This window comes from Strigops habroptila, chromosome 14 (genome assembly GCF_004027225.2).
Source record: "Strigops habroptila isolate Jane chromosome 14, bStrHab1.2.pri, whole genome shotgun sequence".
Classification (NCBI taxonomy): Eukaryota; Metazoa; Chordata; class Aves; order Psittaciformes; family Psittacidae; genus Strigops; species Strigops habroptila.
In genome coordinates, this window is record NC_044290.2 from 10,040,810 (window position 1) to 10,255,468 (window position 214,659).

A 214,659-nucleotide genomic window follows, 5' to 3' on the forward strand; every position below is an offset into this window, starting at 1 on the left:
GGGGAGACTTATGTCCATAACACCTGTGCTTCATGATGGTTTGTAGCAGAACCGAGTGTAATAGTGATGGAGGTTGTAGGCCCATGACTGTTCTCATGTCACCCAGAGTGAGTTCTGCACCAGGCAGAGCAGACGAGGGTGGCTACGGCCCCCTTTGCTGCTTCTGGCTCTCGGTGCCTCTCCCTCCTGCAGCCTGCGCCCTGGTGGTGGGGATGACGATGGTGCCCATTGAAGCACACACATGGGCCAGCAGGTTCCTCTCTCAGCAATGCCTTTGCCAAGCACTCCAGCCCTTCTCCTTTTGGATTCATGCTCACAATGCTCCCTCCTGTATTTTGGCACTCCAGCACACAGGCAGCTTCCAGCTACTGTAGCTGATACTACTTTCATTTGCTGCCAGAGAAAACTCTGAGCCCGCAGCTCTGACCAACCATCGGGCTTGCAGCTTCCCAGCTCTCAGAGGCCTTTCAAAGTAGCTCTTTCTTTTGAATTTGGTGAAACCACTAGCTCTGCTGAGATCTGCTGCTTCCCTTTGGATCCAGGGTAGCTCTTCGAATAAGCATCACTCCCTCTGCTTGTGCAGATGGTGCTCACAAACCATCAGCATGCAGGCAGTTGAGAGGATGCTGTCCTGCCTCCTAGTCCTGTGTTTGTGCACCTTTATCCTGTGAATCATAGTAAGATAATGCCCAGAATGAAGATGAACACATATTTGTTCATCTTTGGAGTCAAAGGTAGGAACTAGGTCTAGAACTCCACCTCTCTGAAGCTCTGCAAGTCTCAGTCCTGGCAGGTTTGGTTTGGATCTGAGTCCATGTGTGCAGTGACCAGGTCCCAAAGTGCATCGGCAGCAAGGGAGGCAGAAAAGGGCTCGCAAAGGGAAGTCCAGTTTATGAAATTATTCCATTTTCTTGTTTCTAAACTAGTGTTTAATTGAGCATTGTGAACAGACCCATCAGCGAAATGTCTCGGTTAGGCACTATCACCTGTAAACACTCTTGCAGGACAGGATATACAAGCAGAAAACATCAGTGGTAGGTATGGGAGTGTGTGACACAACCCCCTCTAGCTTCAGGAACTGGGGAGCTCTGGAGAGAAACCAGCTTGCATATATTCAGTACTATTCCCAGAGACAGCTTTGTGTCCCAATACTGGGCTTTAGGAAAGCCAGCTCTGTCACTGAGCACCACAGCCATGAGTCCTGAGGAAGACTGATGAACAAGCCCTAAAGAGAGGTGTCCTGGTGACCACGCAAACCCTCAAATACAAGGAATTGGGGGCAGAGGGTTTGTTCAGGTGACCAACACTTTCAAGCATGGGAAGAAGAACTGACTCATTGCACAGAAATGAATTGCACAGACTTTTTCTTGCCTGTTCTTCACGTTTAGTCTCCAGTTTCCCTGTGCATGGTGAGTAACTGCACATCTTGCTTTGGCTCATAGAGTCTTAGAGATGTCTTACTTACCCACCCATGGCCATCCAGGAGGTGCTGTCACTGGGTGCACAGTCAGGGGTCATGCAGGGAACCATATCTCCAAAGTTCACCTTTCTTGACAAGGCCAAACCGATCTTCTCATCTGAATGAGACGGGAAAAATACATCAAGCTCATTACCTAATCACAAGGGAAAGTCCCTGCAGCAGATGCCTGGATTGCCTAAAGTGCTGCTTACTCTTAACTGCTAACTTTGCAATGGGATTCTGCTCTTAAAGCATTATTTGGTTCCAAAAGCACAACGAAGTCATTTAGTTTTTATCACGCTGTCATGGTTTAACCCCAGCTGGCAACTAAAGTACCACACAGCGGCTTGCTCATCCCCCCTTCCTGTGGTGGGATGGTGAGGAGAAGCAGGAAAAGGTAAAACTGGCAGGGCATAAACTAACCCCTTCCAGCTTTTATAAAGCATGTGTGTGACAGGCAAGGGGCTGGGAGCATGGGAAGATGTCCATAGAGCTTGCTGGGACCGGTCACAAATGGCACCAGTTTCCTTTGAATAGACCATCCAGTACTTGACACCCGTGGTCTGGGCTTCAGCTGGTGCCTCTAAGCTCTGTCAGGAGCAAAATATTGAATGACCTGAGGGATGAGGGCTGATAACAAAGTTATCAAGCAGCCAAGAATAAACTCAGTCAATAAACTCCCTATGATCAGCAGGAGACCTTCCCCCTTTCCTTTCCAGTGTTTAACTGTGATGGATCCCTCATGGACCGGATCCAGATTTAAATCCCATCCTGTGTTGCCCATCGATGTGCAAGAGAAATAACCTTTGCTTTGGGGCACTTACAGACTGATTTCTTTCTCCCAGTGCGAGGGAACAACTGTGAGGGCTGCAGGGGGGACAAAGAGCAGCAGCGCCAGCAATGAACAACACAGGAGAGGAAGAGAAGTCATGGAAAACAGAGGTTTGAGGCAGGGATCAGCTCTTTGCTGTGGGATTCCCAGGCACTGCAGTCACCCCAATAACTCCTAACAAGAACTGGAGAGGTTTCAGAGAACTGCAAAAAATGACCCAAATTTTGCCACAGTTTGTCCCAACCCAAACTTCCCAAAGCCTCAGGGACATTGAATTCTCTGACAGAAGCAGCAGCTCGAGCTCACTGCTGCGTCCCAGCTTCATCCCTTGGGAAAGAGGCAACGCCTTCCCTGGTCACCCCTGCGTAGGAGAGCTCTTCAGATGTTTGTGCCCTGAACTACAGACAGCAAACCCGAAATATTTTCCCTCCTCCCCTCTTGGGGCTGAAGGAATGCCTGAAAACATTTCTAATCGTGTCATCTCAGCTGTCAGATGATCTCAGCGAGAGAAAACGGCCAAATTCAGAGGACACCGTTTGCTTAAACCTATCATTAGCTCTTCTCTCCCCCCCCCCATTTTAAACAAACAAACAAACAGATGAAAACCCCCACAGCCCGTATGGGTGGTGGTGTTGTTTTCCTTTCCCTAGAAAGCTAAAGGAATTGCACGGCCAGGGAACTGCAGCTATTCAGAGGTGCCATGAAACCCACACCGCCGGCTGACAATCCATCCCTCTGCGTACGGGAGCATTATCAATAAGGAAAGTCATAAATCGCCCGCTGAACAGGAACTCAAAGACCAAAGTCATGTAACTCAAACAGGCTCAAAGCAAAAGAGTGCCTTTAGTGTGAGGGTGGTCTGTGTAAAGTTAGGAGACACCTGCTAGCAAGTCCTGAGACACTAGCATCTGTGTAAACTTGCCCCCTCCCTGCGCCCGCAGCCCTTATAAGGTGTTGAATGAAGGAGTTTCATGAAAAAGGCTCTGTTTGGGGCAGTTCTAAGGCTTCCATATACCTAAGTAAAACAGAGCCGGTGCTGTGCAGCGCTGGGATGGATTACCAGGGACCACAGGGAGGCCTATTAATTATTGTGACAAGCTGATCTGCTCGCTGGCTGGTGGCTTGAGTTGCACGCGGAGGGGCGGGTGCCCAGGCGATAACAGCCCTCTCTGTGCGAGGGGTTTGGGACAGCACAATGAAGCCAAGAGGATCTGAGGAAACCAGAGCATGAGGAGGGAACCCAAAGCTGAATGAGTGCATCCACCTGGGGCTGAGAGCTGGTGGGGTCAGCCCCAGCTTCCCCTGTATCCCTGGACCAGGAGTGGTACCCAGCATCTCCTGGCTGCAGCATCACAGGCAGCGCAGCACCGTGGCAAGGAAGTGGGTTGGCAGAGCAGATCTTGGCCATCCAAGCTGTGGTCCTTCACTCTCTCAGATCAGCAGCAAGCAGGGTTTGAACACTGGTTTATATTTAATTGGACAGCAAAAGCTAAACAGTGAAACCTCTCCACACGAGGCCACCACACTTCCTTATGAATTAAACAGTGGAAATACTTTAGCGCCGGCAAAGCAGGAATGTGGAAATACCAATATTTCACCAAAGCGGGTTTTTAATATGCTGAAGTGTCGTACATATTACTCTGAAGTTTCTAGCTGTAGGTGAAATCTTCTCATCATCAGCTCTCAATATAACGTGTGCTTATCTTAAAGGACATTTACTTTCCTGTGCTTACCGGCTGTATTTGAATTGTCAAATGACACTTTGCTGAAATTATTAAAACCTAGAGGTCACAGAGAACCCAACTTGAAAGCAGGAACACACGTTCTTTCGTCTGAGCAAAAGTGCATATTTGGAATTTTAAATGCTAATTCTTTTCTGGGGGAGGAAGAATCGCTTTTCTGGCAGTCAAGTGCAGAACATGGAGCGTTTGAAAGAAGCTTCTGCTTTAATTTTTGACGAGTGCTGTGAATAGAATCATAGAATCGTAGAATCAACTCCACAGATACTCTGCTGTGCTGTTGGAGGGAAGGGATGGAGCAGAGCTTGGCTGTAGTGCAACGGGGAGCTGGGGAAGGGGAGTGGGGAGGGGTGCTGTCACCCACCAGCCCTGTGACCCCAGGCTCTTGTCCCAGCAGCGAGCAGGCTCCAGCTCTGTGATACCCACACAACTCCAGCTGGGGAAACGCCGGCAGTATCTGGCTTATGTACCCTGACTGCAGGAATGTTTTCTTTCTGAGGGATAAGGCTTATCTATTTCCCTTGTTCATACTTCCTTTTAGGGTGTCCGGCGAACAGATAGGAAGGGGAAAGTGAAGATTTTTGGCAACTCTCCCCAAAAAATCCTCGAGCAAAACCACCTCGCTCAACATTTGCAGCTCAGCCGTGACCTTCCTGTCCCGCGGTGGCTCTCAGAGGGACGTGCCACGGAGCATTCCAGGACGTGCCCAGCTGCGAGGCCAGACCATGCCAGAAATGCTCAGGCAAGGAGCAGTGAGGCAGCAGGCTTGAAAGAGGATGAGAAAGAGCCTTGCCTGGGTGCAGAGCCAGGTCGGTGCCTCTGATTGCGTGTTAGATTGCAGCGCACCGAGCTGAAAACAAGAGCCCCAGGGCTTTTGAGGGCAGAGTTTTCCCGACACCTCTCAGTTACCCCTGGACTGGTTTTTGGTCTGTACCGTATTGCACCAAAGCTTCACAAGCTGCTTCTATTCTGATAAAGCTCCACTCGTTTGAGAGCTGCAGTGAAGAACAGGAGTAGCAACACAGGGATATGTTTGGAACTGCCTCTTCACAAGCCTCATCGCAGCTCGACGAGCTCCTGTTTCACTGATGGGGACACAGAGGGGTGGAGAAGAGGTTTCACAGGGGACTCCAGACAGGGTTTGGAGCATCTGCCCTCTCGCTGCAGCCAAGTCGATAGCCACCAAGAGCCATTATCCCTTTTGAGCCTCCAGGCTGTGACCTCCCTTCCCTGACCTCTCCCATGTTATACCGCTCAGATGAGGGAGCAGAGAGATGCCAGAGTTCAGGTGTTCAGTACTTTAGCTGTGCGTAGCTAAACAGGAGACACCTGGGGCAAAGGATGAAGATTCAGCTTCCTACGGCCTTGAGATGAGTGTCTGGTGGCTTCTGCTACCTCACCTACACGCTCCATGAGGGGGTAAAGAAGTACTGCAGCCCCAAGCCCAACACTTGAAGGTGAGCACCAACGTCACAGAGGTTGCTCTGAAGAAGAGGGATGGAGGAAACCTGCACATGACCACAGAGCAGAGCTGGGGAATGGCCCTTCCCTTCCCTCCCCTTCCTGTACTACCGATAAAGAGTGGTTTGAGGTATGCAGACCCCAGCTGGTAACAGAAGGCAGTGACATTATCATCACTATGCTTAGCAGCGCATCTGCAAATATGCTCTGAAATCCAGGTTGTTCACCTCCTCCTGGGAATTTCACCTACACAACCTGAATTATTTGGCTTGGATGTGCTCACAATCCCCCTTTCATTTTGCTGTAAATCCAGACCCTTCTTCACCAACATAATGCAACCTGATTTAGCTATGACATGCTTCATCCAGTGAGGAGGAAGGCAGCGCTGGTGCCTGGCAGCTTCACACCCTCCTCGCTCTCAGCAAAGCCCGCTCCTCAGCAGCGTTTCCGTGCCTCCTGGAGAGCTCCTCGGTGCTGATCTGAAGTTTGGATGCGGTGTTGTTTTTATATATAAATGACATTATGACAAATGATGAAGGATTAAATTACACTTCAATCAAATCAAGCCAAACCAGTAGGGATCGAGGTCCCAGTGGAAAGTATACATGGAGTTCCTCAGCTTCCTGATTTGAATGACTTTGTTCTTCTTCCAGAGAAAGGGGGGGGGGGGGAAAGAAGGAGAAGAGAGGGGAAAGGGAGAGGAGGGGGGGATTTGGCCTAAAATGAAACATTTTCCTTTTAAGATGAACATTTGAAAATGGCTGGGAGGAAAGAACTGAAACCCTGTAATGGCTGATACTGAAGAACAGCCTGGGACTTTTGCTTTTCGAGAACAGAAGCCAGGGAGAGAGCTGTGGTGTGAAAAAGGCAATGCTGTGTGCCTTGAAGGGGAAGGTGTTTGCAGCAGCCCATCTCCTGCAGACACTGAAAACCCCCTGCAAGGCACTAACCCAATTAGCTTTGCGAAGAGCTGTGCTGTGAAAAGGCAAAGGCACTGACAGTGGTTTTGGTAAAGGCTAAAGACAGCTTCACTCTGCCTTGCACTCCCATCAGAGTCACTTTATTATCTTTGTATTACCATGTCTCGCAAAGGTTGGCTCAAGAGCCTCTAGCTCTGCATCTCTGGCCAGCTAGAAAGCCTCCCTTAGCATCGTGCTGCTCCCAGCACTGTTGTGAACAACAGAACGCTTCTAAATTCTGCAGAAACAGTCATTCCATGAATGAGTCTGTCTGTAGAGAGACACACAGACCCATGGGCAGGCAGATACTGTGCTCCAGAATATGCATTAGGCACTTTGCTCCAGAGCTCGGGTTAAATACTACTCACTGCGTTGATTTCTGGGCGCAAATCTTGGGTATTGTGTCCAATAGATCCCATCAGTGAAGGTCCAAGCAAGTCAAGCAGAATACACCAGGGTCCAAGGAGACTTGATGGTTGCTCTATGAGACAACCATCAGGTTGACTTAACTGTGAGAGACTTTCCCCTCCTGCCTGCACGTGGTTATCTGCAGGTCATCCGTTAATCTGATGGAGTGATGGACAAGTTCCTCTCTATTTATAGGGCACTTTACATTATTCTGATCATAAAATGCATTGTCAGCCATGTGTGTACCTGCTAGAAGACCCTTTTCCAGTTCAGAAGTGATAACTTTAATCCTAACTGAAATTAAAGGCCAAAAGAACCCTTCGCCAGGGCTAGAATACTTCAATGCCACTTAAACTGGGCAAAGAATGAAGCCCACAGAAGCACACACATGCACACATGTCCACACATGTGCTCAGGCACACGCTCCGGCCTGCAGGATAAAAAGCAGGAGGTCATCCATCTCTTCCCAAAAGCCTTTTTGCTATGAATTCTCTCCCTGTAGTAATGGGCTTTGCAAAGTATTTTAAAGAATAACTTCAGCAGTAATTCCCAGGAAACCATTTGTTACCTATGGTTCACGTCCAATGTGTTCACATTACATCTCAACTTTCTGACACAGAAATCAAGGAGAACACTTGCAGAAATCAAGATCCAAATTGGTTCAGCCTCTGAGGATAATAAAGACTTAGAAATATGTATAAATTTAAGTGGTTTTGAATAAGGACAGCATTTCAAAAAGCAGCCGAATTGTTACTTTGAAATAAGCCATTATTTTCTGCTTTTTTAAATTCCAGTCTTTAATAGGGGATGAAATCCAGACTGCCAAGAACCGAGGAGAGTTTTTGATGCAAATGAAAAGCAGCATTTAAGAAGTGCAAGTATCCCATAATAGAGCCCACACCGAATCGCCAGCTCCCAGACCTGCCTGGAACATCCAAGGGTCCATCCAGCCCAGGAGCTCGGAGCAGGAGGGTTTAGAGGACGTGTCCTCTCAAGTGCTGACCTCAGGATTCACCTTCTTTCCCCTGGTGGGACCTCAGGGCTCACACCACAGCCCCGTCTTCAAACATCTCCAGTCAAAGAGCATCTAACCTGGGGTCAGACCCAGACACACAACATGGGCAGATGTTGCCATGGCAGGGAAGGGGTGGAAGGAGAGCTCCTGAAGTCTGCTTGGACTGGTTTGGTGATCCTACCCCTGCCCAGTGTCCCAGGGAAAGCTCTATGTTTCAGTGGGATTTATGGAAGAAAGCCTTTCTTTCCCCCGGTGCCACACTCAGAGAAAAACCTCTCCAAGGAAGCATCACTGGCATGAACGTGAGTAACTCACACAAGTTTAGGATCTTCATGCTCTAGACCATGCATGGACACCCACTCCTGGCAGTGGGCAGATCTCTGCAAAGCTTTGGTTGGTGGGTAAGAAGGGAAAGAAACAATATTTGGCTACGGTGCAGCTGAGAAGGCAGCAGCAGGACAGCAGGTCCTCTCTGTCCTCCCCATGCAGACAGAAGTGGAGCAGCACGATGCCTTCTTCACTCCCAGCCATGCCAAAGGGTCTCCTTTGGTTGCAGAGACACCCCTTCCTTGAGCTGGGAATGCAGAGCTTGCTCTGCTGAGGTACAGAGGAACTGGAGCGGTGGGGATGGGATGGCAGGCAGGGGATGAAGGCACATCCAGCCGAGGATGAGGCTGTCCCACATGCTTGGAGGCTGCCCCATGGTGCACATGCAGGAGGAAGATGGGGAACAGGGAGGAGACTGCTGCAGCAGAGCAGAGCACAATGGAAGAGCATCAGCAGAGTGAAAACCTGGACAAAAGGCCCAATTACCTGTCCTGCCACAAACAAACAGCCCCTCGTCTGGCTCTGCCAGAGAAAGAAAAGGGCCACAGGATTGGAGGGCTCAACCTAAGCCATGTACATCTATTTAACAAGAAAACTCATTGATAAGCAAACCACCTGATGCTTGCACAGCAGCAAAGAAAACACCTGGTTCTGCCTGTGGGTTGATAAGCCAATATCTTTAATCTTTCCTTTTTTTTCCCTCTTGATGACTGAAGTACACACTCTGTGCGGCCCTATGCTCCAGCCACATTGGTAATAGTAACAAAGCTTTGATGTCCCCCTCATTCAACAGAATGTTGTTTAGTTCAAAGCGAAGAACAGAGGCAATTCTTTGCTTTTAAATTATTAGCTCCCTAAGTCTTCTGTAATGATATAGTTTGACTGAAGTGTGCAGTTTATTAACTACATAAAGACGATATTATTAGAGCGGAGAAAGGCAGCCGAAAGTTTTGCCTTTCAGCTCAGCAGCAGGGGTTTTTGATACTTTGATCTCAATCAATGCTAAATGTCTTTGTGAGATAGAGGGAGCAGCAGAAATTACCTTTGGCACCATGACTACATCAATTATTTAGTTCTTTTTCTTAAAAATTAAAGTGTTCTTCAACTTTTACCCCAATTTTTTTCCTCTTTTTTTTTTATTCCCTTCCCTTCAGTTGATGGGGGGAAAATGGGAAAAAAAAGCTGCCTGGATGAAGCCTGGCTGTGAACATTAATAACAATCCCACCGGCCTGTCCCAGCCCTGGTCTGGAAGGGTCTGCTCCAGGCGAGGAGATGGATTCATGTGAACAACAGCAGCAAAAGGGTAGCTTGGGGTAATGTGCTGTTTAACCAAATGACTGCACAGGTTGTGCTTGCAAATCTGTATCCAGCCTAATTCCTTTTAATTTGGTCTTTTCCAATACTGCTGGCACGAATTCAGCTGGAAAAATGGGACACCTGATTGAAACCAAAGGGTTGCTCTAAGCAGGATTTAAAGTGTTGGTGTTTATTAAAGTTTAGGAGCAAGAATGAGGCAGCTCTACCTTCGATGACAACGAGAATGAACTGAGATGTCCTAAGGGTTAAAGCAAAGAGCACTGTACCTGGAGCTGCAGCTACACACTACACACTGGGTGCACTAACTCCCGTTAAAGCCACTGGTGCCAGGTAATCCCACCCATGTATAAGCTGTCATATACAGAAGTCGTGTCCACTCTTGAGTTAGTCCCCTAGAGCCAGCGGAGGGAATAAACCACTTCCAGAGGTGATTCATCCCAAGTGGGGGGACTGATTCCTCCCCTGGGAACAAAGGGAATCCATCATGATGGGACTAGAGGTGAGCCAGGATAATGCAGCTCAGTGCTTCTGACGGATGGCAGAAATGGGTAGATACGCTGGGGGAATATGTGTTCTTTCACTACTCAGGGCAGAGCCGAGGCTGCTGGCCAGGGAGCAGAGCCAAGGGAGGAGGTATTCCTGCAATTCTGGGGACAGAAGCTGGTGGCTGGGCTTCAGTGCTGTGGTGAACCAGAGTGTGTTAGAAACCACTGGGACCAGAACCCTGGGGGGGAACGGCAGCAGCAGGACCATGGCAGTGCTGAGGAACCAGCCTGAGCACGCTGCAGCTCGAGGATTTAAAACAGTGTCCTTTGGCCAGAGACATTTGTTTTGTGAGTGAGAAATAAGAGAGGTCTTTGCAGCGACGTTGAAGCGTGAACTGTGGTAACTTCGATACATTTATATGTAGAACGTGCTGGAGAACAACATAATTCTGTTTTCATGGTGATCAAAGTTTTGCAAGAGGGAGGACTCGAGACAGTGTGCTAAGCTGCTATGGCAACACGAATTTTAAGAAGTAAACTGACTTGCAAGAGCTTATCTCTTCCTCTTTAGTGCAGTGCAGAACACACCAGGGAACCTCTGCCCTCAAAGGGATCCTGTGAGGTGCTCACCTCTGGGCCAGGCGCAGTGCGGAATGCATAAAACATAGCCCCTGTGGCAAGGGGAAAATCATCCTGGTGACTGGGTTCCTCCTGCATCCCCGAGGCTGCCGCACCCCAAAAAGCCAAGTCACGATGACTCTTTCGTCATGTATTTATCATAACTCAGGTCTTCAGATGCTGGGGTGAATGTACCATGAACCACTTCAGTTCGACTGACATCTTACTGTGGACCCGAGAAGGATGTAATGTGATGCAGCCCCTGCACAGGGGTGAATTCCTCCCCCAGAGCACCGTTTCCAAGAGCATCATGACGTGGGCTCAGTTTACATCTCGGCTTTCAAGCCACCCTCTCCAAATGTGAAGGCAGCGGTGTCAGGAACGCTTCTGACAGCTCCTTTCACATGGGGATGCTGTGGAGAGCTGTCATGCTCTGAGTCAGCTGTTCTGCCATGGCTGGCATTTGAGGCAGGAAGAGCCTGCTCGCGGAGCTATCCCAACCACGCCGCCTGCCAAAACCACACTGGGAATCTCATGGGAACGAGCCCTCTCCTGAGCCAGCTGGTACTTCCTGCTCCTGAGGCCTGATCCTGCTGGATGCTGAGCATTCTTTGTTCCATTTTTAAATTAATGAGACTTGAGCAATGCGCGGGCCAAGACTTCAGAGGAGAAACGGGCCCTCGGTGCTTTTGGCACTCGGGCTGCATGTCCCAGCTGGAGAGGGGAGGAGAGAGTGAAATGTCAGACTTGAAGGGAGATTTGAGGGATGCCGATCGCCTGGAAAACACATCTCTAATCGGGATGCTTTAACGGGGCTGGCCATGCCCCTGCACCCTCCTCTCCACCCTGCAGACCAGGAGCAGCGTGGTGTGTACCGCACGGCAGGACCACAGCTCAGCAGTGCAGCCGGAGCAGGGTCACCCCAACGCTGCCACAACCCATGCAGGGATCCACCTCCTGCCCCTCGCTCCAGCAAGAGGCTCAGTGAGGTTCACTGCACGGGACTCGCTCCCATCCTATCCCAACAGTGTCCCCTTGAGGTTGATGGCTGAGGCAGCCTGGGAAGAGCCCTCAGAGAGGTTTGAGGAACCTCAGAAGCTGGTCTTGCGTTTCAGGCTGGTTCAGCGCTGCAGGGCGAGCACTGACATGAATCCCATGGATCAGCCTGAGCCTGAGGAAAGGACACTGGAGGAGCCCATCCCAGTGTGGGGTGTGGGACCTCCCCGGGTGGGATTGGAGCTCCTTGTCGAACCACACGGCTAATGCAGCATCTTCCTTCCAAGTTCATTCAAACAATATCCGAAGTTCAACCGTTGCAGCCCCTCCTGCTGCACATCAGCTCAGAGCTGGAGCACGGGAAGCTCTTCCAGCGCGGGTGAGCTGGAGCAGGACCACGGCTGCTCTGCGGGTCTGTGCCAGCCACAAGGAGCAGTGGGATGCAGGATAGAAGAGCGCTGTGGCGAGGGCACGGGGCTTCCTGCTGCTGCTGGAGTCTCCTTTCTTCTGTCAGGCGAGCAGCAGGGAGTTTGCTGAGAAACTGCCCCCGGGGAGCGAGCACTTTTTCCAGTCATTAACCTTACACATCCCTCGCATTATCGGAATACCTCGGATGTCGAAGTTGCTGCAGTGAGCTAATTCCTCCAGGTGACTGCAGGCAGCGTTCAATGGGCTCCTGCACAGCGAGGGGATTTGAGCTGAAAGCCCTCCCGACTCCACATGCCAGGCCCGCAGCGGGGGTGACATCCTCAGATGTCACCGTGTGCGCACAGCGCAGTGGCACAGGCACCCGGGGCCTCCGGAGCAGCGGGTTTCCTGCAGGGATCTGGGATGAAGGGAAATGGAAGGGAATCGAGGCACGGGATGGAGATGGATGACACAGAGGAAAAAGCTATAGGAGTCCTCAAGGTGAAAGATATCGGGGAAAAAAAGCAGTGCCCTGAAGGGACAGATGTTGGGAACCGCCAGTGCTGGCCTCTGGGATGTGTATGTACCTGTCTGGATGTGATTGCATCAGGGTTTCCAGGCTCTGGATCTGGGATCCTGAAGTGCTTCCTCTGGTTTAGAAGACGAGCATGAGGCCAAGGCATTATTTGATTCCTTGGCAAGGATGGGGAGACCTTCACAGTCCATTCCCCAAGGAGCAGAACATGCCACCAGAGAGCACGAGCTTTCCATCCCAGAGGTGTTTCTACAACCCCTCCATGCCGCTCTGCAGTGAAGGAAGTGCCACCGCTCAGTGGGGCTCCTGTGTCCATGGAACACGACCCACATCCCATCCCCAGACACACGCTGCTGATGCACAGCCACTGTTGGCTTCTGGAGTGGAGGGGAAGGAGGTGCACAAGGGGAACCCCAAACCAACAAGAGCAACATTAATAGTAGGATAGCTCTTATAATATGTACATAATATTAAATATAATATTATTAACTCTTACACATCACAAAGTTTTCCTGTCATGTTTCCTGGATTATACATCACCAGTATCCTGTCAGGAGCAGCTGAGTAACAATATTAACAGAAACAATCACAGAAGACACCACATATGTCTCTCCTCAGCAATAGGTGGCCACCACTAGTGACTGCCAGAGCAGAACCAGATCCTTCCAACCAAGCAAAGCCAGTAAAAGCAAACACACATTCGGACAAGAGAAGCATCATGGGCAGTTGTCATCCTTTGCTTTGGGGTGCTGTATCCTTCTGCTCCCCTGGGAAAGAGTCTTTGGAAACAGAAACTGCCCTGTGATTAGAAATGTCATCCCAAACCTGGGGGAAATAGGGACCACTCACCATGTGTGAGGAGAGTCTTTAAATGCCGCAGCCGAAGTCAGCGTGATGAACCACATCAGCCACACAGGCAAAGCTCCACTTACAATTAGAAAGTACAAAACAGCAACACCAGAAGACACATAAATCCACAGGCCACGTGAATCTACAGAATAACGACCCATATCACACACAGGAAACCCCTCCACGCTTGAACAAAACCCCATCTTCAAACACTGACACGACATAAGGAAAGCACCAGTCTAACACTCCTGATAACAACACAGGTAAAGACTGGCAATGCATCAGCCTGCATTGGAGAGACCCAAAACACCAACATGGATTTGGTCTGGATCTTCCCAGGTGTTCAAGTCATGGTTCCAAACCCATCCTGGCACTGAGAGGCCACAGAAGGGCTGGAGCTAATGCAGAAGCGCTCTGGAGCCTTTGCCCTCCTCCTGCACTGCTTGCTCTTTGGGATCATTTTTGGTTTGGATTAAGGAATGCCATTCAGTACGCAGCTGCTTTTACTGCATTTTCTCCAGCAATCAGCTGCCTCTGAATGAACTTGCTTTGACATTAAAAAAGCATTATTAATAATAAGAGGTGGACCCAAGCTGGGCACACAAACATGCCCCAATCTTGGCACTGAAGTCTAAGTCCTCCTCTGAAGAATGCCTGCGAGCTCTGCTCCAGCTGTGCTGTGTACAGTGTGCTGACACCTCATGGCCAAGCAAGTAATTCAGATAAGACACCATTTCTCAGGATATATATATACACATACATTCTCCATCTGCTATAAGGCAAGAAATGAGGTTCATTTATCAAGAGGTTTGTAATGAATAGATCTGAATATAGCAAAGATAGGAAAGAAAACCAGTCCAGAAATGCTTCACATTCTTGAGTTACAAACAGATGAGTGCACTAGGGTCCATTATTCATAGCTGTGGTAGTCTGAGCTTCCTTGATGCTGAAGGATGGCTCTAACGCACTTCTTCATCGGCATGGCCCATATACTGAGCCATAGGTGGCAAACCTTGTGGTGTCTGGGCTGTGTGTTACCCGGCTCTCCCCTCTTCCATGGGGCTCTCCCAAGGGCAGATCACCTCCTTCACAGAGCCCTTCCGAGCCCGGGGGTGGTTGTTCTCTCCCTCCTCGGAGTCTATGGGGTGGATTTGGCTCTCTAAAGGAGCATCCGTTTTAATCTGGAAGAAGCTGTGTTGTGAAGTAAAGACTCATCACGCGCAGGGCACTGTTGGATGTGCAGAGACAGCGAACATGCAGCACGGAGCCCAGCTTTGAGTTTTACACTGCCCAAACCCCAAATCTCGAAGCCAAACTCCTGGACACGTGCTGCTGGTGCTTCCACGGAGGTGGAAAATGAAGGAAATGGGCAGTCCCACCCCTTTGAAGGTAAAGTGCGGGGTGATACAGCTCCAGCACAGCCGGAGCACAGAGCCGGGTGGAGAAGGAGCCTTCAGATTTGTGCTTTGGAATTTATGATGTGGACTCATGCACTTATAATGTGGCCGGCAGCAGAGATGGGTTAAAAGGGGGTGAGGACACGTTGCTCTTAGTGAGGGACATGGCCAGCGTTTGCTTGACTAACGTGAGGCAGGAGCAGAGCAGGAGCCTGCGCCTGGCAGCCGCCATCACACACAGCCCCAGAGCAGGCAGACATGGGGAGGCAGTGACAGCTGACTGGAATATAGAGCATGGAATGGTTTGGGTTGGAAAAGATGCTTAAGATCACCCAGTTCCAACCCCTGTCACGGGCAGGGACACCTTCCACTATAGCAGGTTGCTCCAAGCCCCTGTGTCCAACCTGGCCTTGAACACTGCCAGGGATGGGGCAGCCACAGCTTCTCTGGGCACCCTGTGCCAGCGCCTCAGCACCCTCACAGGGAAGAGCTTCTGCCTAAGATCCCATCTCAATCCAGTTAAGCACAATTCCCACTTTCCCAGGCTCAGCACATCCCATTTTATCCCGGCTAACACCAAACCAAAATGGCGCCGGCGACAAGCCCCTCATGAGGCGTCCATGTGCCCGCGCGGCACTTACCTGCTCACAGCCCTGGTGTCCGCCCGCAGCCGCCGCTCCCGCCCGCCCAGCGGCTGCACCTTCCCGTGGGACACGACCGAGCACTTGGGTGACATTGTGGTGAAGACGGGCGAGCTCCAGCAGCCGCGCCTCAGGAACCGGCCCAAGGACATGGCTGCCGTGCGGGGCCTCCCAGCGCCGGAGGGGAAGGGGCCGGGGCTGGGGCCGGCCCCCTCAGTGCTGCCCAAGGCCACAGTGATGGGCGAGGGGCAGGCGGTGCCATGGGGCTGGCTGGCTGGGGATGGTGGGGCGCTGGTGCCGGTGTAGACAGGCTGGTGAGGGGCTGGGGAGGCACGGTGCCATGGCTGCGGGGAGGAAGAGGAGAGAGGCTCGGTCAGGCTCAAGGTGGTACATTAATGGCTGGTGTCCCCATATGGCTCCCTCAGGAGAAGCCCGCTCCTCCTTTGGAGAAGGGCTGGGTGCTGCTGGTGCTGCCCGGGCTCAGCTGGGAGGCAAAGCAAGCCAAACCTGGGCTGATATCCCCCTCTCCTGCAGCTCCATCTCACATCCCATTCCCTGCTCTCCCACAGCCAGAGGTGTCACAATTTGCCCATGGAAAGCAACAGGGTCATTGCTACCAGCCTCAACCTCCAACTCCAACAGGGCAGTTGATGGTCTTTAAGGTCCCTTCCAACCCAAACCAGTCTATGGTTCTATGACAGATCCATCCCCATTCCTGGGATGCAGCGGGAGACACCAGCTTGTCTCATCCCTCACAACTATTAGCCCCAGGCATGGAGAAGTCTGTTATCCCAAGAATGTGAGCTTGGCTGTGAACAGCATAACCCTGTCACACTCCAGCACCAATGTGCTGGCTGCTGTGATGGCCAAGAAATAGGGCACTGGGCTGCAAACCCTGGTGACTGGTAGGACAAGAAGCCCCAATGTCCCTGGCTGGTGCTGTGAAGGCTCCAGCTCAGCTAGTTCAGCCCTCAACACAAGCCCAGCACAGGTTTATCAGCAGAGGACATGCTGCATGATGGGGTTCCCCACGTATTTCCCAAGGACTCACTCCCAGCAGAAGTTAAATACAGCTCAAGTGTCCAAAGAGAAGAGCTGAGAGCAGAGGCACATACAGAAAACAGATACACACATGAGACAGATGACACCGTGAAGGATGAACACACCGAGACCAGACAGAGAAGGATGACAACTTGGTTCCTTTTCTCATTTTCTACATTTATTTTTATTAGACAGATGAATGCATGGAAGCAATGGCCAAGAAACAACACAACATATTGCTCTGATTTCCAGTGGAAACAAACAACTTCTTGGCTGGCACAAAATGAAGTTCAGTTTGTACCGTGGTCACACTTTGTACCAGGCGACCTTCCTCTTCAGGGACCAAGCAGTGAGGACGAGGAGCACACTGGGTCGTGCCAGCTTACTCACTGTGTAAGCAGAACAGGGCCAGCTTCTGCCTGCCAGTGTGGGGCTGGTGTTCCACAAGCACAGTGACCCCAGAACGTGCTGCATTAACCCGTGCCAGGGGCACAGCAATGCGAAGCTGAGACGATGAAAAACCAGAGAAAGGAATGGATAGAGAGAACATAAAAAGCGAAGCTGCAGACAAAAATAGGAGTAGAATCAGAGGGACTGACTGGAACACACGGATTTGTTATTTATTATTTATACCTTGACTTGATCTTCCACATGTTCCTACACACTGGCAATCCCAACATGCTCAGTGCTCCACGTTATACAAACTGTATAGCTCATCACATGCAAGTAGCTTTGGACCAAGCTCTTGAGTGTCTTTCAGTGCTCTTATGTCAAGGTAGGTTGATGGTGCTCAGTGCCTGATGTAAAAAAGCCTTGTGGTTTTAAGCAGAATTTAACATGAATTCCAGCCTGAGCTGCTCACCCTCACAGCATTGCACAATTTGCCCCTGCTTCCAGCAGGAATAAGAGCAGACTTAGCAAGCAGACTTTGACATCAGGGCAAAGAGACTCACACGACTTGGTTTCAATTCCTCTAAGAAGGTTTATCACGGTGGGGCTAAGGGAGGTCACGAGAATCTCCCCAGCTCAGCTGCAAAGAGCCCAGTGCTGCAGTGACACCAGATCAGAGCATGGAACCCTGATTCTGCCTCTGATAACACACAGGGGAGGGGAAGAATCTGTCCAAAGCTGAGCTATCACCTCCCTACAGCCCTGTTCACAAAGGGCTGGGCTGCACCACCCTGGTGCCTGAGGGCTCCCACTCACATCCAGCTTTCTCCATCTCCCATTTCCTACAAAATCATGCCAGTAGTAAAACCAGATGAATAATATGAACTAAAGAAGCTTCTCAGGCCTCAGGGCTTCCCACCCAGTCCCGCTGCTTCCCCTAAATTCCAACAAACAAGGAAGCTTTTATACTGCCCCCAATTCCCTTTAGTGGGCTTTGCAGGAAGCTTCCCCACTTCTGGTAATTCAGGCCTGGTCCAGACATGCCGGGATTTCCCAGTAGAGCCTGGAATCTCCCTGAGCTCTTTAGCACTAAGGTAGCATTTTAGGTTGCCTCATTCTAAAGAGCAAAAGAGACAGAGCGAAAAAACTCCCTACTTAAAGTCGAAATCAGCTTTTAACACCTCTACCCTGGTTGAACTGGAACTACCTCCTGTTAACAGTGGAAAACAGAAGAGCAGGAAAAAGACAAGACAAGATGTAGGAAGGATTTGATAACAGAAACACAAAGCCAGTGCTGTATCTCTCAAGCCCTCCTGTGGAGGTGTGCAGAGCCCTCTTGCCAGAGATGGGCTCTCCATACCTGCACACTGAGCTCATCGTATGGGGAGTCACAGGGAGAGCTGAGCTTTCTGCTCATCACCTCCAACATGCTGGGGGGGACCTGGGAGTGCCACTGAAATTCAACTAAACCCTCAGAAATGCTCATCCTACCTTCTCACATGGAGTTTACCCCACTCCTCTGCCTGTGGCTCCACTGCACTGGCTGGGAGGTGTGGGATACTGGAAGCAAGGGATGCACTCCTCTCAGAGGGAGCCAGGATGCACCCCTTGGGAAGGTGCACATCCCCCTGGGAGGATGGATGCCAGCCCAGACAAGCTCTGACACGGGCCACCTCGCCCTGCTCCCTGCAGCATCATCCACCTCTGCTCCCAGGAAGGCTGCTTTGAACCCAAAGGATTGGGATGACAGAGCTTTACTCTGCCTTGTGCCATCCCACCTCCTGGAGCAGCAGGAAGCAGGGAGAGGCAGCCGGGCTGCCCAACCCGGGGGGGTCTCAGGGCAGCCAGGAGGCATCTCCCCCCCGAGGTGTGCGGGGATGTGCCTGCATCCCGAGTCTGGCACAGCCATCGGCCTGGCTCTGCCATGCCTGGGAAGTGACATCTGCTGCTCCAGAAGCCATGGCAACGTGCAGGAAGCAGGCTGCTGGCAGAGCCGGCCTGGGAAAGCTAAAGCAGCACTGACACCTTCAGGAGGGGGAGACGAAGCTCAACGCCAGCCTCGGCTTGTCTTTTCCCTGCGCTGTGCCCTGCTCAGAGCCTACTTGGGAGGTTCCGCCTTGAGCTGGCTCCTGCGATCCAGCTTGCTCATGACCTGCGTGATGTCCACGGTCGTGGCGGCTTCTCTGGCTTTGGCCTCTTCCTCCTGCTGCCTCAGGATGATGGGGCTGGGGCTGGAGCGGAGCGTGCGGCGGCCGAACAGGAAAGGGGAGCTGGGCAGAGAGAGAAAGCAGCAGGATGTTACTGGAAAGAAGGGCATCAAAACCTCACCCCTGGTAAACTAACCTACCAGGAGGGCCAGCTCAGAGCCAGAGATGTGCCACTGTCACCCACACAACCACAAAGAGGTGCAAATGTGGATGAGGTGGTTTAAAGGACTCAGTGCCACACATCAGCCACAGAAGTGCCTAAAGCACAAAGGCAGCCCTGGGCCTGATCCTCCCGAGTGACCCCAGGGCCAGGAGGTGGCTGGAACATTACTCACTTCTGTTGTAAGTGTTTGCACACAACACTCAGTGTGAAGCCAAACAACTGCCATCAGTGGCATTTATCTAGTGCCCTCAGTAAGATCAAGACAGGGACCAGTCTGGGTGTTTCTGGTGTCTGTGATACCCCCAAAACCCACCTGCTACTGCTTCAGCAAAGCCATTACCAGCAGCAGTGGAAACAAGTGTGAAGCCACCTCTGGACGAGGCATCAGCTCTTTAGTTGAACCAGGATGCTGAGCATTGAGCGTCCAGAGCAAGCACTGACCAACACAAAGGTAGTCACCAGGATCAACCAGCAACCGTGTGACGTGTGGCTCAGGGAAAAGCTAACCAAACCCAGGCAAGTCAGCAGGGAGGGTTTTTCTACTGCCTTGAAAATGGGCTTTAGATGAAACAATAGTGTGAAAGTCCATGATTCCTGTTTCTCACTTGCTGGGCTGACGAGTGGAAGAGGAACAGAGAAAGCAGCACACTGCCCAGTCTGCCTCTGACATCGCACGCTCAGCTGAAAGAAGCAACTGCAGCTCAAATAGGCTAAATTTGCTGCACAGCCTTCATTTTAATTGGGGAAAAAGCCATTTCAAGCCTCTTCTATTGCCACCTACCTCGTGCCAATAGTCACAAGTAAGATGCTGTCTGTCCCTATGTGGCTGCCTGTCACTTTTGCTTCACAAGGGATAAGAGGCTTTGTCCAGGCAGAGCTGAGCAGAACCCATGGAGGATCCTGCACTGGATGTGTGTCTCCTGTGAATGCCTCATGGGTGGGAGCTTTCCTATGCCCAGCACCCAGTGCTCTCTCCTTCCACCCAGGAAAAGACCCATGATCCATTCAACCATCACAGCCTTTCCAAACAGACCCAACAGAGAAGGCAGCCAAGCGATCACCAAGTCAGTGCTGACTGCACACAAGGCACTTCCAAAGGGCTCACAAACAAACAGCATCATCACTTTCAAAGCAAGGCACCTTAGTGAAAAATCTTATTTAATTAAGCAAACATCTAAATCACAGTAATTTTGCTGCTACTCAGGCTTTTCCTACCCTTGCTACAAGAAGAAAATCAAACCCCACAATTACATCCAATTTCACTTGCCTTTTTTTGACAGTCTGTTGTGGCACAACAGCCTTGGCCAGCATTTCCTTGTATACTGGAGACTTTAAATAGCGGCCATAGGAGTCCTACTGGGAGAAAAAGAGACAAACTGGTAGTTATGGGCTGCAAACACCCTTATTAAAATCACCACCAAATACAGCTGCTCAGGAGCCAGGGAGGCTGGGAACTGGATCATCCCCCCCAGCAGCCCAAGGGACTTTGCATCTTTCAGGCCAATGTAGCTGTTTCAACCAATACCCTTTCATCTCGGTGTAAAATTCCCAGGATTTTCCATCTCACAGTAAAGCTTCTCAGGTAAGAGCCAGACCAAAAGGTCTGAACTGAGCTTAGCCCAGGCCAGCAGTGTCTGATTATGCTCTTGGTACAAAACTCATGCAGTTCTATCAATCACAATTGCTACTACCTTTCCCATCCACTGTTGAAATCCAGTTGGATGCAAGCATTGGAATACCTGCTGTGTACAGAGATACACAAAGTGGCACTAAGTGAAGTTAAAAGATTTGTTCAGGCTTTGAATGAGCTGGTACCAAGCTGGTGTTAGAAAGCTGGGTTCCAGCAGACCCCTGATGTCCACCACCCTGGGGACACGCTGCCTTAGAGGGAAGCAGCAGCTAAACACAAAGACCTGAACCAGTGCTGCTTAAGTCAGCAAATTTGGGGGATTTTCAAACAAAGGCCACTTGAAAGTGACAGTTTATAGCACACAAAGGCATGGAAAGGCCCCGAGGACTGGAATCCCCCTAAGGCTTTGGAAACAAGCAACAAACCTTTTTCATCAGCATGTAAATGTGGGTCTGAGCAGCATCTAAAACATAACGATGAGGGTGCTTGAGGCCTTTGACCGTGATGCCCATTGTTGTGCCGTCAATGTTAATCCAGCGCCTTGCTCCTGGAGCCAGGAAGAGCCTGCGAGGAGCAGAATCAGCAGTGCCATTAACAACGGGAGAATGCCTGGAGATTCCTCTGTCTATGCCCAAAGGAAAAGCCCCTTCAGCTGCCCACTGCAATTTGCTGTCTGGACATGCAGCCACTTCCTCTTGCACTATTAACACACAATATAAACCAACTTCTAGTCCACTAGAAGCAAAAAGGGCCTGGAAGCCACGAGATCTTTACTGTTCCACACCTCTGTTCAAATTACACGCTAAGACCTAAATGTAATAGTGGAGAACAGAGAAGAAAAGTAACTATAAAACAAAACAATCGTTATGCTTTCGTCTTCGAAAGCTCCTTTCCTTCATGGGGACACAGGACAGCCACATCTGATGACAGCTTACAAAGACAAGTCTCAGGGATAAGCCATTTGGAGGATGACAGGGTGTGGAAGAAGGTGATGGGACTCAGGTACGAAGAGTTTAAGAATGCAAAATTATCACACTCACTTGTAAATCTCTTCTGCTTTCTCTTTGACCTTGGCTTGGTCTCCGTACTTGAGATCCTCGCAGGCTTCCCAGAAACTCAGATTCTCTCCTGCATAACAAGGACACATTCAGCAGAGAGCGAGACTGAGGAAAACACAATCCATCCCATTTATCAACTCCTAAACTGACTTCGTTTGGCTCAGTGTGTGTTGGTCCCAATTCAGCCTCTCCAATTCTAACAGCCACCTTGAAAATCCCCTTGGGACTGAAGGAGGAAAACCTCTTTCCCCTGCTCCAGTGCTTGTGAATCCAGCCAGTTCCAGCCTGGGAGCAGCCCCTTGCGACAGGGAGAGCCCTGGGCTGTATTTTGTGTCCTGTGCCACTAGATGGTATTGCACGCACTGCCTGCACAGTGCCGCCAAAGCCACTTCTGCCTTTACTTAGTGACTTTGTGGTTGTCTCCATTCACACCACCCACTGCAGTGCTCTCTCTCAGCTGTGTGGGGACAGGGCACAGGCACAGCAGACCCACCGCTGAATTCCTTCTTCAGGAAGAGCTGGAAGTTCTGCCGACCTTTGGGGTCTTGTATCAGCTCACTGAAGTTGAAGGCCCATCGCTCCACACGCATCCTGGTGGGGATTTCCACTCTGCAAGGGGTTGAAAACAAACAGCTCTGCCAGTTGCATGCAGCACATCTAATTGCAAGATTAATTAAAACCAAAATGCCCTTTGCTGGAATGCCAAGGGAATGCTCAGCACTCTCTCTTTTCCAGCATGCTGTAATGAGCTCCCAAAGTCAGCCCACTAAGCTCTAATTAAACAACTTGGTACACAGTGGGATGAGGATTTGACTTGGGCTTTTGCTACTCTCCCAGTGACAACCCAGCTTTGCCCGAGGTCTGACTCAGCCCCATTCTGGAGGAGGCACTGGTTAATGCCCAAAGCTTTGCTTCTCACAAAGGCATTCTGTGAAGATATCCTTTGGGGCTGTCTAATGGGATATTATCATTCTAACGGGATTGCTGGGCTCAAATGAGAACCATAATATGTTGTATGCTTCCAGCCCAGAGATGCCAATCTCTAAATAGCAAATATTATCTGAAGGGAAAACCACGGGAGACCTCAGAGAGGGGATGGACTGCCAGGATGTGCCTCCAGCTCTCTCCTAAGCAGCAGCCTGAGGTGTGTGCAAAGACCAAGGCTCAGGAGTTGAACCCTGAATTGCTGCACCAGTGGCAGCACCTCATTTAGCACCTAATGCTAAACTAAGTGCTATACCTGAGTGTAACTTATTCCATTCCTGTGCTGGTAAAAGTGGACTTTGCTCACCCAAAAGGAGGATTTAGACCCTCAGCAGGGGGTGAGGGCTCCCATCATCAGTTTAGGAATTTCTGTAATGTTAAAGAAGACTTCACTTGAAGAAGATGATGCTCAAAGTTCAGCACGGAGCATTCCCAAGGGATGGCTTCTTTAGAATGACCAAACTAGGTCAGAAAGGGAATGCTTTCCTGCTCATGGTCAGAGACCAGGTATCATAATGAAATCAGTGGTTCCATTTTCTGATTTCTATCAGCATAAAGGTCCATGTAAACCACAAGCTGGCAAAAGAACACCAATACATACAGCTTTGCATTGAGATCCCAGAACTCGGGGTCGTCTGTTAGCCAGGGGTTGCTGGGGAGACATCCGGACAGGATGGGATCATTGGAGAGGAACTGCTCCGAGTACTTCACAAGCCTGCAAGTAAACCCAACAAAATCAAGTATTCATTTGCAGGCAGAAGTGCAGCCAGCCCCACTGCAACCAAATGAACAGACACCTTCAGAGGTGCAGCCCTGCCAGCACGGGCATCTGCAGTGTGGCCCCTGCCTCGCTAGAGAAAGTGATTCATTAGCTCAGTTAATCTTTTCCACTTCCCAAAGGTGGGAATCTCCTGCTTGTCTTTCCAAGCAGTGATTTTGCCAGTTCAAGCGCAGGGAGATACAGGACTCTCTTCCATCACCTCCTTTTGCCCCCACATGACTTCTGTCCCCTTCTCCAGCCAACTGGCAAAGCCTGGATGCTGTGCCACACATCACAGAGAGGAAAGTGCCAGAGAAGAGGAGAGCAAGCATTGGATTTGCTCAGGTGGGTTCTCTGCAGCCTTCCCATGGGAGCTCCAGGATTAGTGAAGGAATGCTGAGGGCAAATCCCAGCTTCTCTTTCCTCTGCTCACCTACAGCACAGCTCATTCCTCTGCAAATCACTCTGAGGGCTTGGCACAAAGCAGAAATGTCTCTGTCCTAGCAGGATCCAGACAAACACTTCTCCCACCTTCGAAGTTGGCCAGACTTGTAATTACAGCCCATTTCACTGACGTGCTGGGATTTCAGCTTTCTCCTTTCTTCAGTCTTGAAAAACTCATCTGGTTTCTGCATTTAAAATTCCTTCCAGGCCAAACTGCTTTCATGTGCTCAGAGCTGGAGTGCACTGTCCAAGGGCCTGTTGCTAACAAGCACCTTGGCATCCATCCTGCATTGTATGGTGCTGCTGCACAATGCATACCACAGGTTTGGCTCAGACCTGCTCGATCCTATCTTCTCACTGGAAATGCCAAGACATCCAGCACCTGCATAATTCCCTCCAATCCATATATGCGAATCAGCCTACAAATCTAAACTTGTCAACACAGGTCTCATTGCCCTGTCCTTTCAATGATTAGTGCTTTGCAGCCCCTCCTCAATCAATGCAGTGCCCTGACGTGTGCACACTGATGCTCGCAGCCTCATCAATCACAATTTGATTTGGACCCAATCCTGCAGCTGAGCTGGAGATCCAGATTTCCTGGGGATTTGTTGATCTAGGTGATAGGCGTTATCCCATCAGAGGACTAGAACGAATGAGTGAAAAGCTCCATTGCCAAACAGTCAAGCACCATAAACGTCCTGGAAGGCAGCCAGGCATTCCCAGCTCCAGCTCACAGCTTGGAAAATTGAGGCAGGAGAGTTTGAAGTGAGCTGGGAGTCAGTGGCAGATGAGATGCTGGTGCCTTTGAGTCATGGTTCTCTTCCTCCCATTCCACTCATCCATGACTATCGTCTCCCAGGGAACAGGCCTGAGCTCCTTGTGTATCTCAGGTTCTATATGAACCTCTGGGTGGCAATGGCAGTGTAGAACAGGCTGGTGTATGGGCTCTGGGCAAGCACATGATTGCAGGTAAGAAAAGCCTGCGGCAAACACCCTGTGTGCCAGGGCTGGGTCCTTGCACTTCATTGGCTTCATCAAGAACCTGAGCAGGAAACACACTGAGAAGAGGGATTGCCAATTCACTGCTTGGATGCTCATGCAGAAGTGTGTGTTCCTTCACAATACAGGATAACCAGAGACTTCCCCAGCTCTGCTGCCTTCTGGTGAGCATCACCATTGAGCAAGAACACTCCCTGGGGCTGAATCCAGCCCAGCAGGCTGGGCACCAGGGACGTGAGGGTCAGTGTGACCCCGCTGGTTACTCATCCTGCATCCTCACAAGGCAGCCTCCACACAGCTGCCTTTCCACACTGCAGAGGTCCCAGGCATCGTGACCCAGTCCCAACCAGTGTGAACATCTCTTGGTTCAGAGGGAATCTCACCTGAGAGGCTGGCACTGCTCCGCAGACACTCCTAGCAAAGCTCTCCTCAGCTCCAAGGGAGCCTCTTCATCCTGACTGGGGCTGATCCCTCCTCTCCTTGTGCCTCCTGGCACAGGCAACACAGCCCAGACAGCACAAACAACACTGTGTGAGGCCACCACATGGATTCCCCTGCCTGAATCACCAGGCAGCTTCATCATCTCATTAGGAGATAAGTGCTGAAGACTAATTAATGTGTGGACAGAAGGAAATCAGGACTTACCCTCCAAGAGAGACGGAAGATTTCACTCTGGTCTTCATAATGGACTGCTGATAGTACATGATCTGAGAGAGATCAGGCACATCCATGGTTAGGAGCACGGAGATGTGAAGACAAGGCTGTCTCTATATGAACCTCAAACATGCCCTCTCCCAGGTAGTGAGGCTAACTACAACAGGAACTGCTTCTTCCCTATTTACTGCATGACCAAGGAATCAGGGAATCCCTAAACTATCTTAGCACAACGGCTGTTTTCACTGAGCTTATTGCAAATGTCAGAGAAGCATTTTGCAATGTGCAACTAATTAAAAAGCACTCCCCATGCTATATGAAAATTGGATAATAGCTACTATTCCAGGCACCTACAATAGCTCTGGATGATTTAGCATGTAATTACCATTGATCCATGGCTGTCTCTACGCTGGCGCCACTGGATGCATCTCCTAAGTCTTCCCCACCACTAATTGTGATCGATTGGGTTTGAGCCCTGGTGTCTGCCCTTGTTTGAGCCTTCCTATCACTGCCTGCAGTGGGAGGTGCAGAGGCAGGAAACAGCCTGAAAGGGACCCTCTTGCGCCACTGGTGTGAGATGAGCACCTACAAGTGAAGGAAGGAAAACTCACCTCTCTCCTATAGACATCCAGAGTTTTTTTCTGCAAAGGAAACAAAACCCGTTCAGTCGGGATGGGTGCCTCCAACTGCCTGTTTTGAGGCACGAAGCCACTGTTGCAGCGCTGCCATTGTGCAGTGCTCTCCAATTAATCCTCATTACAATTAAAATCAAAGGCAGCAGCTCAGCTAATCAGGGTCTCATCAAAGCTAAGAGCATCTGCACACCGTAAATCGTTCCATCAGCTGTATTTACTGCTCAGCATTGCTGCTTCCATCGCTGCCTGCATGCCTTCAATTAAGGGGTTATTCTAATGGAGCTAAAAGAGATGCATTTATGAGACGCAGATTAGATCATTCAATATTAGCTAAAGGAGACAGGAACCAACACATTGCAAAATATAAACACCACAATTAAAAGCCTCAGAAGCACTATCTGCTGTGCAGAGGCTGTTTACGTTGTGATGTGAATAACTCAGCCCATGTTACATGTCATCCACAAATGAGCAAGCAATTGAAGGCAAGAAATTAACTGCAGGGTGTTTATTCATGCAGCTTCCTTTGAAGCACTGTTACTTTGTGTGAGGCAGAAGGAAAGACAGGCTACATCAGGGATGCTCCCAGCAAGCCTTTAAAGGCTTACAGTGTTCCAGCTCTTCATCTCCTGTTTTAGCCAGCAAGATCTGCATCCCAGTGTTATTCTATCAAACTAATGCTGTGGCAGACATGGGTCTGCAGAGAGCCCTGGTGAGGGGCACTTTGTGAGCGATGAGGGATGAAGCATCTGCTATTGAATGCCACAGGCTGCCTGCTTCTCCCATTTCCTCACCAGAGGACCCGCATCCCGAGCTGCCCCTTATGGGAAAGGCAAGACACCCTCCCAGGGCTGCTTGGAGGGGACCATCACGGCTACACTGCTCCTATATATAAACCATTGCCACTAGTTCTACTCAGGAGGGAGAAACTCTTCTATGGAAGAAAACCTGCACGTTTTGCTCAAACTCGGTTGATTTGAGAGGACACACTCACCATTGCAGCAGCAGGAGCCAGATATGCAGCAGATCAAATCTGTACAGGCTACCATGAAGCCAGCGCATCCAACCCCAACACAAACCTAGCCTGGCCAGTGCAGGACTAACAGAAACCCTCTCTGTGGCACTGCAAGGAGAGGAAGCTGCTTCTGCTGGGGAACAGCATGAGCAGCTCTGAATGACTGCAGTGCACGCAGCCCCAGCAGGGACAAACAGGAAAGCAAACAGTGGCTGCACCAGCAGTGATGCTCTGCTGGCCATGCACAAGGAACTGCGTGTGAGAGGGCAAGAGCTGACACACCAAGGGGGAGAAAAAGCTCTTGGACCACAGGATCTCTGGTCCCAAGGCTGAACAGCCTCCCTTGCTGGTTCAGAGGGGCCTGGGAGAACACATGGACTAAGCAACAGCTTTTCACCGTTCTCTGCTCTCAGCTGTACCCCTGCTAAGGCCAGCTTACACATAGACAATATTTCTTCCCCCCATTTCTAAAGCATCATCATTGTTTCAGATGGATGTAGAAATGGAAGGAAAAAACCCAAAAACACCTGCTTGTGCAGAGAAATTCACTGCATTTACTGCCCTACAAGCGTCCTCTTTAGAGAGCTTAGTTTCTGTTTCAGGCCAGCTATTTCCTGCACAATAGGAGTTCACTCTCTGCTTGGGGGACATGAGACACGAACCAGGCCCCATCAGATTTCCAGCTGAACTGTTGCATTTGATGGAACTTCAGTGTCAGTAGGGCATTTACTTTAGGAAAATCAACACATTAACATCATCAGATGGTTTGAAAAGGCCCCTCATTTCTTCCTCTGTTTTGTCAAGGGGTGCCTCAGAGAGGCCTGGTGCAGAGGGGTGAGGAAAGGTGGCTGCTGAAACAGTGGCTTGAAGGCAGCTCTCATGGTAGTGAAGTTGTGTTATCTTCTACAGGGGCCTTAGAGGCAGGCAGCACACCACACACACACGAGACAAACAGCTGGTGGGAAAGAGAAAGAGAACACAGGAAGTTAAATGTTACATAGAGCAAGAAAGGCACGAATTAAAATGCCATCACAACAGGAAAATTATATGTGGGTAAGTTAAAATCAAAGCTAATGCCATGTCTGCAAACAAGGAGAGATTACTTATTTTAAGTGCCTCCTACAGCAAGGATCCCCTCCTGCCGCAGCCTCAGCGTGCGGGGCAGCCCTCCGGAGAGCTGGTCCTGGGAAACCAGGGCCTTTGGGCTCCGGGGTGGGAGGGGATCTGTCAAGGCTGCAGGTACCGGCTGTGCTCAGCCCTTTCCAGCTCCCACATCCACAGTAACTGGGAAGGATCTCAGCCGTTTCACCCCAGAGCTGCACACAGTTCACTTCCCTTTCTCCCACAGCATTCCCATGACCAGTTTCCAGCTTTATTACTGGTACAAGGGTCCCTGAACCCTCCCTGTGTCCTGCTGAGCGTTGCCAGTTGTCCCCAGCATCCTGCCCATCCTCACCCGCTGCCTCTGACAGCAGCAATGCCCAAGTGCCCTGTGCCACCCTCCTTCGTTTGGACAGAAACCACATTTGGAACAAAGGAGTAATTCCTTATAATGAGATGAATTTTGCAATGCCCTGAACAAGTGACTTGTTGCAATCACCACAGACGAGCTCCCAGCCCTGCAGGCTGCAAATCAAACAGCAAACAGTGAAAGGCTCGGTCTGTGCGGGGCGAGTGCTGGGTGCTGTTAAACATCCTCCTCCTGAACACACAGCAGCACTGGGGCACCCTGCACAGCCCCATCACACCCCTACACCATCAGCTGGGTGCTCCCCACACACACAGGGCTGCAGGGCTCAGCTGGGAGCCAACCAGGACCTGGTCAAGAGCTCCATGTCTGGAGCTGATCCACATGGATGAAGCTGTGAGCTCCTACAAGAGCTGGGACGTGCTGGTTTCCAGCCAACCATTCACATGGGCCTCCTCTGCTCTCAGCATGGGCCTTCCTGACCACATTGTGGACATAATGGTCATTCTGGTTTGGCATTGTCTGGCCACCATTCAGAGCTTACAGAGGCCATAAGCAGCTGGACAACAGCTTTTGTGTGTGTGCCCAGATGCAGTGAAGAACAAGCACAGGTCGATGTTATCCAGAGCTTGTTTTGGGCCAGGGCACTGCAAATCACGCACACAGCTCTATTCCTGCACACACAAACACACATGGACCTTTCCCTCCGTGCAGCCAGCTGAGAGCCCTGAGGCCAGAGGCAGATTCCAAGCCTAGCATAAGATCATCTCAATGTATATCTCCACTGTGCTGGTGCTTCCAGCCCAACAGCTGGAAATACATCTGTAACAGTCCATATACCCAGTTTCATTCAAGCTGCTGCTTTTCCCCTGTCCTGTTTGTCTGCTCTGACCCTGCCATCTCAAACGATGTGCTGCCTGCAGCAGAAGTGATGCATTTATCAGGCACCCAAACGGACAGAGACTAATGAAATGAAAGGCCAGCAATGACTAGGATGCTCTGAGCCTCATTTACTGCATGACAGTAATCCAGGGCATTTCATTCAGCCACCCCTGAACCCAGCACCGTGATTTTTGGCCAAGCCAAAGCACCTTTCACACAGCCTCTCTGCTTACAGAAGGCAGCACAAGCTGAGTGTGTACCTGCAGGCGAGGCAGTGGGCTCTGGCAGTTGCCTGGTAACTCTCCAAGCAATGAGGCTCGATCATGAGCCTGAGACCTGGGTAAGGAAAGGCTAAAGCATCCCTTAATTAGCTGTTCCATGGATGGCTACTCCTGCCTCACTCCTCCTGCCCAACTACAGCTCCTAACTCATTATAACCGCGAGGGATGCCCATGGGTCAGTGAAAAAAGCCCCTTCAAAGGAGCGTGAGCGCCTGTTTATCCCCAGAGGACTCCATCAATTAGGGAGGGAGCAGCCCACCAAAGGCTCCGAGGCAAGTGAAGGAGGTGCTCGTGCCAATATCAGCTTCACAGAAGTCATTCTGCTGTCAGGAATTCATTATCGCCAGGAATTCTTTCCTTCTCAGCTGCCAAGATAGAACACAACTAACTGGCCAACAAAATGAAGCTGGATTGAGCAGGAACAGAGACACAAATCAAGTGGATTCACGCACTTTCTGCTCTCATCTTTTCACTTATGTCAAAGGCAGCAACAGGGCCCACAGAAAACATCAGTAAACTGTGCACTGCCTTCAGCAGGGGTAAGATATGGCCAACGCAGCACAGGCCAGCTCAGCACCTACCAGCAGAGCTTGGGCTGTCCCTCCTGCTCCCCAAAGGCTGTTGAGCCGCAGGGGTTTGTGAGAGCAGCCTGCAGAAATAAAAGGAAGAAAGCTGCCAGGGCAAAGGTGGGCTCTGCCTGCCTGGTGTGTGTCAGCTGCTCTTTCAAAAGCAGAAAGAGGAGCAAGAAGAAACTTCCTCCTTCTGCTCAGCCTCCAGAGAGGAGACACAGCTCAGAGACCCGCTTACAGGCAGCGAAGTCTCCCCAGGCCTGTCCCCTTTGAATCATAGACTCAACCAGGTTGGAACAGACCTTTAAGATCATCAAGTCCAACCATTCCCAGCATTGCCAAGGCCACCACTAACCCATGGCACTGAGGGCTCGGCTACACGGGGTGTGAACACTTGCAGGGACGGTGACTCCAGCACTGCCCTGGGCAGCCTATTCCAACGCCTGAGCACCCTTTGGGGAAAGAATTGTTCCTCAGCTCCACCTAAACCTCCCCTGGCGCAGCTTGAGGCCGTTTCCTCTTGTCCCATCCCTTGTTGCTTGGCTCATGCACCCCCAGAGGCTCCACTGCCAGAGGGAACTGACTCACGTGCAGGGTGGGAACTAACAGACACCCCTCAGCTCACTTCCCCTGTGCCACCCAGCAGCTGGTTTTGGGCTCCGAGGCTGTTTGCAAACCTAAACCCTCCTTCCATGTCAGCTGTGGAACTGTGGGCGAGACGCTGGCTGCTCCTCTTGCCATCCCTCTCCCTTCCCACCACTCCTTTCCTCTTAGAAATAAAGGGCTTTCAGCAGCTGCTACTTAGAGCGAGGAAAAACAAAATCCACTCCAAGCCTCCACTTTGCTCATTTCCAGTCTCTATAGCAACAGGACACAGTTGGCCAAAGCAATTACCCTGCCTCTGGCCGCCGAGGTGTTGTTTAAAGGCTGTTAGGAAAATGAGTTGTGGGAATCCAGTGAGTGTGATCACAGCCACATTTGCATTTCATTGCTGAGAGAGGCTTTGACTGCGCTGCCAAATGAACACCATTAAGTGCACAAATACGGGATCACTTACAAGGACTGATGGAGAAAGAGAAGAGCAGCTCCAGCTCCTCATCCACCGCCTGCATTTGTCTCGTTGGGGACTCTGAACCACTCACAGCCTCGGTTCATCAACTCTGTTTAAGGTCTCACTTTACAACACGCATTTTTAGGCAGTGTTCTGTGTCTCCCATCCACCACCCCAACTTCTCCATCTTCCTGCCACACATCACCCTTTTTGGAGGTATTCTGCCCCTTGATTTTAAACCTGATCTTCCCACTGATCCTTTACAACCCACGCAGCTCATCCAGCGCTAATGAAAAGGCAGCAACAAGCATCTGGAGACAGAGGATTCCTGAATTCAGTTGCAGCAGCACAGCAAACATGTCCTGTAGCTCAGCACTCGCACCAAGCGGTGTGGCAAGAGAGCTGACAAAGTAGTTTCAAGCCCAAAGAAGCTGCCAAAGCCTATTTTGAGGGCCCCACGCCCTGGACAATGAGACGGCTCCAACCTCTGGCCTATTGGGCTGTCACAGCAGAGCTGACTCACCCAGCCCGTGGGGCCCAAAAATGACAATCCCAGGGATGTTGTCTGGGTCCTCCCAAGTCCATAGGTGTGAAAACCAAAATCCTGCCTCACCTGGTTTACCTTGTTTTCGTTGGGATCTGTCACACGGTCTAATCCGTACTCCAGGACGTCCAGCGTGCCGGGCTGTTGTGGACAAGAACACCAGGTGCTCTGTAAGTCATTTGTGCTGAGGGCTGGGGTTCACACTAATGCATGAGGAGACCCTCGAGCCCCAAAGGGCTCTGCTGCCAGCAGCTCCTGGCCACCAGCAGTGCCCGGGGGGGGCTCTGCCCCCTGAATCTCCCCTCCAAGCAGTGGAGCTGCAGCCAGACCTGCCTCCCTTGCACCTTAGAGAGCAAGCAAGGAGGAAGCTGGTGTGGAATGAGGGCAGGCCCGGGCTGACCCCGTCCCACAGCCATGCCCTTAGTGTGCAGGGGTTGGTCCTAGGTGGCTGCAGAAGGGAACCACTGAGGCACTAAAGCCACACACCATCATCTCTACTTACAGGAGTTCGGTTCACAAGCCAGTAGGCTCTCTCCTGGCAGTCCAGGGCGTATCTGTCTGCCTTCTTCCGCTCCTTCCCTGCCCTGCAAAGTCAAGAACAGGATTTGACTCTATAGGAACTCATTGATTTTGCTCTCCTAAAACCAGTGAGAAGAGAAAGGGGGCAAACCTCCAGCCTGCCCTGCCCCATGGCTCCCAGCCTGACCGCGGGATGCTGCCATGCAGCCTCCTGACCACCTCTTACCCCAGCTCATTCTGGACTGCGGATCATGCTGCTCACGTGGCCATACACGACCATAGCTTTTGAGAAACCATCATCTTGCTGAGCTCAGCTGGGAGCCCTCACATCCTCTTTTGATGAGACAGACCAGCCCTTGGGCAGGCTTATGCTACCAACCCGCTGCTTGCAGTCAGCCTTGCTGCCTCAGCTTTACCCATGCCCCATGTCCCTGGGCAGTGTCTGATGGCTGCCACGCAGGGATGCATCCCAGACATGTCTCATCCCTCTAAAGGGGGGCACTTCTCACAGAAGTTATGTGGAAATGGTACCAAGCAGTGTTCCCAGGCACTAAAACCCAAATCAGCTCTTCTATTAAACACAAAAAGCACTAAACCTGGTTTTGGGCTTGCACCAACTAATTCTTTCCCAGAAAAGTCCTGGGCACAATTTGGGATTTCGCATGGGTAAGGGAGGATTCCCAACAGGCTGTTTGCATGTGGCCAGCCCGCTGTGGTTAGCAGGGTGGATGCGGGCTGCTCTGCACCAGTCTGCCCCAGCATCCCCATCAAACGGCCCCGGCCGTGTTTCATCTGCCCGTTCAGGCACAGCCTCGCTATCTAACTTTCAAAGTGCATTTGCCATCTCTTAGCCTGAGTCTGACCTCAATTTACAAGAACAACAGCTCGGTGTCTAATGAGACAGTTATCTGATGAGCTGTATTTGGAGGACTTGGCTCCCATCCCAGTGAAGGCAGAAACGCTGCTGAGCAGCAGAGGCAGTGCTGCCGCGTGGGGAGGTAAAACAAGGTAACAGGAGCCTATAGAAGCAGGAAAGATGCTATCTCCAAAGCAGTAATCCCCATCTCACGTTCACTGACTTTGCTGGGAATATGAAGGATTCAGCTCCTAAAATCAAGTAATTTTGGCTAGTGCCCAAGTCTGCACTTCAGAGTCTCCTCCAGCAATCCCTGCTGGGAACATTCACTGCTCCTTGGTTCATTCCATTCACTTCAGCTGTGAGACATGTGCAAGCAATGACTGACCAGTAACAGCTCCTGAGCCCAGCGGCCTGATCCACACATGCTCAGGGACAGCCCCAAGCTGAAAGAAGCTGTCTCTAGCGAGGGCTCCCACGCTGCAGCATCAGACCCTGGCTTCTTCAGGGAGGCACATCGGGTGCAAAGTCTAAGCCTCCTTTTGCACACTCACACATGTGCAAAAGCCATTTGCAAACAGGCACGAGTATGTGTCACAGGAAAGGACCTACCTCTGCCCGTGCTCTCAGAAACCACATTGACTCCATGGCTTTGGTGGGCAAATGCCAGGCAGGGAGAGGAACAGGGGTGCAGAGGGTGAAGCTTTAGAGTGGGCACCCAATCCTTCACTCACACAGCGTGAGGTGAATTGTTTCCTTGTTACACAAAGGAACCCCATGCTCACATAAAAGCAGTTTTGTTTGTTTCACAACCCTGAGGGGCACTTGCAAGTGATTTTAAAGCTGCAGTTTATGTTTCCAAACTGCAGTTTAAGTGTGTACCAAGACACTGAAGCTCTGCTGCCTCACACCCTCCTCAGCGACGCAAACAAGGGAACGTGAATCAACTCACTTATACTGCTCTTTGGCCTGCATGATGACAAAATCCCACTTGTAGTTTATTTTCTGATTGAGCATGTTGTAATGTTCCTGGAATAAAAACAAAGCAGCAGTTAGTGTGGTAACTGTGCACCAGGAGCTCCCATGGAAGGGTTTTCTTGACTCTCCATCGCTCGGCTAGGCCAAGGGATCTGGATTGTTCTGCATGGAATTACATGAATTGCAACAGTTCAGAAAGACCACTGCAAAGAGCAGGTACCCTGATGAAATCATTATCGATTCAGAGTGTTTTCCTGGGCTGGTGGCTTTTTCGCTTCCAAGATTTTGGCTTTTGGCACTGCTGGAGACACACCTTGTGCGATTGAGGTGATTTTTTGCCATCTCTGTTCATTACAACAGAGGGGCTTGTAGTGGGACAAGTGCAACACGGCCTTACCTTTTCATATTCTTCCAAAACGCCTTTCCTCTTGATGTTCTTCTTTGCTAGGTAAATTGCTGTGGAGGGAGAAGCAATAAGCATCAGTTAGAGCAACAAATCCAAGAATAAGGAATTTACCCCCATGACAAACACAGGGATCTTTGTCTGTTACAGTCTTCCCAGGCAGGAGCTCCAAGCTCACAAAAGCTCACTGAAGGAAAATGAACCTGGTGCTTTCATAGAATCATATCATAGAATCCTAGGTTTGGGTGGGAAGGGACCTTAAAGCTCCTCCGGTTCCAACCCCCTGCCATGGACAGGGACACCTTCCACTAGAGCAGGTTGCTCCAAGCCCCTGTGTCCAGCCTGGCCTTGAACACTGCCAGGGATGGGGCATCACTTTGTCACTGCTGCTTCAGGAGCCAGTGACACAGGATGGGCTGTGTGTGCCCCCTCCTTTGGGAGCTCAGAGAGGTTTCACAGCTCAAAGGATACTGGACCAAATCTTTCAGATGCTGAGGTTCTGCACAGTTTGACCGCCACGTTCTCCAAACACCAGACAACGTTTTGCTCCAACTTCTATTAAAAACACCCCAATCTGAAATGGGCTTTTTTATTACCCCAGATCTACAGCATCATGTAGATAAAAGCCACAGAGGACAACCTTGGTACAAACAAATCACTCTGAGCTGCCCAGCCTGCAGGAGCAAACCAAGTTCCATGGCCAGACCTATAATAAAAAGCATTATAAAGGCACCAAAAGATGGAAAGAGCCATCAGGAGATATTGGAAGCCACTGTGCATTATATAAGGAAAGAGCCATCTCTGAATGCAGGACTTGATCCAAATCGACAGGATGACAGCCTTGGGCTCAGATCCAGGAATACACTTAACCACTCAGGGAAATCTAACCTTGTGTTTAAAGCCTTCTCTGCCCAGCAGAGTATTTCAGATGTGTTCCAGTCTGACGGAGCCCAGTGGCACGTAAGAGAAGCTTACGCACTTTCTCTCATCAAGGCCACCACAAGGTGGTCACATCCAGAGTGTTCCCTCAATTCAGAGCACTGGGAATTACTCATGAAAGAAAATGCAAGGGATGGCCACAGCAGTCGGACACACAACACAAAGAGGTGAACAGCAAAGCCGGTGCAGGGCTGTGCGCACAGTGCTCACTCACCATAGTCTGTGTCATCAGCAGGCCACTTCTGCGCGGGCCAGAAATAGGGGGTCTGCACAAAAACAAGCCTTTTGTTAGCAGCTTGGAGCCCACACCACAGCGAGGAGAGGGAAGCTCTCCTCTGCTACCCTCAGAGCCTCAGCTCCATCACTGCGTGTCAGCTCACACAGTGGTACCAGCTACAGCAGCAGAACTGAGCCCGGCAGCCTGCCAGCGTCAATCCACTCCTGCTCTGCAACAGCTTCACGTGGGCAACCTGCCTTCTGCCTGAGCACGGAGGTGCTGGAGCCTGGTGTGGCACCATGTGGGAACCAGACTCCTCATTTGAAGTACCAATGGTACCCTAATTTCCCACTGGAGTGGAAACAATCCAACCATGAACCTGGATAACATCCCATTATCACTGTGCTTTTTGTATATTCATCATTCAGCTTCCCCACATCATCCCGTTTTCAACCAGCAAATCCATTTGCTACTTTAAGACCTGGAAGGGAACAGATATTTGGAAGAAGGCACAGCTATTTTGAAGTAGAACAAGCACACTGATTTAGTTGAAGGAACTATCACAGTTTCACTGTAAACCATAATCTCACACATGGAACTGGCCTGAGGCTTCTCTGTGGATCCCTTCCTCCTGCACACTGAATGAGCACAGCTACACAGCACGGCCTCAGGACTAAGACTTTACAGAAGATGCCATCACCTGAAACCTGTAGAGGCTGCCATCTGTCTTAAGGGTGAGGTTCTTTGGCTCCTGAAGAGGGTAGATGTATCCGTATTTGACAAACAGGTCCCCGAGGTGCAGCGCCTCTGCAAATGGAGAAGGCAGACGTTTGGCTTGCACAGGAGCACTGCACTGGAAGCTACAAGTGAGCTGCTGCTTGGGAGTGAGGAGTTCATCTGAGAGGTTTTGTCTATGGACACCTTCAAGTTTTAGAATTTAAAGCCTCAATTTTTACGTTTCTACCCACCTTCCTGCGGGATCTGCAAGCGCTGGAGAATCCACTGCAATATGTCATTACCTGCAAAGCAAAGAACATGGCAGCTGCTTGAAATCTATGGGGGAAACGAGACCTCTCCAGTCCTCACCCCTCGCTGTGCTCTGGATCCCACCGACCCCTTCTTGTCAACATGCTTTAAAACCCACCATGCAAGAGAAGTGATAAATACAGAGATAAAGAGATGAAATGCACTGCTCCCGCTGTCATTCAGGCTTTCTCCTGGCCAAGCAGGCATCAGTCCCTGGGGGAAGGAGCCTGAGGCAGGCAGTGAGCTGAGGATGAGTGTGCAGAAGCACACGTGGCCTGAGCAACAACACCTAAACCTTCATCGCTGGCTTAGAAAGGACTTGAGCAACGCAACAGCTTCCACATCCAGGGAAGGTGAAGTGCCCCTTGTTTGCACCATCTTGTCTTCGAAAGATTCACTGCAAAGTGTCTCCAGGCTCATCGAGCATGGTCCTGCCTCAGTTTGAGTATAAGAACAGTGACAGGTCCTCTCGAATCCTTCAAGGAACACGGCTTTCAGTGCAGAAGGGATGTCTGAGCCTCAGATCCAAGTTGTAGTGGTAAGGGGAGATATCAGTGGGAAACAAGGTTTCTCCATTCACACTTTCTCTCTCCCAGTTCTTTTGCTGGAGTGAGACCACAGTCAGCACAAACCTCCAGCACCCTCCTTCCCTTTAAACAGTGCAGAAGTGCCCTATTCCCTGATCAGTTATTGGGCTTCTCCTCCAAACATCCCCTAGGATTGCAGACAGAGGTGTTGACCTTTCTCGACATTGCAGCGATGACTTAACTTTCTAATAGGGCTCAGGGCTCTTATCCTACCGCCCGCTTCCTGAAATAGATGAAATTAAAGGATTATCTCACCCCTCATTTCTAGGCAGCTCTCTCCGCAAGCACTTTCCCCCAAAGGTGCACCTTTAACTTGGTCTTTTCTGTTGTGAGCCACTTTCCTGCACTGAATTTAACCACTTGGCTTCCTGCACATGAAGAGCCAAGCTCTCTTCAATGGGCCTGTGTCCACTGCTCTGACGTTTTCACCATCCCCTCGCTAAACATGAGTCACTGTTTTGCAACACCCAGAAGCCTATATATATATATATACACACACACAGCTTGCACAGCACTAAGAATATCATCATTTAGATAGTGACGGCCACCATGCCAAGAGACTGGAACTCACCTGCCTATGAGAAGTTGACTAGAATTTAGGAGTTATGCAAGAGGGAACTTGCAGCAATTCTGGTTGAGGAACCAGGCTGAAGCAGACCGCACGCAAAGAGGATGAGCATCAAGGGACACCTTCCCTCCACATCATCTAGCCAGGGGCTTTTAGGAAGTGGTGTTTTACATTGGTCAGACATCAAGAGAAGTACTTGTTCCCCTGCTCTTACCGGAGGTGGCACATTCTCTTCAGTACAGGGGAAGCTTTTCTGCAGGGCTTCCTTAACTCACTGACAGCCAGGGAAAATAACAGTGGGGAAAACACAATCTATTCGGCCAAGTTGTATCTGGAGTTGCCTGGATCAGAATCACTGGTTTCAGGGAGAGATTTTGTCCTTTGAGTTCTAAAGTGCTGCAGCAAAACTAAAGTAGAAGGAGGAAATTTTGGTACGGCATCTCTGAATATCTATAGCAAAGGATCCCTCACAAAGGCTGGAGAACAGGGAAGCAGAGGTCATGATAATGCCCTGTGAAAGGAGCTGGCAGGCACAGAAGAGGCTGTGCTAAGAGCTGCTCTAATGCCATACGTGACACAGCACAGCTCGCTGGCTGCTGCTGCTTCAGCCTGCCTGAAGGAGGAAAAGCTGCCATTGACAGGCAGAGAAGTGGGCTGATGAGTATTTTGCTCTTTTCCTGTGTATGAATGAGAATTATTATTAGCAGAAAACTCGAAAGGGGAAACTAATTGTTTATTGCTCATTTCTGAAGCACTAGCTTTCAGTCTGACTCCAGGCTGCCTGTTTCAGTTGGATCTTAATATTTATCTTGATTTGTGATTCAGCCTCACTGGGGATATGACAGGTCTGGAGGCTGAAGCACCTACTCACCTCTATGCTAAAACAAAGCAAGGTCACTTGAGTTAAACTCACAGGAGACAGCTAAAAGGGCACGATTATTAATCTCTGTGTCTCTGATTCAAAGAGCTAGGAGTGAAATGAGACAGGAATGAGAATGAGATAACGGGAGCAGGCACGGCTCAAAGGATGTACAGCAGATATTTATTGGGATATATCCAGCATGCAGCCAGGCAGTGGTAACCCTGGAGTCCTCACGCAGCCGTTCCCTGACGGACCTTGCCCTGGTGCAGCTCTTACCTGCCACAGCATGTGGGATGTTGGTGATCATCACTCTCTGTGTCTGTGTCTTGATGCCCGTGTCTGGATTCTGCATCTCCATCATAAGCGCTTCGATCTGCAAAGCACGAAGCAGATGGGATGTATCACAGGAGCCCCAGGACCACTGAAGCTGTGGGCAGCATCCCAGAGGGATGTGCAGTGCCGTGGCACAGGAACGGATGCAATGGCCACAGACCTCCCGAAACCTCCCCATGCCATGAGAGGTGCCACCTCCAAACCATGCCAGCTTGCACACAGACTCACAGTGCCACTTCCCCCTCCTACAGAAGGCACAAGCACAGGGTTAGCAGATGAGGGACAGGATGTAACCACCCCATGAAAGCTGAGCTAACAAGAAAGATCTCTGAATCTCTGCTAGCTATAGATGTTCTTCTCTGGTGCAGAGGGCTGTTTGCCGGGGCACTAAGGAAGAAGAAATAAACCTGTGCTTCTATTGCACTTGTAGATACTGCCCCATGCCCCAGGAACATCAGCAATATTCCTCAGCCCCGTCTGTGGGCAGCAAAGCTCAGTCCCTCTGGGGCAGGGCAGAGACACACCATCCAGAGCAACTCCTCCTGTCTGACAGCATCCTCCATCCCATCAGGAAGCCCTGAGGGATGCTGATGACTTGTTCTTAACAGATCACGTTATGGAGGATGAGCCTCACCCTCAGGGCGAGAATTCTTCTATTTCTGGTTCCAAATTACCTTTTGTTTTTAAATACGAAGATTTTCAAAGGTATTTTCCTCCTCTTACAGTGGACTTCTTACCGGCAGCATCCCAAAGGCACGGCAGCCTCCTGGTTGCACTTGGGATGCTCCACTCGGATGGCTGGAGTTGGGGTATGCTCCTCATCTCCTCATTTTAGAGGACCTGGCTTTGTAGATGATGCTCTTTTGTCTTCTGCTTCCAGAGGCACTAAATCAAAGCTGGTCCAACAGGATGAATTCGGTCTCTCTGCACATTCATTCTGGGGCAAGGCTGAAGCTTTTTAATGAGGATTAGAGGATTTAACGAGTGTGACTTGATGACACTCACACATAATGGAGGGTATTGTCTTCACAGGCACCACAGTGACTTCAGGCCTAAGTCTTGCCAAGCTCAGGGAGGATTTAAGCCTGTAGTGACAGGATGCACCCTGGGCTTGACAGGAAAAATTGATTTTCAACTGGTTTTAAAGCCAGCGTCAAATGAATACTGAACCAGAGCAGCCTGGCGAGATTTCACACCAATATCTGGATAAATACTTCTATAAAACGATTTAAAATAGCAAAACCAGACCCAAAGCAATGGAATATGAAGACTTTTATAGACGTTTGAAGTGAAGCCCCAGTTTCAGCCTCAGCAGGTTCAAGGCTGGGTATGGAGTGATGGCTGTGCAGGGATGAGCTGAGGCGGGATGCTCCAGCAGGCAGGGCACTGATGCAGGACTTGTTCCCTGCAAGCAGTACAGCACACCCTGCCCGTTCCCTTCCCGGTGGGCTCGACAGATGGGTCCTTACCAGTGGAGAGCAAGGAATTGTCTTGGAAACCCATAGCAGGATGTTTGCTTGCTTTGCTAAGGGCTCCAGCATGTTTTGTCAGCAGGAAAGTGATGTTTGGTTTATGTTCTGCAGAGCCAGAAGACACTTCCTGAAGGGTGATGGGTGGAAAAGCACAGAGGTAATAGCAGCAGGAGGACAGGCTCTGGGGTGAGCTCACCTCCAGCAAAGAGCTACCACGATGCAGGAGCCCCACTGAGGTCTCCATTCAGAACAACTGGAATCCCAGCACAAAAGATTGGTCCAGTCCCGCCTGGCCAAGCACACAGCCCCTCCCCAGGGCTGCCTCCATGTGTGGGACAGGGACAGGGAGGATGGGATGAGGCTGAGCTTGGCTTAAGGCTCAGCTTGAGCCGTGTCCAAGGCCCCACTTAAACAGAGCAGGAGCCTGACGGGCAGCTCCTTCCAGCAAAAACACAACTCGGATGCTCACGCACCTGAAAGCACCCAGGCAGGTGAGGGCAGCAGCTTGCTAAGCCCAGAGATGGAAGCCAGGCTGGAGAAGCCCCAAACCACGCTGCAGACCCCACGCTGGTCCCTCCCCAGCTGCGGTGCTGCCTCGGGAGGAGCCATCAGGGACCAGCGCAAGGAGGAGGCAGAGGAACAAGGCGAGCGGCACCCGTCAGCCCTACCCACGAGCTGTGAGCCACGTGCAGCCATGGAGCACAGCGAGGAGAAGCGCACGGCTTGGACTGAAATAGCACCACTGGGGAGCACAGCCCTGCCCGGGGCTGTGCTGAGCTCCTGCTCCACCAGCTGATGCCCAACAGGCCACATCCTGCCTGCTGGGGCCCACACCAAGAGCTTGGGCTGATTCGAGCTCTGCCTGCATCTGGCTATGTGCATAGAACCAAAATGCATTTCAGAGGCTTCCTCCCTGTCCCAACAGACTTCTGTGCCAATGTTCTTCTTACCAAGACAGTTAGGAGAGGAGAAGAATAGAATAAACCACCCTAAGTGTTAGTCATGAGTATTTCATGGATTGGAAGGCATTGCAGGGCCTTGGAGGGGGCTCTCTGATCCCATCATGGGTCAGACACGAAGCTCTGCATCCAGCCTGAGTCATGCACGTACCCAGCACTGCCCATCATTCATCCCTAAAGCAACCACCTTTCCTGTCCCCACATCCGATGGCTGCTGGAGAGACAGCACAGCGGGAACCCCTCCATGTGCTGGAGCCAACCCATGGCTACGGTGACGTGCCAGCTGCTGGCAAAGCACAGGCTTAAGCAGTTAAAGCTTCTCTCTAGGATTTTAGCTCCTCGTGGATCTAAGGTGCTCGCCGGATGCATGCTGAGCATCCCCAGCTCCCACCAGAGGCCACCTGTAAAGCTGCTCTGTGTTTTAGGATGTGGATGTCCAAACCACGCTGCCACGGAACAGCCCAGGGTCCATACACGGCTTCCCTAAGGTCTGGAAAAACCAGAGGAGGAATAAAAGCAGAGATGAGAGCTACAGCCTTTCTGTGACCAGCCCAGAGCTCCCCTTCCCAGTGCTAACAACAGGTCTGAGACTTGCAGAGCACCAGAACTACTCAAACCTCTCGCTGCTCGCACTGTGAGTGGTGCATGGTCCCTAACAGCAATTCCCTGTGTTGTATCAGCTCTTCCCACCCGAGGAACTTGGAGCACATCGCACAGACTGCAACAACTGCTGCTGGGGTTGTTTCCCAAAGCACACGGCTTCTCCTCTGCACCTTGAACACACAGCACCAAAGAAAACACCTTCTTTACTTCCTCTAGCATAAAAGTACAGGGCTTGTATTGCCAAGATCATGCTTTAGCACTGAATAGCCCCAACTTTCCCCCATGGAATCCTCCCTGGATCATGGGCGCTGCAGGAGAACCAGCTACAACCCCAACAGCAACCAACTGGACTTGTCACTGGAAATTCAGTTAATTCCACTCAAAAGGATAAGCCACGGGCAGGAGGGTGGGTGGAAGGGAAGCTCAATGCTGCTGATACCGGTTGTACTAAAACTGGCTTCACTCTTGAATGAACGCTATGGAAAAACACCAACTGCTTTACAAATCACACATCACACCCCAGCGCGGAGGCAAACATCTTCCCACTCCTTCAAGGGTTTTCTGGGCACAAATACACTCGCTGCTGAAAAAGTGGGAAATGATTTGGCCATGCTACATCCCAAAAAGCGGACGCACGTCAGCCCCGGGAATGCTGGACCAACCTGAGTGGCCCAGTGCTGCAGATGATGGGGTTTTCCCCTGGGAAACAGCACCGTTTTGAGGGTGTTTGGGGGGAAAAGGATGGGAGAAGGAGGAAATGTGTCAGGAGAATAATCCAGCCAAGGCTAAGCCACAAAACCAAGCACAATGACAGCTTTATTTCCTCCGGGAGTTAACACGTTGTCCCCCAGCCCGAACCCCGGAGCTCTGCAACAGGTCGTGTCCGCAGACCCGTGGGGCTGCCCCCCTCGCACACCCAGCGGGGCCGCGGGGAGCGCTGTGAACACCGGTCCCCCGCTCCCGGAACACCGGGCACCGCATGGCGCCGCCCGGATGCAGCCCCACCGTGCCCGGAGGCGCTGCCCCAGCCCTCACCTTTTTGAGGAAGGCCATCCGCGGCCGGTGGCGCTGCCCCTGGTCCAGCCGGGGGACGGTCATGGTGCCGGAGCGGGTCCGGGCAGCGGCGGCCCCGGCCGGGTTCACCTGCCTGCGGGCACCCGCCACCCGCCACCGCCGGCTCGCCCGGCCGGGGGCGGCGCCAACGCTGCGCGCCGCAGCCAATCAGCACCCGCCGCTACACGCTCATTTGCATGAAGGCGGAGGGCGGCGCCAATGCCGCCATCGGGCGCTAGGGGGAGCCCGCTCGGCGGGGCGGGGCCAGGGCAGGCGGGGCCTGGGATTGGAATTGGGAATTGGAATCAGGATGAGAAGATGGGGCTGATGGAGGTGTAAAGTCGCTGTGGAAGGTGCTGGCTGCCTGCAGCTCCCCGGGTGCACCCACCTTAGTAGTCACACTGGCAATGGTCCTTACAAAAGGTGGTGTGGGGCAGGAGGTGGTTCCCCTGGAGAGGGAACAATCCACCCCAAAGCGCTCCTGGGTGCGGATCTGGGGCTCCTAAGGCCCAGGGTGCCCAACAATGGGTGCCCAAGACACAGTGGTTGGGCTGGAGCAAGCGGTGCTGCAGCATCTGCTCCGTGCACGCCGCTCGGTGCAGCTGTGGGTGCAGAAGCCGGATGGGTGGATCTGGGGTGTTGGTGTCACGGCAAAGCCACGTGGGAAGTTGTGACTTCCCACAGTGGAAGTTGTGACTAACAGCGACCAGAGGAAGACCACGGGACTAGAGCACTTCTCCACAACGGGGCTGTCTCGTCTTGATGGCAGCACTGGGAACCAACAGCTCCGTTTTCCTGGTTTCTTTGGAAAATTCCCGGGAATTCCTGCCAGCCATGTGGGCACGCTGCCTTGTGCACATCACACACCTACCCAGTGTGTCTATACCTCCCTGCCCAGGGAACGCACAGTGTGTGCTCCCATCGGGGTACCCGGAGTGCCACGTGTGCAGGTACGGAGCAGACACTGGCACCATGCTCCCCGTGAGCAGATCACCCCACACCATCACACACAGCCGTGTTTCCAGGTCACCCACACTTCCCAAACCCGTGTATAGCTGTCTCTCGGGGCAGTGCCCTCCCCACCACATTCTTTGTGACTGCTCTGACGTTACACGTGGTTTACACACTTGAGCAAAGCACGCTGGCTGCGGGCATGGAGCAGAGCGCTCTTCCCATTCACAGTAACACCCTGAAGGCAGGGGCTGCTTTCCCACGTGGAAGTGTTTTATCTTTATCTCTGCTCTTTCATCCCTCTGTGTGAGCCAGTGCTCTGCAAGGCCTTTCTCCTGTGTGTGCTCAGTCATTCCCACGTGAGATCCCCCCATGAGTCACAGCAGCTGCTGCCTCAAACACTCCTTTATGTCCGCAGTTTTTCCACCCTTCTCCGCTCCATGAGTGAACTATCACACGTAACCTCTGTCATGCCACATGTTAGTGCCAAAGCTATCATCTCACGCTTCAAGGCATCAGCTGACAGGCAAAAGGAGCAGAATTGTCTCCTAATTCAAGTGTTGAGGTGCTGTTTGGGTCTTTGAAACCAAGCTCGGATCCCGGTGTCTCCCTGAAACGGCAAAGGTGACAACGCCAGTGGCACGGACAGTGCTGGAGGCAAAGAGCAGGAGAGAGGGAATTCAGAGTGGAGCCAGAGGAGGGAAGGGAAAGGACAGTGAAGGCACACAGGCATTTTAGCAATGGTAGCTAAGACAAGTGCTTCCACGTCTGAGAGGCAGACACTGGCAGGAGAATGGGATCGCTACATGTAATTCTTTGGACACACCAGGGTAAACAGCACACAGAAAGATGTAGCTCAATTCCTTGGCTCGGGAGGGAAACTGGGAAATCTTATTATAAACTACAGCTGGTTCCTCTGAGCAGCTCTTTTCCTTCACTGTCCTCGGTGGAAGGACTCAGAAGTCCTCCAGGCGAGGTGCTGGCCTAAGGAAAGGGTCAATCACCAACAACTGCCTGTGCCCCATGTACTTAAAGGAATAAAAATGGTCATTCATCCCAAAATACTGACTTTAAAAGTTCTACTGAGGAATAGAGGCATCTTATTCATGAGAAACATTTGAAAACCTTCAGAAAGAACAATTATTTCCTTGCAGGACACCCAGGAGAAGTAGCTGTGCAGAGCTCAAGCTGAGGTGTGAGCTCTTCAACCTTGCTGAGCTCCAAAGCTTCTGGTGATTTCAAATCCTGCTGATCCCCACAGACACCCCCTGGAGCTCAGGTGAGGGGTTTTGCTTCCATTTCTAGTCTTCTTTGACAAGCTAAAATAAAGCAAATGGTAATTCTCTCTCCATTGCAAAGCTGCTCCCTCTCTTTGCTACAGATCTCCAATTCAGCTTTAACATCTGGAAATGACCCAAAGCACCGAACACAAGCTCAGAGATGAGCCACATTTCACCTGCTGCCCAGGGGAACCAGCTCAGCAGTTAATGCTCTACAACAGACCTGCCATGTGAAGCACGAGGTGTTTAAATCAGATTAGAGAGGCTTGTAAAGGGCAGACGCTTCTGGGGTCTAATCACAAACCCACACGTGTGGAAAGGAAATGATTCTCCAGTCCCTGCCAGAGTCTGGCTGATCGATGTGTGAGTTTGGCCATCAAGAAAGCAAGAGACTAACAGCAGAGAGAATGGAGAGAGCACCAGCAGAGCCGAGCAGAGTCACTGCTGACTTCTGGCTCCCCAAGTTAGTCCTGGCCTTCCTGCACCCCAGATAACCATAGAATCCCAGACTGGTTTGTGCTGGAAGGGACCTCAAAGCTCATCCAGTTCCAACCCCTGCCATGGGCAGGGACACCTTCCACTAGAGCAGGTTGCTCCAAGCCCCTGTGTCCAACCTGGCCTTGAACACTGCCAGGGATGGGGCAGCCACAGCTTCTCTGGGCACCCTGTGCCAGCGCCTCAGCACCCTCACAGGAAGAACTTCTGCCTCAGAGCTCATCTCAATGTCCCCTCTGGCAGGTTAAAGCCATTCCCCTTGTCCTGTCCCTACGGGCCCTTGCCCAAAGCCCCTCTCTGGGTTTCTTGTAGCCCCTTTAGGCACTGGAGCTGCTCTAAGGTCTCCCCTTAAGGAGCCTTCTCTTCTCCAGCTGAAGAGGAGAAGCTCTCTCTTTCAGTGCAGAAAGGTTTCCCGGGGAGCCCATTTCACCTCCCAGTGCCTGCTTTCCACGCTAAATGCAGCGCTATTTACAGAACCAGAAGCTTACAGGGACAGTCACACCCCGTGCAGGAGGTACGTGTAAATCCACCCGTGGTCAGTGCGTCATTAAGGCAACAGTGCAGAGCCCACAGGTCTCTTCAGCCCACGGAGAGTGTCCCAGCTGGGGCAAGGTCTGTTAGGGCTGAATTTTGTCCCTCTGTTCTCCTTGTGAAGCCCCCGTGAGCTGTGTTCACTGCGAATTCTCGCCAGTTTCTCTTGCGGGAAGCACTGCAAGAGGGAATCCCCTCCTGTTTGTAAAGATCACATTTCCTACGTGGTCGCCCCTTCTTCACACATCAGAAGTTGAATCATGCAACACAAAAGGCGTGCGGTGAGTAAACTACCTTTCTATCTGAGGAAACGGGGGACAGCCCTGAGGGGAAGGAAGGAGTAACATAAATGAAGCAACAAGAATGGTAATGCAAGCGTGGTGAGCAGAGGCTCAATTTCAGTATGCAGTTCCTTCCAGGAAGATTTCAAAGCAGTTTACTTATACATATATATAGGTAAACTACTATATATATATGAACTATAATAAACTATATATATAGTGCAAACTGTGGCATAGAGACAGACATGACTGAATCTCAGGTCTCTCAGCAAGGCAATGATAGTTAAAGCAATATCTCCAGAGCCCGTTGTCATGACTGGTAGGGCAGGAGAACTCAAAACGAGAAGCTTCCTTACTAGCCACATGGGAAGAGCTGCGAGCAGGAATGGGCAGCATTTGCTTCCCGTCACTCCTGGACTTTCCAGGGACAGGAAAGCCAAGGAAAGAAGTGGCAAAGAGGAAGGAAAAAAGCAGAACAGAGACCTTATGCACCCTGCTTAGAGATGAAGCCTGGCTGCTGGGGCAGAGGATGCAGCTGGGTTAACACCTGAGCCAGGACTGAGCAATTCGGCTTCCCCTGCGGAGCTGGATGACGCTGAGCCCACGGCAGCGTCCTCTCCAGGGAACACCATCATCCTCAGTGCAGGAACAACCCTTAAACAAGGGAAGTTTAGGTTAGACATAAGGAAGAAGTTCTTTACTGTGAGGGTGGTAAGGCGCTGGAATGGGTTGCCCAAGGAAGCTGTGAATGCTCCATCCCTGGCAGTGTTCAAGGCCAGGTTGGATGGAGTCTTGGGTGACATGGTTTAGTGCGAGGTGTCCCTGCCCTGGCAGGGTGTTGGAACTGGATGATCTTAAGGTCCTTTTCAAGCCAAACCATTCTATGATTCCCGCTCTGCAGCGCACAGGGGAGAGGAGCCAGGGGCTACCCAACCCTTGGGTGTTGTGGGCAGCTGGGTACGTGACATGGCTATCGTGTGCTGAGAGGGGCAGCAGGAAGCAGACTGGAGCATGGTGGTTGCACAGGACAGCTGGAGGAAGAAACCAGAGAGAAGGGAGGCATTAGCAAAGACACCAGGTAACCGAGTCCATGAGGAAAGCAAAGTGAAAGGTGGAAAAAGAGAAAGGGGAAAACTACCAGGAGAACAAGGAGCGAAGGAAGACACCTTGGAAGGAAGCAGAGGTAGCCCTAGAAAACACATATTTATTAAGCACTTGAAAATACTCTCTCTGTTTAACTTAGTAATGGATAAAAAGCTCCACTCTGTCCCTCACCCTGCACACAGCCCCCATGCAACTCCCATGCCCGCTGTTTGTCCAGCCTCAGAGCAGCAAAGAGGAAGCCCACGCCGAACCGTTCAACGCATTTTTAACCAAACTGCTTTCATTTCGCCCCGAGAACACAAAACCGCTTAGCTGGCAAGCTCCATCCTGCCCTCCATGACCAGGGGCTAACCTTCCCCGCAGCCTCCCGCCTGCCAGCAGCCCTACAGAGCACAGGACCCCCCATAACAGGGTCGGATTTCCCTCAGTGAACACACAATAAACACTGATTATGGACGTTAAAGCGCCTCCGACACCGATCGCGACCAGAGCGCAGCCACAACCTCCCCCCCCAGCTCCCGCCATTTCCTCTGAGGGGCCGCTCAGCGGGGCGGGGCTGGCGCAAGGGCGGGAACACCGCCCTGACCACGTGACCCGGGGCGTGTCGAGGCGGGCCGGGAGCGCGCCTGCGCCGGGCGGCGGAGCGGGCGCTGCCCTCGCTGGCAGTGCTCGCTAAGATGGCGGACTTCCTGCCGTCGCGCTCCGTGCTGTCGGGCTGCTTCCCCGGCTGCCTGCTCACCAGCGGCGAGGCCGAGCAGCAGCGCAAGTCCAAAGAGATCGATAAGTGCCTCAACCGAGAGAAAACCTACGTGAAACGCCTCGTCAAGATCCTCCTGTTGGGAGCCGGGGAGAGCGGCAAGTCTACTTTCCTCAAGCAGATGAGGATCATCCATGGGCAGGACTGGGACCGGGCGGCGCGGGAGGAGTTCCGAGCCACCATCTACAGCAACGTGATTAAAGGTAGGGGAGAGGCGAAGGGGTCGCCCCGGGGAGCTCCAAGGCCCGGCCGGGGTTGGGAGGAGGAGGAGGAGGAGCGGGGGGGGGGGGGCTCGGCTCCCTCAGCCCCGCGGGTCGCTGCCTCCCCCCGCTCGGTCGCTGGTTTCGTTCCGGCCTTTCCCTCATGGAGGCACCGTTCGGGGGGCAGCCGTCCTCTGCGAGGTGTCCCCCGGCCATGGCGCGGGGGGGGGAGGCGGCGTCCCGGGCGCGGCCCCCGGGCGGGAGCAGCGGTTTGAGCCCGGGAGGTCCCGAGCGGTGCCATTTCCTGGTGGTGCGATGGATGGAGGGAGGGAGGGATGGATGGGGGCGAGATGCACCTGAGAGTGCGGGAGGAGGAGACGTGTCCTGCGCCCCGGGAGGAAGCGTTTCGCTGCGCTGGGGGAAAGCTGCCGTCGTGTTGGGTTAAACCCGCACCGGGGGTCATGGATGCGTCGCCGAAACCTCCGCGCATGGTTGAGGAGCGGGCTCGTTTCACTGCTGTCATCCTCACTGAATCGGCTGCCCTTCCTTGTTTTCTTTATCTCGTCTAGATCAGTCATCACGTTATCAGTTTGGACTGTGTAATGGTTGGGCAAAGTCTTAACGAAGTTTCTTAAAACAGTAAAGCGATGTCAGGCGTCAGCCCTGCTTGTGAAGGAGGCTGAGATCCAGTGGTTCTTAAAGACAATTGATTTACAAAGCTGTTTACAAATTAAGCCCGGGAAAGCTATAAATAGCAAGGTAGTAGGAATCACGAGCATCTAAGTTGACCAGGTTATAGCTTGTTAGTAAAATAAGGTACTTCCTACTTGGTGGAAGTATACACATAGGAACTGCAGCTGCCTTCTGGAGGCTGCTTTCCTGCAGTCACTGCGTTTGACAGATGGAAAAGTCATGGGAAGGGAATGAAGCTTGAAAAAACACTTCAGCACGGAACAAGTGCGTTGTTATACAGTCATGTTGTTATACAGTTCTACATACTACACCTTAATTTCCTTACACTCTCCCCATGCCTCTACAGTTGCTTATTCTTTCTGGTATTTTCTTTTTTAACATCCTTTGTAAGAGAAGCTTAAAATGCTGTGTTTCTCATAGGGAATATTTACCAAAACAGCAACAAAACAAGTGCAGGGAAGCCTTTCAGTGATACATCTCTTTCTGCACTTAAGCAGGAAAAACAGCTTTTAGAAAGTGCAATGATTTTGCTAAATATTGTCTTCATATCTCTGCAAATGTTAAAGGCAGCGTTAACTGTCTACAGTGTGAGATAATTAGATACCAAGCTCGTAAGAATATAGAGATTAGGGAACCTTGAAATACGCTGTCAGATTGTTTGACATATTCTGAAATAAGCTTTTAAATATACTTCATTTAAGCTGTGTTTGTGCCAGGCAAAAGAGTTGGTTTGGGAGCACAGATTGGGGGTTTAGTAATTAAAACCAGCATTTTATCAAAGTTAAACTGGTGCTATGGGTATTATACTGTTGACCATGGCCATGTTTTTCAGACAGTAAGTATCTGAGGTTTGATATTACCTGAAAACATAGTGCTTAGAGTCAGTTGTTCAGAAACATTGTGATTTCCTGGGGGGTGGAGAGTCCCGCTGAGCTTTGCCTGTGCAGAGTAAGTGCATTGTCCGAATCTCCGCAGGTTTGTAGGCTACTGAAACAGTAGATGCTGAGAAACTAATTGCAGGACTCTTTCCTCTTGTTAAAGGTGTGAGAGTCCTCGTGGATGCCAGAGAGAAACTTCATATCCCCTGGGGAGATCCTGCGAACCAGAGTAACGGGGATACGATGATGGCGTTTGACACCCGCTCGGTCGCGGTGGTGCAGGGTATGGTGGAGACGGCGGTGTTCCTGCAGTACCTGCCGGCCATCCGGGCCCTGTGGGCTGACAGTGGCATCCAGCACGCGTACGACCGGCGCAGGGAGTTCCAGCTGGTGAGTTCTGTGTTTGTGTTTGTAATTGAGTGCGTATGATTCTTGTGTGAGCGTGTAAAGCGCAGCTCGAGCGGCCTCCTCGTGGTTCTTAAGCGTTTTGGAATGGTCTGCTGTTACACTGCGGTATTGCAAACAGATGCATTTAGCTGCTTCCCTCCCCTTTTTGTACAATACAAGAAGAATAAAGAGCTTCTGACATAATCGTCCTCATTTCATATGTGAGAAAGCAGAGGTCTAGAGGGCTTTTATGTCTTGTAACAAAGCTGGTACCTCCGTAGTGGTTTTACCATACGATTGTTTCCTTTGTTAACTAGTGCATCGACTTAACACATGGTTTGCAGTAAAGGAAGACCCAACAGTAATGTGATTTTTAAGAAAAGATATGCATGGGTTAATGAGAAGAATTTAAAAACCACTCCCTTCTCTATTCCAGTTTGAGCAATCTAGCAAACATTCCCTCTGTATACTTCCTGTTTAATTTTGAATGTCTATGTTCATGCTCATGTAATGAGATTTTTGTTACATTCGAGTTCTCAGCTGTAAGATGGGGTGTACGGTTTAATAGTGGGGTTGAGGTGGAGTGCACAGCTCTATAGTGGTGGTGGAAAGGAAGAAGAAACATGTCTCAGTCTTGAGCTGGAGCTTTAACTCCCTGCGGCAGCTGAAGTCCCTTTGCTCCATTTCCATGCAAATACTGCAAAAGGAAAGGAAGAATTTAAGTTAAATTTGCTGTGCGTTGGTTCATAGACTTGTGCAGTAAACGCCAGTGGCACAGGGGTTTGGAGGGATGGAGGTTGAGAACCTTAAAATAGATCAAATCTGTTCTTGTAGGTCTCTCAAATCTCAGTGGCTTTGTGTTTTTTATGTCTTAAAAATAACCTTTGTGTTAGTGTGAATCTGAACAATAGCTGATGATGTCTCCTGTTGAGCTATTATGAATGGTTGTGTAATTGTGCTCTGGCTAAAATAGGTTGTGTAAATACTCTATAAATATGTATTGCTCTGGTCATGGAACATCTTGTAGACATTGCAGGATGGGCAGGTGCCTGTCACCTGCCCCGTAAGCTCTGAGCTATGTAATGTGTTTCTATGCAGACCTGTTGCCCCTTACATTTTACCTTCAAGGTGATCATAAAAGGGTGATTGCTCTGCTCCTGGTGCAAATGTGACTTACAGTGACACAGTTGCTGTGCTGGAGTGATCTGCTTTAAAAGCTGTTAAATAGACTTGTCTCTGCTGAAGCGTGGCTGGTGGCTGCAGGGGAAGCAGCAAAGGAAAAGGGACCTATTGTCATACCATCTTCTCCAGCCTCTGAGAAGAAGGTTCTTTCCATAACTGAAGCTTGTGCAGAGTTTCACTTTGAGTAGGATTTGAAGAATGTGTTTTTCTGCTTCAGGCAGAAAAAACCCTATTGCTTTCTTTTGGAAATCCCTAAATCTGCATAATGTCCTGGATCGCGTATGGATCCTGTTATGTTTTAGGCAGGGCTCCAGAGTATTTTTTAAGTGCTCTTAATAATTGACCACTATCCTAATACTGATTTTGAAAGTAAGGTAACTGCTTTATTTATACTTAAATTGCTTTATTCCCTAAATCCTTTCAAAATCTCAGCCTGAGATATTTATGCCAGGTTACAAACATGAAGGAAAGGAAGCAGCTGAATGATGTCATTGCATTGAGTGCAGCAGCGTGAGCAGTGCTGGCCAAGCATGAAGTCGGGGGTTTTACCCCAGCTTAAGCTATGGCAGAGCTCCATGTGGGCAGCAGAGTGCTGGAAGCCTCCTGGAAGCAGCATGGATCTTTGCCATACCTGCTGCCAGGCTTTGGAAAAGAGCATTCGGAGAGTTTAGGTACGTGATGGACTATGGAAGGGAGACACAAAGGGTTAAGGAGGGAGTGACGGGCGTACCCGCATCAGGAGGTAGAGCAGGAGGAAGTTGGAAGAGACACAGACAGTGCACTTGGGTCGAGGGCTGACTCTTGAAGGAAGGATTCGGGACTGAACATTGTTAGCGTTGCAGATGGGGAATAAACAGTGTTCTACTTCCAGTTCAGCTGCTTGGGACAGCAAACGTGATGAAAAGAGAGATACTGGCAAGATCTGTGCACATTTGTGAGAGGTCATTGAGCTGTTCACGCTGTTTTCCTTCTTCTCCACCATCTTTCATTTACAATGCCAGAGATGATGCTAGGACCCTGAAGAAACAATGTGGTCTTTTTATAGCAGCATGAGAGGGGAAAAAGCAGAACTTGGTTATATTTTAATGGAATTAGAACTCAGCATTTCCATGCCTCGTTTGCTGGAGTGTCCTTCCTCATTTTGTTAATGTAAGTGGTCATGAGGATAGTCAATATGATTTATTTTCCTTGGTATAAAAATAGGGGCCTTCTGGCCACTAACAACAGTGTTTATGAAAATTCATGAGGTCACTTATGTAGTGCTTTGAAACTAATTACAGCTTAGTACATGTGTGCCACTTCAGTGCTTCTCAGGTGGTTAATATTATAATCCCTCAAATTCTATTACAAACTAAAGTCATTCAGGTGATAGTTCCGCTAACACAGTTAACTAGAGACTGTTTTGGCTCTGTAGCTTAGTCAGTTCCTGTAACTTTATATTCTGGTCGACTCCAAGCTTTCTGTCCTTCATGTACTGAGCTTATTTCTCCCACAGCCTCTGGTCGATGTCTGATGTGGATTAGTTACAGAGTTAGCCTGAATCGGCCTGAAGCTCTCTGACATCTAATGGACGTTACAGATTTCTCATTGCCGGTTGAATTCCAGTTAAAATCTCCTGAAATGACTTGGCTAAAACACACTCACCTTAATTCTACAACATGCAAAGCGATTTAACAAGACATTTCCTCGCCTTCGTATTTATGCTCGTGAGCTGCTCTGTTCTGTGGTTGTAAAGGGTTGCTGTTCTCACTGCGACTTGCTCTGGGACACTGGCAGCTGAGGAGTGGCTGGTGCTGCCTATCTGGTAATGAGGAAAGCACTTCTGAGTAGGGTATGGTTGTACACTGCTGCACTGCCTCTCACTTCAGCACATCCACTGTGAACTCGTGTTTGCTGTGAGAGCTGTGCCCAGAGAAGCGTCCTGAAGCAGTCTCCAGGAGCCTTCTCATTCTCTGACAATGGAAAAGTGGGATGAGAGCCGAGTAGCTCAGATGCACGATAAGCTTTGAATGTGTTAAAAGGTTTGTTCTTGTTAAAGATAACTTTTGGGTGGGTTTGGATGCTTGCTACCAGATCTGCAGATAGTTATGTTTTGCCCTACTTGCAAATTACACTGAGGGGTGGTGTGGTGTGTTGTTTTTAATGCCAGGAACCTGCAGTGCTCAGAGGCAGCGATGGCACTTTGTTCTGTCCATATCTGCACAGAACTGCAGACGTGGATGGTACAGCAAGGATGGCAGGATGTGCATTTACCTCTGGATCGTGTTTACTTCTGTGACATGTCTGCAAGTGCTAGATCAGATTATAGAAGACAGGAAAAGGCGTGTTCAGCTCAAAGTTATGCTGCTAGTTTTGCTGCAGCTTCCCTGCAGCATTTTCCTGTTGCAGAGTAGTATTTAAGAAGAGCGTTGTTCAGTTTAACTGACTTTTATCTTGTCCTGGTGGGGTTTTTCTGGGTTTTGTCTCTGAATATCAGTGGTACTGTTGTACACACGAGAACATTACACTAGCTCTACTGGAAATAATGAGTCCTCAAATGGCCACTGCAAAGTATTAGCAAAACTTACCATTCTTTTAGGTGTGTAGGCAACACATCCTTGAAATTTGCTTGATTATAGCGATCCTGATGAGGTCAGTTTTGTTTGAGGTCAGTTGTGTTTGAAGCCAGACCAAGGTGCCAGATATGAGCTCTTTCTCAAGTGTGGATGCCCATCTCATGGTCAGTACTTCAGCATCTCTGAAGTCACAAATGTAGAACATGGAGAAACAGCATCTGTCGTTCATTAAAAGCATCTACAGTGTATTTGTGACACTGCATTTCAGAAGCTTTTCGATAGCTTGTGCCCTCTGTAATGTGCTGGTAATTCCTCCCAGTAATCATGTCTGCAACCTCCCCACACCCCAGAGTTGGGGGGTGGCGATGTCTTTCCCCCTCCCCTTCCCCAGATCCCCTCTTGGTTCTGGGGTTGGGTGTTTGGTTGCCCAGCTCTGTTTCTGGGTGAGGTGTGGAGGGGGTGCTTCTGTTAGGACATGCTTGAGTGCATGAACTGTTGAGAGAAAGCTGCTCAGTCTGATAGAAGAATCTTCTTCATTGCAGACACGAGATCCAATCCCCCAGCGCCTCTGCAAACATGTGCATTGGCTATTTGGGCACTTAATCATTTAATTCAGAGTTAATTTAAGTATAATGGTGTAATTACACTGAATATTGTTCAAAATGCTGTGGGGAAAACAAAAAGCTGCTGCTTTGTGTTGAAATATGAACTATTTCCCCTTCTTTCCCCAGTCAATAGGTCTGCCAAGCATCACATCACAGAATGGTGTGTGCACAGTAAGCATGACTCCTTAAACCCTTGGAAAGGTTAGAGCCACTTGCCATCTTCTGGTCTTTATCTGAAAAGGATTGATCAAAGATTCTATGGAAAGAAATGTGCTTTACAATTTTATACTTAAAAATGAGTCACTTAAATCCTTAGAAGAGACTCTGAGTTCTTGAGGATTTGCTGGTTTTCCTGCCCCAGTGACAAGATAATGCTGGCTTTGAGTTTGTATTAATAAGGCTCTGTATGGGCTTAACACTAGAGGCAAACAATGAGGAGGTTGGAGTTTCCTTACTCTGGATGTGTGTCCTGATTATGGGAATTGACTGTCAGACTGAGCTGAACAGGTGAATTTTTACACTTGATTTAGCACAAAGGGCCATTTCTTTCATCATTTTCCAAATTGGGATTAGGATTTCTGTTTTAGCCTATGTTGCTTTTAAAATGCAGGTTCACAATACAGCGTGGGAGCAGAGCGATGCTCTTATACATACTCTGTCTTGACAAGCTCTGTCATGTTGATAGTCATGTGCCTTAGTTTCCTAAACATTTGGTTGCAGAAGACTAAAAAGGTGACCTACTTCTTGCAAAAATTTGCATTCCTGAGCCTTGATTAAATAAAGGTAGAATATACTGTGCCCTTCTGGATATGCTGTGCATGCCAGCAACCTGAAGGCTTCAAAGGAAGAGACTTTCACGTGTCTTGAATGTGTGAACCTCTTCTCAGTACATTCTTTTAAATGTGTTAGATGAGCTTCTGCTGCTTACAGAGTAACATGAGAGCTTGGTACAAACACTCATTCAGAGCCCATTTCCTTGCTGGCTGCTAACCTGCAAGGTCCTACATGTTAGTACCTGTAGAGCTGTCTCATTACATTGCTTCACAGGGTTTAAACATAGCAACGGCCGTGCCATTCTCTGTCCATTTAGAAATGACTTATTAATGTAAGCCCAATCTCCACTACAAAGTGGCAGTATTCATAGCTGTCAGCAACCCTCCGTGCTGGCAAAACATGTGGTATGAATGCAGCCCTGATCTTCCATCTATATATTGTGCACCCGAGGCAAAGAATATGGAGCCATCTTTTCCATATGTAAATATGGGATCCTTTAGGATTAAGGTGTGATGCCAGGGGCAGTGTTGTGCTGCTGCTCCCTAATTTGAGCTTACTCTAACAAGACTTCAGCCTTAGAGGCCAGTTAAGTCTGCTCTCACTGAGCACGTATTACACTCAGCTTGTATTTCGATGACTGTTTTGGCTGTCTTTATTGACTTAAACTTGAGTTAATGCTAAATGCTATTTATATGTTCTGAGTTCACGCTGTACCTCTTATGCAGAACTAGCAAAGTGGAAGGAAACTTCAGCTTGTGGTAGCTGGGGAAGTTGCTTAAGAAAATGTGAGAAAACGTAAGTGCAGCTGACCTTACTACGTAAGAACAGCAGTAAAGTGGTAGTGTTTCACACAGGAGGCAAGATAATCTCCATGACAGCATTTTGGCTACTGGCACTGAGATTTTTTTTGGAAGTATCCAAATTTACCACAAATCAGTTGAGAAGCTCAGAAGGTGCAGAACCTGTCCCGTGCAGAACAGTGAGCTGGATCATGGATGGAGTCTAGCTCAGACCAAGTGGTGTCTTGTTCTGGGATATGAAGCCTTTCTTTCTATCTTAAAGGTGAATAAATGGCTCATAGAACACACTAGTAGTTAAATTGTCAGCCTTAAGAAATACATTTCTTTAACCCAAATAAAAATGTCTGAATAATCCTGGAGACTCACCCTGACACTCTACAGCCAAAGTAGTTTGATGGGTCACATTTGAATGGTGAGTACAGAAAACGTTTAAGACTACACCAGCAGCTAAGGAAGGTCCTAAATTGTTTTCAGTGTCTTCTCCACTTGCATGTCTGCATCAACAAGAAACAGCAGGTGCTACAGCTGGGAATGTTGAGGAATTTTGGTTATAGAAAACACCCTGAATTCTTCATCATCACAAAACCTGACAACTTCAACTGTTTCAGGGGAGAAAAGTTTTGGACTATTCTAAGCAGTGAGCTGCCTTTTACAGCATTTAATTCACTGCACCTCACTGCACACTTCCCTGTCATGGTCATTCACACCTTACATGTTTTCCCAGTACTCCACAGTCTCCTCAGTTAAAATAAGTGGAATATCACACTTTTCAGTGTCTTAACCAAGGAACTGAAAAGACCCCAAATCTTTTTTTAGGGATGACAAGTACAGACGTGTCATCACGCATGAGTTTCTGTAGCTTTTTCCTGTGTTAAATGATGCCGGAGAAGCACTTCTCTCTGGGCACATGATGGTGTTTGGTCACCCACTGGTGACCAAGTAAAGAGGATGCAGAATTTCCAGGAGAGGAAACACAGTGCACAGAATTACCTTCTGTAATTCAAATATCTACACAAAATAGTGTTTAAAAACCCCTCAGTGCAGGGTGATCTACTGGAATCTTACATGTGAATGGTATTGGGCCCTTTAACTGCCTTCACTTTTCGTTTGAGTGCTTTAGACACAGCTTTTATTGATCTTTAAATACACTTAACATTCATTTAAGGATACCTGTAGATCTTTCACAAGACCTAGTAGATGACCACTGAATCTTGTCAGGTAGCTGGTAACAAGAGCTCATGTGTTTGTATATCACCATTTGCAAACAGAAATAGCAGAATGTAATGGAAATAGATTCTGTAATTGAGGCAGAGGAAGGAACTAAAAAGCATTTGGTCATCTGGATTTCTCATGAGGCTGAAATAGGAACCGAATGTACTTTAAAACTGAGTCCGAGGGATACTTCAGTGCATGCACTGGTGTCTAGTTCAGGGTTCTGCTTTTGAAACGTTGTGATTTAGTTTACAGTGTATGTAATGGGCTATTCAAGCACCTTAAAGTTCAACGTGACCACTTTTAGTGTTAATATCTTTCCACATGCCAAATATCTGTCATGTTTTGGGGAGCTTTTGCTGGTCTTGTACGACTTGGAAGCAAGCGAAGCTCTAAATGATGGATGGCAGATTTGCAGACTCACTACTGCTTCAGTGTGAGGTTAAATGCAGTTTGGGTTGCAAAGACATGAAGTCATGGAGCCAGTGGGTCAGTGCACTGAAAGAAGAGCAAATGTTTACAGTCTGGTTCCAGTCTGTTTTGTGTGTAAAACATTTGAAGTTTAGATAGATGCTTCCCAGAGTGTAAATAGTAATTGGGAGGTGGCTGTTTCGTCTGGGTCAGTGGGTGTTTTCGTAGAGCTTCCAGGTTTGTCTGTGTGCTGTGACTTGGGAGGTTTGGTTCATCAATGAAGTCTGACAATCCTCTGCTAAGTATCCGTGTCTTTCCTAAAGTCACCTTTCTGGAAGAGGAGTTTGGATTGTAAATACTTCCTGAAGGAAAAAGTAAAAAGAATTTTGAAGGAAGAAAGTGCACCTGATGCTGTGGAAAGCATGTCCTAATTTGCTTTCATGGATTAATTTCTGTCCAGATTCTGCCAACAGAAACATCTTCATTAGACACTCCGCTTCTGCATGGGTTGTGTCCCACTTACTACATTTGTTAACCTGGCTCTGCTCTCTAGAAGGGGCTGCAGTAGGTTTGAGTTTGCTTCCTATTTGGAAGCATTGGTGATCCTGAGGAAAATGACACTCCGGGGAAATTGCTGTGAACTCCTCAGGCTTTCAGTGCTTGGAAAGAGTCTCTTTGGGTTTTGCTCTTGAGTTGTACGAATGGAATATTGCTTCATACAACTCAGAGCTGTGCAGTGTCTTAAAATTCTCAGCTGTTTATAGAATATGGCACAACCTGGGTTCCAAGTAGTCTTTCAGAATGAGAGAGATGATGATAGTGTCTTGCATGGAAGAAATGGTAGTTTTGCAGTCTTCAACGTTATGCTGGTTCATGCCTTAAAGCTGTGGTGTATGTTTGTATCTTTAAGCAGGTTTTGTTAAGGATCTGGCAGTTGCATCCCTTCAGGAGAGAGGAGGGTTACCCAGCTGAGAAAAGTGAAATGGGATTTCTTCCCTCTTCGGGAAGTAATTCAAAACTGGAGCAGTTTGCTCTGTGGCACACCAGGTTAAGTTCTTAGTGCCTGATCCTGTCCCCATTTGGTTAATGGGGATAGCACGTTACATCTGAAACCATGGAAATGTTCCACTGATGAGAGAAAATTGGGTCTGAGCTGTGAGTGAGGCCCTTTGAAGGGTAATGCACACCTGAAATCAGTGCAGGAGGGAAAAACAGGGAATGTTGGAGCTGGATTTGGAGTACTGAGATCTAAACTGGCTTGAGCCGTGTGGCTTTCCCCCTCATTCACTGGCAGGAGCAGCGGGTGCTGCCGGGCAGTTGTGGTGCAGGAGCTCAGGTTGGTGTGCTCCAGCTGCCTGTTATCCACCTTTGGAGAATTGTGGATTAATTGGATTACACGGTAAATAGGGGATAATAGATTAAAGGGATATTATTGGGTTAAACCCCTTCTTAAACCCCTTCACCTTCCTTTGTTAATGCCATTATGCAAGATAAAAATGTCAGTCATGAAATAAACTCAGTGTGACTCCTCCATTTCATGGTGCTTTTGTAGCTTCATGCTGTTGAGCACCTTCCACCCAGTGTGATCCAGCTGTTCCCAGGGCAAATTCTGCTCTGCTACCAAGAGGCTTTACAAAAGATGGCTTCTGTGAGTCAGGACTTGAAGCTTTCCTGGGTTTAGGACAGATGCTCAGTGTGTGTGACAGAACACAAGACAGGTTTCACTTCTACACCGCGTGATGCGGTTCTCATTGCTGTGAAAACAGCCAAATACAAGTGGAGCTGCACACAGGAAGTGCTGAAAAGAGGAAATGAGTTGGTGCTCTCAGAGGTGGGATGAGATGCGACGCACTTGTGATGCGTGTTGGTGGAGAACAGGGTTATTTTGTCCTCCTGTAGAAGCAGATGTAACCTGTGTCTGAAACTGTCCAGTCTTACAAAGAAGCAGCAATGAACCCCAGTGTATCACAGAATCACAGCGTGGTTTGGGTTGGAAGGGACCTTAAAGCTCACCCAGTTCCAACCCCCTGCCACGCGCAGGGACGCCTTCCACTAGAGCAGGTTGCTCCAAGCCCCTGTGTCCAACCTGGCCTTGAACACTGCCAGGGATGGGGCAGCCACAGCTTCTCTGGGCACCCTGTGCCAGCGCCTCAGCACCCTCACAGGGAAGAGTTTCTGCCTCAGAGCTCATCTCAATCTCCCCTCTGGCAGGTTAAAGCCATTCCCCTTGTCCTGTCCCTACAGGTCCTTGTCCAAATCCCCTCTCCAGGTTTCCTGTCGCCCCTTTAGGCACTAGCGCTGCTCCAAGGTCTCCCCTTAAGGAGCCTTCTCTTCTCCAGGCTGAACAACCTTTGAAAACGGGCAGGTCAAATCTAAAATGATGTTTGAGATGGCTGAGCTGGAGAGAAGGAGGCTCAGAGATCCTGAAATGATCTGGACGTACAGTACCTGTGCTTAAGCCCTTTCAAGGCTGGTCTATTAATGTTTCCACTGGCAGCAGTGCTGTTTTAAAGCAGTTTGTGCCTTTGGATTAAGCTTCTAACAGGCAAAAAAACCCTATACGTAATAAAATGCATGCCACAAGGATTATTAGGGTGCTGTGAGATCCAGAAGTTTAAGGCTTTGGTTATTCCTCCCTCATCTTTCTTCCTTTAAGCGGCTTTTCCCGTGTTACGGACGGTTTGGTTTGTGTGTCAATTTAGGCATGTACATGCCAGCCTAAGAACATTGTAGTTACCTCCTCTTCTAAAGTAGGCTTTTAAAAAAGCTTTTTTTGTAGTTGTTTTTGTGTATTTGTGGGGTTTTTTTAATTAGATAAAATAGAAAATCTAAGTTTTACCAGAAATTGAAGTAAGGTCAGGAAGAGAAGAGGTTTGGTGGTTCCTGTAATTCTAATCTAGAGTTACTCAGTTGTATCTCCTATTTTCTTTAAGTATCTGATTTATTCTCTCAGATATTTAAGTCCAGTCTATTCAGTGTGTTCTGCTGAACTCGCAGCCAGACGTGGATGGTTTGATAAATTGTTCCTGTCTTTTTTCAAACCTTGTGAGACTGGATCTCTATTTGATGCTTTTTCTCTCTCTTTTATTTTTCAAAGTGATTGCTATTGGAAAGAATGTGCTGTCTGTGTTGCCCTGGAACAGCTAAAAAAGCCATTTGGCGATGCTGAGGTTTCAACAAATCATATTTAGATTGCTGACATTGTTTTCATGGAAACCAAATAAATTGGTGCCACTTCCTGGGTTTAAAAGATGTGTTCATCTGTTGTGTATTCCATGTAGTCGTCTCTTTTCCTCCTTTTCCTCCCCCAAATATTTTAGTGGTTGCTTTGCTTTAGGCACCAACTAGCAACGTTTCAGACAGTAATCTTTCTCTTTGCCAAGTGGTGTTTATAAAAGATAACTGATCTGGGTTACTTCAGAACACCAGCTACAACACACTCTTGTCTTGCAGGTAGATGGCCAACATGTGCTGTAATCCCATCTTTGTAGGAGTCTGTTACACAGAGCTCAAGATACTTCATTGTACAGGCATGAGCAAGACTAGTTGAGGTAGATGCAGTGTTGTAAGGGAAGCTCTTGGTGTAATATTGAGTACCTTGATAAGAATATGGTTGTGATTTACAAGAAAACACAACTTGTATGCTCGGGATGAAATGAGTTGGCTTTCCTCAGGAAGGATCACAAGACTGCAGCAGGCACACAGGCTGTTCTGAATCAAACCTGGCTCAAAATGGAACATTGACAGTTATGAATAAGGTTATTTAACAGTCAGCTTCCTGTGGTTTACATGCGTTTCTGAATACTCCATCTGAACAAACAAGGGCATCTTCTACAGGCAAAGTGATGGCTTAAAATCTGATGTTCTGATAGGATTTATAGTAATACTGTATGAAAAGAGCAAAAGCGCAGTGACCCAACACTGGAAGAGCTTTGAAGCTGATGTATAGGCCATTCATTCTGTTGTACTGGGGGGTGTTCAAGAAGTTTGCTCTATTGCAGTGTATCAACACATACGAGAGATGTGTTCAAGCTGGTGTTTGTCACTTCTGTTCACATCTTTGGGCCTGTGCTCTAAGCTGAGCAGAAGGAAGCGGGCAGTGGACAAGGAAGGGTTGATGGTATGGTTCCTGTGGTGTAACAGGTCATTGGTAACCTGCAACCACGCTTCAGGAGCTGGCAGCTCACAACTGCTCAACTGTAAAAATGACTTTAAAGGGTTCACCTGCATTTGAAAAACCAAAGGTTCGCTTGTGACTAATTTAAGACCTTCACATCACTACGTTTCTTTAACTAGATCTTTCCATTTCCATCGTATGTACTCACAGAACATGGGCGTGAAGTCAATGGGAATGAATGGAAAACTATAAAGCTTTTTGATGGTGGCAGATCCTGCAGTTTCTCAGTCTCCCATTGATTTTGTCCTTGCTGTGGCTCCTTTGTGGCATGACAGCAGCAGCTAGACTGTGAGAGCAGCCACATGGACGTGGTGAGCCGCACTGGAGTGAGTGGGGTAGAGTGGGGAAACCCAAGTTTCTATTTTCTAGTCACATTGGGTAAACCAGAGGGTTTACAGTTTGTGTAAAGGGAAATTTCAGAAGGCAACAACTGTCTGTTGAATACAGCATTTAAATATAGCCAGTCATTGATTTACAGAGTGAGATCTAGTATCAAGCACAAGTAGCCTAACATAGAAGCTGCCTTTGGAGCTGGTGTTGTGAATAGGTCACTCTCATACTCAGTTTTAACAGTTGCTGGCATTAAAGCTTTCCATGGTTGTTGTGTGCTGGGTTTTTCAGTGGGTTTCTCTTCATTGCATACAACACACAGAGTCACCCCTGGGGAAGAGGATGGGAAGTCTTGCTTGGCTGCTTTGTCATGCTGCCTTTTTGAAGCTAGTTTAAAATGGGTCAGAACTCTTCAGTTCTGCAGTAGTGCACTCTGATAACCATCTGCTGGCTGTGGTGGTTGGCTGCTCAAGAGTAGCTGTAGTTATCAGGGCTGAGCCTGCTAATCTGGAGATGTCCAGGCCAGATAGAAAATAACCAGAGTCAAGACACTGGCTTGTAGCTGTATGATAGGGGAGTGCTGTCTGGAATGTGATGGAAGAACTGCTGACGAACTTCAAGCTGTTTTCAGTTCTTGGTACCATGCAAATTGCTAAAAGCCAATGACTGAGTAACTTTTATCCTTAAATACCAACTTGAGTCATGGTGACAGCACTTTCTTGGTGTGGCATATTAGTCGTCTGGATAGATTTTCATAAGGGAAGAACTGAGTGACTGAGCTGAAGATGTGGAGGAGGGAAGCTGGTATGTCACTGCTTTATTAACTGTATCCTGCTCGTAACTGACTGCATTGATAGCTTAACCTCTGGAGTTTCAGAATGGCCACCTGGATACTTGTCTGCCCTTGACTTCGATACGTGACAGCCTGGAGGCTAAGCAATCCCCTTGGTGTGCTTCACTTTCCTGCTGCTGTGAGAGCATTTCTAGAGCATTGCCGTTGCTGCAGGGCCGTGTATTTTGCATTCATGTTTTCAGGAAATCCCCTCTTTTTGGAAGCTGCTTCTGGGGGTGTTTTGTGACCTTCACAGGCTGTGGTTTACTGCTCCGACTGCTCAATCCATTGCAGTAGCAGTAAGCCCCAGGACTTAAAGGAGGTGTAGTAACTCCTGCATTCCAGTAGTGTGGAGTTAATGCTTCTTTAGGGAGTAGGCATTGCTGTAGGCAGTATAAAAAAGAGTTGTCTAAGATTAAAATATATGTCTGCATGTACCCACACACATCCATACTTACAGCCTCTGCGGCCCAGGTATTGTAGAATCAATACCTCCACTAAATGAGTCTGAAATCTGTCTGATTTTACAGAGTCCTGGGTGGAGGGAGGGTTGCCAGCTCCTACTAAGGACCTAAAAAAGAAATTAACTTTACTTTGTCTCAATGTTCAGCTACAGACAGTGGTCTTAGTACTTGGAAGGCCTCAATTCTGATCCTGCTACTCCTGCTTGGGAAGCTTTGATGGATTTGTGCATCAAGGTTGTGTATTTTTATGTTCCATGGAATAGGAACGCTGCTCCTCATACACTTTGAGGCTAGAATGGATTTCTGAGTGCTGGCAAAGATGTCGGTGTGAAATACTGCTGTCACTGCACGAGTTGCTCTTCTGTACCACCGGGTTTTGAAATGGTTGGTTAGTGTTAGCGCTGCAGCTTGTCAGCTCAGAGAGAATCAGTGATGGTGAGCTAAACAGAAGGTAAAATAAGGTAGTAGAAGTGTGCTGGACTCTTTCCCTGCAGGCGTGTCAAGGACAAGGCATGTTTCAACCAGAGTCCCGGTCTTGCCTAATGAAAAGCTGATGTTCAAATTGCACACTGGAAGGTGCGGTGTCTGCTGCTCTTAGGTAACTTTTTTTAGGACCTGGAATACCTGCAAAGGTACCTGCCTTGTGTTGTGTCTGCCAGAACCCTTTTTGGACTGTTATTTACCTTACCCTACTTCACTGCTGCTTAGGTGACACAGTTTAATGTTGAGGTTTGATATTCTTCCTAGATAAGTTCTATTTCGAGTGAAGGGAAGTGATTATCAGGGTGTAACTCCTGCCCTGATTCACTCGTCTGGCTTAGATGTAGTCACCCTGGCCCTGGGTGCTGCTTGAATTGCTCATCAAGAAAATTCTGTCAGGATTCTTGCTCCTCTATCCCCAGAGTGAAAACACAGATGGTTTCTTTTCTGTATTTACTATAAAGTAAATAAGTTACAGCTTGGTAATCAAGAGCTTTCAAAAGGAAGCATGGTTCTGCTGCTGTGATGATGCTGAGAATCCTATAAAGGTGCTACCTTCTTTTGCACTAAATTCAATCAGTATATTACCTGTTGGAAGTGAACTCAGGTTCAGCAGCATCCTTGTAAGAGTTCTTCCTTCATCCCAGCAACCCTGATGGGATTCTGGAGAGCTGACTGTACTTCAGACTTACAGTAGAGAATCTTTAGTTCCACATTACTGGAGGGATTAAACACTTCAGTTACTATTTGCATGGACAGCGATGGCTTGAATCCAGAACATAACCTGTATAGTAGATGTGATATCATGCAGTACTGCAGTGTGGAGCTCTGTTCATTACTCCCAGAGTAAGGAGTTCTTGTCCAGCTTGGTCTTCATCAGTTGTGGCTTCTCATCCTCTATTCTGCTAGTCATTGGCAGTGCTCAGGGGAAGGACCTGCGTGAATGGGATCATATGGCAATGCAGTTAGAAATGAGTCTATCTGCAGTGATTGATCCTGCACTGAATGCCTGTATGTGCAGACTCCTCAAAGGGTTGGAAGAATTGAATGCATCTTTTCATGATGAAGGTGTGGTTGCTTCATTGATGCTCCCTGTGGGTAACACTGTAGGATTTACTTGGCAATTCTAAACTGGGAAAGCACTTAACTATAATAAATGTGCCTATCTGTGCTTTTAAGGTTAAATATTAACTGATCTAGAAATGAAACATTAGTTATGTTCTTAGGAGAGCTGCTTGAGAGATGGTAGTGATTGAAGCTTACAGCACTGATGTCTGCATGTTGGTAAATGAACTGGACTTCACAATGTAAACTCTTGGGATCAAGTGTGCCACTTAGTTGACTAACTGTTTGCTTTGTTTTCAGGGGGAATCCGTAAAGTATTTCTTGGACAACTTGGATAAACTTGGAGAACAAGTAAGTCTTTTGGGTTTCGTTCAGTCTTGAGTTTTAAGCAGTCTTTGTGATCTCTGGGGTTTAAACGCGTGAAATGTTATTAGCGTCAACTCAAATAACTTTAACTTTGACTCTTCCATTATCTCAGCAGTTCATCACCAACATGTCAAAAGCACAGGGCAGTGCAAGGCCCAAGAGACTTTCTGGTAATAAAACTTCTGTAGAAATGGAACAAAACCCGAGTTACAAATGCGTGTCCGGTCAGAAGGCTGTTAAAGTAACACTTCAACACTAAATGATACCCAGAAACGAGTGCTTTTGTTTGTACATACCCAGTTAGGAACACCCAGTTAAATGGGTGCACGGGTCAGTGGTACCTTCCTGTAGCATCTGCTTCAAAATAAACACACTTGGTACGGAATAAAATCTCTTTTCTCTGGGGGGAAAAGCTGAAACTTTTGGGTAGAACTGCTGGTTACTGCTTGAATAATGAAGTTGTCTGATGCTCATTAGTTGTGGATTGCAGAAGTGGCATGTGGAAAAACTGCCTGTAAAATGGGATGCCAGCTTGAACTCCACGGGGAGGCAGTTTCTCCGTGGTCCTTTCCAGCTGATGGCTAACAAATGCTGAAGGAATCCAAACCACTTCAATCGAATCCTGTTACATCAGGCTTAATTCTGTTTTTCTTTTTCTCTTTAACAGAGAAAAAATTAATTTTAAGCTTTGAACTGTCATTTTTTCTAGCAGAGCACTGGTGATCACCTTGCAGCATGCACACACTTCCCAGATACCTCGCTTGAGAGCTCCAGCTCTTACTCCTTCACTTTTGCTTTGGTCTTGAGTTACACAGCACTAGGAGAGCTACACTCACTTTAATGAACTGCTCAGCTTTCTGCTCAGGGTGATTTCTCATGGGTTTTGAACCCAACGCCACTTGAGTTTTGGTTTTGGTTTGGGTTTTTTTCCCCCTGCACATTTGGGTAAAGATTTTTGCATCTTCTTTTCAGAGTTCTTTACTTAGAAACCTTGGTCACTCTTTGATTCAAGCCTGAAACTTGAAGTCACTGTGTGGTTTTCTATTTTTATATGGACACACACTGTAGGTTTATATGTAGGTTTGATCTTGCTGTGGGAATGCCAGGCTCTGAATTGCAGCGTTTCCAGTTTAAAGTTGGCCCAAATGATGCTGAGATACAGAGGGACCCTTCAAGATCTGCTGTCATAGATGATGTTGGGCCTATGTGGAACAGTTTTGTTACTGAGTGAAAGATTTGATAGGTTCTTCTGGTTTAATGTTACCTATATGCAGATTTGTCTAATGATTATTCCCCCAAACTATATATTAACATAAGTATTTTGCTGTTTTTATCTGTTCTCTGACACAACTGGCTGGCCTGCAGCTGAATTGCTTATAAACAGATAGACCTGCAATTCATGTGCCTCTTGCCCAAAGGGAGCAGATGATAACAGTGAGTAGGGAAAAGAACTTAAATGTTCAGATTTAATCAGATCAGCAAAATACGAGTAGCTGGCTGGGATCAGCTGGATTCCTGCATGTTTGTTGTTGTTTCAACTGCCAGTGCAGACTAATGTATCCAAAATACAGAGACACATCGTTTTCCATGTTGTGACTGGATCTTATTCATGCTTTCAATTCTAATTTTAACTATGGAAACAGTGATATGATAGCTAAGAGAACTACCTGATAACCGAAAGAAAGTCCTTTAGAGGAAAGAAGAGTAGTGAGTTTGAGGGAGGAGGTAATTCAGGAAGAAAGCACATGTTCTGAGTCAGTATCAGTGTGGATCCTTGGGAAGAGCTGCACAGAAAATACAACTAAAAACCCAACAACCCTCCCAAAAAATCCCAACCAACCAAAGCAAAAAAGGGAGAAGGTGAAGAAGACAACAGTCAACATGAAAGATAGGGCAAAGTGTAGAAAAGGAATGTGCCCTTTGGGATGCTTGCAGGACTTACAAAGATAATACTCAGTTCTATCCAAGGAAAATATTCCCCCTAATGCTGCAGTCTTCCAGTATGGAGAATGGGATCCACAATGAGAAAGGGGCTCATTGAGAATTGCTCCAGTAGCAAGCTGCTTGTATCCCAAGGATCTGGGCATGAGGAAGAAAATGGAATCATCCTCCAAAAGACAACTAAAACACTGGAGCTTTCTTTGGAGGTGTTGTGCTTGGTCTCCTATAGCCAGATGATGGCTGTACACTGAGCACTCGGCTTCAGTGCGCTCACTCGCAGGCTGGGGCATCACAGCAGCCATCATCTGCTATAAAACATGGTAGGTCTTCTGTGCGTGTGGAGCTTGAAAGCACTTGAAAGGATTTTACTTGTGGTTGCAAGTGTGGAAGGAATTTTAAACGAGTAATAATACTCGAGAGGGAATTTGTCAGGAATTTTAGGGATAAGCTCCTTGTCCTTGAGGGCTTTACTGAATAAACATTAAGGCCAACGCCCAGAAGAGTTCTCTTTGTGCTCTTGTTTCAATATTGGAGGTATAGATGACTTTGCCTTTTATATTAGTTGATTTTATTTACTTACTTTAATAATCTCAATCACTCCTGAGCTTTCCTGAGACTTTCTGGTTTTGTTCTGAGAACTTGAGACTAACTTCCTGAATAACAAAAGATGCTGCGTTGCTGTCTGCAAGGTGGAACCTGTGACATCCTCTTCCCTACATGTCAACAGTCAGCTTAAAATCCCTTCACATGTGCCCAGTGACATCTGATACAGTCATTGCTCTGTTCATCTGATTGTTCTCTAACAATTCTGGGTAGGAAAGACCAAAGATATATTTAACAAAGAGAAAAATCTCATTACCCTTCAAAGCTGCTGCTTTTAATCAGTGAAGGGGGTGGCAGCAGGTGCCCGTTGCTTGGTTTGGAGGGAATATGGCATTGCTTTTGCAGTTCAACTCCTGCAGATTGAGGTGGTTCTGGCCGTGCATGTGTAATAGCACAGCAGCAGAACGTGCAGGGTGGGAGCCTGTGCCTCAGAGCTGCTCTGTAATTCCTGCCCAGACAAAAATCAGTGCCTTAGTCATGGGCAGCTTGAGTAAAGAAACCCGGGAGTTCAAACAACAGACTCTGTAGCTGGTTTCACTTTTGAGCTTTCATAGTAAAGCAAAGTGATCCCTGAGTTTTTGGAACATTACACTCCATCAGTTCTAACATTACTTTCTTAAAGGCAGTGGATCAAACTTGCCCAGATGCCTTATGCTTGGAATACCACTATTTAAGTAGCTGTGTAGTTGTGTGTTTGTTCCCCCGCCCCAGTCACTAGTTGAATCAGACTTTTTGGACCCAGGTCTTACACATCCTTGTGAAAGCTCCAAGTCTGGTCACTGGCACTGTCAGAGGAAGATTGTAGATCATTCACTAAGAGGAGACTAAAATTCTTAAACCCAGGTCACACTCTCTGAAGTTGTGAGGAATGCTGGAACGGGGTGAGGAAGAGTTTCCATAACAAGTGAACAACAAAGCTTTAAACTTCAGCATCAGCCAGCTGCCTGTTAGAGATGCACTTTTAAACAGCAGAAAGACTGGGACCATATGCCAAAGCATAACTCTAAGAGTGAAGAAATCCCCATATGAGGCTTGAATTTCAGGCTGTCGAAAGCTGACTAATAAGAACTCCTCTTCCTGTTAACATCTGCATCTGTTGATGATGATCAGTCATGTAACACTTAAGTAGTAAAAAACCTCCTTATCCTGCCTGTTTCATTCTGGGGGAAAAGGTGAGCTCCGAGGCTGTCCTCCTGGGAAGAGGCTGCTGTCCTCAGCTGCCGTTTACTTCCACCAGTTGCACAAGCTGTTTTGGACTATGTTTTGAGCTCGCAGATGTGGCATGTAGCTGATAGAAGTGACTTTTGGGACCGATAAGATGTGAAAAATCCATGGCAAGAGCAGAGGAAGTTGCTTAGGTTGTGCTTTTCTGGCACGATTGCTTTAAAAATGACTTAGTGGAGTAGTTCTTTTTCCTGGAAGCAGTCGTGAGTATGCCCGAGAACGTGGGAGGAACGGAGCACCCACGGTTAGAACGGGATATTCCCTGTGGTTACTGATTGGAGAAACCTGCTTTAGACCCCCTTTGCTGCATTGCAGTGTTGGCAGCCAGTGTGTTTCCCAGCTTTGTGGGAAGAGGATGACTGAAGCAGAAAGTAATCCAGAATGAGGGAAGCTGGCATGAGGAGCTGATGGTGCGGGTTGTTTATGGATCCTTGTCATGTGGCAAATGGAAAGCTTCAGTGCTCTGGGGTACATGTTTGATTTATTATGGGCTGTGTTTCCTGCTTTGGACTCTTCCAAAATGCTTCGGTGTCAGCATATAAATATGCATCCATGTGTGTGCTTAGTCGAAACCTTGTGCTGTTCCTCTGCAAGCTTCTCTCTCAATGGCCACTCAGTTGTGATCACCACGCCTGTGCTTTGTCTCCTAATCAGCAAACTCTGTGTCTCTTCCAGGATTACCTTCCCTCACAGCAAGACATCCTGCTGGCCCGGAAACCTACCAAAGGGATTCACGAGTACGACTTTGAAATCAAAAACGTCCCTTTCAAAATGGTCGATGTAGGTGGCCAAAGGTCCGAACGGAAGCGGTGGTTCGAGTGCTTCGACAGCGTCACGTCCATACTCTTCCTTGTCTCCTCGAGTGAGTTTGACCAAGTGCTGATGGAGGATCGGCAAACGAATCGCCTGACGGAGTCCCTGAACATTTTTGAGACAATAGTCAATAACCGGGTGTTCAGCAACGTCTCCATCATCCTCTTCTTAAACAAGACGGACTTGCTTGAGGAAAAAGTAAAAAAAGTGAGCATCAAAGACTATTTCCCCGAGTTTGAAGGGGATCCCCACTGCTTAACAGATGTCCAGAAATTCCTGGTGGATTGTTTTCGTACGAAACGCCGGGACCAGCAGCAGAAGCCCCTCTACCACCACTTCACCACTGCTATTAACACAGAAAACATCCGGCTAGTTTTCCGTGACGTTAAGGATACCATCCTTCACGACAACCTCAAGCAGCTTATGTTACAGTGATGTGCAAAAAGACGTTTTTATTTGAGTAACTTTTGTGTGTTGTTTTTGGTTTTGTTTTGTTTTTTAACTAGAAGTTTACAGCAGGAGTAGAGAAATCCAGATCCTGTCAGACTTCTTGATCCGTGGCTAAAAGCTGCTGCTCAACGCATTATTGCCAATTTCTGCAGAAATTCAGGCTTAATCTCTTCCAGTGTAGCTTCAAGTTGACTCCAGTTGTAATGTTATAGCATGTATGTAAAGTGATAAATCTGACCTTTTATGAACATGTCTATTATTATCCTAGGGGGAAAAAAAAATCATTCCACCTTCAGAATTCCAAGTCCAAACTTCAGCGAAATTGTTGCAATTGTTAGACTGTGGCAGTAACTTAAGGGGGAGAGAAACTCTTCACATCTAACTCTGTTATGAAGACTGTGATACCATAGCTGACTTATGATTTCTCAGGTCTATTGTTGGTTAGAAATCCCATAAATCCCTTGCTGGAATCATCTCTTTGAAGCTGGGATTCCCGGCTGTGACGTACTTCCTGTTGAAGTACCGGTCTTTGCGTGGCGTTTGACTAGGAGATGGTTTAAATGTACTTAGGTTGGGAGCTTTGGCCAGTCCTGGCAGGAAGTACAACCGCAGGCAGAAGTCCAGGAATGAGGAATTAGTGAATGGCACAGTACACGGTTTCACTCTACTGCATTGTACGGACGTCTTGGAGCCATGGCAAAGCACAGAGCACTATGATACGGTCCTCTTGAGAGTCTGATGTGGGAAGGGGGGAGCAAACTAGTACTTCTCTTCACTAACCAGATACTACGTGTAGGTACCTTACCCTGTTCTTGAAGCGCTTTAATATAGCACTGGTTTATCTTTACTTTCTTCATGACTTACAGCGTGCCTCATCTTAAGCAGTAAGCATGTGGTGATGGATAGAAGGACTTGCAAACCTAAGTGCCTCCTTGTGTTCTGTCCTACGGTATTTCCAGTGGCCTTATGTGAGCATCCGTGTTCCCAGCAGAGGCCTTGTGTAGCTGACACCATGAAGATGAATGTTTCCTGGTGCAGAAAGAACATGTCACAGCAGAACGTGCTTCAGCTGATGAGGTTCTTTCTGACACTTCCCGATTGGGTCTAAGCAATCCTAAGTGTACTTGAGCCAAATACGTTGCACAGCGTACTCCAGAGTGCTGCTTGTGACTAAGAGTATCTTACCAAAAGTTCCAATGCAGGGTTGGGTTTTGTTGTGTTTTGTGGGTTTTTTAAGGGGAGGGGACGTTACCATTGCCATGTGATTTAAAAGAATAAGACCAAGTACTTCTTTTGCCCAGATAATCCTCATACATCACCCAGCACACATACTGCAAAAGGAGAGTAAGCTTCTGTCACCTTCAAGTGTTTAAAGAGCAGCACCCTACCAGGTTTCCCCCTGGCTGTAGTGTCACGTAGGCAGTTCAGCTGGCCACTTTCCCCATGGAACAGGCTAATTCCTGTGGATCACGATGCTGGCCAATACTTTAAATGAGTTTTTATTCCCATATCCCACACGTGGCAAGTGGTGCGACGTCACGTTCTCTCTGCTTGGAGCAGTGGCCCTGCTAGGACATAGGAAAGCCGCCTGTCTTCTGAACTTAGCCTTTTACTTACTGTGATTGTAAGTTGTATTAACATCTCTGTACCTCGTTCTCCTGTCAGTAGAAGGAGAATAGTGTATTTTTATTTAGTTAGGTGCTTTGAAAGACCTCTATTTTTTTATATCATCCAATGAGTAGTCATAGCTTAGTCTGCGATTCCTGCTGTGAGGCACTCTTTTGGGAGGAAGGAAAAGAGCCTGGGAGAAGTCACAGTGCATTGTCTGAACCTAAGTGTAAAGTCTGGGTGCAACACCGATGTCAGAAGGATTAAGAGCATCTTTAGATGGGAATATTTAAGGTTTTGCCTCCTTCCTGGACATGGATACTTCTGGTTTGATGTGTTCAGGTCATATGTGAGCAATTCAAGAGGATGAACTAGAGATATCAGAAAAGGCTCGTGAGGCTATTTAAAGGATTAGACAAGAAGCCTGGAATGGGAGTCCAGAAGTTCTCCATTTCCCTCTTTGGAGAAGGATGATCTGTTGAGCTATAAACATTACATGAGCAGACAAACCTCTGCATAGCCTCATAGGGCAGCGTTGGAAAGCAGAAGTTGATCAAGTCCATGCCCTTGTTAGTCAACAAGAGGAGTCGGTTTGGTTTTTCCCTTTGCTGACAGTTGTCTGAACAAATGTCTTTATGAGAAGAGACTTCTCTCTGCTCTAATTACAGTAATTAACTTGGAGAGGTCTCTAGGATGTGTTTTGCAGGATGTCACAGCAGATGTTGCCAAAATGACTAAAGACTGGATAGCAGATGATAGGAAAACAAGCAGGAATTTGTCTAAACAAAATTGTTTCTGTAAAACATCGATGAATTTGGTGTCAAGGGACCTGCTAATTTACTAAAGATCCTCAAAACTGATGTCAGTCGAAGGGTATATCAGTATCACCAAGGCACTGGGTACTCAGCTAAAGAGGGGAAAACACTCAGCAGGCTTCTCCCCTGACCCAACACCAGATAAAATGGTTTTAATCCTTTTAGATCCCTTTCCCTGTGAACACCAGGGCTGGTAACATAGCGAGGTGGCCCCTGCAATGTTGGCTCACTTCTGGCAAAGCAGGCCCTGGTAGATAAGCACTATATGAATCTCAGGCACAAACGAGTTATTTTAATGAAATTGAGTCAAATCACTCACGTTTCCCACTGCCACTTGTGTGGAGGGATGAGGGAACGGACCTTGCTGTGACTGTTTACATGGTTCCTCTGTTCACAAGCTAAACTGCACCAACGTTGGCTTTTCCATCTTCAGCCTTACTCTTCATTAGCTAACTGAGAAGCACAGCCTGTACTGTTTGTCTCCTTAAAATGGTTTCTAAAGATTATGTCTTTATAGCAGGACATCGTTTTGGTACAAGAGCTGAAGGATTGGTGTTTGGGACAGACCCATTTTTATCCTGAAGCAAGCAAATGGATCACAGTTGGCTAGTAAAGAGTGGAGCTTGTTCATGTAAACCAGTCTGTGATACAAGGTCAGAACATACTTCTAGTGAAGGGGGGAAAGCAAGTGGAAAATCAGGTTTCCCCAAACTTCCTTAGTTCTCTTTGGTGGAGTGATCACTGACCATATGGATTTATACCACTGTCTTGTACAGCCTTCCTGTACTTGAAGGTGAAATTGGTGTTTTAGCGACTGTTCCCTGCTGCAGCGTGTTTCGACTGAGTTGATTCGATACCTGAAAACTGTGGCTGTTCATCAGGGCTTTAAAAGTTGTACTTTTTTTTTTTTTTTTAATATATTTTATGTGGGAGCTTAAGCCATCAGGTTGTGTAAAACTAAAGCTTTCTTCTAGAATATCTGCTCTTAACCAAGTCAGGCGGGTTCATCGATCTCAAAGGCTGTATATGGGACTCATTTGTCTAGTAAGTAGCTTCACATCCCGCCCAGCAGAGCGCCTGGAGCAGCCTGCTCAGGTCGGGCGGGTGTTCCGAGCTTCATGACACTTGGCTCATCATCCTATTCATGATCAGTCCCAGATAGGTTGGTCCTACCACATTTGGGAGCACCTCCCTGCTGAAAGCCTCGGAGCCGAGCACGTTCAGCGTGTCCCTTGGCCATCGGAGCACTCCTCTGGGTATTCCTCTTTCAGGACGGTTACAGAAGGTTCCTTTCCAACAGTCCCTGCGTCAGCCGGATCACACGTTTCATGCCATACCCAGTGGTTCCCCAGTTCACTGTTTGATGGTACCAGTAACATAGTTTGGTTTTGAATTACACAGCATTGCAATCCAGTGCCATTTTGCAATTTCTTTGCCTTGTACTTGAACAGAAGTTGAATTGCAGACTATTTAAACGCGCTTTCCTGCGCTTCCAGTAGCAGTGAGAGCTTACCTGACGTGAAGCCTTTCTGTAAAAACACCTTTTGTAACAACCTCATAGATCTTTAACAAACCCAAGATTTGTATTAGCTTTGTATAAATGTTTGTGGCTTACAATTTTATATGTTTTAACTTTTTATAAACTTTCCAGGGACTACTTTGTATTGTAAATTGGGTTTCGTCGTTGTTGGTTTTCTCCTTGCTTTAGGTTCAGATTGGCAATAAGTTATTTCTAAGGGAGGTCTTAGAAGAGAAAAGCATCACTTCCTTTTTATAAGACGGTTAAATCGACGAGTTTCACACCTCTTACACTCGCTTGTACATTGCTCTGTACATACTCTCCAAGTGTTGCCTTTCAGCTATTAATATTTGCCTTGTGTACAAAAATTACTGACGATGAATAAACATATACAGCCTCGCTTGGTATTGAGACGTTGTTTTCAACAGAGGCAGCCAAGTGACTCTTCTTTTCACTGGCTGGCAAAGAGCAGGGATTGCTCCTGGCCCAGCTTGGGTTTCACATAAATTATGTACTAAATCCGGACTCTTTAGCTCTGTGCTAAAGGGCTCCTCCTGATTCTCTTTCACCCCATTTGCTTTCTGCAGTAGAGAGGCCAAAGGAAATCGCTGACTTGCATCTGACAACCACTTTGGTGCTCAGTGTCTAAAATATTGATGCCCCTCATGTGTAAGTGGCCAGAATGGTGTAAATGATGCATTGCAGTTAGGTTTTAGTATATTTTTAAGCTGTTTTCTCATAAGGCAGCCTCTGCCTCCTGTAGACACGGATCCAGGCTGTTCTGCAACCAGCTGCAACATGAAGCGATGGTTTGCAGCAAAACATTGATGTCTCCTTGTCAGTTTGTACAGGAAAATGCTTCATTTTCCACATTTTCCAATTCAATTTCCACAATTCCACAATCCAGCCCTTGGATTTGGCTGGCATGTGGTAGACACAGCAGCTCTGAAAGTGCTCAGACCAAGTCAGGCTAAACCTCATCCGACCACTGGCTTTAACCTGCGAGAGAGGAGACTGAGATGAGCTCTGAGGCAGAAGCTCTTCCCTGTGAGGGTGCTGAGGCGCTGGCACAGGGTGCCCAGAGAAGCTGTGGCTGCCCCATCCCTGGCAGTGTTCAAGGCCAGGTTGGACACAGGGGCTTGGAGCAACCTGCTCTAGTGGAAGGTGTCCCTGCGCGTGGCAGGGGGTTGGAACTGGGTGAGCTTTAAGGTCCCTTCCAACCCAAACCATCTGTGCTCTTTGCAGGTCATGTTTGTTTGGGGTTTTTAAGCCCAGTGTTACAAGTGTAATTGCATCAGGGTTCAGCCAGGTTTCTAGTTAAGCTCTTCTTGGCTAAAGCTTTCATTAGGAATGGGTGAGTGGTGGTTGGTCCTTCAGCAGCAGCTCCACAGACACAGTGGTGGGGAGACCTGAAGGATGGGCAGGGAAGGAGCCTGTTCCGGGATTCCTTTGAGCAAGTGGAAGTTTCTTCACGTTGACAAAGCTCTTGATTAACAGAACACCTCCTTGCATGTACTACTGAATGCAAGTTGGGTTTTGGAGCCTCTTCCTTCCTGTTAAAGTAAGTGGGTGATGACACAATAACTGGTATAAGGGAAGGAAAAGGGAGTGGAGCTGTGCCGAGGTCCCTTCCACCCCAAACCACTCTGTGATTCCATGATCCTGTGAAAGGAGATGTGCACTGAGGCGGGAGCACGCTCCCTGCCTGTGCATCCAGCCGAGCTGCTGCCTCTGCCCGGCTCTGCGGAGGAAGCCAAGGGTTTGATGAATTGTTGAGCACTGGATGTGACAAACCCGGGGCTGGAGCAGGCTGTCGGGAGCCGCTTCAGTGCCTGCGGCTTCATGCGGAGGTTAATGTTTAAAGCCCGCGTCCTCCCAGGCACCAGCTGTAGCAGCAGGTTTGTGTCTGCTGTTCCTCAGGCAGGGAGGGCTCCGAGGCGCTGGGGGATGAGGCAGGAACGTGTTTGTCAGCGGGTGCAGTAAGTGAATAAATCCCATTACTCTGCCTGGATGGGTTGAAACATGGTGACCCGGTGAGATGATGCTGATCCGTGCAGAGTGGTGGTTATTGATTTAGGGCTTACAGAGCAGGAGGAAGCACAAGATCCTGTGCATCCAGTGGTGTCCTATTCCCCACTCCCTCTTCCAATCTTCAATATAGTGGGTTACGGATCTTGCCTGTATAGAGGATGCTGATTTCCTTCCCCATTGGCTTTCTCCCATTGACAGGCAGTGATGCTTTGAGCCTGAATCCCTGCCTGGTTTCCAATTCTCCCTCCTATCCAGCACCAGGCCAAGCCTTGGATGGCTTTTACCCACATTGCAGGCTCTGTGCTCTGCTCTGTTCACTCTCCTATTGCCTGCAGCATGGAAGAAGCCAACTTCTCTTACGTAGAAGCAAGCCACCCACCCCTTATCAGATTCAAAGGGGAAGCCGTAGTGGAAAGGGCATGTTTTTAACATTAACCCTCCTCCAGCCAGCCCTCTGAATGATGAGAATGAATGACTGTTTCCATGCTGACCATTTACCATGCAAATGATGGTTGTGGGATCAGACCAAGCGTGAACAATTCATCTCCAGCAGCTCACCATGCGTTACAGCAGCACTTCCACATTGAGTAGGGTGATCACCAGCCCTGACGTGAGGTTCAACTCTGTGCACCCTCAGTCTTTACATGGGAGTTGTTCTTTGTTTCCAGCTTTTATGGCAAGAAAAGATGATATCTATAAGTGATACAGATCTTTCTGTGCTTGATATTTTGCATTTTCTCTGTATGAGCTGGATTCTCTTATGTTAATCTAAAGTAATGGTGGGAGCAGCTGTGAACTGATGACTCTCTCCTGCTGTCACCTCCATTCTCCCTGAAGAAAAAGGAATCAAATGGAAAAACTTGCAGTGAAAGCAGCATTTTCAAAGAGTTATTAACATCAGGATTTGCAAGGCAGCAAGTTGAGCAAGTCTGCAGCAGCAGCAGCAGTGTTCTTACATCATGCCTGTCGCTTGCTAAAAATTGTCTAGAATTCAGGGAAAACTTCCTCTTTTATTCATGCAGATAACCCACAGACTTCCCATCCTCACTTGCAGAACTGTAGGAGAAGAGGAGATGTGATGCAGCTTGTGCCCAGCAAAGTGAAAGGTGGCAGATCACAGAATCCCAGCCTGGTTTGGGTTGAAGGGACCTTAAAGCTCCTCCAGCTCCAACCCCTGCCACGGGCAGGGACACCTTCCACTAGAGCAGGTTGCTCCAAGCCCCTGTGTCCAACCTGGCCTTGAACACTGCCAGGGATGGGGCAGCCACAGCTTCTCTGGGCACCCTGTGCCAGCGCCTCAGCACCCTCACAGGGAAGAGCTTCTGCCTCAGAGCTCATCTCAATCTCCCCTCTGGCAGGTTAAAGCCATTGCCCTTGGCCTGTCCCTACAGGCCCTTGTCCAAAGCCCCTCTCCGGGTTTCTTGTAGCCCCTTCGGGCACTGGAAGGTATTACAGGTATGATTAGGAGGATCTGGCATGGGGCAGCAGGAGCGTGCAGGGCGATGGTACCCACTGCTCAGGGAATTCCTGCTTGATGTAAACCTGTGATGCCCTTGATAAAACCACAACCAACCCGACCTCGGTGTTCTCATTTCCTGCTGTGCTCCACAAGCCTGGCTGCTGCTTGGGAAGGGGGCACCAGCCTGACAGGGCTCCTCCAGCTCTGCAGTCGCACCAGCAATCCTTCCTTTTGCTCCCAACATCTCTCCCTGCTGATGGCATTACATCTCTGCTCACAGCTGGAAACCTTTCCGCTGTTCCTGCAATACTCAGGGCGAAATCATGGAATCATTAGACCGAGAAGGCACAGCCTCTCTCTTCCCACTGTGAGCTTGTCTCCCGTGTCCAGTCTTAGCCATAAGATGCATAAAATGAAGTACTACTATATAATTTCTCCCAGCATATAGTAAATCCTAAATTCTCCTCTGGTTTCTAGTGAAACGTTGCCTCTCATTGCACGGGTAATAAAGCAGGGCACAGTTACCTCTGCTATCTTGTATCTGGGGATGCTGCTGGGGTAAAGGAACATCTTCACATGTACCAACATCAGCAGCAAGTTCCGTTGTTGTGCCAAAGCACCGATAGGCACCATTGCAAGATTCCTTCCTTTCGAAAGCCAATTGCCTGAACAGGTAGATTAGATAATGGAGAGGTTTTAGTTATTTAGCATTCAAGTTAATTGCCAAAGTAGCTCCTCTCGAAAGGCGAGCAAGGTGAAGTGCTTTGTTTTCCCCTTTGCAGCAGCCAGGATCGAATGTGAAAGCATCTGGAGGACAGCCAGTTCCCCTGGAGCCAGGCTCCCACCCCTGTCTCCATTCCCCGTGTCTCCATACCCCGTCTGGTTTGCTTGCAGCAAGACTGACGTCTCTGATGGTGCCAAAGTAAGGGCAGCAGAGGAGGAGAATGTGGTCTGGCACCTCCACTTACTGCTGCGGCTCCTGTGGAGGTGCAGGTCAGTGATTCCATGGGCAGGGGTGAGAGTTAGGGAAGTTTCTTGGAGCTGGCACCTTTAAGGGCCATTTATAATCAGTAGGGAGGGAAAAACCACTTCCAGAGAGTAACTCTTGGCCCAAAACAGTGTCCCAGGTATGTCGGAGTGACCAGCCCAGACTTGGTCACGGCACTTTCAGATACCTCGAGTGACATGAATCCACCTCCACCCCAGCGCCTTGGGCTGTGATTCCCTGATAAAGAGATGGTGTGAGCATGTTAGTGCAGAGCTCTCTTGAGGTCCTTGGAGGAAAGGTCTACCTTATCTGCTTGCTGAGGGTTGTTTCCAGTGCAGGGTCCTCCAGTTCCACTTCATGGCTGGATTTCACCCATCCCATCTCCACACTCGCTTTTGTAACAGTCACAAGCCATTGCAAATAAATAGCTTCAGATCTTAGCAATGGTGTAGGAAATAACCCCACATATTTTACAGTTCCTTACTAAATCCTCATGGAAATTCCCATCTCCATAGCTGGAGCTCTTTGGATCACACCTTTCTTTAGCATAGGCTGATTTTTTCCCTCCATCTTCTGGCCAGTTAGGATTTCTGTTTGTGCAGACATGAATGTCACCCCATCTTTCTGTCTCCCCCACTGTGGGTAAGCACACACTCTTGGGAAGAGCTCCTGATGCAGTGCTTATGGAAAATACTTTGGAGTTGAACCTCTTAGTAAGAGAAACAGATCTGCAACACACAGATAGTTTGGTTGGCTGAAATAGCAGGATTAATCACTGCGCACCACTCTGTTTGAGCCTCAAACCGTTTTGATGCCAGCGTTAACACCACGATGTGCCCCGGAAAAGCATCGGAAACATCAGAGCTGTCTCTGCTTGCTTGAGATCAAATCACTGCGGAGGGAGCAGCGCCGTGATGTGAGCACAGGACCGGATTCCAGGAACATCTGAGCACTAAATATAGCAGCCGTGCTGGCTCAGCGGCGTCGGGTCCAGCAGATAACACCCTGCGTCAGGACAAGGCGACGGGGCAGATCATACCAAGAGGTGTGAAATGCAATCTCTGCCACCGCATCGGCAATGCTTCCCAGGAATCCCTGGATCCTGCCTTTGCACTGGTGTACGTCTCCTTGAAATGCTTAAGAGAATAATGCTAGAATCAGGGGGAAACCCAGAACATGGATGTACCTATGTTGGGAAGATGGGCTACGCTCCTCTGTCTGAGCATGGTCTCTTCCAGCAAGCCTTATGGTGTTTGTAAAAGCTTCTGAGCACAAAAAGCATCACATGAGTGTAAAATATCAGAGCTTTGGTTTGTTTTATAAACCCACCAAAGACGTATCGGGTGTGTTGGGGAAATGCTGCTTCTGGCAGGGGAATAGAGAGGACACACCTTGCTTGGATGTGATGGCAATAAGCAATAAGCAAAGCCCTTATTCCGTGGAGACAGGAGATCCCCAGCATTACAGGAATTACTTCAAACACCTGTGTCACTACAAGTTAGTTTGGGCCGCTGCTGCCTAGTTTTGTTTTATTTCTTGGTTAAGATGGCAAATATCAAAGTAACAAATTAGTGGAATTCTAAGGAATTGCAAAAGGTTACATGTGTAGTGGGGGCATGTTGTAAGTGCCGTTTAGCAGCAAGTACACGTGGTTTTCTCCTGAGAAATGGATAGAAATCTGAAATCCATTAAAAAACTGAAATAAATGGGAATATTACAGCTCCAAGGAAGGGCTTCCGTGGCTCTCGTAGCCTGTGCGGATGCTCATTACCCGGTGGCCCCTGTCCCCAGTGGTGCCTGTCCCAAGTAGTCCCTGTTCCCACTGGTTCCTATCTCCAGTATTCCCTATCTCCAGTATTCCCTGTCTCCAGTATTCCCTGTCCCCAGTGGCCCCTGTCCCCAGTGGTCCCTGTCCCAAGTGGTCCCTGTTCCCACTGGTTCCTATCTCCAGTATTCTCTATCTCCAGTATTCCCTGCCTCCAGTATTCCCTGTCCCCAGTGGTCCCTGTCCCCAGTGGCCGGGCGCGGCCGGCAGGGGGCGTGCGAGGGCCGCGCAGCCGGGGGATGCTGCGGGGGGGACCGGGAGGATGCTCTGTCCATCGGGAAGTGCTTTGGGAGCACATCCCGTAAAGAGGATCGCGGGGGGGACCCATGCGTGCGATGGGGGGGGAGCAGCGGCACCTTCCCCCCCAGCTGCTCCGGTTCTGTGGCTGTTTCTCAGGTCGCGGCGGGTGAGAGCCCGGCCCACCCTGGGGTGCTCAGGGTAAAGTGGAGGGGGATGAGGACACGTAGGAAGGGACACTTGGCTTTACACCGGCTGTTTATCAGTCCCTGATGTGTGAAATTGGGTGTATTTCTGGTCTCTGTCAGTGCCTGTGATTGCGGGACATGATGTGGGGCTCCAGTCATGTATCTATCCCAAAGGCATGTCAGGACAGGACAAGGGGAATGGCTTTAAACTGATAGTGGGGAGATTGAGATGGGATCTCAAGGTAGAATTTCTTCCCTATGAGGGTGCTGAGGCGCTGGCACAGGGTCCCCAGAGAAGCTGTGGCTGCCCCATCCCTGGCAGTGTTCAAGGCCAGGTTGGACACAGGGGCTTGGAGCAACCTGCTCTAGTGGAAGGTGTCCCTGCCCGTGGCAGGGGTTGGAGCTGGATGAGCTTTAAGGTCCCTTCAACCCAAACCATTCTATGAGTCTGCGAGTCACCTGGAAGAACCCCACAGACATCCCCTGGATCTCTGCCCCATTTATTTGATTACAGAAAACTATAGAATCAGAGGCTGGGCAGTCACATGAGCCAGCACAGAACTTTCTCTTTCCACCCCTTCTCCAGCCTTGTTATGGAGAGCTGGAAGAGCCTGGACTTGTGGCACATGTGCCAGCACCACTGGCCGGTTGCTTCCCACCGCCCTGCAGAACGCAGTGCTCAGGAATGCGGGAAGCCCATCTCCAATCCTGCAGCATCCCCCATTCCCAAAGCCTCCTGGGGGCACGGATCAAGTGTTATCACCCAAATGCTCGGGGCAGCTTTTTGGCCACCCTTGTCCCTGAGCAGCGCATTCCTGGCTGGGTGCGTGCCCGTCCCACACTGGGGCACCCCTCTGCCTATGAGCCATCACCCCATGTCAGAGCCCGGATTACCCCACCAGCACCCTGCAGCCTCCCTTCAACTTCCTCTCAGGCTGCATTTCACAACCCCCATTAGTTTGTGTTTCAGCCGTTGCTGTTGATACTGCAGCTCCTGTCTGTTCTCTTGTTTTTCTCATCTTCCTACGGCCTCACAGACGTAAAACCCGAAGAGACGCACAAGTTCAGGGGTTCCAAAGGAAACTGTGGTCTGGGACATGCAAAGAAATGTCAGCGGTACAGAGTTACACTTGTGGTTAGCAACTGTTTATTTGTTTTGCTAAGTAGAAGCAGGTGCTACCAGAGAGCCCGGGTATCTGGGGCAAGCAGAAGGGTTGCGTTGCTCACACGGGTTGAGGTTGAAACCCTTCAAGCCAGGATTAACCATATTGGTTTAAATAGGAGGAGCAGAATGGAATGGGGAGAGAGACAATGATTTTGCTTAAGTCTTTCCATGTTAAGATTAAAGTCTTTCCACTTTATTACTTCATTTTCATTTGATGTGTCATGTCTCACTATCAAGGCATGCATGAAGATGATAGTGAAATAGTGGCAGGAACCCAAATGTGTTCACCAAAACCCCTATGAGCATTCGAGGGGAGCCACAAGTGGTTATTGAAGTGCCTTGATGTGCTGCAGGACTAAAGCATGCAAGCAGAACATATAATACATGCAGAAAAGCTCATTATTTAAAGAGTTACTTGCTGTTATTTCCTATGGGCTATTTTAAAACATACTGTCTGACAAGAAACTACCAAGTGCACTAAAAATTCTTCACTGAAAAGCTCATGTTTGTATCATCTCTTGGCTGACACCGGTTGCTAATGTGATGCTACAGTATTTGGTCTCTTCTGATGCCACGTGTAGCCAGGAATGTTTGTCTTCATCCCTCTTGAATGCTTCTTTCCTAAATAGGGCCCGGGGCGTGCTGTGTCGCATGACTTGTGCCATTGAATTCTTGGTATTTTATAAGATTAATAATAAGCTTAATAATTCCTGCAGGAATAAACATCCTTATGTAGGACTAAAAGGGTGTTTGCAGATGAAAAGGGGTAACTGCAAATGAGCAGTTGGGTTTTGGGGTGTTGGGATGACGTGGGGAGAGGCAGTCCCTGAGCACACAATGCGATGTGATGCGATGTGTGCTGTCCTTAACCAGAGTCCCAGGTACCAGGGTCTGCCCGTAGCATGAGTTGCATCTAAGAGTTTCCATGAAGATCAAGCAGAGATGCCTTGAACCTTAATCCAGGTCATTTACACGTTTCTCTCTTTAAACCAGGTTCACAGATTTAATTGGTGCTTTGTGTGGGAGCTTTAATTTCCTGTGTCAGGATGTCACTTTTAATCACTATGGCCAGGATTTGGTTGGGCTTCCGTTACTCTTCACACCACCCGGGTAAGATGCTTCCTCCTCTGGGCTGGTAAATGGGTTTCCTTGTGCCAGAGCCTCAAATCCGGCTGGTGGGAGAAAGTTCCCACTGGGCACAATTTTCGGGATTAATTGTTGCTTCATGGATCTACTTTTGTGCTCCTTCCCCACACACTGTGAGCAATTACATTCTCTGCAGCGGGTAAACTACCTGCTGTTAAAAGCACCCACCAGAGTGCACCTCTATGGAGATATGTAAAAACTTCCTCTTTTGAAATAGATTCACACATTTTGATATTGCTGTTGTTTCCTTCAGTATTAATATTGAATTTGCCATAAATACACAGTTTATGTGCAGTTTCCACTTTACACACTGTAAGTTGACCAGTTCAGCCCCTTCTGCTGCACTGAAGGTGCTTAGAACTGAGGAGAACTCAAAACACATCGGTCTGGGTGCGAGATCAGACTCGGGTCCTTGAGGACAAACACTGAGGTTGAAATTCTTGTCTCATTCAAAGATGTGCAAAAGAGAGTGAATAAAACAAAGAGATTGCAGAAGAGATTGAACAGGCTGCTCCATCCCTGGCAGTGTCCAAGGCCAGGTTGGACACAGGGGCTTGGAGCAACCTGCTCTAGTGGAAGGTGTCCCTGCCCGTGGCAGGGGGTTGGAGCTGGATGAGCTTTAAGGTCCCTTCAGCCCGAACCAGGCTGGGATTCTATGGAAATCTTTGGGATGTGAAGATGCAGGTGTAGATCTGGGAAGGATCGGGGTGGTCTCAATGAAAACATTTACAAACTAAACCTTGAGTGCGGTTTTGGATTTAAATATTTGGGTGATGTGTTTGCATCAGGACTTGCTCTCCCTGCTGCTGAGGGAGCAGGTTTCCATCTCCTCTGAGTGCTTTCAATTGCGATATTGGAAGAAGCTGTGAAGGGCTCTGACCCCTTGCTAGTGGAGGCAGGAAGAGAACAAGCAGCAGAAAAATCACTTATGTGCCTGCAGGCTGCTTTCCAGGTACCGTTTAGTTCATGTATTATCCTTCTGGCATTGCATGGGGAGTTACACAGGTTACCCAAGGAAGCCTGTGAGGGTTCTGTGTGGATGAGGATGGACACCAGCGCTGCTGAAGGTCCAGTTTGGGAGTTTCTAGAGACAAAACCCTTCTGTGGGTTCTGTGCAGCCGATGCTTGAGCAGGACACGGCCGTGCTTTGCGAGTAGCAAGGGAATGACTGCGGGTCTGTCGTGCGAGGGTCTGTTGATCCCTCTGGTGTCACCGAGACATGCGGATGGGATGAGGCCCCTTTGTGCCCCATGGGGTGCCTCGGGGTGCTCTGCGGGTGGCACAGCCGCTCGCATGGGCTCCGCAGCCCGCGCTCCTCCCTCTGGATGGATGGACACGGGATGGGGAGGAGCAGGACTCCGGCGTGACGCCCGAGCCATGGCAGCAGCTCTGCCCCGTGAGTGCACAGGCTTTGCTTCAGCCTCTTCCTGCTGTGTCCGGGGGGGTCCCGTATGGCGCTGGCCTCCCCCCTGCGGTGCCTCATGGCCCCGCTGCCCGGAGCCGGTCACGGGAGGCTTGCAGCCCGCGATAGCCCCGCGGTGGCTGCACATGGCAGGCGCTGATAAGCCGCTGTTGCTGCAGCCCCGAGTGGGTGAGGGAGGGAGATTGGGGCACCCCGGGGCTCGGTGGTGGTTGTTGGGTGCAGGGAGGGTGAACCGGAGGTGCTGGGCTCCAGCGGGAGGAGGGGAGGGAGTGATTTCACAGCGGGCAGGGGAAGGAGCTTGCTTTTGGGGGGGTTCAGCTCCAAGCAGGGCACAGGCTGCTGCTCAGAGTGTGTTTTGTGATGTCAAGCTTCCTGGTGTGCATGTTGCAATAGTTTTCGAAGGCTGGTTTGTCCCCGGTGCTGCTTTTGGAGGAGCAGCAGAGGTGCATCCTGTCCTGCATCCACAGGGATGCATCCAGTCCTGCGGCGAGGCTGGCTTCTGGTGCTGGGATGTGGAGGGCACCTTGCTCTGCCCTTCCCTCCTATGTGCAAACCAGAACCTCGTTTCACACCCTGAATGAGTTCTCCAGGAGAAGGCAATGTGGGAATGTCAAGGTGCAGAAATTGCTGTGCCAGGTCCTGTCTGTGGATGCTGCATCTTGAGTAGAAGCGGTCACGCGTGTTGAGGTGTCCCCATGTCACTGCTGTGCTCTGGCTATCCGGGACACACGCTTTGTGGTCACCACCGACAGAGAGAAGCAGGGATGCAAACCTGTGAGGAGAAGGATTTGGGTAACTTTGGTCAAGTTTGGTGCCTGGGAGGGGATAAAAGGCTCAGCAGCAGGTTTGTCCAAGATGTGGTGTCAGAATCGGAGATTGAGATGAGCTCTTAGGCAGAAGTTGTTTCCTGTGAGGGTGCTGAGGCGCTGGCCCAGGGTGCCCAGAGAAGCTGTGGCTGCCCCATCCCTGGCAGTGTTCAAGGCCAGGTTGGACACAGGGGCTTGGAGCAACCTGCTCTAGTGGAAGGTGTCCCTGCCCGTGGCAGGGGTTGGAACTGAAGGAGCTTTAAGGTCCCTTCAACCCAAACCACTCTGGGATTCTGTGATCTTCCTGCCCTTCAGGCGATCTGTGCATCCATCACTGCATTATTTACTCATTAATCTACAATCGGTTTAGACCCACTGTAGGACACCTTCCCTACCATCACACATGGCACGGAGGTGGAGCGGGGGCCATGGAACAGGCTGCCAAGCTGGGGGTTAGGGTCCATGAGGGGCGCTGGCCCTATCTGGTCAGTTCTCAGGACACTCAAGCAGGGGTTAGGAGGATGCTCAGCTTGGGCGGGAGCATCACCCTGTTACTGTGGCAGCAGTGGGAATGGACCCCCCCTGCCCCCCAGCAATGCTGGTGCTGTGCCCCCCGTGCCTGTCTTGTCCTCGAACCCCAGATATATCTTCACAAACAGCCTTTGCTTTTCACTGGTGATGAGCTGCTCTCACTGACGATTTTGGGTCTTTGTCTCATTTCATAACATCTAAAAAAAAACCCCAGCCAACAGCAATACAATCAACAGCAAAACACAAGAGCCTTGTTGTGTTTGAAGTGCTTAAAAGGCCTAATGTTGATAACTTCCCATAGCACAGGCACAAGCTGATGGAGATGAAAGTGAATTAGCAGAGCGGGGAGGCAGGACGGAGGGTACCAGCATCACTGGGGAGCTCAGGTCGCTGAAGCAGGAGCACAGAGTGATGCTCAGCACCCCAGTTTGCCACCACTCAGCTCTGTTTTGCTGTTCTTTGGGCTGTTCCTCTGCCACAGGCTGGCTGTGGCAAGCAGCCGGCAGCGGGTAAAGTAGAAAAAGACATTCACAACATTAATGAAAGCTTTGACAGAAAGGAAGCGAAGGGAACTATTGTCTCCCCGGCCTTATTCTCATAATGTCTGTGTGTAATAAGTCTTTTGGTTATGCTTGTGGCTTCTGTGACAAAGCAGTGATTTAAGGGGCTGTCTTTACAGAGGCAGAGCTGCTCACACTGGCCAAAGTGCTGGTGAGTAATATTTTACCACAAATTGTTGTAACTGGAGCTTGACAACTGCAGTAGGAAGGAGGGTGGGGGATTGCATTTGATTTATTACATGGCTTGCTGCAATTTGCTTTATGCTGGTGCAGCCGCAGATGTGCAAATCCTGCGAGTAAAAGTCCATGTGAGTGAAAACAGGGAGGGGAAAACACTGTGATTTGCTGCCAGGATTCCCAGAGGTCTCCTGGATCAGCGGGAAGCACACATGCATCGTGCCTGCAGGCTGGCTTCTCGGACTGATGGCATCTTGGGATGCCTGGGAGGCTTTCCCTTGTGCTGCTGGTGCCGTATCCCATTGGGAACCAGCGGTCCTGTCTCTTAGTGCTGACATTAAGTATAACATAGTTCCTCTGGGCAGCAGTGCTTTCTCTCTCAGCCTTCAAACCAAGCCAGGAGTTAAAGGGATCTTTAACCCAACCTCTGAAGCATCTTTAAGTTGAGCTCCAAAGAGAGAGGAAGGAAGGAAGGCTGCAGCTTGGGCTTGCATCACTGAGAATCCAGGTCATGTTTACTACGGGCAGCTGGAACATGATGATCTCAGATGCTAACAAGTAACATCTGAAGGGAAGCATTAAAACATCAGAGCTGTTTTGTAAGCACCTACTTCACTTTCATTCTGAAGCCAGTTTAGCTATTTTTAAAGGTTCATTTGTCCCTTTAAGTACCTAGTGTCGGCTTATCTGAAGCAAGTGAAGAAGAACAAGAGGTTGCCCTTCCTTTGAATTTCAACTGGAAAAATGGCTTTGTCGCTTTTAAAGACCCCAAAGCAACAAACAACCCCCCTGGACAGCTTCCTTTCTGCTCCACATACCTACAGTTGGAGGCTTTTTGTCCTCCTGCAAGCTGACCTTGTGTAATTTCCTTTATTTACATTTGGCCAGCACTGGCCTCATTGACTACAAGGGTTTGTACAACCCCTTTTATCCTGACGCTTGCAGAAGCAAGTTCTGCTCGTGCTGTCCTCTTATTTGCTGCTGCAAAGTACATATGCAATGCTGCTGACTAAAAATGAGTCTTGTCCTATGTTATTCTGCCCTTAATGCCTTTGTACCAGGATAAGAGGAGAACATGGGCAATAAACTTAAACCAGGTGGGCAAAATGACTCCAATCTGCGCAAGGAGACATCCGATAGTGCTAGGGTTTGATGTGCTTTTATTTAAGTGAATTGTGTGCAGCCTTTGTAATGCCTCTCTTTTGAGGGGGTTGTTTTTGAGGAAGCTGTTGCAAACAGTGTTTGTTCACTGCTGTAATCGAGCCAGAGTAAAACACGGAGACAGATTAGCTTCCCAGGACTTTGGTATTTGCGTTAGGTGTGCTCTGCTCACGTGTGCGATCACCTCTGCTCTAGGACTTTTGCAACCAGAATGAAAACAAATTGCACTTAATGTCTATCAATCAGTGGCATGATGAGTTCTTCAGCAAGTAGTTCATTTGCAAAGGGATGTATTGATAGCTGGAATTAAGTGTGGCAGCATTACGCCTGGTAGGGTTTGGTGATGGTAGGAGTTAGGGGCTAAGTGGGGAAGGGTGTATTTCAGCTGGCTTAAAAAGAAATAAGGCTTGAGGGAGAGAAAATTGCCTTTTAGTGCAACTATCCTGGTATTTAGTGGCTTGATTTGTGCTACATGAGCCGCCCAGCCTGGCATGGAGAAAGGATGCTGCAACTGAGAGATGATAAAATAATAACATGATTGCGTGCTTCATGCACGAGGGTAACACTCCCCAGTGCCACCGATCCAGGAGGAGAAAAGGCTCCTTCTAATCAGGCCTCCTCGGGTAAGGGCCTTACAAGAGCCTCGAGGTCAGCACTGATCTTCTTTAGAAGAACATAGGATTGCCCAATTCGCAGGGCAAACACACTGCTGCCGGCTGGGGAAGTGGCATGTGATGGCCACGCTGCCAAGCCTCGTGCTAGGGATGGAGAGGAGGAAAGCAGGAAAGTTTCTTCATTTTCTTTATTAAAAAAAAAAAGAAAAAAAAAAGAAGAAAAGAAAAGTTTATTGCAAAACTCAGTGTTTTAGAATAGTTCCAGAGTCCACTAGGTTACAAACACATCAGTAAGTCCTGCTTTGAACGCATTAAAGCCTGCTTCTGGGTCTTCTGTGCCCGCACACACACATACTCACACGCTCCCCTGCTCGTGCCGCTACACAGACAGGAACAGAAACGTACTGTGAGGTCAGTGACAGACATATTATTTGATCTGTATTGGAAACTGTTGTAGAAAACAAAGAGAACATTACAGTAGAACCTCGCAAATCTGCCGAACAGGGAGCGTCCACACACACACAAAACCTGGAGGCCTTGTTCCACTTCCAAGCAGAGTTGTAATAGCAAAGTGCTGTAGTGAGGTCTCGTATCACAAAGACTTCCATAATCTCACAATTAAGAGTCTACAGAACATTTACCAAGATGCTTGAAGTTATCATAAATTAACAATAAATAAAAAGTACATCTTAATGCGACGATTGTGACTTGTTCATTTACTCACTGATTCACAAAACTCTCAGTTCTCTGTAAGGGGTCTTCCAGTCCTGGGTGCATCGCAGCGAGGTTCTGCTGGCCGTGATAAAGTGCTGAGGCAGAGGAAGGACGCGAGACCGCGGGTCTCAGGCAGTGAGGATGGATTGCTCTAGCCACTTGGTTGCAAGAGTGCCTGTTTCTTGGGTTTTGGGACATCTAAGACAGAAAAAACACATCAAGCACCTTCCCAAAAAGAGGGGGTGAGTTTCCTTTTTTTTTTTTTTATCCTTTTTTTCTCTTTTTTTTTTTTAACAGATTGTCCCCCATTTCTATGGCTGGTAAAACACAGACAGGTCAGCATAGCAGTTAATGCATGATGCCACTTCCACTGAAATACACAGAGATGGTGGTTTGGTTTTCACTCCAAACCAAACCAGACTTGTTTTATTTGTCCCCCTGAGTTGCTTAAGAGGCGTTAAGATGCATATAGGTGGGGTAAGCAAGCTTGTGTCACCATGAGTAGGAATCTCTCCCATTAAGACTAAATGAACAGCTAATGTGTTGTCTTTTACTATTCCCCTCATGCCTTCAGTGTGCACAGACCCTGGTTCATTTATCCGGAGCAAAAAAAAGGGCTCCTGCTGACTTTGGGGAGCAGAGAGAGCCAGGGAAGGGGGTACCCCCATGGCTGGCAGATGTGGGGAGCAGACTGCAAGGGGCTGGGTATCAAGGGGATGTTCCACATTCATTTGTGATGTGGCAGAGATTTCCTTGTGCACGTGTAAGCGAAGGTTTTGGGTACATTAAGACATACTGAGCCCAACCCTCCCTGCAGGGTGGGCTGGTGACAGCAGCAGAGCTAGGTCCAGTGACACCAGCCGAGGCCTGATGGAAAGAGGTGCTGGATCTGTGGTTTGTATTGGGCATTTTCCTTTTTAAATAACAACTGGGTTACCTAAGACCTACCTATTAAAAACAGCTACACTCTATGCTGTAAGGTTCCCAACAATTTCACAAGCTAGCAATACAAGATAGGTGTTGAAGAGGGTGATGTAAAGACAGCTTTCCGTTATGCAGAAGATGATTTTTCCTCTCCAGTTATTTAAGCTAACCTCCTTTAACAATCTTAGAATAAATTAATAAATACTAATTAAATTAGAAACAGTACATCAGAGCTGACTATCAACAGAAAAAAACAGTTCTAAGGATACCAATCAGGAGAAGAAAAATTATCTTGCGATTAAGATGTGCAGTAATAACTGGCCATAAAGACATATGGAGCCTCTGATTTCCCAGCATTTGTGTCATTCAAGTTAAGAACATTAACAATGGTTTCTATTAAGTCAGCTATCTAGCCTAGCCTCCTCCAACCTAAAACACGAGTCCTTATTCTTCTAGGAGAAGATTCACTTGGCTACTGGTGGTCTACAAAATGCTCGTCTCCAGTTCATGTTATCGATGTCTTATTTGCTTGGAATTCGTGGTAGGGGATGGTTGAGGACAGTCAGAGGCTGAGCTGCTTCTGCTGTTGCTGTTCTCAGTTTCTCTGGGGTCAGTTGAACCTTTACTTATGCTTGTTATCAGGAAAGCAGGAGTGTGCATCACATCTTCATGCTAGACACAAGTTATTCTTATGTGGCTATCCGTATTTTCTATGGAGCTTTCCATTGTTGGTTAAAAAAGTTCTTCCTAATAATTAAAAAAAAAAAAAAAAAGGAGTTGTTGGTAGCAACTGTTCACATTTAAAATTTCACATTCCCTTTAGAATGGAGTTTTAAAACGTGGAGCAGAGCTGACATCTTCCCCAGTCTCGCGCCGAGTAGATTTAGATGGAGAAGGAATGGGGGGGGGTTTATGCCACGCTGTCAGAGCCTTTTCCTGAATTTTCACCTTTTCCCGGATTTTTGCCTTTTCCTGAATTTTCACCTTTTCCCGAATTTTCCCCTCTTCCGATATCCATTTCTATAAAGTCCTCAGGTAAGTCTGGAGCAGCCCGCGCCGCGCTCTCCTCCGCGCCCCGCTGCGGGCGGTGGCACAGCCCAACCTTGCATGGTCTCACCAGGGACAGGAACACGGCGCCCAGGACCATGCCAGCAGCACAGGAGTAAAAGGCTGAGCTGTAGTTGTGTGTCGTATCCACTAAGACACCTACAGAGGCACATTGACAGCAGTTAGCCACAAGTGACACCCCTCTCCCCTGCCCATCCATCCCTCCTGTAGGGCTTTTAATGCGGGTACCACTTTAATCTGGGTACCACTGCATCATTTTATCTGCAATCAAAAGCTACTCTATGACAAACAGATGCTACCTTAAAAAAAGTAAAACGTGTTTAGGGGTGCATATTGTCATCTTCAGGCGATTAAGAAGCCTCTGGGCATGAGATGCATCTATTTATTATGCCAGAGACTTCACCTTTCTGCAGTCTATGGCAGAAACACATGCACAGTGGAAGCGATTCATTTCTGCTGCTTGCTAGAGCCTGAAGTGATGCCAGTTTTAGGTTTCTAGCAGGATCAGGGGAGCACTGCAGTATTTTCCTTCACTCCGAGGTTCCTCAGCGGAGACCGCCTCATCTGTGGGACTCTGCAGAGCTGCATTGCAGTAGTCTTCTGGCTCTGAGTCTCCTAATACTAGTTGCAGGGCTTTTAGGCTAGTACTATGATTAGCGCTGCCAGAACACTTTCTAGACAGATCAGCACCAACAACATGCCAAAAAACCAACCCCAAACCCAAAATTAAAATGAGTTTTAGAGTTACCTGCAAGGGGTGGTCCAGCCAACCCAGCTATGCTTTGAATGAAGACATAGACACCAGCCGCAGAAGACATCTTCTTGATGCCAACCACGTCGTCTTCTGCCAGGAGGGGAATATGCGTGCCCGCTACCGTTCCGAGCATGAACCCGAAGAATATGCTACATGTCATCAAGCCCCAGAACTCGGAGGCAAAAGGGAAGGCAAACAACGCTACAGACAGCAGGACAACGCAGATGAGTTCAATGTAGATCTTGCGGATGGGCTTCTTGTTGAGGACCCAGCCAGCTGAGATTCTTCCAAAGACCTCTGCGATTGCCATGGCTGACAGTATGTACGCAGAGTGGTCTTTGCCGATGCCAAGGCTGAGACTCAAGGGAATGATGTAGAGGGAAGGAGCGAAGAAGCCCAGGGTAGCAAACAGGCCAAAGAATGCATAACAGATAAAGCTATAGTCTCTCATCACAGAAAAGTCCAGTAGTTTGGTTTTTGGTTCTGGAGGGGTGCTGTTATTTTCAGCAAGTATCTGTATGTGTTCCTTTGGTTCTTCACTTTTCGGCTCTGCTTTGGTTTTTCCAGGCACATTGCTGGGTGAGGTAGTTATTTCTACTCCTGAGTCTATGGACTCTATTGAGGTGCGTGTTTGCTCGTTTTCAAGCATGTACTTGGTCTCTGTGGGCTCTTCTGGAGGCTGCGCTTTCACTTCTTCTTGCTCTTTGATGATGATGGGTCGCAGCAGCGATCCGCAGACGACGATGTTCAGCTGCAGCACCCCAACAGAGAGGAGGCTGTATCTCCAGCCTATCTGCTCCTTCAGAGCAGTAATTGCTGAGGGAAGAGGGCAGAAGAAGAAGAAAGTGTGAGTAGAAGAGCCTGGAGTTACACCAAGGAGTTATTTGAACTGGAGCTTCACCACCAGAGAGTCCCCAGCACCTCAGCTCTGAGGCTGAGCAGGGTCCCTCCTGGTCCATCCTGCCCAGGGCCACCCAGGGGCCTGGCACCCATGTTCTAGCTCTTTCTACTGCAGCTGATGGGAGGAAGCCACCTTTAACATCTGGCTAGCAGAAGCCATCCTCTAGGTAACCCCTTGTGAGGTCCCACTGAGTTCGGGATGCGCGAGGATGAAGGCGGCGTTATTTTTAGTGAATGAGAGCAAACTCAGCATTCAAGTTTCCTCTCAGCTGACCCCACCCTGAAACCAGCTACTAGAGGAAGTCTCTTCGCTCTACTCAAAGGTGCATGTTACTACTTAATTACAAGCCTTCATCATCTGCAATCAGAGCAGCTCTGCAATGGGTATTAGCCGAACGGAAGCGTGCGCAGCGGAAGACTACCTGAGCTGCAGAGACAGGGACATGCTGCCTGGGAACAGGTCCCCAAAAGGCTGGAGCAGCTCATGCTAAGCACAAGCTCACTAACCTTTAGGAACAGTTATGTGTACTGTGTATGTTTTAAATAGCTGAAGTTTCTCGGTCTTATTTTTAGCCTGCTAGATCTATATAGGGAACCGGGCAGGCTGTGTATCAGCAAGGCACGTCCTGCTCTGGCACACGTCATGCTGGAGGGGCTTGGGCATGGTGAGACCAGCCTCTAGGATTACTTGTAACCTCGTTTGCAGAGCACGAGCCCCCCGAGCATGTGAGCAACTACCTGTGGGCTTTAGCAGCTCATGAGCACCAAGTTGGTATCGACTGGCTTCTATTTGCTTGGGAAAAGGACTGGAGCAGCATCAGGCTTTAGGCATGCGCGTATGGACACACAGCATTTGGGCTCTGTACCTGGTGCGAAGGAGAAGACAGCGAAACATTCCCCTGTAGATGCCAGCGCTGTGACCAGCGAACGCCTTTTGTCAAAATACTGTGATAAAATGGTGACAGTCGGGAGGAAAGAGAGGCAGTATCCGAGGCCTGTGAATAAATGCCAAAAATTGCCATAACAACAAGTAAGGGAGGGGGGAAACACCGATGCGAGAACACGTTAAGTCAGCTTTCCCAGTGGCGAGATTACAGTATCATTTCGGCCAACTCAGCAAGTCACCCTGGAAGAAAATCATTGGGGAAACCACAATGTTATTTTCTTTTAAACTGGATAGGGGGAAAAGAAAAAATAAGAAGAAAGAAAAACCAAAACAAGAGACCCAACCTCCCAGCTCATGCCTTCTGTTCCCAAACAGCCAGCGGGGTCCATTTGGAGGACCTCATCTGCCTAAAGAGTTTGAGCCTGTAGCAATTGATCCCCTAAGCGAGGCAAGCAGAAGCAATCAGTACAGCTGCAGGACCAAGTCCCAGGGTGGTCCACAGGGTGAGACAAGGCACAAGACCAAACCTTGAGCCCAGGTCATCACCTTGGCTGGGAGGGTAAGACCAGCTCAGAAGGGTCAGCAGCGTTCCTTAAGCACTCCTCATGTTGTAGGGAGTAAAACCCCTCCATGGCCAGAGCCACGCTTGTGGGAAGATGCAGGAGAGCAAAGGGTTTAGAGGTACAGGAATAGGACAACTCACCAGAGATGATGCCGATGGTGATGTACATGTCCACAACAGAGCGGGCGAAGGAGGCGATGACCATGCCAGTGCTGATCAGCACCCCCCCGGCCATCACCACCAAGCGGTGACCGAAGCGATTGCTGAGGACTGTTGACAGAGGAGCTGGATGGACAGGAGAGGAAGAGAGATGTGGTCAACATCCATCAGCAATCTCAGCTACCATCTGCTCCGGAGGCTCTTCCCATACCCCTGCCCACATGCCCCAAACATGCCACCTCCCCTGCCAGAGCAGAGCATCACCCCAGAGCCATCCCTGGAACACAGCACTTCGGATGTGCTGATAAATGATCAGAAAAGACTAGGATGGGTGCAGGGGACAAACCTGCAGCAACATCCACAGACACCAGTGGATTTCAGCGAGGCTCAAGTTATTTCTAGCCCTTTTCACTATAGAATTGGGTCTCAGAACTCTTGTTTTCACCCCTTGCTGAATGGCCACGCCAGGCTCAGCAACATGGACCATGTCCCTGTACCACGCACAAGGACATGAGTTGGGGCTCAAAGGTATGGCTGGGCTGAGATAGACGTTTCTTGTTATTCCAGGAGCACAAAGCTCTGCACTTTATGGCTGTTATTTATAACAGAGCCATTAGAGACACCAATGTCACCGGTACCAGGTCCTTGTCTGATGAGTCAGCACTACAGCTGCCCCTTGCACCCACGCTGGACGCCTACCATTCTTACCTGTGAAGGCCTGCACAAACACACATATGGATATTATCCAGGATATCCTGCTGTTAGTTTCGTCAAAGCTTTCCATCAGGTCATTAAAGAAGACACCGAATGATTTTATAATGCCGTAGGTGAGAGCTTCCACAAAGAAGAAAGCAAAAGCAACTGTCCAACCCCATCCTCCGTCAGGCACTTTAGAATAGACATTTGGGGCCGTGCACCCCATTTTTACAGCTTTGACAGTCATTTTTGATCTGGAAAAGAGGGGAGAAAGAGCCAGGCATCAGTTTTGAGATGGATTTTGCTGGAAGAGGCATGGCCTAGCAGCTGTGACATCCCTAAGGCTGGTCCCTGTGCTGCCGAGGGATTAAATCCAGGAGTTGGGGTGAAGTTTCAGCCTTTGTCACCCCATAGGGCTCATTTTTGCCAGTGCCTTTCGAGCCCAGGACCAGAAACTCTCTGCTCAGCGCCCTGGTGAGCTGTTCCCATCAGCAAATCCCAGCGCCCGGGAGCTGTCGTCTGTATTTCAGTGCATGGGGGTGGATGGATGCAGTTCATGAAAGATCCACCACGGGACCCAGCGTGGGCTGCTGGAGCTGCAGGAGCTCCCCAGGAGCATCCGTCCTCCCCACTGCACCCTGTGCCTGACCCAGGGTGGACGGTGACACCCTGATACCACCCGTTTGCAGTGGGGTTGGTCAGTGACACAACCCACCATCACACCCTGCAGTGTCCTGCACCCACCGAGCCGCCACTGGCACTCATGGTACTGGGGTACCCTCAGGAGCTCTGCTGAGCACCCGCTCCCCACAGCACTGTAACCTCACAACGGGGGGTGTGGACACCTCCGCGGCCACCAGCTCCCTGTGCTGTCCCCTTGGGGACACCGGACCCCCAAGAGCAGGAGGACACCCTAAGGGCTGGAGGGGCTCACCCAGTAGGACACGGGGGTCTCTGCAGCACTGCTCCGCATCACTTGTAGCCATGGATGAGAGCATCCCATGCCCTCATCCCATTCTATGCTGCACCCCCGCACCTGCGGGTGGGACACGGGGACAGACGCGGGGTCAAGCCGCGGCGCTGGCTCCCGGGAGGGGACCGTGGTGTGCTCCATCCCCGGCCACGCGTGGACCTGCGGCTCCTGCGTCCCCCCCCGCCCCAGCAGCCACCAGGCATTTCCCTCCTCCATTTTATACTCCGGATCACCGGCACTTTGTGGCCGTGCGGCTCCGGCAGCGCTGCTGCATCCCACGGGGCAACTTCTCACGGCGGAACAGGCGAGTGCGAGCGCGTCCCCATCGGCACCCACCCGAGAGCGGCCCCACGGGAGCGCAGGGACCCACCCGAGGGATCCCCCAAGTGGAGCTTGGGGGTGCTCAGCACCCAGCGGGTTCAGGTTGGTGCACGGCGCCGGTAGCGGGGTTCCGGTGCGGGATGGAGCGAGGCATAAGCTCCAGCATCCCGCCGGTGCCCCGGCTCTGGTGCTGGGGGCGGGGGGGGCGCACCGAGAGGACCACCGGTGTGTGCCCGAAGTTTGTGGGAAGTGCCTGGGTGCCCCCCAGGAGAGGCAGCGGGGCTGCAGCGAATTCCTGTGTCACTGCACGGGGAACGGGGGGAGGTTCGGGTAGGAGGAAGCACGGTATTTAAAGCAGAAAAGAAGAAAAAAAAAACTCATCACAAACCTTACACAAATCTTGTACATTGAGAGATTAAAAGAAAATATGATGGGGAGAAAAAATTAGAAATGGAAAATCCAGCGCCGAGGGGCCCGGCGTGCCCCCCCCTCCCCGTTCCCTGCATCACTTTCCGAACATTTCAGACCTGATTTCTGCATCGCCACCGCCGCACCGGCTGCTCGGGGCCGCCGGCTAAAAATAAAGGGATGCGGGAAACGGGAGGTGGGGAGAAAGGAGGAAAAGCAAAAAGGGAGGAAAAAAAAAGGTAATAAAAAGCCTATTTGCTAAAGCAGGCAGACAAAGCACCCCCCCCTTCCCCTCCCCGGAGGCCCCCGGTGGGAGCCCACTCACCGGCGGCGCTGGGTGCTGCGGCGGGGTTAGGGGCTGCCCATGGCCCGGGCGGGCGGGCGGCGAGAGGAGGCGGCCCCGCTGCCCGCCGGCCTGCGGCCGCTGCTGCTCCCGCTGCCCGCGGCGGCGGCTGCTCTGCGCTCGCTCCCAGCCCTTATATACCGGCTGGAGCCGGTCTCCGCCGGCGGCTCCGCAGCGCCATGTGCGCGCCGGGGCCGGATCGCCCCAGCGGCGGCGCCGGCACCGCGTGTGCGGCGGAGGGGCGGTGCTGGCGGCGGGGAACGGACCGGCCCCCCCCACCCCGCCCCGCCCGGACACGGACACCCGGCACCTGCCCGAGCGGCCCCGGCTCCCCCCGACCCGGGCGCTGCGGGTTCGGGGCGGGCGCCGCTCCCCGGGGTCGCGGGGCGCAGCGGGAGCGGCACAAGCGGGGCCGGGGGAGCGCGGTCCCCGTGTGCGGGTTTGGGTTCCCCCCCCATGTCGTTTTCCGACACCCCCCCCCCGTCGTTTCCCGACCCCCCCTCCCGGGTTGGGGCTCTCGGAGCCGCTCCGGTTTGGTGCCGAAGTTTTGAGGCTTTTGTCTGCGGGAGCATGAAATTCCAGGTGGGAAAGAAGGGACCTTAGGGGTCAGCTGGTCCAGGCTTTCTAGGCAAAGCATGACCTACGCTGGACCCAGCATCCTGGCCAGACCAATCTTATCTGCCACTTCCCTGAGGGGATTATTCCAATGGCAGAAATGGCCTCGATCTCCCAATGGAAAAGGGATAAGGGATGAGATTGTGCAATCTGGAGTGCGAGGAATATCTCTGCACTCTTTAGCCCCTTTGGGCAGCGTGGCCGTGATCCCACCAGGGATGCAGTGCCAGGAGCATCCTAGGCTCGCGGCGGAGCAGGCAGATGCCATCCCGTTTGCAGTGCGAGGTGATGGGATGGGAAGGGAGCCACTGGGATAGGGCTGAGCACACGGTGAAGCCCTGAGTGCTGGTTCTGAGCTCATCCCCTCCGTGCTGTGGCGTCACGGGCAGCACATGATGAGTTTTTAGGGAAAAACAGGTCCCTTACATAGGGAGCTTAAAAAGCAGCGATTTATGATTCAAACTGGAAGCGGGCAACTCACCACCTATATGGATGGGGAGGAAGGGAGTGTTGGGGCAGACATCTGGCACGGAGAGCACTGGGCAGGGATCCAGTGCCTGGTGCAGGGGTTGGGACTAAAGCAATGAGCGCTTTAGGGTTTCCCCTAAATTTCCCTGAAATCAGTAAATAAGAGGAAAAAATGAACAGTGCTGTTTCCCAGCTCACTGCTATGGCTGCATCCCAGCGCTGGCCTCAATGTGCTGGACATGGGTGGATGATGCCAGCGAGGTTTGGGAGCCCACAGGTCATATCACAGGGCTCCCAGAACATGCCTGCTCTTTGCTGGGTTAAAGCATGGGGGTTCTGGTTTGTATCCCTGGATAAACTACCCAGGTTAAATTGTTCTTCGATGCCTCACTCATCAGCAAAGGCTGCTGCATTTGATTTGGCACGAGTCCCTTCTCTTGGCTTCCTTTTGTTTGTCACAGCGCGAGTTGCTGGTGGGGCAGCGCAGGTGAGGGCAGCGGGCACAGAACTGCAAACTGCTGACAAGTCAGTGGTGGCTTTTGCTCCATAACTTGGAGCTTTCTCATGGCAAAGCTGGTCCAGCGGCCGCTGCCTTCCTCATCTTCACAAGCAGGTTTCAGCAGCTTCACCCCTTGCAGTCCCATCCTAAACAAGCTCCATGGGGAGCGATGGACACTGTGTCTTTGGGGAGCCTCATATCGCCCTGTCCTGCAAGAAAACCCTGTCCTCCCATGGGTTATGCCTTTCAGGGGTGCAGATGAAGGGCAACTACCTCGTCTGCCCTCCGGGAGCTGATATCCCGTTATACAAGGGAATGGGTCGCCGTCCCCAAGCTGTAATTCTTACTGGCAGGGACAGTGCAAGTGGTTATGGGACAACAAAAGAGGTTTGTGCCTCTAGGGGAGAAATAAGAATGCAAATATCTTTGGCACGAAAAAACCAGAAGTGATTTAGTCCTTGGTATTTCTTGTCAGGACTTTGCATCTGTCTCTGCTTCACCTTCTCATTCCTTCCCTTTGGGCTTTCCAAGTGCAATAAGGTTTTGGGAAGCGACAGGGGCCCCATGGGAGGGACAGGGCTGGAAGCTGCACCCTCTCCAACCCAGAGCTTCCCAGCTTTGCTCTAAAATCCCCTTTTCCCATCTTGTTTGCCCACTCTGGGAGGATTTCCCCTGCTGCAGCTTGGTTTTGGAGAGGGTTTGGCCGTGTCTCAGCCAATACACCCATTGCGGGTCCATTGTGTACAGTGGGTTGTACCAGGACGTGCTTCTCCATCCCAGGGCTGCTGCTCCCAGTGCATGAGGGCTCTGTAAACCAGAGTGAAGCAGAGCGAACGTCTTGTTAGTGGGCATAAATCAGCCCGGAGCTGGAAAACAGGGCGGTTGTGAGCAGCAAAGGGAGCGCGGGCCCCTGCGTGCTGCTGCCGGATGGCTCAGGGACTTCCAGTTCATTTATCCTGCGGGGTTCGCCCAGCCCTGCTCGGCATGTGTAATGTTTTCTCTGTAAGAGCGAGCAGTGAGATGGGTGAAAAACATTCTCCTGTCTCAGGAGCTGGCAGGAGTCCTGGTCAATCTGCAGAAGTATGTTTTTGTCGGTGCTGCTTTACCCTGTGAGGGGAACTCATATAAACTATTCCAGTAGAAAAACCTTTTCCTGGAATAAAGTCTTGACTTTGTTCAGAGCATTGTCAGGACGGTTGTACCGGGAACAGAGCTTTGCTGGTAAACATGAGGGGGGCCTAATGGGGCAGAAACAGAGCTCGTGGCTCCTCTGCCCCATAAACAAACCCCTCACAAGGCACCTGCTGCCCTTTGCTGTGCTGCAATCAGAAACAGAATGTGTATGTGGTTAATTTGAACACAAAACATGGGTTATATTTTTATACCCTCCAAAAGCCTGGCTGGCCCTGCCGGGATGTGCTACCATCCATCCCCTCCAGGCTGGGCATCCCATGGTGGGGTCAGCACCATCCGCCACACCATGGGGGCACATCCCCATCCTGTATCACTCGGCAGCCATGGGATCAGCACACAGCTTGAGCCATCGCGTCTTTTCCTGCCTCAGTTTCCCTGATCTGGGCTGGCACAAGGGGCAACACTGGGAGCCCCCGAAGTGATGCTGGGATAACAGCGGGTGTCTGCTCCAGTTTGAATTCCTCATCCCCTGCTGTGTCCTTATCTCGCAGCCAGGATGAGGGATGCCTGCTGGGCTTCTGGCAGGAGAACAGGGCTGCTGGAGCGGCTTTGGGCTGGAGATCAGAGCTGGGACACCCCGGGTGCTGGTGGGGGACCCGGTGTGCTTCAAAGGCTGGCAGGTTATTCTGTGCTCTGCTGCTGCTTTGCTCTCCAGGCAGGCGTGAAAATGTGAAAGAATGTGAAAAATGTGAAAATGATCAAGCAGGCCCCAAGATTTGTAAACTTCTGGTTAATGTGTAATAAATACATGACAGATACTCCCAGGGCAGGGCGGGCGAGCGCGGCTGCTCCATGGTGGTACAGCCGGTGGCATCCCCGAGCGAGGAGGCATCTCCCATCCTCAGCCCTGGGGCCAGCCTGAGCAGGCTTTGGGGCTTGTCTAAACTGGTTTATCTGGTTCTGACTTATCCTTGTCCTTCTGTGAAGCACCTTGTTTGCCTCGCAAAAATGCACTTTGTGTTATTTGTTTAGGTTTTGTTTCATTCCTCCCCGGCGCAAGGTGCGTGCTGGGAAGCCCGAGTTCACAGCGCCCAATCTGAGCGATGCCGGTGCTCGCAGCCCAGCGCCGCTTATCCAAGGCCTCTGCCTTGGTTCCTGGCTGTGATTCTGCCCAGGGAGCATCACCACCGGTGCAGTGATTCCTGCTTGGCGCCAAGTGAGGTGCTGCAACACCCATGTTCCATCCACAGTCAGCCTGGGGGAAGCTCTTCTGAGTCACTTGTTCTCTTTGCAAAGGGATGGTTTGCATTTAGCAAAGCTATAGGGGAGCGGAGATGCTGATGTGGTGGTGAGGGGCAGTGGGGCTCATCCCATGGAGGTTTCCCACAACCAGGCTGGCACAGCCTGGAAATTCAAGATGGAAAGGGTCAGAGCGGTGGCTCTGCCCAGGAGCTTGGAAGAAAGCACACTGGAGTTGATGCCAAGGGCTGGCCTCGTGCTCTGCTGGGTTTGGGCACGCTGTGCATGAGGAGGCTTCTGCAGGAGCACATCAAGAGCTGTGCCAGCATGTCCAGCTTTCCAGGGCCATGTTCCACCTCTCCTTCAAATGGACTCTGAGCATCAGAGATCAAGAAGTTTCGTCTCGTGCTAATGCATAAATTTCAGCCCTGGATGATTTCCCCCTGTAATTTAGAGAGAAGAGAGTGTCCTTTGCAAACGGTTTTGATTGTTTTTGTTAGCAGGTCATTCCCTTCCCAAAGTAAAGGGAAATGACAGAGGTTTGTGGGTGAACGTGGGTTCAGCTCCCTTGGGTTTTGCTTGTTTTCTCTGGGTGGCTGCAGGTGCCGATGGGGGGGCCCTGGTGCATGTTGTGTGATGCAGGGCCACCCCCCAGGGATGGGATGAGGTCCAGCATGGACCACCACATCCCACCCCTGTTAATCAACATACCCAGAGCTTGAAGGCCCTCAGATGGAAGTTTATAACCTGATGCTCTGGGATATGAATTGCGAGTGGAGCCACATCCCTGATCGCTGCAGTGTTACACTGACAGTCCTAAAGCTCCTGATCTGAGCGAGAGCCCAAAGCTTTTAGAGATGCGAGCAGAGAATCCTGGGAATAATTTGCTTTGCCAGCCTTAAGAAACGAGCTTCAGAAACTTGTCAGTTGTTACAGATGAAGGCAAGATCCTGCACAGTGCCTGTGTGGTGCTGTGCAGCTTCAAAGGCAAAGTCCCAGTATATGGGTACTGCATTCTGCCCTGGGCTGGGTTCAGGAGCACCAGCAGGTCCTGATGGGGTCTTGTTTGTGTTGCACAGAGGATGCTGCAGCCGTGCAAGGTGAAGGATGCACCGACAGTCGCCAGCAGAGCCGCAGCAGTTATTTATCCACCTAAAGCAAGAGAGAACAGTGCTTCCATGAGCTGAGGAGCACAGCCTGCAGGGAAAGAGCCGTGTGTTGGACACAAACACCCCCCCGGCTGCGGTGAGGGGAGAGGAGCCGCTGCCGCAGATCGAGCGCGCTTCTGGAGGGGAAAACACCGCTTGGGTTTGGTGTCTAATTAGATATTTACCAGGAAGGAAGGGGAGTTAAAAATAGGGTGACAGTGACTTCAAAGGGTGTTTTTGACTTCTAAGAATAACACCTTTGCTAGCGCCGATTGCAGGAATATCAGCTGGTGTGAAAGACAGAGGAGATGCTGCAGCTCGGTCTGTAGCCAAGGGAGCAAACCCAGACCTCTGGACCCCGGCCTGGCCTCATAGAAGCATCCAAGGAGGAGACGTTTGCATCGCCGCGAGGGCCCGTGGGGCAACTGCATCCACAGGGACACAGCGGAGGGACTTTGGGGAAGACAAAGCCATCGGTGCCCCAGCCTGGGTGGGAAGGGATGTGTGGCACCATGGGGACACCATGGGCAGTGCTGGTGCTGGCCATGGCGCTGGCTGGACTCTGGGCTCCCTGTGCTGCGTACAAGCAGCCCAACTTCATCGTCATCCTGGCGGATGATGTGGGCTGGGGGGATCTGGGAGCCAACTGGGCAGAGACGAAGGAGACCCCGCATTTGGATGAATTGGCTGCCGAAGGGACAAGGTAACATCTGTCCCCCCTCCCTGGTTCTCTCCCAAGCATCCCTGGTTACTCTGTCCTGCAGCAAAGGGGAATTCGCTCCCATGGGGCTGGCAGGCAAAGGGATTTCATTGATGTGGTTTTGGGTGCATGGGGAGGGCAGCCAGAGAGTGGTGCCCATGGTACCTTGTGGTATCTTGGAGAGCATGGGTCCATGCATCCCCACTGGGACCTGCGAGCATCATCCCCTGCTCCAGACCTTCATCCCTGGGGAAGCCTGCAGGGGAGCAGGGAGGGACAGGGCAGGACTGGACCACGCAGGGGGTTGCAACTGAAGAGTCCTTTCATTTTCCAGGTTCGTGGATTTCCACTCGGCTGCATCCACGTGCTCCCCATCCCGCGCCTCGCTGCTCACGGGGCGCCTTGGAGCACGCAATGGGGTGACCCACAACTTCGCTGTCACGTCAGTCGGCGGCCTCCCGCTGAACGAGACCACCCTGGCCGAGGTGCTGCGGGGAGCCGGGTACAGCACAGGGGCTATAGGTAACACCTGCTGTGCCAAGGGGCATCTGGGGTGGGAGATGGCGGGGGGATGAAGATGCTCGTGTCCATCCCTTGGGAGGAGGGACTGCAGGTAGCTAGGTGGAATGCTGGCCATTGAAGGGAAGTCTAAAGGATCACATGGCAGACATTTTGCACATCCCCCTTGGATTTCGCAATCCCAAGCTTAAAATCTTCATTTTCAAACATATATTACCTGAAATTCCCATCCTCCCCAGTTCTCCATTTAAGCTCTAAGTGCTTCATGTCACAAGGAACTAGCCAGGTTTTCCTTGGCAAACACAACCATGCACAACAGTGCTTCCATCCTGCATCCCACGTGGTGCCACTGGCACCATGGCTTTGGTGACCTTCCCATCACCGTGGGTCCCCCCAGTCCATACAAGCCCTTCGTATCTGGCAGAAAAGCCCTTGGATTCTCCTTTCCCTCCTAGTTTTTGCAGTTTTCCCTCTTGGATCTGTGCATTTGGTGGGAGTAAACGTGTGCTGGAGGTCAGAGGATGAAGCCGGTTGTTTGTGAGGAGTTAGAAAGTCATCTCCTCTGAACACAAACACATGAAAGTGTCTTTTAAGGCTGGAAACAGTCAATTTGCACAGGCACGAGATACCTTATGCATTTCTTCTGGGTTTCTGCAAAAAAAAGAAGGCATTCTGGAAACGCAGCCAGCACAAACAAGGAGCCTTTCTTCTTGCTAGATTAAAGCCCCCCGGGCTGTGGGCACCTCATGGGTGATGGCTGGTGGTGGCTGTAGCTCTGTTAACCCCTGAAATGATGTTCTGTGGCTTCCTGCAGGCAAATGGCACCTGGGACACCACGGCCGCCATCACCCCAGCTTCCGTGGTAAGGACTGTGCCAGCGGGATGAGCTGAGCGCCCCGTGGTCGCATTGTCCCTGCTGACACCCTCACTTGCTCCTCAGGCTTCGACTACTACTTTGGGATCCCCTATAGCCATGACATGGGCTGCACGGACACCCCTGGCTACAACCTGCCGCCCTGCCCGCCCTGCCCGCAGCACGGCCCCATTGCCAGGTATGGGGACATGGAGGGGGTTGAGTGCTGGCACTGGGATGTGGGTATTTGCACCCACTGTGGTCACCTCCCCTTATGCTCCATGCACCCAGTTTCCCCCTGTGCACCCCGCAGCAGGGTGCAGGTTGGGAAGGTGGGTCAGTCCCAGAGCACCCTGTGCCATGGGGACACACGGGGGCATCATCCCCTTTCTTCTCCCTCCTCGGCTCTCTGTAAAGCCAGGAGAACATCCAGCAGTGTGCCTGCTCCCACACTGCTCCCTGCTCCGGTGATGAGTGTGAGGTGGCTTCTTCCCAGCAGGGAGGCGAGGAAGGACTGTTACACGGAGGTCGCCCTTCCTCTCTTTGAGAACACCACCGTCACCCAGCAGCCCGTCAACCTCAGCAGCCTGGCAGCGCGCTATGCGGAGGAGGCCACCGGGTTCATCCGTAGGGCGAGGTGAGATGCCACCAGCCATCCCCTTCACCGGGGAATGGGTGATGCTCCATGGTCCTTTGGGAGCAGATCTGGGTTTTCCATGGCTCAGCTTCCCAGCCTGCTGCAGGAGGGAGAAGTCATTGAGGCTGATAGTGGTGTGCTGCAGGGCTCACCGTGGAAGCCTTTTGGTGCGTCTCCTCTAAAGGGATGGTGTGTTTTTAAAGCCACCATCTACAAGGAATATCAAAGCCTTTGAGCTGGGCTGTGCCTCATTCCTGGAGTAATGTGCAATGAGATTTGAGTGAGGAGGGATGGGAGGGAAGATCGATCCTCCATCTATCCATCCATCCTCCATCCATCCATCCATCCATCCATCCATCCATGCATCCATCCATCCATCCATTCTCCATCCCTCCATCATTCAGTGGCACGGAGCAAGGTGGCAGCAGGGCAGCTCTGCTGGGTGGTGGAGGTGCCTCTGGATGGGGGATGCTGGCAGGGGAGCAGGCACTGAATGTGTGCCCATGTCAGCAGGACCAGAACAGCGCCAGAGGTGTTTAAACCTGCCCCATATGTGGGGTTTAATCCATTTTGAGTGTAAAGTGCTCCTGGATCTCTGTGCTTCAGGGTCTGCCTTTCCCAGGGACACGATGAGCCCGGACAAGCTCATCCCTAAGGAGCAAAGTGTCTCTTCTCCGAGACAACGACCCGAAGCCCTGCTGACGGGTTGTGTAATTTTAATCCCTATTATCAGGGATTATGAGCTGTGACTTTGCAGAACATCTCCCTGCAGCACCGGGAGGGGCAGCCCTGTCCGAGCCCATCCCGCGCCTGCATCTCGGGATAACACAGACCCAGGGAGCAACCAGGGCTGGGGTCCTGCAGGTGTGCTTGGGGAAAAGCTTGTGTAAATGGGGCAGGGCAGGGAAATGGCTCCTTATAGGCCTTGGTCCTGTTTTGCACACACAATACCTGTGATTTATCCCCTTTAGGTATCAAGAATTAGCCATGTGGTCAGGATTTGTGCCTATAACAGGGACGGAGGGTACCCAAGCAGCAGTGGTCCCTCCTTTCATGCAAACCCCCATCCCTCTGGGCTGGGAGGATGCTCTCAGGCTTGTGAAACGAAACGCATGAGCTCCGGGTTAATAGGAACAACCTTTAAACTCCCAGCAGTATTTGGGGGTTATCTGCGTTCATGGAGAACAGGATTAAGCAGGTGCCTGCCTTTTCTCTCCATCTCTTTGATGGCTTATTCCAGTTTCCCTCTGCCTGACTCATTCATTATAGGGCAACAAAAGACACCGGATTTGTCATCTCGGTGTTTTTTTAACCAGTCGTGTCAAGGTTGAGCAATTCATGGCAGTGAGATTTGGATCCTCTCGGGACACTTGGAGCACAATGGATGTGGGAACAAAAGTCAGGGATGTTTGTCTGAAGTTATCAATTAAATGTTTGCTGAAATTTAGGGAGAATTCTGAAATGTCCATGCGGAAAGCAAACGGGATGTTCAGCTGAATGAGCGGTCATGAGTCCCTCTGGATGCTGGAGTGGTGCTCCCGGTGGGAATGAGAGCCCGGGGAAGCAGCTTTCCTTGCTGCAGGGTCTCTGGCATCCCATGGCAAATGGGCATGCCACATCCCATGGGAAACGGGAAGGACACGTAGCCTTTTGCAGCAGTGATTTGCAAGGAGAGGGCATCAGCATCCCCTGAACCCCAGCATTCTGTATAGCACTGGGGGGACGCAGCCCTTCGCAGGGCTCCAGGACCAGTGGGGAAGGATGTGGCAGCTCCAGCAGGATGGGATTTACTTTTTCCACCCCAGGTGGGTGACGGGTAAAGGAAGGAAATGCCAAAACATACGTTGGAGGGGCCCCGAAAGCTTTCTGGAGGCAGCGATGGGGCGGCCGGAGCCAGGATCCGGCCCCTCCTGCCGCGCGTCATCCCACCCTTCCCCTCGGAGGTCCCTGAGGAAGAGCGGGCCTCGTTGCAGGAGATAAATATAGCTGTAAACAAGAAAACAGGACATGTCCTGTGATGATTTAAACGCAAACAGGCAGCAGGGCAGAACGTGCTGCGCTCCCTGTCCCGGGCTGCGCTCCCTGTCCCGGGCTGCGCTCCCTGTCCCGGGCTGCGCTCCCTGCCCCGGGCTGTGCTCAGGGTCGGTGTGAGCATCCTTCTGCTGCTCATCCTCTGCTGAAACCACTGGCAGGGGCCAAATGCTTGTTGGGGAGGGGAAGGAAGGGCCAGAATGGGCCCCATGAGAGAGGGAAGGGGGGTTTGTGGGTGTCAGGGGTGCACTGACGTGGGGCGTTTGGCTGGTGGTTGACACAGAGATGGAGGAAGGGGTGAGCCTGTTCCATATGGGAGGGCACTTGGCAACAGGGAGACAATGGAGAGATTAAAGAGGTTTATGCTCACACTGGGCCAAGCATCCCCACTGCAAGGGGAGCGGGTACCCCAGGGTTTGCTTTTTCCCCCTGGGAGCTGCAGCAGAGGCAGGGCTGGCTGCAGGGCTCCCAGGAGGAAGAGCCACCTCTCTGTGTCCCCAAGCTTGGCATTGCCACCACCCTGGTGACCCCCTGCCACCCCAACCCAGCTGAACATGCTCCCCTTCTCCCCCATGCAGTGGCAGCGGACGCCCCTTCTTCCTCTACCTGGCGCTGGCCCATATGCACGTCCCTTTGGGGGTCCCCCCTTCGCCCCCCGCCTCGGGCATCTACGGAGCCTCCCTGAGTGAGATGGATGCTCTGGTGGGACAGATAAAGCGGGTCGCTGACAGCCATGGGAAGGGCAACACGCTCCTGTGGTTCACAGGTACAGCAGGAAACCCGGCTGCGGTGGTGGGGGGCAATGCTGGGGTGTGTGTGCATGGGTGGCAGGGGCAGGATGTGTTTGTCCCCTGCCCGGGGCCATCACATCGCAGGGCGATGCTGTAGTCACTCAGCCGGGTCCCCACCCCACCACCCGCTTGGGCTGCAGGGCTGGGCCTAATTAAACCACAAATCCTCATTCATTAAGAAGCCCAAATCCGCTCTGGCTGAGCAGCTCCTAATGAGGATGTCTCGCTCCTGACGACAGGAACTGCTCTGCTGCTCATTAACACCCAGAGCTGGTGGCAGCCCTGTTCCCTCCCTGCACCCCAGCTCCGCTCCAGCCCCTCACCCAGGGCTCGGGCAGCCCTGGCCCTTGAGAATGAACTGCTGGATAGAAAAGTACATGGACCCACGGCTCTTGCTCGTGTGGGAAAGCATCACAGGGATGGGAGGAAGGGATGGAGAATCACTTGTCCTTGTCCACTTCCATTGCGGAGCTGTTCCCGCCCATGGTCCCGGTGTTGCTCATAGGGATGTTTCTTTCTCTTGCAGGTGACAATGGCCCTTGGGCACAGAAGTGTGAGCTGGCCGGACGCGTGGGGCCATTCATAGGGGCCTGGCAGCAGCAGAGAGGTAACCTGGCAGCATGGCTGGGGCTCCCTGTCCGCAGGGATGCTGCTCCACAAAGCCCCTCACTGCCCAACACAGGGGAGCAGTTCACCCCCAGACCTTCTTCTTGTTGCTGCCCCAGGCTGTGTTGCCTTGAAGACACCCCAGATTGTCTTCAAGGCATATATATATATATTCTTTTTGTTCAAACAGTCAAGTTTTCCCCTAAAACCACTGTTGGGGGAGGCTCATCCCCCTCAGTCGCTGTTAACCCAGAGCTTGAGGTGAGTGGTTGCTGGGTTTGGATCTGGGATGCTCTTGCTGCCCAAGCACCAGGGTCTCGCAGCCGCCATCCTCATCCCACCCCGGCTGCCCTCCAGCACCGCAGGCCTTTGCTTTCCTTTCTCTTCACCATTTTATTACTTTATATATATATGTGTATATATATATTATTTTCCCCTTGCCTTTCCTTCTCTTCCGGCCAAGCCATCTGCTCGGCGGGTTCGTCTCAGCCAGAAGCACGCATGAGTCAGGCGTTTCCCACTTCTGCTTGTGTTACGCAGTGTAAACGCGCGCCCGGCTCCGTTCCCCTCGGCTTGGGGTCAGCAGGGAGGGAGCCTCCTTCCTCCTCCGCTTCCTGACACCCAGGCGATGCAGCCGTGGCCACTTCCCTGGGCAGGCGCAGCCGCCGGGCTGGATCGCTTTCCCGTTCCCAGAACCTTTTCCTTCAGCTGTTCCCGGGATGAAATCCTGACCTTAGGGGTTTTTTTTTCCTTAGTAAACAAACCCCGCTGATGACCCGGGTTGCTCTTGAGCAACCAACAGTCACAAGCTGGAGCAGATGGTACAAGCAGTCCAGCGTTCGGGAACAAAGCTGGGAAAACATGGCCCTTTTCCAGCGTCTCGCTGCCCTGCGAGAGCCCCTTGGCTGTGGCTGGCAGGGTGCTGGAGCTGGCTGTAAATACCACCAGTGCTTCTGAAGTCCCTGGGCTGGCTGTTGTATGGGTGTTTTGAAAGCCAGCCCCATGTCACTGCTGCTGCTGGCGGCTCTGACACTGCAACACCACGTTGGATGCTGGGGGATGCTCCGTCACTGCATCCCAAGGGGAAAAGCCCCTTGAGGAGCAGGCGAGGATGGGCTGCTCCAGGCTCTATATGTTCCACATAGCTTATACTTATCTCATAGCTTGGCGTTTCCTTTTAGGGTCCAACCCAAATTCCAGGGATGTTTTGCATTGATTTCGAGTGGTCACTGGAGCTGGGAGAGAGCAGCATGTCCGTGTGTGCTGCCCCCTTCTCTGGTTGGGGAGGTTCCCATAGCCCCCAACCCACCCCAAAAACCCATCTCCAACCCTGGGGACAACATCCCAGCAAAGGGGGCACCAGGATGGAGGTGTTTTGGGGATGTGATGCTGGGTGTGTTTTGAGGCAGGTTTGGGAGGGTCCAGACCTGGTGTCCCTGCACTGAGGACTTGTGGGAGAGGGAGCAGGAGCAGGGCTTTCATCCCAGCATGGGAATGCTCAGTTCAGCTTTCCATGCAGCTGCCTTTCAATGAGTTATTTAATATACGTGCAGAGATGGGGACTGATGTTAACTGCTGTAATTGCTGTAACTTCCTGTGGTGTCTGAAGGCAGGGGAGGCACCTCACTCGCTTAAGCTGCATGTGGTGCACGTTAGAAGCACTATTACATTTCCAATAGCCACAAGAGATCCCGGTGCTGGCCGTGTCCCACTGCTCCAGGCCCCAGAGAGGCGTTCATCAGGGGAAAAACACCAGAAATTTGGGTGAGGAATGGGAAAGATTTGGGATGTGCAGCAGGATGGGCAGCGGGGTCAGAAAGCTTTTCCCTGGACTATTCCCAGCGCCGCTGGCACCGCAGCATCGATGGGTGCAGCAGCATCACTTGGGAGCACAGGATCAGGCCAGGTGCCCGCAGCACCAGGCAGTGATTCCCAGGGAGGCCCGGCCAGGCTGGGAATGGGCACAGGGACACAGAGGAGCAAAGGGACGTCGTCACCTCTCTCTTGGCTCTGCGCGGAGGAAATGGCTTTGGGCGCGCGCCGTTGCCATGTGCACGCTGAAAGGCGGGAGGACAAAGGCTCTGCCTGGGAAGTTTGCTCCGTGAATCGGGTTGGGATATTCTGTTTGCCCCATTCCCAGCCCCTTCCCCCCCCAGCTGCCTGGGGCCCTTTGGGCTACAGCCAAAGCAGAGGCTCTCTGGCACCCTTACACCCGTTTGGGTGGTCAGTACTCCTATTTGAGTGCTCAGCACCCTTGTTTTCTTGCTCAGTATCCCCATTTCATTGCTCAGCATTTCAGTGGAGGAAAGGACCGGGCAGCTTCCCCATGCCATGCATCTCAAACCCAAAGGCGGAGCAGTTTTGGGTGGCGTCAGGGCAACAACAACAGAGTAATTATCCATCAGGAGGGTTATCAACAGGATGGTGTTTATAATGAAGCAGGTTTCCAGCAGGTTGGGGGGGTTGTTGATTCTCTACCACACAGAGGGCACCTACAAGGGCTATTGAATCCCCTGGCATAAGTTCCTACATTTCCCACTTGCTCCACATTCTCACCTGACAGCAGAAGTGGATGGAAATGTGGCTGCTTTGGCAGTTGGCTGCATTTCTCATCACTCACTGGAGCAGAGGACAAACACAAAGCAGAGGACAAACACAAAGCAGAGGACAAGCACAAAGCAGTGCCAAAGCGGGCCCCCTTTCCTTTCCCTTTCCCTATTTCTTTTTCCCTGCAACTCCTCTCCCTCCCCTGACCCTCTGCAGCAAAATCATCCTCCTTTGGGGTCATTTACTCCATCTCGGCCTCTAAGTAGCTCCTTTCACCAGGGAAGCTCTGGGGTTTTCCCATCGCCTCCTGGGCAGCAGGATGCTCCTGGGCAGCAGGATGCTGAGCATTACCCTTTTCTCTTGCAGGTGGGAGCTCAGCAAAGCAAACAACCTGGGAGGGAGGGCACCGGGTCCCAGCACTGGTGTATTGGCCTGGCCACATCCCTGCCAAGCGGACAAGCCGTGCCCTGCTCAGGTAAGAGCCCCATTGGGAAGGATCCCCCATCCCCACACCGGGACCTAGGTGATGACCTGGATTTTGGCTGCATCAGCTGCTTGTGCTGGTTATTGCCAGCCTTATGCCAGGCTCTGTACTTTTGTCCTCTCCCAAGCCTGTAAGACTTTAATGCTTCAGCAAAGAGGAGTTGAAAGGGCTTTTTGTGCGGCGGTGGATTGGCGTTGGGCTCCCCGTGCCTCCCGGCCGCGGCGGCCGAGTGCCTCCCGTTAATTAAAAGATGACGATGTTCCCTCTCCCCACCAAGAAGCAGGCTCAGGCTTTGTGGTTTGTGAATGACTTTATGTGGAGGAGGGTGCGGTTGTGGGAAAGGCTGGATGGAGAGATGGAGCTTGCAATCAGCGCAGGATGCGGCCGGGATGGGAGCGGTGGGGAATGGATGCAGCCTCCTGCTGCTGGCCTCACTGGAATGGGTGGCATGGAAGGGGCATTAGTGCAGCAGTGTTGCACCTCTTCATGCAGCAGTTTGCACCTCTTCATGCAGGAATTGCACTTCATGCACCAGTTGCATCATTCCCTTGCAGCACTTGCACCCCTCTTTACAGCCCTCCCTTGCAGCAAATGCAGTGGGGATCAGGGGGGCACAGCTAGAGGCAGTGTGGGGTGATGCTCTGTCCCCTTTTATCCCTTAGAGCAGGCAATGGTGGAGGTCAGGGTGGTGGGGCCATGGGTTGATGGGTGTTGGGAAAGAGTGTTCCAGCTGCTGGGAGCTGGTTCTGACTGGTGGCCCCTGGAGGCGTTGGGTGTTTCTAAGGTCCATGAGATAAGCTGGAGCCGTTTACTCCTTAACATGGCCTGAGGGCAGCTCTGGGAGATGGGATTTTGCAAGTGGGGGAAGGTTGGATCATAAGCTGAGGTGTGGTGGAGGGGATGGGGAGCTCACAGCACCCATTGGGTTTCACCTCCAAATCCTTCCATGGTGGTGGTGGATCGACCTCTGGGACACGGGGCAGAGCTGCCAACCTGTGCCCGCTTGGACAGTGCAGAACCGGTGCCTGTCCCCATCCGCTGTCCCACCAGCCTGCTGCAGCCCTGCCACCAAGCCCAGCCGTTCCCTTTATCTCCTCGCCCTTATCTCCTACATTTCCCAGCTCCAGCCCAGCAGGTTGGACAGCTGGAAATCCATAAAGCTGCGGCAGCACGGGCTGTGCTGCACGTTGGGTGCTTGGAAAGTGGCTCTGTAGCTCCCCAGGAGACACAGTGCACCCAATGTCCTCCATGGCCCAGCACTGCCATGGGGCCATGCCCGAGTGGTGCAGGATGATGCCAGCTCCTGTTTGGGAGCCACCCTGCTCCCAGTGATGGTTTGTGCTCAGTTGGCTCTAAGGTGTCACCATTGTGGTCCCGGCCATGGCTTGAGTTTTGGACAGGGGATGCAGAGGGATGCGGAGGGATCATAGAATCCCAGAGTGGTTTAGGTTGAAGGGACCTTAAAGCTCAGCCAGTTCCAACCCCCTGCCCCGGGCAGGGACACCTTCCACTAGAGCAGGTTGCTCCAAGCCCCTGTGTCCAACCTGGCCTTGAACACTGCCAGGGATGGGGCAGCCACAGCTTCTCTGGGCACCCTGTGCCAGCGCCTCAGCACCCTCACAGGGAAGAGCTTCTGCCTCAGAGCTCATCTCAATCTCCCCTCTGGCAGGTTAAAGCCATTGCCCTTGGCCTGTCCCTACAGGCCCTTGTCCAAAGCCCCTCTCCAGGTTTCCTGTAGCCCCTTTAGGCACTGGAGCTGCTCTAAGGTCTCCCTGGGACTGAAGAAGCCCAGCTCTCTGAGGGATGTTGAGGGCAGGGGCTGCTTGGTGCTCATAGCATTTCGGGGCATGTGGCTTTTCTCTGCACTTAGACACCTCTCAAAGAACAAGCACGTGAAATAGGGCAGTTGAAGGCTCATCCCTCCAGCTGATGGGGAAGACCAAAAACCTGGTATGAAGGGAGTGAAATCAGTGTGCAGACACAGCTGGGAGACCTCTGCATGCGAGGAGCATCCTCTGTATGGTGGGATACCCCGGGAAGGGCAGGAGCTGGGCAAGGGAAGGTGTTAACTCCCTGCATGAGCCTCCTTCTGCCCCTGAGGTTATGAAAACGCTGACATCGGGTCTGGAGAAGCGCCCGGTCGGGGCTGTGCCTCTCCCAGCATCGCTTTGGCATCGCGTCCTCCCCGCACAGGGAGCAGAGGGGTGAGTGAGGGTGAGCGTGCCCCGGGGCCAGCGCTCAGCACTGATGCAATGCCATGGACCTGCACCTGCACGCTGGTTTCTGCAGGAAACTGCCTCGTCATCCCTTTGCAATCGTAGTTAATTGTCAGAGCTGCGCTTCTGCCCTTCCCTGTCCCAACCCAAAGTGGGGCATGGAAGAAATAGGTCAGTGGGGTGGTGGAGGGGCAAATTGCAGCATCGTGGCTGGGCAGGTTGGGCAAGTGGGTATGTGTGTGGGCATTGCTGGTTCAGCTGCCTGCTGCTGCCTGCAGCTCCTCACCACCAGGCAGGGCAGTGTTAGTGCCAGGGATGCTCATCCCAACTCAGCCCTCAGGCAGCAGGCAGGGAGCTGCCTGTCCCTGGGTGCTCCCAAACCCTTTTCTCTCCATGTTCGGGGTGGTAGCAGGATGTTGGAGTGAGTTTTAAGCCTTTTTTGGCCAGGGCAGGGCTGGCAGTGTGACTTCCCCTCTCCCTGCATGCAAGGCTTCCCCATCTTCAGGATGTGCCTGCTGCCGGGGTGTTTGCTTTGATCCCAGCTTTGACCAAAATCTGTGGGTTTTTATGCCTTTTTCCATTGGCTCTATCTGCCCGTGGCCAGGGGGATCTTCACCCACCATTGCCCTCAATCATGTCCTTCCCACTTCTGTTTCCAGCAGACCCATCCCATGGGTTGAGGCTCCTTGGTCCGCATGCACCAGGCTGAGGGCCAGATCCTGATGGTGCTGAGCACCCCGAGGCCAGCACACGCTGACCAGGGCCTGCCCTGGGCTGTCATTTGGGTGTCCCTGGTCTGACCTCAGCGAGGTGCTGGCCGGGATGTGCCCTGCCTTGGACCCAGCGGGGAGCCGGAATTCCTTCGGCTCCGCGAGCGCCGTACCAGGGCTGCCGCTCCGCAGTGTTTGTGCTTATTGTTCCCTCCGTCTCTTAGCAGCTAAATGAAAACGCGTTCAATGGGAGAACCAGGGGCCCTTATCCCCGGGCTCTTTCCTCTCTCTGCTCACGGAGCCACCATCACACACCGGGCAGCACAAACGCGGTGGCAGGACCGTGGTAGCACCCTGAGGTCCCCAAGTTGAGGGATCTGGTGCTTTCGCCTCCTCCAGTGACTGGGGCAACCAACTGACCCCCCGAGCTGCTGGCACGAGGGGTTTGCAGCCAGAAGGATGTGGGCTGAGTCCCTGTCGGATGCTCAGCACCGGCTCATCATCCCTGTGCCATGGGGAGGGCAGCACTGGGATGTGGCACTTGGCCATGCTGATGTCCTCCTGGCCCATGGGACACCCCTGGTGTGTGTGGCTCCTTTTTAGAGGTGTGGGGTCACCCTGTGTCTGTGGGAGGGAGGGATGTGCTCGTGGGGTGGTGGTGGGACAGACACTTGCACATCGCAGGAGTGGGATGTGTGGGGCGACGGTCAGACATGGGGGGCTGTGAGCATCCTGTCCCACCCCAGCAATAACTCTGCTCGACCCACAGCCCCTCCATGCCATGGGGATGTGCCGGATGATGGCAAATTGCCATGGCCAAGCTCCATCCCCAGAGCCACAGGCAGCAGGCGGGAAAGCAGAGACTGTCCCTCTGCATCCCCATGGAGCCAGAGGGACACGGGCTCAGCCGCTCCTTCCCTGCATCCCTCCATATCGGGAAGCGACCGAGGCTGAGCCCTGAGCGCTGGTTTAGTGGCTGAGGCCCCTGAGGGTGGAAATGCTGACGGGCGCTTTGGTGCGCACAGAACAGCACCGCTCTCATGTTCCACCCTGGCTGCTCGGCTCGTGCAGACGCGAGACCGCATTGAACTGGGGCCACGGGATCTGCTGCCATTGGCATCAAAAGTCCCTGTGCCAGCGCTTTCTCCGGAGGGTGACCCACTGCCTTCCCATAGGGACACAGGGGGGGACATGGGGACGAAGCGGGGGCTGCTCCTGCCCTGCGGGTGCGGGATTCGCTGGGCACAGGGAGCAGCAGATCCTGGCTGAACCCGCAGCGCCTGGCGAGCAGCCGGCGCCGGGGCGGGAGGTGAGTGATGTGAGTGTTGCCAGGGCCCAGCCGCTGCTTGGAGCCGGGTTTAACCTTTTCTGCTCTTGGGATGGGTGCTGAGAAGCTGCTTCCCCCCCCTAAAGTACTCCCCTGTTACAGTGCATTGAGTGCCCAGGGGCTGCGGGTGGGTTGGGGGGACCCTGCGGGCATCTTTGCTCCTTGCTCTGATGGTGCCACCTCTCTCCGCAGCACTCTGGACATCTTCCCTACGCTGGTGGCTCTGGCTGGGGCGGCGCTTCCCCCCAACAGGCGCTTCGATGGCTTGGATGTGTCCCCAGTGCTCTTTGGGTGGTCGGATGTGGGACACAAGGTAAGGCAGAGACACCCCCTGGTGCTATCCCCCTCCTTACAATAGATCCCATCACCTCTGAGCATCCAAACGGGGATGGAAACGTGATGTGCTGGGTTGTGGGAGCATCATCCTCCCGGCTTGGAGGGTGAGGATGGCCACAGGCAGCCCAATGCTGTACCCAGACTCAGGGTACTCACGTAAAAGGGCTTTTGGATGAACTGTTTTATGCTTTGCTCATAAATCTGGGGTTACAGGTAAGAACGACAGCTTGCTGTGCCTGCCTGTGCCTGCTGTCCCGGGGCTGCCATCCAGGGGGATGCTTGGGCTTGCCTGCATCCAGAAGGTGCATCAGTGTGGGAAAGAAAAGATCCCAGGGGCTCAGACCTAGTTGTATCCACTTTATTTATCGTATTTTATACGCCAGATCAAGGCATAAGGAAGTCCTCCTTCTCCCAGCTCTTTGTTATCACTGATGATGTAGTGCAGCACGCCTTGTACCCTCCATCTCTCTGTCCATACAACAGGAGCTGCTGACAGCAGAGCAAGTGGTGATGCTCTTCTGTCAGGGTGGCACAAAATTGGTGCAGAACCAAAAGAAAACGGGTAAAAAAAGAAGTGACTTTAACAGCAGCCCCATAGATAAAGCCTGAGTTTGCTTTTCAAGTCCACCTTCCTGCGAGCACCACGAGCCAGCTCCCAGCGGGGGTCCTGGATTTGCTTTCTGTGTCCATCAGGGGTTTGGTATTTGTTTCGTATTTATGGAACCCTCTGTTGAACCGTGAGGGAAAGCAGGGAAGTGGATGGGATGCGGCCAGCGAGCTCCGCTGTGCTCCTCATACTCCTCACCATTAACCCTCTTTTAGTGCCCATGTGGTGCCGGGATGGGGGTTTTGCTGGGAATAATGGTTTGCTGGGAGTGATGGTTTGTTGGGAATGGTGGTTTGCTGGGAGAAATAGTTTGCTGGGTGTCAGGGCAAAGGGATACGAGCCTGTGCCAGCCATTCCAGCGTGTTTCAGACCAAGGAATGAATTTATGCTACAATGAGGGGTGAATTAACCCCTGTGGGGCTGGGGGCCAGTGGGCACAGCTGGGTTGTTCCTGCCATTGCCTGTAGCATGAGCATCCCCAGCAGATGGATCCAGGGATGGGATGGATCCAACCTTGGGGACACACACAGAGCACCCACCAGCTCCATCCTCATGGGGTGATTGGAAGCAAGTGCGTGTCCCTGTTCCCTCCCTTCCCTGCCTTTCATCTCCACTTGTGAGCACTGGTAGCAGCCCCCCCTTTGGCGTTACAGGGTTTTCCTTGTCACAGATCCTCCCAAAAGCAGCTCCATTGCTCATCCCACCACCCAACAGCCTCTTCCCTAACTGGGGTCCCTTGGGATAAACCAGTGTAACCTTGCTCAGTGTCCCTGCTTGCCCCGCACCGGCGCAGCCTGTGATGGGGCTGGGGTGACACCGAGGTCCTGTTCTGAGCAAGGCTGTTTGCAGTGAAAACAAACATCCCGGAACGTGTCAAGGGTACACATGTCACACAAATAAGCTCTTTCCATGAGCTTCATGGTGGAGGGGTGTGTTTAAACAGCCCAGAGCTCAGACAGTAGTTTTCTGGGGAGAAAAGGCCTTTTTCCCCCCTTTTCTATGTTTCTTTCTGTTAAAATAACAAAGTCAGGGATCAATAGAAGTGTTACAGACCTGGGAATGTTCCTTGAAAGGGCTCAATCGAAACCAGCTCCTTAATTATGCTGTAAATTAGAATAGATTTTCTTAGCGTGGGGCTTTGTGAGGCAGGTTTAGGAACGTGCTTGGTGGTGGTGAAGGAGGTTTAAGTGCCTTTACACCGGGATGGCAGCGTCCCAGCTGTGCTGCTAAAGGTGCAGGCACAGCTTTAGGGCTGGAAGCAGAAGGATTGGTTCAGTTCCTGGTACCTTCATGGGCCCTTGAATATTTGCTGATTTCTGCTTTGAGCTGGTTTATTCCAACCAAGGAGTGTCAGTGTAAGGGGACTGTGTAGCAAGGTTTTCCCTTGCAGCTTGCGCTGCACCACCTCCTCCACTTTACAGCCTTATTTTTTAACCCTAAATCATGATTTTTAATCCAAATTCCAAAAGGTGATTTTTGTGGTTAATTTACTTTGCAACAGAAGGTGATAGAGGAAGCAGAAAGCGTTCAGAAATCACCTCCTGTGCTGAATCCTGGCATGTCTTGGGGAGGTACCAACCAGCCCCCCAGGGTGATCGGACAAGGGGCGATGGGTTTAAACTTAAACAGGGGAACTTCAGGTTAGATATAAGGGAGAAGCTCTTCCCTGTGAGGGTGCTGAGGCGCTGGCACAGGGTGCCCAGAGAAGCTGTGGCTGCCCCATCCCTGGCAGTGTTCAAGGCCAGGTTGGACACAGGGGCTTGGAGCAACCTGCTCTAGTGGAAGGTGTCCCTGCCCCTGGCAGGGGATTGGAACTGGATGAGCTTTAAGGTCCCTTCAACCTGAACCATTCTATGGTTCTATGATGCTATGGACATGCCGGGCACCTGCTAAGGCATCTCTGCGCTGCTCACGCTGTTCCTGAGCTTGGCCCCTCCAACTGCAGCAGATGTTTCTGATTTTTAGCACAGTGGAAATTTCTTGAATCACTTTTAAACTCAATTCCCAGGGAGGAAACCTCAAGTGACTCACCCCTCAATGAAGCCATTGGCTCCGCAGCAGATACTATCTGACGGAGGAGCCCGCCGAACTGTCCAGCTCACTTGTCTTCTCGCTCCCCTGTGCCAAAGCAGTCGTCCTGCGCGGATCAAGTGTCCTAAATACCGAAAGGGAGGGATTCGACCCACCCTTCCCTTCTTCTCCCCTTCCTCCTCAGCCCCATTCCCTGCGCCGGGGTGGCTGTTGTTAGGGAAGGGAGCGCTCGCACAGCGGGGTGAGTCAGCGGTGGGATGATGGACCGGGAGCGATGTTCCAGCACCTCACCTACCCGTCGCATGAGCTCACCCTCAGCTTGGGGCTTGCTGCTGGCCCCAGGCAGGGATCTGGCTCCCTTAGATGTCCCTGCAATTAACTGAGCTGTGAGCACCGAGGAGATGGGTGTCTCCTTGGCTTGGGGCAGTGGTGGGTGACACAGAGAACATCCCGGCTCCGAAATACCCTGCCCTGTGCTGCTGAAAGCTCCCACACCTTTGTGATCACTTTCTTGCAGTAGAATTGGTCTGAGGAGGTGAATTCGGGGTGTCCTGTGTGCAGGGACAGGTTGGCACAGGGAGATGCTGCTGTTTCCCAGTGCCCTTCTGCTGTTCCCTCACCCTTCAGCAACCAAATCTCAGTTGGTTACTCACAGTCCAGGGGCTAAATGGTGTCTAAATGTGTGCATGGATGGGATGGGATGTTGTCTGGGGAGGGAGCGGGTCTCACAGAGCAGTTTTCACTCTGCAATGGGCTGATGGGCCCTTTTCTGTTCTTTCTTCAGGTCCTGCTCCATCCCAACAGTGGGGCAGCTGGGAAGGATGGTGGGATAGAGGCGCTGCGGCTGGCTCAGTACAAGGCCTTTTATACCACAGGTACTGGGGCCTTTTATTGGTCATAAAGTCTGGGAAAAAGCTTGTGGAATTCGTGGTTCACAGGTAAAAACCAACTCAGGTTAATTCAAGAAAGAGCAAACCCAGTGAGAAGTAAATATGTGTTCACCTGTGTCTGCACGATGGCTTTGTTGGCTTCAGGAGCACTCTCGGACTAGCAGCAAGAGCCAGGCTCCCGAAGCTGGGACATGGTGGGACTGGGCCATCACAGATAGAGGAACACCGAGGTGATCCCTGGGCAGTGTGGGACTCAGTGTTATCCTCTCATTTCCTCCCTAGGAGGAGCAATGGCTTGCGATGGGAGCATTGGGCCAGCTGAGCATCACCAGCCACCCCTCATTTTCAATCTGGATCGTGATATCCAGGAGCAGGAGCCTTTGGACGTGGCATCCAGAGAGTACCAGGAGGTGCTGCCTGCAATCAGCAGGGCTTACGCCCAGGCTCTGGAGGACATTGCAACAGACAACATCTCGGTTGCAGATTACTCCAAAGACCCGGCCGTGACGCCCTGCTGTGACCCGCAGCACGTGGCCTGTCGATGCCACGCACCCGGGGCTCACAGAGCCGTGAGGGACCATCACATGGAGAGAAGAACAACGCGACTTCTGTGTCTCTGAGTGAATGATTGCTCTGGCTGCTCCTCTCCTGAGCCTGGTTTCTGTGAACGGCACTGTTGTGGCTCCAGGCTGGAGGTTGGCCACTGGGAGGGATGAGGCTGTGGTCCCCTTTGCTCTGTGTGATGAAGCAGGGAGGTGAGTTGTGGGTCTGTGTGAGCACACAGAGCAGGACTGTCCCCACATCAGATTAGGGCACTCAAAGACCTCGTGGCTCTCGGCACATGGACAGAGACAGGCTTTTTGTAGGGCTCTTTAGGTGAGAAAGAGCCAGGTCTTGGATTTAAACCACCTTCTGTGAAAGATGGATTTGGGAGAGAACTCCTCTGGGATATTTGCTTGGCCTTCCTCTAGAATGGACCTTACAGGAGCGGCTGGTGGGAGCACAACGTCCTCTCCCTTTTGGTGCTGAGACACTGAAGTCCATTGGCTGAAGAGAGAAGATTCCTGGCGGGCACAAGGTGAGTGCTCTGGGAAATGGAGCACCTGCCCCAGCAAGTGAGGTTCACTAATGAGGTTATCTTAAAGACCCAGCTGTAACAGAAGAGGGTCCTGGGCTCCCCTTAGTGTCACCCTCCTCATGGGCAATGCCAGGGGTGCAGATGGGGTGAAGCAGCTCTTAAAAGGCTATTCTGGGCAGATGCAAAGGCAAAATCAAAGGTGCAACTGAAACCTAAGAAACCCCTGGGACTTCTCAGCAGCTGAGTGAGGGTTTTCTGAAGCAATTTTGGGCTCTGATTTACATACCCAGATCTCTCTTTGGACAAGCCATGGACTGGTGTGGACTTGGCTTTGTGTGGGAGCAGCATCCACCACCAGCCCCCCAAACCCACTCTCCACTCGCAGCACTTAATCGAGACTGACATCTTTAGGGCCCCACAAAGAACAGCAGGAGCTGCAAGGGACAGAGCGTGACTTTATTCTGTCTTTCAACATAGCAAATGGCATCTCTAATGTCACTGCAAAAATACTTTGCCTGGGTAAAATAGTATGTATATACTGTACAAAGACATAAGTTCAATATATCTTCCTCTAAGTACATTTATACACATAAACCAGCATAAATTAGAAAAGGGACAAATGGGTATATAAAATCCTGGTTACGTACAAATCTGATTAAATTAGCATTTACACTGTGGCTCTAACATATGGTTTGTTAAATATAGCGATGTGCATACAGTACAGAGACACCCCCCCAGACAGGAACTGAAACCAGGGGCCAGGTATTCACTTACTATAGGAAAAAAGCAGTGGCCCACCTTGGGTTTTACTTATTTGTTCTCGTCTTGGGGACTCCCAAATCTGTTCCTCCACATTCCCGGCTTTTCCAACGCGCTTCCCATCAGCTGTCCTAAGCGCGGATGTTTGCTTCTCATCATGACCTCTTCGCTTTGCCCGGCTGACCTCCACGGCACAAGATTATCTACCAAAATCAAAACAGAGCGGCCTTACTTTTCCCAGCAACAGGGTTTGTTTCAAGTTGGGTTTACACACATGGGAGGAGAAGGGGGGGGGGATGTCCTGTCGTGTTTTACTTTCCATTCAAAGGCGGATTTGTGGGTGGTTTTATTTATTTACTCTCCCCCTCCCCAAATTTACAGTCCTGGGAACAGGAACCATCTGGCTTGGTGATAAGTGTGTCTCGCCTCTAGCTGGCACTGGGCTGAGCGCTTGCAGGACATCAGTTACTGGGGTCAAGTCCTTTTGCCTTCCTAATTCGTCCCCTAAAGCTCAGCTCGTGGCATGGTGGGAGGGGAAAGGTGTGTGCTGTGCATCTCCGCATCTCTCCGGGGTCTCCAGATGGAGCCCACAGTTAAACACCAACAGGTTAGACGGGATCAGGTGAGGGGAAGCTCAGCCCAAGTATCAGCAAAGCCTCTGAGAGAAAGAGCAAAGCAGGCGCATGAAGAACAGGCAGCAGCGAGGACCCTGAACCACTTCACATCAGCCACTAATGCCATAGGATGAGGCTGGAGACCCTGGATGAGATGAGCCCCTGCTTCTGGTGGACACTAACCACTAACCAAGGCACAGATCTCCTCTTTATCAGCTCCATCCTGGACATGACCTGCATCCTGCAGCGGTGCGATGGGAGCCCCACAGCCCCAGCTATAGGAGGGTCTGTGCCAGCTCCTTCTCCTGGGATCCGTCTCTCCATGGGCTTCAGGACCATCACTTGCCTGGTTTTGAGGCACAAGCATTGGCACTGGATTGCATATATCCCACTGATGAGTTTAATCCTGCAAGCCCCAGCTGCCAAAATGCCTGTCTAGTACCAGAGAGGCTGCTGTGAGGAAGAAGAGGCCAGTCAGGTTCTGCCAAACTTGCTCATCCCCTGTGAAACACGATTACTAGTAGAGCTTCACTGCAAAATAAATGGCCTTTCCTCTGCTAACAGCCAGCTGCTGAAAAGATCACTTAAAATCACTAATGATGGTGCAACAGAAACACCATCCAGCAAGGAGCAAGGAAGAACTTGGGCAAACACTGGTCCCAGGGAGCCAAAGATGCATCTGCAGCCTGGTCACTTGTATTGAGTGGTTTGCAGCAGTGGGATGTGTGCGGACCCCACGCTGGGGCACTGATGGGCTGGATGGGCTGCTGGAGCTCGTGCTCCTCTACATCCTTCCTAGGAGCAGGCGTCAGTGGGAGCTGCACTGCTGTGGGGGTTTCATTCCACCCTCTGCAGCAGCATCCTCTGGCAGCACAGGCAGGCTGCCCAAACAGTCCTGGAGGTAGCCAGTAATTGATGTAGAAGAGATGCTTTTAAAGGCTGTGTATCAGTGAGGAGAAGCTGTCTTTGAAGAGCTGCCCGCTGAGTGCAATCCAGCCTGACTTAATGAAATGGTTCTCCTGATGAAGCCTTCACATCACCTCTGCTCCCCAAGCTGACAAGCTTCAGCGTGCAGCCAAGTGCAGGATGGATCATGTATGCCTGGAAGAGCACGGAGCATTCTGCTGGAAGAAATCACCTTTCCTATTGAATTCCAGAAGTTTTAAGATCTCCTGGTTCCATTCCTCAGGTCCACACAGGCCATCCTGCTTGCTGAATCCTGTAGGATTCCTCGTGTCAAACCTCACAGCACTACCCCAACACTGTTCTGGCTATGCCTTGGTGGGGAGGACCACTGTGGTGGCTCCCCAAAGTGGGGCTGGCCAAGCAGTGCCCTGCCTGGCCCCAAAGCACACACCAACAGGTCCTGACACCACTGGAAACCTCACCAACACTGATCAACCCTCAGGGAAGTGGGAGCTGCTCGGGCAGGTAACCAGGAAACACCCAGAGCTGGGTTTGCTCTTCCCATCCCACAGAGCTGCCTTCTCCTCACCCGAGGCCTCAGCCTGCTGACCTGCTCAATGACACCCGAGTCCTTTCTGTGTGAGACCAACAGTGGACCTCGAAGTGCTTAATCCACCCCATCAATGCAAGCAAGAGATGTAGCTGAACGTGTTCAAGCTCCTGCCGCAGGATCCTCAGCAGTGCCGGCACCATCAGTAGCAACATCCACATCTGCTCTGGTTGAGGCCACTTTTTATGAGCCCTCCTTGGACTTCTCATCTCTTCTCTGATCTGTTTAATGAAGAGGGAGTTTCTGACAATCAGCAACAGATTTGATGTTAGATTGAAGCTGCTTTTCCTCACTGTGAACAGCTGAGCCTCTAAAGTCTCGCTTGAGGTCAAGGGAAGGCAAGAGGTTTCAAAATGGAGAGGAACTGCTGGGTCTGAGCACTGCTGTTTCTCCAGAAGTATGTCTTAAGTTCAAAGCCATCCTCGTGGCGTGGGCTGCGGGCGAATATTCCATTTTGTCACAAGTTTTGAGGTTTTTAAATGTCTTTTTTGTTGCACACTGGAAAACAAACAGAACCCTTCCCATGTTTCCGCAAAGCACAACGCTGTCAAAACATTTTTGTTGGATAAGGTCAGGTTTTCTCTCCCTCCTTCTCCACACTGAAGTGACCGATGCCTGAAACCCCCCTGGAACGCCTCATTGAGACCAAATATCTCAGCACTGAGAAAACAGCAAAGTTCAGTGAAATTCAGAGCATCAAAACATCCTGACCAACAACCCGTGCGCACCAAAGCAGCGGGAGCCCGCGCCGCACTGCCTGGTAAACCAAGGCAAGAGACATTACCGTCAGCAAGAGAGGGGCAAAGCCCGAGTCCCGGCTGCAGAGGCTTCATCGGGAAGCTCCAATTGCTAAGTCACCAGCTCACGGAGTATTTCTGGAAAGCGCCTTCCCTCCCACACCATCTCCTCCCCAGCACTGCGGATCTGAGCTGCTCGCTCAGGTTCACTACAGCACGGGGCTCTGAGAGATCAAAGTTCGTTTAGAAAGTACCTGCTGTTGCACAGCAGGGGTTTGGGGCTGCTTTTATACAGCTTAACCCCAGCAGGGAGGCTCATTCAGGAGCAGCGTGATTCCTGCGTGCTGGCACTTGTGTGTCCCTAAACCACCTGGTCAAGAGCAGGTTTATCAGAAGGAAGCAAAGGATTTCTCTCTGGCCCTGCTGCTCCTTCCAGGGGCCTGGGCCACCACCTTCTCCTCCACAACAAGGAAGGAGGAGACAAGGAGAAAACAAGGAGGAGGAAGAAGGAACAAGAAGGGGGAGACATTTTATATACCCTTCTTGGGTAATGGAGTTGGACAACTAGAAAACTCCTGTTCTCAGTTTGCAGCAGGTTATGTTACAGGTTACAACAGAGAACTGGTCTAAGGTTAAGAAACTTAACCTTGGATTTAGATAGTGCTGTTTCAAAGGGATTCACTTTTTATCTAAGTTACACTTTGCATCAGTTAACAGCAAAGTGCCTCACAGAGGTCAGCCTCAGCCTATGGAACAAATCCTGGGATCCTGATAAAGTTTTTACTTCCTCCTTTTTAGGCAAAACTCCCCAGCAGGATATGGAAAGACAGAGTAAAAGGGATTCAAAACTCTGCCAAGTCTACAACTTGAAATCCATTACAGTATTCTGCTGTATTAATGCATTACTAGTATGAAGACACCACTGATTACAACCAGATCATAGCACGGTACCAACAGGGGTTCAATACTTAACACAACGAGGAAAAGGAACTGGAAAGACACTGCCAGGCTTAAGTTAGATTTTTAAAAGCCAGTATCTTGTCTCAATGGTAACTAAGAAAGTGCCATATAAAAATCATAAAGGAGTTTAAAACTCTGTTAGGCCTTTCACCATTGTCCTTGGAAAAGGAGTTTCTTTTTCAGTTAGCTCGGACATGCAGAGACTGGTGAGGTTCAGGTATGTTCTTCCAGTTGCATTCCATAAACTAACCCAACTGACTGTGAATGCAACAGGGAGTATTAAGTTTTTATTTCTAAAGGATGGTATTGCTCAAATGAAAGCTACTCCTGGTAATCCTGGAAATCTGCACAAGGCACAAAGGTTAGATCTGGATCTGAACTTCATTCTGCATCTGCACTTCATTCAATGAGTTCGTTCAGATCCATCTCTAGTTATTAGGTTTAATCATCTCTGCCCCATCCCCAGCTGCCATTTAGTGGGGTGTAATTTTCCTGGCACTGTCCCTATAACTTCATTAGTTATTTTAGGCTTCACAGTGAGCTGGGACAAGGTATCTCTTCTGTAAGAGGTTAATTCTTCTTAGCATGAATTGCAGTTTTAAGGGTTCCGAATGCTCACAGGAGGAAACTCATTCTCGTCATCAAGACACACTGGTCCAGTCGCAAACTCATGCTCTGGGATAACCTCTCCTCGCAGGGCACCGCCGTCCTCTGAATAACCTGTGCAAGTAGAAATACAAAAGGATACGGATGGGTGGATGAAAGGAGGTTGGAAACAAACAGCAGAGACACTGTGTTATCACCTTTCTAGCACAGAGCTGCTTCCTCTGGCTTTTTGGCAGAGCTCCTGGGCACTGCGGAAGAGAGAGGTATCTCCATCGACACTGCACATGAGGGAGTGGACTACATAGCTAGCTCCGGGTGCAGCAGCTTTCCTCCTCCACCATGAATGTAAGCACCAATTCCAGAGGAAGATCCACATCTATATGTGGACCTTTAGACTTGGGAATGTAATGAGATAGTCACCCAGTCTTCTGCAACCATTTAGTGCCAGGTTCATTAGGGTAAGATGTTAACAGGTTTGGGAATGCTGAACAAAAATAGCGAGATCTGACTTCTCCAGCCACAGTTTCAGCTCCTGGAAACCAGCCTGGCAGCAGCTGCTGCTGACAAACTGTGAAGCTCGGATGTGGTTACTGCTCTGCTGGCGGGCCTGCTTGTGGTCCAGCTCTGCACAAGGAGCAGAAGTGCTGGCAAGGGGTCCCGGGAAGCAGAGCAGAAAACGTCTGGCCTGGTTTTGGGGCAGGGGATGAACCCAGTGAGCTCCACAGAGTCCTGTCCCACTCTGCATTGCACAAGTGGTGTTTCCAGTTGAAGCCTTGGATGCTGGGAGACTTTTCCACTTTGCCCTAGGTGGATGCTTACCTGGCACAGTTGAAGTTGAAGGCACTGTACTTTGTCTGGCTACAGTTGCTGCATAAGATTGAGGTAACGGAGGCTGAAGGTCGTTTTCTTTGTTCTCCTCCCTCTTTCCTGAGCCAAGGAGACTGTAAAGGAGGAAGAGAGGGGAGAAGAGTTAGTTCTGACCCAAACCACTCCTCTCCCAGCACCGGCTGAGACAAGCCCACGCACCCACATCTCCTTGAAGCACATCACCCATCCACATCACTGCATCGAGGCACTGCCTGCAGCCCTAACAGTACTGCCGAGGAGGAGAGCATTGTGTCTACAAGTGAAGCAGGGGGGAAGCAGAAGATAGGGAAGGCACTACTTCAGCTAGAGGACAATGCTGGCAGGAGAATAGAAGGGAACAGATTGACCACAAAAGCTTTAGGTTACAAAGGCAAACAGTGTTTCTGATCACAGAGGGGGCTCCAGAAGGCTTCCAACAGGAGCGGACTAGATGGGAAAAGCAGCCCTGGCTAGTTTTGGACGGCGTTTGAGCAGAGATATAGTATGATGTAACGTAACTCATGACCCAAGGGCCCTTTTCAGTCCTCTGATGCTCAGAGGAACCCACATGACAAAGCTGGCCCGCCAGCTCCGTTGGGCCGCTCCGGGACGGGCGTCAGGGGTGTTGAGGGCGGCCGGAGCGCGCTGGACAGCGCAGCTTTGAAGTGCTTTTGTTTTGTGGCTTTCCCAAAAGCTGCTGGCATTTTCCTGGCTGTCAGCCACCTCCCGGCTTACAGCACATGTTCCATCCCAGCCCACTCCAAAGGCTTCACATCTGGAGCCAAGTAGCCCAGATGTGTGTGTGTGGGGTTACATGCTTAATGGAATTTGCATCCAAACGGAGCAGCACGGGGAAGGCTCTGCTCTGGCACTGCGTGCCTGCAGCGTGCATCTCCATGGGGTTTCCTTCATGGAAGCTCCCAGCCTCGCTCCACACCATCCTACCCCCAAGGTCAGGGCAGGAAAAGGCGCTCTGCTCCCCTGCTACCATAGCGGTCAGTGCTCTGCTGCTGAAGGCATCTCTTAAGGCACAGCCTGCCCACCTCTGCCACCAAAGCTGAGATGTCCCACAACTGCCTAGGGATCTGAGATGGCTCTGGTTTCTTCTGCAGGAAGCCCCACATCCATGCCTGCTGATGTGGTTCTCACCCACCTCTGTTGGATCAGGAAGCTAAAGTCACAAAGTTCTAATGTTCTCGCTCCAGATCCATTTTGTGCTTTCTGTGGAATCTCCCTTGATTTGTTAAAAGATATGTATCAGATATCTCTATCAGATGTGTCCAGAGGTATAGCTAGTTACCTGTGTTTCTTAATTAAGACACACTCCCCTCCATCTTGTGGGTCCAGGTTATAGATACAGAGATGTCCATCTGACGTAGTCACCAACAGTCGAGGCAGCTTCTGAATCCTGATGAGGAAAGCACCATGAGCCCAAACACCTCTGGCCTCACACACACATACACACCCCGCCTCGCTGCGTGCTCTGCAGGCAGGGTACAAGATAAGGGGCACACTGGTGGTGTTCTGCAGAGATAGCTGTGTTTGCTCACAGGCAGAGGGATGCAGATGTCAATACATACGTGGAGAGGGCACAGATGTTCCTTTGTCCGGAGACGTTCAGGCGGACAGTGGCAAAGGCTCGATCCTGGTTCATCATGCCCGATACCTGAGCAGGGAGGTAGTTGGTGGCAGCCTGGAACATCTTTCCCATGTAACCGCTCCAGGTTGGAGGCTCTTCTGGCCGGCTGAGGGGGTCACAAAGCAGCATCAGTGGGGTTACCACAATCAGTGTGACAAAACAGACCAGGAACGTGCAAAATGATCCTGATCTTGGCTATGCGATGGCTTGCTTTGGAGCACCTGCACACACTGTGCACCGGCCTGGCTGGATACACAGGAAGGAGGCAGGGGACAGAGGCAGTAATAAATCCAGAGCGGGCCTGGAGAGGCTGACGGCGGGAATGCAGTGTGTAGCTTTTCCAAGGAGTGAATCCCTCAGGACACAAAGCCAAAGAGTTGGCAGCTGGTATTGCTCATGGAGAGTATGTGGTGAGGAAATGCAGCTCTGTAAAGGGAGACCTCTGCAGCAGAGACCCCCCTGGGCAGGCAGGTTAAGCCAATCTAACCCCCTCACCTGTCAGTGAGATGCTCCAGTTTAAAGATGTGCACGGTCTCCGTGTTGCTGGAAGCACAGAGGAACTGGGAATCCATGCTGAACACCAGAGAGCTGATGTTCACATACCTAAGGCCAAGCAAAGACAGGACTGGTCACTTCATTTTATACTTTTCAAGGGGAACCACTCTGTTTTGCTCACAGAGAAGAGGATGGGGAGGAAGGAGCCCCATATACAGTGAAGAGCACCCTGCCTGCCTGTGGGCTGACTGACTAGCATTTCCCTACTCCCTTTGCTCAGCAGAGCTGCGATTAGCTTCGAGCTAGTGCCAAGCAGCCAGAGAGGTGGAAATGTGCCTGCTCACAGCTGTCTGTGGAGTGAACATCCATGCCAGCCTTACTACAGCAGCTCAAGCTTCTGGTACTGCAAAGGCCAGGGAGGATATCCAAAGCGCTGGATAGTGGGATACATACAGCATCGCCTGAGCAGGTTCAGCAATGCCAGGGTGTCTTGGTCATGGCAGTTTCTGTACTTGCAGAAGTGGGTGTAAAACCACAGGGATGGGGAAGAGGGAAAAGTTGGGAATTGAGCTACTGAATATATCTGCGGGAGCCAGCAGAAGGGCAGCCACAGCCCATTCCCACCACTGAGACTTGGGCTCTGCACAAATGACTTAGCAGCTTCACAGCCCCTCCTTTGCGAGAGTAAGAGTCGGGCTAATAACTTTGGGGACTTCATTATTTCAAGTAAGAAACAAGCAAGGACAGAGTGAATGGACTGAATCTACCTCTGTTCTCTGCCGTCGCCCTGTTCTGCGACACACTGAACTGAACCACTCAACTTGCCGGAGGCAGCTGGGTCTGGCACAATGGCATGTCTATCTGATACGTTCACTCTTGTTTTCCTTCTGCAAAAGATGCCAAAGCCACCAGGATCTGACGTTGCCCTGTCCTTCTGTTTACGTTTCTGCTCCGGGAGCCCTCTGTGTACTTGTCACTGACAGAAGAATGAACTGACCTTTTCATCCCTCGCCGGAATTCATAGAGCTTTTGCCCCCCAGGAATGGAAAACACACGAATGACTGTGCCCTGCAAAACATGCAAAGGGAAAGATCATGCAGGAGCAGGGCAAAGAGTGGGAGCCCTTTCCCTGACACACCCAGGAAACTCGGGATGTGCAAAGGCCCCTCCTGTTTGCCAGCCAGGGTCAACCTGAACCTGATACACGCGACTTGTACAAGTCAGAGTCCATTTAGTGCCTCTCCTGTGTTTAAGGACAGGCAGATCAGAGGTCCTGCTCTCCATGCTGCAGGCAGCTGATGCCCCGGAGCTGTCTGGGACCCCGCTGCCAGCCATGGGCAGAGCTCACAGAGCACGCAGGGAGGGTGCTTGCAGTGGTGCTTACTCACTTTCTCAGAGGCACTTGCCAGCTTCGAGCCAGTGGAGTTGAAGGCGAGAGCAGCCAGAGGCCCATCATGGGCAGGAATGGTGCAGGCTGTTTTCTGTAGGGCACAAGATAACGTGAGTGCAAAGAGACACATTGGTCCTTGGACTGTGTAAGGGCGTTCCCTGCCTCACACCTTATCCAGGCCTGCTGATATGGATTCACGGGATCACATCGTGCTCATGGCATCCCTTCATCATCTTCAGCATTTCTTATCTCTGCTCTACCTTGTCCTCACTCCCTGCCCAGCATGGGCACTGTGGTCACAGAAAGCTCACTTCATGGGCACGGGTCTCAGCTCCCTAGCTCTCAAAGCTGCAGGATCACAACTGAGCCCTCCCTGAAGCGTGGCATGTTTTTGTGCAGAGACAGAGCCACCTTCCCTGCAGATCCCTGTGCTCTACAGCAGATCCTGCTGCAGCGACACCACCCTGGTGCCTGCAGGGAGCCCAGGCCCTCGCTAGCACCTCTCACAGCAGCAGCAGTGTGTTTTCCCCTTGTGCTCTGCTCCTCCCCTGCTGCAGATCCTCAGCTCCCGCTGCACGTACAGAGCCACAGCCTTATGTAATCCAAAGCCCTGGCATAAACAGCAGATAATCATGACCCTGCTTCCAGCCAGGGACAGGCTTCCTGAAGGGGCTTTGGATACCTTGCCCTCTCCGTGACTTCGGGTCTGGCATCTCTTCCAGCCTGTGGCTGCGCATGGAGCAGCTCCGACCTCCCTGAGCTACCCTGGTCACATCCCCTCTGTGGGATATGCTTCCTATAGGAACCCCCAATAGGAACCCCTGTGTCAGCCTGGCAGCAGCTTCAGGCTGCGGGGTAATGGGTCACGTTTCCCTGAATATCCCATAGTGGGAGATGGATGTCCTGATCTCAGAGAAGCTGTCTGCTTCGCACGGCATCCAAGCAAGGGGAATGTGCCTCCCTGGGCAATTCCCTTGCAGTCTAGCTCGGCGGAGTGGATTTATTCATCCTTCCCAAAGGCCCCGTTGGCTTTGCTGTGGTTCTGTTTGTTTTCAGTCCCTGCCCGTATCCATAAGGGCGAGCTTCGCACTTACCAAACTATTTCCGTCGTAAAGCGCGATCTCTCCGCTGGTCGCGCTGCCGGGATAAGCCAAGTAGGAGTTGGCGTGGTTGATGGAGAGAGCACACAGACCTGGCACGGCGAGAGGGACACGGCTGAGCTCGTTTGGGAAGGCAGAAACGCGGCCATGGACCCCGCGGGGGGCTCAGGCTCTGTCTCATTTTGGGACAGCGTCTGGCACCGGGCGCAGGGCGCTGGCAATGCCTCGGCCGTGGGGACACCTGCTGGCATGGGACAGTACGGCTCCCTCCTCCCCAAACCCTCCCGCTCTGAAGCCTGCTTTGAGGCTTCTCACCCTTAACTATCTCCTTTGAGAAGGCAGGAATAGGGGCATGAAACACAGCAAGGGCGCAGGGCAACTGTCCAGGCACATCTGGACACCTCCAGATGTGCACAGGGTGTATGTGCTGGGTCAGATGAGCAACGCAGCATGGGCACAGCCCCGGTATGAAGGTTGGCACATGAAGCCTGGCATGCAAAGAAGTGGCCATGGGGCTGTTTCCTTTTTCTCTGAACGGAAAAGGGAAGCAGAGAGAGACCAAACAAATGCCACAGTTATGCAGGGAGTTTCCGGCTGACGAGGAACTTGAACGTAGTTAAATTTTAAGCACAGGGGGAGTTCTTCCCCATAACAGCCATCTGGGTTTATGCCAACGTGAGCATAAAGGTTCCCAAACACCCCTTTCAAAGTGAGCAGGAATTGCAGGATGAGCCAGGGAGGGATGGATGGCTCTGTGTGCGAGTATGTCCATCCGCCTGCCCCCCAGGTGACCTTGGAAAAGAACATCTCTTCCTGCCTCCCATTTGTGCCGCTGGCTGAGGACCCATCCCTGTGAATCCTGTCACATACAGAAGCGAGCCTCCCGTGCTTCCTGCACCACATCCGCGTGCTCCCAGTCCTCCCAAATCCTTCAGCACGACCTGAGCTTCCTGATCCCCACCTCATCCCACGTGCGGAGGAAGCCGCGGGGTTAAAGGCTGCTGGGGCTGCTGCCACGTTCCTCAAAGCAGGAGACCTGAATGCTGCACGTTTGTGCACAGACTCACACACGGACCACGCAACCCGTCATGTCAGTTCACAGCCCTGGCCCCGGCCCAGCAGCGGGGAAGGATAAGTCTGAAGCTCTCATTTTAGGTCATTGTTTGTAACTAAACAAAGAGACCGCAACGGAGCTTTGGATGGGCCGTGGGCCCTGGGATCCACTCCCGATCAGTCAGAGGCTTTTACATCATGCCAGGGACAGCGTGCGCAGGGGAGAAGAGGTTCAGCAGCAAAGTGCAGGCAAATGAAAGGCACCCGAAGAGGGAGGGATAGGAGGAAGGCAACGACAGATCAGAGACTTTGCTCGTGATGAGCATCCCATCTGTGCAGGATGGTGTTCCCCCGGCCCAGGCAGCCCCGGGGGGATCAGCAGAGCCCTTTCTCTAAGCATTGGATCTAGGGAATGCTCAGGCTGAACAAAGCAGGCTCTGAGCGGCTGCTGTGAGTCACCCGCTCCCTCTGCGCCCGCCTGGCTGGGAGAGGCCGACGGGAAACCAGGCCAGGGGAAAACACAGATGTGAGTGTACTGGGCTGACCCCGGGGAGACACACAGAACAAGGAGCACAAAGGACACGACAGCCTTTGAAGATGCTCCTCTGCTCTCACAGCCCTGACAAGGATCAGTGGGTGCAGTGGCGGGCTCAGGAGGGAGGAGGCAGGCTGGTGCTGCTCAGGATGGCACCTCTCAGAGTGCCACATCACCTCCTCCAGCAGCAGGGAAACAAGGTACCTGTCAGAGAAGCCTTGCCTTGCCCCCAGGCAGGTCCAGGCACATCTGGGGCTTTGGGGAGAGCCACATGAGGTGGTTTCCAAAGCTGCCGTCATGGCACACGTGTCACCACGAGCACTGTGACCTCCTCAGTGTAAATCCTGCCCCTGACATGAGCCATATGAAAACCAACATGCTCGAGCACACTTGAAAACCAAAAGGCTCGGTACTGTGGGCATCTTCCTCTCCTGTTTGGAGGCGGCTGGACCAGGAGCCAGATCCTGGCCAGGAACAGCCTGAGATCTCACCGTGACTGGTTGGTGGGTGTCCAAAGTCCTGGTCCTCCCTGTGCTGGCATTGTCGTGCCCAGGGCACACACCTGGGGGGTGGCACACTTCGTGTGTGCTCCTACACCCCCCAGCACAGATCCCCACTCCAAAAGGGATTGTACAAGGAGTGGTAAGACTGGGCTGCCTCAGCCCCCGGGACACACTCTCCTCAGGGTCAGGCTTGGGATCAAAGCAGTTGATCCAGGGACAAAGGGAGCACGCATGGCACTTGTCACCGAGCTCATTTCAGTGACAGATGCTGCAGCAAAAGGATTTTAAACAATTGAGCCCTGTATGAAGCCCTGTGATCTGCTGTCCTGCCCGGTGAGCTGATTGCTGCTGCTCTGAAACCATGACCGGATCATTCATCCCCACTTCAGGCGTGGGGACCCCTGCCCTCGCTGCCAGGCTGGGCTTCCTCAGGCAGGTTTTCAACTCTAATTATATTTGCAGTGTTTAGCATGTTTAATCCACACGGAGAAGCCATCTGCTGAGGCCTGAAGTAGGTCAGGGGAGCCGCCAGAAGAGCGTCTCTTGAAAGCCAGGCATGAGCATCACATCAGCAGCTTCCCCACCAACCACCCGTGAACCGATGCTGCAGCCTGCGACCGGCCGGGATATCACAGCGCTGCCGCAGGCGCTCGGCCAACATTCCCTCTCCATGGCTAAAAATAGCTCCTCTCCCACGAGCAGGAAAGCCGGATTCACCCTACGCTGCACACAGAGAATGTATTCTGCAGCCACCTGCCCTGCCCTGTGCGTTTGCAGTGTCTATGGGATACATGCCCCATCCCTTGCAGAGTTCAAAGCCAGGTTGGACAGAGCCATGGGTGACATGGTCCAAGGGTGAGGTGTCCCTGCCCATGGCAAGGGGTTGGAACTAGATGATCTTAAGGTCCTTTCCAACCCAAACCATTCTATAATTCTATAATATCAAGTGGCAGCCCAGGCTCCTGAGGACTCCCTGGCAGGGAATTAGCTGCGTGTTGTGCCCCAGATGATCTTCACAGCTCTAATCGCTTTGGGAGCTGACCCCAAAGTAACCACAACAAGGAGCTTTCTACCGTAGCAGAGCAGTGCATGTCCATGGCCAAAAGAGAACCTGGGTTAACCACAGGCCTGCAGGGAGCGTGGAGCTCTGCAGCACGGTGTGATGCTGCAGAGCTGACTCACTCCGGCAGCGCGGGAAAGCGGGGCCGGATAGTGGGAACACCGTGGGACGCTGACGCAGGACATGATGAAGGAAGGGCAGGGAGCTCCAGAGGGAGAATTTTAAGTTGTGCTGTATGTGATGGGAAACTTGTGGTCCTGGTTTCCTTAGTTTCCTGCTTGTGACTGAAAATAAAGGCATGCTGTGGGAAGCTGTGAGCTGCATGGACATCTCACATGAGGACAGGAAGGGAGCGAACCTGGGAGGTGAAGTCAAACCGTGCTGACAACTTCTGCTCTGCTTTACTGCATCTGGTGCTCTGGACAGAGCAGGGTTTTGATCAGGACAGAACAAACCCCTCTGTTCTGCTCTCCCAAGCCCAGCTGGCTGCCTCCCTGCATTTCTGGCTCCCCAATGCTGACTTAGGATACACAAGGCAAAGGCTGGTTTAAATTCTAACAGGAGTGTTGTGGCTCTACAAAGCTCCTACAGAGCTGATCAATCCCTTTCACACAGTTCTCTCACTCTTACCTGTTGTATTTGGAGGTGTATCCAGAATAGTCTTCAAAAGCTTCATATCCTTAATGTTGTGGATGTAAATTGACTCTTCCAGGCAAACCACCAGCCTCTGCAAGGACAAAAGGGACATGCACAGAACCTCAGCAGCATGGGCACGGTGCCTCTGTCTGCTGCTCCCACAGTTTACGAACCCAAACCTTCGCCCTCAGAACTCAAAAGGAATTTCTCATGCACTGGAATGTAACAGAAACATCATCTCTTCTGCTCCTCCGTCCCCTCTAACTGGGCAACCTTTGATTTTGGATGACTCTGCTTTTGAGAGCTGCTGCATCTGGTCTTGCTTTAGAAAGCAGGTAACACATCACGACTTCTCTGCTACTGTAAGAGCTGATCTTCAACATCCCCAAACCCCAGAACAGGAGAATGCATCAGGGTTCTACCCACCATGGGCCTTGATTGCCATCTATTCCTACCCCAGCTTTTCTTTGCAGTTCTTTTCACAGCAAATAGCTTTTTGCTCATAAAGACCTGGCAGCAGAGGGGCTGCCAATCCTGCCTGCCTGCAGATGAGACTATGTACCCCTTTCTCCTGATTTGAGAGCAAACACTTAGGTGATGCTGCTGTTAGCCCCACTGCCGCTAGACCTAACGCATCTGTGCAGCACATCAATGTTTCTCTTCCCATTTGGCATCAGCAGGTGAGGCTCTGCTTTGTGTGCCTGCAGAACAGCACAAAAACTGGGCTGGGAAAGGTCTGTTCGGGGACAGTCACGTTTACACCATCTTGGCAGATGGGCAGGGGATTTCCAAGTTCATCTGCTTGTACCTTTTCTGCTGCACTCTTCAGGAACATGCACCCAGCCAAGAGGCAGCCGCTAAGAGAGGAGCTGCCAAGCGCTGGGGAGGAAAGGCACAGAGGAAAAAGGAAACCTAATGCTGTAACCTTAGCACTGGGCCACCATCTGCGTGACCGCTCAGCTCCGTGTCTCAGCTTGGTCCAGATCAATACGTGTTACCACGGAGGCATTTGGCACAGAGGCTTTTTTTGGGACCAGGCTTTGGATCTGGCTGAAAGGTTGTGCTTTCTAAGTCCAGCGAGTGCACAGCTCCACCTGTATTAGTGCCAAGCGTCCAGAAGCACTGAAAACCTCCCAATACAAATGGAAGGCTACACTCCATCCAGGCTCCTGAAGCTGGAGCACCCGAATCCATATCCAGGAAGCCTCCACCTCTTTAGAAATACGGCCACTTATTTAGTATCTAAATGTGGAGCTTAGTCACTAACTTGAAACACCCACATTAGAAAATCTTTGCTTTGCTCCACCATTACTCTCGGATCAAACTCTTTCCCACTTCTATTCCTGCTAACCACAGCATCTGGGGCTGTGTCAGGGCCATTTTGCATTTCCAGGAAGACTTTGCCTTTTCTACAATAACAGCCATCAACTTGCTAGCAGAGACCGAGAGGAATATTTATACAGCTGAATTCAGCAAAGCCACCATGAGCTTTCCCAGAACTGCAAATGTGCTGCTGTTGATGTACAGGTGAAAGGAGGGTTCCAGATGATGGCAAAGCCAGAGCTGCAGCAAGAAATGCTGGCACCAACAGGGCCAAAATCCAGGAAAGTGATGGGGGCAGGAGGTGAACAGGAGAAGGAGGCCTGGACAAGCTCACCATGAGTTGGAGAGGGCTGGTTCTCTGCCTCCTTAGCCCATGCTAACACCACTGCGAACCCTGCTGAGATGAGGAATGGGTTCTGTCCTTGCTGTGCACACAGATGGGGCCTTAGAGAAGGTGCCTGGTGCTGTGATTGCTACACAAGGCTGCTACAAGGCTCCGTGTCTTGTACAGAATGTTACTGCCCATCAGTGTTTTTCTTTAGTACTTGAGTTTGACACGAATCAGGTGAGATTACTGAGTTGTATGTTGAGGACTTAAATGCACTTGGGATGGAAACAGCCAGATCAAACATCCCCAAAGAGCTCAGCAGGGCTTCAGCAGTGAAGGAAAACCCAGGGAGGTTACAGGAGAGCTTCTCACTGGTCACAAAGCACAGCTTTGTTCACCACCTTGAGACAAATCATGATCTACCTTAACACACTTAAGAGTTACGATAGAGCTTGGAGCGAAGAATTCCCATGGATCAGCAACAACCGAGGGACTTGCTTGCTTGTTTGCACAACGAGGACATTTTCACAGGGAGATCGAATTGAAACATGCACCATTTGTTTGAGACCCGTCCCTGTTTTATTTGCCACCATCTTCCTCTGTTAATGCCTTGTGTGGGATTTGGCCTTCTATGGGCTTCTAATGAAGTATAAAAGCCCAGGCATGGGGTTCAAATGTCCCAGCACATGCAGAACCTGGCTGCCTCCAGTTTAGATCTCGATCATAGACTGGAACAGTGATTCCTCTTCTATCTACCCCAGTAAGTGCAGCATTTCCAGCTCTCTCCAGGTGTGTCTGTGTTGCAGCTGGAGGATGAGCTCAGCCAGGATTGGAATCCAAGCTCATAAAGCAGCCAAGGAACACGGACGCAGGGCTGGGCCTGTGCATCATCTTCAGGCAATCTCCAGAGCAGCACACAGGGAAAAGCCTGAACTTATTCTCACACTGATCTCCTAGAGCAGAACCTCCCAGTTTATTTTTACACATATACATCTATCTGCAATTCAAAGGAAGTCCGTATTTTGCCAGCTCCATTGTAAGTTTAAGTGAAAAAAATCAATTTAGGGCAGATTTAATTGTAGTACAGGAACTTCTGGTCAAACAGAGCTTTACTGGAAACTCAACCCAGAGTTTCCTTATGGGAGAGCCTCACTGCAGGACTCTCTGTTGCTAACTGAAGAGAGGCTGATTATATACAATTACAGAGACTGCTTATTTCTTCATTGTAAAATGTCCTCTGCTTCTCATGGCATATACTTTCAAAATAATTACGGACAAAAAGAAAAGATGACTTAAAGGCCTCCAAAAGGGCTCAGGGCTGCATGAGGCTGTGTCAGTTCAGAGAATAACACTCTGAAAGTCACCTTCTAAGCGGTCTGAATGTTTTCTATACCTTTAAAAATAAACCAAGGCTGTTGCAGTACTTGAAAACCAGCCTTTTGCCTCATGCACAGAGTTCAAGTCACTCCTGGGTTTTGTTACCAACTTTGAAGGTCTCATTTGTAACCAAGATGGCAGAGGTGGGCCTGCAGTCAGGATGTGGGATCCGAGGGAGGGAGGAGGATGAAAAGGTGTGTTTTTGGCAGAGCTGTGTGCTGAATGGGCAAAAAGGCAGACAACAAAAAGCCTTTGTGTGACTGCTGTGAAAACAGGGACTTTGCTTCATTTTACTGCAGCAAACAGAGGCAGCAGATGACATCCACAGCATCCTGCTCCTCCGTCAGGTCAGTGAGCCTGAAGGAGAGCTGGCAGGAGAGGACAAACCCCTCTGTCCCACTTCAGTCTCCATGCAAACCTAACCAGGCTGCTGCTGTGCTGGGCAGTGGGGTTCCAGATGGAAAGTCAACAGCAGCAAAGAGCCAGAGTGTGACAACAACTCTGGCTAACCCCTTTGCTCAGGCTCTTACCTGACGGTTCAGCCGGATGGACAGTATGTTACTGGAATAGCTGTAGTTGCAGATCTCTGTCCCTTTCTTGAAGTGGTACACATTCATTTGCTGTGGCTTGGCATGACTGACCACAACCACAAGGCTGCTGGAGAACAGACGCTCCACGATGTAAACATCTGGGATTTCATCTGGGCACAGAAGGGAAAGCAAGAAGCTTTAGCTTGGCTTATGGTGGGTTTGACTTGTGTAAGACTCAAATTAAGAGGGATTTGGGTTGGAATGTTCAGTGCTGAGGTGTTCAACATCTGCTTTTGTTACAGATTTCTCATACCTGGCACAAAGCATTTAGGTCAGAGCAGGAAGGGGTTAATGAACCTTCCCCTAAGGCAAAGCTTAAGCCAGCCCCCTGACAGTGCTGTTGTGCCTCTCCTGGGCAGGGCTCTCCAGCTGAGGCTAATCCCTGGGTCCTCCAGCTGCAGTTAATGCTTGGGAAGGGGATATAAAAAGGAGGAGCTCACCGAGCTTGGTCAGGGACTTTCCTGGAGTGGGTGAGCAAGCTGGGGCTTAGTGAGGTAAGGAACAAACAGTGTGTAACTCCCTGTTTATTCTGTGTGAAATCTTGTTTCTCCTGGCTTCCTTAGGGAAGGCTGGTGTGTTTAAGCCCTCCCTGTTACTAGCATTGTGGTCTCCAGAGAGCTCTAGTATGGCTGTGGTGATGGTGGTGTGGTATGTCTTGCAGAGACTATGTTTGGGATGGTTCCTGTTGTGCTGAGAAGGCACCATTACAATGGTCCTGGTGGGCCTGCACCTAAATCATCAGGGGCTATGATATTTTAGTGAAGGTAGCCTTGTAATAGTGCTTAGTGCTTGGGCTGTGCTGCATCAGAGGCACAAGGAGTGCTCCACAACAATGTTTGTATCCCAACCCATCACCTTCAGTGTGTCAGCAGCATGGATCTGGTTTCTTTTGGCCTGACTCGGGGGCAGTCCAAACTCATAAATACTTTTGAATACAAGCCTCTGACTTGCTGCTGCATAGCAGCTTAGCTACCCTGTGAGACTAAGAGGAAAGGAGCCTGGGCTTTGCTCCAGATGATGCAGTTATGTCTGGTTGCTGAGGCTCCTTCTACAGCCAGTGGAGAGACCAGCATATCCCAGCTGTGAGGTTTATCTTTAGTGCATCTCAGCTGAAACACTTCTGGCCATGGCCTGAACTAGAGTATGTGCTCCCTGAGGGCTGACTTGTTTTGGGCTGTGAAGTGCACTGCATGCTGCTCCGAGCACAGCTGAAAGCCTGCTGAGAATGACCTTCTTACATGGGAAACCTGTTAAAAACATCCAGTAAATACCACGCTGGACTAAAAACCTGCAAGTCATCCAGCATCTGTGTTGGGAGTCTGCGGTCCATGTATCTGAAACACGCTAGTGGTAAACTACCTCTGAATGCTGGTTTGTAGGACAAGCTGCTGCTGTCAGACCGGCAGCAGTGAGAAAGAAGCTGGACTATAACAGAGTTAAAGGACTCCCACAAGTTTTAATTACTACTGAATGTTCAGAAGCTTCTCCAAGGCTGTAGCTCACTCTAAAGGCTGCTGTGCACAGGGCAGTAACCAGAGCTGTTCATCTCCTGAGATGTTTCAGCAGAAACAGCTCTCTGAGCAGAATCACCCCCTCGAGGCAGGCTCAAGTGCAGTCATACAGGTAAAGTCTGTCAGCCAATACTGAAACAGAGCACTTACTGCTTTCATGGACCTGGTCCAGTTGTTCCACAGAGCTTAAAGAGAAAAGCCTGTATCCAGTTGTGGTTCCAATTGCCAGGGAGCTGCAAAGACAAGACAAAAACCTGCTAGTTCAGATCTTGAGGCCTCCAGGTAATAGCAAGAGCCCCTGCAGGTAGGGTGTGCTGGCTCTGACTGGGATAGAGTTAATCTTCCAGATTAGCTTGTATGGAATGGTGTTTTGTGCTGGAAGCAGTGCTGATAACACAGGGATGTCTTAGTTACAGCTGAGCAGCGCTTACACAGAGTCAAGGCCTTCCTGCTCCTCACCCCACCAGTGAGGAGGCTGGGGGTGCACAGGGAATTAGGAGAGGACACATCCAGGACAGCTGACCCCAGGGATATCCCACACCATATTTATATGCTCAGCATATAAATTGGGGGAAGAGAAAGAAGGGATGTTTAAAGGGATGCTGTTTGTCTCCCTGTTAGGTGTGACGGAGCCCTGCTTGCCTGGGATGGCTGAACACCTGCCTGCCAACGGGAAGTGGTGGATGGATTCCCTCTTTTCCTTTGCTCACGTGCAAGGCTTTTGCTTTCTCTGTTAAACTGTCTTTATCTCAGCCCATGAGTTTTCTCACTTTTACCCTTTTGGTTCTCTCCCCCACTGCACTGGAAGGGAGTGAGTGAGCAACTGCTTGGGGCTTAGCTGCTGGCTGGGATTAAACCATGACCCAGGGGAAGTGATTCCTGCAGTGACATCTGTGAAAGCACAACTTCAGTTTCCACTCTCAATCTAGAGCATATAAAATAACAAACCCAGGCCTCTGTCTTTCCATCTGAGGCTACTGCAGCCTACAGAAGGCAAGTATCCCTGTGAGATGGCAAGCTATCACCCATTCATATTGTACTGCAGCTGCTAGAGGAACAAATAAGTGCATCATAACCTGAAAGGCTGCAGATGGGATGCTTGGGATATAAAGGGGCTGTTTCCTAAGCCAGGAGCTGATCTATCTCCATGACACTGACTTGTGAGGACTATGGAAGATTTGCTCTCTCTAAGAGCAGTGGGTGCAGGCATGTAGTATGAGACACAGTCATGCCAAGCACTGGCTCTGTTCAGTTCCAGATACAGTAAGCAGCAACATCTAGGTCTTAATGCTGATTTAAGACCTGCCCAGTGCCCTGATGCACAGGGTTTGTGGTGACCAGCAGTACACCACCTGTCAATGCACTCTGTTTAGACACAGTAAATGCAAAGCAGTGCTGCAAAGGTAACAGTATTCCAGGTGTGAGCCTGGTGTCTGTGGTTCTTATCTTGTACCCCATGATCTGGGCTGCTCTGGGCTATGACTGCCACTGTGTGTGCGTGTCTTGCTGCTTCAGGATGTTTGTCGTACCATTTGGAGATGGCTTTTAAATGATTGGCTTTGAAGCAGGTAAACCACAGGTTAGGAATGGTGAGAGGCTCTGACGGAACCCTCTGTCTGAGGTGATGGAATCTGTGAGCATTTGGGAATGCTCCATCCCTGGTTGTGGCTGCCCCATCCCTGGCAGTGTTCAAGGCCAGGTTGGACACAGGGGCTTGGAGCAACCTGCTCTAGTGGAAGGTGTCCCTGCCCGGGGCAGGGGGTTGGAACTGGGTGAGCTTTAAGGTCCCTTCAACCCATTCTGTGATGGGGCCATGCCAGGGCACAGGCTGCTCACCAGGAGGCTCTCGGTGACTCTGCCACCTCCAAAGTGGCCATAGCTCGGGTCAGCAGACAAAGCCCTCGGAGAAAGCCCCTTCTCCGACGCTCCCGAGCTGCTAGGGAGGGAAATCCCGGCGCTCCCTCGGCATTTGCTGCCTCCCAGAGACCGAACGGGGCGGGGGGGGGAACCTGAGGACGTGTCCCGAGAGCCGCAGGGCAGAGCCCGGCGGGGCCGTGTGATCGCGCAGGGCCCCGTTTGCGCTGTGAAGAGCCTCGTACGGGACCCCGCGGAGCCGGACCCGTGGATGGGGTTAGGGGGGGTCCCTGTAAGGATCGCTCCCCGAGGGACCGGCCCCCCTCCGGGCTCTTCCGGCCCGCTCGCCGTCGCGCTGCCGTCGCCCACCCCGTCCCCCCCCGCCCCGCTTACGTGCAGTCCTGGTTGTAGGAGAAGCAGCTGAGCGCCGCGGGCGCCCCCGGGGCCTCGGCCGCGGCCTCCATGGAGCGGGCGCGGCGGCTCGGCCCGCTCCGGCCCCTGGCCCGCTCCGCGGCGCGCAGGGGCGGTGCCGCCTCCCATTGGCCCTCGCCCTACAGATAGACTCATAAATAAACCTATCAGCAAGGAGCAAGCGGGATAATCCCGCCTCCGGGGCTAGCGGAACGGGTTGCTATTGGCTGGCGGCGCGCATCGGCCGCGCGTCGGCACGTGGTGGTGTTGTGGTTGCATCAGACGCGGCCGGGCCGCGGGGCGGAGCTGGAGCCCAGCGCTACCGGCCGCGGCCTGGGGCGGCTCTGCGGGGCCCGCTGCGGGACCGGGGCAGCGTGTGCGGGGTCTGGAGCGGTGGTGGCAGCGCCCCGACAGCGAGCGGGGCCCCCCCCTTCCCCGTCCGCCGCCGCGCTGCGCTTTGGAGGGTAGTGGAGGGACGAGTTTTCCCTTATAAAGCATGATTTACGCTCTAAATACACTGTATTTGTGCGTTATCCGTGCGATTTATGGGGTTAAACCTACCAGGGAAGATACAAAGGAAAACACCCCCCCCCCCCCCCCCGAGCCAGCCTCTACATGAGAAACGTTCTGGAAGTCGGTGGGATGGCAGAAAGCACGCAGGAACAGGGGCAGAGCTGCAAACCCCTCATTAGATGAGTAATCCTCATGTGAGTGCTGAAGTCATTGCCCTGGATCACTGGATGCGCACCGCAGGGCTTCTGGAAAAAGAGCCGCACGCAATACCATCTCAGTGAGGCAGAGCCCATGCGGACACGGATCTCTGCCTGGATTAACCCCCTTCCGCTGCCTGTTGGAGGGTTTAAGACCTGTGACTCTGAAGATGATTGATTGTGGGGAGGAAGTATGAAAATGGACAGCTTAAAAACCATGAGCTTGGAGGCTGGTAGCAAATGGGACGCATCCCTGGGATGCAGAGCGCATGAGTGATGCTGCAAAGGCAGCAAGGGAATAATTTGAGATTCATCATGTTTTTTTGGGAAAATGGGGAAGGAATAACCTAATGGGGAAGTTCTAATAAACCTCAAAATGGAACAGAAAAGCTGGTTTTGAATGTCCCAAGACTGTCCCTGTTGATCAGCATAGTTTGGTTTTGAAACAGGGATGTCAGAAAAGGGGCTTGTGGAGAAGGAAGAAGTTCAAAACCAAAACAAACCCAGGGAGACAGTGCCTTGTATATCAAACAAACAGCTTCTGTGCAGCTGCTGCTTGGGTAATCACCATGAGCTGGTTTTAAAACGAAGCCTTGATAAAGCAGAGCCACAGAAGCATCTGAGACTTGGGCAACACAAATATTTTTGCAGCTTGACTGATGCAACCCTGTTGGTCAATCTTCCTCTCAGCTCTCTGCTGACAACGGCCGTTTAATTAGCAGAGGTGGGAGTAACAAACAGTTCTTGTCCTTTGCTACAGCGTGAAAACCTTTGGTGGCCTTTGGAGCAGGTCAAGTACAGCTGCAGAATGATAGAATAATAATGGTTTGTGTTGGAAGAGACTTTAAAGCTCATCCAGCTCCAACCCCCTGCCATGGGCAGGGACACCTTCCACTAGAGCAGGTTGCTCCAAGCCCCTGTGTCCAACCTGGCCTTGAACACTGCCGGGGATGGGGCACCCTTACAGGGAAGAAACATCATGCCATGGAGATCATTGCAGTTGTAAGACCAGGGCCAGCACCAGGACAAGCTGCTCTGGAATGTCTGGAATAGCTTCTGTGTGCTGGTGAAGCCCAACCTCACAAGAACCTTTGGAGATCTTGGGATCTGTGCTCCAGCAGATTGGGGCGCTTGGGCTTTGGGCATGAAACAGAAGGTGAAGTGCTGAGTGTGGAAATTGTGGGTCTTTCTGAGAAAGGAATGAAGTATCTCTGATGGCTCAAACATAAAGAAGTAGTTACACTGATCATTCAGGAACATGGCTTTGGAAGGAGGTAGTAGTTAGGGTAGGAGGTAGAGCCCAAGATCTTTCTTGGGATCTGGGAATATGTCGCACCTAGGGAATATGTCCTGGCAGAGGCAGCAATGAGCCCTGCCAGGCACCAGAAGGACCATTCTTGCTCTGATGCATGCATTTGCTGAGAAGAATACATCAGGAGTTGGCTTTCCTTTCCTGACAATCCTGTGACTGCAGTAACCATCAACAGTAACAACCTCAACTCAGTGATTAACTCCGAAACCAGCCCAGAGTGTGGCCATCCGATCGGGAATAGTTTTCAACGCAGCACACTTCATGTGACAGATGTTGGTTTGTGTTCTCCGCACAAAGGAGGAAACAGAGGTGAAGAAGCTGGGGAACCACTCACTGCGCCTAGAAGGGCCTCTCCCAGCCCACAGCATCCTGCATGTGGCCACTTGATGTGGGAAGGGTTAGGAACCTTTGGATGGCTTTTAGGCTTTTCCTGGCTCAGTGTTTAAATTCTCGCCAAGCTCTTCCCTCTCAGATAAAAGGATTGGTCTCTGTGAAGCTGTGGCTGCCCCATCCCTGGCAGTGTTCAAGGCCAGGCTGGACACAGGGGCTTGGAGCAACCTGCTCTAGTGGAAGGTGTCCCTGCCCATGGCAGGGGGTTGGAGCTGGATGAGGTTTAAGGTCCCTTCCAACCCAAACCAGGCTGGGATTCTATGTTATGTCTGATATTTGAATGAAATCTGCTACTGAAAGAAAGGTCTTGGCAGGGAGTAAATCTGCTATACATCCTTCACTGGTATTCATGATAACTATGGGCTTATAAGGGAGGCAGGAGGGAACAGGCAAAGGTGAATGTCTAACAGGGAGAGCACACGCTTCTCATAGCAAGGAAACCTCTAGGAGCTCCAGGCAATAAATGCTGCCATCTGGTGCTGTGAGTCCGGCTGCACACATGGTTCATACTGGTCTGGCATCAGTACACAGCGATGAATGAACGCAGTGATGTTTCTACACAGTGCTTGTTACAAGGAGACAGCAGTCTTTGCTTATTCTTTGCATTATCCAGTGCACCTTCACTAGTGTTCAGTGCTGATGTAGGCAAAAACACTAACCTCAGAGAGCTGAGTAGTCCTGCTAATAGAGTGCTGTAGAAAGGAATGTGGAATTTAAACCTTTTATTGATATCGTGATTCCTGTATCAAATATAAAACTGCGGGGAAGAAAAACCAATGGCCAGAATATTTGCGCTGGTCACCAGCAGACCAGCTTGTCCTGCTGCATTGTCTGGACAGGTATTAGCCTGGTGTGGGGAGGGGAAGGGGTACAGCATGGTAGTGTGTGTGCCACGTGCATGGAAGAAGTCTCACTGCACTCTGTTTAAGGAACAGAAATCAGGAAGATGCATTATGGCCTTAAGAGCCTTCTGCTGGCACATACATCAGTCAGGGTGATGGAAGGACAAGAGCCTGACTTCACATCCAGTCTGAAAATCACCAGTGTTTTGAGAGCTCTGCTTCTAGTAGTTCTTCCTTTTCAGTTTTAGGTGCTGACCCTGAGCTGGATCCCGCCATTTAATGAGCAGCCCTTTCAGAAGTGCTTGCCAAGGTCAGGGAAGAGCTTACAGCCTAATGCTGCCTTTCCTTGTGAGTTGGATTAATGCTCCTTATCTTATCCTTGCTCTGGCAAATATCCCATTTCCCTAACTAGCATTAGGACATCACACTTACCCTGGCAATGGATTATCTCACTGGAAGCTTTCATGAATAGGTTTGACATGCTGCTCACAGGCGAGTGGTTGATCTCTTTGGGGTGCACGCTGGACTCTAAAGTCTTGGAGTCTCCTTGTTTGAGAACCATAAGACCTGTACCACAAAGAGTGAAGGGGTTAAAACTGGAAAGGGAGAAACTTCTGCCTTCCCTTTAACTCTTGGATACAGCACTAATTGCAATTCCTCTGTAATTATCTAGAGATCAAAGAATGTTCAGACATGAGAGATCAGAACAACCAACACAGCAAGCAGCAGACCAAGCACACGGAGGTCCCAACAGATGGAGGAACATCGGGTTCCTGCACAGCCTGGTGTGACCAGACCAGAGGAGCAGCTCTGCTTCATGAGACTGTGGAGGGATAACGTTGGGAACACAGGCTCCCTGTACAAGGTCCTAGCACGTAAGTCAGTCTCATGACCTGGGTGACTTCTCTTCCACGCTAGAGGAGACAAGGAGGGGCTTTGAGAAGAAACACCACAAAACATTGGTATAATAAATACATTCACAGCAGAAACAACTTGGTTCCTGTTCAAACAGAGAATGCAGGGAGGTCTCCACTGCCCATGGGACCGTGGTGTACACAGAGCCAAGGTAACCACAGCCACTGCTCACCAGGGCCCCCAAGTTCACGTGGATGCAGCTTCATGACTTGTTTTGCAAACCATCTTGAATCGGTTCTCATGTGGCTTAATGAGCTTAAAGCTCATACAAGTAATTCAACCAGTGATGCCCATTACTGGAGCACGCAAACATCTCATGAGCCCGGATTCATCCTCAGCCCAGAAAGTGCTTTTTTCCTCATTCCGCTGGGGGAAGTGGAGATGGAGCAGGGCAAAGTGACTTCCACAGAGAGGCTGGAAATGAGCAGCAGAGCAGGAAACTAGATCTACATCCCCTAATCATCTTGCTGCTTCGCATTTAACGGTTACAGCTGGAAAATTAAAGAAGGCTATATGATATTCTTGTGGGCACACAGCACTGCCAAGCAAGCCTTAGCTGACATTTCAAAGACCTATTGTTTTTAAAGTGGGTTCCTTCCATCTGGGAAAATGTTCTATTATCTTAGGGGGGAGAGGCAGAAACTTGCATCAGAAATCACTTGATTCTGTAGCCAGCTTGTTAGATGTTGGTCCAGACATTGTTTGGATGTCAGTCCAGACCAAGAATAGTGGATCTGACCGACTGCGTGATGTGTTTGCTTTGCCACCTGCTTTCAGAGACAAGCACATAAGCAAATGAGTGTTTTGAATGCTTTCATGTGTGCATCTCGCAAGAGAACTGTGTCACAGATGATGCTCTGAGAGGGAGCTCTCCCCGGACTACCTCTGTGTTAAAAGCAGGGGAACTGAGGCTTCTTTTCAATGGGGGTATTTACATTCCATTACAAAACAAACACTGGTAGTATTTCACATGCATTCCCAGAAAAGAAGTCGACAGTAGCTGCACACTATCTCATTGCTCTTTAATTCAGTTTGCATCAGAGAGATCTTGGAGTCAAGAATCACATTTGCAGATGCTCGGGCAGTTCATGAACCGCTGAAGCTGCCCAGAGGTTGTGTAAAGTTAAGGATGCAAAACAAAGACAGTTCATATCCAAACTGCAGGAGGCGAAGTCCTGCTGCTCTCCCATCTCCTTCCCTCTTGCTGGAGGCCTGAGCCTTGCAGGGTCTTTTTTGCCATCCTTCGGATGCTGTTTGGTATCTCATATCTCTTGTGAGGCAACCCAGCACCCCTGCCTGCATCTCTTATCCCATTGTGCTCATCCCTGTCCTCGCTCGGAGCTGAGAAGAGGGAGAGTCCTGGAAGTCCTTTAGCCTTGTACATAGACACCTAAGCAAACAGCATCCAATAAATATTGTCAGGATGGTGCTTAGAAACTTCTTGCCCTGCTGTTGAGGTGCAGCTTAATTGCTGGTCTAGGCTCAACCCCTTAGGTCAGAAGAGAGAAGGCTGAGCTCAAGTGAAACCCGCTTGCATGGCAGAACGGCTTAATCTGTGTTAGAATTTAATCAGGGTGTCATGGCTGTGTCACTGAGCTTGTCCTTCAGCAGACACAGGGCAGCTATGTGACATACCTCGGATAATGACGCTGCTGAGCTGCTCAACACTTACTCAGGAGGTAAAATGTTCCCAATGTTGCCCCTTGGGTGTTGGAGGCCTTCCAGCTGGGAACCACGCTGTGTGTATGAAGGGCTGTGTTGCAGCAGGCACGTCTTGCAGATGTAAATGGATTCCCTCACTGGCCTATCTTTAAGATCTGGGCACTTCAGGGCATTTTTTTCTTGGCTCTTGGTTACTCTGTTTGAGTCTTACCAGTCATATTCTTCTTCAAAGTAACATATGGAAATGATTTGAGATCAGTTTTGCTTTGCTCGCAGCAGACTTGTTCTGCACTGGGGACTGTTTCACACACTGTCAGCCCAGCTGATGTGCAGCAAGACCAAAGGCAGCTTCCTCACACCACCTTTCAGGGTCTGGAGTGGTTTTTCACCCATGGCACAGGTTAGAGCACAAGGAATCTCAAGTGCTGTCTTTCAGACTGTATGTTTTTTTGATCATATCAATTCCTTGCTCTGTTCCTTTATCACAAAATTACAGATGTTGATCACAGATTTATTTACGCTGTAACTCATCCAGAGGCTCAGGCTACCTGGCAGACATCATTCTTTTTCTCTCCTTGCATGCAGGTATATTGAAAGCTGTCAAGTTCATACAGTGAACTCCAGAGTCTGGCCTGGAACCCAGAAGCCCTCAAGTAGCTATTGTTAAACAGGAGTATGTTTTTTCTGTCATTTGGCTCCTTATCTGTGGATCTTCCTATGAATCACACTGTACAGCCTCAGTGGGACATGGGGTGCAGCAGCAACAGTTGGTTATTTTCTATGCTAGTTGAAGCTTAAACAAAATACAAGAAGACATGCCCGAAAGCCACAGCATGAATTCTACCTCTGACATTGTCATGGGCTGCAGTGAGCTCACAGGTTTTAGCTGCACTAACTGCTGGTTAATGTGGATTTTAGGGCTGTTGAGGCTAATGGCAGCTTCTGTTTGGTAGAAGAGACCTTTCTGTACCATTAAAGCTTCTTCATTCCCCATTCACCCAAGCCCAAGATAGTGCACGTGCAGCAGCCACCCCCATCAAGCATTGCATGTTGGGCTGTGCCTCTTTGGACCCTGCTTGTACATTGAGGGTGATGGATTTGCACAATTTAACATGTAGAACTGTGTGCGTGGGTCAAACATTGGCTCCTTCAATCCGACACTTGCTCATTTCATTTGCTTTCAGCCCTGTCTGACAGTGGTACCTCACAGGCAGAGCATGATGGTGTCCTCAGAAACCCCACTACAATAACTCCTGTGTAGCACTCCAGCTACCCACAGGCACCGTTAATTTTCCTGCCACTGAAGTACCCATCAAGAAGCTGGTTTTGTTCTATGCACACAGCAGGGATAGCCAACTTCTGTGCCCTCATTTCTCATCTTGGCTCATGGAACTTCTTTTAACCCTGAGCTCCGCAATCACTGTTATCCCTGGCAGGGTGTGATTGCTCTTGGAGGTATCTTTTCTGGCCTAGTGATCTATAACTTTTTTCATATGGATCCAGCAATTCCTCAGCCACTTTATCTTCAAGCTGCTCTTCACACTCCTTTAACACTGCTCCTTGTGCCACCCTCACTGTTCCACGCACAGCCTTCCTACCCAACCAGCTTGGATCTCATTTACTTCCTCGGTGGATGCTGCAATGCTTTATGCTTGCAGGATAATACTGAGTCAGTATCTCTGTGGGGTTTATACAATCACATGGTGAGGAGCAGAACAGAAAGCCTTGACTTCTTCCCAGCGACCATTCTTAGCTTCTATTACTGTTGATCACCGTGTTGATAAATAGCACCATAAAAATTAGAGTAATAAATTCAGTTTTTGTAAGAACTTCTGGGAAGCTTTGTTAAAAAGCAAACAAATTATCTTCCCACTTGGGATATTTCAGATGCTTTTTACAGACAAATTTATTGGTCTTTTACGAGACCAGGAGTACGTATCCTGCATGACTTAATGCGAAATGGTGATGAGCCGAATGCCAGGGAATGATGAGGTGGCTTTGTCACCCAGCTGATGGAGGAATTGTGATGATCTTGAAGAGAGCTGCTGGTTTTAATCATGAAAATAGTGCTCTTGAATCCTTTGTATGAGGCTGAAGCAGAAATGGCTAAATACCTCAACCTAACAGTAGAGTGCTTTACAGAAATAAGTGGACATCCTGGTCCAGCTTCTCCATGGGAGTTTGGTAGCTAACTCAACTTGCAGGGACCTAAATACCTCTGGATACTTCCACCCTGAATCTGCCTACAAAGATCATCCTTCAGGCGGTGCTTCTTGGTTTAAAAATGAGAGCCATCAGGCTGTTAAATCCAAGAAGTCCTACCTGCAGCGTTGTGCTGTGACACACGGTGATTCACAGCCCCTGCCTGGGGAGTCACGTTGACTCAGTCATGTTCAGACTCCACCAGTGTTTACCAGTCTCGAAACCTGGATATGCCACCGCTATGGACACGTGATGGTTACCACCACTGAAATCACTGCCGTGCTGATGGGCAGTGCTCGCCATTGGGGTTTGAATGAGGACTGACTTCCAGATTAGTCTTAAAAATGAATATACTGGTGCTTTAGGACAGCATCTGCTACAGGATAGGAGATAAAATGGAGTTATAGGAAGGGTTCCATGGAGTTCTCACTGAAAGCAAGCAGAAGCAGCAAGCAGGGCTCTGCACCTTGCCCCCCTCTGCATAGGGACGTGCTGGCTGTGTCTCCCAGCCTGCGTTGGTGGATTCATTCCGTTGGCAGCTCTGCTCCAGCCACAGCCTCAGGCGAAGGGTTGCTTCATGAGAAACTCTTTAATGCATGAAATGGTTTGAAATGAAAGTTGTGGGAATCGTGCTGACGGTAACACAAGTTATTTGCTGGGGAATGTTTATTATTTCATTAAGACAGTGAAGGCCAGGGTCTGACTGTAATTCAGACCACACCAAACAGAACAGGGCTTTGGTTTTAATTCCTCTTACATCTTTAACAGTGTAAGAATTAACACATGAATGTGGACACAAACATAGGAGAAGCATGATTTAACTTTCAGAGATAAATCAGTGCTGACACACAGAGAAGGAGTTGTAAGTGGTTAACAAGAGGGAACTCGGGTTGGCATCGCAAGGCTCCTTCCAAAAGCCTGCTATGTTCCCTGCCTTTCCGCCTGAACTCTGGCTCCAGAGCTCAGGAAAGGATTGCATCAGGAGCAAGCTGTACAACAGTATCCTTGTTTTCTTAATAAAGAGAATGTCGCAGAACAGGTTTTACGTATGGGGCTGATCTTTGTTCCAGATGGGATCTATCCCAAAACAGCACTTGGGACTTGTCCAAACAAGGAGGAGTGAGATGTGACAACAGCAGACAGCTGGTAGAAAAATAAAGAGCAAAAAAAAACCCTAACAAAAGCGTGTATGGGGAATGCACACAACTGCTTTCTAGTGTTCAGAGACTTATAAGTTATAGAAAGAAATACTGTTACCAGGTGAGCAAGTGGATTTGGTAGTTACTAATACTGTACTCTGATAGTATTTCACAAATATTAATGATTCCTTAGTATTTTGTGTAAAAGTTACAGCTTTTGGCTTAGTGTCAGGAAATCCTGGACCCTGGCTTCTAGTTAACCTGTAACAGAAGCTATAAGACATTTAAGGAATGTGAGCTCAGGGACCAGCTTTGGTCTGTTGTAAATGCAGATCTGAGATTTAACCTGTTATCCTTTATTTCCTTATTATGAGAATTAGTAAATAAGAAATGCTGTGGCACATGGTTCCTGATGGCTTGTCATGTCATTGCAAAAGCACTGTCTTCTAATATCCAAATATACATCAAACTGTAGTTATTGGAACCCTTTTGATTGTATGTTATACATATAACATGTATATAGCTATACATATGTATATACACATATATTTGTAGAATATACATATATAGAGATATATATGTATATACATATATAATACATATATATACATATATAATACATATATATATATAGAATGATGTAAGCACCGAATTGTGGTTGCAATGCTCTCACAGCAGCTCTAACACCAAGTTACATTCTCAGTCATAGGGAGATCAGCCGGCGCATGATTCCAGGTTCATTCCCTACTTTCCCAAGCCCGTGGATGGGATCTGCCTCTCCCTGCCGGCACAGCCGGGATCTTGGGTGACTTCTTACCGCCTTTAAGCACAGAACGTGGGGGGGGGATTTTAATCGATTATAGCGAGATCTTGGCTAACCTGGGATACATTTTATGACCCCCCGCAGCCGGATCTCTTCACCCGCCAGCGTTCACCAGCTCCATCCTTAACTAACGCCTCTCGCCGTCACCGCGGACGCCGTTTGGGCCAGCCCACTGCTGCGGGCGAGGCCTGCCCAGGGGACGGGAGCCGGGAGCCGGTGGGTCCCCCCCGCCCGGGGCTGGAGCCGGACCCGCCGCGGTGCGCGAGCGGTCCCGTCCCGTCCCGTCCCGTCCGCGCCCCGCTCCTCCCGCCACCAGCTTCGCTCGTCTTAAAGCGGCAACCTCTCATTACGTCCCCCCTCACACTTTCCATCCCGTTGGTTCAGTGGCGCTCTGCGCTGCCCTCTTTAAGGTTACCGCGGCGACGGGTCTCGGTGAGAGCGAGGCGCATTGACGTCAGGGCGGGCGGTGATTGGCCGCGCCGGTCGGTTTCCGGTGGGAGCCGCTGTTGCCGTCGCTGAGGCCGCGGCCGGGCCGGGACGGGCGGGGGGCGGTGAGGGCCCGGCGGAGCCGCCCGCAGCAGGTGAGCGGCGGGGCCCGGCCCGGGGCGGGCAGCGCCTGAGCGGGGCGGCGGCGGCGGGAGGGCGAGGCGGGGCGGGAAGCGAAGGGCGCGGAGCGGGAGGCCTGCGGCCTTGGGGGCGGGGGCCGGCCCCGCCGCGGGGAGCGGCCCGGTGCCGGGGCTGGAGCCGGCAGCTCCCGGGCCTGGCGCGGCGGGCGGCGCCCGCTCCGCTGGGCGCTGCGGCGGGGCGGTGGGGGGGGAAGGCCGCGCTGCCCGGGACCCTGTGGGCTCTGCCGGGCCGCGCCCCCCCCGCGCTGCGCTCGGGGCGTTCGGACGCCGCGGCAGAGAGGACGGGGGTTTGTGGGTGTCGGCCCCCCGGAGCGCCGGGTCGCTGGATAGCCCCGGTAGTCGCTGCGGGGAGAGGCGGGCTGGGCTTGGCGGGGCAGCCCCGGGCAGGTCCCGGTGCAGCAGTGGGTTCGGGGAGCTGGAAGGCTTCGCGTTTAACAACGTGTGGGAATGCTGCGGTTATTCCTTTGGTGTTTTCCTTTTTGGTTAACTAATTCCTTTTAGTATTCGATATGCCCCATCCCTGGCAGTGTTCAAGGCCAGGTTGGACACAGGGGCTTGGAGCAACCTGCTCTAGTGGAAGGTGTCCCTGCCGGTGGAACTGGATGAGCTTTAAGGTCCCTTCCAACCCAAACCATTCCATGGTTCTATGATTTTCTGCACCGGCCTTGCTGCTGCCATGAGCAGCCGCTGTCTATCAGCAATGCTTTCTCCATAGGTTGTCATTTGTAAGCTGTCACGGAGCCACCGAGTGTTTCTGGGGCTGTTAATTGGGAGTGACCTTCACTGTGCGAGCTGTCAAAACAAAAAAGAAGTAACTGGAGAACTTTAAGGTGCTTTTTCAAGCCCACGTGAAGCCCCTCCTTGGTGTTTATGCAACACATAACACGTCTGCCTGTGCGTGCTTATGCAGGGATTAACTGTGACAAGAATGAAACCTGTTTGAAGTGTTTCATACTAACTCCAGTCCTCCCGCAATCTCTGGTCGCGTAATTCAAAGGGGATGGTGTTATATTGCCTGTGTGGCTGATGTTTCTCAATCTATCTGCTGCCTCAGTAGGATAAACCCCATAATATGACTGCACCGCTTGGCTTTTCATGACTTGCTATTGCTCAAAAGTAGTTTGACTGAATCCATGTTTTCCCCTTTCAAAAGCTGTTCCTGGGATCAACATATCTCGCTGCAGATTCATAAGCTGTTGCCACTGTCCCTGTACCAGGTAACTTCCTTTATATTTCATTAAAAATGCCCTGAAAAATCCTTTCCTATTTCTTTAGGTGCCTCACTGTTAACTGCTTTAGGCAAAAAGTGATATTAATTAAATGTCTGTTTATATATATGTGTGTGTGTAAAAAAGTGTTTTAAAATGGTTCTATAACCTTGTGGTGGGTTGACCGTGGCTGGATGCCACCAAAGCCACTCCATCGCTCCCCTCCTCAACTGGACAGGGCAGAGAAAATGCATCAAAAGGCTCATGGGTTGAGATAAGGGCAGGGAGGGATCACTCATGGATTGCTGTCACAGGTGAAACAGATGTGACTTGGGGAGATGGGTTTAATTTATTACCGATAAATCAGAGTAGGATAATGAGAAATAAAACCAAATCTTAGAAACACCTTCCTCCCACCCCTCCCTTCTTCCAGGTTTAAGTTCACTCCCAAATTCTCTACCTCATCCCCCCCCAGCAGAGTGGGGAACGGGGGTTCTGCTCAGTTCATCACCCATTGTCTCTGCTGCTCCTTCCTCCTCATGGGAAGACTCCTCATGCTCTTCCCCTGCTCCAGCATGGGGTCCCTCCCACGGGACACAGTCCTTCACAAGCTTCCCCAACATAAGGCCTTCCCATGGGATGTGGCTCTTCATGAGGTGCTCCAGAGTGGGCCCCATTCCCTTCAGGAACAGAAGCTCCACCGTGGGTCCCCCATGGGGTCACAGGTCATGCAGCAAACCTGCTCCAGTGTGGGCTCCACGGAGCCACAGCTCCTGCCAGGAGCCTGCTCCAGTGCAGGCTTCCCATGGGGTCACAGCCTCCTTCAGACACCCTCCTGCTCCAGCGTAGGGTCCTTCACAGGCTGCAGGTGGATATCTGCTCCACCATGGGCCTCCATGGTCCATGGCATAGCCTGCCTTACCATGGTCTGCATCATGGGCCGCAGGGGAATCTCTGCTCCGGTGCCTGGAGCACTTCCTCCCTCCTTCTTCAGCAGCCTTGAAGTCTGCAGAGCTGTTCCTTTCCTCTCACATATTCTCACTCCTCTCTCTGGCTGCAGTTGCTCTTGCCCAGTTTTTTTAATCCCTTCTTAAATACATTATCCCAGAGGTGCTATCGCTGTCACTGATGGCCTCATCCTTGGCCATCAGCAGGTCCATCTTCGAGCTGGCTGGTGTGGCTCCACTGGACATAGTGGAAGCTTCTAGTAGCCCCCCACAGAAGCAACCCCTGAAGCCCCCTGCTGCCAAACCCTTGCCATGCAAACCCAGTACAAACCTGAAAGGGGGGAAAAACCATGCTGAAGAACTTCAAGTGTTACAGCTGACACTATCATTTTAAAGTCTCTTGAAAACCTGGCACCATAAGAGATGTGTTTAAAGATGTGCTCTTGATTATTTACAGCTGAAGAAATAGTTTTGGGATTGCAGTATATCCATGGAGATAGTTAGGAAGCATGAACCAGTTTGAACTGGAGAGTACCTTTTAGGACTCCTAATTCCATAACTTCCGTTAGTGGATTCTGCCTTGGCATTTGGCTTCAACCACTTCCTAATACTTTTCATACCGGCCTCTCAGATTCCCAGCTCCCACCCACCTCGCTGCTGGCCATCATCCCCATGACCCTGTACAGACCATATAGCAGTGTGAAGCGAGCCTCCGAGCCTATGGAATACTGGGTTTAATAGCAGAAAGTTCAGGTGGAAGCTTCCCTGACTTTGAGCACTCACAGAGCTCAAGTTGTAGAAGCTTTTCCAGCTCAGTCCAATTCTTTTCTTTTTGTGCCTGTGGCTGGAGAGAATCCAGACTCTTTATTCCTTTCCAGGTACTAAATAAGTTCCTGGCTTTTACTTCCATGGTTTAGCTTAGTTGCTAGTCTTGCAGATAAAGATAGTTTTGTGGTGTGATACCAGTAAAATAACCCAGCATAACTTTCTTTTAGGCAGCATGATGTGCCTGACTGTATCGGGCAGCAGCATCTTTATTTCCTCTAGTGATTTAACCTTCTCTTTCTCTTCTCTCCAGCAATGGCAGCTTCTAGCAGCAGCAGTGAGGAGGAGCGTAGTCTTCGGGAATGTGAACTTTACGTCCAAAAACACAACATCCAGCAACTCCTGAAGGATTGCATTGTACAGTTATGCACAGTGAGACCTGAAAGACCCATGGGATTCCTCAGGGAATACTTTGAAAGATTGGAGAAGGTAAAAATACAGAGCAAGGGGTGGAAGGAGAGGGGAACAACCTAATTTCACATCATCTCTGTGGTTTAGAGGCTGAGCTTCAGATTTGACCAGTGTTCATATTGGCTGTTTGAATTAGGGAAGACAAATCCTGTTTTCCAGTAGTTTATGCCAGTTAATCACAGTGTAAAGGCACTTCTGTCATAACAAAGCATAAGATGACAAGGAGACTTACCCAGCTTGGATGCAGATGTAATCCCAATCTAATGCTTAATCGCAGAAGCTAATAGATAGCATACACGGTTGTGGCTGTAGTTAGATGACAACTGTGGAGTTTGACCTTGGTTAGACACTTGCAATGGGCATTTGATTTCTTATATTGAGGCAATGGTTTGCATAATTCAGGTAAGCACAGAGTAGCAGGTCATTACCCTGCCCGAGCTGAAGTCAAACAGAAGTATTTGCATTCCAAATCTCCAGGAGAGATTCTCTTGGGAGTTTGGTGTTGGCGTTTTGCTTTGTTGTTCCTCCTGCATTTGTCCTTAAGGTCACTTTGGTGTTTTTGTTGTTGGAAGCATCCTGGGATGCTGGGAATAGAAAGCATTTTCTCATCTTGGTGCTCGTATTTGAAACAGTGATTTCACATTCTTTTGAACTGTTCATTTTATATATTGATACCTAAGCAGGCAGGAAAAGAAGCTGCTTGGAAAATGGGAGGATTTAAAGGCCAATGTGAGATATGATGACTCTATTCAGTACAGCAGTCATTTGCAGGTGCTGCTTTCAGTACTTGTATCTCATTCTTTTTTTAGTTCTAGTTAGTTCTAATTGCTGGTGTAAAGAAGAAAGAAATCAACACTAGAGAGCATAAATATGTATGGTGGGAATTGTCTTTTAATGGAAATGTTCAAGGTAGGTACTGGAAAAGGAGCGAATGATGCAAATTAACCTATAGCTCACCATGTATTTGAGGAACATTTTGTTTATTGAGTGAACAAGGGCTCTGTAATGTGTCTGACTCTTTTTTGTGTAGTTTCAGAGGGAAACCAGCAGCAAATCAGGTAGTGATGAGGGTGTTAAGAATCCGCTGTCCCTGCCTGTCACCGTGCCTCCTTCCACACCTTGGATTCCGAGTTTCTGAGTACTGATAGGTGAATCGTTTTAAAACATCACCACAAGTGTTGATATAGAAAACTTTACAAAGTAAACTGCATTACTGCACTTCAAATAACTTGTAAACCAGTCCATACTTTGTGATATTAAATGGGAATATTTGGATGCTTTTATGTAGTGGACTTATGGTCAACGTGCATTATTTAAAGGAAACTGGATTTGTTTTTAGCAGGACAAGTCTAGCTCTGAACTTAATCATGTGTATTCTGGAGTTGAATAACTCTTGATGATTTTATTCTGGTGCAAATAGGCTGTATCTGTACTCGGTCAGCCCACAGGGAAGCTGAAAATAAAACTGGTTAGATAATGTGTTTCCCCTTGAATTACTCTTACAGGTTTGGTCAGGGTCTTTTATTCTGAGTTGTGTTGGCATAGGTTATGTGTGCCCACTGGTGCAGCGATAGCTACAGGTGAAACCAGAGCATCTTTCTTGCCTTCTTGAATTTAAAAATTGCCACAGCTTTCCCTAAGTAATGTCACCATTCAGTCAAACACATTGGTCTTGCTTTAACCAGGTAACACAGCACCTCAATAGTTCTCAAGTACCGGAACAGTGGACATCCCGTGCTACGTTAGCAAACTCCTGACATCTGTGTCTGGAAAACACAAGTGTTAAGTGCTGTTATTAACCAGCTCTAACCCAGTGCTTAGCTCTGGTAGAGCAAAAATGATTGAACCAGATTCTGCTTCACTTTCTATAAGTAATGTCTGCTGCATCTTTAATAAAGCAGAGCAACTTTTCAATCTGCTTTCTGAATCTATTCAACTGGATGAAATCGAGGTTGAGATACAGTATTTAAGATTGAATTTGGAAGGAAACTGAGGTGAGGTTGCTATTTTCTCTCTAGTTATCCTGACAAGTCATCTCTTCCACAGCACACACACACAGAGCTGATTCACTGTCATGTTACTAAAATACGTTGAAGACATTTAAACACACTTTTGAATTCATGTTCAGAAACATGAAAATGAACTGTCTCTGAGCCCATTGTAGCTACTGCAGGAATTTAGATGTCTTCTGCTGAGTTATGAAAGCTGCTACATGAATCTCATTACTGCGCATTGATTATATTAATGTTTTTATTTTGTCTGCATGTGATGTACTAAGGCCTCTGTTCTTTTTGCTGGGCAACACCAGTGCATACTAAAAGCTAATAGCCATCCAGTGCTCTGCTTGGCTGTGTTATGTAGTTTGAGCTATGGAAATTTAATGTAGAGATCATTATTACAGCCTGCCAGATGAATCTTGGATATTGGACATGGCTGTCCACTGGAGTAAGTGCATGTTTGAAATATTGTGTGCAATGCAGTTAGGTGCATATTAGGCTTTATAGAAAGCTGGAATGATGAAGTGTGACTGTCATGTAGGCACTGTACCTGCTCCCCGCTGCCCACTTTGTCTCCGCAGATATATGGCTGAGTGTTTTCCTGTTTTCCTCAGTGTTCCATTTGCCAAACATGGTAGTCAGGAAGGATGTACAGTGCAATGTGAATTATGACAGAGCTTTTAACATTGCTTTTTACTTTCTGAGTGTTTGGGGGTTTTAAGATCCGTGGAGAGCTGATATAAATGAAATACTAGTTAACCAGAAGAAGTTGAGACTGTTTCTGATGTGCTGACAATTACCAGGTACCAGACTATGCAGTGTAAAACATCATTCTGGAATTGGGAAGGTCTTCGGTAGCTGATGGACTGAAATATGAGTGTGTGAAGTTTCAGCACTTTAACATCTCTTACTCGTAATAATTTAAATTGACTTAATAGGTGTTTCTTACTTGTCAGGAAGAAAAAATGTACAGTTAGTGGTCACTGACACTGAAAACTTTTAACTGCTTCATCAGCTGAAAGAACAGGATGAAGACTTGGGTGTAATAAATAGGCTAACTTTAGTACTAAACCTTTTTAACATCCTGGTCATGGTTACACTGATCAGTGCAGAGCAAAATGAATGCCTTTGTCCATTATGTGTTTAATTTGAACGTAGCTTTTTAGCTCCTAAACCAGAACAAATACATTTTCTCACTTATAACCACTGGCTAAATTTGAGGGTTACTGAGAATAACAACTGCTGCTCTTTCTTCAGGTCCTAGTGCTACTTTTCCCTGCTCTGATGGTGGTTTAGTATCATAAATTATAAAGGTTTATTTGAAAAAGATAAATACATGAAAAACTACTGCTATGAAAACAATGAGACTTTAGTATGTCATTTACTCCATGGCACAGTGTTGCCTTGCAACGTGCAATGTGAATATAGGGAGATTTGTCTCATTAGGGATAATCTTCCTCTTGATGAGTGTGTACGTAGTCTCCTTAGAATAGCTGGTGTATTTTAAGATAATACATTATCTTACCCATCTGTAACTAGTTTCTCTGTCCATGACAATATTCTATTTAATCTAGTAATGTTAAATCCCAGCTCAGGCAGAAGTTACCAGTTGTCTTCTTTCTGTTAGTGCAGGTTCCTTGAATGGGCTGTTACCCGATGAGTCTCTTGTTGAACTCTTTTGGTGCACAGCTCCCTTGCTAAGTGCTGCTATATCTGAAAGCCACAGGATCTCAATACTTTACATTTTATGTGATACTGGAAAGAATACAGCAGCTGGTGTTCACTTATTTAAAGCATCAAGGTTTTTTTAACGGGTTAAGTAGCAGTATGTGAATGAACAGTGTGTTTCTGTGGTCGGTGGTGTTGCCCGCTTTGTAGAGGCAGTTTAAACTGAACACTTACAACCACTTCAGCTATTTTTAACTTCATTTCAGGCTTGTTTCTGTAAAACCAGAAGGTAGATACAAGGTTTTAAATACGTTTTGCTCCCATCGTTTTGAAATGTAGCACTATTTTCTCAATGGGCACAAAGCAGGAAGTGAAATGTAACTCGACGGATCGGTGCTTGCTCTTCGGCTATCTGAGAGGTGTAAAATGTACACTCGCTGTAATGGTTATCTGATGTCCCTTTCCTCAAAGCACTGTTGTTATACATAGCCTCTGTGCACCTCCGGAGAGGAGCGTGGCAGCCAAGCAGCAATGTGGCAGGGACAGCTTCATCAAGGACGCTGGGACAAACCCAGCTTTCCAAAGTGCTGTGAGCTCCCAGAGAACAGATGACTCCTTGTTCTTTTAAGGCAGGTCCCAAAAATCCTGTTTCCTTAACGCTGGGAAAGTAATTTGAGCTGCTGTGATGCAAATGCTCTGGCTCCAAGGTTGGCTTTTATGTTTTGTTTTTAATCTGATTGTAGTTGATTCAAGTGAATCTTCTGGTACACAGAAGAATCAGATGTCTGTGTGTCTAGTTAGACTTCATTTTACTGTAAGTACATGAGTCTTCTATAGTATCACTACAACACAGCACAACAGGTAACTGAGGGAAATAAGGAAATGTGCAAAGTTGACAAATCTGGGGTTTGTGGAAAGAATTCTGCTCTTTGGCCTCCAGCATCCTTCCTCCAGCTCTTCTGTAAGCAGTGTTCATATTTCTTTCTCCCAAAATAACTGTTGGTTATTGAGTATCCAGTTAGTCCATGACTTGACCTTGTTTCAAAAGCTTCTCGTGTAACATGGGTTTCTGTCTTTCCAATCAAACAAGGCTCAACACCTCGCAGCTAAGGGAGAGCTGATGGATTTACAGTGGGAGAAGATCTTTAGCGGTTGCAGAATGTCTTCATTGCCCATTGAATACACTAGTGGAAAGCAGAATCAACTTGTTTATACTTCTTAATTTATTAAACTATTCATGTGACTTAATAAAGTAAACACCATTGTGATATGAATGTTAGGAGTGAAAGACATATCCATCTGTTTTGAAAGGCCTTTGATCTTGGTTGCTGTAGTCTCCTGTTTCCTTAATATGGGACTAACAGTACACAGGAAGCTCCCTCGCATTGGCAGGCTAACTTGGAATGTGATCTATAATGACTGGATTATGTGACACAAACATGTCTTCCTTCCTGTTTAGGAGGAAACAAAACAGTTGTTGAATCAACAGAAGTCTGGTTCTCGCTCAGACTCGCGGGAGGATGAAATCTCTCCTCCTCCTCCTATGAACCCTGTGGTTAAGGGTCGAAGGCGGCGTGGGGCCATCAGTGCAGAAGTCTATACAGAAGAGGATGCTGCATCTTATGTTAGAAAGGTGCTCTGACTTTCAAACGTTGCCAAAAATAGCAGCTACAGTCCAAGAGTTGATCAAAGACCACCTTCTACCCAGTGTATGAAATAACACTGAGCTCTTGGAGCCTGTTAAGTCTTTTGATAACTGTAAAAAGCAGACCTGTGTCTAGCTCTTTAATTGGAGGTTAGACTAAGCTGCCATGCAAGTAAACCATTTATGCATGACTTAGACCTGTTCTCTTTGAAGTTATATATATTTAGATGTACATATATTTGTATATTATATATGTAAACAAAGTGCTTCCAGTTATTCCACAGCTGCAACAACGTTACAGTGAGCCTAATGGCAGAGCAGACTTGCTGCTACTCATAGGAAAACAAGTTGAACAGATACTTGTACTCTTGCAGAAAAACTTATAAACTTAGCATGGGATGATGCTTTTACAGGTGCATAAAGTAATACAAGATTAGATTTACCTCCTGCACCGTCTGTAAACATTGATTGTGTTTGGGTTTAGATCTGTAGTGCATGAAAGAAACAGCAAGTGATTTGTAGCAATTTAAATAGTTTATTTACCCTGGGGAATGCAGAAATTGTTCTTGAAAAAAATTAACCAGTTACTTTTCCTGATTCAATCCTAGGTTATTCCAAAAGATTATAAGACTATGGCTGCTTTGGCAAAAGCTATTGAGAAGAATGTGCTGTTTGCCCATCTTGATGATAATGAAAGAAGGTAGGGAAAGATCTTTAAAGTAGTCTTTAAGTTTCTTAAGTGTCATCGCAGAGCTGCACGGCCTCTTTACAACAGTCAGTGTAACCATACAGAGGCTATAGGAGGAGTACTGGTGGGCTGGAGGTGCAGATGTATGAAGGTTTGCATGGCAGTGGTCCAGGAGCTTGTCTAATTTTGGTCTCCTTCTCTTCAGTGACATCTTTGATGCGATGTTCCCCGTCACCTACATTGCAGGAGAGACTGTCATACAGCAAGGCAAGTGACAGTGTTTACACTGATGCGTATATTGGAGGTGGTGAGTAGGCTCTGGCCTAGTGCTCTTGTTAGTTTTAGGGTTTGCTTTGAAAATAGAGCCACTGTCTGGGTGTAGTGACCCTTTGTTCTGTTACCTGAAGCACAGCTCGTACTGCAGTGAGGAGTGGAGCAGTTGGAGGAAGATGTGGCTTCACTGCATGTGTTATCTATTGGAAAGATTCTCCTTTGATGGCTCTGTAGCACACATTATGTCAATTTATGGATCTGGTACAGTTTTCCAGTGATCCTGGAAATGCTGCTGATCTCCCATGTACCAGTAGATGTCCTCTCTCACAGGACTGAGCAGAGTGCAAGGTCAGCACAATGTGAAATTTCACTCTGCACAGTGTGCAAAGATTCATCTCTGTCAACCTTATTAGATTCTAAACATCAAAGGAGGCAGAGATGCCAGCTCTGTGGAATGTGACTGTTTGCTTAACTTTACTCTTTTTAATGTGTATTTAATTTTTTCTTCCGTAGGTGATGAAGGTGATAACTTCTATGTGGTTGATCAAGGAGAAATGGATGTAAGCATTTTTGGAAGCTTATTAATGATACGTTCATTCCTAGCACAATAGCATGATATTTATAGGCCTCTTCTACAGGTCCTTCCTTTAGCAGCTTTTCTCATCATAATTTCTTGCTTGTAGAAGCATATTTTGCTTTGCTCCTTGATGTCTCAGTCTGGCTGCAGAGACTGTGACTTGTGCTGAGTTTCAAAATGAACGATTTGGACGTCAATGCAGTACTACTGCTTTACAAGTGCAGGGTGGAGTCCAGTTGGGGTGTGGGACAGGCTTTAAGAGTGACCAGGCTTTTTATTTTCCATTCCAACTAATCCATGGCTTTCTCTGACAGGGACTTCGTTCAGATTTTATTCCTATCAAAGGCTCTCAGTGCATGTGATATACGAGAGAGTCCCTTTGTCGATGAAAGTAGAAATTGTGGCTGGGACTGGGGTTGGCTGTGAAGGGTTGATGAAGCCCTGAAATGGTCAACTCTGACTGTACAGACCTGAGAATTTCCCTTTACTATAAAGGAAATACAGGGCAGCAGGAGCTTTGTGTAGTCTCTGACCAGCTCCCAAGACACTGTGGGTCTTGGCTTACCCCTGTGCTCTGCCTTTCAGGTTTATGTGAACAGCGAGTGGGCAACCAGCGTTGGTGAGGGTGGAAGCTTTGGAGAACTCGCCCTTATATATGGAACCCCCCGAGCTGCAACTGTCAAAGCAAAGACAAATGTGAAGTTGTGGGGCATTGATAGAGATAGCTACAGAAGGATCCTGATGGCAAGTATTCTTCTAGCTGATGTGTGGCTTATGCTGTTGACTCGAAAAGTCAACAGCATAAGTGTATAACCTGGAATTATGCTTCTGGTTTTACTGTTCATTCAACTTATACTGGTTATTTTTGACCTTCTGTCTGTGCCTGTCCTTTGCTGGAGTTATTTATTCAAACTCGTGCTATCTCTCTTGAGATTGTAAAGCAAATCACTCAGCATACCTTTATCAGGCGTGGAGCAAGGGGGAGCCTTGCATTAGTGAACAAACAATACCAATGCAGTATTAAACTGGACTGAAAATGTAATGCCTGCTGGTTAACTTGCCAGATGTTTTGATTCTGCTCTGTATTTAGCTTGCTATGTCTAAGTAGTGTGCGTGAACAGCAATTGTAACTAACTAGAGCATTGTTGTGAGTTCTGGTAAGGCTATGCAGGTAGAATGTGTTTAAGAAACAAATGTTAAGGCTGCAATAAATTGTAAGTACTTTATGAAGGTTGCTCAGCTCTGAAATATTACTGAAATAATTAAAACACAGTCTTGTGGGTTTGGGGTCTCAGACAGGATGCAATGTGTGGCTGGTTTAATTCATTTGTATCTTAAGTTTTATTTGAAGCCTCATGTAAAATGTGAAGTAGAAAGAAAACTGTGGGTTTTATTTTTCTTTTAGGGGAGTACTTTGAGAAAGAGAAAGATGTATGAAGAATTCCTTAGTAAAGTATCTATATTGGGTAAGTGAGTAAATATTTGTTCTGAAGTGGAATAAATTGCCATATTGCAATGAAGCATCATTATGATGACAGGCTGTTGTGGTAATCCATTAAAACTGACTGCAAAGCCTGTACTGCTTTTCTGCATCATTCCAAAACAACTCTTAATTCAAGTCTTTATCTGATACACAGATGTAGCCAGAAATCTGTGTAACAACAGAGCAAAAAGTGTATTTGTGCCTTGTAAAGATACTCTGTTAATGAACTATTAACTCTATAGAATCTCTGGACAAGTGGGAGCGTCTCACTGTAGCTGATGCATTGGAGCCGGTACAGTTTGAGGATGGGCAAAAGATTGTGGTCCAGGGAGAGCCAGGAGATGAGTTCTTCATTATCTTGGAGGTAAGTGAGCTCGAATTAAAAGCTCAAACTTTACTTTTTTTTTCTTAACATGGCTTATTCTGCCCCTAAATAGACACTTGGAGGAAAATACGGAATATAAGAATGTACTTTTAGAGAATTCCTAAGGAATTATAATCTTTCTGGACATGCAGAAGCTTCTATTTAGTTTTTCTATTTTTACAAATGGTACTTCCACAAAAAAACAAGTTTTTGATGAAACCAGTTTATCTTTCACAGAAGAGTAAAGACCTGTTCTAGATAGCTCGTAATGTCTTGCTAGTGGTGGTGGTGTCTTCTGTCTGTTTTGTTGTGGTGTTTTTTTGCCTGTCATACTGTAATATTCTTGCTGTCATGAGGAAAACCAGGAAGAAGTCAGTGCTATGGATATGTAACTACCCAAGACATTTATGCTTCTAGAAGAGGAGAACCAGCTGCTCTTACAGAGCAGTCTGGTGAACTGGGCAAGGACTGTGAAGCGGTTCCTAGACTGAGCCATCCTAACAGTTATTTCTGCAAAGCAGCTGATTCCATGTGGAATTCAGTGTTTATAAATGATGCTGGGAATTCCAGTTGTTTAATTGCTGTGATTTATTGAAGGGCACAGCTGCAGTGCTACAGCGTCGGTCAGAGAATGAAGAATTTGTTGAAGTGGGCAGGCTGGCACCTTCAGACTATTTTGGTGAGTTACGTAGTGCCCACGATGGTTACACGACTGTCACTGTTTTACCTGTGTTCTGTGGGTGACTTCTGTGCATGATAGTGATGGGATGCATTTGCTTAATTACTGTTTTGGCTGACTCTTGTGGTTTCACTCAATGTCAGGTGAGTGTCAAAGTCACTTGGCATTCAGGGGTGCGTGGGGATCACAGAAATGGGATTGTTCTAGAGTGCTTTCATTTAGAAGGGCCCATTGAAATTGCATCACACTGCTCAGGACTGTGTCCACTTGAGTCTCTTGTGTCTCCAGGGATGGAGATCCCACAGCCTCTCACTGTTTAACCAGCTTGTTGTGAAGAGTTTTTCTTTATGCCTGACAAGAATTTCCTGTTCTGCAACTTGTTGCTTTCTCTCTGCCTTTCACTGTGCAGAGGGCAGTCTGGTTTTCTCTTTATAATCTCTTGTTACAAGACAGCAATAAGATTCCCTCCTTAGCTGCCTTTTCCAGACTAACTTTTCCAGGCCAGACTGATGCAGCTCTTTCAGCATCTCTTTGTACACCCTGTGCTGCAGTCCCCAGCCATCTGGGTGGCACTTGCTCTGCTTTGGCAGCACCTTGTACTGGGGACCCTGAAACTGTGTGGTGCTCTAGATACAGTCTCCCAAGTGCAGATCAGGATCTGTTGAAGGTGATCTTATGTGGCTAAAAGTTACATGGTATGTAAATTGCTTTGGCTTGAAAAAGCTTATATATCCTGGCAAAGAAAAAGGGTAAGATTGATACACTTACTTGTGAAGACTTTGAAATAGTCTTCAATGGAACTAATCACTTGTTTAGTGCGTGTAGATCTATTTTGGATCACAGATAAGGACTGGATGCATGTGCTCATAGAGGAGTCTTGGAGTATAACGTAACAGTTTATAACAAGATATCCTGCAGCAGTTCGAAATACAACAGGGTAATTTCTTTGGTTCTTTAGTACATTGGTTTGAACTCTGTTCATGCTTTCCTGTTGCCACAGGTGAAATAGCTCTGCTGATGAACCGTCCCCGTGCTGCCACCGTGGTTGCTCGTGGCCTCTTGAAATGTGTAAAGCTCGATCGACCCCGGTTTGAGCGTGTCCTGGGGCCCTGCTCGGATATTCTCAAGCGCAACATCCAGCAGTACAACAGTTTTGTATCACTGTCTGTCTGAAACCTTCCTACCCAAAACATGCTTCACGAACGCAGACTGCTTTATTACCCTTGTGCAGAGCCACATTGCCACTGGCATTTGCAGCTTCCTGTCTGTTTAAAAAAGAGAAAAAACAACAAAAAAAAAAATTGCTTATCATGGCACTATTTTTAATTTGGAGCATATTAGTTCTGTGCTCTCTGTCCCATTAAATGAATAGAACAAGTTTTATGGAGACATTTGCTCTTACGGCTTTTCTCTGTGCAACAGTGTCCAACTTGGGCTGATGCAGCCTTGCTTCAGCAAGGGAGAGCCCTCCTGGCACTGTGCTCATTGCCATAGAGTAAGGAGGTGACAGCGGGGGGGTGAAAAAGTACTTTGAAAGGTGTTTCTCAAACTGTTGGACAGATTTTAAGGCTGTGTTCATCATCTGCTGTATTTCTTTTCAAATGAGAACTGCCCTTGTAATTGAGCTTCTTGGGGCTTGGGGGTTTCTTCTTTTTTTAACTCTCTGGGTACTGTAATCCTGGGTTCGGTCGTGAGGCATCAGCTGCTAAGAAAGCCACAGTTGGAATTTAACAGTGTAATTGTTCCTGTGTCTGCTGGGTTAAGATTGCTTAGTTATGTTTCTGTCAAGTGTAAAGCAAAGCTTTCAAGGTTACTAGTTCTGGTGAACTACTGCAGTTGTTACTTCATTTGCTGACTTGCCGCAACTGATTTTCTTTCTTCAGCGATAGAAGCGCCATTTAAAACTCTTCCTGTTCAAAGTGGCAAGAACCAAATGTGACATTAAACGCCTGACTTTGGTCTGTAGTACATAGGTTGGTGTAAGAATGGTGCAGCTGTCCAGCTGTGAGTAATGTTGTAGTACTTAGGTTGGTGTAGGAATTGGAAGCAAACGTTTTGTTTTCCCGGTGACTTTTGCTTGCTTTGTATTCCTCAGTTGACTTCTTTGAACATCGTCAGTTCAGGTGAACCCTTTGTTACCAGGGAAATGTGGAGTCTTTATGGCCAGCACCAGTTGCAGGTGGTGAGAATGCTGGTCTATATAGATGCTGTTGTTACTGGTAGAGAACATGAGGCAGAAGTGAATGTTTTACCTTTCCTGCAACACTCAGTTATTTTAAGTTTTTAAATCTGTCAATGAATCCTTTTTAAATGGTTAATGATAAATCTAGTTTCAACACAGAAGGTGCATTCTCTTTCCTTGCTGATGGAATTGACATGATGCATATTTCACGCTCTTTTCTTTCTTTCCAAGTTCAATATGTTGCGGAGTCTTAAATGTATTTCAGTATTTACCAGCTTTGTGTTCCATTACTCTGTGCACACCAATACTTCCCCAAAGTTTTTACTGAATTCCACGGTTCAATAATGGTAGGCAATTTTTAAGGTTTCCTTTAAACTGTAATTTATATAAAGTAGTGTAGGTTTGTATTTGGGAGTGACAGCAAGCAGTTCTGCATTTGTTGTGCAACTACTTCTAACGATGGAGCCCTCATTTGATTTCCTTTCTGAGGTCGGATGGATTCCAATTCCAGACTCTCCAAGGCATGTAGATAATCAAGAGCCTGGGAATTGATGCAAAACAGTACTGAGGGTATCAAGCCTTTACAGAAGGTTTCAGGCTATTTCTGAACCTGAAATCCCAATAATGGGATTTAAATGCTTGTGGTTTGAGTTCTCTATTCGGAAGACATTGAGTAGAGGATTTCAGCCACAGTCCTTAAGGAATGAGCAAAACCGACCTTTTTGGTTCCTTTTCTTTTTGGTAAAACTTTCCTTAAGTTTTGACTCTATCCAGGTTTATTCTTCACATGTGTTCTTTGTGTTACTTTAAAGCACCAAAAACTATGTAAACTAGTTAGAGCTCCACAACAAAAGGCACATTTTTTTTATATAAGGCTTTCTAACCAAGTTTCACTACTGCATCTTTTTAGCTTGCTGGTTACTCCCTTTTGTAGTTTTACCTACAAGATTTTAAGATAAATCAGCTAAGTCTGAGTTAAATATTAACCACAGTTATAGCTTTACCTTTGTGTGCAATTGAAATATGTTTGAAACCACAATTGGCATAGTTTTGCCTTAGCTAACATTCAGGGCTTTAGAAGTAATTCTTTGCTAGTCCACCTTTAGCGACTTGATGAAGTCTATTGCCCTAGAAAGCTATAGTCAACCAGAGGACCATTTTTGTATTGTTACCTGACTATATAAGTCTGATTTACTGTATGTGCTAATATATTATATTATATTCCTTTTGTTATAGATTGTCCTAATGGCAGGTAAAGCAATAAAATGATTTAAATTCTTAAATGCAATCAGTCTCTTCTTTTTTTCCCCTCTTCATTTTGTTTTCCCCATATTGTGTTTTCCTTTAGCCTTAGAGGAATTATTATGAATGAGGTGGTAGAAACGAAGAAGCTTCAATGGATTAGCTTTGTGTTGACTCTGGAGGCTTGAGTTTAAGTCCTGGCTTACAGCACAATGGAACCTTCCCCTCTGGACCCTACCAGAGAGCTTGGTCTCCACAAGCCGACATATGCCTATGACCTGGGAACTTCTCCATAGTTCTGGCACATGATGGCTTTTGAAGTGAGAAGGTACCTGTGTCTTGAGTGTCTCTTTGCAACTCCTGCGGCCTTGATGTCTTGTGAAGGTGGTTAATTCCCAGCCCCTAGTATTGGCACTCATAATCTTCTCTTGTCTACTCACATCTATGGATAACCTTAATGAAGTTTTGAACATGTGGTGATCACTCATAAATGAGCTCTGGTGGGCAGACAGGGGGAGATAGAAGAGGGGGATCTTCATACTACGATGAAGTAGGAGAAAAATTGAAGTGATGACCTGAAGCAGCTCAGACTGGACACGTTTTACATCCAGCTCTGAGAAAGCTGTTGCCATTGCACAACTTTGAAGATACATTAAAAACCTACCACATAAAGGAGAATCAAAATGAAAAGAAAGCAACCTTGCACCCGCTGTCAGTGCACCGGCCATTTACACATCCCTGAGTCTGTTCCTTCATCCAGCTCTCCCTTTCCCCCACCCCTTGACCAAAAAAACCCCTGAAAACAGAACTCTATCTAAAGTAAAATTACTATCTAAAGTAAAATTTCCACTTCCAACCTTGTAACTTGACGTTTAAACTTATCTTCTGTTGCCATGTGCTTCCTGTTCAAGCCAACAGTCACCATTCCATGACATCAATCAAAGTGATTTTGGACTTGTCATGTGTGGTAAGTGCGCAGAAAGTCACCGGTAGAGGGAGATACAGGTTTGGGAATACAGTATCCTGCATGGAAACAACCGCTGTGCTGTGCATTGAGAGTGAGTTAAATCCTTTTATTTTCACCTGTTTTCTATCCACAAGAGTACAAAGGTCTGTAAGCTCTCCAGTGCTGAGAATTCTGTCTGTTTGATTGAGACTGCCTAAACCCTTGCTTTTGGGAAAGCTGGAAATGGAAGGATATGGCAGAATGACAAGTTGGGAGACTGAAGGAGCGTGGTGTGGAAGAATATTGGAGGAATCTCTTTGCTAAGTAGAAACACTCCAAACTTCCTCAGAGGAATGAATAGAGCAGACACCTGTAAGAACATACTCAATTACAACTACAGTCTCCTGCAGCTTTACAGTGTGGAGACGGGTGTATTGTAGAACTACTGTGGAGCTGAATTGTCAATACAACCCCCTGTGAAAACAATAGCTGTGGCCAAAGGAGCTTTGTTCCTTTCTTGTGTGATCCAGGCACTTACTGCCAGGGTGAACGAGTTCCCTCTAGGTTGGGCAGAATCCCAGCCCATGGTAACTGCAGGAGCTTGCTGAGAACCCTTTAGCAACTGCTACATCACTTGTACTGTGGGTTTAGGATGCTCCAGTGAAAGCTCTGCAGAGCTGTAGATGGGTTTTGTTTAACTTAAAGGTTAGTTCAGAATGAGCTGCTGGTAGCTGGTTGTGGTGTGGCTTTTGTTTGGGGTTTTTTCTGCTTAAGGGTGATAAATTATCAACAAAGATCTCAGCTGCTTTGCCCAGGCTGCCAAAAGGCTCAGTGCAATCCTCCTCGGGCAGTTAAAGGGAAAAACTATTAGAGAGCTTTATTAAGTTATTCTTAAACCTTGTAATTGGGAGGCAAGGGGAAAACTGCAAATTGAGAGATCTCCAATAACTCCCTCCCCATGCTTTTTTGGTCTCCAGTTTCTATTGCATCTCCTCAAAACACAGAGAGATGGGGGGGCAGGACACCATTGCTGTTTTCCAGGGAATTCTGATAGCTTAAGTGATTCTGAAGCTATGGGAAGATGACCTGATGTAGATCCCCTCCACTTTGGCACAATGTTTTCCCCAGAAGTGGGTGCCTTCTTGAATTGTAAATACAGATGTATGTTTCTGAGCAGTTTGGGGTTTGGCTTTGGTTGGTTGTTAATTTTCCTTGGGGTCAAAGGCAGCATATATGAACCTGCCTTTCTCCTATAACCCAAACTGGCTCTTCCACCCATGGGGCAGGTAAAAGTAGAACTGGTTTTACTACCCTACTAGGTGGTGGGGTTTTGAGTGACATGCACAGATCGAGGTGGAATGGGTTGATCACTCTTAAGGGAGAACAGGAGGTGATGGAGAGGCCTGATGGTGAAAACTGTGCAGATGCTCTTCAGTGTGACCATGCTGGATCAACACCTTACCTTGTCCCACAGGCACTGCCCGTGTGAAGTAAGACTGCTCTTAAATACAGTCTCGATTATGGAGCAGAGACTTAATAAGAGGGAAACATCCTCAGCATCTCTTTATTCAAGCCTCATCCTTGGATCTAGTTTGTGTCCTTCACCAGCAACCGCAGGTTGGGCAAACCAATGGCCATGTGTTCCCCACCCTCCCAAGGGCATGACCAGCTCCAGAACAGGTCATTCCTGCTTTTCCACCCAAGAGCTGGTGTTCAGGGCATGAAGATCTGCTGCAGTTGGACCACGACTTACCAACACACTGGCCAAGCACAGCAGCTTTGGTCAAGTACCCAGCACAGGAGCCCAGTGTGATTCCTGAAGGTTTTCTGGAGAGTTTCTCCCCTCTCAGTCTCCGCAAGTGTTTGTAGATGGAAATTACCAGCTCTTAAAGCTTCCCACTTGCCTTGCAGGGGTTTTCCCTGCCTCCGAGCATGAGTTCCAGGCTGTTTAAGTGGTCAGCTTCACTCTGTCAGACGCAGGAGCCTCGGGCTGCGCGGTGTCATTGGCCACCACCTTGGCTTCCCCATAGGTGTCTATGCATTTCCTCACAGCTTTCAGGATGAGCTGTAACCGTCTGTCCAAAGCCAAGAGATGGGGCTCGGTGAGGACGGGAGCCAGGCGGTCCTGCAGCAGGGATTCCCGCATCACATCACTGAGCCGGTACTCGGGCTCGGCCAGGAGCTGCAGCCGCAGTAACGTCGTCCTCTTGATTCTGGAAGAAATAAGACATCTTGATGCAAGATCCTAATGCAGCACCCGAGCAAGAACCAGCTGCCTGAGCCCCTTGGTAGCAGGGGAAGGAGGGAGGGCAGAGGTGGGTGAAGGTACTTAACAAAGAACTTTGGAACAAAAGCTTTCCATTTCTGAAGGAAGTGAAAACTTGTGCAGAAACTACTTCTTCTTCCCATTTTTCCAGCCTGTGGAGTGTTTGTTCTGCACATCTCTGTCATCAGAGGGATAAACATGACAGAAGCTCTCAGTAAGGGTGTTTTTCCTCTGAGTCAGTGCTGACCCAGTTCCCCACATCACTGCAGGGTGGTGCCATGTTCCCAGGGCTGACATTTATGGGATGAGGGCGGGTAAAGCATGAATGAGGAAAGAAATCTCCTGTCGAAACTGAGTGAAAAGAGGGAATGTCTCCTGGAGCTGATTTAACTGTGGCTTTTCACCTCAAGCACTACTGAGATTTAAACATTATTTCCCTTTGACAGAAAGTGGGATGAGAAGCCATAACCTTGGAACAATTCTGGGCATGAAACAAAGTATTCTGAAACCATTTATTTAACCCTCAGCAAAAGTGTTTTGACTTCAGCATCTCCGAGACTGAAACTAATGAGTGGTTTTAATTATTGCCCTTTAAATTCTGGAAACAAAGTCATCCGTGTTCATGGAGCCATTCCGGACTAGCTGAGCCAGAGTTTTCAGATGGAAGAAGGTGTAGTGAGAAAACATATTAACCAGCTTCAGCATTTACCTTTGTGTGCCTGTTATTTACCCAGGGCATCGATTGGGAACAGTGCTCTGGTGCTCTGCAGCTTTAACAGGACACGTGTTGCCAGGGAAGAGGCTTCTTGCTGCTGCCATTCCTGGCTGAGCAGTCACTGGATTACACTTGGAAGTGCTCTAGAGGTGCATGTTTTAGGTCTTTGGTCAGTGATGCCTGTTGCTAAGGATGCAGTGAGGCTTTAAACCGCTGCTGGAGCGTGGCTGTGAGGTGCTGCTGCAGCCAGAGGCTTTGCACAGAGCAGATGTGAACCGCAGCCTGTGCGTGCTCCCCTTCCAGGCAAGGGGTGACCGAGGAGCCGCTGTGGGTAAACACCAGCTGTGTTTGCTCTGCTCCAAGCAGTAACAGGGCTTGGAGGTGGAGAACGGGATGGTCTGACTCCGTGGGGAACGGCTTATTTAATGCTGTAATGGTTACACAAGGAGCACGCAGGACGTGGGAAGGAGGGGGAGATGGAAACCTCTCCCACAGGGCAGTTGTAACCCTGCTGTTGTACCCAGCTGTGGGAGATCTGACCCAGAGCCTTCCAGGGACTTCATCAGCCAAGAAGAAGCTGTTTTGGGTCTATCTGTGCTTTGCTGAGGGTTTTGACCCTTTCAGGATAAGGACCATCTCTTACTGCAGGGCTGTATTGGTGCCATTCGCTGTGCTCGGAGCAATGCTGGGAGAGGAGAGCAGCATCACTCAGTGTGTGAGACCAGGGCTGGTGTGGGAGCTGTGAAGGGGAGCTAAAAATACTGGATTAAATCTGCTGGAAGCCAAACTTAGAGAAGAGCTCAGCTTGGAATGAGACAAATGTGTTTAACAGGGAAGCGAGCAGCCTCTTGTTCAGCATCCCCATGGCTTCAGTGGTCCCTCTTGGCTCTGCTCAGGTGTACATGGATCCATGTAAGAATAAAGAGGTGGCTTGACCAGCTAGTTTGGTCAGGGCAGGCTGAAATCTGCAGCCTCTGTGCTTACTCAAACCTTTTAACTTCCTTCCCCAGTGTTTTTGGATGTTCCCTCACTCCAAATGGATTGGCTGTTGTGGGAAATGAGGTTTTGTGTGTCTCCCCAGGGCTGCATGAGTTGCTTTTCCACTGTTCTTGGCTGTAGTTGGCTTATTACAAGGTGCGACTTGCAGGTTTTACCATTGCCTTTTACCAGGAGAACTGAATTAAGAGCTTCTGGAAGATGGATGTGGAAGAATAGGATCTGACCTATGGATGTGACTGTATGCAGGTCAAATTGAGAGGCAGAGTAAATTTAAACTGCACAATATAGGAGTTGAAGAGAAGGATTCACTACAATTATAAATGAAAAGACTCACTGGGTGCAAGTAACAGCTCTTCAAATCAGATCCAGTAATAGAAGTGTATGAGGAAAGAGTGCAGTTAACATTACCCCGAGGCTGAGATGGAGCAGGTACAGCGAGGAAATGGGTTAGGTGTCTTTTAAAGAGAAACCAGAGGCAAGAGCAGCTTTTTCTGTCTCTGAAATCATCAGCTGAAAGTTAAATCTGTGTGAGTTAATAAAAAGGGGAGATAGGATCCAAACAGTAAAATGTACGAGCTTCTCCTTAATGCCAGGGGAAGAAGAAACCTGATTTACTATAATAAGGTTCTACCAGGCTTTTGGAGGGAGATTACTGAGGCTCATGTCAGACAAATGAGGCTGATAGCATCAACATGAGGTGCTAGTAGGCACTTTTGAGAGGGTTTGAGCCAATGGACAGTGTCTCCTGGTCTACCAGTGAAAGCTTTTACACTTGCAAGGCCTTTTAGCTTCAATGGGAGAGTGTCCAGGAAGGATAACTGTGCAACATTAATGCTCTGAGACAGAAGCTTGATCCCTGTTTTAGGGATAGTTAGTGACTCCCATGCTCTGGTGTTGAGCCTGCCCATTGGCTGGGATTAGCAGGGGTCTTCCCCATGCTGCCGGATGGAGCCAGGCCTGGGTGGCTTCCAGCACTAAGCTGCCAGCCTGTTACAGTGGGAACACCAACACATCTGAGAAGGAAGATGGGGCTGGCACTTACATACAACACTGGGAGAGCGGCGCCAGGATGGAGGTTTCGTCATGGGAATGCCGCCCGAACCTGGGGGTAAAGCAGAGAGCACGGAGCTGCAGTGCCTGCCCAGCACCTTCCCCCTGCCCCATGTCCTGCCCCTGCCTCACCCTCTGGCGTTGTCCAGATGCAGGAGGAAGCCGTCGTCCCCAAACTTGGTGAACATCTCATAGTGGTGGCGGTCCATGTTCCCTGGTAAAGAACAGAGATTCCCTTGCATGTGACTGAGTAATTAACTATCCTACATTTCCCTTCAGATCTGCATGAAATAGGTGTTGCCGGAAGGGAGGGAGGAAGGGAGGGAAGGTTATATCCCCCTTTATCATACCTATTAGGAAGTCAAATATGGCCATGTCGACGATGTTAAGCAGCCGGTTGCCGTTGCTGTAGGGGTAGATCTCCCTCACCGTGTTGCAGTAGAGCGGATTCACTTCCCACCTGCAGGAGATGGGAGAGATGAACTCAGTGGTTGCTGCTGCCATGTCTCAACAGCACCCTGAAGCTGGTTTCCCATGCAGAGATGGGACTTAAATCTCCCTCCTTGCGTCCACAGGAGACTGGAAGTCAAATCAGATCAATGCCCAGGTATTAAGTGTTATTAGACTAATTATGGGCAATTTCTGATCCCTGGCCTTTCTCTCCCTGGACATGCAGTTTCTATATGTCTGCCTGTATGTCTATACCCTGCTCATTCTCCTTCCCGCATGCTCCCTGCAATGCAGATATGGGAAGCAGCATCATTTACCCACTTACTCCTCTTTTCCATCAAACGAGTAGGACCGGATCCATGGGTTTGGGATGGAGAGTCGTGGCGCCAGGTTGAGGGATGGCAGGAAGGCAGAGAGGGACCCTTCCAGGAGGTGGGGGTTCCCACACACTGCATACTCCGTCTTGCACATATACGGGCACTTGGCAAAGAAGCACACATTGCTGGCTGGGTGGAGAAGAGAGAGAACAGGGAAAGGAGCTATGATCCTGTAAGGAAGCGTGGACTGACCTCTTCCACATTGCATGATGGGGCAGCCACAGCTTCTCTGGGCACCCTGTGCCAGCACCTCAGCACCCTCACAGGGAAGAGCTTCTGCCTCAGAGCTCATCTCAATCTCCCTTCTGGCAGGTTAAAACCATTCCCCTCGTCCTGTCCCTACAGGCCCTTGTCAAAACACATCTAACCTCAGCTCACAGCAGCCAAGCGCTCACCTACCTGGTGAGACAAAGAAGACGCTCTGCAGGATCTCGTTCTTGGTGACCTCCAGGATCTCCTTGGTGACATTGATCAGCCTCCCAACTGTGGGTGGTACCCTCCGGAAATCCAGGATCCTGCTCAAAAGGGATGTTACTGCACAGTGTGTGGGATGGCAGATGCTGCCCTTGTCCCTTCTGCTGGTAAACCAGTGGTCTTTTGATCAGTGCATACACACGAGTGGTTTTATTCTCCTAGATTCTTTCTAGCAAGTAGCCAGGATCATTTTACCCTCTGGACCAAAACGCAGCTGAGTTTGGATTTTGGTATTTTAATAGCTGCTGCCTGGAACAATCTGGATGTTCTCCAGGATTCATGTCTTTATCCCTTAACCAGCTTCTCCCATCCGCTGCACACAAGTGGGTTCCTTCGGGAGCTAGAACAGCCCTTCAGGCCCTTCTACACTGATGGATTTGACACAGAACAAAGATGTATTGACCCTGGTACAGCGGGAGGTGAGGAGGCATCGCCTCACTCAGAGCCTCTCATACCCAGCTTATTCATCTTAAATATCCTTTAAACCCCAGGGCCTGGGGCAAAAGGCGTTCATGTCAGCGAGGGGAAAGCTGCTGTTGATTGCTGAGTCAGTAGCACAGGGTGAACTGGCTCACACTGTGCTTTGCTCCTTGGGTAATGCCCTCTGCTTCTGAGAATTGGGCACGAAACAGGATTTAGCCTGTTCCTTATTGAGCAATGTTTAAAGAAGGCGAAAAATATAATCATTTGCTTTCATCTGCCATCTTTCAGCTCTGAAAACCACAAAGCACTTCAGAAAAGACATGCGGCCTCATTTTTTCTGGCAGTGGAGCTGGGATGCAGAGAGGCAAGTTGATGGTTGAGTCAAACAGTCACTGTGGTGGTGCAGGGGCAGAGCTGGGAAGGGAATTCAGCTCTCTTCATTCCTGTACTCAGAGTTTGAGCTACGGGACTTACAGTCCTGCTTATCATATAAATTGGCTGTGGGAACTGAGACCCCCCCCCTCCACCATCATCATCAGGGGTCACTTGCCCTTAATGTTCAATACTCATCCCATTGAGGGCTGTTGCCCTCCTCTTTTAATAAGGGTATTTTTGACTTTATTAGACACAAAGCCTGCTGGAAGAGGTGCCAGGTTAATCACTCATTAGCTGAAGGCTTCAAACTGCATCGCTGCTGTTTATCTCCATCCAAAACACGCCTTGGTTGCTGATGGAGCTTGTGTTCCACCACCAGGAAGGGATCCAGCCTGTGCCTAGAGCTCAACTTTGCACTTTGATGCGTCAGAGGGACCATGTGCAATGGGTGAGTGAATACCTGACCTGTTCTCAACCTGGGCTTCATTTGGCAGCCTGTTCTTGTGCAGTGACCAAGGCAAAGCTGGGCTTCAGCTGAGAGTCAGAGCCACCCCATCCCCAACTAATGGATCAGCTCCCAAAAGGGAGCTGCAAAGCAACTGTTTGGCTGAGGCTGAGGGGCTCTGCAGGGCTCAGCATGGCTTTCCCTATGGGCAGAGGGCCGGGCGTGCGGCAGGTCCCTACCTGTCCAGGTGGAAGGCGGCGATCTCCGCGTTGTGCCGCTGGAAGTCAACGAAGTAGAAGAAGTCCTCGGGAGTCTCTTCCTCACGTTTCTGCCTGGGAGAGAGCCAGGGCCTTACCTAACAAAGCACAGCGCGGGCAGGGACCAGCGCAGGGAGCCTGGACACAGTGGGGTGGCACAAGGACAGTGCATTGGGAACAGCCATGGTGTGACCATGCCGGTGCCAGGGCCAGCCGGTGCCAGGACCTGAAGTGCCCAGTGCTGAGCTGAAGCCATTGCCTGCTGCGCTGGGAAGAGTCACAGACTGGTTTGGGTTGAAGGGATCTTAAAGCTCACCCAGTTCCAACCCCTTGCCATGGACAGGGACACCTTCCACTAGAGCAAGTTGCTCCAAGCCCCTGTGTCCAACCTGGCCTTGAACACTGCCAGGGATGGGGCAGCCACATCTTGTGCCCTGTCTCAGTGCTGGGAGGGTGAGGGAGGCAGAAGGGCTGTCTGGGGGCTTTAAAACAGTTTGTGGCAGAGTTTAGACCCACTTAACAGCACTGGGCAGAGGTGGATGGAAACCAGCAGGAGAGGAGCTGGCTGCTTTCTGGATGAGCAAATCACCCCAGTGCTGTGCACAGAAAGCAAAGTGAGGGCGAATAAATATGAAGAGGCCCAAGGGACTACAGATGAGTACAGAAGCAATTTAAACCTCCTCTGTGAGGTGACCGGGGCTGATGGCTGTTTCTTGGGAATACTCTGGGGAATCCAAGGAGAAATGAGGTAAAGCAGAAAGCTGGGGAAAAGGGAGAAATGAGCAGTCCCTAATGGCAAAGTTCTCGGGAGAGCAAGTGTCCTGAGGTCCTTTGCCGTCTGGTGTCTACTAACAGAGAAATCTCCACCATCAACAGGCAGGGTGGGAACACCGTGGTTATCCCTGCCTGTCTCTGGGATGCTGGGAGCAGTCAGTAATAGTTAAACCTTTTCAGCTGTTGAGGTAGTGAGTGCAGGAGAGGAAAGATGTGGCTGCAGTGGGGCTGGCCTTGCCGAGGATGCTATGCAGGGTAGGGGGCTCTGCTGTGTGCCTTACCTCATGGGCTTGAACATGGCCTTCCCAAAATCCTGGAACCTGAGCACCAGCTTCAAGTGCACGCCGCTGGGCTTCACGACTTGAGGAGGAAAGGGGATGTTAGTGCCTGGAAAGCCTCCATGGTGAAGCACCAGTTACACAGTGTGATGTGATTCAGCATCCCACCTCAGTGAGCACATCCCATTGCTCCTTCCACATCCTCTCCTCTGCTTCTGTAGTTATTTTTCCTCTCTTCTTCTCCTCCCCTGTGCTATAGAGGAGATTTCCCTCCAGCACTTCTCCCAGCACCCGTTTGTTAAGTCCTCTTGGGGACTTTTTCCTCCCTTCAATAGAAACCAATGGCATACTGGTGTCCTGGCACCCACATTCCATCCTCTGCTGGAGCAGGGGGGTTTAATGGGAGGGAGAAAGGCCTGGAACTGCCTGGCTTTACTTTTCCCTTGCTGAGGTTAGGGTGGAGGAGATGGACTGGCATCAGCTGAAGTGATGGTGTGAGAGGGGAGAGCAGGGACCTGAAGCATAACACTCACTTTGGCTGCAGTCACAGGCTCCCAGCAGCGCTTTCTCATCCTGGCTGTAGTCTGCAAGGAGAGGAGGAGAGGTGAGACATACAGTGAGGGGTGCAATCCCCTTTGGGGGCTGAGGCAGCCTGTGGGGATTGAGCAGCCAGACAATGGGTCCCTGGCATGGCTGGCACCAAAAGATGCTGCGTTAAGGACCACAGCCCTTCCTCCCGTCACAAGGTAAGGACATGAAACTGCACAACACAAAACCCGCGGGGATGCTGGCACAGGGCTGGGGACTTGTTTGCAGAAGTGACCTGTGGGAGCTGGAGGCCCCCAGCCCCATGTAGCTCCCAAAGACCCCATAGAATCCCAGCCTGGTTTGGGTTGGAAGGGACCTTAAAGCTCATCCAGCTCCAACCCCCTGCCACGGGCAGGGACACCTTCCACTAGAGCAAGTTGTTCCAAGCCCCATCCAACCTGGCCTTGAGCATTTCCCATCCTGGTCCCCATGGCAGAAGGGCACTTACCAGCACTGATAGTGGTGAACTCTTGCATGTCCCTGAGCAGCCTGGTGACGGTGGGGCTGGAGCGTGGGTAGAGCCCATCCTGGCTGATTCCCAGGTGGAACTGGAGCCAGCTGGCGTCCGGCCGCAGCTGCAGCAGGGCCGATGGAGAGGTTAGGTTGAGCTCTTCCCTGTAGAGCTTGTGTCTCCTGGAAGAGAATGGTTATAGGGTGATGAGGGTGAGGATGGAACCCCTCATTGCTGTGAGCCCAGAGGCTGCTGGGGAGCAGAGCTGGGGGGCACAAGGGCTTTGGGTGCTACCCGAGGGGAAACTGAGGCAGGGAGTGAGTGACTGAGATTGTGCTGCCTTCTTGCCTCTATAAAGCCCTGGGAAAGCAGCATCAATCAGGAACACAAGGGGCTCTATTGTCCTCTCCTCGCCCCATCAGAACTGAAGGGAAAAAGCCCCACTAAGAGCCACAAATTGCCTCTGTGACCAGATTCACAGCCCTCGGTCCAGTGAGCAGGGATGTGAGGAGGCCATCCAGCAGTGTCCTGCCCATCGGCTCTTAAAATCAAGGTGGAATCCTGCCCTTTCTTGGCAAGTAGAGCCAAAGGGGCCTCCCAAGTTCAATAATAACCCAAAAGTGTCTCCCCACTTGACCAGCATTGAGATCTCCATAGAAGGGACCCACACTTTGCTAAACTGCAATCAGAAGGTCACTTTTTCCACCCGGCAGAGGACAGAGCTTTAGTTTCTCATTAACGCCAGCCGAGCCATGTGCAGAGCAGCCTGTCCTGATAACAGGAAAATGAAGTTCAGTTTGTACTGAGAGTGCCAACATACATCCGTGAGAGAAAACAGGAGCTGGATAACGAGTGGGGCATTAACCAAGGCTGGGATGGAGAGGCTGAGAGAGGGAGGTGCCCTGAGCCTTGCTAGACCCAGTCTGGACCCTTAGCAAAGCACAAAGGTTGAAGAGAGACTTTTCCCTGCCTGCCTTTTTTCCTAATTTTTCCTAATTTTTCCTAATTTTTCCTATTTTTTTAGGGTTTGCCCAATGCAAAAGGGAGATGAGGGAGGCTTTTCAAGCGTGGTGTGACACAGGAGTGGTGCTGGCACCCACAGGCATGGCAGGGTGTCCTCCAGGATGACTGCATAACTTGGAGCAGTGGCTGTAGCAAGTGCGTGCTGACCATGCACTGAGGAATGTATGGCCAAGGAGCTGGTGGTTGGACAGGGTTATGGGTGTTGCTGGTTTGTTGCTTCCCTGCTCAGACCAACAGGAAAACGTTGGGTTTCGGTTGGGTTTCTTTTCCCATCATCCTTCTCTATCCAAGCAGGTTAAACAGTGTGGTTAGTCCGGTCTAACCATGAGCAAGGGATGAATCCTCCCGGGAGAAATCAGTAGCGTCCTGGGAGAAATCTAGGAAATGGGAAGACATGGAGGGCTGCAGGTCAGGGCAGCCCATTCCCTCTCCCTCTGTGTTTGCCTTTAGGTGGATCAGGTCAGTCACAGTGCGAAGTCCACGTGTGTGTGGTCAGAAGAAGGGCTGTTGGAGCAGTTCTCTCTGTCTGGTCTCTCTCAGGCTGTCTGCAAAGGAGGCAGAAGCTCCTAAAGATGGGAACAGGACATGGGACATGCTGAGACTTGCTGTTGGTTTCACGGGCAGGCTGTGCACAAGGATGCTATCAGCACCGGTGGATGTGCCTCGACCTTCCAGCCTGCTCCAGGTCTCTCCTGGTTGAGGCACAACCTTAACCCCTCGATGTAGCCAGGGACAATAAAAGCCCCAATGTAATTTATATGAATGACTCAGGATTTTCCCTAGGGAAGCTGCCCAAATATTTTACCATATTTGCTCTCCTGCCTCCCATCCACACAGGCTGTGCCCCCCCAGGGCAGGCAGTGAGCAATACATTACTCCAGGGGAAAAACATGCAGTGATTGTGCAAGGGGAGGCAGCTCCCAGCCCCTGCAGGGCCAGCGAGCCCCTTTGCAGCCCTTAAACCCGAAATACAGCTCCCTCTGCCTCCCCGTTTCCTAAAGGATTCCTGGAATATTTCCCTGTAGGAACAGATCTCTGCACAAGACATGATATAAAACCCGGATTCATTTCTACCCTGCTATAAATAGCCTCGGGGTTGCCCTAGCTCTGCTCAGCCAGCTCGATGTGGGGCACAGCATGGGGTGATGCTGGTCACTGGTGTCCACTCGCCTCAAGTACCAAGCCAGTTACAGAGTTTGAGGTTTTGAAGCAGCTTCTTCAAGGACAAAAATAAGCTCTGGAGTTTCTAAGGGTTGTTTTTTTGGTTCTGAAGAAGTGTGGATGGTTTTTATGCTGTTTCCTTCCTGCATCCCCATCAGGCTCTCCAGCTGGTTCTGCATCCTGCAATCATTCCTGGTTCTAATTGAAGTGCTGGGGAAAAGCATGGTGGTGGGCAGCAGCCAGGACATTGAGAGCACCGTGAAGGCAGGGCAAGTGCTGCTGTGCTGCCCTGGCTGCGGGTATCCGAAATGGGCCATACCCTGGGTCCATTCCATGGGTTGGCAGAGAATCCCCATCCAGCTGATGTCCATGGAAATGAAGACAGGCACACTGTGCTGGGTTAAGCCACAGCTTGATCCACTCCAGACGAGCATCCCACCACCCTGAAAGCTGCTTTGCCAACAGCCAGACTATGTGTGATGCAGAAACGTCCCATTATCCAGCCAAGGTGAGGAGCTCTGCACCTCTTCTTCTGGGTTGTGGATGTGACCACACCGTGGTGAGAGCGGATGCGGATCTTGTTCCTGCAGCACTATCTTCAGGTCCTTAACAATGGAAGCAAACCTATGGATTGGGAAAGAACCACGTATTCCAAGTCCCATGGAGGATGCTGCCCTTCGCTCTCAGCAATCATAGTGATGGCTCAGTCACATTGGAAAGGACGTGGGCTCTGCGGTGCTTCTGGTGGGGCAGAAATTCCTCCATGCCCACAAGCAAGTTGATGGTCTTATGAAACCCATCAGCCCTGGCAAGTGCTGTCTTATTAGAGCTTCAATTTGCAGCGCCCATGGCAGGAGAGGTTGGGTGCCACCTCAGCCTGCTCGTGTTCTCCAAAGGCTTTACCCGCTTATGAGCATCATATGTTTAATTTCGAAGTGGCTGACGGATAATCAATGCTCTTGTCTCCCTTCTCCTTCCCAGGGGTGCAAAGCGAAGCCAATCAAGGGCAAACGGCATCACCGCTCTCCTCCTGCCCACATCATAACCAAACCTCAGAGCAAAAGGCAGCGTGCAGCCACGGATTTGTCATAAATAGCATGTTTAAACAATACAGCTGGGGAATGCAGACTTCTCGCCAGACAGGCTGCTCCCCGGGTGAGGCTGGTGTGCAGGTAATGTCAGCACTGCTGCAAGTGCTCAGCACTGGGTGCTCAGGGCTTCTGGTGGTGCTCAAAGAAGCCATCAAGCACATGCCATGAGCTTCTTCAGTTCAAAGCCCCCATTCCCACTGGGCTTTTGCTTGGGAAATATCCATCTTGCCACCCAAATCCTGATGTCTTCAGGAGGCATTGCCCTGCTCCAAGGATCGTCATCGAATCATAGAATCCCAGCCTGGTTTGGGTTGAAAGGGACCTTAAAGCTCATTCAGCTCCAATCCCCTGCCACGGGCAGGGACACCTTCCACTAGGGCAGGTTGCTCCAAGCCCCATCCAACATGGCCTTGAAGATGCTCCAGCACTGCACCACCATGGCCAGCCCAGGGGGTGCTTAAGAATGGGTGCCTGGGAGAGCTGCCTAGGAAGGGGGTGCCTGTGGGGTACCTGTGCAGGGGGTACCTGGGAGGGGTGCATGGAGAGAGGTTGTCTCCTGCAGGACAAGCCCATGCAGGGGGTGTCCGGAAAGGGGTGCTCGGGAGCTGCCTGCGCAGGGGGTGTCCATGCAGGGGGTGCCCAGGAAGGGGGTGCCCTGGAGATGCCCATAAAGAGGGTGACCGTGAAGGGGGTGCCCAGGAAGGGGGTGTCCGGAGGATGTCCATACAGGGGGTGATGGGGAAAGGGGTGCCCAGGAGAGGCCCATACAGGGGGTGCCCAGGAGCTGCCCATTCAGGGGGTGACCGGGAAGGTGGTGTCCATACAGGGGGTGTCCAGGAGCTGCCCACACAGGAGCTGCCCATGCAAGAGCTGCCCATACAGGGGTGTCCATACAGGGGGTACCCAGAAGATGCCCACACAGGGGCTCCCAGGAGATGCCCATATAGGGGGTGCCTATATAGGGGTACCCAGAGATGCCCATGCAGGGGTGTCTGTACAGGGAGTACCCAGAAGATGCCCATAGAGGGGGTGCCCAGGAGATGCCCATACAGGAGATGCCCATACAGGGGGTACCCAGAAGATGCCCATAGAGGAGGTGCCCAGGAGATGCCCATACAGGGGGTGCCCAAAAGATGCCCATACAGGAGATGCCCATACAGGGGTTGCCCATACAGGGGATGCCCGTGCGGGGTTGCGGCGCGGCCGCGGCGGGACGCACCTGTTCCAGCGAGCCGCCTTCCGGCGGTAGTAGCGCAGGGCTTCGCGGGCGCCCAGCAGCGGCTCTGCGGGGCCCGGCGGGGCGGCGGCGGCGCGGTACAGCGGGTGTGCGAAGAGGCGGCGCAGCGCGGAGGCGGCGCGGGCGCGGGGCGGCGGCTGCGGGGCGGCGGGCGCGGGGTGGCGGCGGCGGCACGGGCAGCCCGGGGCTCCCGCAGACAGCTCCCGCCGCGCCCGCGGCCAGAGGTGGAAGTAGAGATCGGCCGCCAGCAGCGCCCCGAGAAGCAGCAGCACCGCCGGGCGGTCCCGGCGCGGTCCCGGCATGGCCGGTGCGGGGAGCCGCGGGCACGGACAGCGCCGGGTGCGGGAGACGACGACGCCGCCGCCGCCTCCCGGGGCAGGGCGCACGGGGGAGCTCGAGCGGCGGAGCCGGGGGGTGCGGGCACCTCGGGGCGGGGACCGGGCAGGGCGCTCGGGGCCCGAGGCGGGGGAGCGGGGACTGGGGACGGCGGGGAGGGAGCGCGGGGCTCCAGGGAAGCGATCCGCGTCCGGGTCCGGGTCCGGGCGAGGTTGCACCGAGACCGACCGAGCAGCCCCGGACTTTGCCGCCCGCCCCTCCGCAGCGTCCGGAGCACACGGAGCCGCCCCGGCCTCCCCCCGCCTGCTCTCGGTCCTTCGGGTTTTCCAGCCCCCTCTCCCAAAAGCGGAGAGTCCTCCCCGGGTAAAGCCTTTAGCCGGGGCTCTCAGGCAGCGAGTGCCGAAGCTGCGGGGGTCTGGGGGCTGTGTTAGGGTCAGTGTATGGGGATGGGGTGTGTGAACACCTCCGGCTGCCTGGGCAGGGCTTGCAGCCGTTCTCCGCTGCTTCCTGGCACACGGTTCAGCCTCTGCTTTTATTTTCTTAATTCCTAAATAAACGAGTTGAGGAAACTCCTCCCTGCAGTTTGCTGGGAGAGGCTCGGCAGCGGGGATGTGTTGGGGCTGGGACCCATCCAGCTCAGTGTGAAGAGCACAGCGAGCAGCAGGTTGAGGAGCACCAGGCCAAGGGAGGGACATGGAGGAGAAACTGGCTGTAAACAAAGGGAGCGTGACTAGACTGGGCTGGTGCTGGCACTCCGCTGAAGGGAGGGCAGAAAATAAACTGCAGAAGGAGGAAAAAGTCAATGGTGTTTTCATCTGGCTGGAGCAGAGCTCGGTTTTGCTGCGAGGGGAGGCTCTGGGAAGTGCAGAGTTGGGGGGTTTGGGGTGTGCAAACAGGCATCAGAGGAGCTGTTGGTCCTGTGATGCTCCTTTTGTAGAGGACGGGAGAGAAGATGGTCCCCTGGGCTGGCCTGGGTGGTGGCATCGGTCCCTTCTGTCTCTTGATCTTTGGAAGATGGAGTCTAGTTCATGCTCTCATTTAGAAATGCAACTTCAAAATTGCTCTGTCTTTTGATATTTGAAGAGTTTGGATTCAGGTTTGGGGGGGGGGGGTGGGGTGGTGGTGGTGGTGGTTGCTCTGAGCTTTTTTTCATTAATACCAAGTTTTATGTATTTTCCATGATATGTCAGAAAAATGATAAGCACAAACTGCAGCTTCTGCAGGTGGGTGAGGGCTGGTGGGAGCTAATGATACTCTGCTTCTACAAAGCATCAAATGATGCTTTAAGCAACCTGGTCTAGGTAAGGTGTCCCTGCCCATGTCAGGGGGCTTGGAATGAGATGATCTTTCAAGTCCCTTCCAACCCAGACTCTAGGATTCTGCTCAGGGACACTGGCTGTGCCCACACTTCTGTGCCCTTTGGGGACAAAACTGATATAATGATTACACTTGGATTCCTTTCTGTGCTGAACCACACATGAGGTAGCAAGAGGGAAAAGTTGGGGGTCCTGCCTGTATTGGCAATGCTTGGGGGGCGCTGAGCGGGCAGGGGCTCTGCTCAGGGGCATGTGCTGGGGTCTGCAGGATGGAAAGGGCTCCCACCAGCCTTAGAGCTGGTCCTCCTGATACTGAAGGAGAAAGAAGCTTCTGGGACATAAAACTGGATGTAAAGAGGGGAATAATGTTTGCCAGCTCTCTGGCTACATTGCTTAGGAGAGAGCAAAGAGGTGGTGTGCTGCAGGGGCATGTTCTGCATGGGGACCCTGGGGTCTTCCGCCCTTCCACAGGCTGGAGACAGCTTCCTCAAATCAGCATCGTCATGAGCCCAACAGTAAGTAATGGCCTGGGGCTAACAATAGGATTCTTCCTTTATTTTAATTCAAAAGAAAGATGGGATGATGACCCATCTGAAGTTAAACTCTGGAATTCACCAAACCCAAATGAATCACCAGGAGGAAAAGCTGCTCCACATCTGTCATCCCTCCGAAGGACACTCGCTGCCTCTCTTTAAACTTAAAGAGCAGCATTGGACAAACACTCCATCAAAAACTGGCTCATACGTGTTTCCATCCTAATCCTCCCTGAGCTGTTTCCCTGTTGCTAATCTCCCCCAGAAACCATTAAATCTTTCCTGGTTTGCAGGGCTAATTCTGAGCGAATGCATCAGGAGCCAAGCAGCAGCTGGGCCAGCATCTCTGTTATTTGTGTGCTCCACAGGAGGATCATTCTACTTTTAATGAAACTAATTAAAAAGAAACAAAAAAATAATAAGTCAATCCCATTAATCTGTGATAAATTGAAGTGCTCTCATCCTTCCCAGAGCATTAGGGACTGCCAGCTGGAATGTAAAGCCATTCTGCTCATGGTTACGTAGAACATCTCAGTGATGCTCCCATAGTGGCAGCACTACCTGGGCTTTGCCCAGCGCCACTTCCCTGCTCAGCCATAGCTTGGAATCCCATGGAAGCAGGGGGAGATCCCCCATCTCCATCCCATACTCATCCCTCAGCATCTTGCCGTACTCCAGTTCCTTGGTTCATTGTTCTTGCTGCCGGGCTGTACTGGGCTGTGCACTGGTCCATGGTCAGGAAGGTGAGGACCAATCCCCCCTCCATGAGCCTCAGCAGGAGCAGAGCAGGATGGGTGGATGCATTCCTAAAATTAACCTGCACAATCTGCCTCGATAGGACACTGCCAGCTAAAGTGGAATCAAGTTCTCGTTTGGAATTACCATGGGATAATTGTCCTCATTTACTATTTAAAGATGGAAAAAAAAGCTCCTTCTTCCAGACAACTGCAGCAGAGAAATGTTCAGGAGTAGATGATGTCCCCAAACATATCATTAAAGCTTTAAATAAATGCATGATGACATCTCCTGCTAAGACTTCCTCTGTGTTTCAGATAGGAACCAGGCAGGTCATTGTCAAAGTCGTCTTTTAATAAACAAAAGAGATTCCTCTTGTTTTTCCAGACACGTAACTTAAAATATTTGGGGATGTAATTCGAATTCTTTCACACGTTATTGATTTAAATATCATCTTCCTTAGAGACGTCTCGTACTTGCCAAAAGGTAAATGCCTCTGTCTGCTGCTTTTTGTCTTTTTTACTTGGCTCGAAATGCTACAGAACTGACCCAGTCCCACCCTGCGGATTATGTTTGTAAAAGGGAGAAGAGATGAGAACTATCCCTTTCTCACTCTCCCATTAATTACAAGGATTAAATGCCAAGGCAGCTACACAGCATTATAAAGAATATAAAGATATGAATTGGAGGAGCCAATTGTGTCTGAGTACATCGTGGCATGGGCATGCTCAGCACCAGCTCCAGCTTCTCCCTCTTTACACATCAGAGCTTCCCCATGCCAGTGGGCAGCCGTGGTTTGAGGAGACAGGGATGTGATGGGGACAGGGAGGTCATGGAGCATTGGAGAGAGGGGTTTGCTCTGCTCATGGAGCTGCTGAAAAACGCTGATTCCAGTTTGTATCCTTGGTGAGGAGGGAGAAAACCCACAAGGAGCAAGGGAGGCATTAGCACAGAGCTGGAAATAGAGGAAAAGCTGCAGCTTGGACCCTCCCAGGGGAAAACCAGGCTGATTCCAGCTCTTCTGGAATTTGTGTTTGGGTTCATGTCTGAGATCTTTGCTATTTCCTTGACCCCATGATGCAGATGGTTTTGGCTGCTTCTGCAGCTGGGGCTCGCTGGGCTGTCCCCATGTGTCTGTCTGCTCCCTCTCATCCTTCATGGTGCTTCGGCTCCAAATCCTGGCCAGAGCCCAGAAGGAGCCCCTCCAGAGCCAGCTACCTCCATCACTCTCTTCTTGCACACCCTTTCCACCCATAACGTAATTTGGGAGGTGCTTGCTCAGGCTCCTGCCTTACAGCAGATGCTCAGCAGTTGCATCTGACCTGGAGTTTTGCCATGGGAGGGCCCCAGATGTTCTGGACACTCACACAGGGCTTGGGGAGGTACCCAAGACCCTCATGAGGTTTTTTCCCTCTTGTCCACTTTGCTTTTAGGGCCAAGTGCCCGCTCCCAGCCTGGCTGCTGGAACCGAAGCCCCTGGCTGGCAGCATCCAGTGGGAATTCTCCTCCTGCCCCTGGAGCAGCGGATCCCCCCTTTGCCAGTTGCAAAGCATCCAGCAGTGCGGGCAGGGTGATGGGAACAGTGACAGGCAGGGATGCAGGCAAGGTGATGGGCAGGGTGGTGATGGGCAGGGATGATGGGCAGCACATGGGCTGGGGGGAGGAGTCACGGGCCGGGAGTGCAGCCCCACACTGTGGCCGTGGTCAGGATGGGCCGATCAGGGAACAGTGCTGCCCATAAAAGCCCTGCCTACGAGCAGCTGGTTGTGGTAGAAGGAGGTGTTTGTGGTTCTTAAGGTGCATCTCCCAGCCTGGGTGCAGCCTCCTGCCTTTGGAGTGGTGGGTTTGTTTCCCAGGGAAGGTGATACCTCTTGTGGGGTCTTTAGTGGGATCATCTCTGCCTGAACCAGCCCTGGGGGGTTTTTCTTCACTGTGGTTGTGTAAAATGCCTCCCTGGTCCCTGCTGTGATGGTTCAGTGGGAGAAGCATTTGTTGTTGCTCTGGGCTGTTTCTCTTCCTCAGCTTGTAATTAAAAAGGAGATATTTGGGTTAAATGCTTAAATTAAGAACATGTTTTTGTTAGCTAACAACACAGAGAAAAGCCCTGGAGAACCTGATAGAGCAATCAGTGCCTCTCCACTTTCATTGGAGATGTTTCTTTGAGAGAGGAAGCCTGTTCACTCCAGAGCATGTTTTTGCTACAAAAATGCAATTATAGGGTGTAAAAGGAAGCCGTTAGAAACATAGAAAGTGGGAACGAGGCCTGAAGCCTCCTTTGCTGCAGGACAGGAAAGGCAGAAGGCGAGAGGTGCCCCATCCAACCCACAGGCTCTGGCAGCACCTCCCATCAGCTCATGGTTTGGGTTTCCTCCTCCCATCTACCTCACCTGGCTGCTTTTCAAGGCTCATCCCCTTGGCCTCTGCAGGCTCTCAGCTGCTCTGTGCTCGGGAGGCTGGGTGGTTCCTATCCTACTTGGCAATTAGTTTTTGCACTGCTAAGCACAAACAAGATGAAACCACCTTCAGGGTCCAAGAGGGAGGCCATTGTCTGCTGGGACTGGTTTTGAGCTGTCTCATTCAGCATAGCTTTGCTTTTCCCTCCCTCTAAGCACTCCTAAAGCTGGTGTGTGTATTTAGAGCAAAGCCTTGAGTGGCTGTGGCAGGTTCTCAACACCATGCCATGCTGTCCCAGGATGGCGAGCAAGTCATGAAGCCCTTGCCTGGTCCTTTAGGTCTGAGAAGGCTCTGGCTGCGCTCTCATCTGAAGCCTGGCTGATGGACACTGATGCTTGGAGCCTAAACCAGGTCTGTAGCAAGAAAGGTGATGGTGACCTGCACATAGCCTTGTTCATGGGCAGGGTTGCTTGTTCTTGCTGCTGCCTGTACATCCCCTGCAGCGTGGTGACATGGGACTGTTTGTCTTGGACATGCTGGGATGGACGGGAAAACAGCACTGACCTCTTGAGCAACACTGGGGGGGGGGGTTTTGGCTGTCTGGCTAGTGGCTCTGTTTGTGTTGAGTTTATGGGATCTGATTTCCAAGATAGTAAAAGCAAAGCAATCCTCTCCAGCAACGGCCTCGCTGCCTGGTGCTGCCTTTGCCAAGGAGGAAGAGGACGGCGCGTCTGTGTCGTTAGAGGTTAAATAACAGCAAATCATGTTCCGTGTGTGCAGACGCTGCCGAGCTGCGTGTGCGCATTCCTTAATCAGGGTTTAGCTTGTTGAATTACTTTTATTGGCAGTTAACTGTGTAATGGTCTCGGTGGAACATCTGGTCCATGGTTTGAAAGGAATATTCTTCAACCCTTGCTGAGTGCAATTATTTTTGGATACAAGTGGAGGCTTTAGAGCCGTTAAGAAGATAAAATGCAGATTGTTTCAGAGGGTTTTTTTCCCCTTATTTTAATGGCTTTCAGAGAGAGGAACTTTGATTATTTTTTGTCTATTGTTAGCAGTGGAAACCGAGCAGAAGGGCTGGGGAGAGGCACAGATGTTCCCTGAGCTGTTGGCTGGGACAGGCACCCAAACCCAGGGCAGAGGGTTTGAACCTTCCTCCGTAACATTTCCCAAGTCTTGGAATAGCTCATCTACCCACTAGTTTCTTGGTAAAACCACTGAGGGCTGGTGTGGGACTCCCGAGGGAATAATTTAAAAGCCTGACACTGGATGGGATGAGGGTTGTTTACAAAACAGATAAAATAAAGGGCTTTGTGCTCTCTTCTGTTGATGGGAAAATCACAGATGGATCCCAAACCTCTGACTCCCAGCCTAGCACCAGTTCATACAGCCCACAAATAGCCAATCTCTGTTTTTTGGGCATGGGGAGGCTGGGATAGCAACTGGGACACCTTCATCCTCAAGAATTATATATTCTCAAAAACCCAACCCCAGACCCACATGAAATTATCAGTAGATAATAAATTACATCGCATGAATTAAATGCGGTTTGTATATTATGGCCCTTCATGGAGGAGGCTGGCTGACTCCTCCTTGTCTGCAGGAGGAAGCTGTACAATCTTGGCTGCTGTTTGCTATTACGACTGCAGGCAGACAGGCTGTGAGATTATGGCTGGTTTTTAGTAGGAAGATAAAGTGAAAATGTTTAAACCGGGTAAGGATGGATGCTTTTAGTTTATCCTGGGGATATAGTGTTATAGGCAAAATCATGGAGTTGGGAAGGACCTTGGATGGCATTGGAAGTGCCAAGGGATCAGTCATGGAGTGAAGGGGAGACTTTGGCATTGTGTGTTTTCAGGTGAAAAGGGCACTGCAGAGGGAAAGGGAGGAAAATGATGGAGGAGATGGCAGCTCCCCAACCTCTCCCTGAAAGCTTAAGAAGAAAAAGAATAAAACCAAGCCACAACGTCAGGGTTTTGTGAGCACTTTTCATGTGGTTCATTGGTGGGGGCATCTCTGCCATGGCAATGGTTGTGCCACAGGAAGGTGCAAGCAGGGACAGGAGAACCTCCAGAGTGCTTCAGCCCTCATGTGTGGTTGCAGAGGCAGGCTGCGGAGCAGACCTGAGTCCCCCAAGCCTCAGTCTGAAGTCAGCTATGCACTTGTTTGGGTTGGGGCTTAGTGACAGGTTTCAAAAGGAAAGCCTATGCCTAGTAATAGTAACAATAGTAGTAGTAATAATAGTAGTAATCATAGTAACAATAGTAATAACAGTAATGGTAGTAATAACAACAACAATAAAACAACAACAATAATAATACCCCAGTGTTTCATTCCAGAACTTCTATATCCCTTGGTATCTTTAAAATGCCCTTGTATTTTTCAAAGCTGCAAGGGAAAGAAAAGGAAAAAGAGAGAACTTCTCAATCCCAAACTGGTTTTTAGTATTGTTGGTTATACTGAGAGGAGGGGACGAAGCCCTTTCAACTTCAATCCACAATGAAAGTGTTAATTAAGAAGCACCAGTAGGTTGGGATGGGGAAAAACAAACAGCAGAGCAGCGATCTGTTGCTTCCTGTTAGGTAAGGATGCAGTATTAGCACAGTATCAGCTGGTGGGGAAGATCTTTCCTCTTCCCAGGCAGCCACATCCCTGCCCAGCTTTTCCCGAGGTTCTTTTCCCCCCCTTTATTTGGTGTTTGTATGTATTTTTCCCCCTCCTGACCATGTCAATCTCTGCTGCTCACTGGAGTCATCTTAACCTTGGCTCTGTGGCTGGCCCCTGGGAATGGGCTGTTTGGCAATAACTCTTCTGAGGAACCTTTTTGTGGACAAAACATTGGGTAATAAGAGAAACTATTTTGGAGCACAGTGCTCATGTAGGAGCTGTGCCACAGGAATTTGTTAAATAGCTTATTCTGCAATAAATACAATATAAATACAAACATCAGAACAAATGGAGGAGCCAGGAAGGACCTCAAGAGGGTAACTGCTCCATTCCTAATGCTGCCAGAATAGATGTGTCTGCTGGATCTGGGTGGTTGACCCCAAGATTGATTGTCTGCAGTCTCCTCTGGCTTTCTTGCCATCGAAACAGCTTGAACTATTTGGGCCTTAGCTGCTTGTCAGCTTTGCCTCCTGCTTTCTTGCTTTGTTGGAAGTCAACAGTAATGTTGAGGGTTTTTTTTTTCTTTATTCTAGTAGGATGTAAAATAAGGAGAATTAGTGAATCTCCTGCACTGAGCCTGTGGTTTTCGGCTTGGAGGAGCATGTGTCTGTCTTCAGCACAACCCAGTGCTCAGATCAAATTAAGATGCAGTTACGGCACTGGGACTTGTAGCTTCAAATGGCTCTATATAAAATGCCTCTAGCATTTTAAGCATGGGTTCTTGAGCCACAAGGATGATCTTTGACTTCATCTGTTTTAGGGGTCAGTTACACTTGGTTCATTCCTATATGAGGAGCGGATGCAGAAGACTCACTGTCTTGCTGGAGAACCAGCAATAAGATGTTTTTTTGAAGCAAGAAAACAATCAGGATAGTTTTAATGAGGCTCAGAAGGAAGGGTTCCTTATCAGGACAAAATTCAGCTGTTATTCAATTCTGTCTTTCCTTGACTTCCTTATTAATCCTTAGTCACCACCAGTGGGTGAGCACTAGGGCAGGGAATACTGTGTAGAGCAGAATGTGAGTTGCTGTCTTAAGGGAAAAGGTTGATTTGGAGAATAGGGTGAATGCAAAAGCACCTGGACTGCTTACAACTGCTCTGGAGATGCTGGTGGTTAATCCTTGATTCCTGTATGGCATATTTTGCTGACATTTAGGGCAATATTTATCACTTTCAGCTATTCCTATTGCTGCTTCTGCACTGTGTCCCAGCAGTGTGGGTGTTGCAATGAAAACCTAGATAACAGGGGTGAAGTGTCAGGGCCTGAGAAGGTCACTTCTCTCCTCTCCTAGGACCTCCAAGAGTGGAAAACATCGTTTACCTTGTTTCTTTCTATATTTTCAAGCCTCTGTGGTCCATGGAAAAGGGCACAGGTAGAGTTCTTCACCCAACCACAGTGTGCTCAATGGAGAAAGCCTTGGAGAGAGGTGATGCCAATTTTAACACAAGTTCCTGCAACAGAAATATGTCTTCCTAAGCGTACACTTAAACCTTAGTAAATTATATCTGGAGTTAAACTATTTATTAAGGTGTCACAGGGGAATTTCAGGCCAGCTGTGTACATCATCACAGGAGATAGGCTGGAAATAACAGTGATTTGGAAAGAACATGAGTTTGAGTCTTAGGACCTGTGGTGAAAGTCAAAGCACAATGAATTATTCTGCTTAACAATTGATGTTCACACATGGATTCAGCCAGAGCCAAAGCATTTTTATTGAATCACATTTCTCCAGTGAGCTACCAGGCATAACACAAGAGCTTGTGCGGGGGGTTTGTGGTTGTTCTTGAGGTTTTCATTTCTGCCTTTGTTGCTCATCCAGAGGCAAACGCCAGTGAAATGGACTTGTTCGTCTGCTGTGTGCTATAGCCACAGAGGGAGTATTTCTTCCTGCCTTAAGTAATGAGTCTTCTGTGATGTTGGGAAGCAAAAGGCTGTGGAGAGTGATGGGCAGAGCATCACTGCTGGGAGAGGGACCTCCCCTTTACAAGGGTGCTGCTCTCACAACAAGGTTACCTCCCCATGCTCTTTCCTGCGCTCCAAATTCACTCAAAAAAGTGGAATCCTTTGGCTCCTATTTCCCTTACACCACCTCTCTGCTCTCATGAGAGCTGTTTTAGGTCACATTGATGCTTGCTTGGTGGAGCCGGCTGGAGTTTAGCAGTTTCTGTAGCACATAGTGGTGTAGAGGTCAGCAAAACCTCAGCAGATCAATGCATGATCTGGCCTGAGTGTGACAGTATTTCTTACTGCACTTCTTAGTGCAGGGCTTAGTGCAGGGATTTTCTGACTTTCAGTACCAACAGATATGGCTCTGAAGGGAGATTTAACAAGATATAAAGAAATCTGCCACACTCAGGAAGATTGTCTTCGTCTTCCCAGTCTTGTATTTAATCTAAAATAAGTAATTATTAATGCCAAGGTCTCTTCAGTCTATGAACAAATGAGATACTGGGAAAGAAGGAGCTGTGAGATGACTGAATAACCATTTTATCCACCTCTGCCGCTAATATGCACACAGAGGCACTTGTAAGTACTGAGTGTTAGAGAAAGAGTTGAACTGTACTTAAACTAATAAACATCCATTGTAACCAGCAGAATCATGTGGATTTAGCAGCAGAAAACCTTGAATTTGGCCTTGTGCTTTCTGTTTTGCAGCGGAGCATTCAGTCATTGTGTTTAAGTCATGTGCTAGGGATGCCGTCCTGCGTGGGATGTAGGAGCACAGTCAGGAGTTGTGTATTGATGTGATTGTTTTATTTTTGGGGTGGGAATTGCAGTTGTGAAGCTTTGGCTTTGATGAAATTGATCCCTGATGACATGGAAAGGTTTTTGGGGTGGGAATTGCAGTTGTGCAGCAGCTTTGGCTCTGCCGAACTTGATCTCTGATGACATGGAAAGGTTTCTTTTTGGGTAGGTTCAGAGGTTGATCTGTATCTGCCTCATGGGAATTGCAGCTCAGGTCTCCTGCCATACAAGTGTGAGTTGATGTTGTTGACATGGGTGAGTTATGGCTCCTGGGCTGGTGTCATCCTCAGCATCACCTGTGGCCTGGGTTGGTGTCCATCTGGTCTCTCCATGGACCAGCTCCTATCTCAGCCCAGTGAAGGTACCAGCTGGCTGTAAGCATTTTAAAGAGCTGAGCTTGGCAGCAGAGCTAACCTGGCTTGTTGCCTCACAGATAAGTTATAGAGGAAACCAGCTGATGTGCAAAGATGTGTTGAATAGCTGGAAGTAATGACCTTATCTGACATATCTGGAAGGAGCTGGAAGTGATGACCTTATCTAGCAGATCTGGGAGTTACAAGAGGTGTTTGTTCTCCTCCTCCACCCTGGCACTGCATTGCATTGGCTGGATGGGGCCTCTCACACTTTCCAAACCAAGATTTCCAGTGCTTTTTCACTGCACAGAACATGAACATTCAGTTCATGCACCCAAAGCGAGATCAAAATACCAACTTTTCTCCTTGGCTGTGCTGTGGGTGCCCTGTTGGCTCCGACTCTCACACTGTGAAAGCTGTTAAAAACATCTGTGAACCAAATGGCTTAAAGAATAGCAAGAGAAAAGCCTCTATTTTAGTTGTGGTTGGAGTCTTGTTTAACTCTTCCAAATTACCCACCTTTCTTCCCAGCCCTCAGCTTGCACTGGGGCTAACGGGTGGTTTTGGGAGTGTGCAGAAGGTAGCTTGGAGAGCCTGTGCACTCCTTTCCTCTATTTGTTGTATAGGACATCCACAGGAAAACTGTTAAGTGTCTGTTGATAGAAAAAGGTCGAAAATGACTGCATATTTACCCCGCACTCAGTTGCTGCCCATCTTCCCCACCACTTTATTTCAACGCAAAGAACAAATAACTATGTGCAGTGATTGCAGCTATTGCTGCGTTATGTAGTGATTCATGACTTGCAGATTACAGGGCAATAATTATAGCTGAGGTTGCTGTCATTTTACTAGATCCCTAAGTGCCAAGATCTCTAAGTGCTGGGGGTTTTTGCTCATATGGCAATGTTTAGCTTTAGCTGGAGACACAGTTAAGTGGGGGATTCACAAGTGCAAAATCTCCGTGAAAATAAGGTGACAACTGACTCTTTCTTTGGACCGAGCTTCTCCCATTGTATTCTGGATGTTATTCTGAGAGCTGGCATAGACTCCGAGGGGCATTAGCAATGCCGAAATAGCACTGGGTTTGGCCACATCCACGTTGTGGGTTAGAAGCCTGTTGGTATGTGGATGATGGTGGAGAGGAAGGGCTGAAGATGGCCAGAGTGGGAGACTGGGGATTCATTCATCTTTGCTCGCCATGGGATCTCACTTCAGCAGTTTATATTTTCTTACTGAATACTCAGAAGTTACAGTGCAGAAAGGTCCATTAAGAAATAACTCTATAATCTTATCCAAGGGGAATTTGAGGCTTGGCATGGCCGGCCAGGGGATGGCTACTTGGGCAGTAGAGATGGGAGCTGGCCGGTTGGGAGAGTTACTTGTCAAGACCTGAGACCTGGCTCCGTGGTGCTGCTGGAATGGATTTCTAATTATAGCTAATTGCAGGGTTGATGCTCTTTGGATTTGGTCTGATACAAGTCAAACGATTTCCTGTTGTTCAGCGCTTTACAGACATGTAGCCAGAGGCACCGAGATGGACGTGTTCTCTGAAGGCATCCAGCTGGGCAAACACACACTCTTCCCTTTCCTTCCTGCGCATGGACCTTGGTGCAAAACACCCCACTGCAGCCTTGCTCTGTGGTTTCAGGTGATGTTAACACTGTGTTTTATTAAATAGAGGTCCCTAAACCAGGTGAAATGGTTGGGTTTAGTGAAGCTGAGGGGGGAGCAGGGTGGCTTGGCCACGCTGAGCTCTGGGCTTCTGCAGTCCCTAAAAGCACAGCACCTTTCTCTACACAGCCTTGCTGCTGTGTTGCTGACAGCACTTTGCATCAGACACTTAGGAAAGCTCTATCACAAATATACTTACTGAAAAATGGGAGCCAAAATATCTTAACTGTGTTCCCTGCAATTGGACTTGGTGCATCAAGCGGTTAAATTATTCCACAGCGCTTTTAAAGCCAAAGATTGCTATGAAATAGATTTTATTCTAAGTAATTGAATTCATACTTTAAAGCTCATTTTTAACGTCCTCTAGTGAGGACATTAAAAGCGTACTTCATGTAGTTGACATAGTAGTAATGCTGTGCTGTCAAAGATCCCAAGTGATAGAAGGGGAACCAGGTACTGGATCCACAATGAGAGGCAGATCTCAAATAGAAATGATTAAACAAAGGTTTAAGAAGAAAAGCATCGGCTTCTTGGGAGGAATAAGGTGAGTTTGACTCAAATGTAATGTTTTGTTAAACTTTGGATTTCACACGAGCCGGGATCCAGAATGATGGTTTCACAGCCTTGAAGATGTTTTGAACATGCAGTATTATTCTCTAGGAAGAAACATCCCCCTCTCTCCCAGGCATCCTCTGCAAATTGAATCTACAGCCCTCAAACCCTGAAGCTGATGCCAAGCATTTCAATCTTACCAAAAGTAAACTATGAGCACAAATTTACATTAAAATTGAATTTTAAAGTTATGTCAGTGCTAACAGTGTAAGAAACACTCTAAGTGTATTATGTGACTTTGGGTCCACTCAATGCTTTTTAAATGGCTGCTGATGCTATCAGAGGTGCTGGCCCTGTCTGTAGGAAATTACGTGGAGAAAAAGCTTTGCTTTGGGAAAAGCCCAAAGGAAAACAGATAGAAAAGAAGGAGCAGATTGCCTCCTGGAAGTCTTCCTGACAGGGCGCATTTCAGTGGGGTGGGAGCATTGGGAGCCTGGGAGGATGCTCACTGTGATTGCTGGGGACTTCCATAGGTGAACATGTGGTCCCAGATGGGTGGCATTTGCTGGCATTGGTGGTCCCCAATATTTGTCTCTTCCTCAGCTCATTTTCGGAGTGTTGTCTAAGAAAGCTCTGGGAAGGAAAATGGGATTAAAATCTGTTTGTGAGGTTAGGGAAGGAATTAAAGAGCAGCCTTCATGGGAGAATGGCCCTGGCAGCAAGAATGGGTGGAGCTGGGCTGGCCCTTGGCTGTGGGCAAAGGCTGGTGTGTCACTCATTGCAAATGGCTCTAAATGATCAAACTTCCACCCCTGTTCAGTATTGGATGAAACATTTTGGCTTGTGATGGAAAGCAGCTCATAGGAGGTGTCTTAATGGCTGCTTCTGATCTTAAAACCAATGAGTCCCTGAATTGCTACCCAAACTGATAAAAACAGCCTTGTAGCTGGCATTTACTGCCTAAAGATGTACTGAAGCACGTTTAAGCACAGTCTGCATTATCAGACCTTCAGAGATTACTTCTAGCTTCTTTCCTCTGTTAAATATAGTTCAGCTCTGCTGCCTTTCACAGGAATAAAACTTGCTATTACTTCTAGGAATCATCCATTAAATATGTTTAAAATGCTGTTCAGCCACGTGTCTGCCCTGTTGTGTAATCCACAGAGCATTCCCTGTGCACGAAGATTATTTTTTGGCTGGTTTATGTAGGAAATAACCTTCTCTGCTTCACGACTTTGTATGTCTTTTAACAGACATCAATATGTGGCAGGTTCTCTTGAGCTGTGGAATTTTGCCATTGAGAGGAAGCAAGGAGTGGAGTGGATGTGGTCATGGACAAGGTGGACCAGGTCAGAGAGAGGGAGATGGTCTCACCTAGTGGTTTCTCTGGCTGAAGGTGCCGTCTGATGGCTCTGCAGGGTCAGACACAGTTCCCTCTGGCTGTGTGATGCTGGTGGGCTGGGGATCGGCATGTGGTGGCTGGATTTAAGCAGAGATAAAGGGAGCAGCTCATCCTTCCTGCAGGAGGAAGGATGCTCTGCTCATCTCCTCCTGAGGAGAACCCCCAAAGGAAGGAGGAATCACATGTATCCAGTGCTAAATGCCATATGACTCAAGGAAAGAAATAATCACACCTCTTTATTACATAGATTTATCTCACTGCGTCGGGGCCTGACAACCACCACCAGATGCTCATCTTCTCAGTTGCTTTATTGGATTCTGGGACATCCTTATAATTGCCATAAGTGGGAGATGATTCCCCAGCATCTGGCGTGTGTTAATACTGATCCAGAGTGCTTACCAATCCACTTAAGGAAAGCGTGTACGTGCTTGGTGTGCACGGAGAGGCAGCCTGGCAAAGCCTAAAGCATCATCATTTGATCCTCTTTTCTCCTTTAAATTGCTACTGAATGACTGAGTCTTTGCTGCTGGACCCTGCTGCAGTCTGAACAGTTAGAGGTGGGGAGGCATTGCCCAGATTTCATTCCCTTTTCTGGTGATAGGGAGGAAAGTGCTGCCCTGTTTTCCCCCCAGGTTGTATTTCAGGAGCTGCTGAAATACTGTTTAAGCTCCTCAGCTCATGAGAAGTGCATTTAGCATTAAGACCCAACAGGAACCTTCCAATACATTAAAGCTACTTCTGTTTTAATTTTGGGTTAGATTCAAAGCGTCTCCTGCTCTCTTTGAGGCTGCTGCAGATATCCAGGAGCACAGCTGCTTGGACACCATTCAGCTCAGCATCTTTTAAGAAGGGAGCACTGCTTGACGGTCTGTAAATCTCATGCAGGTGGGTTTCCTCTGTCAACTTGGAGTGAGGAAAAGGAGGAATAAAACTAGCTAAAAGCAGATATTTCAAGAATTGCTCCAAAGCTGCTGTTTTCATTCCAGGTAGGAATGAAAACATGGGGTTTAGGTAGCTTTTAGTTCTCTATTTCCTTCCTCTGGGGAGCCTGAATGAGAGTTCATGCTGGCAACCTCCATCTTCCAGGCAGACTTTTGGAGGCTTTAGAGGGAGACAATAGTGCAGAAGGGTCTGTTTCAACATGGGAATTCAATATTTCCCCACATTGCTCCTGGTTGAGGAATGCTGCTGGGCTTTGAATAGTATGTGAGGGCAGGGAAGAGGCATTCTTCAGCCTTGCAGGGCTCCAGCGCTGTCTAGACTTCATAATGCAATGGTGCACGTTGCTCTGCCTTGAACTGCTGCCATGGCGCCTATAAATGGAAGCTGAGAAGCCTTTGCTCTGCCAAAGCCTCAGTCACTCTAATGAGACCCCGGTTCCTGTTGAGTTTGGCAGTTTGTCCCACTGAACCAGTGAGATTGCAGCAGGTGGTTGCAAAGCTCATTTCCTAAACCCACATCCCTCTGAAAGCAAAAAGCCCTATCTCACTTCCCATAGTGGGGCGACCGCATCTCCCACCAGGCTAACGGAGATGCTTGGGCATGGGGATGGATGCTCCTGCGCGGGAAACCTGCAGACCATCACTCTGCAGAGGTGATTTTGGATCAACATATCGCTCTTGACTGCTCAAAGCCCGTCCCATTGAACACAGCCCTGCCTATGTGAGGTTGCAACCACCAAAAGCAGTCTGGTTTTTAGCTGTTTCTGTCCTCTCTGGCTCCATGAGTCTGTTGGCTGTGCACACTTGATTTGGGTCACCGCTGGCATTAGGATATGTTTCCTTCTCCACTCTCCTTTCTCCTCTTTCTGGGATCACGTTTCTTACAGCTAAGCATACTCTTGTCTCTCTATTTCCCACTGAAGGCTGAAGCAGGGCTTGGTCACCTCTGTTTTTCTAAATCCAGCCCAAGCCATGAGCATCTGCCAGGAGGGAGAGGTTTCCCCTAAGCCTGTGGTTTGAATAACTCATTCTTTGCAGCTTTGCTCCTCTCCCAGGCACAGAAGGAGCGGGAAGGACGTCTCTAACCACTGGATGCTGCCTCCTGCAAAGGACATGGCACCAAGACAAAGCCTCCTCGTTTTGCTCGCACTGGAGTTTTGAGATGACCTTTCCCATGGCACATGGAGTAGCGAAATGTTCTCTCTGCTTTTACCACCAGAGGAGGTAACTAAGTGACAGTGTTTGACTCTGGGGGTGTGGGGTTGGGGCAGGAAAGGAAACAGCATCTTCCAGGTGCCAATGTCAATTGCAGACGTGGGTACCTGGCGCAGGACTTGACTAAACTCACCTGACAGGCTGTCTTACTGCAAGCCCAGAGGAGCATCACTGCTCGTATTAACAGGACATTAGATTCTGAGTTGTTGCATTTTTAAAGGGCCTGAAGTTTCCTGGAGTGCTTTGTGGTTTGTGTGCTGGCAGTTCTGGGTGCCTGGGAAGATGCTCCTTGGAAAGCATCACTTCCAGAGGTGAAGTCCCATCAGATCTCTGCTTGTCTATGTGAAAATGGAGGCAGCGCAGACCTTCTGTCATTTTGGTGCACTCAAAGAGTACATCCCGGTGCAAAACTGTTGGCTGTAACCAAACAGGCAGGAGTGAAATCAGTGAAATGCTGCCTAGACCCTAGTAGGAGATTCATTCTGATGTGAATTTGAATTTTGGATTAACAAGCTTTTCAGACCTGCTGAGACTTCTGGTTTGTGGTATTTTTGCCTCTTGTTCTGCTACATCATATGTAGGTTATGCATCAGGGACTGACATGTCAGGACCCATGAAGAAATCTTTTTGCCTATAGGAATGAGATAGTCCAACTTGTTGTGGTTTGGGGTCTGTCAGGGATGAGGGAGGAGGTGCCTACAGTGAACAGAAAGATGGTCAGTTAGGGCCTTACATCTCAGATGAGCAGTCGCTTCTTAATTTACATGCAGGGAAATAGGCACAGAGAGCTCCTGTGCTGAACTCTGTAACAAATGCTGAGAAAACCTGAAAGTCCTGCTCCCATTTCCTGCTCTAAATCCAGCACAACAGACCCTGATATCCAGGGCTGGGAGCCAAACACTCTCAAGTCAATGGAAAGATCCCCCTTGACTTTAATGGTCTTTGCATGAGTGCTTAATTCCTTCCTATTCACAGCCTCTCTTGGACTTGGTTATGGAAACAACTGCAGATCTAAAGTGCTGCAGTGAGTGTAAACCCTTCAAAGCAGTGCAATGGCAGATTCTGCTGTCCTCTCAGACAGCTGGAAAGGGTTTTGTTTGACAAAAAGCCTGATATATGTTCTTCCAGCCAGCTCCGTGGCTACAGTGTGAATGAGTGTCTTAACAACACATTCATGCAGGCAGGGTTTGTGGTCAGCGTGCTGGGTTTGGAACCAAGCTCTTCCCAGCAGGATAGGGAAGGCAGGGAGCGTGTGTCTGTGCTAGAAGAAGCTGAACCTCTGCAGCTTTGACATGTCAGCATCGATCAGGGCTGGGGTCTTGGGTCTTGCAGGGACCGTTTCAGTTCCCTGCCTGCAAAGACCATGTCACTGGTAGACATTAGATGTTACCCAATTTTGTCAGCTGTTTGTGAAATGTAAGGTTTTTGCCCCAGATTGTCCCCCCTTGGGCAGGGCTGAAACTGCATAAAGAATGGCATGAGGCCCCATCTTGTGCACTTGCTGAACCATAACGGTGTTGTGAAGGTGCAGTCCCATTGCTGTGCTGAGTATTGTGCCACCCAGACCAGTGCCAACAGCTCACTATGCAGTGAATGAGGCTGAAGGCACTGCCTTGGCTGGGGCTTGCTCACAAAACTCTGGCAAAACACCGAAGAGGTGCTTAGCTTAAGCATTTTTCACTGACTTCCATGGGGATTAAACATGTGTAAGGGTTTGGCTGGGGAGGGCTCTTCGTGCATCTGGCTGTGCAGTGCCACCTGGGGCTATGGAGATTTGCTCCCTTACACTTGGAACTATTGACCAGCGTAGAGACCTACGTGCTTTGGTCTAATCATACAAGGAGCAATAATAGCAAACAGGTTATTTAATCTTTATAAAGCCCACAGACACCAAATCTGACCCTGTTAGAGGAATAGTGGCTTTTGCAGGGGATCTGGCTGAGTGCTTGAGAAGAGCAGAAAGTGCTTTCCAACATAGAAGGTTGCTCAGCTGCCTCTCAGGGGATGATGATTGCTCTTTCTCTACACTCTAGAAACTTTCTAGATGCAGTTGAGGGTTTTGGCTATTTTACTTTGCTGTTCAAACTCTGTGTGGGTTTTGCTGTTTCTCCATGCACCCAAAGGCATTGGGATGCCTGCACCCCCAAATTGCCCATCCCTCACTCACTGTATGCAGTATAAGTACGAATGTGACCTGTTCACAGCGTGACTTTGATGGGTTGGCCACAAATCCCCACTTCTGGAGCCACATTCAGCCAGAGGAACTGAGACCTCACTTTCACAGCTGTGCATTCCTGAGATGAAAAGGGGCAGCTCAGGCCCAGGCTGTTTTGTAGCTGAAAATCAGACCTGGGCAATCTATGGAAAACTGGCAGCTGCAGGAGCTGCTGGAAAAATCTGCATGGAGCTCTGTGGGGTCTCATCTGGGTGCTCTGATTTGGGGAGTGCTGCCCCTCAGGTTTCTAAGGTTCTGAATGCTTGCCCATGGGTTGCACTAGAAACGTGGTTGTGCGAATACTCTCAATTCCAAGATATAGGAATTATGAGGTGCTGGCTTGGCTCTTTCAGGAGGATCATTTGCTTTTTAAACTCTCTGTCTGCAGCTTAGGCTGGTCGTTCTGTTGCAGAGGAAAATAGGCAGTGGGCTGAGGCATGGATAAAGTACTGAGCTCATCACTCTGCAGTCCAGCCAGGTACACATTGCTGTTTTCTCCCAGAACTTAGTTAAAACACATCCATCTTTCCTCACATTTTTGTGATGCTCAATGGCAAATGACAGTCACTCTCTAATTACACCAATATTAACTCGTTTTCATGGCTGAAAAGGACAGATCCAAGGGCAGTGTCATTACTCTGGGATGTGCTATCTCCAGCAAGCAGCTAGAAAACCAGGGTTTATAATCTGGGCCAGCACTCCCATGGGCTGGTCTGTGCTGGTGAGATGAGGAGAGGCTAGTCCAATGGAAAATATACATTAGGCTGGGCTGGCTGATAAATAACAGTTGATGCTCTTCCTGTTCTGTTTTGCTGGCATTGGCACTGGCCTCATGGACCTTATTGTCTCCTGGCTGGAGGAGCAGCCCATCAGCCATGGCTTGCTGCCTGCTCAGAGCCATCTCCTGCCTGGACCCTTCCCATTGTCCCCAGGGCTCACTGAGGAAAGAGGAAAGCAAAAATCCAAGCAAGTTTGATTGAATAATGAGTTTAGTTTCTTCACTCAGACACAAAACTGGTCATATTTAGCCAGAGCAGGGGCCCTCCTGGTGCAACAGGAATAGTCTGGCCTACAAACGAAACCACCAGCTCCATTGTGGATGTAAAGTTCCCAATGGAAACAAGCATGCCGTGATCCTATGGCCTTCCACTCTGCCTTGATTTCAATTACAACCAGACCCATTCTCATCCCAACCCAGCTGGCCACTGGCATCAGCAGTTGCTGGTGAGTGATGCAGTTCTAGAAATGCGCTCCTTTGTGATACCCATCCAGCTTGGTTGCATCCTGCAGGGCTGTTGGTTATGAAATGGCTGTTTTCACAGTGATGTTTTTAAAGTTCAGCTCTTTTTAATATGGAATTGGTTTTTACTAGTAGGAGTTTTGCAGCATTGTGTTCTGTTTGAAATTACTGCTGCTCTAATGTGCCAAAGATCACCATGTTTTGTTCTGTTTTCTTGTCTAAACCTGACCAGTCCCAGGAAATCAAAATCTAATCTGAAATACTCAGGTATCTCATCTTGTACCGCATACATGGGAAATGAATGCATTTAGACATGTTGCCAGGACTGTGAGAGAAGGTTATGCACTATGACAGAATGCTCAAGTCCAACATTGACTCCACCAGTGGGTGGTTTGGGTCTTGGCCAAGGCAAGGTGGTTGGAAGGAAGCATGTGGCTTTGCTTGGGTGCTTTGTGGCTTGACCATCTGCAAGGAGAATGAACAGGCACCATCTCTCACATCCACCCCCTCCAGTTTAGTGCATGCCTGGAAAAAGGCAAAGATAGGTGCTGTCCGTGTAATAAATGGCATCTGAATGACAAATGGTGCATCTCTAGGGCTTTCCTTTGTGGACTTGGAAAGTTGTGGCTGGAGTGACCGGAGCAACAGAAGAGGTGACTGAGAGTTGGGTTCAGAGAGCTTAGCTCGGCTGTCTATTCTGGGGATGAGTTAATCAGCTAAAATATGTGAGGTCTGCAAGGCATGGTGATGAGCGGGAGCATACGGAGTGGGAAGGCCATGTAGTGACAAGAGCACTGGTGATAGCACGAAAGTCCTTCTGGCAATGTGATTTATTAGGCTATGAGGGTGTCTTTCACATTAAGTGGCAGATGCCTCATCATGCACCACATTTCACGCAGGATGAGAGCAATTTCGCTGTAGGAAACCATTCTGTGTCTGCAAGGAGGCACTGGACCAAGCCGGTGGCGCTGGTTTTGTGACTGGTGCCACTCGCAGTGAGAAAGGGCACTTTTAAAACCAGATTTCTATTAGGTGCCTAATTGAGTCATCATCCCTGCCCCCTCCTGCACAAACATTTGCTCTGCCCTGACATGTGAGCTAACCAAGGCTGGTGAGAAATGCTTTCTGGATATAGCTGGGGAGACATGGGATTGCGGAGCGAGGAGAAGGAGCGAATTTGGGCCATTTGGTAAAACACAAGATTGTAAAAGACTAAAAAAACCCCCATAGAAAAAATAACAACAAAGAAGTTGTGGTTTCTTAGGCCGGTTGGCATTCCTGGAAGTTGATGACGCCCTGGATTACTGCTGTTTTTTTAGACCTCTCTCCATGTTTTTAGGATAGTTTGTCTGCAGTGTGGGTATGTGTGGGTAGAGCTGGGGAATATGAAGAAGGGGGGAAAAAGAAGCTAAAAATGGGCAGGAACAAGCTGCCTGCATATGCTGGGGTTTTTTTCTTAAATTATAAAGAAAAAAGCTTGAAGTTGTTAAAGATTTGGGTACATGGAGCACAGGCATGGCAAAGGAAGTCGATCCTGAAGACCGCATCTAATACAGGATCTTTTGTGCTCCATTAAACATTGTGCTTCCTCAGCTATGGGAGAGCTGTGTCTCAGGTTGCAAAATAATCAGCCCAGGCTTCTGATTTATGTCACTTGGAAGCTGCCTTGCTGTGCAGAGAGGAGGAGGGATGCAGCCAAACCATCCCAGGCCAATGCGCCGGGAGCTTGATGGTATGGATGGTACAGTGGTCTTGCAGGTCTTGTATTGGTGCCACCAGGAAAGGGATTTGTTTTTGCTGTCCAGTTTTGGTGTCATATCTCATTTTGGCATTTTTTGCTTTGAAAACAATATCTTCTTTGTGAAGTATTTCTCTTTTCCCTGTGTTACTCATGCTGATGCAGAGCCTCACTGGTCTCCATGGGATGCTGCTGCTTTGTGGGAAGTCCGAAAACTGAAGAGTTAGCTCAGGTGGTCCCTGAGCAGGAAGGAGGGAAGGTGGGGAGTGAGAAAGCCAAGGTCTCCTCCTGTTTACGTGAGGGTGTAATAGTCAGAGCATGTTCTGGCTATTACAGAACAATGTTCTGGCTATTATAGGTTGTTCTGCTGATCTCCTGATGGCTGCTCTGGGTGTTTATTGCTCGCACTAAAAGAAAGGTCCAGTTTGTAGTTTGAACATTTAGAGGGAACTTGGAGGGCAAAACAGTTGTTGCATCAGTGTCTGAAGGAGAAATAACTATTCCCACTCTGCCAGGTTGTGCGATGGTTTCCTGGGGAGAGCAGCTCTGTGTTGGCTCTGGTACCTGGTGGCAGCTCTAAGAGGGGTGGATGCTGTTGCTGTCAGGAATAAAACACCCATTGCATTTTCACTACAAGCTCTTCTCTATCCTGAAGCTCTGCAGACATGCCAAGATCACAGAGTTTTTATTTGCCTGTTACCAAAGCAGAGTCTGATGTTCCCAGTCACTGTATCCAGCAGGTCTATTCCCTGCCCATTGCTCCTTTCCAGTACAATGAGGTGCTATTTGAAAAGTTCACATTAGCTCTCTTCCTTTTTTCCCCTCAGCTGGAAGCTTCCTTTTAAAACATTAATATCCTTATTCTATTTTTTCCCCCCAGCAGGTTAATTAATACTTGATTCATCACCTTGAAAGCTAATGGATATTTATCCAGATCCTGAAGGAAATGAATGCCTTCTATAAATAACTGCAGAAACACTCGCTAGCGCTCACTGACAACCCATCTTTATTTATGCTCCTTCTTCTTCAGGAAACGATCCCTGCTCGGCTCCAGAGGAGCTAATCCGGACCTTTTCCCAGGGTTGGTTTTGCACTGGCCTGGGTTGATGTTTTCCTGCTTGAGCTTTACTTTGTAAACATGGTGCCTTTTTCCAAGGGAAAACGGCAGCTTTTGTGGAGAGAGACCCAGACAGCACAGCCTCATCATCCAGCCTGGGCCAGCAAAGCCTGTTTGGGTGTTTTCACGGGCTGGGAGGGCTCTGGCACACTCTGAGAAGTTGTTTAGTTTTGTCTATTGAGAAAACATACTGGAGAGCCCTTTCTGAGTCCTCATCTGCTTCAAATAGATGGTGTTTATTGGCTTTGTCTCCAGCTATTACCATTGGTGACCTTAATTAGGAGCATATTAAAAATCACACCTAGTTACACATACATATCCAGAATTAAGAAGTAATTATTGACTTTAACTATTAACTTGTGCGTTCCCCCTGGGTGCTGCTCTGCATCCATGAGAGCGTCTGTCTGCTCACTGGAGAGGTAAGTCCTCATTGTCCATGTAGACTTTAAAGGCAGAAATAACTGGATGGGTGTTGGGAAGCTGGACAAGGGGACTGACGGGCACAGAGATGGCACAAGCATTGGAGGGGATGCTGGAGGCCAACCAAAGCACGACCTGTTGTGATGTGTTGCCTTGGCTTTTCCCACAGCCCTGTCCATTGCTCTCTGCTGACCGTGGCTGTGTCTACACCAGGTATTGTGTCTCTTTTATGGGTGTAATGCTGCTCTCACGGCTCCAGAGGGGCTGGGTGATGCTGAGAACACGTAGGGCTTATGCAGACCAAGGCTGGACAAGTATTACTGATGGCATTTCCACGCTCCTGACCTCAATGCAGTCCAGTGGACAGCTTGCCCTGTGGTCTGCAGGGTGGACTTCATGTCACTTCAGCAACAATACTTGTTTTGAGGCAGGATAAGGGGAACCAAATGAGCTCGTCCCTCCTGTGTTGCTAGGTCTTTGGTTTTCATATAAGTGGTGCAATTTGTGAGGATGCCTCCAGGAAGCACCAGCCTTTGGAGTCACACAATTGTGTAGAAATCTCAGCTTTTATTCATTTCCCTGTGCCTCATCAGGATGCAAGCTGAAAGCTTCAAGCACAAAGGAGCAGTGAGACGTTTTTATGGTTGTATTAAAAATCCATGCTGCTCGAGATGAACTTATGGGCTCTTTTTTTCTCAGGGACATGGACTCATAAATGTTTAATTCTTGAGCTTGGCAGCACTGGCTGAATTAGAAACAGAACAACTGATTTTAATGAGTGTAAGATTAATGCAGATGAGCCTGGCTGAAACTGTGATCGAGCAGAGGGGAGAGGATTGTTTCACTTCACCTAAAGCTCCCTCCTCGGTGGGCTGTCATGTTGCAAAGCATTACGTATTCTCATCACTGGACATTACCTGGGGCAGAGATGCTCATTAAACAGGTTCATAATGAATGTTTTGGACATTGTCTCTTGGCAGCTGCCCTGGATCCTCATCAGTCCTGCAAGGTGGACTTGGCTATTAAGTGTGTAAGTAGGGAAGAAGGATGATGTGGATGGATGTGAGAAACCTCCCTTGACGCTGGGCCAGCACCCACTGGATGGGAAGGAGAAGACTTTGTGCTGTTGCAGGGAGCCACCACAGCTCCAAGTAAGGTCATGGTGTACACCTGTGCCTATCCCTTGGTGGAGAGCTATTTGTTTGATAAAGTGCTATATATATAGCAGTTACTAATGTGAGAGAGCTGGTGCCCCACAACACCCCTGCACTGGGCAGAGCTCGCTTACTACTATAAGCAACCTGTTAGTTAGCTCAATGACTTGCTTTGCTATACACCTGAAATGAGATATTTATATAGAGAGTGGTTTTATTGCTTAAGCAATAAGGAAAGATGGGGAAGGCTGAGTTGAACTGATTTCATTTGATTCCCTGGGCAACTAGCAGGTTTATATCTCTGTTTATATTTTATATGTTTGTATCAGGTCGTGCTTTCAGAGATCACATCTCTGCAGGTTCTGCCTGCTTGGGCTGTTGAGCAAATGCAGTAGGAGCATTCATGAGCAGCATGTGATGAACCATAAGCAATGAGGAGTCTCCCAAGGAAGAACTGGGTGACCATGGAAGAGCAGGTTGATTGTCCAGCTTTACAGGGACCTCCTTCCTGACCACAGGTAAGCCACAACATCATGTTCTGCTTCAATGTCCTCCCCTCAGAAGGAAGAGCCATGCAAGATGTATTAGCAGTCCCCAGCCCAAGGGCTTCTTGGTGTCTGGGGACATCCCAGACATCCCCTATAGGGATTAAAAGATCAGACAGGCTGCTCAGCAGAATAGTGTGACCGCAGAGGCAATGGAGAGGACATTATTATGGGTCTGCTTTGCAGGTCTCAGGGGTCTAGTAATGAAATTGGTGAGGGCAAAGGGGTCCCTGGGACGGAAGTGCTGCACCCCAAAATTAGAGGACCCTGAAAGGCAGCATCCTAAATCACAGCACATCCACTGTGCTCTTCCCAGGTGCTGGAGAGCCAAGGCTGTGCTTGGGAATGCACAGGAATACACACTCCTGCAGTGGGATTTGTTGTTCTGAGAGCTTATCCTGAACTTGTACAGGATTTTTTCCACCTTCACACCCTGTATATTATAAAGCACAATTCCTCATGTTAGCATCGCCTTCAACCAGCAGCAGTCATTAGATTCTATGCCTGTTGCTTGCTGCAAGGCTGAACGCTGAGCCAGTTCCCCCTCTGCCACACTTCCCACGTTGTGTCTGTGATCATGAGGAAGTAAAATTCCCTACAAAATCAGGCTGCCACCACATCAGGAGGCTGCCAGCAACCGCCCCCAGGTGCGGCTGTCTTGGAATGCATTTCAATCCCACCCTGAACCCGTTTCTCCTCCTCTGCTTTTTCCCAATACATTTTCCACCTGCAGCCTGAGCGCCTAGTGCTGGTTTGGAGGGGTGGCCACCCTCTGCTACTGGCTGGGTGGCTGATGGTATCTCCCATGCCAGAGCAACCTGTCTTCATCCCATTGATGTGCTTTGTTTGCCGTGCTCGGTTTTGGTCCCCTGCTAACCCCATCTCACTGCTCCTATGTTTAATAGCAAGGGATAAACCCTCCTCTTTGCTGTATCTCACACATGTTGCAAGTGGCACAGGGTATTAAGTGGAGCATGTCTGTTTAGCACCTGCCAGCAGGGCCTTGGTGAGGAATGTATTGGTGAGGGATGTGTTGCCTGCCCTGAATTGCAGCGTTTCTTCTTCCTCTACAGGAGATGCCTTCCTCAGCTAACTGACAGCCCCTGGTGTTATGTTGGGGAAAGCTGCTGAGTACAAGGTCCAGGAGCTCCTGTTTCGGGGAGAAGAGGTTGCAAATGAGCCAGGAAAACTTGTACTCTAGGACTTTATCTTCTTGGGATCCTGAAGTGGATGAGATGCTGGCCTGGGATGCGAGACTGGGTGAGTTTTGTGTCTTCACACTTCAGTGATGTTCTTCAAACACTTGAGACAGGACCCTGGTCCCCACTGAAATCACTGTGGGTGTCCAGGTCAGGATGTTCATGGCATCTTCCTGATGGCAGGATCAGAGCAGCCTTAACAGCCTTTATAGACTCATGGGGCTCCCCAGTGCTCACAGGGATTGCTCTGCCTTTTGAGGTGCTCCACCTGGAGCCGTGCTGGAGAAGAGCAATTTCTCCATGCTTTCTCCCAGGGTTCCTTAAATAACACACATGTGTTTTAGAACGGTTTTATTAGTCTCTTGGAGTTGATGATTTCTAGTGACCCAACCTCAGTATAAATCTGCGTACTCTCAAAAGCCCCGTTAACATCTGCAGCATGGGGCAAAGGCTCAGTTTGTCCCCAAAGGGAAGAAACCAGCCCTGAGCAGAGTCCAGTGGTACCATCTGGGGCTACTGGAGACCTAATTCCTAAATACCAGCTTTGCTTTTGTGTCCACAGCCCCTGCCATGGAGCCAAGAACCCCAGAGATAACCAGTGCTATGGGGCAGCACTCACCTGGATACGATGCCTTGGGCTTCACCCACGTGTACCCCAAACCTGCTGGGACAGGGGAGCAGCAGCTCTTGACCAGGGAAGTGATTTTTGGGCTTTCTCACATTCTCAGCTTGTGACTCATCTTAGACGTAAGTTAGCCCGTGATGTGTGTTACCTTCACACCTCAGGCAGAGCAGGAGAGGACCATTGCACTAGTTCTGTGTTGCCAAGGAGAGCTTAAATATTGTGATTAACAAATTGCAGTCTCACATGTACTCAGCCATGGAGGAAGAAACCTTTACAATTAGATTCCCTGTTCACCACCGGCAGAGCAGGAGTTCCTCCTGTTTTGTCTCTTCCATGACTATATTCTGCTGTGATTTTTAGAGCAGAAAGGGAAAAAAACACCCAAAAAAAGCATGTTTGATTCTGTTCATTATGCTCAGCCTGGGTTTACATTATGATTGCCAAAGCATGATAAATCAAACAGAAATTACCTAGAGATTTTCTTTTAAACTTTATTTTCCTGAGCCTCATTAGCTTGCTGGTTCCATCTGCTTTGTTCTTACAGCAAAAGAGCATTGCCATGTATTAATAGCTGTATTTTTTCATTTGAAATCAAAACCAGATCGAGGCTTCTCATGCTTTGCTTTCAAATCCTATTTTAAAATATATTGATCATGTATGTGGTGATTTTCTTTCCCTCTGGCCCTGCTGGCTCTGTAAAGGACAGTCACTAATGGAATGCTTTCAGTCCTGAAGCTCCTTGCATTACGAGGTGCAGTTTTGTAGATTTAAGGACATATTTTAGAAGGTACAATGTATAGAGAGAAGAAAAATGTGGTTTCTAACAGAGAGACAGGCAAGAAAATATGATTATAAAGCAGGACCTCTACCATTAGGGCGTACAGAGCAGCTTAGACATGTTAGCCCGTGATGTGGGCATCTTTCAGGAGCTAAATGCTATTGAAAGATCTCATCTTGCATGACTTTAGGAGGAACGGCCGAAAGTCATCTCATGGCTGAGATGCTGCTCTCTAGGGCAGGTTTGGAGGAGGGTGGCAGCGATGAGACACAAGGCCAACATAGGACACACACAAAACATACCTGATGGTGTTTCTTCTGCAGGAGCCAGGAGGCTAACCCACCTTCTGGGTTTTCCGCGTGTACATCTTCCTCTTTCTGTGCCCATCCATTGAGGTCTTGGGGCAGCTTGAAGATGGGACACAAAGGTCTCCTTTTGCTACCTACCTGCGTGGGAAATGGTTTCCTCATGTGCATCGGGATGGTATGACAGTGCAGGGCCTGGCTGTGTCCTCCAGATCCTGGGGAAGGTGCTGGGGATAAAAGACCCAAGGTAAGTTTCGCTGTTGATTCCTTGCCTTGTCATGGTAGGAACTGGAAACACTGGTGCACAGAGAGGGGTGAGGGCAGACCAAGACTGTCTCCAAGACTCAAGTTGCTCTTTGTGATGTTCTCCCCTAGACATGACCCCAGGAGCTTTGCTTGCACTGGGAAGCAGCTTGTTTGGAAAGGTTTCCCGTAGCTCCTCCAGACCCACTCAACAAGCTCTAATAATAACTGACTGCTTTACTATTTATACATGAGCACAGCAGTGAGGAACTCTGTTCATGCGGCTGAGGCCACCGCAGCCCCTGTGCTCCTACATCACAC

The 214,659-nt window shown here is 49.7% G+C and overlaps 7 protein-coding genes and 1 long non-coding RNA gene across 17 annotated transcripts; 4 read left to right on the plus strand and 4 right to left on the minus strand.

Moving 5' to 3' along the window:
- Nucleotides 1-1,555: 1,555 nt before the first annotated feature.
- On the minus strand, nucleotides 1,556-43,761 carry RGS9 (regulator of G protein signaling 9). 4 transcript variants are annotated; one of them, XM_030506583.1, is made up of 19 exons: nucleotides 43,577-43,761; nucleotides 39,451-39,547; nucleotides 37,100-37,150; nucleotides 36,832-36,938; nucleotides 36,129-36,180; nucleotides 34,970-35,028; nucleotides 34,547-34,623; nucleotides 32,722-32,803; nucleotides 32,298-32,360; nucleotides 26,389-26,418; nucleotides 25,769-25,830; nucleotides 23,522-23,635; nucleotides 22,430-22,545; nucleotides 21,919-22,006; nucleotides 21,304-21,442; nucleotides 20,516-20,601; nucleotides 19,031-19,148; nucleotides 15,448-15,791; nucleotides 1,556-1,577 (listed from the first exon to the last, which is right to left on the minus strand). In XM_030506583.1, exons 1-19 carry the CDS (start codon nucleotides 43,637-43,639, stop codon nucleotides 1,574-1,576), a joined length of 1,752 nt encoding a protein of 583 aa, XP_030362443.1. In that variant the 5' UTR covers nucleotides 43,640-43,761; the 3' UTR covers nucleotides 1,556-1,573. The 4 variants fall into 4 exon arrangements, 3 of the variants coding, with proteins under 3 accessions (XP_030362443.1, XP_030362441.1, XP_030362442.1); XM_030506581.1 differs by lacking the exon at nucleotides 1,556-1,577 and adding an exon at nucleotides 12,994-14,600; XM_030506582.1 differs by lacking the exon at nucleotides 1,556-1,577 and adding an exon at nucleotides 12,994-14,637.
- Nucleotides 43,762-48,866: 5,105 nt separating this feature from the next.
- Nucleotides 48,867-75,776, plus strand: GNA13 (G protein subunit alpha 13). 2 transcript variants are annotated; one of them, XM_030506584.1, is made up of 4 exons: nucleotides 48,867-49,196; nucleotides 50,928-51,154; nucleotides 66,339-66,389; nucleotides 70,848-75,776. In XM_030506584.1, the coding sequence occupies exons 1-4, from the start codon at nucleotides 48,914-48,916 to the stop codon at nucleotides 71,418-71,420; spliced, it is 1,134 nt and encodes a 377-aa protein (XP_030362444.1). In that variant the 5' UTR covers nucleotides 48,867-48,913; the 3' UTR covers nucleotides 71,421-75,776. The 2 variants fall into 2 exon arrangements, with proteins under 2 accessions (XP_030362444.1, XP_030362445.1); XM_030506585.1 differs by lacking the exon at nucleotides 66,339-66,389.
- A 9,572-nt stretch (nucleotides 75,777-85,348) lies between these two features.
- ARSG (arylsulfatase G) lies at nucleotides 85,349-122,546 on the plus strand. 4 transcript variants are annotated; one of them, XM_030506591.1, is made up of 12 exons: nucleotides 85,349-85,368; nucleotides 103,431-104,202; nucleotides 104,534-104,721; nucleotides 105,533-105,580; nucleotides 105,659-105,770; nucleotides 106,068-106,208; nucleotides 108,818-109,005; nucleotides 109,557-109,637; nucleotides 112,550-112,658; nucleotides 117,113-117,233; nucleotides 120,679-120,769; nucleotides 121,067-122,546. In XM_030506591.1, the coding sequence occupies exons 2-12, from the start codon at nucleotides 104,000-104,002 to the stop codon at nucleotides 121,402-121,404; spliced, it is 1,620 nt and encodes a 539-aa protein (XP_030362451.1). In that variant the 5' UTR covers nucleotides 85,349-85,368; nucleotides 103,431-103,999; the 3' UTR covers nucleotides 121,405-122,546. The 4 variants fall into 4 exon arrangements, with proteins under 4 accessions (XP_030362451.1, XP_030362450.1, XP_030362449.1 ...); XM_030506590.1 differs by lacking the exon at nucleotides 85,349-85,368 and adding an exon at nucleotides 85,631-85,812; XM_030506589.1 differs by lacking the exon at nucleotides 85,349-85,368 and adding an exon at nucleotides 97,431-97,747.
- On the minus strand, nucleotides 89,900-118,387 carry SLC16A6 (solute carrier family 16 member 6). 2 transcript variants are annotated; one of them, XM_030506587.1, is made up of 7 exons: nucleotides 118,377-118,387; nucleotides 104,438-104,445; nucleotides 96,364-97,227; nucleotides 95,638-95,781; nucleotides 94,915-95,043; nucleotides 93,143-93,964; nucleotides 89,900-92,532 (listed from the first exon to the last, which is right to left on the minus strand). In XM_030506587.1, the coding sequence occupies exons 3-7, from the start codon at nucleotides 96,596-96,598 to the stop codon at nucleotides 92,237-92,239; spliced, it is 1,626 nt and encodes a 541-aa protein (XP_030362447.1). In that variant the 5' UTR covers nucleotides 96,599-97,227; nucleotides 104,438-104,445; nucleotides 118,377-118,387; the 3' UTR covers nucleotides 89,900-92,236. The 2 variants fall into 2 exon arrangements, with proteins under 2 accessions (XP_030362447.1, XP_030362446.1); XM_030506586.1 differs by lacking the exons at nucleotides 104,438-104,445; nucleotides 118,377-118,387 and adding an exon at nucleotides 98,379-98,622 and having other exon boundaries at nucleotides 96,364-96,605.
- Nucleotides 122,298-143,836, minus strand: WIPI1 (WD repeat domain, phosphoinositide interacting 1). 2 transcript variants are annotated; one of them, XR_003994416.1, is made up of 13 exons: nucleotides 143,688-143,836; nucleotides 141,591-141,673; nucleotides 139,870-140,039; nucleotides 136,306-136,402; nucleotides 132,519-132,616; nucleotides 131,423-131,515; nucleotides 131,032-131,102; nucleotides 130,035-130,142; nucleotides 129,481-129,645; nucleotides 129,201-129,308; nucleotides 127,874-127,995; nucleotides 125,536-127,168; nucleotides 122,298-122,824 (listed from the first exon to the last, which is right to left on the minus strand). XR_003994416.1 is itself a non-coding variant. In XM_030506593.1 (13 exons), the coding sequence occupies exons 1-13, from the start codon at nucleotides 143,756-143,758 to the stop codon at nucleotides 122,777-122,779; spliced, it is 1,335 nt and encodes a 444-aa protein (XP_030362453.1). In that variant the 5' UTR covers nucleotides 143,759-143,836; the 3' UTR covers nucleotides 122,298-122,776. The 2 variants fall into 2 exon arrangements, 1 of the variants encoding a protein (XP_030362453.1); XM_030506593.1 differs by having other exon boundaries at nucleotides 127,068-127,168.
- A 10,332-nt stretch (nucleotides 143,837-154,168) lies between these two features.
- Nucleotides 154,169-170,556, plus strand: PRKAR1A (protein kinase cAMP-dependent type I regulatory subunit alpha). Its single transcript, XM_030506158.1, has 12 exons — nucleotides 154,169-154,281; nucleotides 155,480-155,543; nucleotides 157,560-157,735; nucleotides 162,842-163,015; nucleotides 163,636-163,727; nucleotides 163,921-163,982; nucleotides 164,502-164,548; nucleotides 165,151-165,309; nucleotides 165,971-166,031; nucleotides 166,291-166,412; nucleotides 167,010-167,091; nucleotides 168,092-170,556. The coding sequence occupies exons 3-12, from the start codon at nucleotides 157,562-157,564 to the stop codon at nucleotides 168,262-168,264; spliced, it is 1,146 nt and encodes a 381-aa protein (XP_030362018.1). The 5' UTR covers nucleotides 154,169-154,281; nucleotides 155,480-155,543; nucleotides 157,560-157,561; the 3' UTR covers nucleotides 168,265-170,556.
- A 2,442-nt stretch (nucleotides 170,557-172,998) lies between these two features.
- On the minus strand, nucleotides 172,999-187,023 carry FAM20A (FAM20A golgi associated secretory pathway pseudokinase). Its single transcript, XM_030506157.1, has 11 exons — nucleotides 185,878-187,023; nucleotides 181,381-181,565; nucleotides 180,878-180,928; nucleotides 180,348-180,426; nucleotides 179,275-179,367; nucleotides 177,718-177,833; nucleotides 177,267-177,447; nucleotides 176,842-176,951; nucleotides 176,624-176,705; nucleotides 176,484-176,543; nucleotides 172,999-173,674 (listed from the first exon to the last, which is right to left on the minus strand). The coding sequence occupies exons 1-11, from the start codon at nucleotides 186,924-186,926 to the stop codon at nucleotides 173,410-173,412; spliced, it is 2,271 nt and encodes a 756-aa protein (XP_030362017.1). The 5' UTR covers nucleotides 186,927-187,023; the 3' UTR covers nucleotides 172,999-173,409.
- Nucleotides 187,024-210,961: 23,938 nt separating this feature from the next.
- LOC115616845 lies at nucleotides 210,962-213,012 on the plus strand. Its single transcript, XR_003994417.1, has 3 exons — nucleotides 210,962-211,161; nucleotides 212,262-212,448; nucleotides 212,950-213,012. It is a non-coding gene; the product is annotated as an uncharacterized LOC115616845 (long non-coding RNA).
- The last annotated feature ends 1,647 nt before the right edge of the window (nucleotides 213,013-214,659 follow it).

Coding starts and splice junctions, on each gene's coding strand:
- WIPI1 (XM_030506593.1), bottom strand. CDS start 143,758: ATGGAGGCCGCGGCCGAGGCCCCGGGGGCGCCCGCGGCGCTCAGCTGC. Junction 141,674..143,687: donor TCCTACAACCAGGACTGCAC/GTAAGCGGGGCG, acceptor TTGTCTTTGCAG/CTCCCTGGCAATTGGAACCA. Junction 127,169..127,873: donor TTCAACTTCAACTGTGCCAG/GTAAGCATCCAC, acceptor CTACTTGCACAG/GTTATTCAGAGGACGGCGGT.
- ARSG (XM_030506591.1), top strand. CDS start 104,000: ATGTGTGGCACCATGGGGACACCATGGGCAGTGCTGGTGCTGGCCATG. Junction 105,581..105,658: donor CCATCACCCCAGCTTCCGTG/GTAAGGACTGTG, acceptor CTTGCTCCTCAG/GCTTCGACTACTACTTTGGG. Junction 112,659..117,112: donor ACAAGCCGTGCCCTGCTCAG/GTAAGAGCCCCA, acceptor CTCTCTCCGCAG/CACTCTGGACATCTTCCCTA.
- PRKAR1A (XM_030506158.1), top strand. CDS start 157,562: ATGGCAGCTTCTAGCAGCAGCAGTGAGGAGGAGCGTAGTCTTCGGGAA. Junction 163,016..163,635: donor CTGCATCTTATGTTAGAAAG/GTGCTCTGACTT, acceptor ATTCAATCCTAG/GTTATTCCAAAAGATTATAA. Junction 166,413..167,009: donor AGTTCTTCATTATCTTGGAG/GTAAGTGAGCTC, acceptor GATTTATTGAAG/GGCACAGCTGCAGTGCTACA.
- SLC16A6 (XM_030506587.1), bottom strand. CDS start 96,598: ATGACTGTCAAAGCTGTAAAAATGGGGTGCACGGCCCCAAATGTCTAT. Junction 93,965..94,914: donor TGTCTTCTCCTTCGCACCAG/GTACAGAGCCCA, acceptor CTCTTCCCTCAG/CAATTACTGCTCTGAAGGAG. Junction 92,533..93,142: donor GGCTGGACCACCCCTTGCAG/GTAACTCTAAAA, acceptor GTGCCTCTGTAG/GTGTCTTAGTGGATACGACA.
- GNA13 (XM_030506584.1), top strand. CDS start 48,914: ATGGCGGACTTCCTGCCGTCGCGCTCCGTGCTGTCGGGCTGCTTCCCC. Junction 51,155..66,338: donor GGCGCAGGGAGTTCCAGCTG/GTGAGTTCTGTG, acceptor CTTTGTTTTCAG/GGGGAATCCGTAAAGTATTT. Junction 66,390..70,847: donor TGGATAAACTTGGAGAACAA/GTAAGTCTTTTG, acceptor TGTCTCTTCCAG/GATTACCTTCCCTCACAGCA.
- RGS9 (XM_030506581.1), bottom strand. CDS start 43,639: ATGACCGTCCCCCGGCTGGACCAGGGGCAGCGCCACCGGCCGCGGATG. Junction 34,624..34,969: donor TTTTGGAAGAATATGAAAAG/GTAAGGCCGTGT, acceptor TTTTTATTCCAG/GAACATTACAACATGCTCAA. Junction 14,601..15,447: donor GACACCAGGGCTGTGAGCAG/GTAAGTGCCGCG, acceptor TTCACAACACAG/CTTCTTCCAGATTAAAACGG.
- FAM20A (XM_030506157.1), bottom strand. CDS start 186,926: ATGTCCCTCCCTTGGCCTGGTGCTCCTCAACCTGCTGCTCGCTGTGCT. Junction 180,929..181,380: donor GTTCACCACTATCAGTGCTG/GTAAGTGCCCTT, acceptor CTCTCCTTGCAG/ACTACAGCCAGGATGAGAAA. Junction 180,427..180,877: donor AGCCTGTGACTGCAGCCAAA/GTGAGTGTTATG, acceptor TTCCTCCTCAAG/TCGTGAAGCCCAGCGGCGTG.